Source organism: Drosophila sechellia, chromosome 2R (genome assembly GCF_004382195.2).
Source record: "Drosophila sechellia strain sech25 chromosome 2R, ASM438219v1, whole genome shotgun sequence".
Lineage (NCBI taxonomy): Eukaryota > Metazoa > Arthropoda > Insecta > Diptera > Drosophilidae > Drosophila > Drosophila sechellia.
This window is the reverse complement of record NC_045950.1, coordinates 3,162,594-3,379,299: the sequence shown is the minus strand read 5'-3', so window position 1 is coordinate 3,379,299 and position 216,706 is coordinate 3,162,594. Positions and strand designations below refer to the sequence as shown.

The window sequence follows — 216,706 nt, the reverse complement described above, 5'->3', positions numbered from 1 at the left end:
GACGGACATCCTTCGTCGGCTTAGTCCCACCTCAGAACGCAGCTATTGAGCTCTTTGGCACTATGGGGCTCAATTCTCCTGGCTGTCAGCTTAGGAAATCAATGGAAAGTGAAGAGGTTTACTGAGATAGCAACGAAAAGAAAGAAGACTGGCAATTGTTAAATGGATTTAATTAGTAACGATTTTCATTTCATTCATAACAGGTATTTACAGAGTAAATGCTATGAATGAGCTTAATATTGTTTACTAGACTGCAAATTGAATTTTAATTGTCAACAGAAATGGTACCCGAAAATCAAGGCAATTGACTTTCCTTCTGTTTAAAAAAAAATTGATAAGATATATACTTTCAAAGTAATATTTAAAAGTTGATATATTATGTAATAAATCTCGAATACATCAAAAGGCCTAAGTAGTTGTCATTGAATTTTAAAAGCGATTTCATTCCAATTCCATGGAAAATTCAAATAAACATATTAAAGTACACTTTGCTTATTATTTCTACTTTATTCATTTGGAGATCATTACGTTTCAAACGGCTTTAACGGGTCACAAATAAAGAAAATAAATACAATAAATGAAAATAACTTTTTGCTGCTGGCCATAAGTTTGCACTAGAAATTAGACTACTGTGAAAGTTAGAGAGCAATAACAATAAATCTAATAGTCTGGTTCCAATGGAACGAGTTCAGTCCGTCTTCACAATTAATGTCACTTTTACATTAACAAATAAAAATGCCAGCACCATCGCCACAACACACTATTCTAATTATCTTAGTGGTTGCAGAAGCAAAAAAAACCAAAGACCAATCACTATTTTATGTGAATAGTTACTACAGTTCACTCGAGATTCTTGCAAGCTGGCAGAGAACTTTGAGATGCAGTTACCCCTTCTGGTGGTTAGATCCTGCTCGTCATTATCAGATCGCCGTTTTGGCCTTGGGAATTCAGTGGGGAGTTCGCGTTACCTTTTCAGAGTTCGCCTGAGGGCCTGGCGAAGTGTCAGAGTCTTCCGGCCGGCTAAATTAATTGATTCCCAAACACCTTTTATGCCATTACCTGCTAGATGAGAGTGTTAATCGCTGTTGCAGCCACCAAACAAGCAGCAAGTTGGGCGATTGTGGCTTCTGCCGCTGTTAATGGTTATGCAATGTGATTAAGCCATAATAATAAAGCGCCGTTGTTTTCTAATTTAAATTAACATCGGGTGGCAGTTGCCGCAGAGGAGGCGTCAGGATGAGGAAGGATGGGCAAGTGCCACTGCAAACTGGATCATCGTTAAACTAGCTGCCACTGCCACTAACGGTTTCGCCTGCGGACAGCGATCTTGGCGACAAGCCATCAGAATCTACAGGTCTACTGCTCCGCAAGTCTGGATCCCCTGCTGCCGCTACCGACGCCGTGATGGATACCAGTCGAAGGCCCTGTATCTCCTGCGAACCGGTTGGCAAGTTTGATTGTTAATTGCCATGATTAGCATAAGTGCTTTTCGGCCAGGCCCACAACATTAGCTGCAACATGAGCATTAACATTCCCATCCTGGCCAGCGGCAACGTGCATCTGGCCAAATACTTGGCGACTGCAATTGAAATTGCTTTCTAATTTTACAAGCTTCTTTGGAGCACAATGTTTTTGGCCATCTATGGCGGCCGGCTCATTAGGCCGACACAATGTTAATGGCCGATCCTTGGGTGGCCAGGTGCTTGGCGGCCAGCATGTAGCAAATTGCTTTTGCTTGGTTTTGGCTTTGGCTTGTTGCCCGGCCTAAGCTCCACTTTAAGTGCCCCAGAAGAAATCGCATCGCGCACTTCCGGCTGGCCAAAACTCAGAATTTTCCCACAAGCGGCTAAAAATCAAGTTATGAGCTCGGTGGAGTGTGGGGAGCGGAATTCGTCACGTTTTTGCGCAACCTGTTGAATTTTCATTTCTTTTATCGCACATTAAATTTACAAAAATAGTTTTAACACCTTTTAGCCGTTCAGTGGCCGTGAATGTGGATGAGGCAGTGGATGAGGCAGAGGTTGTGGTTGTGGCAAGGTGCCTTGATTTATCCTTGCTCCATGCTCGCTCCCAACATGATCTTTTGCTGTAGACATGGCCAAGGAAAGGCAAAGACCACAACAGCGACATGATTCGTACATAATCCAGCCATTATTTCTGCCCTGGGTTCGCTGTGGCTCGTTGCTGTCGACTTATCGCAAAAATTGCGTCAAGATGTTTTAATGCCAACTCAACTCGGGCCACAACGTCCAACTGGCCAAAGGAGCGCAGGCAACGTCATGCCAAGTGAATCGGGGGAACTGCGGATGGGGATGGGCATGGGGACAGGGATACAGTTGTGGATGTGGATGGGCTTGGGATGCCCGGTCCAACATCCTTTTTAATTTAAAACATTATCGTAAATTCTCTGGCAATTATGCGCTTGTTCAAATGCCTCACATTCACATTTGCATTGTCCGCTACGTCACAACACATGTATGCAAGTGAGTATCTTGTGGATACTACGAGTATAATAACCCTTTTTACCTATTCCACCGACCAAGCTAACTGAGCCAACTGAGCTAATGCTAATGAATTGGCGGGGACTGGGTGACTGGAAGACTGGAAGGCTGGGACCCTGAAACTTTGTGGCGTGTTGCCAAGAGATTAGCGTAAATTTTTGCCAACTTAGCATCTTGGCTGTCCGGCACCACCTGAAGGCCAGAGTCAAGTTGAATTTGGCCAAATAGATGGGGCATATCTTATCGCCCTGTTGTCTGCCTGTCGACACGTCGTTGCTGCCAGTAGATATCACAATTGCCAATGTTCTTAGGCTTTTTCGCTCCTACCAGCTCAAGTGCGTGGCTCTATGCAGTAAGTCACGGGATTTGGGCCCGGTCCAGGGGCACTCTTTAACATAAATCGATTCGAAGTTAAGTAAGGGGAGTGGAAAACACAGGAATCCAATCAGTTGAAGGAATAACCTTGGCTCAGGACTCCTTGGCTCCTATGACCACTCAAATAGATCAGCAATCGCTGGCCAACCGCTCTCATGTGTATCGCATATGTAAATCTGCCAGCGGTTTGACATAGGAATTCAGTTGAACCCATCGGCTTTGTTCCATGTATCGCATTCATTGTAGTACGCATATCAATAATAGAGTATCTGAGAAGATGCAGTTGTTGGGAAACAGCGAACATGAGTTTCCTGTCGGAAACAATGATGAAATGATAGGCTGATAAACAAAAAATGGGATTTATACACACTAGTACATCACTTAAATTGCATTTAGCAACACATACTTTAAATGACCATCTGTGCTTTATTTGATTACTTATTGTACATCGTAGCCGAGAGTTAGAAGCTGGAGTTAGATCGAAATTATATTCAGAAGCTTAATTAGATTATCGTATTAAACAAATGTTGTGCTGGAGATTATCAAACAGTTTTTACATTTATTTGTGCAATGACTAGCAGTTAAAAGAGCGGTTTAATTTAACTTAGCATCAGCGAGGACTCAACAAATTATCGACTGTTTTGAATTAGCAAAAAATTAAGCAAATTAGTGGGGCCAATTTAATTTGCTTCCCCCTCAGTTAGCTTTCCGCGTGCCTAACCCTTCCGTTGCCCGAATCTAATTTGCATAGCTAAAGCAATTAGAAGCGCCATCCAGCTGAGCAAGCAGAAAGTTGCGATAAACTTTTTCCACTCTCGGATGCAATCGACAAGGACTCCCGTCGGATGCAGTTGGTTTGTTTTCAGCCAACTTCAGGACTACTGTGCATATTTAAGCAGCTGCGAGGGACAACTTTCGCTCTGAAACTGTCAACGCAGACACGCCTACGTTCCGGGGCAAAAAAAAAGGCGGCGGCGGAATCGCAATAAAATAAATTGTTTCAATGCACGGCGAAGTAATCCGCTTTACGGTCGCCCATTCCTTGCGGTTTAAGATTTATGCACTGCTAAGACCCGATTTCCACTCTGTTTTCCTTATCACGCAGATTTTTTCTTTTCTTTTTCCCAGCCCTAGCGCGGGAAAGGAAAGTGAAAGGGGTAAGTTGGGGAAAGGGGCGAGCCCCATAAATTAGCCCAGTGGAATTCGGCTATCCTGCCGCTCCGTGGCACTTAAATACAGTTAATCCCGCATTGCTGGCAAACAAAGTTTGGCAATTTGGGCATCTTACTTTCGAATCCCTTTCTCCCTTTCATTTCGTTTTTTAAGGGCCAAGAAGCTGGGAACTTTTCAATTAAAGTGTTGAAAAATTTAAAGTCTCGCCGGATTAGAAGACGCGCGTGTTGAACACATGACAAATTAGCTTCCTAATGAGCCGAGACATAAATCCAGACCTGCCACGCCCCTCGCCGCCCAAAGATTCCCCGCCCACCGGGTTGACACGTGTACCTGCCTGTCCGCCCGACATTGGAACAACAAGGAACCCGGCGAGGCATTAGGACTTCATTACAGGAACACGACGCCAAGTCCCCGGCTGAATGCTTGAATGGCAGGACATGTGGGTGTGTAGATGGGTCCTGTGCTCTTTTATTGAAATTAACTGTTGATACAAAGGCTGCGAATCGTTTGAGTCGACAGCAAACGGCATTGGTTAATTAATGGGTGAGGGGCGATCGCAGGAGCGTCCAATTAGTACTGCGTTGCCAGCTGCTAAGAGCATTTTACACACTGATTGGGCTTACATTTTCCTTTTGATTTGGGCTTACTGGGGATTCCAGCCATCGCCAGGTTTCACAACAAAAGCCGTTTGATAACCAACTGTATTCCAAGAGGCAATTAACATACGATTATTGGAATTAGATTTCATATTTAAAAGATTGTTGCATGCCTCTCAGTTCAGCAGTAAATTCAAAGCAACGTATTTCATAGAAGGAAAACCTGATAAACCCAGATTAACACAAGCATTAAAAATGAAATAACCTCTTGCTGCTTTATTTTTCAAGAACCTCGATGATGAAGATGAAGTAATGTAATTTTCAATAAAGTTTAATCGCAGTTGGAATAGCATTAGCTACTTTTTAATGAAGGCTCTTACCAATGAATCTTTGATGATTTTCTTTTCTGTGCTATCAGTTTAGTGGGCCAATACTCCACCGACTAATCCGTTCACCGTTACCTATTCCCGATATTCATAACTCACAATTTAAGAGCACTTACAAACACTTCTATAAAATATAACGAACCTCGTCCAGTAAAGTCTCCCGCACCCACTGCCGCATTATCCTCGAGGCCAGCGGATGTATCCAAAGCCACTCATATTTATTTGCGCTTAGCCCGCATCTCCGGAGCATCTGTTATAAATAATAAAGGAAGATGTCCGTATATGTACATTTAAATGCTCATAAATTTGGACGCGGCTTTGCGTCCGGGTTATTAAACTGTAGTAAAAGGGCCGCTCAGCCACTTGGCAGTGATTTCTGCACTGCCTACTTTCCGGGGACTCTTCACGCCACTCCACCCCATCCTACTCCACTCCACTTCACTCCAGTCAAAGTCAAAGTCAAAGTCAGAGTCGATGCTCATGTCTGGCAGTAAAGGCCTGGCATTCGGACCATTATTAGCATAATAAAAACACAAGCACACACACATGATGACGATGGGTCTGAGCCAGGAGGGGATTGGAGGATTGGGGCATTGCGATTGTCTAAGAGGGGGCTAAATTGCTGGATGGCAGGAGTCAAAGGCAAACTGGCCTGGCCCGGCCTGGACAATATAATTTTATGGTCACATTTTTATTGTGCCAAAGAGTCGTCTTAGGCAACATCATTGCCGTCATCTTCATGGCCATCACCATCGGGCTGGTGAGTTGGCCAGGCGTTGAAAGCCTTGCCGGCATAAAATTTAAATGTTATGGCCCCCGAGTTCCCCGCCGTACACGTGTATCCATAAATGCAATAACAAATTTTTCGAGGGCCGGAATGCAGATGGACTCATGGCAACCCCGACCTGCGACCCATTCGCCTCCACGCATCCGGACCGCAAATTGCACCAGCTCCTGCACCTGCGAGGAGTCGCAGGTGCCAACGGTTGCCAGTCGGGCGAATGTCTGCGAATGTTTTAATTAAATATTCCATTTGCCTAAACCAGAAAACCAGAAACTCGCGCAGTTAGTTTCCGGTGCCCTTCCATCCTCTTCCCCATTTTTTGCCACCCACTTTACGGAATAAATTCCGCAGAGTTCAGTGGTCAGCACATGTTTGCATTAGGGATTAGGAAGCCACGGGCACCACTTGCCCCATCCGGGAAAGGGCCATCATTAGGCGCCAGTGCAGCCGAGTTAAAGCCTTAAAGTTCTCAAGTTCGTCGATTTTATTTGCAGTTAGTTTCAATTAGCCGTAAAATAACATTTGTGCGGTCGCCGGAAAATGTAAATGTAAATACAATTTAATGGTCGGCAAGCCAATAATGAGCCGCAGAACATTTCGCAACTGAATAAATAATGACCGCATTAATTGGCATTTATTTAATGTAATCCCTTAATTGCTCATACGCCATGTGGGCCCTGGTCGTGTTGCCGAAAAATACTCGTTGAGCCAAATCGAAAATAGTGCAAAGAGTTGTTTAAGCGGAAAGCTTTGACTATGGTAAATTAATTTTGCAAATATTTTGCATAAATTGTTGGCATGCATTTGGCAGTAAAGTTACTACGTTTCATTGTAATCTGTGGAATACAAAACCAAATTTGGCAGCAAAAACTTTCCAACGTAATTACATTGCCAGGCTTATTGCACACATTTTTATGATAGCCGTGGCGGTTTCACAATTTAATAACAACAATTTACTTGGCCAAACACAATTAAGTCAAAACAAATCCTATTACCTTACAAAATCATTAAAATTCAATAAAATCAAACATAAATTACGCAGAATTTTCCAATTTGGAAAAACTGTCCCAACGTGACACATAATTCACTGGAACCACAGCCACAGCGAAGTACAGAAAATGCGTTTTAATGAAAAATGTCAAGAGGAAAACCCGAAAAGAAAACTTTTACAACCCACCCCGCTGCCAGCGGAAGCGGAAGTAATGCCGATGGGCAAATGGGCACGGGCAGGAAAAAAAATGAACAAGGCGCCGACACATAATAATGCCATCATCATCATCAACATCATCGGTCCACAACAGAGGAGCCCGGAAATCGGCGGCAGTGGGGGCCATCGACAATGGGGGAAATTGGTAAAGCCGGGAGCAACAAATGACGGAAGATGTTTCAAATGAACAACGAGCCGGAGTCGCATGCAAATACGGAGCAGGGAAATAAATTAGATCCGGGCAGGAGACACAGGACAATGCCGCGGGCACGCGCAGGATTACCCCGTCACCATCCTCCCTCGATACCAACACCACACTCGACCCGCATTCCTTTGTATTGGATCAACAATGATTCCGCCCCGGTTCGCTGGCCGTTTTGCGAAAAGGAGGGTCGCTCTAAGGTCAAATGTCAATAAGTTAAGTGGGCACCCAGAGCTGGGAAACTTTCGTGCAATAAATATGATTAAAACATATTTCCCGAGCCATCGGGTGATAAATGCGCCGAACTTTTCCCGGCTCTATCTGGATCTCCGGCTTAAAGCTCTCGGCGGGCGGCAGCAGATGCTGATATAAATCCAATTTAGTAGATCCCATAAAATGTAGGAGTAATGCCGCACACCCACACCTACAAAGCACGCCCACTCTGCGAGTCCCCAACTATTTGCATGATAAAAATCTTTCATCAAGCGCCAGCAGAAACAATCTCAGCCCCAGCTCAGACTTGCGACTCAACTTCTTCTGCATAATTCGACGATTGCCGGCGGTGCGGGGTCCTCGCCCCTGGCCTTTTGTGTGGTAAACACCTAAAGTAGTAAACTGGGATTTAAGCATCCCGCCATTCGAACCACCGAACCACCGAACCCCACCCCCACATGCCATTCCCATACCCATACACGCACACTCACCTACGTGTCTATAAAATTTTTACGTTCCTGGCATCGGCAAGGACAAAAACTTTTGCCACTCAGGAGCAGGAGCAGCAGCGCCAGGAGCTGCAGATTGGGTGTTGGTTGAACGGAAACGTCCTTATGCAGGATATTCCATTTATTGCCGTGCGAGCGGCACGGGAAATTGGGTAGTCCTAGCCGGAATACATACATAAATTCAACCTTATGTGCCTCGTGCCAGGACGCCGGGATTCGGGCTGCCAGAATGCCAGGATGCGAGGCTGGCAGGACCCAATAGGGACATTATGTCGTGCGCCGGAATCTATAGAATATGTAAAACGCTTCTCGCAAAAAAGATTAAAAAATTTTGCAATTTTAATATCCGTCCAAGATGGAGAAAGGATCTGAGCACAATTCCCAGACAAAGTCGCTGGGCAAACAAACAAAAATTTCAAAAGTTCTTTTTAAACAAAAGCACTGAAAAAGGATATAACATTCGGGGGAAGAGCTATACATTGTTTGTTTATCTATGCATGCCCCGTAATTGTTTTGCCAGAAAGTTTTATAAGCCTCAGCTGCGATGCAAATATAAGGAGGAAAACTACTTTCGGCCAACTGTTTTAAATTAGATGGAAAAGTGTCCGGCAAGCAAACGGGTTGAGCAGAAATGATTGGCAACTTTGAACTGAATAGGAGTTGCACCACACCCAAGTCGAAGTAAAAGTCCTTTCAAGGATGTACTATATGTATACCTAGCTGACCCCCAGAAATTTGTGTTTGAACTTCGCTTCCGTTCAATGAATCAACTTTTTCCGCCCGCAAACTTTTCCTTTTTAACTGCAGGATTTCCATTTCTTTCAAGGCTTTGACCATTACGGCACGATGGGTTGTCCTGCCCACAAAGCCTCTTAGAGCCATGAATTCCATCGTCCACAATGCTCCTTATTAGGCAGCCCGCGTTCACCTTGGGAAACATCCGCCCTGACAGCCGAGAAGGTTGCCTAGCACCCGAAAAACTAGGAAGGGAAAAGATTCAAGTGCACCGACTATCTGATACCTACTACAAAGCTAATGAAATAGAGAAACCTTCTAGTTTAACTTAGCAATGAAACGGAGACAAAGCGTTGCGGTACTCTGAAATGGAGTAGACTATATATTAATCGATAAGCATAAACGAACCGAGCATACTCTAGATAATTACCACTACAGGGTAATAGGAATGGGGCACCGCACAAAGGACTCCCCGAACCGTTTCCATGGCCTGGCATTTAAGATAAATGATCGCCTGCCAACAATGCACAAAGAGTCACAAAAAGTTTGGTCACGTTTGTGCTATTTGGCGGCCAAGGCATATGCTGGGAGTCCTCGGATTCCGGGATCCTGGGATCCAGGGGGTGGCTGTCTAGCTAGCTTGCATCCACCTTGGCGCAATTTTAATATGTTTATGTGGGGGTGGCCAGGGGCTTAAAATTCAAGACACATGCTGCAGCTTAAACGTTTTAGAAATCTATTTTTCAAAGAAACACATGACAGCTTGGTGGGCGGGCCAAGATGGCATGCGTGCGTGCGAATTGCATTTAATTGAATCGTCTGAGCAGCAGGTGAAAGTATTTTTAAGTATTTCCGTGCAGCCAGAAAAACGCGGGGCGTTGGAGACCATTCCGGCATTAGGTGGAAATTACGGTAATAGACCCATCCAGATGGTATCCCTAGCTATCAGGCATCATATAGTAATTATATTATGTTTATAGTAGGTTTCTTAAGCCATGTAGACTAAAATAAACTAAAACAAAAATACAAAATTTTCTATGATGCAACATCAAGCTTATAAACAAAATGTTGCGTTATCTAAATTGCTAGTATGAATAAATGGTTAAATACAGCATGAATTTAATTGTTCCGCCAATAAATTTGATGCACAAGAGAAAAGAAATAATATAAGTATAACTGTTTCTGTTTTTTGATTAGATTTACGTTCTACATTGAAGGTTCTCCGCAAGGATACTTGCTTAGAAAAAATGAATTCCGTTTAAATTTCAGTTTGGCACAACCCCTTGCAACCGCTTCCCATTTCCGAATCCGCCACTTGCCACTGCAGTAAATCGGTGCCACATATGGCAACTTTACAAGTGGCTCGCGTCGCCGTCTGCGCGCACAATTCAAATAGAAATCAAAGTGGGCGTTCATGAGTTAAACACTCGAGGAGGCACGAGGCAAAAGGACCAAGGACCAAGAACCGAGGACCAAGAACCGGAGAACCGGTACCATGGAGAAGGAGCCAGCGGAGTGACAAAGTCGCTGAAGCCCAGCGAGCTGAAGGCGGGCACTTGTGGTTTACGACCTGGTTGGCAGGAGACGTATCCTGGTGGCAGGAATAAAATCACATATGCCTGAGGATGGCTGGGCAGGATGGGAGTAGGAATACCCTGAAATGGCTGTGCCATTTCTTTCCTGCTGCGGATTCTGTTGGGGAAATTTATTATTCTCGTCTAGATGAGTTCATTATGCGAACAGCAGTTGCCTGTCGGGGCGCTGCCTTTGAATGCCGAATGCCGAATGCGAAAACAATTTAATTTTATTGTTTTCCACATAAATTCGCTCGAATTATGCATTGTGTAAAAAACATCATATGAATCTGAGTGGCACCCGCACACTCATGCGATGGCAGAGATTGCTGGCCATATAATTGAGTCACGTTTGCCCAGGGATTAGGTTTGTTGTCTTCTCCGCTCGGGTCCCAAAATATTCAGATTTATGCCGCGAGTGGAAACTTATTGGGAATTGCCATCGTGTGATTTATGGAAGCGACAAGCGCACATGCATAGTAAACTTTTCAAAGCAGAGGGATTCGATTGGAAAGCGGAAAACCCTAAGCTCAACTCACATCGCTCAACTCACAGTTGCAAGGAAAATCTCGTGGATATTGCGAACTCAAACCCATGCTCCTGGTTTCAGCGCTTTTCATTCCATCATGGTTGAAGAGCTGCTAAAGCTTATCACAATAAAGTAAACTGATTTTAAGGCTGATTCAGGTCAAAAAACCATTCGATTAATTATTAAGATTGTTTATAGAGCGAATTTCATAGTTTAAGTTTCATTCTCTTCCAAATAGATGTCTCATAAATTAGAATTCAACTTTAAGATCTCATTTCCCACATTTGAACTAAAGCCTCCATTAAGACCGCAAATAAACCTATTTCTGAAATGATATAACAACGCCAAGAGCCGTATGCATGGCTACGTGATTATAATGCCAATAGCCCAGATCCACCAGCAATGTGGAGCACACGGAGGAAGGAACGAGTCCCGAGGAAAGGGGAGGATTGGGTATGGATAGCAAGAAAAATCAAAATTCGTGTTGGCATGCAAGTTCGATGGCTGCCATCCTGCGACGGGCGACCGGAGCGAACGAAATTAAATTTATCTGTATCAGTTCCACCGCCCCAAGGATCGGAGGAGAGAAATTCCGGAGGACGGAGCACGGCGAACGGGGTCCTGGAACAGCTGCAGCCGGAGATGAACACATGTTCGGACAAATTCATCTGGCATGTCACAATGCGCAACGGTATGCAGAAACATCCCAGAGGGTAGGACATTGTTATGGAAAAGCCCAAACAGGCTCAGGCATCCTAGTTTCTGGCCCGGGTGCAGATTGCACGTGACAGGACTCGACGAAAAGTGAAACTTGGCAAACATTTTGTTGAAACACTTTGGGGCCGGGTGGGGAAACATCATCCCCCGGCTCAGTGGCTCCAAAATCCTCCGCTGGAGCGGTAAGTGTCATTAATCAAATGCCGCCCAATAATTTCCAACCCTTTGTGCGGCGCAGTTTCTGAAATATGAACTTTTTGCTGTGATGAATGCCGGCAGTCATTAATAAATTAGGGGTTAAAATGCCATAACAACGCCAAGGGACGCGGGATGCGGGTTGCGGGACACACAGCGTTTTGGCAGCCGCTGAAAAGTTGTTTATTTAATTGAAAGCGAAACGAGGGGACTAACAGATTCGCTTAACTCAATTAAATTGGGAGCCAGGGAGCAGGCAGTGAAATCAGTTAAACTTTGATTTAACGATCCAAACACTCGCTGTCAGGCCCATATCATATTAAGCGAAACTAAAATTAATTTGGGAGGAAGTTTATTTCATGCCATAATAGAAAGCCACAGAAACCCAAAACCAAAAGTCAAAATTCACTTTATTGTCATATAGACCCTGTTGACTTTCCTACAAATACTATATATTTCTCACGGAACACACAAATCCCCTTTGGTATCAAATCGCGAGGTGAACGCCATGTCAGCTTGGAAGATAGCCCCGTGTCGAGCACCGGGTCTCCCCAAATTGGAAGAGCAGGAGGAGCGCGACCTGCTGTCCAGCGGCATAGATTCCAGCGACGCAGAGGAGGAGACCGATCTGGATGCCGCCTACGATGAGCTGGAGGAGATGAAGCAGCGCCTGATCGCACTGCGTAATAAGATAATAATCACAAATCCAGATGCGTGCCAGGATCTGAAGGTTCGGGAGCTCTGGAGCACGGAGGGCGGGGAACTGCAGGAGTTGCGTGACCAGAAGTGCCAACTTATATGCCAACTTCAAGAGGTAACCCAGCACCTGAAGGACTCGCAAAATGAGCTCAAGGAACTGGAGGGTTGGCGCTGCCATCTCCAATCCCGCATCCATCAGGCAAAGCGGCAGCTTAGCCAGTTCGAGGACTTCAAACTGAAGGTCATCCACCAATTTGGGCTGTGCCTCGAGCGTTGGGAGAACCAGAAGACATGCAAAGTGGACTACACCACCTACCGCAAGGAAATGGAGGCCCACATCCTTCACGCGGACAACGTCCGACAGAGCGTGGTGCACCAAAAGTGCCACAAGTCCTACAGACGCCGCATCCGCGTCGAGCTCATGCTGATCCGCGTTTTCCTGCACAATCTCTTCGAGGCGATGGTCAACGACTTTAAGTTCTTCAGCCGCCACATGAGCATTAAGTGGGTAACCGCCACCGCTCCCACCAGTATAAAGCTATAGTCCTCATTCCGTTTCAGCTTCTCCATTGGATCCATCCCTGCCATAGACCCCACAGCGCCGGAAACTCCAATCAACACTGTTTCTTCTTCCGACCAGGAGAGCCGCAAATAAATGCTCCAGCAATTAATGCTTTAATTTACATTTTATTTTCGCGGCCCCTCTGCTTGTAATGGCCTGGGAAATGTCGCCCAATTAAGGTTATTGAGGTTCCGCGGACCTAATGGCCCTTTTGTGGCCAATAATAATTACAAAATTTCAACTCGAACGGAACCGTCGCGGCCATCATTAAAGCCTAGCTATCACGGACTTTCCGGTTGCCTAATCCGACGTTCGACGTCAGCCAAATGTGCTGGCATTCCCACCAGGATAAGATGGCTAAATACGAAACGGCATCAGATAAAAACAAAAGCAGATTTGTCTTTCCCCATCCGCGCTGCGAATCGAGGCAATCCGCACCACACACTGAAACCGAACGGAGCTAAGCTGACTGCCTCGGGCTGAAGGCCAGCAGCCAAGGCTGAAATCCTTATCCTGCTCCTTCTCCAACTCCTGCTCCACTTCCTATTCCAGCTCCATATCCTTTTCGGAGGTTTTCGAAATGCGTAAAAACTCAATTGCTGCGCATTTGACGAGGAGGTTGGCGAAGGGGGCTGGAATCCGGGATCGACATGGGTCCCGGGTTGAGTGAGATGCTAGATAACGCCGAAATGGAATGGCGGGGAATGGTCTCCGCTGGCGAAAACGAATTTATTGGAGTCATGTGCTAATGCCAATGCCAAATTGCAAGGTTACAAGCGTTTAGAGGCTGGCTGCTTTACCAACTTCCCAAATTTACCACGAACGTAACATACTCTTATAAAATTTGAAATAGTTAAAGAACTTACTAAAGAAATATAATGACATATAATGTTGTTCGTTTGATTTTGATCATAATTCTAGCTGATCAAATATTGGAAAATTCGTCAATCATTCGATTTTCATTGTTGAATTTAACATTCAATCGAATCAAACTTCTCCAATTAAGTTAGTATTTCGATTATTGAATGTTAAAGTTATTACTGACTAATCCTACTGATGTACTAATTTCCAGTTCATTGTACCAAATATAGTATTATATTTAGAAACATCCTTTCCATATATCACACATACACCCACCAGAGGATAGTGCGCAAACAGAGATGGAACATGTAGATACACGAGTACAGACACTGGCACAGGACAACGACATCGGACTGCTGGCGTTACAAGGCTAAAACACAGGAAACGCATTAGATACCTCTGCCCGATTCGCAGTGGTAGTGCGAGCGGTGGACTCCCCTTTATCCCGAGCCCCACCGATGGAGCTGGGCTGGCGCGATAAAAATCTGCGTAAAGTGATGCGGCAATTTGATGAGCAACTAAGTTGGGCAATTAGTTGCGAGTTGCTGTGCGTGTCCAGCTAAACTGTTGCTGGGAGCTGGGAAACAGATACCCAACTATTTGCTGGTCAGGCGGTGCAAATGGTCTTGGAAAAGGCCGAAAAGTTAGCAAAGTGATTTATTGGGACAATGGCCATCCGCAGGGAAGACACCGATACAGATACAGATACAGATACAGATAGTGCTGGATTGATCGGCAATTTTCAGGCCAATTTCCACGCAATTCCCATTCACATGACCCCTGGCACCGCGATGACATTCGCTTCTAACGGAACTCCGGCTACTTAGCCATCGCCAGCAGTTTGGATGTTCGTGCTCTTGCTGCTCCACTGAACTCTTTGACAAGCCCGAGCTGCGGGGAACAAAAAGAAATGAGGCTCACCGACTTGCTAATAAGCCGATGCCGACCAAAAAGAATGAAAGGAGCTGAGCAGAACAAGCGGGTTGCCCCGGGCTGCTCCCCAGCAATTCCAAAGATACATTTCGAGTGCCCAAGTTTGCTCTGCTCTTCGCAGTGTGTGCGAGCTAACCGCAAAGTACAAATAATTTCCATTTGGCCAAGGCGGCGGCATTTGCATATTTCTCCAGCCCAGCCTCGAAAAGACAAACATGCCCGTCGGCCAGTATTTAAATAGCTGGCAGATACGTCTACTTATAAATACTTTTGTCGTCTTCGCTGGCAAACGATACGGCATACGGCACAAGTTGTAGATAAATATGGCATAGATTACATAACTAGTTCTGCTCCGCGCCGCTAGAAACTTTTTCCGCTCGCCCGCAGACAACACGAATACATACATCGGATATCCCCAGCACAAGCACCCATAAGCATAAGTATCTTAGTATCTGTTCACATGGCGGACCGTTTATTTATGAATTTGTCCACAGACTCACATTCTGCTCGACGTCAAACGTAGCTTAAATGCGGCATTCTCAGCCAGAAGCTTTCGAGGGCGCCGTGGCTTAGTTGGTTAAAGCGCCTGTCTAGTAAACAGGAGATCGTGAGTTCGAATCTCGCCGGGGCCTAACCCTTAGAACGTTTCTGGGGTGTTTATTTTTTTAACCCCATTACCCCTATTGGTCCACAATAACCAATATTTGCTGTGCTCCTAACGACTGTTTGTTGTTTCCCTCGACAGATGGCACTGTGCTCCAATTGCTGCAATAATTGTTTCAATAATCAGTAAAATATAATTGTGATGGAGGCCAATTCACCACCCCCAATGCAATCAAGTACTGTGTCTATAGAAAGCTTTATGAAAAGCTCACTATCGAACGTATTTGTATAGAAATTTTCATTGCAAATTTAAGAAATTATCATATCTCTTATGTATTATTTCAATAGCTAATTCCCATTGATGTCACATATTTTGTATGGATAGCCTATGTAAAATGAAAAATCATCCAATTAGAATTAATAACCTATTTAATGGTTTCGGTCTACTCTTTTATAACAGTTGTAAGGAAATCAGTTAGGTACTTCCAGTATAACAGTTTAAAAGTAACCGTAAACGTGCAACTTAAAAGCTCCTTCCTTACCGTAAAATAGAACTTCCTAATCTGAAGCTTTCCGAAACGCGTTTTCGTAGGCTGCGCAATCGAAATAGAACAGCCGCTATCTCTGACATACCCCCAGTTATCTTAGATTTGAAACAACTGAACAAATAACAATTTCTAAATTACATTTTCCAAAAAAGAATTCGAAATGGATAGTTATTTTTTCTTAAATTGAGAAGTTCCACGGCCGTTGCCACAACGGCGCCGTGGCTTAGTTGGTTAAAGCGCCTGTCTAGTAAACAGGAGATCGTGAGTTCGAATCTCGCCGGGGCCTACAGGAGAGAACAGCGTTCTGTTCACTTTTTCGTCCAATCATTTTTTTAATTATTTCGAATACCTAATAAGTTATTTTAAGTCAACACTTTGCTTAACCTAAACGTAATTAACGAGCAACTACAGACAGTGAAGCTCACATCCACTTCGCGACTAATCCTTATAGACCAGATACAGCACAACGATCATGAAGTACGTGGGCCGCTCAAAGACCAGTTGGGTGAAGTTGTCCCGCTTCTCGTCCATCAAGTGGCACATGCGCTGGTAGACGCCCTGGTTCTGCTTCTCCACGATCGACAGCAGACAGACGATCCGGTGGCTGCGGATTCGATCCAAGGGTATCTTGGGGCTAAGTGATTAGGTGGCAGATTAGTTTGTGCCGCCACTTACCGCCTGTGGTTCAGCTTCTTGACCCGGTCGCGTATCTCGGCCGCCAGACCTTCGGCCAGCTGCAGAGCCCGCCAAGAGTCGTAATTGCGGCTGAAGCGGTCCCACAGCAGCCGCTCCTCGATGCAATCTTCGATGATCTTCTGGGCACGTTCCATATTGAAGTTGGTGTGAAAGAACTTCCAGTCGTTCTTGGGCTTCTCCTTCCGTGGCTCCCCGGCCTCTCCGCCGGTCACCTCCCCTTCCGGATTTTGTGCCGCTCGCCTCCTGCTCAGCATCGACTCCGAGAGCAGGGCGTTCATCCGGTTGGTGGTGCGCACCGATGCGGTTATCCTGCGGATTGTAATCGGGGTAATTGATTAGTCCCTTGTTAGGAATTACCAATCAGAATTCGATCTAAATAATAATCACGGGTCAGACGTACACACAGAGAAAAGGGGTTGGGGTAAACGAGGAAACTCTGTTATGGAAGAGCAGCTACTAGAACCTAAGATATATATTTTTTGAAGAATTTAAGATTGTGCTTATTTAACAGATAAATAGATCTCATATGGAGAAAACTCTTGGGTCCCAGTATTACCTTATTCACAGACACCTCATTGTTTTTTACAGTGCAACAAATATGAATACTAGAAAATGAAAGGCTTTTTCACAATATGTACAATCTCACAGGTATCAAAGTTAAAAAATATCCATAATTGTTTGATACTTTCACAGCGAAACATGTTTAATCATTTGAAGCCGTGTGATTGGACTTCATAAATGGTTTCGATTACATAGATACATAGTGTTGACTGTCACCCACGATGGAGTTGATGTTCCCCTGATTTTGCCGGCCGATTCGTACCGCGTTTTCATGGTGTTCCATGAGGTCATGGTGTTCCTGAAACCGATGGGCTTCCGTTTCCGGAGCTCGCAGCTCTGCCAGCCGGCAGCGGGAAAACAAACACCGAGCACTGCTATCTGCACACTGACAGGAGCGACATGCCGACACGAGTCCTGCCCATCGACAGGGCCTCCAGTGGGTGCTCCGCAACAACGGGGAACGGATGGGGTATCCACACGTCGTCAAAAGTTCATTGAAGCTTTGTTGGTTTAGGTCCGCTATCCAGCCGGACTAGGGATGGCACAGTTTCGTACATTTTGCCTCGAGCTATCAAGGGGTTTCCCGCAAACATCTCACGCTGCCATCGCCGACTTCCAGTTGGGCCTCGGCCTTCCGGCTTGCGTGCCGCTTATCATAAATCCACTGCCGGGGCGCTCCAATTGCAATCCGCCGGATGGCGGCGGAGACGTGGGTGTCATCGCCACCAGCCACTCGGCAGGATTTACACGGGGCTTCGGCTCAGTCAAAGGCAAAGTGTTGCCATATGGACGTGCGGGATGGGCGAATCACTGTGCCCAGGCGGCACGCGATTCCCTCTGAAGTTGATGACTTCTGATCGGCTGCCCTGCGACACCTGGGCGCGGTCGTCGCGGCCAGGTGAGTGTCTTCGTCTTGGGCGCGAACTTTCGAGCACCTTGATTACTTTTATCGCAAAAGTTTCGCTCGCTCGGCGGCAGCGTATGCAAACTTCGCGTTGGCGCGCAAAATTCAATCTATAACCATCCATCTGCAGGCCCATATATATGAAGTTATTAAATTGAAATAACTGTCAAGTCACGTGCATGGAGCGCGGAGTTGATGACTCCTCATTGCGCCCAAATGGGCGATACAAGTGGCCGGGAAATGAAGAGGATCTGAGCATTCCACGGAGGAGCATTCTTGGGGTAGGGCAAAAAATAACAGCTGAGGCCACGAGAATAGCATCAGTTGCTGGGGGTACTGGGGAGAATGCTTAATTTATAATAATTATAATTTATAATGTAATCTCATTATTCTGCACGACACAGAAAAAATATTGGATTTAATTGGGTTAATTAAATTGATTTCTTAATTATTTAAAAATTCCTTCGCAGAATAACCAAATAGATTAATAAATTATTTTTATATATTTTAATATTATATATATATAAATATATATATTTTAATATATTTCAATATTATTAGAAAATGTCAGACGTTCTCCATCACAAAATCTCCATAAATAAGATAATTCAGTAGTAGAGCCTTAAGTTAAATGAATGAATATACTTCAGTATTAATTGTTAGGTGGTTAAATTTTATATCATTTGAACTGATATTAAACCGAAATTGGATAAATTAAAGTTAAACAGAAAATAGCAACAAATTGTGCTTTTAAGACCTGAATTGTCATAACAATGGAAGCTATTTTGGTTTGATAGAGACAATTCTATTATTTAATAAATGAATGGGTTTCGATAAAACTACTAGACTTTCCGAATTAGTAACAACAATACATAATTAATGGTTGTCAGATTTCTAGCGGCTTCTGATTAGTATTTTTTTTTTTTTTTTTCAGTATTTGAACGATGATGTTTTTATTATTTGATCAACGCACTGTTACCCATGCGGCAACTTAATTTGATCTGCTTAAATTATTTTATTTTACAATATGTCTTGATTACTTAAGACTAACAGATTTTTAATCCTAAAAACGATAGGGAGAATTATAATAGTTGATATAACATAATAATTACTATTTATTTGATTATTCTAATGAATTTTTAAAACTAAGACTTTCTAGGTCAAAACCAGGTCAGGGAGGTCTTGAGGGTGGTGTCGCTTGAGTCTTCTTTTGACTCTAGTCCGAGGGTCAGCATTGACCACAGCTGCAGTTCCTAGCTTCCTTGCTAGGCTGTTGGGGTGTACATTAAGCCTTTCCATATATTTTTGGGCGATGTTCTGGAGCTTGTCTCCTATTTTGGGCACCTTGAGGTCGCGTTCGATGTCTCTTGTTCTCATATACCAAGGAGCCCCCGAAATTCTTCTTAAGGTCTTCGCCTGTAAGATCCGGATCTTATTAAGGTGACTCTTCGCAGCAATGCCGTATACCTGCAGGCCGTAGAACAGGCAGGGGGCCAATATGGACTTGTATATATTGACCTTGCAGCCAAGCGACAGTTTGTTGCGTGGTGCAATGAGCCAAGACATCCGAGCAACCTTGGTCCTGAACGCTTGCTGAATATTTGTGATGTGCCTGCTGAAGGTGAGCTTCCTATCGAGGGTAATACCAAGGTATTTATAAGCCTGATGGTGTCTGATCAGTCTCCCATTCAGACTGACACCCGGACAGCTACCTGTTCGGTTGGAGAACGTCACATTGGCACACTTCTCAGCGTTGATGCGCACATTCCAGTTCTCAGCCCATTGCTGGAATGCATCCAGGTATTCCTGTAGACCCGAAGTGGCAGCCAGAATACTTTTACTTTTCGTGAGCACAGCAGTATCGTCAGCGTAGGTGGCTATGAGCACATCTTCTTCGTCTACCTCTGTGACTGGTGTGTGAGTAGGCATGTCCGAAGCAAAAACTGAGTATAGGGTTGGGCCAAGAACGCTTCCTTGAGGAACTCCAGCTGCAATTGGCTTGATTGACGATTTGTACCCATCAACAGAGACGTGGAATGTGCGTTCTTCCAGGAAACTTTTAACAACCAAATATAGCTGCGGCGGGAACAGCCTCTTCGCTTTGTACAGGAGCCCAGGGTGCCAGACTCTGTCAAATGCCTGTTGAATATCAAGAAAGGCACCTACTGCATACTCCTTGTTTTCCATAGCTTCCAGAGCAAAGTTCACTACTCTCTGATTAGTATAAGAAAACTGATGATTGACTCCAGATTGAAAATGAAATGTCGTTTCTTGGCATGGGTCTTTAATTTGCTTATTTATCCGCCCGGCTCACACAAATCCATTTTGGATTAGCCCATAATTTCCCAGGGCACGCACTCCTCTAACCGCCAAAACGAGGGGGCACCACGAATCCCCAACTAGTAACCAGGTGAATAATTTCCAATCACAGAACTTTTCCCGACTCATGCCAAATGGATGAGGGATTCGGAGCGGAACAACCGAATTTGTGACAGTTTCCGTGTGCGTGGGCGAAAATTAAACAACAGCTAAGCAAATTAAGCAATTTGTACCGCCGTGTTCCCCGCAAATGGGCGGAAATCGGGGGGCGTGGCCGCACGAGCGGCTCGAACTCATTAGCACCTGAGTGCACGCGACCCGCGAAATGGGACTAGAAATGGCATAGAACTCACGCTTGCATGCGGCTCATGGCAGCGGCGCCTGGATGTATGCTTCACTTCACCCAGGCGATGGGGATAGGATTTTCGGCAAAACTGCACGAATGGAACTCACAAATGAAACTGGCTGAAGGCTCCGGCTCCAGGAGCTCGGAAGCATAAAAGCGCAAATGGCATGCAGGTGAAAGGAGGAGGCGAAAGGGTTGAGCTGAGTCCTCCAACAAGGTGTACGGTGTGATGGTGATTGGCTCACGACCCCAGACGGCGGGACAAGGGGTTTGGGCCAAGTGGAGGACTCATGTCACTCGTTAGCTGGTTCGGCTGCGATTTGATTTGAGTTAGCATGTCTAAGGACAACTCAGCGGCAATTTTCGGCCCGGGGAGCCACCGAATGTGTGCCAATGTATTCTAAATTGTGTTTATTTTGAGTAATCTGCAATCCGACTTAGGCACATCTCGCATCTACACACCCATCGCCTGACTTCGCCAGACAGTTTGGCAATTAAAATTGTAGGTTGCCAGCTGTCGACGCGCCGCATGCAAACCAAATAGCTTCTAAATACGTAGATTTTAGAGTACACGGCGAGAAAAACCAATGACACAACTGAAAATTCACTCATATTAACTGACGAAAACTTACGCTACTTGGTGTATGACCCTGAAAGGAATAGCTCACATTTAACTTAAAATTGTATATATTAGGTATCAAAAGAGTGAATTGACAAACGTGTATGTACATATATACAAGACCTTCTACTACTATTATTAATAATATTAATCATGTGATGGTTCAATACGCAGAGCGTCGTAGTTCATTCCTTAAGGACACTCCCATGATTGTGGAGAAAGTGAAGGCACCAATCTGTAAAATACAAAGTATTTCAAGCGAATGAAACCAATAGCTTAAAGCAAATCCCACCTCAATGACCATCAGCATCCAGCCAACAATTTTAGGACCCTTCAGGAGCTCCTCGTACTGGGTCTCCATTTTGGCCAGACAACCGTCCTTGTAGGGCGTATCATTTTGGTCATAACAGCTACTTGGAACAGTTATGGAGGCGTCTCCGTAGTCCTTTAACCTGTATATGCCACAGCATTGGTACTGGAATTGAAGATAAATTAAATAGAAGTTCAAGCTAGGCTAAACTAACCTTTACTTATGGATCAAAAGCTGAATACTATCTGTTAGGTTAGGATACTAGGATAGGATACTAGGGATAGGATACTATGATTCAAACCATAAACCCTAGATATGCATGTGCATGTTTTTGATCTTATTGATTAAAAATCTAGTTAATGCTACTAAACTGCTACTAAACTTTAATAAGTTAGATTGAAGCTTTATTAGCACTTTGTAAACAACTCATTGTTACCAAACCATCGTCGAATAAAGTAAATTTCCCAACAATGATAACAATCTCTTATCTTCGCTGCCACCGAAACTCAAAATATTTATCTACGAAGTAAAGTGTATATCAAATTTATCTTATATTTAATTAATCTTTGCTTTTTGTTCAACTTTATGGTAAATGTTCTTAGTAAGACAAAATTGGATAGTCATAAGGAAACTTTGAGAACTAGAGCACTTAATTAAAGCTAAATGTTTTGGCACAGAGATGGAAACATATGATAGATGGACAATAATTAACTTACCGCACAAAGAAAATTGAAGAGGAATGCCAGATACCTTATCATCAGCGGTGACCAACCCATGGCGTAAATAGCAATTCGACTACGCGTGCTCGTTTTTCAGTAGGTACTAATTTTTATTTCGATGGTTACTCCTAGACGGCTATTGCTGCACTAAATAGCTGGGCAAATACGAGTGTCGATTGGGTTTTGTTTGGGTTTGCCATCAAGTGTGAGAATGCACTGGCAAAAGTGAATGTGTAGCATTAAATTGTTCGTTTAATTCAACAATACCATATAATGTACTATACAATACTTATGCTAAAACATTATTTTAAGAGTATAGATTTATAGACGGCAACTATCAGAGTAAATGGTTCTTTATACTTTATAACTTGTTTTTTCAGGTGCAACACATGACATTGCTCCCAACTGATTAACGCCGAGATTAAGTTCGCTTTCCTCTCTTGGGAAAACCTCGCTGACCATGAAACCAGCCAGACCAAGTGCCCCAAATCTGATAAGTAACTATGCTCTCTCCCAGAAAGCTATCTTTATTGCACTTCTGAGTTTAGGGTGGACACTGTTCAATGCCTGATAACACTACTATTAATTTATCGCTTCGAATATGAATAAGCTAACTAATACCTTGAGAACGAACACTTAATACCCTTTAATCGCACCCAAATATTTTTCTTACGTCGCATGCTAAATATGTCCACCTGAATCACCCCTGCCCATTGATATTCCCTCGCTGTTTGGGCGGGTGAACCAATATCGAGCGAATTTCCATGCTCAAGTGCTCATCAAATACAACAATTAGGCAGGGAGCGACCCTCGTCTCTCCGCTAGCCAGTGGATGGGAACCCAGCTCTTCGCGGAGAGCCTTATCAGCCCACAGGCCGGGTACTTTTGATAACTCTAAGCCTCATTGGACTGCGCCGTTGGGCGTTTGCTGTATGGTTTTTGGTTTTTGGTGCTGGGCGCTGCCTTTCAGTTGATTTCCGATAGCGAGTGCGAGTGTGGCCCAAACCGACACCTGAAAATCGAGCAAAATGAGCTGCGGCACGAAGGCATTGAAGGTGTCCTCCTTCGTTTTGGACTTTCTGTGCTGCGTAAGTTGTTATCACCACATCGTCAACTGATAGTATACTGTAATATGGCCTCTCTCACTCGCAGGTTCTGGCGGCACTGACCATCGCGGCTTGCTCCTATGCCCTGATCGCCTTTAGCCACAGCGTGGCCATCCGGGTGCCCTCCATCCTGGGCATCGTCCTGGGCGGCCTGCTTTTCTTCAGCACGATCTTCGGTTGCATCGCCGCCCTGCGGGAGAGCATTCGCATGACCTGGATCGTGAGTAGCGCTCTATCTAGTACCTAGTGGCCAGGTGACCTCCAATATTAACGCGATCGTCTCGCTTCGCCCAAAAGTATGCCGCAATCCTGCTGGCCCTGGTTTTCAGTCAGATCACCGTGATCTTCGCCCAACCCATCAACTTTGAGCTGCTGGCCAACGAGACCATATACGACGCCTGGCAGGGACAACTTTACCACTCGGACAGCATGTCCTACTTTGAGATCAAGGTGAGCTATGTAGGGATCGTTGGAACCATCCCATATAAAGCAGACATGCGTTCCATTTTCACTTTCTCGGAAAAGGCATTAGGAAAATGCTATCAGTTTGTGAAATTTTATCGAAAATATTTCGCAAGCTTGTTATCTTTGTTTAACCAAGTACTAACCGTCTTTTCTTTTAGTATCACTGCTGCGGACAGACGGGGCCCGCGAACTATCCGGACAGTGGCCTGGTGATTCCGCAAAGCTGCTACTTCAACCAGAACGCCACGGTGACTGCGGATCTCTATACGGTTGGTTGTGACCATCAGTTGGCAGCGGCCTTCGTCAAGGGAACTCGCTGGGAGAAGATCACGGACTGGTCCGTTGTGGGTGTGGAGGTAACTAAATCCCATCACTTGCGATCCTTCAACTCATATTCCAAATGCTTCGCAGATATTCACCGTCATCATCGCCGGACTCCTGGCTATAACCTTACAGAATGCCGAGCGCCGCCGTCTTTACCGATAAGAGCTGGTCTTAAGTTTCTACCAACAGTATTAAGAGCTGTACGAATGTGAAAGTGTTCCTAGTTAAGGAGTAGTTGCCAGAACATTAATACATTAAATTGGTAAAGTTAGTATATTTCAACCTTATTTAAATTTTTTTATAGAAAATATCAAGACACAGTCAAATACTTTTAAATACAATAAAATTAGGCACACTTAAACCGATTCGTGGTACATTTGGAATGTTCTGTTGCATTCGACGTGTGCCTTAAGCAGTTTTTATATACTATGTATAATATTAAACCCCTTAAACTAAACTACTCAACTTATGGAAAATACAGAATTGAAATAGTATGACTACAGCACTTAAATAGTCTGGTAAATATTTAAAATATAGTTATAAAGAATTTAAAACGATTTAATTTATAAAAAAAATATACAATGTTAATGCACAGTATATTTGAAGTTGCATTTAGCTTAAATTAGCTTGTTCAACAGACTTAAATTCGATATCAACGCGCGCCGATAAATTTCTTTTTCACCACAACTATCGAGCCAGTGAAAACATCTGATTGTTCACAAGTGATGCTAAGGTGCTGCTAAAATTTTTTTAATTGAATACACGACTCACATCTCATTTCATTTGTAGACAAAATAAAGATATCAGAAAGATATCGTTTAAACAATGTATATATCATTAAAACATGTTTTACTTGCTATTATACCGAAGCACCTTATAGAGGCGAACCATCTCTAGATCTATCTGGATAATAGCTAGACTCACAGCGCCGCTGGTTTCGAACAACTGGTTCCGTAAACTGTTGTCAAAAGTGCTGAAGTGCTGGAGAAAGCAGTAGAATGATAAGTTTAGGCCGTATTTGCACAATTACTGAGTAACTAGTGACAGCCGAACAAGCGCCATGTATTCATAAGCACCTGCCGCGCACCTGCCAATTGGAATTTAAAGCGGCACCGGAGCAGAAGCGCCGCATTTCTTCGCCGAGCGTCCGCGGAGTCGTCGGATCAGATCGGATCGGTTTGGATTGGATTGGTGACTAAAACAGTCGGACAACAACAGCGGCTTGATTAGTTGGCAGTAAACAGAGCTAGCGAACGCACCGGTCATTCACACCGCACCGTTTTGGCCAGAAGCAGTTCCAGTATTGGTAGCCAATAAGCCACAACAATGGGTCTCCGATTCCAGCAGCTGAAGAAGCTCTGGCTGCTCTACCTCTTCCTGCTCTTCTTCGCGTTCTTCATGTTCGCCATCAGCATCAACCTGTACGTGTCCAGCATGCCGGGCGGGGACGCGGAGATGCGGTGAGTAGTCGGCCCGGTAATTAGCAATGAGCCCATTAGGACGCGCCGCTCGGATTGCACAACTTCCCCTGGGGCCCAAATGGGTTGCAAAATGCAAGTGTTCCAGTCGAGTGCCTCGCCTCCGCGTTTTTTGGCTTCGATTGCCGAGGCACTTTGCATTCGATTTGGGTCTTGGGTCTGTGTTTGTTTTGCCATCGCTTCGCGTGATTCGATGGACCATTGTAAATGCTAAGTCTTAATACCGCTCCATTGTCACATCTTGGCTCATTTGGCTATTGTGGATCACTATGCCGATTTCCCGCACAGTCATCCGAAACCGCCGCCCAAGCGCCGCTCCCTCTGGCCGCACAAAAACATCGTGGCCCACTACATCGGCAAGGGAGACATCTTTGGCAACATGACAGCAGGTGAGTGAGATGGTTCCACCTTATCATCATCAATTAAGGTTAGTCATTGGTCATTAAAACAGTTTATTTGTCTTTTACCATTCCGAGTTACCCTTAATCATCAATATTTAAATGTGCCATTAAATGGTTTCATTTGATTTTACTTTCTGCACAATTGGTTTAGGCACTCGAAAATATATTAAAGACTTCTTTTATTACCTTAGTATCATTTCACTTTCGACGCATTAGGGAAGAACTGACGAACTTTGTTTTGAAACTACAGCCTTGGTTGCACCATCGTGGATGGAAAATACCTAGAGAGAGTTTCCCTCAAATGACACAACGTCAAAATGCATTAATCCCCACTCGCTTGCAGACGATTACAACATCAACCTGTTCCAGCCCATCAACGGAGAAGGTGCCGATGGGCGACCAGTTGTGGTGCCGCCTCGCGATCGCTTGCGCATGCAACGCTTTTTCCGGCTTAACAGCTTCAACCTGCTGGCCAGCGACCGCATCCCACTGAACCGCACCCTCAAGGACTACCGCACACCTGAGCAAGTAGAAGCCACAGCTTACTGCGAACCTTTCCTAATGCATTTCTTCTACTGCGCAGATGCCGCGACAAGAAGTACGCCGGCGGTCTACCCAGCACGTCGGTGATAATTGTTTTCCACAACGAGGCCTGGTCCGTGCTCCTGCGAACCCTCACCAGCGTCATTAACCGGTCGCCGCGCCACCTGCTTAAGGAAATTATCCTGGTGGACGATGCCAGCGATCGCTGTAAGTCTGCATAGTATAATCAATGTATATTCCAAGAATTCTATTAGTGTGTAATATTAGTGCCGACCTTGAGCGAAGCTTCTTAATTTTGTATTACCTAAAGGACATTTCGTTCTATTGCTAGCGTACAACTCCTGCGAATGGTAGAAAGTTTTCAGTCTACTTTGCCAAAAGAAGCTCACATTTTTTAAGAATGATATATATATTTATATTTAGTTTTGGGATGATTCACAATATTTGTTTCTTATCTTGGTATAAGTAAAGTAAATTCTATCCTTAACATGCTAGAAAGTTAAAAATAATAAGAAAGAAGCATAACGACAATTTCATATGTAGTAAAAGAAACATAACTCTTGGAATTTACATATAAATGACATTCATTATGCGTATCTGCATATAATAACTTTCCTAATCAAATGTTATTTTAAAGCTTATTTAAAACGTCAACTGGAGAGCTATGTAAAAGTGCTGGCGGTGCCCACGAGGATCTTTCGCATGAAGAAGCGCAGTGGCTTGGTGCCTGCCCGTCTTTTGGGAGCCGAAAATGCCCGCGGCGATGTGCTGACCTTCCTCGACGCCCACTGCGAGTGCTCGCGGGGATGGCTGGAACCACTTCTTTCCCGCATCAATGAATCACGCAAGGTGGTAATCTGCCCGGTAATCGACATAATATCCGATGACAACTTTAGCTACACGAAAACCTTCGAGAACCACTGGGGCGCCTTCAACTGGCAGCTGAGCTTCCGTTGGTTCTCCTCGGACCGTAAGCGCCAGACAGCGGGCAACAGCTCCAAGGATAGCACTGCCCCGATTGCCACGCCAGGAATGGCCGGTGGATTGTTTGCCATCGATCGAAAGTACTTCTACGAAATGGGATCCTACGACAGCAACATGCGCGTTTGGGGCGGCGAGAATGTGGAAATGTCCTTCCGCATTTGGCAGTGCGGCGGTCGTGTGGAGATCAGTCCCTGCTCGCACGTGGGCCACGTGTTCCGCAGCAGCACGCCCTACACCTTCCCCGGCGGCATGAGCGAGGTTCTCACGGATAATTTGGCCAGGGCCGCCACCGTGTGGATGGACGATTGGCAGTACTTTATAATGCTGTACACCTCCGGACTGACGCTGGGAGCCAAGGACAAGGTGAATGTTACGGAGCGTGTGGCGCTCAGGGAGAGGCTTCAGTGCAAACCGTTCTCCTGGTATCTGGAGAACATATGGCCAGAGCATTTCTTTCCAGCTCCCGACCGCTTCTTCGGCAAGATCATATGGCTGGACGGGGAGACAGAGTGCGCCCAGGCTTACAGTAAGCACATGAAGAACCTACCTGGTCGTGCTTTGTCACGAGAGTGGAAGCGAGCGTTCGAGGAAATCGACAGCAAGGCAGAGGAGCTGATGGCGCTGATCGATCTGGAGCGGGACAAGTGCCTTCGCCCCCTCAAAGAGGAGGTGCCGCGCTCATCTCTGTCTGCAGTAACCGTAGGCGATTGCACATCGCACACCCAGTCGATGGACATGTTTGTAATAACACCGAAGGGTCAGATCATGACCAACGACAACGTCTGCCTGACCTACCGACAGCAAAAGCTGGGCGTGATCAAGATGCTGAAGAACCGCAACGCCACCACTTCGAATGTAATGCTGGCGCAGTGCGCTCCCGACTCCAGTCAGTTGTGGACATACGACATGGATGTAAGTGTACCACAACTACGATAATTGAATTAGTGCTAAAAATGTATTCTTCCGCAGACCCAGCAAATATCTCATAGGGACACAAAGCTCTGCCTAACTCTCAAAGCGGCGACTAACTCGCGCCTCCAGAAGGTCGAGAAGGTTGTGCTCAGCATGGAGTGCGACTTTAAGGACATCACACAGAAGTGGGGCTTCATACCACTGCCATGGCGCATGTAGAGAGTAGGATGCCATGCCGGTGCCAGGACATTTAATCCAATAACCCTGCCAGCAACTTTTTAACGCAATGTGATATTTATTGAAATTGTTTTAACGAAATTCACTCGTTAATTTGTTTATGTGAACAGTAACCAACCCACAAGCACACGAACTTCGGACACCTGCAGTCCTGCTGTCTACCATAGCCTGATTTCACTGTCCCAATTTAATGAGTAGCAGCAAAATATGCGTGGCAGTGAAACCAGGCTTTACCAAACAACCGTACACCGATACAGACCCACATGAATTGTTTTTAAAACACACTAACCGAATGCGTGGGAGAGCTTTTCTCCCGCCACGCATTGCGACTCTATAGATCTAGATAGCATAGTGGTATGCTATATCTACGTCATATTTATTAAGAAGAGTTAGGAAATTTTTAGCTGTACTTACTACCCTCGACCTTAATTTTTATATCACTTGAATAAAGCAACCGAATGTAGAAAGCGGCGCTGCAATATGTTTCTCTTTCCGTGACTGCTTATCGCTGGCCCCTGGGAAAGGTCGCGATGCACTTGCTTTAAATTTGGCGCATCTGCCGCAGATTACACCACTCTCGCGATGAACGGCTGCTATAACACAATAAAGTACACGGGCCTGCTCTCCAATCTGCTCTATATGGTAAGACCGACTTTTGCAACTCACTCTGTGTAAATTGTTAATAATCTTTGGCGTTGCAGCTACTCGGCATAGGAGTGATGTCTGGAGCAGGACTAGGACTGCAGATGGCGGAGCCCAACACGCCGGAACACACGTATTTCGTGAAGAGTTTGGTCTTGGGTGGCTCCATTTGCATGATCGTGATGTTTGGATGCTACGGCATGGTTGCCAACTTGCTTTGTGTCAATCTGATTGTAAGCGAAAGGAAAGAGCGAAGCCTGATATGGATAGTAACTAACTGAACTCTCCCCGCAGTTCACCATGTTCATACTGATCGCTCTGGCAGCAGAGTACCTTCAGCTGCACCACTATCACAGTCCGTCCCTCAGGAGCCCGTCTGGCGCCTGGCAGCAGCTGGAACTGGCTTGGCATGGCCTGGACAGAGAGCCCGAGCTCATGCACCAGTACGAGGCCACCCAGCACTGCTGCGGCTACAATGGTGCCGACGATTACAAGCGCCTGCATCTGCTGGTGCCGGCGAGTTGTTATCAGGCCGCTGTTAATGACACCGCCCAGCAGATCTATCCAAGCGGCTGCCTCGAGACGCTGAACCGCAGCCAGCGGTACATCCAGCACCGCGATAAGCTCTACATGTGGGCCATCGTTGGCCTTGAGGTGGGAAATTGACTTGCGGCTGAAGTGCAGTTTCTCGAATAATCACCGATCTCTTCACTCGCCGCAGATCTTCATACTGCTGCAAACTGTGGCGCTGAGTGTGCTGCTCTTTCGGCTGCGACAGCGGCAGCGCATCGCTCGAAGACGGGTGCCGCCAGGTGTGCGGCGGGAACCGCGCTCCAACCATGTGTCCGCCTCTCGTGCGCACCTACTCAACGACGCCTGACCTACCATTAAGATCTTATAAAAACATTGGTTTATTGGTCATCCAAGTGGCAAATGCTTATCTATAAATGTCATTCGTGGTTAGTAGGTGTAGCGACGAGTCTTGTTGGTCAGCTGGCAGCACAAGGTGATTCCCAAGATGATGCCTACGACCTGCAATAAAAGAAACAAAGTGTTGCATTAAACATTTACGGCCTGTCAGCTCTCAATCATTTTGTTCGCCAATTGGTACTAGAGACTTGCAAATTCGAGGTTAATAGCTTTCCATTTTCTAATGCACATATATCATTTTGTTAATACGTCTCACAAGTCTGTCAGCTGTGCCCACCTCGTAGCCAATAAGACCGCAGTGGACCCACTTCTCGTATCGGTAGATCTGCAGATAGGCGCGCTTCACGGCGGCCATGCAGCCCTCCGCGTACGGATACAAGGCGTGAATGCCGTCCTTGGTGTGGAAACAGCTGCGGGGCACCTTCATGTTGAGGCTCGTGTAGTCGGAGAATCCCTTGTCGCCACAGCACTCGTACTGGAAGAGCGGAAAGAGGCCATTTAAAGATCGTAGGATGATCGCACTGGGAAAGGACCCACCTCCTGCTGCAAGTCTTGCATGGCGCCGTGGTGGACCAGCTCCTTCATCCAGAGATCCATCACGTACACCTCAGTGGCGTCCAGCTGCTTGGTCTCATTGTAGTGGGACACCTTCCAGATGTGCGAGGCTATCAGAGCCAGCAGCAGAATCAAGTTCTGGAAGCCGAGCCATTAGAAGTGCCCATCAATCGACAATCCATCTGTTCTGGCTACTCACCACCACCATCACCTTGATGGAACCGAAGATGGCTCCCAGGCAACCGACCAGCCCGGCCAAGATTAGAGCACCTGCCATTCCCAGTTGGACGAACTTCTCCGTGTGCTCCGCGGAGCCCTCGTTGAACTTATTCAGCTCATAGACGCCGGCCAGGGCCGCAAGGACGCCAACGATCTGGATCGGTATTAAAATTATGAATTATGCCTGCGCACATTAAGCGTTTGTTAATGGCCCATGAAATGGGCAAACAAAATCTTCAGAGACAAACTTTCGACTCGTGGGATACGTCATCGGGCAGCGAGAACAACCAAAATAAAAACAAACCGAGCGCAAAAATAAATTAAATTACTTTGGGCTTTATTTTTAAATGGCACATACACAGTTTCCTTTCTTGTTGCTGTCGCTTCGATTGTGGCGAAAATGCGCCTGCCCATACAAAAGTGGGCAGAACGAGGGCCAAGTGACATCTTGTCTGGTTGAAATGGAAATTTTGAATGGGATTTGTTTGCTGCCAAATTGGCCAGCTACTCGGCCAGCGAGAAATTACAAGCGGCAATGAAAAATGGACAAGAATGTAAGACACTTTATGATTGTGATTTGACAGACTGCCAGCGAGTTGATTTTGAATCGAGATTTCCATCAGCAAGTGCTTTTATTACTCATACGCAGTGTGTGACTCAAGAACAGTTGCACTGAAATTATCAAGGAACGGTGACACTGAATGAATGCCTGGCCTGCGGTTTGTGTTTCCCAGCGGCGATCATGGAAAGTTTATGCTGGCTAATGATGCGTAAGGCTAACGCGGTTTCCCAGGCGATATCACCCTTACCAACGTCAGCGTACTGAAGACCACCGAGGTCCATTGCAGGCACACGCGAACCGTGGGCATTTTTCACTTGCGATGCAGTTTTTTACTATATGTTGGATCAATCTTATTCAGCGCTCATTCGAACAGCGACTCCAGGCAGCGGACGCGTTTCCCGGGAAAATTCGCTTTCCACTCTCGACCGTCTGTGCGTGGCGGTGACCGAACCGTTAGTGCCGTCGGACGTCGGTCGGGCCAAAATAAGGCGAGACCCGAAAAAGCGCTAAGAAGCTGCGAACTGTTTACAAATCCGCCGAGTGGCCGTCCGTGTCCGCATCCGTGTCCGTCTCGGTCTCCGTTTCGGCGTTTCGTGTGCCGGTCGTTACTCAGGAGACCGGCGTACACCAGACCTCATTGGCACCCCGCCTCTTCCGCTCCACACTGACAAAAACACATTATAAATACGCCTATAAAAACTTATGATTTATTGTATCATTGCCTTAAACTTTTAAATAAGTTTAAATAACTGACCGAAATTGACCCCTTGGTTGTACTAAACCTTTTATTTCATTCTCCCGTAAACAAAAGGTAAAGAAACTTCTAGAAGATCGGGCGAAATTATCAGTATCTATATTTCAGCCTGTTTCTGTCGTATAGGTGGCGCTATAGCACATCTCCTCTTACTTCCATTCGGGGAAGGGGTATCTGATAGTCGAGAAATCTAGTGTGAAACTAGATAAATGGGGTCTTTTAAAATTATTTCTCTTTTAAAAAGGAATTCATTAAATATATAGAAGATATTCTTTGAGTGCACCCAATGTTTTCGTATATTTTTATACGCATCTTTATAGGCAACATACATCTACTTAGCCCGCCGAAATTCCACATATAGTGGGCACAAACAACACTTATTGAATATTATGATTTTGGTTTATTTTTTATTCTACGCTTCTGTTGCCTCCAGATCATCTTAAACTGCTATAAAAATCCATAGATATCGGATTATGCGTTGCCAACACCCGATTTCGGTGATTCCAAGCGACCTGTTAGAATCTTTCGCGCCGCAATTTATTGCGCACCGTGATGCCCAAGTGGGTTGCGGCTCCCAGGGCGGCGAACTGTGCGGAGAGAACGGAAAATTTGATTAGAGCCCACCGACTGTATGTGGCATCTATTTATGCTCCGCCCTTGGCCAACTAAGCCCTCGGAAATATGTGGCCAAGGACGACATGGAATCTACATACCTCCACCAGAAGCAGCAGCCACTTGATGATGAGTCCGATGGCCACGTTGTCCGTGGCGTGCGCCTGCACGGCACGCAGGCAGCCCCCGGAGAAGAGGGTGCTCTCGCGCCGCTCCTGATCCTTGTAGCAGCTCAAGGGTATACCCCGGCCCATCAGGATATAATCATGGGCGCCCAACTCACCGCAGCAGGAGTACTGGAATGGAATGAAATCAGTTGTGATGACCCGCACATCGGAATATACTTACCTTTTGCTCGAGGAGCGATATGCGTTCCACATTGGCCCTTTGATCAGCCCAGGTGGCCAGGAAGTCCTTCTTGGATCGCTCCACGTAGTCCGTGGAGTGGGCTGCCGCGATAATGTAGATCTGCAGGCACAGCAGGATCAGCAGGCAGATCACATACTACCGGAGGATTAAATATTATGTGAATTTAGTTGATGTATCAATTGGATTCTTCACTTACGCTCCAAACCAGTCCCAGGGAAACCCGAGCGGTGGCAAAGCAGCCCAGAAACGAGGTCAGGACCACGAAGGTGCCCACGAAGATCTGGACAACGATGGCGATGTGCTCGAAGGTGCCCGGCGTGGAGCTGTTCAGCTCGTACACGGACAGAGCAATCAACGTCACTCCAATCAGCTGCCAATAAAGTCACATTAATTCCGTTGGCTAGTGCCCATTTCTCTCCAACGTCACTCATACGCACCGATAGCAGCACATTGAGAACGATAAGAACGGCTTTCAGGAACGATGTGCTACAGGCCATGTTGCCAATCAATAATCCCTCTAATTAACCACGAAGGTGCGCTATCCTTTTTCCCGCACCTGTTTTCCGCTGCGCACTTGACCCGAAGCGACGACCACCGGAGAAGCGAAGACCCAATGAAATCCGCCGGCCCTATTGCCATAGAGGTTGACGTGCGACTGAGCGCAACGCTTTCCATTTGAAATGTGGCGCCCCGAAAGCGTCAGTTAGTGGGTTCCGCCACTAGACAGAAATCAACTATTCCGCGGCGGTTCTCCTCGCTACACTGGGAGAAAAGAGTCGAAGGACATAATCATATATATATAACACATTGTGTTAAACACAATCACTGTTAAAATTGTTTTGCAAATTTTAAAATTTTCTTGAAAAATTCACTTAAAAAATACACTATTACTCCATGGTAAATCATTTTACTTAACGATTTATATTTTGCTCGACACATTTGGCATACATATTTACATATCATGCATATCGAATTGGACAGAGTCCAAAAATAAACTTAGCTTATGTCACTTTATATTCTACTACTTACTTTTCCAGATCTGCTCATTTTCATTCAGAACACAAATTTCCACCACCAACTTTTTTGCTGACTGTATTTACATCATCATTGCTGCTGATTTTTGTGGGGTGGTATAGTGGATTCTCGTGGGTGGTATGATGTCACAGCGGCCGAAGCTTTCACCGCATTTTCTTTATTTAGGAATTGAATGGGGCCACGAAAGTCCACCAACCCACCGGAGAGCACCAACATCAAAGATTACAGGACATCATTGGGGTATTTCTGCGCCGCACACTTAACTGAAACCTACAGATTCCAAGCATGCCATTACGCGACGAGCAACAAGTCATTTGGCAGTCAAGGCAAATAGTGAAATGTTTCGGCCATCCAAAGCTCGTCGGGACTACGCGTCGTATGCTTAATATTTCCATCGGGCGAACACACAAGCAAACTGACAGCGAGCAAATCATGTGAAAACAAACACGCGCACATTTATTATGATACTTATAATGGGTAATTGAACTATAAATATGTACTTTAATTACAGGTTACTTTAAGGTAGGAGTGAATAATTTATGACTGTCCTTTGCATTTGGTTATGAAATGTTGAAGCGAAAAATATCAGCGATTCCGAGTTTGTACTGTTGGATAGCTCGAGATTGCCGAAGGCCTAGAACTCCATCCGCCGCTGCTTGTTCCTAAAACTTATGGCCAGAAAGACGGCCAAGGCGAAGCAGATTAACTGAAAGAAAGTCGGGTCACTTAAATATATTGGAACTTAAACGAGGCTAAGGAAAACCCACCTCGAAGGCCACTAGCACCCAGGACACTATGATGAAGCGCAGCTTGTCGCTTTCATAGAAGCTCTGCACCTTTTCGATGCACCCGTCCAGATAGAGATGGTCGGGGGTCTGCTGCAGATCCGCGTAGCAGCTGGGCGGGATCAGCAGGCTGAGGTGGATGTAGTCCTGGGCGCTGCTCTGGCCGCAGCACTCGTGCTTCTGCTGCAACGCATCCATGTTGTTCGCCTGCCAGGCCACCTCCACCATGTCCCGGCCGCTCTTCACGTCGAACTCGTGGAGGAACAGGCAGGTGCTCACGATCTGCAGGATGGCCAGGATCAGCAGGAAGACGGCACTCTAAGGGATACGCAACAGCTTTAATTCAGAAACAGTTTCCGAGTTACTTTGCCTACCGTTGCTGTCAGCACCACCGATTCCCGGATGGCCGCGAAGATGCCCAGCAGAGCGAGGACCAGGATGAGCGAGCACGCGATGTAAGCTGCTATTACGAATCCCTCCGTCTCCGTGTCCGCATTGTAAGCTATCCAGCCGATGGCCCCAGCAGCAAGAAACTGAAATTTGTTACAGTGAAACCTCAGTGCGTCGAATACTTATATCGATATTTAGAACGTAGGACTCATAACTTAATCTGATGAAATGGGTGAATCAAATCCTTAAATACTTCACTCGATCTCTGTTTAAATTTCTAAAAAATACATTATGTTGGTCTTATAGAAGATCGCCTGTACAACATGACACGGTTGCAGTTGCAATTACAAGGGCAATTGCCATTCATTTGTATGGCAATTAAAAGCCGCAGCTGAGTGCATCACATATTTTGTCGCTCGGGAAGTTTGCCTGACTGAGCGCTGTGATAATGAAATGAATCCTCCCCCTCACTCCCACTCCCGTCCTTCCGGGGGTTGGCAAATCACCCTTGTTGGTGGCCCAGTTTCGGGAACTCCGGCGTTCGATTGCGATATATAGGTCAGACTGCAAACTAGAGTGCGAATACTGGGCGAGGGTACGTGGACATGACATCATCCTGCGGGAGCGGAGGTGGGAGCAATTGAAGGTTCTGGCAGCAGTGGGACGGCGGGAAACAGGGCGCAATGTAAACATGGCTGTCATGGCAGCCAGTAACCAGACGGGAGGCACTGGGGGTGGATATATCGGAGCAGCAGGAGGGGCCGATGGCCACCTTGAGGCCAGGTCGTCTATCTCAGGTGGGCGCGAAGCTGACGAACGACGGACGTCGCTTAAAAATACACAACCAGCAAAAGCAGAATATTCGAAAATTTTCAAAAACATCTTTTCGACCGTGTGCTTTTCAAGTTTATATGGTAGAGAATATTCAAAAATAATTCACTTGGGGCGCCTTTGAAGTGCGTTCACTTGTGCACCCATTCCACATGACATCATGCTACTTTCCTTGCACGGAACATGGATGTACATATATGCAGAATATATCCGACGTGGTCGAGGTAATTAGTAGTCCATGTATGGGATGACTTACCCCTAAAACGGCATTCAGAACGATGGAGCTGATCTTTACGCTGGTCGTGGCGCAGCCCATTTTGTTGGATCTGAAAACATGATCCAAACGCATTAAGTCAAGACTCTCGATCACCTCTCGAATCTCAAGTGTGTTAACCTCTTGACTTCTCTCTCCGCACACAAATAAAGTTCGTTTTTTGTTTATTAAAATATTCGTTGCTGGACTCGAATAACAAACAAATATATTTCCGCTGAACGCTCGCCGGGATATCCGCTCTCGAATCTGAACTTTTTGGTCTGGCGCGTTCTGCGTTCGCTGGCGAACTGAAAGCGGGAAAAGTTTTGTTTTTCTCTCTTCCCCTGAGGACCGTTGTTCCCCAATCAAATAAAAACAACACAGAGCGCACTCGCTCTCTCAAAAGAGAGCGCTGCACTTGGGTCAGCGCTCCCAGCCATGACGTCATGTCGACTGGCGTTTCCACGGTGGTGTTTTCGAATTCTTATCGGGTCTGTCAGTAGCGTACAATCATATGTGAATGATTGAATGGATTCGGGCTTAAGCAATTAATTATCTGAATATTGATGTATTGATGTTTTTAGCACCGATAAGTAAAACAACCAAGGATTAATTTCAAATTAAAAGTCTTAACCTAGTTTCTGAAATCCTACCCACTTCCTTTCGTATATAAATACATTAAACGAAATATACATATAAAGATTGTTAAGTTAATATTTTAAATTGTTGTTATCAGTATTGATCCCGCGTAATTTTAAGAAGTTTGTTAAATTTTAATTCCAATTACACCAATTTTCGATATTGAGCCGGAGTTGATGCTTACCCAGTAATGATTCACACACTCCTCTATCCAGAGTTGCCACCCCTCCCTCTCCCCTTCACAGATTGTAAAAGCGCTTTGTTTACAAGTTTTTGTGGTTGTTATGTCTGGGTTGAGCAATCCCCAATCCCCCCCCTACACCACACAAACTCCCAAATTCCTCCCACTCCTACACATACACACACGCATGTATGTATGTATGTATACGGCCATAAATGACTTGGAGACGTCATTTGGACTTAATTGTGTTTGTCTCTGGCTTTGATTTTCCATTCATAACAATATGCTTGACTTTTGTTTGCGCAATTCATTTGAAGAGCCCTCTAGTGGTCAGTTTTCTCCAACGCACAAGATCACTGAACAAAACGATCGTTCAACTTCAGTAAAGTGGTTTTTAGGTTAACCCAAAAACGAAGTGTATTCTGTTAAAAGAAAGAATCTTTTCATTTTTCGATGGATGTGAACGATGCAGGAAGTGGCCACGGATAGAACAAAAGAGACCGCTTTCGACTATTGAGTACCCTTTACTCGAATCATTGGAAAGAAACATGAACATAACTTAAAACATTTTTATATAGTTCTCGAGAACGTTCATACGAACGGACAAACGGACGGACATGGCTAGATCAAGTTAAAAAACTCAAATGTTTCGTAAACCTCTTTTGAAAACTAAATTATTGTATGTGGAAAGTAATGAGAAAACATTGTATGAATTTCTTTTTCTAAGTATATTTGGTATTTTAAAACGACATGTGTTTGGTACTTGTAATTATGTACATATTATTTTAATATTCGACTGTGTTAAGCATTGCTTTAATAAAAAGACGATTTTTGCAATTAAACCAAAATCAGTTGCTTGGCAAGTATCGCTGGGTTTTCGTATCAAAAACAAACCACACACCACTGGTGACACTTAGAAATGAGGAGTTTGGTTTCTTATTCAGTAAATATTCACTAATAGTTATATCGTCTCCGCCGGTTGGTGTAGTGAATGGCCAAGATGATGGCCAGCGATAGAATGGCAGCCTATAAAAAGTAACGAAATTAGTTCGAAATTTGCTCCATCCTATTTATAATAAATAGCACTTACGTTGAATCCGAGCAGACCCCACTCCAAGTAGCCCAGAGTGGTTGCCTCATCTGCAAAAGCCTCCTCCACTTTTTCGAGGCAGCCCCGCAGATAGAGATTCAGGGGATTCACACAGCTGTCGTCCTTGCAACAGCTACTTGGAACGGTATTGTTCCAGAATTTGATATCCAAGTAGTCTTGGGCACTGTCGCGGCCACAGCAATAGTACTGAAGAAATTCAGGATATTTAGAAATATAGAAATATATCAACACCAAAATTAAAGCAGAGGGCTAAACATACACAAATATGTACTTCAACAGCTTTGCACAAATTCGAATACTACATTATCAGAAATAAACATAAGCTTAATCGTTATATTAAAACCATGTAAGATAACACTAGCTAAAAAAAAGAACAAGGCACTAATGCCTTGCCTTATCTAACTTATACATATGTATTTATAAAATAAAAGAAATTGCAAATTAACGCCATTTATAACATACTTTAATCGCTATTTTGGAGACATTAGCACTTTATGTTAGCCTTGCATAACTGATAAATAGCATAGGCAATCCTAGCTTCCTAGTTTCTGCAGCTTGTTTGTAGATTTGATCATGAACATCATGAGCATTGCCACTCACCGTCTTCTGAATAATATCCATACTGCCAGGCTTCGTCTGCTCCAGCTCCCACTGATTCTCCACCGTTTGAAGGGCGTACTTTTTAAAGACATCTTTGGGATTCAGGATGATAAACGCCACTATAAGTAGCAGCAAAATCAGCAGCAGTGTCGCATACTGCAAGGCAATTAGAATTATTAGCTCATGAATGATTCACAGAATTGCAATATTCAGTCACGTACCGTCCAAAGCATGCGCGGCGATTCGCGAACGGCTCCGCAGCAGCCAAACAGGGATATTACCAGGATAATTCCGCCCAGAACCAAGATGCCGATGGCATATGAATCCGGCATTGCTCCCCAGCCGAGGCCGCCAAAGATGAGAACCAGGATACCAAGCATCTGAAAGTCAGAAAAGTAGATAGTTAATGTCCAGCAAGAAGATTTTAAAGCACCCTATAAATAATAAATATTATCTTTAGTTTGGATAGTTTTCATAAAACACACATATTGAGCTTAAAAGCAAAGATTAAAACAAGAGAGAATGCTTTAGTCGAGTTCCCCGACTATCAGATACCCGTTTCTCAGCTAGAGTGAATTCGAACGTGAAATTTCATCATTTTTCTGGGATATCGATACATATTGGGGAATAAAATGGGAAAACATTTAAAAATTGTTGAAAAGTGTGGGCGTGGCAGTTTTGTGCGGTTTGTGGGCGTGGCAACATGGGTCATCAAACTTGAGCTGCGTCTTTGTCTCTAGAATCTGTATGCTGAGGAGTCTCAACATTCTAGCTTTTATAGTTCCTGAGATCTCGACGTTAATACGGACAGACGGACAAGAATACATACATACTTTTCAACGAATCTAGTATACGAATATAGTATAATTAAGAAAACAAAACAATTTTTCAAATTGCTTGAGCGACTGCTTTTTGGAATCATGGCAACATAGAACAATGATCCAAGTTTTCTAGCTTTAATAGTCCCTGAGTTCTCGACTTTCATCTCGAACTTCATACGGACAGAAAGACGGACGGACAAGCGGACATGCCCAGACCGACTTGGCTAGAGAGTCTGATCAAGAATTAATATACTCTCTAGAGTCGAAGAAGAATTCCAATAAGTCAACAATCTATTAGGATTCGGCTTACATCAGACCTCTCGGCCTTGAGAAGGCCACAAAAAGTTTTGATGCATATGGGCAGCTCGGCCTGATCGCTATTTTCATCATTATCAGGTGAATAATCCGGTTTCCATATTCCGCTCGAATTAGCTTTTCAAACGAAATCCGAATGCATGACGCACTTCAGCAGCCTCGTTTCGCCGCTTGGCCGGCAAGCCCTCCTCTTGGCTCAAGGAACTGAAAGGCCGAGCAGAAGCCATTAACAATAGACACTGGCTAACACACACAGCCAGCCGCGAAGAGTAGTCATAAACCAAACACGCACCCGAGATGATATCATCCAGCGACCAGGTGGACGTGGAACGGACAGCATAGAGCCCAAACATCGAGGCAACTCACACAAATTTCAAACCATCGCAATTAGCTGGCTATTTGTAGAAAAGAACCGGCAGATACGCAGATATATCGCTTAGACTCCCAAGGCACCATATGCCAATTCCAATTCGGTGCTCTACTTACCGCCCATAAGGCATTGAACAGGAACAGCGAGTACTTTATGGTGCCCGTTGCGCAACCCATTTCGAATGTTTTTCCACTTCAAACTTTTGCCTCTGGCTAGAATGCAACCGAATCGCCGCAGTGCCACAAGTTCGGCAGTTTGCTTTGCCGCGGATTATTTTCAATTTTCGAGTCCGTATCGGCGGAACCTGACTGAATCGGTTAGGAGTGCGCACTGTTGCGGCCACGGTCACGAGCAAACTGAGCTCCCCGAAAACTCTCTCGCTCGGAATCCGATCCGAGACGAGCGGTCCGAAGCTCCAAAGCTGCCGCTTCTGCACTGTGGATCGCATGAACACTTTTCCGGCCAGAATCCATGGAATAGTTCTTCATGAAGCACCAGAAATATATTAATGAGTACTACTTGCTCCTAATATTTACGGCAATGCAGAGTGTTTCGGCACTAATCAAATGATATGTATGATATATAAGTGATATATAATCAGATATCTTCTCTAAGCAAGCTCCAGGAAATTGATTCTTTTAGATTCATTTTCACAATTGAACAGTGAGTGAGTTAAAATGATGTGCCCCACTGTGGCGTCTAGCAGTGTTTGTTAAAGCAAACAAAAGCAGCCGGGCACACACATTACTATACAGTAGAACCTCAATAACCCGCTCCCAGTCGATAACAAAAGTGTACATAATTACTTATCGAATATTGTGTTGATTTTCATTAATACCATAGATATTAATTTAAAGAGAGAGGTTACAAAATATATTATTTTCTTAATATATTAATATGTCAACTAATATACTTCGATTGACTAAAATCCATTTAGGCGAATTCGCCTGCACTCGCTGTAGGCAAATCAAGAAAGTTAAAGCTGGCGGTGGCACTCTAGTGCGGCTCCCGTCATTCGGAAGCCAAACAGAAACTGAGGCGGGAAAGTTCGGAGCGTGGAGCTGGTTATGCTTGACAGAACTAAAGCGTTGTTCGAGTTGGGGGAACTCTATATGGCTCCATTTGCCAGATGTTTTGCCGGGGTGTGTGTCTTATCGAGAGCGGAGTCGGGTCTAATCGGCCACCGCCTCTCAAAGCAATTTACCAACGATCGAATTAAAGGCGGTGAGATTGATTCAGCTCGATTGCATCAGACACACGGCACTGGATGACGCCACCAACATCGGCGGATGAGCTCATTTTCCGATGCGGAGTGCAGGATCGTGACTTCCACTATCAAAATGGAAGCCCCACATGCTTTGCTCACTTTGTGTGAATCTCAAAAAAAAAGTAGGCAAATACCTTGTTACAAATACAAAGTTACTAGCTTAAAAATCAAAATTTTAATCGGTTCGGACTGCACTATTTGCATTTTGAAGTGCATACTCGACATAATCGCAAATATTCGTTTCATCGGGATACGCTTTATTTCTCCTGTGAGCATCGTAAACTTTATACATGATGATGGCTGTAAAGGAATATTGGCGCCCTAATAATATATCCAGAATTCTTCGAATGTATTCCTTAGTAGCTGTAGCGAATGCGCTGCTTGCGGAATCTTCCGACCAAGTAAAAGGCGGCAATCATCATTAGAATCTGTAAGAACCCAGACGATTAGTGCCGCCAAGTGTAATTCACATTTCACTCACGGTTATTCCCACTGCGATCCAGTTGGTGTCGTGGGCGTAGCTGAAGAGCACCACAAAGTTCTCACTGGACTTTTGGACACAGCCAGCTAGATAGTGGGGCATCTGGGGGTCCTCCTGGGGATAGCAGCTGGGCGGCAAGGTTTGACGACCGATGGCCACGTAGTCGTCGGGGCTATCACGCCCACAACACTCATACTGTTGAGATAATTCATAAAAATGATAAGCGATAATGCGAATGATCTTCGCATTATCCGGGCTCCACCAGCTCCTCGTCCCACTTCATCTGAACCTCCTCGGCGGCGAACTTCTCTATGTATTCCTCAGTGAACTTGAAGCGGAAGATGCCCAGCAAGCTGATTATTAGCTGGGCCAACAGCAGCAAACCGTACTGTTGACATTGGGCCACACAACATAAAGTGAGTAAATTACCAAACGGATGACATAGCGGTTCCACTCACCGTTGCGGTCATGCACACGTTCTCCATGCAGATTCCACAGCATCCCAGCACAGCCGAAACGAAGATAATGCCACCGAGTCCATATAGAAACAGAATGTAGGCGAGAGGGGCTTTCGAGAGGGCCAACGTTGCAATGGCTATCAGGGACAGACCCGAAAGCTACAGAGGGGGCACAGGGTCAATTAAGATTAGCATTTGGCAATGATATCGGGTGGTAATGTCAATGACTCCCATGGAGCTTGAGGTATTTCCAGAATATTATCAAATACAACGGCGAGTAAACTAGAATTTCCCGTTTTATCTGTTATTTGATTTGGTGTTTCACAAAAGCGTTCGCTCTCTTAGTGCTAAATCATAAGTTATATTTAAAAGGATATGGCTAAAACAAGTTTTTGGCAGTTAAAAACCTTGTTCTAAGCATTCCGTAAATTGTAAATATGGTACACATCGCAGCATATGGTAGAGTCGTAAAGCATTTCTAGATCAAACAAATTGAAATTAAATTGGAATGTGTTGGGGCTAATCATTAAAGTGCGGCAAATGTTTCTCATACATATCTGACAAGCAAATTACGATTACTGGCCAAACAAATTGTCGATTCCATGGAAACGGAATACGTACTTGCTTGTCGATTTACAGCAAATGGGGACTTATCAAAATTCCCGTGGGAACACGGGAAAAATTCATATTTGCGATTACAAACTGCAACTTCAACATTCTTATAGATGAGATATAAGATAAAAACTTACCGCATTCAAAGTATTGAGAGTGTTAAGGAAACACTTAACGCAACCGGAAGTGCAGCCCATTCTTGTGCTACGATTAAGCTGTTTTTAAAATTCCAAACTAATACCTTCAAGTGTGAGAAATGATTGTTGTATGATCGAACCTGCCAGATCGGAGTTCCGAAAGACAATGAATTTCAGATGCAAATATTTACCGGCAGCTCGTAAAATCTCAAAATCACCATCTGCGCTCTTCAATGTTCTTTTGTTTTTCAGATCTTCGCAGCCGAATGATGCCGAATTCAATGGGAGAGAGATACAACTGCGAGGAACTCGTTTAGGCTATGGAAAGTATTTATTTTCTAATGGCATTTTAGCTAATTTGGTTAATTTTTATTATCAATAATCATGCAGGGGTGTCCTCGGCCATCAGTCGTTGATGGGGGTCTCCTCGTCCTTTATCTTGGTTTTGGCATACTTGCGAGCCTTGCCCAAATGGTAAGCAGTGAACAAGCCCAAGAACTGCAAAATACATTAATTAAATTCGGTATAATATGGATATGGAATCGAAATCGAAGAGGCAAGCGAACTTTGTTCTCCAACCGGAAGTCACATTTCCGAATTGTAACTGTACCTTAGGTTTTAAGCTTTCAGCTAAGCTTTCAGTGTAAGGTAAATAATTAAGTGTTCCCGCACAACAATATAATAAAAATATTATGTCAACTCTTTATAGCGTGAATTATACAAAATTGTAGAAAGAGAATCAATATATGTTTAGTTCTTTGTCCGTCTTAGAAGATATTTTACTGTCTTAACGTCTTTACTACTTTATAAAATCAAGCAAAAACTCAACAGCTGTGCACATGGATAGTAACGATCGCACCTTTGACATTTAAGGTTTAAAGAACACCTCAAACTTTAGTAACGAAAATGGTCGGAATGAAAAAACACACATATTATCTTGGCAGTGATTTCTATTTAATCTTGACGAATAAGAAAGTAGTTCAAATTTATTGGAAAACTCTTAAAGAAGCAACGTGCCGAAACATACGCTTGTGTAACTCTCGTTATGCTCAATGGGCGAATAAATTATACCCTGCGTTTGGTTTAATAACTACATATGTCTCACCTCGAGGGCAATGATCGCCATGCAGCTGTAGTAGTTGAGCTCCGCCTGCATCCTCAGAGTGGCCACCGCCTTGGTGGAGCAGCCCTCCTCGTAGACGTGCGACGGCTTGGAGCAGTCGAAGGCGTAGCAGCAGCTGCTGGGCAGGGCGCCGTGCTCCTCCTGGAGGTAGTCCTGCGGTCCCTCAATGCCGCAGCAGCCGAACAGGCTGTGCACCGGCTGCATCTTGTCGTCGCTGTGGGTCTTCCGCTCGAAGAGTTCGCGCATGCGCTCCTCGAACCTGTCCATCAGCTGCTCCCGCATCGCCGTGAAGGTGAAGAGGTAGGAGCCCAGTGCGGCTATAACCAGGCCACTGCAAATTAGGTACTGAATGTGGGGATATTAGGATGTGACTTGCAGTTGTGAACGCAGTCTACTCACGTATATGGAATACTTGTACGACACCTTCAAGGCCACGTACATGCCCAGGAAGGCGACTCCGAAGACTGCTCCTCCGCAAAGTGCCGACCCATAGCTGCCGTAGACGGAGACGGCCGAACCCCATGTGGTCACACCACAGGAGAAGAAGAACACGTTGCACGTCTGAATGAATAGGAAACAAAATAGTTAGTTAAGCTCTTAGTCATTTTTGTACTAAGGAAAATTATGGACTGAATTGCTTCCTAATGTAATTCTTCTTGGGTGAAAAGCTTTCTCGCAGAGTTGGAAAGAAACTACATTGATAATTATCCTAGAGTTAGTTAGATGCTCTTCTGGCCCCATGAACTTTAGAAATTTCTGGTCAGGATCACTTGTCGAGTTTATGGAATGCATTATTATTTAACACCTGCCTATTAAGCGTAATAGTTTTAGGGTTTACTATTTCTGTGGCTAGGTGAAAGTAACTTAGTAAATCGTTCATCAACGAGCTTAGAAGTCTATATATACATTTTGTCGCGACAAGCACTTTAAATAATAAATTGCACGTGTAGTGCTGGGGTGCCAAATAAATAAATACGAGCACGATTCATTACCCCTTTACTCAATCTAGTGTCATTTTTTTCAACTTACATTTGGCAGTCAGACATTCTAAACTAGGGCAAAATGAGCATTTGGCATTTGTACTTGCTAAGCACCAAAATGTAAAATTAGTTATGTGCTTTTTAATTACAAGAACATTTTATGCTTTCATGCTTAATCAATCTCTGACATTTGTAAACAGTGTCCCATGTGCATAATTGTATAAGAATAAATTTGCGATAATATAATAGTGAATTTAATTGGCGTAAGCCACCCAGAATTGCGGTGCCATTTATAGATATTGCAAAAATTGCAAACAGCTGGCCGGCGGAATTATGTAAGTATGTGAACAGGTATTATGCATTTATAAATATTTTTTTTTTAGATTGCATCGATTTGTTTATAGTCTTTAGCGGCTCTTTGTCGCCAATTTGTGCTCTCTTGCGAAAGATATGAACTTGGGCGCATTATTGATTTTTCAATTTTGGCTCATTGCTCGCATCACCGGGTGTTGTGCAAGATTCTCATTTGGGTCAGGCTCGGGAAAATGGGAAAGCTCTGGAATGGGGAAATGCGCATCTTTTTCCCACTTACCACAATCAGAATGCAGGTGACCAGTAGGCCGTACTTCCAGGGTGTTATGGGAAACGACTTCTCCATGTTGCCACAATGTCGCACGTGAGTTTCCTCGGCAGTTATGCTTGTGAAGATACTTGATCTGGCTGCCGCTAGAAGGGAAGATATGACCTCCGAGGTCCGGAAACTCGCTCGATTCGCACTATGCCACTGGCTTGGTGCAGGGCATTGTTTACTTGCGCCCAGAGTAGGTCTACACCCACATTAAACTGGGCTCGGAGCTCGGAGCCCTATTTCGGATTGGAACTCGTGGTGTGGATGCCACAAAAGCTGCCCTGCGACTGAGCCAAAAATTGAGAGACCCAAGGGCCGCTCTCGAATCCGCACTCTTCGGTCTGGCGCGTTCTGCGTTCGTTGGCGAACTGAAGGCGGGAAAAGTTTTGTTTTTCTCTCTCCCCCTGAGGACTGTTGTTCCCCAATCAAAATAAACTACACAGAGCGCACTCGCTCTCTCAAAAGAGAGCGCTGCACTTGGGTCAGCGCTCCCAGCCATGACGTCATATCGACTGGCGTTTCCACGGTGGTGTTTTCGAATTGTTATCGGTTCTGTCAGTAGCGTACAATCATATGTGAATGATTGAATGGATACCAGCTTAAGAAATAAACTGAATATTGATGTATCCAGAGGTTTTTAGCACCGATGAAGCTATTAAACAACACAACCAAGGTTAAATTTCGAATTAATAATCTCAACCTAGTTTTCGAAGTCCTTTATCCTTTACTCTATCCCCTTTCATTCATTTTCGAGAGTGACGATGATGGCGACAGTTCTGTGGAAGATTGCCTAGAATGCTGTGACTGCCAGCAACGATTCACCGAGTTGGATGCTTAAACAGTCTTAAAATGAATGCCTTAGAGTTGTGGATGCCTGTTTACTCTGCTCGAGCGCTTGGCTCAGACCCTCCAGCCTCTTTTTTATGTCCTGGATGGATATAAACTGTAATGGTGCTGCCACAGGAGTAAGGAATACTTGATCCTACCTGTATGAACTGCTCGTTGCTTGAGCTGCGATTGGCACTCCTTGAAGATGCTCAGTGGCTCCGCCAATCGGTGGCCTTATCCCGAAGCTTTTGCTTCCCTGTGGCGGATTTCAGACTTGCAGATGACAGGGGTAGACCACCTTGCGAATGTCCTCGATCTGGGTGATTTCCTTGTGCAGCTGCACCACGTCCTTGTTAGGCTAACTCAGGGACTTACTCAGGCATCGCAAAGTACTTGGCAATGCCACTGTGCAGAATGTGAGTTTCCAGCACTGTGCCCAGTGGAGCCGCCGAAAGGTGGGACAAAGCCTTGTCCACCAGCTCGAAGTTTTGCTCCTGCCAGAATACCGCTGTGAAGTAAGCGCTTACTATTATTTTTATAATTTTCCATACTCATAAGCCTCCAATCTAGTGGACCATCGCGATGCTACCTTAGTTTAAAGCGGATTTTTACCCTTGAATCCCATTTATCTGAATCTAAATCACACACGGCAAAAACAAAAAAAATTTAAAGTTTGTTTACTTCTTCTTCGCCTTTTTGTTTTGGCCCGTGTATTTTCCGATATTTGTTTTGACGTATCGATATTTGATTGAAAAACAATGCATATCGATATTGTTATCGAATTATCAAGCCGCCAACGCCAAAATGTCTGCAACGTTAAACTTAACAGACGTTAAAAAAAATTAAGCAACATTGCGCTGTTGCAATTGCAACGCGCGGAGGAAGGCATTTTGAATTGCGAGGAAAACATCCTCCAATTTAAAAAATCCTTTTTGGGATGGTTCGTCAAACCATCGCGGCCTGTACGGAGGACCTGCTCACAACGAAGCCGATATACATCGAAATCGTGAATACTACTAAATTTGGTTCCTTAATTAGGATTAGGATTACTTGTCGTTTCAGATTCCTAATAAAAGGAAATCGGCCGGTCAACTTTCGGTGATACTGTGAAGCAGAACTCCGATCGTGAAGCTCTACGGACAGTGGAAATGGGCTCAGCCCAGGAATGGGCCAACCGTGTTTACGTAGGGGACACAATGCGGAAATTGAAAGCGGAGATGATGATGCTTCGCGACTGCATCGAACGATTCTTCAGTGTAAGCGGTGAAGATTTCTTCTTAAGCTTCCTACTTTTTGCAGGGCTGGGTTGAAGAAACTGGGTCTTGGGTCTGAGGAAAGTGCAACCTACGTTATGGTCCTTTTGAAAAACGTCATTCAAGGAGCAACAATTGCAGCAGTCATCAGCTACATGGCGATGATGACGAATATGTTTAAAAGTAATTACTTTTCAAAAATGCAAAGGGTGTGTATATTGAGATAAAATTGGAGATATTTCTTGTTAAGACTTATGACCTAAATCTGTAGAAACACTGACTGCTCAGGGAGGATTGTTACAACCGATATAATGGATTTCCTACCTTTAGTCATTTCCCAACAATAAATGATATATCTTAAGGTGAATAAGTGGTCAGAAAAAATACAGGAGTAAACAATTATCAATTATCCCTTATTTAAGCATTATTTCGAAAATTTAAATTCTGTAAATCTGCGCAATTAACCAAAAGGCAACGATATAAAACATTTTTCCTCACTCACTCACACACAGCCAGAGTAACTTTTGGTTTCAATTGCAAAAATATTTTAAAATTTGGCGCTAATTTGTAACAGCTCATGACGAACATATTCCAAACACTCTCACGACTCGATTTGATCAGCAAGCCATTCAAGCGATCACTAGACAGCAATTACCATGCAATTACTGCAAATTTGGGCTAATCCCCTTTGGGAATTTTTTCATCAGCTGGTTACTATTGAGTTCAAATAAATCTCTTGTTCTGTGGCAATCGAATGGGTGGCGCTGGCGGAAAACTTCTTGGACTGCTGCTGTGTTTGCAATGTCTGACAGAGTTGCATGTAAGTATGTTTGTTGTGGAGAAGTCTCACTTCTGATGGAGGATAATCCGACATACAGGGAGTCTTTATAAGGTTCACCAATGTAACCTGCGAGAGCAAGGACCTCACCATGAGTATCGTGGAGTACTGTGCGGTTACTACGCTGAGCAAGAATAAAAACAGCATTAGCCTTCGGTACGCTATGCTCAAGCCTGTGTTTAGAAATATAGAGGTAATCTATGGGTATAGAGAATTTATAGTTTGCTAACTTAAGTGAGCTTTCCACAGATTTACTTTCAGCTGATGACCAGGGGCAGTGAAAGTATCCACGCCGTTTCAAACTGGCAGCCCTTCCTCTATACGATGAAACTTGATTTGTGTCGATTCTGGAAAAACCACCACAACTATTTGGCCAGGATGGTGTTTGAATTCATCGATGGGCACACGAACATGAACCACACTTGCCCCTACACGGTCAGTTGAATAGGCTCATATATCAGCAAATGCTACTCTTCTCAGTAATATTTTCTCTTAGAAAGAAAAATACATTTCCATTGATGGTTTGACGAATACCGAAGTCTCCGCCAAGATCCGTGGAGTGCCAATGCCAAAGGGTTTCTACGCCTTGTTCACCAAGTGGTCCACTGAAAACATAACTCGGGTTCTGACCAACTATTACTTTGAAGTTATCAGCCCTTGATGTTGATATACCACTGAAAAAAATGATGAGAAACAAAAAGGTGTTCTATGAATAAAAATTCATGAAAATTGTCTATTGGTGGTGATGATAATGGTAAAAAAAAAAAAGCTTAATGCATAGATTTTGGTTAAAGAGAAAAATTTTATGTGACTATCGTTATCAAAAAACCAGTATATGTACATTAATCCCATTATAAACTTCTCGAAAATTGTGCTCAAAATCTTAAGTTCTTTGTACAGATTGGGTTTGACTTTAGTAATCGGTTATTAAATTCTTAAGAAGGAAACAATCGATTAGAAAACAGATTCAAATATATCATTCATTAATACTAAAATGACTTAGAAGACTCCTCACATCCAGACGGCATTGTTGCGACGGCTTTGGTTCTTTACGCTGCTGTAGAGCAGCCAACCGAAAACAGCTCCCACAGCCTAAAAGGGAAAAGGGGTATCAAACAAGTCCACATTTGGGCAAATGATCTAACCAACCTCTCCGATGACAAGCAGCCAGCAGACGATTTTGAACACCAGTAACTTATCGTCCAGATACTTCACGAATGCGGCCTTGCAGCCCGTCTTGAAGACCCTGCTCGGAGTGTCCATGCACTTGTTTTCTGGACAACAGCTGGACGGAATGCCGTGATGGATGATCCAGTAGTCCTCGGAACTGTTGACCCCGCAGCACTGCAGCCAGGACTCGTAGTAGCCCAGGGCGCCCGTTTGGTTGCGCTCCGACTCCCATAGGCGGTCGAATCCCTCGTTGATGCTGCCCGAGATTCCGTCCTTGGTGCCGTGTGAGGACATGCCCAGGAACATCAGCTGGGCGAGGATCAGCAGCACCACGGCTCCCACATACTATTTGTTTGGATCGGATTTAGAAGAAATTATTGGAAATATCCGAGACAAGTTTAAATATATAGATGTAGCACAAATCTACAAATCAACTTTGCTGAAAACAATCGCTTCTAACTAAGCTTGCAATTAGTATCTATGCTGATTCATCGCTTTGTCTAATTCTAATCGTCTAGGCTATTAACACCCTATAAACAGATATTTATGGGTGAAGCGTGCGAAAAATCACTCACTAATCAGGATAATACTATAATGAAGAGTTTGTATCGCATATTGCATAAGAACTGTATTACTAATCAGGAAATATGTTTTTGAAAAAAATATATATCTTTTATCAAGTCTGCCAGGGTAGTGAGTAGGAGTTCAGAGCTACTTACGATGAGGAGCCTCACAGGAGCCTCGTGGATGGCGGCCAGGCAGCCGAAGATCGCAATGATGAGGATGACAACACCCAAGGCGATGATTAGGCCCCCGGCCACATTTTCCCCAATGCTGACTGCATTCGCAGCGGCGGAGATCAAAAAGAAAATTCCGAAGGCGATCAGCGCCAGCCCGAGCACCTGTGGAAAACGCGACAAGTCAGGTTGGCATATACTTACTAGTATCGCTCTCAGGTGTGCTACTCACGGAAAACACAAAGTTCAGCAAGAGCAGCACATGCTTCACTGTAGTGGCACCCAGACCCATGATTACTGTGGATCAATCAACCTGTAGATGCGGCTGGAGACTGACTGTTGAGATGTACGAAGGCAACGCGCAGTAGAGTGCATTAGATGCCTAACATATAAGGCTATGTGGCCAGCAGCCTGTTTCAGATACGTATCTTTCGGATACAGCGACGCGGCCAAGATCTTTAGACGTCCGACCGCCGTGGTTCAGCTGTGCGAATCAACTGGCAGCGTTGTGAGATGGAAACCGAAACAGTGTGTTTTGTTTTGACTTAAACAACGGCCGACTCACCGATCGCACATTCATTCTATCTATAAATCGGTGAGTGAAAATCGAGAGCGAGAATCGCCCACTTGTGCGAGCTTTTCTTGTTTATCCGATCCCCACACGTTCAGATTCCTGCTGGCCAACGAAAATCTCTTGTAAAAGTTTAGTTTAGTCAATGGCAACGGGTTTATTTATTTTCGTTTCGAATTATTTCGTGGGCGTGGGTGCCAGTTTACAGATTTATGAATGAATACTTGGTATCTGTAGCCTAACTTGGTTAATCATCGTAAACTACAATCACAATTCGCCAGGGCCGTATGGCTAGGAAATTACTCACAACAAATAACGATAATACGGTTGGTTCATGCAAATCCCTAATTACTATCTTAATTATAGAATCTTATGCGGTCGCGTTGATTGCGAATGCTGTCTACCAGGTAGCAGGTGGTCACCGAGCCGGCGAACTGCAAATATAATAAGGTAATATATTAAACATAGGTATGTAATGATAGAAAGATACGTTGTTTGCATTGAGAACCAAGCAAAAACCAAAGATGATGGCTTGTAGGTGAGAAACTCTAAAATTGTCTACTTACCTCGAAGATAACAAGGAACCAACTTAGCGAGTGGAAGTTGGCTGTCTTTGAGGTGACATACTCCTTGAACTTGACTTCGCAGCCTGTCATGAAGAGATTCAGGTGCTTGGTGCAGTCCCGATTGAGACAACAACTGGGAGGAGGCAACTTATCCAAGTGCAGGTAGTCCTCGGCACTGTTGCGGCCACAGCAGTGAAGCTATTGCGTTTTAAGTTTAGCTATGTTCTGAAAGTGGGTAATTGGAAGGACGGCAAGCTTACCCACTCCTCGTAGGTGTTCAGTGTGCTGTTGCCCTCGTGCTGCAAGTCCCACAGGTCATCAAGTCCCTGCCTCAAAGAATCTGGTAGGAAATCTCGGCTGGCGGCATAGCTTATGCTGACCAATACAATCTGAACGATCAGGAGGAACACCAGCAAAACGGCGTACTATATATGAAAGTTAAATGAAAGGTGAGTTCTACAGGTGAGTCATAGAATCTACGTCGAGTTCTTACGCAGATCAACAGCGTCCTGGAGTCCTTGGCCACAGCCACCGATCCGAAGATGCTAGCCACCACGATGACGGTGCCCAGCAGGATGCAGAGAACGGCGGCCAGGTCCTCGCCGTGATCCATTCCCAGCACCCGCTGCTCCTCGGAGAGGCTGTCCAGCAGCCAGGCGCCGTACCAGATGAACAGGCAGCCACCTAGCTAAACAAAGGCCACAATCCCTTTCAATGTCAGCCGATCGGGTCTATTTCGGGCACTTACGGCACAGATGCCACTGATGACACACAGAACGTATCTGAGCAGTCGGGTGGTGCAGTACATGGCGCAGCTAGCTTTCGATTTTCACAATTCTCATGCGAGTTTTTCCGTCGGCGTTCCAAGGCGCACACCTTGAGCAGTGCCATCAAAATATAGACTAAAGTCGCATAATCTCCATTTGTTTGCCTGGGGCGACTCGCAGAGCTGTCGCCGGCAAACGATTAACCCACAGATTCGTTGGCTGCTTCGGATTCTGTCGCCATCCGGTCCGGTCCGATCCGATCCGACCCGTTGGCCAGATGCAGTGGCCAAATAAATGCCAATCAAAGGCGAGCACGGTCCCCAGCGAATATACTCATAGAAAACCAATGAAAACAAGCGCCCGCCCACGCGCTCTACAAAAATGAGCCAGCATGTGGCCACCGTCACCTTTTGGCCGCCACTCCCCTCGCCTCATTATCATAGGAATGATGTCAACAGATCTTCAGATCTTCAGATCTTCTGGATCTTCGGCCAGATTCTTTATTTGACTTGGCTCCTCGAAATGCTGTTACAGAAAGTGTGTGGCTTAGGTCGAGCTTAGTGTAGATTAAGTTACATTCTAAGCGGAGTATAGAATCCGCTTCAACATTGCAGTTATCCAAAGTGATAAATAGAATACAATCAACGCACTGCTTTCGGTTTGCTTGGCTTAAGTAAATTTGTTTTGGAATCTCTATCGAGTTTCGGCTTAAGTATTTGTATGGAGAGTTCTTTGGCCTTAAGTATGGGCAGCCTAAACTTGAAATTTCGAAATGCATTTCAATGTATTTCAAAATGGTATGTGAACCTATTTCTGATAGTACTTCGAGCGTCGCCAGCGGTTCACGATGCTATTGGCCAGGACATAGGCCAACAGGGCGCAAATCAGCTGTGAAGGAATCATTGGTTTTCATTATTGAAAATCATCTAGCTCTCAACATTCTACCCACCTCCACACCCAATAGCACCAGGGAAACCAGGTTAAATGTCGTCCAACGATCGGCGATGAAGTCCAGGAACTTTTGCCGGCATCCTTCGAGATTCAGTTTGTCACTCTCGCCGTTGTAGCAGCTATTCGGTGGCAGAATGTAGTCCGAGGGTCCCACATTGCCGCAGCAATCCAACTAAAATGAATGGAAGAGGGTATTATTGGGCATCCACCTTTTATAGATCTCGCCCCAACTTACCCATCGCTCCAGGCTGGCAATCTGACTCTGGTTGCCAGGCTTGATTGGCACCGGCTGGTCGTTCCACAGTTTATCGAACGTTTTGTCCACGTTAATCAGCAGCGAGGTTTGGAAAACCCACAGGAACCCAACTGCTAGAACTTCCAGTATGACCAAGACAATCAGAATAACAACGAACTGGGCAGGAGAAATTACAATATTATTGTTGTATTCAATAAATGTAGAGAAATCTCAGACCTATTGAAACCAAAATATTGGTTTCTAAAAGAAAAAAAAGGCTAATTTTATGAATTATTTGGATTTCTTCAGTTTTACAAAGTATAAGTTATAACATATCTTGTACAGTGCTATTATACCCATCAATCGTAGAGTAAAAGGGTATACTAGATTCGGTGAAAAGTATGTAAGAGGTGGAAGAAAGCGCTTTGACGCAAACATCAACGGAAAGTCAATGAACCCTCTGTTTCTGGTCCTGCAAGAGGAGTACACCAACCCAGTCCACCAGTCCTTATGTCTGGTAAGCCTTCCTTTGCTAGTATAGTCAGAGGAAGTCAGCCCGTCGCCAAGCCTGCCGTTACTGTCCCCCCTGCAAGCGCCAACCTTGAGTCTAAGCTGGAACAACTGTTTTCTAGGCTTGACAGGATGTTGTCACTAGTTGAAACACTAATGCAACTGCTCATGCAAAATCGCACCTTCCCTTCTGCTGCTCAAAATGGGTCCTCTTAAGATAGCAGCTTGGAATGCCAATGGGGCCTCCTCGAAGACCAATGAGATCCTCGCCTTCATCGAACTTCACGAAATCGACATCCTCCTGCTGTCGGAAACCCACTTCGTTTCCCGGTCCACTTTTAGAATTCCTGGCTTTACCCTCCACACTGCCAACCACCCGGATGACAGCCGTCGCGGAGGTGCGGCGATCCTTATTAGATCACTCATCTCCCATCAACTCTTCTCCACCCTGTCGGAAAATCACATCCAGGCAGCAGTTATCCAGCTGACGGCTAGCAGGGGTACTTTTAACATTGCCTCAGTATACTGTCCTCCTAACCTCAGGTGGACGGAGGCTGACGTTGAGCTTATCATCTCTCAATTTGGCACAAAGTTCCTAGCGGCAGGTGATTGGAACGCAAAGCACAGATGGTGGGGAAACTACAGGATGTGCACTAGAGGCAGGGTGCTGCTCTCCGCTCTGGCGGGCAAAGGTATTGACATTGTTGCAACTGGAGAAGCTACTTGCTATCCCTTTCGAACAAGTGTCACTCCAAGTGCAATTGATTTCGGGATCTCCAAAGGATTCAGACAGCAAGAAATCAACGTGCAAACCCTGACAGAACTGTCGTCTGACCATCTCCCCCTGCTGTTTGTGCTGGATGAAGACGCTCAGCTTTTCAAAGGTGTCACTAAAATGCTGTCACCTACTGCAAATACTGTGGCCTTCAAGGAGCACATCGAGGCCACAGTTGATCTCAACATCCCCATTGACACATGCAGTAGTCTGGAAGCTTATGTAGATTACCTCGTAGCTACAATCGCGGAAGCAGCACGGAGGGCCACACCTCCCCCACATCAAGCTCGTCACACGACCGCAAGGAGGGCTCCCATCTTGAGCTTGGAGGCTAGGGAGCTGCTCTCCCACAAAAGGAGCCTCAGGAGACGGTATATCGCCACAGGAGATCCGAACATCAAGCAGCTATACTCTAGTACCACAAACAGACTGCATCGTTTGCTAGCCAGGACCCGACGAGATAATCTGGATACCCTGCTTGAGGGTATTGGCCCAGATAACAACAGCAACTTCTCGTTATGGAGGCTCACAAGAAATATCAAGAGGCAGCCGATGTTTCAATCTCCCATCCTGAGTCAAAGTGGCCTCTGGCTCAAGACGGACGATGAAAAAGCGAGGGCATTTGCTTTGCACCTGACCTCCACCTTCTTGCCCTTCAACCTAACAGACGACTCAAACCGCGTAGAAATCAATAATTTTCTGGACGCTCCGACTGTACCGGCTCGCCCCATTAGGCATACCACTCCGCAGGAAGTCATGATGCAGCTGAAGGCGCTACACATCAAGAAAACCCCTGGTTACGATAGCATCGACAACCGTGCTGCGAAGTCTCTGCCACGCAAAGGAGTCCTAGCCTTAGTAAAAATTTTTAATGCCATGCTAAGGCTAGGGCACTTTCCAAGGCAATGGAAGCGAGCACGTATCATTATGATACCTAAAGCCGGAAAGCCGCCAACGCAGATCGATGCATATCGCCCAATCAGCCTGCTATCAACATTTTCTAAGATTTTTGAGAGAATACTCTTAGCCCGCCTGATGGAACTGCCGCAAGTAGTGAACCATATACCTCCACACCAATTTGGTTTCAGGAAGTCCCACGGCTGCCCTGAACAAATACATCGACTGGTAAACCAGGTGACGCATGGCTTCGAGCACAAACTCTACACGGTCGGCGTCTTTCTAGACGTGAAGCAAGCGTTTGACAAGGTGTGGCATGAGGGCCTTCTATACAAGATGAAAACTCTCCTTCCTGCTCCCTACTATGCCATCCTGAGATCGTTCATCTCTAATCGGACGTTCGACGTTGCAGTGCGTGATGCTCGATCCAGCCTGGAGGAGATTCATGCAGGAGTTCCACAGGGAAGTGTTCTTGGGCCCTTCCTATACACCCTGTACACTGCTGACATGCCATCTCCCGCAAACAACGCCGAAGTCCCCCCGGCTCAGCTGCTCCTGGCCACTTACGCCGATGACACTGCCATGCTGGCGTCTCATCCTTCACTGCAAACTGCCTCCAACGCGGTCCAGGATTGGCTGCACGCAATCGAAAAATGGACTGCCAAATGGAATGTGGCCATTAACTCCTCAAAGTCAGCCTGTGTAACTTTTTCCCTGCGACCCGGAACCTGCACAGATCTGACCTTCAATGGAAGCCCTATCACCAATGCTAGATCGCACTGCTACCTAGGAGTTCATCTAGATCGGAGACTGACCTGGGGGCCCACATCACGTCGGTCAAATCAAAGTCACTGGCGAAGCTAAAAAAGCTCGACTGGCTCTTCCACTCCAGCAAACTTCAAATGAGCTCTAAGGCTCTTTTAATCAAAGCCATTCTCGCTCCAACGTGGAGTTATGCCATCCAGGTGTGGGGAACTGCCGCCAAATCCCAGCTTAATAGGCTCCGTGTGGTCCAGTCAAGAGCTGCACGTCACGCATCTGGGCTCCCCTGGTACGTGACGAACATAGTCATCGAAAGAGATCTGAAAGTTACCCTTCTTGGGGATCAGATTAATTTCCACAGCAGCCGTTATGCCGACAGGCTTATGGCCCACCCGAACCGACTAGCAACTATCCTCGCTGATCCCATCTCCCTCCGAAGACTGAAGAGGGTACACCCCAGCGATCTCCTTACCCGGAGGATAACATAACATATTACATTTTCTTTTGTACTTTATAATTAAGATACCACTTGGTCTCATTTATATTTATCACACATTAGGTTAAGTTCAGAGGAATTACTGAACGATTCCTTTTGAAATCTTAATAAATAGAATTAGTTACTCCAAAAAAAAAAAAATATAAAATTATATATATCAGGTATATATATATATATATATATATATATATATACCTGATCAAGACCGGTTCCGCCTAAATGTTTCTTTTATCAAACTTAATGAACTTCTTACTTACCACCTTGGATGTGGCACTGCTTTCCCGCGCTGCTCCCAGAGCCCCGAAAAGGGCGGTCAGAACGACGACCACGCCCACTGCGATGATGACGAAGGCGGCCGTGTTGAAGTGCTCGAATTTGTAGATGATGTGCACACCAAGACCGATCACAACCAGGCCGAACAGCTGTTGAAAAGTTAAATAATTCAGCTTTGTACGAGAGGTGATAAAAGCGTATCGCCTGAAGGTTTTCGCGTTGAGTCAGTATGCAAATGAGGTTTCTCTCCACCGAGAATCAATGGAGAAACAATCCAGGCAGGCGTTCAGCTCTGAGATTGAATCTTAGTTCTTACTAATGCCATCATAGAGCTATATTACGTATACGCAGAGTTGTCTCTAGGAAAACGGCCTCTCACTTTTCGAATGCATTGCGGTTGCATTTTAAAATTACCGCCATGACTCACTAGATCCACAAACACAACGCTACATTTCGCACTCTCCTGCCAAATGTAGGCTCTTCGTAATTTGGCAGCTTGCCCAGAGAAGCGAAAAGAATTCAAAATCCAATCCGAATACCGAAAGTAAGTTTTCGAAATGCGTAGTAATTACAAGACAATGATGTTTGCACACGGCAACCTGTTGTCGCCACCAATTTGTAAATTATTATTACAATTGTCGTTGGCAAACAAGAAAACCAGTCGGTAAATACGTTGCCTTTGACGTGCCATGTTTGTTTGTCACCCCAACTCAATGGGCCCGGGTTAGAAAACGCTTACGAATCAGCCAAAAGCCTACGAGGTGATTATGAGTGATTTCGACGATTAATAACGGCAGCCATGGCTGACTTCGAGTGTAATCCCCGGTCAGAAACGTTTTGGGTAACCCTAAACTGGGCGTAACGCTGATTTTGGGCTCTGTTTAGGAGGTAAATATTCACTTAAGGCTGAATTTAATGAGCTTTGTTGCCCAAGAAGGCAGCGGGAAAATATCATTTACATTAATAGAGTTACAATCGACACTGGGCCATCAATTAATGCTTATGAGACAATGGGATGAGCTGTAGTTCAGCAGACACGTCGACTGAGACATCTGGCATCTGGATGGTTTTGTGGATGGGCGAGTGTATATTGCGCGCCATTTAATTGTAATTTATTATTCCCCGGCGCCCAAAATCCAAACAGGCGCTGACACAGGGCTCGCGGAAAATCGAAAACACAAAGGCACGTTCTTGAAAGCCCCAAAATCGAAAGCAAACAAATTGTATTAGTTGAGGAAATGCGAACCGAGCATGCCACAATCTGAATTCACTTAGGACCATCGACCCATAGTTAGACTTTGTGATCGAGTGCCGCGCTATGCGACTTAATTCGAAGCAGAACCTTATGATCGCCGTTTGCACAGGGAACAAGCCCACTCAACCGGTGATATCTAGAGCGGACTATTACGCCCGTCCAGATTGCTTAGCGGGCCAAGAAGACACTCAGGTGGTGTCGAATAAACGCGATAAGAACGTCATGTGTTGGCAACAGAGAAACAGCAACGTTTTATTAATTTGCTCTCATTTCCCCACGCAGACAAGCAATTAAACGCAATTATCACCAGAGTAACCAAGGTCGGACTTCGGCAGAGCAGTGCTCCAACTAATTTGCATATCCGTTGATAAGGGGGACACTAGTACGCTGAGTAGGCAGATCAAATGCCATTACCAGAGAGCTCGGAATCAATGTCCGAAAACGCACAGGGGCACAGATTTATGTGGGTTTCTGTCGGCATGGGAGCACTAAAGGGTCAGACACAAAGGTTAGGCCCTACCCTAAAACTTAATGAAGTAATTTCAGTTTCAGCCTGGGCTCCAGCATAATTGAAATCTCTCAACGCGCAAATCAAGAGTTAACTCGCCTGGAACCAAACGCGGAAAATCGCGCATACGCCGTGTGGTGCGCGCTGGCAGCCGCATTCCAATGGAATCAAACGGCAGAAAGATGCCCAAAACGTCTAGGAAATGACATCAACAGATATATGTACACACACGGCCCAAGCCAAAATCTGGTTCAAGTAAATCCAACTAAAATAACAGCGAATATCTAATAAAAATTCTGTAGATTTTGTTCAGGGTTAAGTGATGGCGTGGGTGACCAAGTTTCGACTTGGCGGCAGACATTAAATGGTGAAAGCCAAATAAAAAGGTCAACAAAAAATAAACAAAAGACAAGCAAATATCTAAATATTATATAATTTTTAAAGATATTTTTGTGCGGGTGAAATTCGCAAGAAGACTATTTCCCTATCTGGCTGAACTGAAAGTTTTTGCCTCATTTTATTAGCTGCGACCAAATGTGAATTTGCAAATGAAACACAAAAAAACAAACAAATAAAAACAGCAAAACAATATTTATGCTTAAGGAGGCGCTCCAATGCTTGAATTCTGTGCAATGAAATAAACAAAAGTCACCTCAAAGTCTGATGGATTTGTGAATGAACTTGGGCGAAGCTGGAGAACGTTTCTTGGGCAAGAACTGGCATTTGGCCAAAGTTGAGTTGTTTTCCTGCAATTAGCCTTGGCTAGAGCTTCAGCTTAATTACTGTCGTCGTGCTGGTTTGGGGTCACCAGAGTTGCCCCACAGAAATGTAATGCTCAATCTTTATGGATGCTTCTACTCACCGCGAGGATAATATCCCAAAAGAGGGCAAAGCCCTTCAAAACGTTTGTGGAGCAGGCCATCTTGCCAATCCCAATTTCGGAAACTGAATATCTTGGTTTCTTTGTAGCAGGTACACGTATTATTTATAACACTTGGCAACTCGCGGCTTGTTGACAATCGGAAAATATTTATTTCGGATCTAACGGTTGCTGGGGTTACCCAAAACCGGGCTCATGCTCACCGCTCGACTGTTAACTGAAAACTGAAAACTTTTCCAAACGTTCCGACTTCGTTGATATCGCGAAAAGCATTTGGCAAACAAACGGCGGAACACGGAACGAAAGCTTCGGCACAACGTGGAATCGAAACGTTTGGCCGCAAGAGCGCAATGATTTTGTGCTCAACTAGGTATTTACTTATATACTATATGTTCGTTAGCGTGTACACAGAAAACAGAAATAGATGACGATCCATTTGAATAAAATGGGAGACTCGGTGGCCCATGCTAGTTATACCCCTTACTCGAGAAAATAGGGTATGTTGCGCACGTGAGCAAGGAACCAACATTTATAAAGATCACCACAATATCAACATGAGCTGACCTTTCTGCTAAAACACTCCTTTAAAAATATCATTTTTTTTTTCGAAAAGTGCAAGAGGCTTGGAATGCTAATATACCCTGATTACTTTGAGGGTGTCGCGACTCATAGTAATAGTACTCTGACTGCAGCATTCTCTCTTTTTATTTTATTTTTGCCAGTAGAAATATTAGGTTTATAATTCATTTCCATTTGAAACGTTCATGGTTTGTATTTTTTGGATACCAAAGCTTTTCTATGTGTGAGCAACATAAACGCCAGTTTTATTTTTAAATATAATATCGTTTGTATAATTTATACAAGCAAAACACAATGCTTGCCCCAATACATTAATAATCAGGTGTGTGCGACTATATGGCTAACTAATTAGGTTAGAATAGTAACGAAACACGACCCAAACACGCTAAATAGAATGCGTTTTTTCAATAATAACAGAATGAAGTAGGTGCTTGACTTTTGTTCTATAAATTTATTTAAAAGTATCTTGAAATAAATAAAACTAAATCTATTGTACTTTTCTTAATATTAGTTGTGAGTTGCCTTACGTATTTCACCGAAATCAACGTGTGAAAAGGATCATTTCATTGCACTGTGCTGATTAAATGAGTTTCAATTTCGAAAATGTAACAGCATACCCCAGCCTTGAATAACGCTCAAGACCTGCCAAGCCAATTAATTAATAGTGTAATATTCTTCACAAATTTAACAAGTCGACTGCCAATCGTAGTTGAGTATTTTCAGGTTTCACTCTCTAAAAGTAAGAGCGTCGAGCATCGTTGCGAATGCTGTTGCACAGGCGGCAAGAGATGACACTCAGCAGGAGCTGCAAGAGATGGGAACATTTGAAAAACAGTCGTTCAGTCGTTCGCTTATGGGACACCCACCTCAAATCCAATGAGTACGAGAGCCAGAATGTTAAAAATCTTGGTCAAGTGCTGCCAGTAGTTCTCGAACTCCACCCGACAGCCCGTGTGGATCAGGTTCTCCGGCTTGCTCTTGTCGTGATTTCGGAAACAGGTCTCCGGCGGCAGTCGTTCGTTGACGATGTAATCCTGGGGACTTCCACGACCGCAGCACTGGAACTGCGGGTAGATCGGTGGTTAACAGTGGTTATGACTCTAACTAAAGCCCTGCTGCAAACTCACCCAGTTCTGGTACAGCGACATGGCGCCGGGGCTGTTCAGTTCCTCCTCCCAGGTGTCCTCCAGGGCATTGGCCAGGTTGGAGGCCACCGTCTTCTCCTGGGTGACCAGCAAGTAGACGACGGCGAACTGTGCAATGATGACCAGGCACAGGAAAATAATGAACTGCAAGGAAATAGAACCGTGTAACACCATGTTTGGCAGTAGACACCCATCCTTGACTTACCGTCACTGTGCAGCACACGTTCTCGCGCCAGGCGGACAGGTATCCCCAAAGGACAACCAGCAGGGCAGCAGCCCCGAGTCCCACGTAGGCGTAGGCCGTCAGCTCACCGATCTCGTTGAGGTTGTAGGACACCGCCACATAGATGCCGAAGGATATCAGCACCAAGGCCAGCAGCTGTGGAATCAAAAGACCAATATTAGTAGGGAATTTCGGGGCTTCTCAAACGGAATGAGCATTCTGACCGCATTATATATATATATATATAGTTCGTTTAGCTCAAGTAATACAATTACTAGTACCAAAGACCGAATTGAATTGTCTGCTCTAAATTAATCTGATAAGATAAGAATTCGTGCGTACATACTACATGATTTAAGTTCAAGTTGAAGACTTTCAAAAAGATTACAGTAAATCAAGTTTAATTAGTGTTCCATTTCCAGGGTTTTGACCTCCCACAAGGCGTTAACTGGAGAGCCCATTCGGGGGCGTCCTCCAGGCTAGCCCATCTGGCGACAGGAATAGACGCCAATGAAGTTGGCGGGAATGGGGTGTGGGAAACTAGGAAACTAGGGGCTGGGAAGTCGAAGAAGGAAACCCACAGCAAACAATTCGGACAGGACTGCGCACACGGACAAGGTCATTCGATTACTATTCATATCTAATCCCGCGGTATCGCAGCGGTTAGCTTGTTTGCTAACTTGCTTGTTTGAGTGGGTTTGAATTATTCAAATTCAGTCTCTGCAGCATTGGGATAAGTTTAAAAGGTGACGTGAGGCGATGATGTTTCGATTCGAAACTGGAAGGCGAGTCGCAAACATAGGTGATTAATTCCCTAGCTGTTTAGCTTTAGCTCTGATATGAGTGTGACTGTTTTCCGAGTGCAATGGATTCGTCCGAAGTCATGAGTAAGAGGCTAGTCCGTGCTGCAAGTCCAGATATCGATTGGAAAATTCCGAATTCATGAGCTGCCAGCGGACGGATAGCCCGATCGTATTATATATGCTGTGACCTCTGGGGCCATCTGGTCCTTCTCACCGCGGCTTGCAATTAAATTGTATAAATAAACCAATAAACTATAATCGGGGAAACGGGTTCGACAATTAGACGGTTTTACTGGTGCGTTTTACACTCCTGGCAACCAAAAGGTAACACATGGCGACGGTTCCCATACTAAAATATGCCGTGCATATGTACGTCCGTACACTTAAAGTTGTGCCAATTGATAAGATGATATATTCTGTGCTTTGTTTGGGATCGTTGCGAAACCGACTCACTCAAGTGGTCGTTGTGCCATATTCTTGTTTACAACGCCTCAATTGACGTAATCGCTGGAGTGGGCGGGAAACTAGCGAAAGTAACTCACTGTGCAAAGTACGTCCAGGGCGTAAACAATCAGCTTCACACTCGACGTGGACGCCATGGCGGATGATGCTCCTCGGGTTCGTTGATGTTCGAGATGCCTGAAATTCCTGGGGAGCCGCCTGAATGGAGAGCAAGCTGCGCGAAACTTGTTTTCGTACTACTCCGCTCTCTGTGAGATCAGATCGGATCCGTGAGATTAGCGATGTCTCTATCTCTCTCTCTCTCTCTCTGGGTTGTCGATACCTTCTGGAAGATCGTCGCACCTATGTCGAATTTCCTCAATCTAACGGCGTGCAACGTAGCACCAATTCAGGGAAATCGTCGGAATTAGCGAGGCACTTTCCCGCAGCGAGTTGAATGACTCATGTGCGAATGACTGGGATCAGATGCAGTCTGTCCGTCGTCTAGAAATCCACTGAACGGCGCTTCTACTGCCGGCTGTCTCTATCTCTTCTCCGAAGCTTTTGAAGAAGCTTTTGCGTGACGAATGCCATCAACGTTGCCAGCAAGACAGAAAAAACTGACTGGCGGTTCCCAGGTGTAACTTTTAAAATATGGCAATGTCTCGTTTAAGCTAGTCTAATGTTTGCTAAAAATGAAGATATAATTATTACTAGCATTCAACACAATCAATATTCATCAAATATACAACCAAAAACAGTTTTAAACGTAGGAAGAATTAAATTATATAATGTAAATATTTAAATTAAAAATAAATATAGGTTTTAATTTATGAATGCCAATTAAATAGTAGAAAACTGTCACTGCGGTTAGGTCACCGCGGAAGTGGGAAAAAATTTACCAAAGCGAGTCCCTCAACTATCGTATACCCGTTACAGATAATAAAATAAAAGATAAGAGAAAAACCTATTCGAGTTTTGTGGCTACTTTATACCCGTTACTTGTAGTGCAGAGAAGACCCTTTTGATTTGTTTTGCTTTATTATTAGTCTTTCTAGTTTCAATAGATATGCCAAATAAATTTACGCCATAAAAAACTTTAATAAACTATGATTTTGTGTAGTAATGCAGTGAGCAATATGTTTAATCATGTCGCCAATCTGGAAACAGTAGCTTTCGCACTTGCATATCTTCCTTAGCTGAGTCTCGGGTATCTGATAGTCGATTTAACCAAACTTTCTATTTAAATCATTTAGTAGTTTGTATAAACTTACCACAAATTCCCGATAGTACGTAAACACAACGTACAGTGTGCATATACTGAAAGCTGAACAGACCAATTTTATTATAATGATTTTGTTAAGTCTAAACATAAGACCGTGTTTATTCTTACCCTCCAAATAGGCAGATGTAATGGCTTCGACCACCCCAAACTGGGAGCTATGTTTCTGGCAGTATCCCAAAACCCACGCAATATGAATATAGTTAACCCATGAAGACATCAAACCCCAAGAAAATATTATAAGCTTAAACTTAATTAGTAAGACAAATTAATAATGCAATTATTAAAGGATCGCAAATGGTGACAAACCTGACACTTGGCACAAACCAAAACGAGACCAGAGGCAGAATTGATCAATTGAAAAATACCAAGGAGTGTCCACAGATCTAGACATTCTAAAATATTAATCATTATGGAAGAGGGTAAATGGTATTGATATATTTATATAATATGAAACTACCTTCAGCCATCGAAATATTGAAATCTGATAAAAGTAGAGACATAAGCTAAAATAAAATAATTAAGACGGTATACACCCAATTATATTTAAAAGAACACACCAAATATCCATTACAAATCAGGAACGGAAGATGCAAAATTATCGAAATAACGAAACTCTTACACATCGCACGAAACTACGACTAACACTTTTCAAACTAAAACCCTAAGGAAAGTTTTATTAATTGCAACAGCCTTTCCAAATTGCCCCATTAATAGGTAAGTTAATATATTAAGTATCACTGTGGGTGGCAGCACACATAGGCCATGACAAAATATCAATCGAAAGGTATGGTAATAAACGCTAAAATCCTTTATTAGCTCTCTAATTCAGCTTTAAATTTGTTCTCATTCAGCATCGTACGAGCAAATCGTTGGTCAACAAACTTAACAAAAAAGAATGCTATCGTCGGGTTTCACAACTATCAGATACCCGTTACTCAGCTGGAAGTGCAAGCGAGAAATTTCTATATTTTTTTGGAATTATAATATGCTATAAGGCTATCATCGATAGAAATTTCCAAAACTAACACAATATCAAAAATATATCAAAAGATTTTTCAAAAGTCTTGGCGTGACAGTTTTGGGCGGTTAGTGGGCGTGGCACCATCTGTGTCTCTAAAACCTTTATTCTGAATCTCAACCTTCTAGCTTTTATATTTCTGAGATCTCGGCGGACAGACAGACGGACATGGAGAGTTCGACTCGACTATTCATCCTGAGCAAGAATATACATATATACTTTACATGGTCGGAAACTCTACCTTCTGTCTGTTGCATACTTTTGTATTTTAAATATGTGTTTACCTTTATACCCCTTACTCGATGAGTAAGAGGATATACTAGACTAAACACAAAGTATGTAGTTAAAATAGACATGTCCGCTATAATGTCCATTATAAGAACTAGAATACTGAGATTTTAATAACACCCGCGCAGCGGTAATTTTATTTAAATATAATATTTTGGTGGTTGTTTTTATCATAACCTGTAGTTTAAGAAAAGTAGAAATTTATTGAAAGTAAAGAAATTCGCTTTCAAATTTAATCCAAGGATCATTTTAAGGCACAAAATAACACTGCGACTAAAAGAAAATTTCTTCTGGTCTTTTTGAATTTCGAAAACCTTCTGTATCAAGATAATTTATTTTTAATACTAACACTTAAATTTAGCACCTAAACTGTTTATTAAAAGTTTACATCCAGGCGCAATATTTATAAAACTGTATATTTGTAAACAGGACAGCTAATAATTGTTAAATTAATACTAACTATTTCCATCTCCAAGCTCCATTTGAACTTCGTTGGTAGGACAATATTTTAGACCTTTGAAATTTCCATAAACTGAAGCCAGAGAATATATAGCAAAACCTATGAAAATGGAAGAGAAAGTTTTAAATTTAAGGTTTTTAAGATACTGCATACTCACAGATGTGCAAGAAGTGGAAAATTGAATAGGCGTCAAATTTTTGAGCGGTTTCACAGAAAATTAAGAAGAGTACTTCGGCCTCCAATAAACAGAAAGTTATAATCCAGAAGCAGAAAATAATTTTAACCTGTTAAAAAGAATGCTTAGAAAATATAGTAATTTATTTGTACCTCACCAACTTTGAATTTCAGGTAATTCAAAAAGAGTCCAGATCCCGCCAGAAAGAGTGATAAAAATTCCAAGAACATCAAAAATTCTGTAGTTCGATAAATTTCGCGATGCACTTCTGGTTGAGTAAAACGTACAATAGTATATGTAAATTCAAAAACAAGCGAAATTACAGCGCTCAGGAATAGTAAAAGTGATGCAAGGACAATGCATAGTGGCTTGCACATTTCGATGTTCTGGTTCCCTTTCAAAATTCCAACTAATAAAAGGAGGTTTTCCTCTGTTTGAGTAAACAAAATATAATAGCAGCACTTCAATTATAATTCCGCTTAATTAGTTTATGTCATTACATTCAGAAACAATAAATAACGCGAGCTAGAAGTAATTATGCACTTAAGGAAAAAGGTACATATGTATACCGAATGATATATTGTGTATTAAACACTTGCAGAGGGTATATTCATTTCAGTCAGAAGTTTGCAACACAGTGATGTGGAATGGAATGAAGACATTCAATAACGTTTTATGCTGACTGAGACTAGTTTGCGTACAAAACAGACGGACGGACATACGGACAGATATACAGAAGGATAGCTAGAACAGTGTCTCGGCTATCAGATACCCGTTATTTAGCTAATCGATATGCATGGAAGATGCACATAGTTTTTATATAGTTTTTGCGTTTTGTACACCAGCTTTGCAATGTCAAGAAAAAGCAATAATACCGTTCTATTCCGGAATTATGTATGATGTATAATGTACGATGTATGAGTATGATGTATGGTGTATCATGTACGATTTATGATGTATATATTCCAAAGAATTTAAATTTGATTCAGTTTAAGCTTTGATGTCTTACTTTAATGTCTTAATTTAAAACTAAATAAAAACACAATTCTCAATCAATTTGAATACTGAAATTAGTTATATATATTTTAATTCGGCAGGATTGTTTTAAGAAGTTAATGCCTATATACCAAATTAGATACTAGTTATCAGTTTTATCAGGAAGCACCCTGAAAATGTTTTCGATCAAGTGGTTTTTAACAATCTTTTTTGCTACCAACACGTGTAACAAAACCAAAACGAAGCTGAAGACCAGGATACCTTAGGATGAAAGGCAAAGTAATAACATTTATATATATTTATTATATATATATTTAATATTACCGTTGACTTACCGAAGAATATAATTTGCCAATTCCAAACGTGATTTTTTGTTAGAATAATAGCATAGGTCATATAAGAAATCTCAAGCACTATTAACTCAAAAGTGACAATTATCCAGGAGAACACAAAGTGGAATTCCTGAAAAATAATTAAGTGTAAGTGTTATTGATTTTATATATATTCCTTAGCTCCCTTACTGTGTAATTCGACGATACCCACAGCAATCCACTGGCGCCGACCCAAGCCGACATAAATAACATATTTTCAAAATTAACTGGTTCACATTTCTCCCAGGAATCTGTTAATCATATGGGGAGTTCGATTAGTTTGGTTCATTTGCATCCAAGTTGAATAACTTACAATATTTGAAGCAGTGCACAAGGCAAGGTAAAAATTTTGAACGTAAGTAATATGTGAATGGGAAATAAATGCCAAGTGCTAGGCAACTTAGTATTTTCGGCATTATAGTCGAAAGGTCTATGTAGACTAATAAAGTTTATTTCCGAAAACAATGGATGACTAGCCTGTAGGGGTAATAATCCTGTGATAGTTTTTTATTTATTGCCGTTTAGGTTTATTAGACAGGTTGGGGAAATTACACCGATTACTGTGTTCATTAAAGTGTAGATGCAAGCATTTCTACCCTAAAGAGTATAAATATATTTTTGATCACTAGTCTAGACTAGTTAAGTCTTTCTGGCCATGTCCGTCCGTATAACCGTCGAGACCTCGGGAACTACAAAACATGCAACTTTAGAGACGTCAAACAACGTTAAGCAAAAACCTCTTAAAAAAATAATTATTTAATTATTTTATTATTTGTTTTTTTTATAGTGTTTGGTAATTCATAAGAATATTTCTCCACACTGTGATGGTAAACTTAATAAATATTAAAAAAAAAATATATATATATTTGTTTTAACAAATCTTTGATCTTGATATTTATCTAGCAAACATCCTTCCACATGCGAGCAAAATTTTAAAATTTCGTGCTCCACTATCTGTGTAATGGGTATTTGGCAGTCGAGGTACTTAAATTTAACACTTCCCTCTTTCTTGGTAATGTAATCCACAAAGTGACAAAGGGCGCCAGGGAAATGTGCGAAGGTACACTACCAACTACATATAGTTACCAATAAAAGGCTACAACAAATTGCCTTGAATCTATTAAATGAACCGTTTCGTATACAAACTTCAAATCAAAGTTTTTTCCAAATTTCAAAATTTTTCCAAAGACGATTAATCATAACTATCATAGAAATGTTATGTGCCAAGAGGACATAAGAAGTAAAAGTAAACATTTTACAAAATATGATAAGATTCGTTAAAAAACGCTTAATTAGTGGTCGCCTTAAATAAAAGGTCTGATTCTTCTGGTGGCCTTAGGGTTCGGGAATAGCTTGCGACAGTTAGAAGGGAGACCAACATAAGCCCTGAAATAAAAAATAGAATAAAAGAGCAATATTGCATTAATCATACAAATCTATGTACCTACCGAGACCAAAGTAGTTGTGAACTTTTTCATTGGTACCCAAGTGTTCTCCTTGGAAGTCGAACAGGATCAAGTGTAGAAAAAAGCCAGCTAAAATAAAGGTCGAAGTCATCAGAAGCCACCATTGCAGATAACACAGATCCTAAACGCGAAAGTTCGGGGTTCGTGAGAGTCTTCTTAAAAAAAGGGAAGGATCCTTCGCAAACCTTAAACTTGATTACGACCATTAGGGTTCCGCACCAGCTTTGCATTGTCCACAATAAGTAGTAGTTTTCTATTCCCGAAGTGAAAACTGTGCCAAATAGATAAACATGTATTTCCTAAGTGTTAAGTTAAGCTTATAAAAGCCTTTATAACCTTGCGGTCCATGAAACCTGATATAGTAGAAATGTATTACTAAATTGGCGGCCACAAGAAATTTTATAAAAATGGCACAGATAAAAACCAGAATTTTGAAAATGTGCTCGAGCAAACAGCACATGACTGCGATACTGAGTGAACTGATCTATGCTGGCTTTTGTTGTAAACAGTAAACGGTAAACTTCAATAGAATATTAAAAAACAGAGTACACAGTAATGGCTCTAATCATCGAATTTCATTAAGGGATCAACGTAGTCGCTCAGGCAATTATACGACTCGCCATAATAGTAATAATATCGTTGGCGAGTGCACACAAATTTCAAGTGGCCGTGGAAGCAGAGAGGGTATCTAGTAATTGCAGTTCACATACGAATATATTGCTTAGTAAGCTAAAGTCGCTGCCATGACAACTTGAGGACATAACAAACCGTCTGAAGTTTTCGTTTTCAGCCCCTGAACAATTATACAAACGCAAGGGTATATAAATACATAGTAAATGCTTTATTCATAAATTTCTTATGCAATTCGAGCTCTCGATTGTTGACGCTATTTTCAAACTGAAATCTTTCCCGGAGATTCTCCTTACAAATATGAATCGAATGAACAATGTACTTACAAACATATATACCAGTATATACATATGTTTATTACAAATTTATATTTCTTTTCGCATTGGGGCTCTCAACAGTTTATAGATTATATCCTTAGTTTTAAACAAATATATCATTATTAACGTGTTTATGTTGTTAATCTGTGGGGATTCGGTTTTATAAGTAAAACGTTTGTACAAAGGCTTTGGAAATAGCTTTGTCTGCTCGTTCGATCGTTAGGTACAAAACGAATTTTACCAGAAATACGTAGGATATCAAAAATGTAAGCGTTTCATATCGCCTTAAACTAAGCTTCTTCTTGTTTTTTCCGTAACAAATATCCACTTAAATGGCTTATTTCAAGGTGTTATTGTATCCCTTTGTGTAAGTGCGTTCAACGACTGTAAAAGTTAATGAGAATGTGAGGAGTGTGTGCTACTGGATGTGAGTGTGCCTCTAGATGTGGTTGATGGATGCACCTATGGCTTAGTAGGCGTTCCGGCGCTTGTAGTTACGCACATTGTTGGCCAGGCAACAGGCAAAGATGAAGCCGATCAGCTAAAATGGATATTTGGTTAATAAACCGGCTAAAGGAACATATATTCAGCGTATAATTCTCACCTCCACTCCGATGAGGCCGATGCCCACATATTTAGCGTTCTCAGATCCAGCGGTCATTAATTCGATGAACTTTCCACGGCATCCCGGGTAGTAGTTGGCCGGGTTCAGGCACGAGCCGCTGCAACAACTGGAGGGCAGCAGTTCTCCCTTGGCAACATAGTCCAGAGCAGAGCTTGATCCGCAGCAGTGCAACTAAAGATTGCGTTGCGAAGTCATAAATATGGAAAATTCTTGGTTTTTGAAGCACTTACCGATTTCTGAATGGTATCGAAGACACCATCCTTATGAGTAGAGTCTGCCATCCATGCATTCTCGATAACTTTTCCCATTGCGTTCTCAAACTTCTCCTTGTTGGTAAACAGCAGAATAACGAGCGTCAGCTGCAGGATCAGCAGGATCAGCAAGAAGACGGCATAGCTCATGGTCATGCAGACGGATTCGCGAATGGCACCGCAGCATCCCAGGAATGAAATGAAGACCACAATCGAGCCCAAGCTGATAAGAATGATCGGCATGAGAGCCTGTGGCGGGAAGCCCACTTGTCCATTAACTTCGATTGTACCGATGCTTTTCAGAATCAGCACGCCATAAACAATGCTCAAGATGCCGATAATCTGTAGGTGAAGAGAAACGAAGGGTAAGACATAGTTTTAACTTAGTAATTAAATGAACTAATGACAAGACGTAACAGATACATAAGATACGCACTGCATTTTCACTTCCCACAAACAGCTCTAAATATAGTTCAAATTAATCAGCTCGCTCTCGTTTATTTTAATTGAAAGTGCCGGAGTGGAAGAACTTTCGCAATTACCATGCTAAAAAGACTTAATTACCACAGAACCCAGTTGCTGACCTCAGGGATTCCTGGTCAGGCTCATGCACGCCATAAGCGGCGCATGGTTCATGATAATTAAAATAAGTAAGCGCGTTACGTAATTCCCCACTGAAATAGTTTGCTACCACCACAATATTGGTATCTGTCCAAGAGTATTTGCTGGCCAAACAAGGCTAAGACCGTCCGATCCGCTCGGATAAGATAAGGCAGCCCAAGATGAGAACTGAAAGCCAGCCGAGCGCCGCGCATCCCGTGACATTCACACATGACAAGGCCACGGAAATCTCGACCAATTCTGCGGTACACCGTAGTTTTTGATTTTACGGCGGGGCTCAGTTCAGCTGGTCAGACAATGCAAATCAACTTTGATCTTTCGACTTGCAGCCCCAATTACGCGGTCGGTCATCAATTGAATCTGCTTGATTTCATTATGTGTGCATGATGCTCGCGGCCACTGTATCTGTATTTCTGTATTTATATCTACGTGGCGTGTGGGCTGCCTGGCTGTAGCTCCGCAGATCGAGAACTCGAGCGGCTGTGCGCGAGGAGCTTTGAATGCAATGTGGGCAGCGGAGGCAGCTGGATGTGATTCCGTGTCAAAATCGAACCAAAAGTATTTCAAAATCCGAACAAAAGAAAGCAAAACCCCGGCACTCCGCTAATTGTTCCACTTTGCCAGCACCAATAAACAAAATGCGACATGAAAACAAGAGTTTTCGTTGGAAAACCTGTTTGCATCCGCCAACTTTTCCTCCCCAGCTTTTACTCATTTCAGCCCGATTTCGGCTAACGAGGACATTACACAATCCGCATAAATATGGCCGGGACAATGCTGTTGCCACATTTCGCCCAAAACTGTCGGCGACAGCTTCAATGACGTCACACTGGAATGAGAATACAATGCAAATTGCTTTTGCAAATACCAGAAAGCCCGAAGCAAGGGTCTGAGATCATATTGCCGACCAAAAAAAGCACAAAATTAAACAGAAAAACAACCCTCAAGGGAAACGAAAATAGTTGAGAGTTTTGCGTACCGCAATAAAAAGATAGATATATATTTATTAATGTGCGGAACCACACCCAACCATGTGAATGGCTCGATTGGCGCCAAACTGACTGCATCCTCGAATCGAACGAGTAAACTTGAAGTGAGTGTGCTTAGGTAGGTGGGGGGCACAACAGTTTTAGGCTAGCCGATGAGCAACAGGACATATGCGTGATGGGAATGCTCAAATGCAAGATTAAAGTGTACATTTTAATTGGCGTAGTCATGCAATGGATATATATGTCACGCTGCATCGAACACTGATGAATAGATATATACACTATCTCAAAGCCTTTTGCATTTAAAGGGATTTTTTTTGATGTTTCACAGAAATCTGGATATAAAACCTTGTGCACCCAAGAGAAAATTCAAGCGAAGAACTATCTTAGCTACATTATATGGTGGCTAATAGCAGATCATCAGCCTCTACCTTAGTCTGCATACAATTATTACTTTGGTACAAGTCTCGTACCCTAGAATCTGAATCACTTTCCCAATACCACTCCAATAAAGTACATTCCTTAGAAAAGCTGAAACTCAACAATTGACACGTGTCATCGGAAAACATTCGGTGCGATTTTCGATATTCTGTTTGGCTTTGGCTAAACGGATAAGTAAATATTTACTCCAGAAGTTGTTTGCACCACGCCTTGTGGCACAGGAAACGGCTATCGACGAGCTGAATGCAGGTCATTCAATACCAGTCGGCCTTACACTCATGGCCGGCACTGCACGCCCTTTTGCCAGCGCAGCAGCTGTGACTGACTTGTTGCGCTAATTATGGCAATACAGGTTTGTCATATGTTCTAGCCCACTTTTTGCCAAGGAACTGGGAAAACCCGCTCACACAGACTGGGGAGTACTTCAATAACTTATACTTTACTAAACTTTCAATGTGAATAATGCAATTTTCTTGGGATAGTGGAAAGAAACGTTTTATCATTCTGACAGTAATCGCGAGTGGTTTTTCTCAACATTTTTCTGACAAACTGCGAACTGTTGTTCTGCCATTTTGTTTGTCGCTGCTGTTTTTCAAGCGTGGCGGCGGCAGCTTTTTCACTTTTAGCTGTAGTGGTTCTCGGCGAGCTCTGAAAGCGGCTTGTTAATTTATTTGGCTTGTCTGTCAAGTGTGCTATGTACTCGGCTATATACTCGATCGGGCCAGATAAATATCAACACGGCTCGCTGTAAGTGTAGACCGCGTATATGTACTACAAACTTCGGCTCTGCCAACCAGTTGATTGCTGTTGCCTTTGTTTTATCGCTCTTCTTTCTCTAGAGCAACAAGTTTTTATGTAGGTCCCCGCTTTGGTTCTTTCTGCTCATTTACCTACTTATGTACAAGTATGTTTGGGCCACAGGTGCGGGCAAATCAAAAGGTCTTTACTTATACTCCAAACTATTAAGCCTACTTCAGCATACTTCACCAACATTAGCCAAAAAGAGTAATAGATAATAATTGCTGGTAATACTCCGTTTATAAAATTTTATGTTGTGGCATTTTTCAGCATTGTTGATAACATTTTGACCGCAGCTGTATCATTTTATATTTATAATTCGTTTCGCTTTTCGGTTTGTTGCTTCACGTTAGTGACTCACATTGCCCGTGTTTTTGCAGGCACCTTTGCGAATGCAAAGTATTCAAAAATTTACGATGAGTATAACATCATTTCCTTAATTATTATTTTAACCGCAGTTTACAGGGTTTTTGTCCGGCAAGGCTATCACGTGTGTGTTCGTGGGAGTGCTCAAAGCCCATTTGAGCCCAAAAACTCTACTTCAAAAATGCGCTGAGCGCGAACCTGCAATCGTGTTTATAAGAGTTTAACATTACACAGATATGATAAATGAAATCGTATCTATTTATCATTTCTAACCAGAAAGTGTTTACGTACTCAATTTTGAAGCAAGGGATTTGAAATTATTTTAAAATACCATAATTATAACTCTTCAATAAGTTCTAAATTGATCCATATTGGTGAACCTATTAAGTTATTTTATGTATTTATATAAATACATATCAAAATATTTGTATACATCTTCCTGTTTTATTATAATATGAATAGATAATAACATTTTTTTAGCATAGCCGGAACTTCAAATGTAACTAAGGAAATGTTAGTCTTTTTTGAATTAGCGGAAATCCTCTCGGGAACTCAGATAAACATTTTTGACTGTTACGAATTTTTTTATTTTCCTTGCAAATCCCAGCAAATTTTTATTTCTGCTTCTCAGAACCGAGGAGTTTCGCACCGAAAGCTAACCGTCCAGTTGCTGGAATGGAAGCTGAACAGAAGGCGTCGGCGATGACATCACCAGAGTTCAATAACGAGTCTGAGAGACTGAATCAGCGGGCTAACAACAGAAAAGCACGAGTTCTCGACTTCTCAATGCGCCGCCTCTGTTCCCAGGGTTATATTACTAAAGTTTCAATATATCTATATTTATATACATATGTACCTGGATTTATCAGAGAATACTCAACACACTGTATGCACAATGCACACGTTGTATGCGAATGAATTTATCGACTCTTATTTCCACAGCACTTTCGTAACATAGTGTCCCATTTTGGCTTTCACGCAACTCTTTTGTACCGGTTTCGATTTCGGCGGTTATAAACCAGAAACGTAAACATAATCGAGACACACACATATGTATACTTATGTACTCACCGACACAATGGTGTTGAATATGAAGAGGATGTATTTGACCATAGACGTGCCGCAGTCCATCTTGATGTTGCTTCACTGTACCGTCTGGAAGGGGAAGCGAAAGAGCGCAATCGAATGCGTCGTATTAAAACGGGTGTGCAAATGAATCAATTGGCAGGCTAAGTGTACATTTACAAGCGATAATCACGTAAATAGATGAAATACACATGGGATTGTCGGGGGAAAAGAAATAAGACTGATAGAGAGGGCTGCTGCTTGTGGCCAGTGGCGATAAGGCTTTCAGAAGCATCCCATTACTACCCCGTTCCGAATTCGTTGCCCGGGCAACAACAAAGACAATAACAAATGCAGCGTGCCCACTGCGGCACCAACAACAACAACAACAATGCGGACAACAAACAACGAAGGCCGCGTCAATGGGGCTCGAAGATTCAAGTGGGGAAAATGGGAAAAGTTCACTGCACTCTGTCAAGGAGAAGAGGAAGCGCAGCATACGCTTCACCCTCCGCCCCGCACTCCTTGCACAACACTTTTCCACACGTACTACGCAGTCTTTTGTTTTCCTGCCTTCTCCTTCGCCACGTCCTTCTTTGCACTGCTTCTTCTTCCCAACCACTTTTCGCGGAGTGCAGCATCATCTAATTTTATTTTTGTGCTCTGGCGAGCTGGGAGCGCCAAACGAACACCACTCGTTTCGTTGAAGCTCTCTGGCTAATTCCGAGAATTTCGCTACGTTTAATTGGTCTAGTTTAGAGCGCATCATTACCTTCGCCTTTAAATTATCACCAAGTTAAATTCCCACGAAATGCGCGTTCGTTCAAGTCGAACAACTTTTTGTTAGTCAGTGTGACCGTGGCGGGAGCGCTCTTATAAGCCCCTATTCGCCAAAGCAAGCCCTAAATATGCCAGCAAAAGCCAGCACAGCCAGGGAACTTTGATAAGGAGCGAAACTTCGGTAACTGCTTATTAATTTCACATTCCCACTAGATATTACACCTTGTTCCAACCGAGCCACATTAATCGTACATTATTAAGTTTTACTAAAAATTTTTGGTGATTTAGTATATTGTAAGTAAGTTAACTACCGTTGACCTGCTACTAATTTTTCCAAAATAAGTTACGTGTGCTTCTAACCTAACTTTTTTTAATATCAAAATAACTATGTCTTATCAAGAGCTGTTTGAAATATTAGTACACCTGTACGAATGTACCACGAAACCGGCCATTTGGTACCTAGGTACTTTTGGGGAAATCGTTTCCATTGCAGCAACGCTTTTCTTATCGCCGCTTAAGTCTAGCAGAGCTTTTAGCGATAGGAAATGCGCTCAAAAAAATATTGCTATATATCAGACTTTTTCAGTATCAAGCGGACCACGAACGAAATCACATCGAACGACTTGCTCTTAAATCGAAAAAAAGTGAAATAAAATACATGTCAGCAATGGATTGCGGCGGCGTCTTTGTGAAATATGTGCTGTTCATATTCAACATACTGTTTGTGGTAAGACTCTACGTCCTCAAGAGATACAAAGATCAGCAATAGTGAAAAAGTGGCTGGTATCTTATCTGGCAAAAAATGACAAATAAACTCTCGAAGCTCAAGATTCCGTCCGAAGAGCCATGGATACTCATTTCAAAAGTTATCTTATCGAAAAATACTGGGAAAAGTGGTTAGAAGTGGTAAGAAACCTGGCAATCTTTAAATAAATCATTGCATGCCAATGCCGAACGTAATTACGGCTAATGAGCCGAAACACAGTTGTCGGAAAACACATTGTACTCGGAAAGATAAGGGCATGAGTAATACCATACGTTCGTAGTCAATTTTCGGAACCACACCTCTCAAAGATCTGTGGACCACATAGTATTCGTGATGAAATTGTTTACAGCCTCCCAGCGACGCAAGCAATGAGTCGATCGCAAATCGCAGTGAAGCAAATGCTAGTTAGGATTGGGTTCTTACATAATGGATTATCAATCCGCTCTAATTTGAACACAAGCCAAATGTATGACACTCAGAACACAGTAACTTGGAGCTTGGGCGGGGTGACTGTTATCCAATAGGCCTGATTCACCACCCACCATGAGTGGTGCCGAAACCACTGACTAACTAGCACACTCTTCGTCTTTCCACCTTAGATATGCGGCATTTTGCTTATCACCTTCGGCTCCATCATGGTGTCCACCATAAAGGACTTCTCGGGCGTCGGCGAGACCTTCACGGCCAACAGCGTGGCCATCATCATCCTGGTCCTTGGCTGCGTCGTCTTCCTGGTGGCCTTCATGGGATGCTGCGGCGCCATTCGCGAGAATGCCTGTGCTCTGACTTCGGTAGGTGACCACGATGCACGCCCTGCTAGGTGCAACAATTGAATCTATCCCTCTGTCCCTCTATGCTTTCAGTACTCTGTGGTCATGCTGGTGCTGCTGGTCAGTCAGCTGGCCCTCATTATCTACGTGTGGGTGGACCATGTGCAGATACAGCAATCCCTGGAGAAGATCGTCCAGACCATCTGGGATCAACGCAAGACCGATGCCCTGCTCATGGACACACTGCAGCGATCGGTGAGTTCTGCTGCCCCTCAAGCATTACATTGTGGATTCTTTTTGTTATTTAAGTGATATTCAATGAAGATTGTCTACCTACTGTGTTGTTCCACATTCATAAAGATAGCTTAACCGAAAATATGCTCTGATTCCAGTTCAAGTGCTGCGGCTTGAACGGCTTCTCTGATTACGGCATTACGTATCCCGCCTCCTGCTGCGACTCGCCCTCCAATGGAACCTGCGGACTAGCCCAAGTCATGTCGCGATCCAGTTGCCTGAGAGCCGTCGATTCCTTCTGGGACACCAACGTGAGCATCATCAAGTACGCTGGCCTGGGTGTGACTGCTGTCGAGGTGAGGATTGAATAGGATGTTCTGCGAATTCGACAAACTGACTGGTACTTCTTTCAGCTTGTGGCCTTCATTTTCGCCTGCTGCCTGGCCAATCAGACCCGCAACTCTCAGAGACGCCAGAACTACTAAACGATGAAGCGCCATTAGGATTATCTCCCAACCCATTTTAACGTCATAAAGTCAATATGAATAAATAAAACAAAGTGCTTCGCATGCTTACTCTATATAATTGCGACATTTGATAGTTTATGATCCTAACAAGGGCATTTCCCGATAAGGTAAATAAGGAAATGGAATACCTCGACTAATAGATACTCCTTAGTAAGCCAATGAGAGTGCAAGAGAGATCGAGATATGAAAACGGCAAGGGAACTTCATTTTCAATAGCATACAAGCGCCACCTAGCGGTCACATTTGTAGATCACAACGCCCTTGTTAGCATTAGTATCTAGAATCATGGAGTAAGTACACATCATATCCCGGTTTTGTAGTTTGAGGTGAATTTTGGGGAAAAAAAAGTTTCTTCAATAACTCTAAGAAACAAGTGCTTCCCACTATGTGGACTAATTAAGAAATGGTAAAGTAATATATACTTTATATCTTTGAAAAGACAAATATTTTTAAAATATATTCTTTACATTCTATATTAATGTAAAGCAATAATTATAACATTTGTCTTCTCTTTTGAATGCGAGGATTTTGTTAATAAGCAAAACTTCTACATGTCAATGTCAGTTTTGTTTTAAACACTTTATCTATTAAATGCTCAATGCGTAGTGTTTAAAAAAATCTTCTTCGTCTTCCAGTCGAAAGTCAAAAATATTTGGTGAATGCATTTCATCTTTTTAGAACGCTATTCCCGACTTTTTCAAACATATTTAATAGCCAGCGTAAGTACAGTAATATGCATATTAAACCTGTGTGAATATCAGTTGAATAAATCAATTATAAGCTCAACCCTACACTCTAGACTCTCTTATAATTGGTCATTGATTTAGCCAGTGTTACAAAGCTATTATTAATCTATATTTTTCTAAATATAGCTACTGGGAGTTAAGCGAAATAACGCTAATTTTACGTTAATCAATTAAAGTTTCAAAATATTAATTGAATTTTTCTTGGATTGGTTAATTCTCTATGAAATTATTAGTAGTAGGGAAAAATTGCTACCTAAAAAGGCCATGTACAACAGGAGCTATCTCTCACTAAACAAGCTATTTGTGCAAACTCTATTAAAAACTGAAATTTCCCTTTGAAAGTTGAGAATGTCACATGATAAATTGGAAAAAAAAATTTTAAAAATACGCAGTGGGAGTAATTGGAATTCTTGGGAAATGTCGCAAATGTTAATAAGGGAAATTTAATGTTATCAAATTCCTTCCAATGTTATTGTCATCTTAACATATGTTCACTTAACATATGCTTTACATAACAGAAATTCTCCAAAATTTTCAAACTTATGGAAATAAAAAAACGCCTAAGTGTATGCCTCAATTTCTGCAAATTCTTTAGAGTTTTTAAGCCAGGTAGGAACATTGTAATGCCGAAATACCCCATTTGGCCTTAAGTTGTAGCGGTATATATTAATATTGGCACGGCTCGAAAAACAGTTTATTATATGGTAACGTAAGTAGACATAGATCCTTTGGCTTGTTCCTCCCAAGTCTATGCGTACACCTGGCGACCTGCGTTCTGTTTGCGCATGCAGTTGGTCAGGGCGCCGGCGATGAGGAAGACGACCAGGTCGAAGATGCAGAGGCCCAGGCCGGACCAGCGGATGATGTCCATGTTGTCGTTCCAGAACTCCTCGAACTTGGCGCTGCAACCGGGCCTCGACTGGTAGACCGCGGGGGTACTGCAGGTGGCCTGGCGGTCCAGGTAGCCGCAGCAGGTTCCGGGAACCGAAAGGCCGATGTAGTTGTAGTTGGTATAGCCGGTATCGCCGCAGCAGCCGAAGGTTTCCTCCAGCACGCCCATGGCAGTGTAGTCATGGGAGTCCCAGAGCAAGTTAACCAGATTGGTCATGTCGCCCAGGAAGGCAGATCGGTTCACGAAGACCCAGCACGTGAGCACCAGTTGCAGAATGAAGAGCACGAAAACCATGCTGGTGTACTGCAAGATTCCACTCCAATTAGATTGAATTCCTTGGGATATATATGATCTTCAAGCAAACTTACCGCTCCGGTCATGCAGGCACTCTGCCGGAAAATGCCGTAGCACCCGAAGAAGGACACCACGAAGATGAGGCCTCCCAGAACGGTGACGCAGATGGGGATGGTGTTCGTGTCCGTCCCACTGCCCGCGGCATCGAAGTGGCTCAGATCGGACAGCATGATCGATCCCAGCACGATCAGGAGGATGCCGACGATCTGGAAGTGTTCGGATGATTACTAGGAGCCATCTCTGGTTGCCTGACAGTTCTGTGGTCATAAGCATTCTACATTATAATAAATGTTTAATGGTATTATAAGTATCCGAGAATATGTCCTGAAAACTTGTCCACAAGCTGGACAAGGATGTCGGTGACCAAGATCTTCATTTAATTCATTAATGTGACATAGTGATTAAATAATCAAGTCATATACATTTATGCTAATTTATGAAATTCACAATCAGACGGATATGACTAGTTATAACTAAGCTGATAAAAAACAAACTTTAATCAGCCTTTTCTGGTAATTCTTAGGTTGAAAAATGTATCTTTTAACTGCGTAAATAATGAGAGTAACTACATATTTAGTTAGATAAATAATAAATGATTATTTAATTATGGATTGTGGTACTTCCTTAGTTTATTTATCCAAATCATCTTTTATTTACTCCAACTTAGCATTGCTAAAATATGAACTTGTGTGCATGTGTGCCCCCTTTGAAGCTCATTTTGAACTCATTACTTATATTACAAAACACTGATAATGCCAATCAACTGATAAAATTCGTGTACATATGTCCACTTGCATTACAGATAGATATTATTATCTATGCCAGCACATTTCTATGAATAATAGTGCTAAATCTTGTGACTCAAAGCCAATCGAAAGAAGCGACCGATGCGTAATTTATGGATTATTCACTTTATTCACTTGTTTTAAATTATGCAGAATAGAGTTCGATATTTGTTGCATATACATTGTTTTGCATATGACTTTATTGTTGAATGAAAGAAGTCAGCTAGAAGGTTTTAAATGCTATATATTATTTTCCAGAACATAGGTCGAGATATTATTGAAAGAAATTCAAATAAATAAACAGGTACTGTTTGATAAATACATTTACATAATTAATGGACATTATTGGAAATTCATTTTAATTGTAACTTATTTGGGATTTGCACCCAGTAGTTTTTGGTCTATTGGTACACGGCTCATTACACTATTAACCGCCAAGCACTTACCAAAAACACGATATTGACAATATATAAAATAAAGTTGACTATTCCCGATAGACAACCCATTTTGAAAGTATGTGGTTTGCTCCTGTATTCAGTAGAATGAAATAAACACAATTGTTTTATCCAAAGGAGTTGTTGACTCTGATTTTATCGCGCACTCGCGTCGTTTACTGTCGTTCGATTGGACTGGTCCTCCAGATGGGCTACTGTTTTTAAATTGGCCAACAGACACGGACGCTATCGGAGGAAAGATACGCGAGTGCCTGTTATCATAATCATGGCCGAAACGAAAAATAGATAATGGGCCATGGGCGGCGGGCGGAGATCGATAGCCATTGCCATATGGAGCTGATTCACCACTACCGAGGGCATTCGATCTCGGAAACGCGGCACTGGGCGTACGGGCCGATAAGGACGTACTTTTTGGAAAAACATCAACCTGTCCTGATTAGATAGACGGCAGCCAGAGGTAGACAGCGAATAAGCAATAATATTTCATTGGGCTTAACCTATTCCGGTTTTTTTACGGTGAGTGAATGAGTGAGGGAGGAATTCGTGTGCTGGATTTATGCTAGGAACTGATCTACGGCTAGGGATGGTGTCGGGCTTCGACTCTAGCGCTTCCTCATCGCGCTGGCCAGACAGCAGGACATGATGAAGATGCCCAGCTCGAAGAGGGCGATGATCAGACTGCTCCACCGAATCAGGTCCGTATTGGAGGCCCAGAAGTCGACGAACTCCTGCCGGCAGCCAGGTCGCTGGCTGTAGATAGCCGCCTCGCACACCTTGTTGCGATCCTTGTAGCCGCAGCAGGAGCTGGGCACGGTTTCATACTGTTCGTAACCCGTGTTGCCACAGCAAGTGAACTGCAATGAAATAGACACGTAAATATCCGGAGCAAACCAATGAATTTCGGGGAACTTACGGCCAACTGGAGGGCATCCATGGGGTATCCCTGTGCGGCATTGTTCTCATCCCACGCCTTGTCCACTGCCTTGCCCATGCTGGACAGGAACTTGTCGTTGGCCGCGAAGATCCAGATGGAGAGCGCCAGTTGCAGGCCGAACAGAATCAGCATGCAGATGGCGTACTGGAAGGAATGGTAAGTCAGTTAGCTTCCCATTTGGGTCAGTGGGTGGTTTCCGAGTGCTTACGATGGTGGTGCAGCAGGCGTTCTCGCGAATGGTGCCGCAGCATCCGAAGAAGGCCACCACGAAGGTGACACATCCGATGACGATAATGCAGATCGGGATGGTCTGGGTGTTAACGCCTCCGTCGAAGGCCGTGAAGTTGCCCATCGTAGAGAGCATGATGGAGCCCACCACGATGAGCAGGATGCCACCGGCCACGAACACCAGGTTGAGCAAGTACAGCATGTACTTGAAGATCGCGGATAGACAGTTCATGGTGCTGGGTTCTGTTCGGGTTTCTCGTTGGCTAGCTGGATAATCCGTTCGTTCGATGCGACGATGTTCGTCTAACTGAATGGGCCTTCTGACAGAACCCGGCTATTAAAGCTTACTCGGAGTCCTCATCTTATCGGCTGCGCTCTTATCTCGGCCATAAAATTCCGCATGTACTTGTGCTGGAAGCTCCGATGCCCAAATACTTGTACTTGGTGGTTCGCTTTGCACCCACGAGATACCAGATCGTGGAGGTGGTCCGAACCCGGGAAATTACGTCCTTGGCACACTGACTCATTCGATGAACGGTAGGTGCAAACTGCTGGGGGCGGAATTTTATCTAGCCCTCGTGCGATTCCATCTTGGAGGCGTTAGATCCTTCACAAGATGAATCATTCACACCCTCCACACCTTGCCTTATCAACAATCAAGAGTTCACCGTGCACGCTGACTCACAAATTACGTTGCTCGGAGTCCGTTTCCCCGTGAGTCCCCTATCTTATCGCATAGATTTACGTACTATCAATCGAGCAATAAACCTTTTAGAGAGTGCACTCCCAGCCTAACTCCAACAACCTGATTTAGATTTGGACAACTATTGGGGTTTCCGCGGTGGAATAATTCCCCGTTGACATTCAAAAACGGCTATGTTCCCTTCATAGATAAAATAGCTCATTGGAGATAAGATTTCGTCTAAGCCCTAAAAAGCTAACCGACTAAATATAGTCTTCTGATAGGTTAGTTCTACGGAAATATGTCAATGATTGATAATGATCTGCAATCAAGGTGTACTTGTTGGTTTGGGCCAGCTCTATTTATACTTATTAGTTCGCAGATTAAAACGTTATCGCAAATGGCTCAAATCCTCCCGTGGCAATTTAGAAAAATAGGTGCTTCAGGGCTTAAATCGAATTGCAAGCAATGTAAGCAAATTATTGCCATATGAAAGTGCCACTTTCCGACTATCGAAAGTAGACCGTTTTGCCATTAGGACACAGACTGAATTTTCGTGAATTGTAAATAAATTTCTCCGTTTATTGCAATCTCCAGGAGTATAAATTATTTTTGTACATATTAGCACATTCAGTGTAACTTTGAACAAACGATCTTACAAAAGGGATCGTTTCGCATTCGTCATTGGATTTGCTGCATTTGCTGCTTACGCTTGAGATTATGCGAATTTTAATGGCCATGTGTATCAGGTAAATATTCGTAAAATTGGGCAACATAATTCGTACTTTCGGTTTCAGTTAAAATTAGTGAAAGGCCTTAGTCCTTTGTCGATTAATATTCCGCACGGCGTCTATAGTTCCGAATGCTGTTCGCCAAGCAACAGGCGAAAACGAATCCCACGAACTGAAAGCAAAAAGGGTGTGGTATATAAGAAGATATAGGTGTAAAATCCCGAGGAAATCGCAATGGAAGGTAGGTAACTTGGTTCCATCCATCATATTTTTTCGAAATTCACATGGGGAAGCACCTAGCTTCGATGATTGCGTTCGATTGCGTTGCTCTGGACAAAGACTTACTTCGATGGCGGCGATGACCAGACCGGCATACTTGATGATGTCGCTGTTCCTGTCCCAGAACTCGACGAAGGTGCCCTTGCATCCCCGCTGGTAGACGGTCTCCCGGCGGCAGTTGTTGGTGTCGCTGCAGCAGGAGGGAGGGAACTTGCCCTGGAAGGCGTAGTCGGTGTAGCCACTGCGTCCGCAGCACTTCATCTGGGGGGCAGAAAGTCGGTTGAAGGTGTGTCAGATGTCCTTGGAAATCCCTAAATACTTACGCTGATCTGAATCGCGTCCATGTAGTCGGAACGACGGGTGCGATTGTCCCAGGCCTTCTCGACCACGTCGCCCATGATCTCCAGGTACTTGTCCTTCTGCACCCACATGTAGATCACCAAAGCCAGTTGGCCGATCATCAGGACGAACAGCAAGATCGAGTACTGCCACAAAGAATACATTTTGAATTGCAAGATGAATGGCAAGATGCAGGGTCAGTACGCTACCGTCATGGACATGCAGTAGGACTCCCGAATGGCTCCGCAGCAGCCGAACCAGGAAATCAGCAGGATGATGGCGCCCAGGATGATCATCGTCAAGGGCACCTGCTGCGTGCGCAGGGCCTCCGCGAAGTCATCGATGCTGTGAACTTTGCTGATCAGCAGAGCTCCGAATACGATTAGCAAGATGCCGCATATCTGAGGAAGGGAAATGTTCAGTTTATTAATCCTACGGCAACCAGGGTAGTCTAGTCTAACTAAACTAATATAGTTCTAAGTTATTTATGATTTAATTTGATCAAATGATTTTTAGTATCGAATTTCTTGTTTCTACCAGACTTGCGATACCAAATCGCCTAAAGAATATTCATTCAAATAAATGCTTATTGGGATATCATAAGCTTTTTTGTTTCGTTAAAAAGCTTTTAGGCGTTAAAAGCTCATGTCTGTTGTTAGATAAATAATATGCACTGCGAGAAACTAGAACTACGTTCTATTTTTGTCCAGTTCTTCGGCGATTTTCGATTACCGAGTTTCCGATTGGCTATTTGCATGGCTATCAAAGGCTTATCTTTTATCAATCCGATTCGCTGCGTTAATTAAGATTATGCATAAAAGCGATAACTATCAAAAACATATTTACTCTGCCTTTGATTTTATCGGTTGACGTAGTCACTAGATTAGATGCTCCTCATGTCAAACTACAGTTCATAAATTCGTAGGATTGCGCCAAACTGCAGCATGACTCAGCCGCCGAGCTCAGCGGTTCATGGGATCAGATTAGTTAGCATCGCATCCGATCAGAGAGAGCGATATTTCGACACTGGTCCAATTACAATAATGACCAGCCCACCCACTCGCACTCGTCTGGCATTTCAAGATCGCTCGGAACACACCCCCACCCCTCCCTCGGAAAATTGAGTTCAAGTGTACCGCCATCGACCCCCGGGTTTCCATTCCACCATGTGCGTGTGTAGATGAAATTTCGTTGTTTCCGAGTTTTGGCTCGCCGTCTCACAATGGGAGCAAGTTCACATTTAATTAAGTCAACTATTTTTGGGTGAGACCCCCTCCCCTCCTGAGCCATTACACAACTTTCCACACAGAACAAATATTTGTATGTTTCCATGTTGGTTCTCAAGTTAATTTCAGCCACTTTAAAATGTCAAAAAGGTTTGAGAACTGCGGAGCAATCAAATGACCTATTTCAAATAGATAGGTCATCCCATCCATCTCGTTGACCGATTTCCCCATCAACAAAAAGGGTTTTCTTTGGTAAATTTTCCTTATTCGTTTACTGCCCACGACTGACGAATTCGCGCCGTGTGCTCATGTTTTTCCGCCCGTAGTGAATGACATCCATGTTTGCGTGACGCGAATAATGCGCTGTGCCTCCGACGCAGTCGGATTTCCCAGCTGCAGCAAGTCAGGGCACCAGCGCCAAACTGGTTGGACGAAGTACAGTTCCACCTGGCGGTGCAGTGACTTTGGGGCAGTGAGTTAGAAGTTGCAAAACCATATCAAAATGCCACCGTTGCTGGCGTTTCAACGATTGTTTGGTTGCCGTTTGGAACCAGTTAACCTCGGACTGACTCCGACTAATGGGATGCATGTTTGTGGGGTTCGGTTGTGGGGACCGAAGCAACAGAAACTCGTTTTGGGACTCCAAAGTAAACAAAAGAGTACGTAGTATACACAAATTTATACAGAATTTTTCGGGTACCGCTACGTCACAAACGTAGCCCAATTTTAATAACTGGATTTGGGAATACTGATGATGATCTCAAGCTCTGCCCCCCACTTTGAACTTACAGTGCGTTTCGTAACCGGAAAGTGGTAGTGCTGATGGGAAAAGAGACTCCATAAATGCTATAAATGATCCTACCTTTAGGATCCTTAATGAACATTGTTTGAGATATGTTTAATTTCATGAAATGTAAATATGTTTAGCCGACCTTAAGGACACAAAAATACGAAAATGCATTCAACGAGTGCTATCTCCTGCTGACCAGTTTTGTGGGCCTCGACTTTCTCAGCCAATACTGAAAACACCAATTTTAGGAAAACCAGTTTATTCCGCACCAATGTTATATCACTGCGAGCCTAAAACGCTGAGAAGTCGATCTAAGCTTGGCTGCTAGCGCTGGAAATTATGTAATGTTGAATCTAGACGAATGTACGCTACTCACCGAACAGAGCAAATTAAATATAAATAGGATATATTTAACCATGGAGATTCCGCAGCTCATTTTGCCCGAGTTTTGCCACAGATTGCTGGTGGAGGTGGATGAAGAACTGCAACTGATCGTTCGGGAGACGAAAAGAATGGAATGGAATTAAGAAATTCAGATACAAGCGTGAAAAGTTAGGTATTTCGGCATTTTATTTGGGAAACACGCACACGTACACACACAGGCACACGCACTGATGTCATCCGTGGTAAAAACATTTCGCTTATTTGAATATTTAAAAAATGCTGACGTTCTTCGCTCTACTGGGTGTGTAAATTAGCACACGATCACGTACCGCCTGGGCATCGAAAGTCGTTGGGCAAGTCGCTAGCTGTTCCCTTTACTAATAAGCTTTTGAGACTGACTTGTGTACTTGCGCTGGAGGTTTTGTAAACAAATGCTGTCTTATATCGCAGATGGTATTTGCCAATCGTTGAACAATAAATAGCAGGCAACACTAAGGTACAAATGCACAAGCTAGTAAACAGGCATAATGAAAATAGAGTAGCTGGCCATGGAACTAAGTTAATGGTGGCGAGCTAGCTAGCCCTGTAAATAGGTTTGTGGCAGGAACGGGGAGATCGCAATCAGCGCACTAGCTCCGGCAGCAGCTTCTCCTTGGGCAACCAGCGCTGCCTCAGTTCGTTGTAGCGGCGCCAGATGTAGGGATAGCCGGCGGCCCAGGAGAGCCAGGCCTCCTTCTCCACGGTGGTCTGCTCCACCTTCTTCAGATGCTGGTAGTACTTCCCGTTCTTCTTAACCGCGGCGGCGGCATCCTGCACGAAACGGGCGAAACGGAGCTTGAGCAGGGTCTCCGAGACGTCCAGCAGGCGGTTGCCCCGCGGCGGATGCACCAGGCACAGCTGGCAGACGACAAAGTCCTGTCCCTTGGCGGACTTAAGGGGCAGGAAGGTGGCCTCGCGGCCAATGAGGCACTGCTGCAGCCAGGAGTAGCCGTTGGCATTGACGCGCACGCCCGGCAACTTGACGGGCAGCAGGCGTTTGCGGCTGGTGAAGATCGGAAGCAGCGGCCGGTGCTGGATCATCAGCAGGGTGTCCTGCTCCTGCTGCTTTACCCCGGCGATCATGCCCGTGTGCATGACGCGCTCGCTGATCAGGCGCTCCGGGATGTGCGAGGGCTGCTTGAACTGGCGCACCAGGTAGGCCGGCTTTCGCTTGGCATAGGCCACGGCCAGCATGATGGCCGAGGTGCCGTAGATGACCAGCTCGCTGCCGCGCGTATCCCGCTCCAGGAAGTTACATAAGTCCTGGTACTTGGCCACCGCAAGATCCTTGGCCGCCTCCATTGGATAACTGGAAAGTGGTCGCTGGTTAGGCTTTTTCGGGTTGGGCGCCGCCACTGGCGGGTCTCACTTTACCACTTGGGGCGTTATGTCGCTTCGCTGGCCTAATCTATATGTAAAACCCTGCTAATGGCTAATTTCGTCGCTGATTCCGCTTTTCTTGGCTGCAATTCTGTTTTGCTACTGAACAGACTTTGACTTTTGCCTCACTGGAGTGCGAGCGGGACAACTAGTGTGCCGGTCGGGATCGCTCTTTCGGCACCTTACAACACTGCCTGCTACGCCACTGTCGCTCTCGCCCTCTCTCACACACACAAACACACGGAGTTTGAAAACAAAACTCACACACACAACTTGAGTTTTCCGCCTTTTGAATGAGTTTTTAAATGATTTTACGCGCGCTCCGCTTTTTCGAACCGTTCGTGAACAGTTGACAATGCTAACTGAAACGAACTGATCGGTCAAAAGCTGCGCCAAGCAGCCTCAACCTGTTGCGTCGCACACACACACACACACAAGCATAATTCGCAACGGTAATTACTGTAACTTGTTTTTCCGCTCTCTGTTACCAATCGCGTTTGTTTATTTATGCAAATTTGAAATGTTTCGGGAATTACGTACATATTTGTTTAACTTTTACTACTAATAAATGTTTTATCTATGCAAATTCGCTGCGGTTGGAGTTTGTGTTTTAATAGGAAAGTGAGAAACAGAGATTCGCCTGGAAAAGCGAGAAAAAACCTCACGTTGAAGATATATGGAAATTATAATTTTGTTTACACCTCGAAAAGTTTTTATAAGATAAAAACAGGAAATTGTAGGAAAAGTTTGTTTGAGATACACAAGGAAAATCCCACATGAATTGATATTCTAGAATTTCGAGTTAATGGTAAATGGCTCGAAACCGCAAAACTTTCGATGCGATTTCCGCTGGCGAACGTATTCTGCGGTTTTCGCCTCGGCTCGTCGTGGGCGGATTTTCCTCGAAAGTGGCCTAAAGCCAAAGCCAACCAGTTTGGGCCGATGTGCAGTTCTTGGTTGGCCAGCCTACTATGGCTTCGGGCATGGCTTCCGTTTTTAATTACCAGACAGAAGGGCGTTGTAATTGTGTTTAGCTTTTCCTTGACACACACTGGCAACAACAACAACAACATCATAAACTGGTTTACAGCTTACGTAATCCAATGAAAACGTGGCTTGGAAGCATTATTTTCGGATTTCGGTTGGTTGGGAAGGGGGTAGGGCAGGGGAGCGCCAACTGTCGCGCCCGCTGACATTCCTAATTAACAAGTGTGCTCCGAACAATTAACCTCACGTTGTTCCGTATTCAAATGTATTTCCACAACGCCCGGCACACAAAGAGAAGAATAAATTCGTATCTGCATCGATCGGAATCGCACTATCTGAATGGAACTCGTACTGGGATGAGTCACTGCCCCTAAAGATGGAAAATTGAATGTATCTAATAGATACCCGCGCTCAAGATCGTCTTTATGGTTTCCCACATTTACTTAAGACTAATATATTAAAGCAATGTAATAATTCGCACGAACAAATCAAGATACTTGCAGCTCTATTTCTTTTTCAGTAATTTGGAATGCAGCACGAATTCTTTGGAATAAAATATAACTCATACTGATTTTCCCAAATGGAAAAGCCATACATATATGATTATAAGTAGAAACACATCAAGACATTCTAAGAATATACAGAATTTGAAATATTTAAATTACTAATATTCATATTATTTGGAATTTGATATATTTTTTTCTGCAGTGCTGTCTTCCCAATTATTGTCAAAATAGAATCAATTATGAATCATTTGCTTGCACTTCTGGTTAGCTTCCTCGAGCAAATACTTTCTGTAAATGTCGAATTAGCGTCAAATGAATGACTTAAGTGAGATTGCCTCCCAAGGGGAGGACACTCGCTGGCGAGGAAAAGCCCGTGGCTGAGATTGAGATCGGCATGCGTCACACTCGAGCAATTTCGAAAATGCACTAGTGCCCCGGAAAAACCTCAACTGCTTCCCATGGGTGCGGGGTATCAAATTAGCATGTACACAGAAAGTAAAACTACAGTGAAATCAATCTCAAACAAAGAAGTGGGGAAATCAATAAAGTTTGCATTTAAGCGTTTTCAGTCAAAATTCCTTTCGCACATTATTGAAATATGTTTTTCTGTTAGTTTACTCAACTTGCAGCTGGACAAACAAAAATTATTATTTTTCTCAGACCTACAGTATTGAGATATTAATACAAAGAACTTCGTCATAAAAGTGGTTCAATTAATCCGTTTTCATACTGTTACTTTAGCAAATAATTTCTATATATGCACACATGTATAAATGATAATTTCAAGAACTCTTTCGAATTTCACCAATTTTGCTGTTGGTGATCAGAACTACGATACCCCAAAGTTATAGTATACACCATCGTAACCACAGAACCACTAGCCCATTGATACGAAATATCAGATCAGAATCAAATATCAGTATGGTATTATCGATTGGAAAATAGGGACGCCATAGTTGTGTGCTTTATTTCGTGTATCCGACTCCACTTGGGAAGCGTAGTCAGTGTTGTAATGTCCATTTAAAATCGTAAGTATATCAGTTAGCGAGTTCCGTAGCGACAAAAGGGGTTAGGGGTTCGCCCGCAGTCGAGGCTAGTACAATCGTCGCGTGTAGTGCATCTGCTGACCAGGAGGTGGCTGGGCGGAGCCGGATCCAGACGGGGCTCCCGGCTGGCCAGGCAGCATCGCCAGCTGTTGCCGAGCCATCTGCTGCTCGTGGGCGGATCCACCTCGTCCAGGGGCATAGCCCTGTGTGATGCTTCCCGCTGTTTTCGGATTCTGTGGAGGAAACTGGTCTGGCGTTAGTCAAGTGATTATTTAGTTCTTCCTTCCAAATGATATCAAATATGTTAAACAGTAGTTGCGAAGTTGGTTCTAATGCGTTTTCCTATTTGTAAGGAATCTTAATTAAAAACTGCAACATGTATTTGTTTTATAGAAAAGAGCTCTTTTTCAAGCTGCTGAGACTTTTAAAAACATTTTCTCACAGCCTAATCCTTGACCTTTTATTTTGAAGTTTTTAATCTATCTCGTTTGTTCTAACTTGTGAATTCTGAGACACTGCCACGGCTAATTAACCACAATTAAATCTCCGTTGTTGTTGAGAATGAGACCCACCTGGCTGCTGCTTATTTGCAGCACGTTGCTGTGCAAAGAGAGTTCGTTGAGCAGCGGCTTGAAGATGACGCCCTCCGGCAGCAGGTGTGGCGGAGGCGGGACGTGGCTCGGCGGCTGGCCGTCGTGCTTCACCTCGATGTGGTAGCGGTCCGGCAGCTTCTCCATAGTCACGTGCGGCTGGGAGGCCTTCACCGAGATGCTGCCGCCGGCTTGAGCCACCAGGTCTGCCTGCGAAATGGTCGGCTGGTCGAGGTTGATGTGGAGCACTTGCCTGGGCTGCGACTGCGACGATGCCTTGGGCGACTGCGAGTCGGGCGGCTTGCTGACCGTGGCGCTGGGCAGGTCCACGTGGTAGGCCTGGCGCAAGGGAAGGTTGTAGTTGTATATGGACTGCAAGCGGGCGTCTGCCTGGTGCTGTGTCGTCGGCGGAGGAGCGACCGTCTGGTAGAAGACCGTTCCCGTGCCCGGATACTGCGCCGATGTTTCTGGAAGAGAGGAAAAGCGAGGGTTAATTGGCGAATCTGGCTATCGTTCCGACGGAGGATCTCGGGCTTGGTATTGCAAGTGAGGTGCTTACTGTTCCATGATAATCTAGCATAGTCCGCGGCACGACGGTAGTCATCGTGTTCTGCGAATCGATCGTAAACAAATAACGAAATGAACATAAGTTGTGTGCCTGTGTTGTTAGAGGTTAGTGTGCGCAGTGAAATGGATTTCTCATGAACGGGACGGAGTGTTAGCGAGCAGTTAATCAAGAAGAACAGCGAAAGCTCCACAGAACAGATCAATCGGCGATTGAATTACACCTTTAGCCAATGCCGGTTTGCAGTTGAATTTTATAACTCGGATTAACTCCTAGGGAACCCTAAATATAATGTTTCTATACTATTATTACCTTCAAAATAATGGGGTTGGTTAAAATACCCGATACAAAGCTTAAACAGCACTAAACTTTCTTCACATCAAATTGATCATTTTCTTAGCTTGTAGCAAAGTTTTTTAAATCTGTCCTAATTGAAAGTTCAATTAAAAAAACTTACAACCTTATGAGCTTTAAAAGAACTTGGCAATCAGAATGTACGGATGATGACATCACGTTATCTCTCACCCAAATCTAAATCTAATATGTGCTAACCAGTTCAATGACTAATCAAGCTATGAGCAGATCCCATATTCGAGTTTATAAAATCCAACCGAAATTGCGTGCATGAGACTTTGGACTGTCTGCCTGAGGCAGCGTTCACTGTATCGGAGGCCCAGGGACCACATTGTCGACCTCTTCCTGGCTTACTCTGCTGGGCGTAGCTGGCGGCACTCTTGTAGTAAGCCTGCTGCTGACTCGGCGGCGATGGACTCCTGCCACGTTTTCCTGGCTGTCCGCCGGACGGGGGCTGCCCGGAAAAAAGAAGACCATTAGAACCTGAATCCCCCAAGTGCGCAGTCCAGACCTTCTGCATCAGCGTATGGTGCTGGTGTTGGAGACGCAGGGGCGGCAGGAAGACCGGGCTATTGGCCGCCGCCTGCTGGATGGCGAACAGTTCGTTCTCCTTGGCCAGCTTCTTGCGCGTTTCGTCCTCGTTGAGCACCTTCTTGAGTTGGACGGTCAGCTGATGCTTCTGGCTGTGCAGGTCGGCCAGCTGGTCGTCCAGTCTGGTGATCTGGCCGCGTGTGTCGTCCAGGGCCACCTGGTTCTGGCGCTCCACCTCCTCGCGCTCCCGGCGCAGCCGCTGCTCCTCGCACTGCGCCTCGAACTCTTCTTGACGCCGCTGGCGGTCCGCCACGATGAAGCCCTTCAGTGCCCCGCGCAGCTTCTCCGCCCGCTCGGCCTTCGCCGCCTGGGCGGCCGCGTTGCTGTTGTTTACCGCTGATGCTGGCGGCATCTTTGTGCTCTGCTTAGTTATCTTGCCAATTTTATAAGCGTTTGTGGACGACCGGGCAATCGCGACTGTTCGACCGATCCGACCGAGAGGCTCCACAAATGGAATGGCGTGCTGGTGGCGGTGGGCTGGAATCCAGGTGGACACCGCTACGGGAATCAATGGCTGGGCGTCTTGGGATCACTGCAAATGCTCGACGCCGTGCTGCACTTTATTTTCGTTCACTTTCAGCAAGGTTTTTTGTGGTAAACAATTTGTTGAGTGAGTGGGATGTGCCGACCAGTGTTGCCACCTATCGAATGAATAATGGGCTAAGCTAGCTAGAAAAAAGCTACTTTCCAATTGTGGTGGCAAATCTTAGGTTTACTTCGAACTAAATTACTTTAAAAAAAATTTATTATTTCTGTTAAGTTTATATTCTTTATATTACTTGGCACACATTTGAATTTAATATAAAATACAAATAGTCAACTCTAATCGATACTTATCGGTCGGTATCATTTTGGAAACAGATTTCCCATATAGTTTTTGGAAAATCCGAACTTAAAAGCCTTCCGCCAGATATTTTACAATTCTTTGACGCATCAGGGAAAGTATACCTTCCCACTAAGGCCTTTTTTATTTTAATTTAGACCTCTTTATGTCTATTTTTCCCGCTCAATTATTTCATTGAAATATAGAAATGTCTATCGATGTTTATAAAATGCGTAAGCATCGATATGGCGTCTCTCATTGGAGGTATCTTGCAGCTCGAGCGCTTCGGCCACACTAGAATTGCAGTTGTTGGTGTGAACGTGTGAACGCGATTCGGAAAATACGGATTACACGGATAATACGAGTTAAACGGATATTGCGGAAGTTGTACGGAGACGCGACTGGAAGAAAGCCGTGAAATGTGTTCAGTTGCGCGCAGCAGCCATTAGCCCATCAACAGTGTTTGTTACAAGACAACAGTGATACAACGTGCCTGGAATTCCAGCCAACGCAGAGCAAGAAAAGCAGAAGAGCATTAAAGCGGAAGAAGCAGCAGCGGAATAATCAACAAAGGCGGCAAACATGGCGAGTGAGTAACATCGAGCATTTCTCCGCCTTTGGAGCATCCCAAACGACATACAGCAGACCCCGGATTCCTTTTCCATCGCATAAACAAACGCAACTCATGCGAGTCATTGCAGCGGCCGTTTTATGGCTGCAGTGCAGCATTTACGAGCTGCGAAGACTTCCAAATCGCTGCCAGGTGTCGGAGGGAGTTGCTCCGAGCATTGACAGTAGGGTGGGGGCGGGCGATGCGGCTCCGTAGACAAGATGTGTGTGTTTGCCGGGGACATGAGAGAAAAATCAATACTTACGCTTCCCACTCCCTGCCCATGCACAGAGGGCCGGTCGGATTAGGTAGATGCCGTTCTCCTGCTGCTGTGCGCACTTATCGCGGCCAACAGGGTCAGCGCTTCCCAATCAGAAATCCCGCTCTTTTATCCTTTAATGGCCCCGGCAGTTCTGGCGGGAATTAAGTGCGGCTGAGACAGCGGCCACCACCGCCGTTTGGCACGAACCCGCCACCCGAGCCGCCCACTCCACCGCAGCACGGGGGGAATAGGAATGGGAACTGGGATCAGCAGTGACGACGCATTAATAAATGAGAATATGCCTCCTGCGAGGTGCCAGGTTTACCGGCGTGTCGCAACACTCCCCGCAGTCCTCACAATTCGTTTTATCCCCACGGGGGGTGATATAGCAAACAAAACGCTGAAGTAATGCACAGGGAGAAATCTATGGCAACTTTGTTGATTTGATGACAAACATTATACTTAGGATTAAGCTTCATCGATTAGGCTTAAAAGAGCACAATTCGATGGTGCATTACAGTCAAAGCAGTCATTGTCAAGATAAAGCTGTGACTAACTAAAAGATCCCCTTTTTTTTGTGTTTCTTAGTGTAGTTGGATGTGTAACTAAAAAATTACGTACGCACTGAATGTGTTATATTTGGGTCAGTCACCGATGAGAATTGTTAAACGTAAACAAGTCTCTAAACTTCTTAGTTTTCAAACGTCACTGCACCGAATTAACACACACATAAACACTGCCCACAGACTGTACTGTTTGTATACCTTTTCCCGAGGGGAACCTGTGCAGAACGACAACAAGCAGCACTTGAACGCGCCGGCAATCCCGGCCTCGAAACTTCCCCTTTTCCAGCAGCGGTGGTGCATCCCAATCCCCACACCACTGCACACCTCACTTGTCCACAGAACCCACCAGCTGCGCCCAGCGTAGCGAGACCCATTTCCACACTGAAAGCAATTCGTGGTTCTAGTTCAATTTTAATTCATATGTAAGCACTTGATTTTCAAGACCTGTCATTCGGAACATTTAATGGTTAATGTGTTACATAAGTGTTGTACCTAAAGTATAAGACTTCTTAAATATCTAATTCGACCTTACTATAGATTCTTTTGAAATCTAATGAATCCATAAACTTTAAGGACGAAGGCTAGTGAATACAAATCCTGTAATTAAAATATATTACTTCTATGATTATAATTCTGTCATTCTTGAGAATTTCCTCGCTGTGCAGATCCCAGCTGCGAGATGGTTGCCACGTCCTCCCTGCGGCTCAGTCACTTTGGACTTTAATTGGTCCTTTGTGACTGCATTTGTCGACGCTTTCGCTCGGCGTCTTCGACGCAATTTGACTGCCATCAACCCCGGGGCTGGGATTCTGATAAGGAAGAGGATATCAGCTGCCAAAGGAGGCCGCTCCCCTCGCCGGATTCCAGATTCTAGATTCCGGAGCTGCTGCCTCTTTATTGTTATTGTTATTATTGTGGGCTTTTCAATTCGTTCCACGCAGCTTACCCAGATTAGCTGGCTGTTATTGTAGTTTGCCCGGCTCCGAATTTATTGCCCTTTTCCACCTCCTTTTTGCGTATTCCCGAGTCGTTGCTTCATTTGCCTCAAATCTAGCTGGGTAACTTGTGATTTCCCCTGTCCCCCGTCTTCCACTCGCTTTATTCTTTTAACTGCTAATAAGATTTTGGCCCTTCTAATGGCCTTGAGAATGAATGGGGCGAGCAGGCCGCCCTGAAAAGATGAAATTGTGGGGTGGTTGGTGGCTAGCTCTGTTTTAATTGAGTTCGTGCCCTATTCAAATTGGCATAGAAATTAATTTCAATTAACTTTCCAGTCCTTTCGAGGAGGCTGTGTCCCCTTGACAAGTTGTGGAGCATACTTTATGGGGCCAAAAGAGGGTTGGCATTTTGGGGAATCCCCCATCGACGAAACGTTTTAACTTGTGTGCTTCAAGTGTGCAACTTGTGTGCAAACTTTTAGTTCATCCGCCCTAAACTAAGAAACTTACACAACTAGTTACAACTTAAAGTTGGTAAATTCGTTGGTATTCGCACGAGCACCTGACAAGAACTTAAGGTCTGCATAATTTAAGCTGGCGTATATAAAAAACGGATTCAAGTTGTCTTTTCTCAAGTGTTCACAGTGTTGACATACAAAATGTTGTCCGGCAAATGTCAATTTGTATTAAGTTTGCAGCTACCTATATATATACAATCAAATTAGTTCGATGCTATTTCGGCTACCTCTAATATACATAAAAAGGCACTTTGTTAAATCCACCAATTCGGTGGATTGTCCCAGAAAAACCAACCAAAATTTAAAATTTGCAAACGAACAGAGAAAAACGAATGCTTTTTTGTCTTCTCACGCTGCTGGGAAGGAGAAGAAAGTAACCAAGAACTGGAGGTCGACGACTTCACAATGGGAGTCCTGCAGGCGAGGAGTCACCACTGCGTCGACAAAGTGGTGAATGACCTGTGCCTGGGACACTACGAGCACGCTCTGAGGCAGATCAACGAGGATCTGGACGGCTTACAGAAGCACGAGGAGATCATGGCGCTGCTGGAGCTAAAGAACATCCTTCTGAGACTGAGGCTGAAGGGCGAGGCTCAGCGAACCATAGGCCCTACTCGCAAATCTGACGCCCTGCCCCACAAGTTCACACTCGAGATGCTGGACGTGGTGCAGAAGGTCCTGCGGTGCCGCAATCACTACGAGGTGCTGCGCATATCTCACCATGCCACCTACTCCGAGGTGAAGCGGGCCTACCATAAGCTCGCCCTGCGCCTCCATCCGGACAAGAACAAATCGCCTGGGGCTGAGCAGGCCTTTCGGCGGATCAGCGAGGCGGCTGACTGCCTCACGGACTGCCAGAAAAGGATTGAGTACAACATAGCAACCGCAGTGGGCGACTGCCACGACCAGGATCCCTCGCAGTACAAGGATTATCGCGGGGAAAGTGAAATCAATGAGGAAAATGTGAACGATCTGGGAGCCGCTTTCAGAAGGCCTTATCGGGCGGCTAATCAGCGGATGCCCCAGAGGCAGTCCCTCTACCAAACACAGCAACTCGTCATCGGAGTGGTGGCTGCTCTGGTTTTCCTCTTCGTCACCATGCACTTCATCGCAGCCGCTCCTGCTTACAGTTTCACGCTAACCAGGTGAGTTGTAGACTCACTCGGCTGCTGAGACTGCCGTATACAGGTCCAATCTTCTCCAGAACCCACAGCGCTCGTCGGCTCAGTCAGACGAACCACATTGCCTACTATATGAATCCGACGACTCTGTCGAAGTACACAGAACAGCAGTTGGCCGAACTGGAAGTAGAAATCGAGGAGGTTTATATCTCGGACCTCAAACAGAAGTGCAGGCAAGAGCGGAGTTGGAGTGAGAACTATTAAACTTTGTCCTGTACCAGGCACTTCAAATTACTTCTGTTTCCAGGGGATATACTGTTTCTCAGGGCGAGGCAGGAAAACAACGACGAGAAGTTGCTCCAGCATGTCAGCCAGATGTCCACTCCCGCCTGCCAGGCGTTGCTCCAGCTGGGAAAGTCTGGTCACAGTCCACTGCAGCTGGAGAACGAGTCTTCAAAGCAGGACTTACCACTCTGATACTCTGTACTTTTCTATTGATAGATGTAGGGATTAGTGCAGTGTGTAAATAAAGAGTAGTATGTATTGTGATGTATGTAGTGATGTATTATATACATCACCTAGTTATCCACGCAAAAGGAATCATTTCATTTCTGTGCCATGCCTCTGCCTCCAACTTAAGCCACTTTTCCCGAATTTTTCGGTTGGCAACAGGCCCAAAAAGCTACAAAACAACTTAAATCGGCATAAGCGTCGCCAGTTGCACATGAATTAAGCATGCAACAACAATAAGTTTGCACTAGTTTTTCTGATTTCTGTGCCGTTTGCTATTTGCTATTTTTGTACGTGGCCAAAGTTGGTGAATCGCGTAATGGAGAAAATAAAATACCACAACGGAGTGGAAATAAAACGCAGGCCATAGGCCCCAATCATGCCCAGAAAAAGGAAACACGAAAATAAAATGAAGCCATTGCCCCAGAAATTCAGGCGAATAAATGCCTCGAACGAATCCCGCTTCCGCAGCGAAGAGCTAACGAACTTGCCACGGAACTCGAACGGAATGTATGGATGGCTGGATGGATGGATTGATGGCTGGATGGACGAGTGGCATACTCTGAATACCAACGAGTACCAGTTACCAAAGCAAACATTCGGAGGCACGCAAAAGGCGGCGAAGCAGCAACCGAGACGCATTAGGGAGCTGGTCTGGGCCACCTTCTGTCAGACGGAAGTGACGCCACTATTGCCACTGCCACTGCCACTGCACCTGTCGTCCTCCTGCATTCCTCATCCCTGTCAACCTGCCACTCCGCCGGGCGATGCGACGCTACTCTGCCACCTGTCCAATTGCATTCAGTCAGCTACGTCGCACAAACAAATACAACAATTCCCCTTTTACCTGAATATGCAGATGCATCCCGCAATACATATGCACATTTCCACTGACTGCGTTTCGATTTAAAGGGTATATTGGGCTCGTAATTTTATGTGTGCATGGAAACATCTGAAATACCTCTTAAAGTTTTCATTTGGAATAAGACAGTTTGAAACAGACTTGATTTCATAATCTACCTATAGCTTATTAGACTTTATTCTTAAGTATTATTTACATAAACAGAAAAGAAGTTGATGACTTGATTCTTTTGTATTTAAATCCTTTAACCACTGGAAAACACACTACTCAAGAGTAACACTAACCAGCTAGCTGAAATAAAGAGAGTTCGATATCTTAAAGATCTTTAGTGTATCTCAAAGTCGTTACACTCAGATGCAGCCTTTGAACCCGTAGTCTATTATATTTTTGCTTTGCAGAAACTGATGTTTTGTAGCTTCAGCACTAGGGTATCTTACAGTCGGTACCCTCGAATTCAGCCTATGCACTTGTGTTCTCTTTAGTTGGGGTTACATTTCTAAGTGCAACTTGTCTGCGAGTTAGTGAGCTGTTGTGCAGGCTGCTTTTGCTGCTGCTGTTGCGTCCTTTGTTGCTGTTTCTATGCCAAATCGTGGATGCTGCCTCCGTTGATGATGTGGATGATGATGACGATGGTTGCCCGCCCGACTGAAGGGTTCACGTTGCTTTTTGTTTTACTTATTCATTATTTATGCTCCACAAAGTTTGTTGAATTGCTACCCCAGTCCACAGCCTTGCCGTTGCTGTTGCCACCAACTGTCGCCAGTTGTCGAGCGCCGGAGTCTGGTCCTTGCCCTTCGTCCTTTGGCCCTCGTCCTGCTGGAGTGCCACATCGGAATGTATTTTCCAGCGTGTGTGCTTGGCGACAGAAAAGGTCTGACTGAAATAATAATATTGTGATAATGTTGGTCACAAAAGGGGTCTCTTCGTGCTGGCTTAATATCGAATATCTACAATTTAAATTCAACACAAAAGTTGTATTATCTCGGGCATGGGTAATTTCATCAACATTTTATGCAATTTTCATTACGTTTTTTAAATAACAAGTTTTATCATTTCAATATTTAAGAAAACTTCTCTGAAAAGCTGAATTCCAAAGCATTTATGCTGAATAAGCGAACCTAAACCTTCATCATCACAATACATTAAATCCCGATTGTTTTGCCGTTTTCCTTTTCATTTGACCCGTGACCAGGACTTATGTAAATCGTCGCCCATCCTGGGTCCTTTTAAAATCCGAGCCATCTCTTTTTTTTGGGGCCAAATGAAGCTTTAATGTGGCACACGCTTCACGAGTTTTCTCGAACGTTTCCAATGGCTCCAAAACGGTTCAAACTGGAGATGCAAAAACACAAAAACGCTTTCTATTCCTGAAGGAGAAAGAAGGTTCTTTTGTGCCAGGCTGCAAAGCCATAACTTCTTGCTTTGAAAACATTTGTCTTGACTTCGTCCAGCCAACGACGATAATCGAAATTGGCAATCAATTTTGCGGTTCTCAACTTAGTCGGCGCAGGAAGGGAAAGGTGGATTGCGTGCTCCGTGAAATGGAACGGAAAAGTATACATAAAATACACAATACCCTTTGAATAGTGAATATAGAAAGGCTTTGGATTAAATAAGTAATGATTAATTAGTTAAATACAAGCACTCATAACTTGACTTATAATTAAAGGTTCCTTTTCTTACTTAATTACTCACTTTAGAGCAAAGCATTATTCACTTAACTTCACTTCATCATCACTTAACTTTATTCCAATGACCAGGGAAGCATTCAGTTGCCAAAACAACAAGATTACCCTTTAGGTTGTTCAAGTGCCCTAACTAACCAATGTCCTTTTCTTACCGCCTTTTGCAGCTGAAATCGACGATTTGATTGAAAAGCTGAAGACGACCAGCGTCACTCCGGCGAACACGACCAACTTGCTATGCGAGATCTCGGCGACGAAGGACCCCAAACTTTTCGACAAGCACGAGCTGGCGGAGTGCTTCCTGGGCCTGACCAAGTGCGAAGACACAAACGTGCGCAAGGAGGCGGCCAAGTGCATTGCGGAGATCACCAAGTCCGAGGTGCAGCGCAAGAAGTTCACCAAGAGGAACATAATAGCCGCATTTCTGGAGTGCTTGCGCCAAGTGCCCACGTCCGACGGCAGTATGGAGCTGCCCATACAGATTTGTCGGGCACTGGGAAACATCTGCTACCTAAACGACGAGGCCAGGGACTTAATTCTCGAGCTGGAGGGCGATGCTGTTCTTCTGCGACTCCTGGACATCACAATCATCGAGGACGTGGCCAATGCGGCGCAGTTCATCAAAGTGCGCGGCGGCTTGCTGTCCAACTATCTGCTCGGAGGCGAGGGCTTGGCCAAGCGGGCCATGGAGCTGGGCGTGATGAAGAAGCTGCAAGGCATCATCGACATTGGCGCCTCCAATGTGGAACAGCATGAGGATCTGCTGCTGAATACGCTTCCACTGATCAGTATACTCACAGAGAACGTGGCGGATCTGAACTTCGACTCCTCCCTGAATATCCAGCTGTCTCGCATTCTGGCCGCTTCCACTAATCCCGATCTCGCCGAGATGTGCCTGGAGCTGCTCCATTACCAGGCGGAGAGCGACGAAGTTAAGCTTATTTTGGCCAAGGACGGTCTGTGCGAAACCATCTACAACCTGCTGGAAAAGTACAAGACTCTGGCCAGCACAAGTGAGGCCAGGGCGCTGATGAAGCTCGCCTGCGAACTCATCGTATTAATCCTTACTGGTGGTAAGTTTCGGATTATATAAATTGGAATGTGGTCGACAAATCTCATTTAAAAACTAATTATTTTTACCATTGTTCTAGATGACTCAATGCACTATTTGTACACCACGCCGCTGCTGAAGAACATGGTCGATTGGCTGGACTCGACCGACACCGATCTGCTAACTACCGGCGTGCTGGCCCTGGGCAACTTTGCGCGCACCGATAGCCACTGCATCTACTTTGTAGAGCAGCAGACCATGAACAAGCTGCTCGAGGTGCTGGCCAAGAACAACGGCGTCAAGGACGATGTGCGCCTGCAGCACGCTCTTCTCTCCGCGCTGCGCAACCTGGTCATCCCGAAGCCAAACAAGAACGCGGTAATCCAGGCGGGCCTGGTGCAGACCATTCTTCCCATGCTCGAAATACACCAGCCACCAGTCGTCTTCAAGCTGCTGGGCACGCTTCGCATGACCGTCGACGGACAGGGTGAGTAGTGGCAACAACCGCACGCGATCCGCATCTCTAACAACATCTGCTCTTCCAGAGAAACTCGCACTGGAGCTGCTGAAGAACAAGACTCTGATCGAGCAGCTGGTGCACTGGAGCAAATCGTCGGACTATGCTGGCGTCACCGGCGAGTCTCTGCGCCTCATGGCCTGGCTGATCAAGCACGCCTACCTCAGCAAAATCGCATACGCACTGCCGCGCAAGGGCGATGCACCCGCCGAACAGATTGCCGACAAGATCCCACTAACGCAGGACTACGATCGCAGTAGCTTGAGCGAGTTCCTTGCCAACGAGGGGACCGTGGAGGCTATGGTAAGCATGCTCACAGCTCAGCACCTGGTCATGCAGAACGAGGCGCTGATTGCCCTGTGCATCCTGTCCGTGGTGTACCTGTCGCAGCCGAGCGAGGCGACGCAGGCCCAGCGGCTGCAGGACGAGCTGGTCAAGTGCGAGGTCGGCAAGAAGCTGGCCGAGCTCATCAGCAAGTCGTCGGACACGATGACCAAGGAGATTGTCGAGAACCTGCAGAACTGCGTGAACTTGCTCAAGTCTTCCGAGCAGCTGGTGGCGCATCTGGAACAGCATAACATCAACGAGCTGCTGAAGTCTATACCCATTCTCACCGAATACTGCACCTTGTAAGGAAACGGGGACTGTCATTGCATTTATCCCAGCACCGCAGGATGCCTCACAGTAGGATGGGTCGATTTGCACGATTGAACAGAACACAAATACGTTAGGGGTAAGCAGTTATCTTTGGAAGTTACCTGTGTGGCTTATCTTACCAAGAGAATCGCCAGTACATATAAGTAACAATGCAAAGATTAATACGTTGGGCTAATGTGCTAAATTTCCCTTTACTACTTAATAACAATTTTGTTAAATTGTAATTAAATCCACTCTCTTGAGATTCACTGACGTTGCATGATTCCAAATAGCCAAAGATAAATGTTTGCCACTATTAGAGCATGTTTTTGAAAAATCAGCCCACCCTTAGCCACACAGACACACTCAGAACCGGAGAAAATAGTAGTGTTCACCCCAAAGCAACGATTCAGATGTAGACTTGACTTTAGTTTCGTAAGAAGAAAGTGCAGATTCACAAGTTAATCAGTTAAGCACACTGGAACACGCGAACACGAGAGGAGCAGAATGTATTTTTTAGACGCAAGCGTATTTTGACTGCATTTATGAGGAGGATCCGATGTAGTGAGGAGGAGTCACAAATCGTATGAATATTTATAGCATACATAACATATAACATATACGTATAAATATAATAATATTAATAATTTAGCATATTAATCTTTTCTGTTACATGATTTTTAAGAGCACAATAACAACAAATCGTGGTGATATCGCTAAATATATTTAATAAATGTATTTTATGATTGTACTTATAATTTTTAATCGACCTCTTTTAAACCGTTGCTGGCACACACCAAAAACGAGAAGATAACAAAACCTTTAGACGCGCAATGTAATTAAGGTATTTTAATTGGTGCACAGACACATATTGCAAACGGCATCCATATATTTATTGTAAAACTCGGCGAAGTTATCCAATGCATTTTTAAGCTAACTTTTAAACATAAACAAAACTGCAACTCAGTAACAATCAGCAATCCGAAAATAGTTGAAACCCAATAATGCAAATATTTCAATTTTACAATGCGTAGTTTATGGAGTGCTACAAATTTTACCACTTATTGAAAACGATGTACTAATGTTTGGTCACCAAAAACTATAAATTAAACGAGCACGATTCGAGGGGAATGGTGTTAATATATAAAGCGTTGAAACACCCACACACGTAAATTCGAAAACATATTTATGAACTCTAAACACAATAATGTACATTTAATAATTCAAATAAAATTTGAAATGCATGAGAAATAAGAGAAAACCAAATAGATGCGTTTAAATTTAGGCGCTAAGAACGGGCTGTTATCGATAAGTCGATGAGAGAGTTGGTGATGGTCAGAAGTAAAACAATCATGCTATTGTTGGTTTAATATAAAAAATATAAATTTTATCAAGATAGAGGCGGAATAGCCCCTCATCATGACGCATTCTTATATTCATTAATTTTATTTTCCGCATTATTTTATTTTAGTTTGGCTGACTTTGTCATTGGGGCATGACGATTCAGCTTGTACCATCTCTAACCAGGGCAAAAAAACATTCCAATTTCTCTGCTGCGATTTCACTTTCACAAAACAAATTACGGCTGCCCAAGGTAAATAAACAAAAAACAAAAGGAGCAGGTGAATCAGGCCTAGGCTATCAAATTACCCAGTTTCGAAAACAATTCCCATGGCGACGGAAAAGTGTGCAGAAGATTTTGGGGACTCCTCCGCGGCGTCCTTGAAAATTGTGCCAAAGGACTATGCATATCCACTTCTAGAGGATCCGCAAGGCGCGCTGACCCCTCCCAGTGAAGGCGGGCGGACGCTAGTTACCCGCGGTGGCTTCAACTTCTTCCACTACGGATGCGATGGCCACCAGGATGCTGGCTGGGGTTGTGGCTACCGCACCCTGCAATCGGCCATTTCCTGGATCCAACGTCGACGAGGGTCGAGCGGTCATGTGCCTTCCATCCGGGAGATTCAGCAGATCTTGGTGGCCCTCGGCGACAAGGGTGCAGAGTTTGTGGGCTCGCGCGACTGGATCGGCACGCTGGAGGAGTTCTACGTGATTGATGTGCTGCACCAGGTGCCCTGCAAGATTCTTCACGCCAAGGAGCTCACCTCGGAAGAGATCCTCGGCGAGCTTCGGAGCTATTTTGAGAAGTACCAAGGCTTCGTAGCCATGGGCGGTCTGAGTGACACCGCCTCCAAGGCCATTACCGGCTACCATTGCAGTGCACGTGGTCGCATCTTCCTGCAGGTGGTGGTGAGTCATCGGATTAGCTCATTTTATGAACTGGTGAACTCATCGTTCGCTTCCCTTTTTAGGATCCGCATTTTGTAGGCGTGCCCAGCTCCCGGCAGCACTTAATCGATCAGGGCTATGTCCGTTGGGTGCCCGTTGACGAGTTCCCCGACAGCACGTACAACCTCTGCCTCATCTTGCAGCCGTAGTCGCAACTCTCCGTACCTATTTTAGCAATAAATCCCGCTCAGCTCTTGATTACCATTACTTACTGCATGTTGCCTTATAGCCACGTTTCTCTTCCATTTTAGCGGCCGATACTCAATGGACCTTATCAATTATTGAATCGGACCGCACGATAATGGCGCTGATAAACCGGCGGCATTGAGCCACAGTACATCGACAAGCAGCTACTGCCAGCTGTTAAGCATACCAAACAGCGCCAACATATTGTAAAAGCCGGAAAAGACAGCTGAGTGAGCATGGATCTAATGCACCGCGCCCTGCTCACCGCCTTGGGTGCGATGTCCGTGTTCTACGCCCTGGTCAAGATCAGCCTGGGCTACTGGAAGCGGCGGGGGATCCTGCACGAAAAGCCCAAGTTCCTGTGGGGCAACATCAAGGGCGTGGTGAGCGGGAAGAGGCATGCCCAGGACGCATTGCAGGATATCTACACCGCATACAAGGGCAGGTCGCCGTTTGTGGGATTCTACGCCTGCCTCAAGCCGTTCATCTTGGCGCTGGACCTGAAGCTAGTCCACCAAATAATATTCACCGACGCGGGACACTTTACGTCCCGAGGCCTTTATAGTAATCCCAGTGGAGAGCCGCTGTCGCATAATCTCCTTCAGCTGGACGGTCACAAGTGGCGGTCACTGCACGCCAAATCTGCGGAGGTTTTCACTCCGGCCAACATGCAGAAGCTTCTGGTCAGACTGTCGCAAATCTCGTCCAGAATTCAAAGGGACCTGGGCGAAAAGAGCCATCAAACTCTCAATATAAGCGAACTCGTGGGTGCCTACAATACAGAAGTTATGGCGTCATTGGCCTTTGGACTCGTAGGCCAGGATACCGAGGAGTTCGCGAAGTGGACGCGCAACTACTGGGCGGACTTTAGGCTGTGGCAGGCTTACCTGGCGCTGGAGTTTCCGCTCATCGCTCGGCTTCTTCAGTACAAAAGCTACGCAGAACCTGCTACTGCTTACTTCCAAAAGGTGGCCCTGTCGCAGCTGCAGGAGCATCAAAGGAGGGATCGGCAGCCTCTGCAGACGTTCCTGCAGCTATATTCCAACGCGGAAAAGCCACTCACCGACGTCGAGATTGCGGCCCAATCCTTTGGCTTCGTTCTAGCTGGCTTGGGCCCCCTGAATGCCACCCTGGCTTTCTGCCTCTACGAGTTGGCCCGCCAGCCTGAGGTGCAGGATCGAACCAGGCTCGAGATTAACAAGACACTGGAGCAGCATGGTGGCCAAGTGACACCGGAGTGCCTAAGGGAGCTCAGGTATACGAAGCAAGTCCTCAATGGTGAGTACCAAGTATTGAAAAGCTCTTTATAGCTATAATGACTTGACCTTCTTTTTAGAAACGCTTCGCCTGCACACGCCACATCCCTTCCTGCTGCGCCGGGCTACCAAAGAATTCGAAGTGCCCGGATCGGTGTTTGTAATTGCCAAGGGTAACAATGTGCTGATACCCTCGGCGGCGATACACAGAGATCCTGGCATATATGAGAACCCCGAGCGGTTCCACCCGGAGCGCTTTGAGGAAGAGGCTAGGCGATCCCGCCCAGCAGCTGCGTTCCTGCCCTTCGGCGATGGTCTGCGAGGATGCATTGCCGCTCGCTTTGCAGAGCAGCAGCTTCTGGTGGGTCTGGTGGCTCTGCTGAGGCAGCACAGATATGCTCCCTCTGCGGAGACCTCGATTCCCGTGGAGTATGACAACCGGAGACTGCTCTTGATGCCCAAGTCGGACATCAAACTCAGTGTGGAACGGGTTGACTAGCTTTAGGGGAGGCTCCTGCTGGAGCATCGCCTATTTTGTATTGTTTGCTTTACAAAGCGTTTAAGTTGTTTTTATATTTGTATATGCACCTTTTTCGTTGATTTTCCTAAGCTGTGGACTTGTGTGATAATGCTGACGATGACTTTTATAATCTTTTGCACCAAGCTCAACAACGTGAACAAATAAATAATTTAGTTGTTATATCAAACTCATTTATACCATCGGAAAATAGGAAAGGTGTGCTATTCTATGTAAATATAAGAGGGTAATTTGCAGCAATTGCAGAGGCCATTCATATAATTTGTTTTTAATTTATAGAATTACATGGTTTCCAAAATTAATATTCATTTTGCCAGAGTGCTTGGTTTTTGAATTCGGCAATTCGGTTTTCTAGGAACTAAAAACTTGAATTTTTCTTTAAATCGATTTGCAACAAAATTTTTGGTTTCTTATTCAAATTGACTGTTGAATGTTCTTTATAAACGTGGAACACGCCAAAAATTAACAAATTTGCAATTTTGAAAGTTGGCATGTTAGGTAACATTTCCGATTCGCAGAATCGGTTAACATTACTGTCTCCTCGTTCGAGCGAGTGTGACCGTACTGCCTAGTGATTTACCCTAGCTTTGGTCGCACTACAAAGGTGGAATTTCCCAGCTTCAGGCGATGGTCACACTGACGCAGACACTCGACTCTCGAACGAATCGGTTGCGGTTGTTTTACGGTTTTTTGTTTGTCTATAGGAAAGCCCTTTCGCAGCGGAGGAAACCGAAAATGCGCTCGGAAAGTCAGTCGTAGACGGGGCGAAAATAGCGGTTGCAGCGGCAAACTTCTAACTGTTTTCTGACCGGGAAAGGAGTGCGCGATCCAATTGGAAGTGGAGTTCGAAATGCGAGCATAGAAAAGTGTCCGATTCGGTGCGAAAATCCGCGAATAATTGTTTGCGATTTCCCGAGGAAAACGGAAAATTAAGCGTCTGTCTGCCAGCCCACTGTGTGCGTGTGTGTTCGTGTGTCTGTGAGTGTATAACATAACAGAAAACAAAACAACAACAACAGCAGCAACAACAAGGCAGTCAGGATCAACGGTTCTGGGGTAGTTTGTTTGAGTTTGAACAAAGCAAAGAAAAGCAAACGCAAAAGCAAAGCACACGAAACTGGACGGGAGAAGGAGAGAGATATAGAGCAAATAGAGGGGGATAACGGGAGAATACACCCCGCTCACACTCACACCCGCTTCTATCCTTTGTGTGCGCTTTTGCCGCCTGGAAATGCAATGCTAGAACAACAACAACACCGCGACCGCAGGAGTACAAACAACAACAGCATCGCCTAATTGGCTGCAGCATCGTCGGCCGAAAAATCAAGCAAACTGCATTAAGTCGCCCTGCGATATTTTCCAGTCGGAAGTGCACCGTAAGTATCCTTCAAGAACAACAGCAAAAATCGAGTATGGAGTGGGCTAATAATGCCAATTACTTGGTTTGGGAGAGGGCGAAGAGTGTTTTGTGAGTGATGGGGGGGAGGGGAGGGAATGGAATGGAAGCTGCAGTTCACCAACAACAAGTTTGGACCGATTCCAGGTCCAAGGACTTCCAGTGACCATTCCAGGCGGTCGTGAGAACCGAAAACTCCTTTCACGGCCAATCCAAACAGGATTTGTTATACACGTTAAGAAAAAGAGGAGTTTCATAAAAAATGTTCAAATTGTTAAAAATGATTTATAGACCTATGTATCTTAGGTTTTATATATTTGTAATTTTGTTTTGAAGAAAAAAAATCTTCTATAACATAATATTCCTATAACAAAATTAACTACCAATGTGGCAATAGGTTCTTAATTCATATGATTGGAATAAACATGCAGTCAAAATACTTATATTCCATGTAACTTATTCAAGAATATGCAATCAGAGTTTTTTGATACAAATACAAATAGTGCCAATGAAGTGCTGTGAAGTGTTTTTTGAAGCATTTTTTCGGTCCACGAAATACTGCCAAAAAAGTTTTCTCTGTGCACAACTCCCCTTTTGAAGTTGCGCGGTAATTGCGCAAGTGCAGAGACTTCTCTTTGGACTGTGTTACCTGAACTCGGTTTATCTGAACGAGGTAATTTTTTGTCCGAGTCCGAATGGGTCGTCTTTTCGCGGGGTGGCGGCTTTGTGTTCCTTTCAACCCGTAATCGCAACAGGAACCGGAGCGGCACGTTGACACCCATTGTGCGGACTAAATGCTCGAAAGTTGAGTTCCCATTCCCGGCTCCCTTATCGCACGTCTCGTTCTCTTTGCATACCTTTCAAACGACTTTTGTGCGCGCCGTCAAATGGAGCAGATAAGCGTAATTATTAAAATATTATTCCTGTGGTTTGTTTACGTCCCGGGACTGTTTTCTCGCGCATTTGTCTAAACAAATGATGCAGAACTTTCCAGCAACGGCGTCCGTTTGGCCTGGAATGTCGGCCGGTGCATTCGCCAAGTCGCTATATCGTATATACTATACGCTGCTTAGACACAAAGTAGTACTCAAATTCGAAAGGATGCCTTGGGTTATCTGATTCGCGTGGAGTAACCCAATCCGCAAACCATCCAACTGCCGCACCTGTGCAATTGCCAAAAACGAGAGAATCCAAACAACAGAGGGGCTCAGAAAGAAAGATAAAATTAGCCACAAACAGCTGTCGGCCATTGGCAAGAAACTTGCTTATGCACCGAGAGAAAAAATCCACTATCTCGGCCGTGATACTAGCATCTTTTGGAGCAGAGGTCACCAAAATGGGAAGCTATCTCAGAAATTTGCGGGAAAATCACAAATTTTAATATACTAAGAGAAGGAAAAATGAAAATATTCAAATAACTAAAATATTAGTTGAAAGTTCGTTTTTGTGTGAGCTATTTTTTTCGGTGATCTTACTACGCTTATATAAACAGAAACCAGGCACTTGCGCCTTAATAAAATGCAAACAGAAATTCACAAAAGCAGAAAAACAAATACTAGTGAATATAAAAAAATATTGTGTCCTATGGAGAAAGGCCGCTCCCACTGACCAACCCCCACCTCCACCCCCGTTGCATAGAAACAACAACAACACCCTGTTCTTTCCCATGCACGAGAACATGGCCAAAACAAAGGAAACACGTTAACAGTTTGTCGTGCAAATTAGTTTTTTCCCTGCTTCCCACTGATGGTTTTGGAAAAATTAATATTTTGAAGTAATAATAAAAGTAATATTTTGAATGTTCTTTACCCATTCATCCCATTCATTATTTTAGCTGGATCACCTCAGTTCTAAATGGGCTAATAGTATTCCCCACAAAATGTAAAATATTTGGTACATTATTCATATATCCGTCCTCATTGCAGGTATGACATTATAAAGCGGCAACTGTTTTCAATTGGTAAACAAGTAAAAACGGCTGAAAACTTGTAAAACTTTGAAGTCACTTAGCCTGAATGTCTGCATTTGTTTAGCATGTCGCTGCGCCGCTGCAATTCGAGTTTCTCGCTGCCCACTCACAAAAAGATTTTCGTTTTCGTTTGATTGGTGAACTGCATGGGCGTTCCTTGTTGTGTGAATGAATCTGAGTTCGAATGAGTCCGCGACTCGAGACTACTGGATCGCCCACTCGAGTGGAATCTTTCGTAACCACTTTCGATTTTCGGGGTTCGTCCTAATGAAAATCGTGTCTAATCCGAGCCGAGATTCGCCTTCGCCTCAAGCGGTTTTCACTTGGGGTTGTCTGCGTGCTGGCAGAGAACGTGGTGGAGCTCATTAAAAAGTATAAAACTTTATCGCCGCCCTTTGTGAAAATGTCAAGGGTTCAGGGTTCTGCGAGAAGCGACACTAAAACGTATTTCCTTCAATTCTCGTTTCTTTTCCGCGAGCGTGTGTATTTGTTATGGCGGGGCTGGCAAATTAGCAAAGCCAAGATGCCTGAGCAACTGACATTTTCTTATGCAAGAAAAACAAAAGCTGGGCAAAGCTTTTCACGCTAACGAGACTGGAAAGGCCGGAGAAAGGCAGAGAAATCCCCATTGCTGATGGCCACAAAGCTGTCATGAGGAAGGCAGAAACAAAACGTGCTGATGGAACCAGCAAACAAGAACATAACAAACATGACAAAGTACGGAGTAACATGTGCCGGCTAACGGCACTCCGGTTAATCATTAATAACCATTGGCCATGGCCAAAACGCCCAGAAAACCGGCAGGAGACCGGCGGGAGTGGTTCTGGTGTTAATTATAGGACAATGTTCTCGGGCCTTCGTTAAAATTAGTAAACGCAAATTTACCCACCTTAACATTGAGTTGTCGAGAATTTCCGCTCTCTAATGAGTTGAGAACAAGTCGAGAACAGTGAAAAAATATATTTAATAAGCTCTTCCTATTTTATTCTTTATTTTAAAGATTAAAATAGCTGACAAAAAAGGTGACTGCACACTTTAAATGAAACTTAAAAAAGTGAAAATCATATAGAGAAGTGTGATCAATGGGGTAATCGATCAAATATATATTCGATTTTTTTTTTTTATATTAAATTAAATTCTTATACAAATCTTTAAAGTAGGCTACAGCTAAAACGTTATTTGGTGTGTTTTAATATAGTGACTAATCCGCTGAATTTCGAGTGGAAATGCGCTGGAAAAGGAACACCCCACCGCCATGTTCGCCAATGGGTCATGTTGTGTATCTGGACTTTATTTTCGTTTCGGCTGCCTTGCCATGTGTAAACTTATAATTTTATGCACAAATCGATTAAACGCCGCTAAATGCCGAAAGTTTATTTCGGGCGGGCAGTTGTGTTTACACATTTGTGGGCGTTTGCGTTGCGAAATGAGTTTTTCTGCTCCACATTCTCCTGAATTTCAGTTTCTTCGGGCAGCTTCAGCTGCTTGATAATTTCCGATCGATACCCATCGATTTCCACATTCGTGGCCACAACAAACTCTTGTTTACAGTGCTGCTGATTAGATAGTGAGCCTATCAAGAAGGTGGGATGCCTATCAGCTTCAATTATCGATGAATTGACCTATTTTACAGCGTGTTGAATGCGCAGCCCGCGAATTATTCAATTAAATTCGAATCAAAGTAGCCTTTGGAGTGAAATAGACAGAGATTTCCATTTCCCAAGGCATGCTTGCAAACATAAACACTGAGTGTTTTCCTTTTCGCTATATTTTATTCACAGAAAATTTGGGTTAATGACGTGCCATACGCATCAGTGGGTGTGGCAGGGGGAGGTGGGCGGTGCGGCGGCGGCAGTCGCGGGGAGAGAGCCAAAGCAGATGCCCTCACAAACACAAATCCCAGAAACATCAAATAGAAAATGCAGTGCAAAGCACAGATGACGCTAAAGATAGAAACCCATAGATAAACATGAATGTTTGAGCACATGTGTGTTTCTCAGTTTCTGCTGGTGACGTTGTCGATTCCCTTCATAAAAAACTTGATCTTTTGATTATCATCGTTTTATGCGTTCTTTTCGCTTTTCTCTTCATCGCGCGACCACTCGACACATTTCATTCGATGATCGGCGCTTTCCTAACCCCGGATCAGAGGAACCAGACCCCAAACCCCAGACCCCCAAGCCCCCAGACCAAGATCAGGCCAAGGGCCGAGGCATCTCGACACTTGGCTGACCACAGATGGCCGCAGTTGTTGGTGTCAAGTTGTTGATACCCGTAGTAGTTGTTGGTGAAAGTGTAATGTGATGACGGGCCGTCCGCTGCTGATGCTGATGCACAATTTGCCGGCCACAATGTATCGCTTACCTTACATCCTATAATACAACACATAAATCCGCTAAAAGCCAGCCTGACATTGGAGATTTTTTTTCCAAATCCCAACCAGAACTTATGGGACACAAGAAAAACAGAACTTCATAGGCATAGTGGATAGGAGAGTATCCGGCAGTTCATTAAAGTGGTGGGCTGGAAATTATACATTTTACATCTATTTTCAGGCCGTTGAATCTTTTAGTTTTTTTTGCTTGATTATTGATTTTATTCAATGTGGACAATTGTAATAGATATTTTCTTAGTTTCATTACAGAGTTACAGAAACTTTCAGCTTAGCTTGGGAATCCCAAAAACTCGAGGAAGTACAATATTGTTCGTATTGTATTGTTCATTGTTCATGCAATCTTTACGCATAAAGCTATCAGTAATTATTTTTAGAATAGCCGAGGAAGTGCTTTCAAAGAGAATTAATGTGTCATTATGCGCTGGGAACACTCAAGGGGAAGTTCTGGTTTAGTCTCCAATGTTATTGCTGCAACACGTTGTTGGTCCACCCTAATGCGGCTCATCTGCATTTGCGCCTAAGAACGCAGTGTCCAAAGGGGGGAATTCAAATGGGACAGAAATGGCGGTGCGTGTGCTCACATCTTTGGTAAGCAATTAACGACAGCAACTCTGTCTGTCTGTCGCCCTTGACAAAAGTATGTGCCACAGTTGCCCCTCTCTGCTTTCCGCCAGTCAAGTCACTTCCTGCAATAGAAATCCAGACAACATGCAACATAAATGGTGTACAGACAGGGTACATACAGCTGCGGCCAAGACAATAAAACAGCGCTAAAATGTAATTTTTTTTAAGTTAGCCATATTTACATTCTGCTATTTAGAAATGATGTGCCAAAGACAAAATGAATTTAAAAAATATTCTGTACCAACAATTAGTGCTATTGGTTTTGGCCTATCTACAAATTGGCTATGTTATTTATGAGCAAAATGTCCATAGATACAGACATCTTTCGTTACGCGTTTCATTTGATTTGATTTTAAAGTAACACATTGATTTTATGGTCTGACCTTCTGCTGTGAACTCTTCTGTAGCAAACGAATTTAGTATTCCCTGGCTGGTGCTGGTGCCCTCCAACTTCCTGCCCATTGCAAACAAAGCAGCTTCCGTTTGTTTCAATACACGAATCTCGGAGAAACCGCAGATACAGAGCCGCAAAGAGAACGACAGTAAATGGGGCGGAAAATATGCGTAGTTGAAACTAAAACGCATCCAGCATAATCATCAGTCGCAGGAACAACGCCACAGCGTCATCATTCTCAACTTGACATTTGAGCGAGTTTTTATGCGGGTTGCCTGCCTTCCACAATATGCCCCATTTTCCACCGTTTTGGGTCGGGAAAAAGGTTTTGCTCTTCTTCTGGGGCTACTTTGCGAAATTGTCGTTTTCCTGCTTTTGTTTTTGTTTTTTTTTTCACGATTTGGCAATTTGGACTTTGGCTACTGCCGCCGAAACAGATTTCCCGATCGTATCACGATCTGCAGGCCTGACCTTAGGCTGGTTGTATGGCCCATACTCTCTGCGAATTTCCCAAGCCCACAATCGCGAGTTCATCGCTGTGCTGAGAAAAGCTCCTATTTCCGCCGCAGAAGTCTCGTAGACCCAATATGAGCATGCACTACTTGTCCAACCAGTTTGGGCTTATGATTTAAATGCAGCCAGTTAACTGGGTCAATGTTTCGTGTATATACATATATACATCTTAAACCAGATTTAACGCACTCAATTGCCGAAAACAACAACAACTTATTTCCGCACTGCAAAGGAAACTGCAACACCAACAATACCAACAACACCAACAATATCAACAACACCAACCACCCCAACAACAACGACAACAAAGCCGGCCTGTTATCGTTTGCGTTGTGGCCACAATTTTATCTTGAGAGGTCATTTACACTATTCAGCTAAAAAGAAGCGAGCGAACAAAAAGAGAGGCAGCAGAAAGTCTACTTGTACTTCCACGATGTTTGTAAGAATGTGCGTCAGTTTGTTTCGCTGCAAGTCTTGTATGACCCATCTTGATACCCCTTTCTTATAGGGCATCTATCTTAAATGAACACTAATGTGACAATTTTAAGATGGCTAGCTAAAACCATAAAAGTCATTCGACTTTGGATTATCTTTAGGATGTATATATAGATACTTTAATATATGTAGTTTCTTGCCTTTTCTATAGCTATGATTCTTACATCCAATATGTACGTGCATAAACTTTGTACAATCATCAGTACTCGATTTTAATTACGTATACGTATTCAGTTGAATTAAAAAATGCAAATATAGACCAATGAATGATTGCAGAAGTTAAAATACATTTATAAAAAAAAGTTTGTTTGCCTCATTTTCCGAATGCAGTTATTCCACTACTAGTCATCTATTAGTCGGCAAACTGTTTCGCTTTCCATCTTTTCCGGCAAACTAGCACTTTGATGCTTTCTTCTGTGTCCGCGTCTTCACGCAGACATAGACGAAAGATACGCAGTCTGGGCAATCAGCTCTCGTTGTTGCGTCTGTTTATCACTGGGCTTTTGCTTCCTCCACGCTTGAGTGTCTATTGTGAACGCTTTCTGAGTGCAACAGAGTTGCACCGACAGACGCAAAAAAAGAGACGAACAAGCACTTGTACCCGAATAACTTCCCTGGCAATCAGCCCAAAAAGAACTGACTTGAAGAGATACGGCCTTAAAAGCCGACTTAAGATCCCAGTCGGGCTTTGCTTAGTGCCGCCCGGTCGAAGGTTATTGCTCGAGTGGAAGTACCTGTACATTAAACGCCTCTAATTGCTTCCAAGGCTGGCTGGCATTAGATTTCTCGACTTATCTGCACTTTCGAAAGCGCCATGGAATTAGTCACGTATGGCGAACCCACAAATGGGTCAAAACTATTGCACTTTTGCACTTCCCCACACGAGAGTAGTTTACATGGGTCTCAGGTCCGGAGTTTCGATTGCAAGCCCGTAAATTGTGTATGCGTATGCCACTTCCTGTACTTCGCTGGAAGACATATCAATTATCAATTAATAATTAGCTATTAGCCCCGCTGCATGAACAATAAATCAAAGAGTCATATCAGCAGGAGCCCCACACTCACGCACTTAACGTACTCTCAATTTGGGTCAACGATCCCCAAATAAAGTTTTATACTGCGCCTACGCCATAAAGGGAACTCCCACTCTCCGTCGCCAAGTCGTAATTAATAAGCCTAATTAAGCATAATTTCTTGTTTGGAAAGACGCTAGTTTACATCTCTGATTATTTACGAGAGTCGTTTGGTGCGACGAATCTCAGAGATTTACGCGGGATGAGACAGATTTCGATCGGAAGTGTGTCCAAATCTGTTTGTAAAGCATGGTTATTTATAAATAATTACGCTCCCCTCTTTCCAGATCACAACACTCAACACTAGGAAATAATGAGGAAATTAAATAATCAAAAGTAAAAGTCACCCAAGTAAACTGATACCGAGCAATATTGAACGACGAACGAAACCAATCGATATCATCCCTACCAAACCAGCTAACACTAAGAATCATGGATCTAAGTCTGGAACGCGATAGCTCCGCGCTGGGTAGTCTGTTTCAGCAGATTATCAATGACATGAAGGTGAGTTTTTCACATGTTATTCTTAAGTTTCTGCGGAAATGCAGTGTAATTTTAAACACGAACGCCGAAACTGAATGTTCCGTTTTCGTATTCGGCTTCCTGGAACTTTGAAGCATTTTGGGGAAGCATATACATAAGTATATGTATGTATATATAACTTGATCACAGGGTCAGTGTTTATTTAAGGGAAAAGCCACATAATGCTGAAATTGTTTCAACCATACGATTGTCTCAATTGCTTGTCAGTGTGTCAAGAACTCGCAGAATTGGTATGAAATTCTCTCGTGTGTAAACAAAAGTCTCAAGCAAATAGAGATAAAGAAATGTGATCAGCAAAGCTCGGAGCAATATGATTCCAAAACGATAGATTTGCAAAATAAATGTTTGCGTACTTCCTCTAATTTGAAACAAAAACTGCTTCGTTTTTCGTATCTCTTCTAATTGATTAAATGGCCAGCATTGGAACTGCAAAATAGAACCACGAAAGTCACACAAAAACGCTTCGCATTTTTCGCATTTATTTACAGCCCGTGGCGAAACACGAAACATTACTCTGCGAACTTTTTGTTGATTTTATTTATCATTAATTGATTTCATTGCTATCTGGCCAGTGTGTGGTATCAATAATTTATGGCACCCATGACGCCATTTGTGGCAACTTACTTTCATACAAAGTGTTTATTGCGCTTATATAACGGCGAGCCAGGCAATTTCATTTAACCAGCGTAAATTAACGCCGAACATTCGGTGTCTCGAAGTGAGCAAATCTTTATCGCCGGCTAAGCCTCTTGGCAGAGAATCAATGGAAAGGGATCTCCAAATGTAAAATTATGTCATAGGATGGTATATGACTACAGAGAGCTATCTATGACAAGTGACTTAAAGTCACTTCGATTACTAACTTAAGTATTGTCCGGGCGTACTTATTAAATTTTAATTAAAAAATCGAAATGAGTTGAAACTATCACTGTTCTATCACTTGACTATTGAGTCACATCTTAAAGACTTTCAATGAATTGGTGACTTCAGCTATTACTTATTTTCCTTGACTTGCCAGCGCATTCTTAGTTTGTGATTTTAAATCCCCCGTCGCTTATGCCTCATTTGCTATGCCGGGGAAAATTACATTTTCAGCACATTGTGATTGTATTTCTCCCGCCAGCTGCTCGCAGTCGCCTCAGTCGCATGGACGGACGGACAGGTGTTGGAATTCATTCGCTGTGTCTTGGATCTGTCGGCGGGCATAGTACCGAAATAAACTAAACTGGTGAAGAAGGGACAGAGGAGAGATGAATCGCACCGCCGTCACCCGCAGCTCGCTATTAATAGGAGAATAGGAGAATGCAGGGCGACTTCCCTCGGGGAGTGTGAGCCGAACTTTGGAGGCTTCTGCGGACTGCTGTCAGATGCGGGCGAGTGCATTTTGTATTTATGAAATTTGGAAATTGTTCGGCACGCAATTGTGCAGAAGAAGTTGCTGCTCTTTTTCAGTGTTTTCCAACCTGAGTGTGAACTAGAGCAGAAACACACACACATATGTATGTGCATACTCGTACCGCCGCAGCATGTGCAATATGAATGGCTACATGGCCACATACATTCGTCTGTGCTCGGATCACCTTACCAGGTAATTCTTGCTGCCTTGCCGTGCTCTGATTTTGGCCTGATTCATGGCAAGAGACTGCCGACTGCCGTAGCAGGCGCTGCAGCTTTGTGGGCAGATCCGCTGGCCAACTTTTGCTAAGCCGGCAAATGCCATTGCAAATGTCACAAAGTTGTAGCATATGCAAATGAGCCGCCGGACCGGAGAGAGCGGACAGCATTTACCCCTGCCCCCTTGTTTGCTAAAAGGTTATAGTAAGTCGAAAGGCAGAAGGCTGTGCTACTGCACACGGAGGCACAGACACTAAAATTAGTTTCGTTTTAATTGCTTGGCTGCCTCTTCGTCTGACTTTGGTTTGGTTTTTCTACCATTACCATTCTTATTTTTTTGGCAACAGACCAGAACAAATGTATGCCCATGCCAAGGCAGAAACAGAAACTTCTTTGAGGCTGCCGCGACTTCAATAAGCGTAAAGTCTTACATTATTTGCTAATTTCATTTCTGAAATTTTTTTTCCTAACGGGATGTCCGCAGATAGCCGGCAACTAAATGCGGCTAATTCGCGCTTGGCTTAGACGCTCCAAAGTTTATTCACGCATGTGGAAGGGGAATCGAAAAGCGAACAATTGAGCAAACTTAAAGGTTGTTAACTTTACCCAGCCGCTTCGCTCCGTTGGCTGCATTTTGGAGCAAGTGTGGCAAGTGTGTGGGATGAAGATGGAGATGCCAAGCTGAACCATCTCATCATACGGCGAGTAATCGCCGGATAAGCAGACAAATTGTCACATTTTACAAAGGAAATCTCAGCTGCGCCATCATCGGATGGTAGGTAACCGAAGACGTTGGAAAAACGCACTGCACTATTCGTTATGAGTTTTCCGCAAAAGTGAAATTTTTCTGCTCTCTGAACCCAGCTGAACCGAACTGAACGTGTCGCTTTCTTCACTTTTGAGGCTTCCTCCCAAGTGGCCCTGCAATAATTGCCGCGACTTTAATTTGCTTACGATTCCCGGCCGGAACATCAAACCACTGTGGAGTCGTTAAGTTTAAAACAATTTCATTTTATTTGCATAATAATGTGCGCTCATTATTAAATACTGGTCTTACTTCATGTTCTAGTTTAGTTTATATGTTTATTGTACATGTTTCATGTGTGGTGCTTTTTATTGAACACTTAAAATGATTATGATTTCCTTAACAACGATATATTAACATTGAAATAAATGTAGTGAGGATGGGTCTTGCTTTCGCAAGCCGCAGCTTAATTCAAAATTTAAAATATAACCCCAAAAGTACAATTAACATGGTTTTACCCAACGATTAACAAAGCTTTCATACATAGTTTCTTTATTATTATGTTTTACCAAAAATTATAAGAGCCCCCCCCCCATCCTGCATTTGTATACTTTAATTAACATCAAATGGAATAATTTGATATTAATTATTTATACTTTTGTTACATAAAACCTTTTCAAAACTGTTCTCTGGTATATATTTGCATTAACGCTTGCAAAATCGGTTCTTGCATGTATAAGCTATGAAAGTGATAAGAAAGTACAGCAGGCCGTATATGGTCATGAAGCTGGCTCCAAGAAAGAGACCAATGGCTCCACCAAACGACATTATCAACTGATCCGTGCTGAATACAACCCGTCGATTTATGCCCATCCTCGCAATTTGCATGTTGATGATCAGCGTCCGCTCAAACCGCTCTCCAGAGTAGTTCCTATCGCCCTGAAGAAAGGGTTAAACGCATTAATTTGGGGCTTTGGGGATACAACATTCCCTCACCCACCCCAGTCTGATCAGACGCTTTGAAGATGGTAAAGGTTTCCTCCTGACAAGACGGATAGCATTCGCACGGTCTTTGAAGCCACTTGGCCCGGGCTAGGCAGAGCATTCCGGATACTTTGCAGATTGGAGCTTCCGGAGCTGCTACGTAGAAATAGGGCTTGCAGTTGCACAAACTCAGGGCCCATTTGATTCGGCACTCAAGTCGGCAAAGACTTGGGCGGTAGGGCTAAAAGAACATGTTGCCGTTTCGATTGGACGCAATTGGTAGTGGGATGGGGAAAGGTCTTAAACTCACACTGTAATACTGCAGATTGTTTTCGTCACTGAAGCGACACTTGCGATATGCCACCGGTAGATTTCGCACCTCGCTTTCCGCCGATATGGTATTTAGCATAACATCGAGATCATTGGATTCGATGTCTTTAGCATCAGAAGAGGGAGTTCGCATGTCGTCGGGTAGCATCATTTCCTCGACATCATGAACGTACTGTAAGTTAGGATTCGCTTAAAGGTGTATTTCCGAAAGGTATGATACAAGCTGCCTACCATATGTATGGGGGCAACAATGCTATTAAAAGGCTTTAGAGACGTGATGCAATTACTGAAATAGCCGCACTGTTTCATCGGTTCCACATCCAGTGTTTCCCTAAGATAAAAGCGTTAAGTAAAAATGTAAGTGTAAAAAATTCAACAATTACCCTTCTTATTTAGGCGCAGACTTACAGTTTGCCATAGGGATTTCCGTACCGGGTTAACTGGCTGGATGTTTGGCACAGACCCACCTCAGTAATGATTGGCGCCAGTTCTGCCGGGTTTTTAACCGATATAATCTTTTTCTGCAGCGTGAGCAAAATGTTCAAGTAATTCACGATGTCCAAAGTGGTATCATTCTCGAAGGGTTCCAGCGTTTCCAGCGTGGAGTACCGAAGGGCGTTGATTGCAAGTAGAAACTTCCTGTAGTATGCTGCTTTTTCTTTGTCTTTGCTGGCATCCAATCCCCAAGTTCTGGATAATTTATATTATATCAGTGCTTTCCATTTACTAATGTAAACCCAAACACACTCACTCATTTATAAGCCTTGGGATCACCGTTTCGTCATGATACGTAGGGCACAGTGTTATCCCCACGAAAGGGAAGATGCGCAGACCAAAGAGGTATTCATACTCGTAGACGAGAGGATTGTCCCGGAACCGGTACCACTGGTTAAGGCAGCTGCTGATGGCGTAGTAGGCCGAGCCCAGGATTATTAATGCCCACAAGATGCGCTCGGCCCAGTGGAGATCCTTGCGGGCGATGTAGGGCATGCCGTGGATGGAGGACTCCTGGCACACCTCGGCGAGCCAGTCCGGTTGCTTCGGCCGACTCCCTTTGGAATCCATGATGTACTGAACAGAGGTTCAGAAGTTCGCATTCAACTTTAGCGACCCGTGTAATGCCACAACCCCCCCAATGTTCATTTTCATGGACACTTTGTTTGATGTGCTCAATTATATTATAGACTTTAATGGTGTTTCGCTGTATGTTCAGCATGCATATAAAATTGTCGTGATTAGAGCTGTCCTGCAGTGCCACGGAACTCTATGCAAATGAGAACTGGACGCTTTACATTGCGCTTATCGAAGGCCTCCAGTTGGACCACCAGCTTGTAGCGCCCATCCAGATTTGGAACATTCAGGCTGGTCTTCAAGTCCAGTTCGTAGTCCTTGTACTTTAAAACGGCCTACAATATTTTTTTTGAGAAATGACCAGAGCTCTTAATTCCCAAAACTAGGAGGTACATTTTCTTACCCCCGGTGTGGTCAAACACTTTTCCTTAATCTCGTCGGAGTTGCTAATAAACTTTGTCCAGAAAATATACCAGTATTGGTTCTTATCAAACATGTTTTTGCAAAAGTTATTGGAGCTGGCCGTAAACATAGTCTTCTGCCAAGTGCCCTTATCCTGGCGATAGACTTGACCAAACACCTGCGGCATATTCAAAAAGTTTATTGGGTTTAAGTTTCCTTAGGAACTTGCCTTTAATTTGTCTCCAGGCTGGACATCTTTCCAGACCACTTTCTGCTCTCCCTCAATTCGAACTTTCGAACCAAGGTTATGTACTTCAAGAGAGGAACTGTCCAACATCGCTTCAACACCAGAAGGATTGCCTGGCTGATTCTCGCACGTTGCTAGCAAGCCATCTTTGTCCAATGTTAACTGGTACTCAGTCGCTCCAGCCAAACAGATGATCACTTGAAGCACCAGGATCGTGAAAGCAGCCTTCATGTTAACAAGCTTTCCAGAATGAGGATGGGTACAAAGTGCTAAAAACTGCACGTTATATACAGCTTAGGGTCGTCTATGATTCTAATTGCACACACTATAATATAAAATATGATAAAATCATTGTCTTTAATAATTTAAAAAGGGCGTATCTCTTTTGGCACGAAAATAAGTAGTTTGGTTCGATTAAAAATTCGCGTGACAGTTTTCATACTGATTTTAGCTACGATAGTTTTTCTAAACTAAATACTAGACGAAGATCTAGTTCATAACCCCATTTGATATATTTTCCCAACTTTTCACAGACACCAAATTCGGTTACCTGCCCGGCTAGCTCAGTCGGTAGAGCATGAGACTCTTAATCTCAGGGTCGTGGGTTCGAGCCCCACGTTGGGCGATCAATATTTTGTATTAAATATTAAATTTTAATAGTTAATTCATTACCGGAGGAAACCTATTGTGTCGAGACTCTCGACTATCACGTATCCTTTACTTAACTAACTAGGTTTAAAGCTGATGTGAACATGGATAATTACATATACATATAAATGATTTTTATACGTGTTTCTCGTAGGGTATGTAACAGGCAGAAGGAAGAGTTTCCGACTATATAAAGTATTCTTGATCAGAATCAATAGGCTATTCGATCTAGCCATGCCCGTCTGTCTGTATGAACGTCGAGATCTCAGGAACTATAAAAGCTAGAAGGTTGAGATTCAGCATACAGATTTAAGAGACTAGAGGCAATGACGCAGCGCAAGTTTTTTGACCCATGTTGCCACGCCCACTCTAACGCCCTAAAGCCGCCAACCTTTCACGCCCTAAAGCCGCCAACCTTTCACGCCCACACTTTTCAACAATTTTCAAGTGTTTTTTTTAATTTATTTTTTCACCAATATCTATCAATATCCCAGAAAAATTATTTAATTTCGCGTTCGCATTCACACTAGCTAAGTAACGGAATTCTGATAGTCGGGGATCTCGACTATAGCATTCTCTCTTTAATTTCTAAAGAAAATACTAGACGGACATCTATCTAGTATCTGATATATTTTCCCGAGTTTTGACAGACAGCATATCCGTTTACCTGCCCGGCTAGCTCAGTCGGTAGAGCATGAGACTCTTAATCTCAGGGTCGTGGGTTCGAGCCCCACGTTGGGCGACCAAATATTTTGTATTAAATATCAAATTTTAATAATTAATTGATTACCAGAGGAAACCCATTGTGTCGAAACTCTCTACTATCAACATATCCATTACTTAACTAATTAGGTTTAAAGCCAATGTGCACATGTATAATTATATAAGTGATTTTTTAAACTTAAATTTATCTTGTCAAAAACTGCTGAATAGAATTATTTTTAAAACTGCATGTAAGGGATAATCTGGTTTGATCTTAATCTAAATGCAAATGTGTTTTTAACTTGACCAGACTTTATCGTATAAGTTTAAATTCAAAACTATTAGGATTTCGATGATTTTGAGAGTCCGTGGCCAATTACACATGCCCGGCTAGCTCAGTCGGTAGAGCATGAGACTCTTAATCTCAGGGTCGTGGGTTCGAGCCCCACGTTGGGCGATGCTTTTTTATGATTCCAAATTAATATACAATTAATAAACATTTTTTGAGATCCACTTTCAGCAATTGATATTTTACTAATTTACAAATAGTTGGGAAATTAGTAAGCATATTTAATTTGCCTAAAATGAGGCTAACACACAATTAATTTGGAAGCTTAAAACTAGTTTTTGTATATATTATACAAATGCATCTTGTGAATAACCATTTCGAATACAAAAATAGACAAAGGTATTACAATAATGTTTCTAGGTTTGAAATCAAAGCGTTTTTTGCGTTGTTTTGTAATCCGGTTTCTATGTGAATATGCTCTGCAATATTTACCAAATGTTTTTATTGATGTAATTTCTGATTTTTGTACCCGTTACTCGTAGAGTAAATGAGTGTACTATATTCATTGAAAAGTATGAACCAGGCAGAAGGAATCGCTTGCGACCATTTTTCTCATGTTTTAATTTTTCTCATCTTATCAATCGAAAAGCCAGAAAAATTATGAAATTTCCAGTTGGCACTTCCACTAGCTGAGTAACAGGTATCTGATAGTCGGGGAACTAGACTATAGCATTCTCTTTTGTATTTCTTTTTTATCTTCTTCTTTTTTTCAATCCCTTTTCCTTGTTTTGTTATGAGTTAAATATTTACGTTAAATATTCTATATTTTCAATATTTATAAAAAGTAAATTTGGACCTAAACTTAGCATATTTGTTAAGCGACAATTATTTGGCCAATTTTAAATAGCTATTGATTCTCTCTTGATAATATTTTGATCCCTTAAATTCTCTTTATATCAAATTTTAAGATTCTTTAAGTTAATCAGCAAATGTGAGCTTTTATCGGCGATCTTCACAAGTGCCCGGCTAGCTCAGTCGGTAGAGCATGAGACTCTTAATCTCAGGGTCGTGGGTTCGAGCCCCACGTTGGGCGAAATTTATTTTTTCTTATTCATTTTATATTATGAAATTAGTTTTATGGAAAATGTTCACTAATTGCTTTTATCGAACTTTTGCATCGATTCTGTGCGTTTGGCTTACGCCTGGGGTTGCGTGGGCTATAGGTCGAAAGTTAATTTCTATGTTTTGTTTATTTATAGACGAGTTACTATATGGCGGAATACCATCGACAAGACCTAATGAGTTTTTATTTATGTCGGCACTCGCAGCTGTTTCCATTTCTATAACAATGTCCCGTCTGCTTTCCCCCTGTCCCTCGCGAGAATGTTTGTGCGTTTGAAAAGTCTGAAAGCCATTTCAAGGCAGAATCTCAACTGGAAGTGGCAGTTCACTGTGCCACCGAACAGGATGTGGAAAGGATGCCATCATTCAGTTCATATGTGGAGCAAGGTCCTTACGCTTTGGAAACAATTGTATTAATGTGTACAATTGTAATGGCTAGCTGCTTCGTTCGAAAAAGCAAAAAATGGATAAAATGTGCAAATAATTTTTTGCTTAGATCTTGGGGCAAACATAACATGACGCAGGTCACCATTGCAATCCGTTTCATATGTCTGCCTCCTCCCACATGGAGACAGTGAAATCTGAGATCAGACAAGAATGCGGAATGCATTTCCCCTTCAGACTCCACAAACAACTGGAGAGCATGAGAATTATCTTAGTTGTATTAATTACTTTGCATTATTCCGTAAATAACTTTGCGGGAACAATTCTAAATGCTGTTCCCTCTGTTAATGTGGAACGACTGATGTGGATAGCTAACTTGGTGGTTTGAACTGTGCCGAGTGCTCTGCATGTATAATGTCAGCTGCAACAGCAATACAAGGGTATTTAATTAAAATGAATATGAAATTGCACTTGTGATTCATAAGCTGTGATTAAATTGCGGAAAGTGTCCATTTGAATTGTTGTAGGTGTGTCGTTGTCGCGCCCAGTTATGGAAAATAGTTACGGAATGTATGAAATTGTTTAATTTTCGATGAAAAAAGGAACAATTTAAATAGAGCGAGGCCTTTACAAAGATTTTAGAATTTAATTTACATTGTAAATTGTATACTTTAATCAACAAGTACAAATTGTTAAGCAATTGGCTAAAACCTTTCGTATTTAGCTTATAAATATTAGATTAACAGGAATGATTGTTTTGATGGATCCTCGAAACTTTTTATGGTTAAAGTGAGCTTCTTGCTTTAAATGTCGATTTGAAATAATGTCTGACAAACAAAATGATTGTAACTTTGTCGCATGTCGAGTGGATACATGATGGCGAAACAAGATAGAAGAGATCATGATGGCAGCTACTATAAAAGGGTCTCATCCCACCAGGTGATACTATTGTCATCATGAGAACTCTCATGCTGTTCGTATTTGGCTTTGCTAGTTCCTGGGCCGCGGACTACGAGCTTTTGCTGGAGGACTCTGATATCTTCTCACCCTGCACTGAACCGCCGCCCGGATCGATTGGATTCCACGATGCCTTCGACATTAGCGATCTGGTAATCGACCAGGACATGGACGTCATTCACCTGTCCGAGAGTATCACCTCAATCTGGGATGTGGAGCCCACAGATCGCATATCCGTAATGCCCGCATTCCTTAAACGAAATAAGACTAATAATAAGCAATTGCTCTTAAGGCCAGGTTTGCAATAATGCACTACAGCCGCGGCAGCTGGGAACCAACTGTATTTAGCATGGCCACGCCGGACTTCTGCGCCTCAATGTTTGATGAGAATCAGTCGTGGTTTAAGTACTGGACCAAACACATTTCGAACCGCGATGAGGTGATGGAGAAGTGTTTTAAAACGCGTGGTGTGAGTTGTCACTGCAAACAAAACAGTCCATCTCTGGCGCGGTGACTTTAACCTTGGAATTCCATTGCAGACCGTTCTGAGGCACAATCCCTTCGATCTGCAGCTGCGTCTAACGGACATTCGTGGTGCAACTCTCAGCGGTCGTTACAAAGCTGTGGTCACCTTTGAGGCTGTCGATGAGAAGGATGTGCCGCGCCGTAATTCCATTTGCTTCGAAATCAGGGGAGAGGCCGAGAAGATAAACTAATTGAGGGCTTAATCTGTTCAAGGCGCGATATCAATAGCCTAACAAACAATATAAAGCCAATATATACATATTTTGGAAAATAAAGAGCAATCTTAAATAAAATATATCAACTAATCTGTACTTGATTTGGTACAAAGTGTGTAAAAGGTGCAGCGAACCTATGACGTATAAATATTTTACATCAGGGTGAATTAACCGAGTAAATCTGCTCATGGCCTTTTCTTCGTTTCATCAACCTTATGTCCGTATGTGATCTCGGGAGTTATAACAGCTATATTGAAAGTATTAGGCATGCAGATTATAGAGAAGTAGTTTCAGAAGATTGCCACGCCTACGGATATCCGATAGTCAAGACAATCGACTTTAGTACCCCCATTTTTGGTTAATGCTTTATCGAATTATCAGCATTATTAAAGAAGTGTAACTTTGGGGAATTTGTTTTTTGTTTCAAAAATGTTTTCTTTCTAGCCCGAGTGTTATTATTATTACAATGTCTTGTTTTACAATGTTTAAGCACGAATATTTTCAAGGCTCACATAACGTTGATTTGCCAATTATATTGTTAGATTTTGACAATGTCTGATTAACAGGATGGTTGTTACATTGTTGCGTGTTGAATCGATGTACGATGGCATACCATGATTAGTTATCGTCATTTTAAAAGTTGTATAAATCAAACATATCAAATAATTCCATTGTGACATTGGCTATAAAAGGGATGGGTCTAACACTTTTCGGTTTTATGGTCATCATGATATTTGTGCTGCTGCTCTTATTCGGAGTGACCAGTTCCTGGGCCACAGACTACGAATTATTGCTCGAGGATCCGGACATATTTTCGCCGTGCACTGATGGTCCGCCCGGATCCATCAACATCCACCAGGCAGTCAACTTAGACGATATTGTAGTCGACCAGGAAGGGGATACACTCCATGTATCCGGGAACGCCACCGTCGTGTGGGATGTGCAGCCCACCGATCGGATTACTGTAACACGAACTGCACTTTCGGAATAATCCTGGATTCTAATATCAAAATTCTTGCATCCGTGTAGGCGAGACTTGATTTCTTTCACTTCAACCGCGGCAATTGGGAGCCCACTGTCTTTAGCATGGCCACCCAAAACTTTTGCTCCATCATGTACGACAAGAACCAGTATTGGTATAAGTATTGGACAAGGTTTATTATCAATCGCCATGAGGTGGAAAAGAAGTGCTTCAGAGGGCCTGATGTAAGTGGAGTTCAAGCAATTTGACAACCAAATATGGTGGAATATAATAGCATGGAGTTCCCATATGGGATGCAGACTATTCATATGCTTGTGTGCAAGTGTGGAGTAATCCCAGTTTGGTGTCACAAGCAACACTACAATTCGTTTGTACAATATTTTGCAAATATTTCGATTTCTTACAGACCCTTCTGGCACACGAGCCCTTCGATCTCATACTGAAATTTGAGAACTTTCGTGGACCTCTTCTTCGAGGACGTCATAAAATTGTCGTATTGTTTAACGCACTAGACGAGAGGAATATACCGCGCCCAAACCCAATTTGTTTGGAGATCAGAGGAGAACCACTTAAGTTGCATTAGTTGATACAATGGACTATTTGTGTATTTTTTTTATCCGGTTATACAATTATTTAACGCTATAAAATTTGTTGATTGTCTACCAAGACAGATTGCAAATAAAAAAAATAAATAAATAAAAAAATAAAAAAAAAATTTTTTTTTTTTAATTGTAGAATATTATACTTAATGTGCTTAACTCCTACATTTAATGTAATGTTTTTGACAGATCTCATAACTTTAAGGTCTGGCTTGCCTTCCATATCTCCATTTAGTCAACTTCTTGATCCGTTTTGTTTTGCGGTTGGTGGCACGCGTTGACGGCAACTTGAGTTCAAGTTGCGGTTTCCATATCGGCTAGCTGCGTGTGGCAAGTAACTTCTCGGGTAACGACGAGTAGACTAAGGAGAATACGGGAACAGAGGGTACTTTATAACCGTATACTGACTGTATTTTTTTTTGGGGTCACGACTGCCGTCGCTGTATGGGGAATATGCAAATACAATTGTCGGTTATTGGATTACCCGATGATGATTGGCATAAGTTCCGATCGATTCAAATGGCAGCAATCGATTTGCCAATTTGCAAAGCTCTGGCCAATTCACGGATAATGTTTCTGGCAGATCTGCGAAAACTTTCAAGCGGCAGGAAGGGAACCCTCGGAACACTTTCATTTCATATTCCCGGCGAATAATTTTCTACTTTCTAAACCGAAGAGCCAGAAACAAAGACCGTCTTTAGGTGCAAATTAGCAGCGCACGATTTTGCAGCCCGCTCCGGGCAATCCGGCAAAGTCAACATCTGGCCAAAACCGAAATTATGGCCGCGGGCGCTCACTATACTATATAGTATATGGTACGTCGGACCTCATAGAAAATCAATCAGTGCGGACTTCTGCTTCGCAGGCAGGCTCTTGGATTTAGCATAAGGAACGGCTCTTTCTGGAGGCAGTGGCTTTGTTCGCCAACCCAAAATGCTGGCTATGTAGGACGTTGCGACGGGATGGCTCTGAACCCGTTTTTTGGCCATCTCCGCCTCTATCCACCTAGCCGCTGCTGGGAATCTATGGGGCATTATCGAGGAGCAGCACCGTAATAGCAACAAAATTGCAGCATGAATGGGGCTGTGAACCAGCTGGAGAGCCGGTCCGTGTGGGCTGCCTTTGTAGGCTATTGGAAAGATCAAGAGTTTATAATGCCAGCCACACGTTTGTTGTGAGCTGTGTGTTGTGTGCATGGGTGTGGGTCTCCTCTCCTCGTGGTGGTTGTGTGAACTTTTCCAGTTTGCTCTGACTGGCATAAATTGTGGGTTTTTAGGTGTCTAGCTCACTGCCTTCCCGGCCGAGTTGGCTTGCCAAGATAAATGGATACACTTGGAGCGGTTGTGGTGTACTATATGTGCATGGATGCACCACGTCCATTGCACTCGCTGGCTTCCTCCGTTTGCTTAGACTCGATTTCGATGTCTGACGGAAACTGGAAAGTGTTTTGAATACAATCACGTACTGGCGGGAACGAGATCTTTCAGCTCGATGGCTGGTTATTAAACAGTAAACAGTAAATACTCTAGAAATATGGGGACAATGAATAAAAAGTAAATGCATTCAAGCCGCTAAGACGAACCTTTAACAATTTCAGTAACTAACTAAATGGATCTTGGAATTAAGTTCAAAAGGGGTTTCGTTACTATGCGTCTAGCTGCAAACCAGCTCCACTCGCTTATTCATTCATAAGGCGAACACTGGGATCAGGAACAGCTGAGAAATCTCCCAACGCCAGCACGAAACACAACATCCACGCCAACGCGGACGCGAATGGTTTGGGCCTGGTCAACGTAATGACAGCTTCGCGTGTTTTGGCCCGCGAGTGGATGGCTGGCTGGCTTATTGGTGGTGGCTATATCGCTCCACGACTACAAAATGCTCATTCACAAAACGCCGACAAGACGCTGCCCACGCATTCGAGGCAAGAACCGCTTATCAAGCTGTCGCTGGCGGTCGGTTGTCACACACAAAAAATGGTTTTGCAACAAATAAACAATAATAATTTGCATGTGGGCCGCGTCTTGGAAACGTAGTTCAATCATTGAAAAAATCAGCTTATAGGCTTTGAACAATTTTGGTCATTTTTGGACTATTGGAATTTATTCTGTTCCGATCTCTTGGCTATTTATTGATTTTCCTCGATTTCTCTATCCCACACATTGCATTCTTTGAATTTATTTAAATCTATAAGATGTTGATATCACGAGAAAAGTACTTAAAGTGTTATTATCAATAGTTTTTGTATTTTTGAATGAATTTCCAAACATACTTTTTGCAAACACAATTTATTATTTATTTTATTTCGCATGTGGTGTTTTGTGAAAGGGGGAAAGAAGTCGTTATCATCGCTCGAATGCCGCGTTCAATTCGTTTTTGTGGAGCTGACAATTGTTTAGGGTTTTTGTTGCACTCAGTGGTTGCATGGCAATACAAGTATATGAACAAAAAAAAAAATTAAATAAAAGCTGGCAAAAATAGCCAAAAATCGATTTCCGTTCAGTTTTTGCTTGTGCTGTGCCGTGTTGCATTTATTTGCCCATTTCCCGGCTTTTCCGCTGCCATTGTCTCGTTCGTTCGTTTACCTTTGAGCAGTGCTGTTGTTTATGCAATTGCAATTGCCGTGGCCCAGAGCCGGCTTCTTTTGGGCATTTTGCATTGAAATCGATTTTGATTTCTTAGCAATTGACATTTTGATGGTATTTATTTCTGCCCGATTGCGCAAAAACCCGAAAGTGAAATGCAACTGCAGTTGGCAGTTACAATTTGCCTGGATGAATCTGCCTTCATGGCTCCTGTGATCAGTGTGGTCACCAAATGGGAACATTTTATGTCTTCATTAAGACGCCTCCTGCTGCTTTCGATCTTTGGCTGCTTCGCTCATCTGGCTCTTGGTTTCAATGTCATTTGTTGTGTAATGGAGAAGCGTTATTATGGGCAAAACCGATCCAAAACAAAACAAAACGAAAACTCGTTTTCGCTTTTATTGACCATTTGCGCGTCCTCACTCGCTATTATTTCTCTTTAAGAAAGAAGCACACATAAAGTCTTTGGCGGCCTTTTACGGCTGCCTCTTAACAATCTGCTGCCGTTCGTCCATCGTGACACTGATACTTGGCCAGAAGCCAGCGGCAGCTCTTTGTGGTCTTGACCAAATAAGTGAGTTGGCTGAACAGGATTGTGTGAGAAAAACCCATGTGGGAGCTCGCTTTTTGGCCAAATATAAGCTCTCCCAGTGGCGAATATTGAGCGGAAAACTTGTGGATTATTGATGAAAGTCCCATGTTCATAAGTCCAATCAATCCATCTTCTATGATGATTATGATGACGACTTTCTTTTGTACTTGTACTCTTGCTCTTTTTCTCGAAGTATTGTTAATATGCAAATTTGATTAATCCAGATTACCTCAGAAACTTAATTAAAAGTATCCCCTGGGAGATTGCTCGATTCCGTATTCAATCGAAGCCATATGGGTCGGAGCTCACCCACGTTGATTACATTAAATGTGTCTCTCACTTTGCTTATTCGTTGATATCATGTTTGGTTTGTTTGCTCGTTGAGTTTGCACCATAATTTTCTGCTTTATTCGCATTTAATGAAATGCGCAGACAACAAAAGTCAAACTCAATTAGATTTAATCCAGCGAAAAAACGATGACAATGTGAACTTTGAACTTTTGTATATAAACTCTCTTCTTCCCAGTCCTGAGACTTTAAAAAGCAATCTTAAATGGATCATTTAATTTCTCATTTTCACAAATGAGAAATTGGTTTCTTGAATTCCTTCAATTTCGTTTGAATTTCGATTAATTATGACGGTGAAACCTTTAGCTTGTTTTTAAGTTCTAACTTGATGTTTGCCCTATCTCTTGACGTAAATATTTCATACAATTGTTTAACTAATTTACTCTCTTTTCCTATTGCAGAACACTTCGCCCCTGTGGGAGGATTTTGTGGCTAAGGCCGGAAAACTGCACACTTGTTTGAGGTAAGTTTACTTTGGGTGTGAATCGGTTGCTCCATTCTGGAAAATGATATTTCACCAGCGGCCTACTAACGACCGCAGTTGCAAAACTTTAGAACGAGAACTGCGTGTAAATAAACAAATTTGTTTGCCTCAATTGCCTTTATGCTTTCCACTTCCTCACACTCAGTCGTAAAACATATAATGTGTCTATGATTATTTTTGTGCTCTTTCTGCTGTTGCTAAATTTCTGCTCGTGGGGCGGGCATTTGTTTGCTTGTTTTTCTCTGTGCTTTTTATGCTCAGACTTGGCCCAAATTTTCCCGCAGCAATGTCTGGGCATAAGTATATAGCCGCCGCCGAATTGCGGCTGCATTAATCACTACCCCAAATCTTGTTGTCCGAGTTCAAATCACGGGGCTTGCCAAAACTCGCTCCGAGTGCTTGCCCACTGCGCTTGACACACATCTTGACCGATTCGCCCGGATCAAGACACCCAGATGGATACCACTTTTGTATACCCTAGATGTGGGTATAATACTCCATCAGAGGAGCAGGTGCAATTAGTTCAATGAGCGCTTGTTAATCTAGCTTATTTCATCCGAAAGGGTATTCAAGTCTTCAGATACCGCAGATTCTGTGAATGTTCCGTGTTTTTTTCTTAGCTGTCGCCTAATTGAAATGTCGCCCACGGGCAATTGGAGAAGATTTTTATTAAATCTATCTGGCTGGGCCCACCATAATAATGATGTTGTATTTGCTCTCCTCTCTCTTTACAGGGCCGCCATCCAGGCAATCGCCGCCTATTTGGATGCCTTCCAAAAGATAGCCGATGCGGCGACCAACTCAAGAGGTAAGTTCAAACCGTGGACCCGTCTGGGCTGCCCGCCTATCAGCCGCTACTGAAAGTACAGGGGATTCCCCTCCACCGCTGGCCCAGGTACTGCATCATAGCTTTCCGCTGCTCATTATTCATGGGTCTACGCGCAGTCCGCGGCGGTCATCGATCTGATTTTTATACACATTCATGCTTTCGGTGTTTACGTTGTTGAAATACCCCTTCTCTGCGTCCGACTGGCAATGTTGCTGTTCTGTCTGAGCTCACGCATTTCGCTGGTTCTGCTATTTATATTTATTTATCGAGTGCCCGATTATGCAATGTCCGACGTCCGATTCTCACAGCCTACCTCGGTCCGCACGGGAAGTGCGAAAATTACCAGATGGGAGAGCTGTGATCGTTACCAATAGCCACACGGGGAAGTCGAGGAGTTCAAAGGTGTAGCTATGTACATTACACTGACAATTTTAAATTATCATGGATTTATTGATATACGAAATCTTCACTCAATTCAAGCGAGGTCTTAACGCGGATATACAGACTGAAACTAGGGAATAGTCTTTTAGGGTGTGTTGGTAACAAAGTAACACCTAAATTACTATTCCGCATATGAAATAGTTATATTTATAAGCATGCAATCTATAAATACTAGTCAGTCGTGCGATTAAAACATTTCTCTTGAGGAGATGCAATAAAGAAAATATTATCTTTGTTACATTTAATGTTACATTTGCAATCGCATTTAAAAGCATTTTTTTGTGAATTTTTGGCCTTTCGTGCTGACGTGTTATTTTAATAGCTAGTTAAAAGAAAGTATTTATGTAGTAAATGCCCGTTTAATAATTCAATTCGAGGCAAAAAGTAATTATCCATGGCTAATTTCCTTCATATTTCAGTGGGAAATAACAATAAATTAAGTGCTTTATCCGCATTTGCTGTTGATTGATAAAACCGTAGATGAGATTTGTGCGGCAAACCGGCTTTATTCAGTTAAGCTTCTGAATTGCGATTTAGCACTGCTGCTGGATTGGCAGACTTAACTCTTCAATCATCCGCACACGGAGCTTGTTATTAGCATATATTGATCCACTCCCGCCATGTGCACTTGATACTCTTAACGCTACTCCATGGCTTTGGTGTGTGGCTGGTGCTAAGTGCACATCCTCGTAATTCCTGCCATTGGCTAGCCAGCCACCCCTTTTGGGCACCAGAAGCCTGCTGGCCTGGTCGTTTGCACTTGCTAAATGGTTTCATTAGTTTTAGTGGTTACTTGGCTTAGTTCGGTCAAGCATCGGCACAAGTGTCAGTTCGCCTATGGTGACGCCCAAAACGAGGGTGGAACGCAACTCGAGCCTCGGTTGTAGATTCTCGATTCGCACTTGGCACACGGTCATCTTGAGGGGTCGATAAGGTGGTGGTGTTTCTGGGCACTCAGCTCATATCCATTCAATTATTTGGGATTTGGAGCAAGTGGCTCTGAGAGCCGGCATGTCAAAGGAGAATGCATAAGCGGCTGCCTATTTGGCAGATAATTACACATTAAACGAGGATGGCAAAAGTCATTCTTTGAGTCGGAGGCAGTCCGAGATAATCGGACCGCCTGTCATTTGCTCGTGATATGCAGACGCAGAAGCAGAGGCAGGAGCAGTAGCTGTTGGCCTGATCAGTTGTCCCGGATCCGCCTTTGATTCTATCTGTGGCATGGCATAATGGGCACACACGGGACTTGGGACTTGGGGCTTGGGAGTCGGGACCAAAGACTGGAGGAATGGAGTCCCGATTCGTGTCGCATGCAATGCTGTCTGCTGCGCCTTCAAATTGAAACGACAGCCCATGGCGTGCGATGGTTGCTGCATGCTCTAAACATTTCCGCTGCCAGCTTAATTCCTCGTGGCCCGTGGATGGATGGATGGATGTTCCCCTTCAGTAATTTAATTTGGCAACTGTTTAATATTGCATGCTTACTTGCTTGATCGTACTGTTATTTAGTCGCAACTAAATTTGGGTTACGAAACATACAAGTTCTATGCATTCGAAGGCGAAACAAGTGGAAAGTGGTCAATGCAGTGGATGATTAAAATCAAAGAATGTAGTTTGATCTTAAATGATAATTCGAGTTCCTTCGATTGCAGGCGCCTCCAAGGAGATCGGCACCGCCCTGACCCGCGTTTGCCTCCGCCACAAGGCGGTTGAGACGCGTCTAAAGACCTTCACCAGCGCCATCATGGATTGCCTGGTGCAGCCGCTGCAGGAGAGGATCGAGGACTGGAAGCGCACGGTGGCCACCATCGACAAAGACCATGCCAAAGAGTACAAGCGCTGTCGCAGTGAGCTGAAGAAGCGCTCCAGCGACACGCTGCGCCTGCAGAAGAAGGCGCGCAAGGGCCAGACGGACGGATTGCAGTCCCTGATGGACTCGCACATGCAGGATGTCACCCTGCGCCGGGCGGAACTGGAGGAAGTCGAGAAGAAATCCTTGAGGGCGGCCATGGTGGAGGAGCGTCTGCGCTACTGCAGCTTCGTCCACATGCTTCAGCCAGTGGTGCACGAGGAGTGCGAGGTCATGTCAGAGTTGGGTCACCTACAGGTGCGTAGAGCGGTGTATGCATTGTCAGCTCAGTGACTATTAATAGTTCCAATTTTACAGGAAGCCATGCAGTCGATTGCTCTAGTAACCAAGGAGCCCAGTGTTCTGCCCCAGGCCTCCGAGGAGCTAATCCACGACGCTAAGGCCAGCATTAATCTGTACCCGGAGTCCCCGGGTGGCGGTTCCGGCTCGCAGGGCGGCGGCTGCTCCAACTCGCTGGGATCCCGAAAGAGCTCCGTCTGCTCCATCAGCAGTATGAACAGCAGCGGCTCGAGCAACTCGCCCGGCCACCACCACTATCCGCGCTCCCTGTCGCAGGTGCGTCATGTCAGAGGGTTTCCTAGTTGCGTAGTCATCATCAAACCCGCATTCGGCATTGTGGCGTCCGCTCATTTCTTGGTTTTCATCAATGTTCTTTTGTGTTTCGTTTTTGTTTTTTAGTTTGTAACGCCCGCAATTCGCTTGAAACCTGGTGAATCCAGTGATAGTGGCTTTTGCTCATCGCCAGCTTTAACAACACAGGTTTTCATTTCTTTTTCTTCCGTTAAATTTGACCAAATCACAAATACTTCTCCGCGTCATCTTTAACTGCCTTGACTAACTGCTTTGCTGATTCCCCGCAGACTTCGAATGCAACGAACCAGACGGCAAATGTCTCCACCTGGCCCCCACATTCCCAGGATGGCGTCGACACCCTGCCACCGACCGCTGACCGTCCGCACACGATTTCGACGGCATACGAAAAGGGTCACCAGCGTCCGCCGCTGACCGTCTACACGTTCCAAAACCCGGAGACCATTCACGAGTCGGGCAGCTGCCTGAACAACGGAACCGCAGCCCCTAATGGACAGCCGTTATCCGGACAAGCCACTCCGGCCACTCAGAAATCACCGGCTGCCTCACTTAGCCGGCCTCCCTTGCCAGTTGTAAGTATGGATTAGTTGTAAAATCAAACTACGAGGGTGTTTTGATTATTTTTTAATGTTTTGATGACTGTTCTTTGGTCATTACTAAATGAGAAACATTTTTGGTTGTTTAAGCTTTTCTCTGGTCATAAAGTAGAGAAAACGGAATTAGCCAATCAAAGAACGCTAAAATAAATATAGTAAATTAAATTAAATCGAACATCAGATACGAAGATTTCAAAAATAGTAAGTCGATGTTAGAGAAGGAGACTATTCGAATAGGCGGGAAACCGTCTATTGACTTTGTACATTTTATTAAGTTGTCTCTCTCGTTCTGTTGGCCATGACACTCGCCATAGAAGCCAGCCCATGTGGTGAGTATTCCAGAGCCAGAGCCCCACCAATCGTAGATCCAACAGCGCGCTCATCTGCATGCGCCCCGCTAGACCACTGACTACTAGTACCTTTAAGTCGCCTCATCATTAAACCAAAAACATTTCGGTTTACACCGTGACTAACCACTGGCTTTACCCACATTTCAGCGCTGCTCGTCGTTGGAGCGACCCCTTTCGGCCCAGAGTAACCACCGCCAGGGTAGCGGGAATAACCTGCTGCAGCGCCAGTGCCCCTCGCCGATTCCGGCTCATATCACGAAAGGTAGGTGGTGCGCCATGCCCGGCAAGAGCCCAGCTTGTCTCCGTGTATTTGTGTGCACGCTTACCCTTGGCTAATCCCATCAGTCTTACTATAACCCTAATAACCGTGTCCACCCGCATGTCCTTGCTAACATCATCCGAACACAGAGCTGTCCGCAGCGCATCATGCACAGCAGCAGCAGCAGCAAAATCAGCAGCCCCAGACGCCGCCCACCTATGTGAACATGTCGGAGCTGGCCACCATGGCCGCTTTGAAGCAGACCAACCAGCAGCAGAAGCCGCCTCTGCAGCAGCAGAGCTCCATTGACTCGACCAGCTCCCAGCATTCCACCGACTCCACCGGCTCGCATCAGCTCCTCCAGCAGCAGCATCATCAATCGCAGCAGAATCACCACTCAGCCACTGCCACACGCTCCCATTCCATATCCTCGACGGCCTCGTCACTTCACTCGCATCCGTCGATCGACTCCACCGTCGCTTGCGGCTCGCTGGTGGGCCAGCACAACCACAGCACCAGCACCAACACGAACACCACCTCGCCGTCCAGTGGCAGCTCCACGCCACAGAACCATTACTCGCCCCTGCTAACCAACTCCCCCACGTCCACTGCCGCAGGTACTCCCAGTGGCAGCAGCTTAGGTCCTGGGTCCGGTTTGGGATTTGTCTACCAGGTCAGCTCCCCGACACCTCCCTCCAGCGAGGTGCTGAAGATCACCGAGCAGGCCGCAGCAGGACAGGATCAGGGTCCAGCCAACAGCGTAGCGGACGAGACGGATGAGCGATCAAGGGCCTCTGTCCTGCAGAAGGCTTCAATGTTCGAAAAGGCGGCAGCAGCGGCAGCGGTCTCGCCTCCAGCTCCCATTCAGATTGCATCCGGTTCCCCAGCTTCGGGAGGCGGAACTCGACGATCCGAGGCGGAGCAGCAGGAAATGGGTGAGTTGAATCAGCGATCAGCCGGATCGTTGAAGGCGAAGTGTGTCAATTGATCCTAGCACCCTGCCCACCCAGCACCATAAAGCACTTTGAACATGAGATTCCCCAGTCTCCAACTTTCATGTCCAGCGCCCATTTTTATTTATAATTGACAAACATATCGTGAATATTTTTTAACCCACAAATTTCTTTTTTGTTTTTCCCTCCCCTTTCTATACAATTTTTTTTTGGTTTGTCGTGTAAACGTTGCAACAACTGCACAAAAACCAACTTGAAACCATTAAATATTTTTCGGTTTCGACTTCATGTTCACCCTACCCAAAATCTCTGCCATCTGTAAACTATTTTTCACAATGAACCAACTGCACAACAACAACAACAACACCATCTCCAAAATCAATACCAACAAATATGAAAATATGAACTTAACAGACAAGTCTTTCGAAGATTCAATACAAGCACTAAATAATTTAATTGGCGAACTAGACTCGTTCCAACGCGAGATCGATGAGGGCAAGGTCAAGCCGCCGAGCAACATAATAAGCGGCAGCACCAACAGCAACAACAACAACAATACGACGACCAGCAGCATCAGCAGCAGCGACAACAACAACCTACCCGCCACAAGCAACATCGAGCCCTGCGCCATCAGCAATCAGACGAACTCGAGCGGCTGTGGAACGGACATATCCGACACCACGTCCGACGAACTGGCCGGCGAAGATATGGACGTCAGGCGGCGGGATCGGGATCGGGATCTGCTGGGCGCCAGCGATTCGGAGCTGAGTCGCTGCTATGTGAGCGAGACGAGTTCGCTGACCGGTGGCCTAACGGCCGGCGGCTATGAGAATCCCACTTTCGCGCACTTCGCGGCCAATGCGAATCGGGAGGACGCTGTTTCGCTGGCCTCCGACAGCGTTTGTCTCGGCCAGCCGCGCCACGCCTATGTGGATACCTGCAGCGACAGCGGCAGTGCCGTGGTGGTAATCTACGACCACCAGATTCCCAACACGCCCGACATTGAGTTTGTGAAGCAGAACTCCGAGATTGTAGTGCTGCGGACCAAGGATCCGCAGCCACACGCGCTGCAGCTGCACGAGATGCGCGAGCTGCAGCAGTTGCCCGCCAATTTGGCCGGTTCGCCGGACTCCTCGCCGGACTCTGCCGGTGGCCAGCCACCGCCAACAGCAACTGTGGCGCCCGCCAAGCAGCGACTCTCCTCGTTTCGCGCCACCAGTGAGCAGCAGTTGCAGCTCCTCGGACGCGGCAGTCCGCAAAGAGGTAAAACACCCAGTGAGCAGGCGGTACAGAGCAGGCCACAGGACCAGCATTTTCCACAGACACAACAGCAGGATATTGACGGCAGTAGCCCACCAGTAGAACTTGCAAGGCGCCAGCTGCCCCCCAAGCCCACCAGCTTGAGTATTTTTAACGGCCCGGTTCCCACTGCGGGCGATAGGCCTGTCGTGCCGAGAAAGTCGGACTTTAAGGCCGATCTAGATGCTAAAATACGCAGGCAAAAGCAGAAGGTTAAACAGCAGTTGCAGCAGCAGCAGCAGCAACAGCAGCAAGAAACGCAGCAGCAGCAGCAAGCACCACAAGAACAGCAACACTCACCACAGTCGCCCCAAACCAGAAACTGTAATGTCACTAATCAACAAGCCGCCAATATTACTGCATCTGCATCAGAATCAGCATCTGCATTTGCAACCGCAACAGCATCCACAGACCCGTACCCGAATCCAAATCATAGAATGCCAAACCAAAATCAGACAGCCACATCCAATCACACGCAGTGCAAGACGCCTACAATGGCATTGTCACCGTCATCACCTCGCGGCCATTTGCCATTATCATCGTCATCGCTATCGTCATTACCATTACCAGCCACCACTTCATCACCATCAAATGCCCGGCCATCGATGTTGCCCGCCAGTGACCGACCACCCGCCCATCCATATGTGTGCTCCAATGCCCCAGCCAATCCCCACCACGTCAATAGCATTTCCAATGCCAATGCCCATCTGAAGCCGTGCATTACGCCCCGGCCGGCTTCTTTGTCGGGTTCGTTTCGTTTCAATTTGATTTTGATTTGTTTGGGTTTATGGTTTTGGTTTTTGATTCCTTATTTTGAAAACGTTCCTACTTTGTTATCATTTTGTGCTTGCCGAAGTAACTTTACGTGGCTTTGGGTTCCTTATTTTTGCTATAAGTTCGATGTGGTAACCTTTTTGAAATTGGAGTTGGTTTCTCTCGCTAAGCACTACGCTCATACCATCAAGTCACACGTTCATCAAGTTCAGATCATCCATAGACAACTCAAAAACCGCATGATACTGCCACTAACTGCTAAAATGCCAAATCACTAATCAGATTCGATCGATTGTAACTAAAAATTTTTTTTATAAAATTGCACTTTGCGAAATCGCTTGAATTAGGGGAAATGTCTTTTCGTCATGAAGTGGTATCGAAAGGGCCATCTCTGCCACTAATGCTTTTTCACTCGCTTCAGGGTCATCATTATGATTCACAGCAGACCCAGAACGTTCATAACTTTCTCGATCAGCAGATCCTAACTCTGCGTCTATCGCTAACTACTGGTATTAGATGGTGTCCTGTGTTTTGTGTGCCAAGTGTATAAACTGATAACTGTACATAACTGTGAATAACAGCAGAAACAAATGACTTAGACGCCCCACTAACTATGATTTTTACTTTTCCCAGGAGGAGCAGCCGGCGGTGGCTCCACGCGCATCGGGCGTCGCTCGTCCATCAATCAGGCCAAGCCACCGCCGCCAGTCAGACGCAGTTCGTCGGTGACCCCCAGTCCCAATGCCTCGGTCGGGGTGAGTTAAACCTTCAACTACCTACACCCAATTAAGTTAGCCACTTAATCTAAGCTAGTCGCTAAGCCTGGGCTCACACTCTGGGTCACACACTCTTTGGTTTCCTCTATGCTTTTATTCTTTAACTTATGATTTAATTACGCAACGCAGCTGCAGCAGCAACAACAGCACGCGACTCTGTCGCAGCAGAATCTCCAACTAAGCAGCTCCAGCGAGCACTTACCGCCGCCACCGCCATTCATGCTGGACGCCGTGCCCCAGATTCCCAGCTCAGCGCTGAAGGTATCGGAGACGGTAAGAGCCCTGGCAGCCATGCGGCACCAGCCAGCATCACCTGTGTCCCTCAGACGCATGCAGCAGCAACAGCAGCAGCAGCAGCTTCAGCAGCAACAGGTGCAGCAGCAGCAACCCCTATTGCAGGTGTGTGCTCGGTTCGCCTCCCGTTCCCATCTGTACCAAAATGTTTGAATTCCTACTCTCACCTGGCTATTTGAGTTTGCAACCCAATTGGTTACTACCAATGTGTAGTTTATGCTTCTGACTAACAATTTTAGCAGTCAGATTGCATATGTTTTTGGCTTTACTTAGAAAATTCATATATCTGGCTAAAAACTTGAAAGCTACAATGATCTATAGAAGTCTTGAGTTTCACAGTATCCATTTGCTTATCACTAATCGTAAACTGTGGGATTCTAGTTGCTTTGCCCAAGTTAAAACAATAGATTTTTAATGCCTTTAAAGCCTTGTTCCATACATTTTCTAGTGCCAGCACTATTTGTCATTTTCTTCTGTTCAATATCTTGGAGGTGATAAAATATTACGTGCCAAATTGTATAAATGTAGCTATACTTTGAGCTCATTGGGCATAGAAATACGAATTGGGAGACTCGACATTTACTCCCCAAAAAAAGCCAGTATACTATAGTTAGCCGTGAGAGTTAGGTTAAATTCATTGGGTCTAACTAGTGCACGAGTCTAGAGCCACCTTCAAATTTAGTCATCTTCTTCTATAACTTATGATTTCATTTTATTTCAACTTACGTTTGCTTCACCACTACCACACACAAACCGAAACCCCAATCCCCCACGTAGTCTGCGCACAACTCCCCCCTCAATGAGGACCTGACCGTATACTACGACTCTTACTTGGATCTGCACGCCTATGCCCAGGCCTTGGCCAGCGGCCAACAGCCCGGCGGTCAGCAGATGGCCAACCAGCAACGCTTTACCCACCAGCAGCAACATCAGCATCTGCATCTGCATCAGCCACAGCCACCGCCTGTCTACCAAGTCGATGCCGTAAGTGACCAGCGGATATCTCGCGGGCTACTAACCAAGACTAACAACCGTCTTTGGGAGCGCCTCTCTGGCCTAACACGACTGCCCTCCTTCCAGCTTAGTTGTAATGCCATAGTCATAGATTACTCTAGTGCTTAGCTTTGGTCGTGCTTTGGCTAACTTTTAATTTGTGCCCGTCTTCCTCTCGTTTCTCTCATGCCACAACCACACCATCACTGACACACATTCACGACCAGACGTTCCGCACCTCATCACCAGCCGCGGGCGGAGGAGGTGGCGGCGGCATATACGCCCAGCCCAAACTGCTCAACAGCATGTCCAGCTTCCGCACCAGCAGCCCCAGTCCCAACGGACATGCTCACCCACTGCCACCGACACAGCCAAAGGCGAATCCGAACCTAATTGCACAGCTCAATGCACGACTCAGCGGCAAACAGCAGCAGCAGCACGTCGAGGGGATCTACGGCAACCAGCAGGCGCCCGGAGGAGAGTCGATCTACATGCGGAGTGGCCTGTCCATGTCGCAGCCGCAACAGCAGCAACACTATGACGGTAAATCTGAACAAATCCAGCTGCAGCACCAGCAACAGCATAGAATTTACGCTAGTTTCGGCACCTCATCATCAGCAATGTCATCGGCTCATGCGGCCAACAGCAGCACTAAACCGTCCATTCTAACACCGACCACCTCTTTCAATGCATTACCGCACTTTCCCCTGTCTTCATCCACATCATCGTTGCTCTCCAAAGTCAGCTCATTCTCGAACTCTTCATCCGCATCCGCATCCCCACCGACAACGGCAGCGGCTCCTGGCTCGGCCAATTCGCATTATCAGCCACCTCAGCCGCCGAATGCAGCAGTTGCTAACAGCAAAGACATGGCCATCTATTCAAGTTCGTTTACCAAAAATCCAGCAGCTGCGCAATCGCCGAACATGAGACAGACTCATTCCCATCAGCACCACCAGCCGCCGCAGCAGCAGCACTACACCTGTCCGCCTCCTCTGGAGGATCCCCCACCGCCGCCCATTTACGCCGCCGGTGCATCGGCCACGATGCCAAAGAAGATGGCCCGTCCGCCCACTGGCCAGAACGCGTCTCACTCGAGCGCCTATGCAGCAGCCTCGTCCACGGCCACGCTGCCCAAGAATATGATGCAGCAGCAGCAGCAGCGGTTGCAGCAGCAGCAGTATCAACAGCCGGCAGGCATGGGCATTGGCAACGGCACTGGACACTTAGGTCAGCGTCCGCAGTTGCCGCTGCCCCAGCAGAAGCTTAGAGCTGCACAGCAGCAGCACTTGGCGGAGCAGCAGCAACACCAGCAACATCAGCTGCAGCAGCAGCATCAGCATCAGCAACAACAGCAGCACCAGCAACACCAACAACACCAGCAACGCCAGCCGCCCATTCCTTCACGCCACTCAAGTGTGCAGCAAAAGATATTCGTCTCCACGAATCCATTCATACAGACAACGGCCGTCAAGTTTCACTCGCCCTCGGCCTCGCCCACGTGCGGCTCGCCCGTTACTGGGTCCTTGGCCAGCATTTATGCCACAACCTCGCGTGGCGGCCACCATCACCAGCAGCAGCAGGCTCAGCAGCAGCACTACTATCGCGATGCCGGGAGCAATAGCAACGGCGGCGCTGCCTACTATAACCACAATGCCCATGCCCATTCCCAGGCACATCATCCAAGTAAGAGCGCGAGCTGGATTTGAATTGATTCCATTCGATTCGATTTGAGTTGGTTTGATTTCATTACGTATGATTTTATTGCAAGGAATGAGCGCGCTGATTGTTGTATATTATTGTTTTGCTGATTTTCTATTTCGCTCGATTGAGGCCATACAATTTTGATTTGATGTTAGCTCTAAGTTTTCCTTTGGCGCATGCTGCATATGTTCTTTTGCTTTTGTTTCGTTTGAGTTTGAGTTTTCGTTTGGAAATTGTTGCCAATTAACCTGATTGAGATTGTGTCAAGTGCGTCTGGAAACTATCGGGTCAACATGGGATTTCAGTTTCCGCCGTAGCTCGATCCGCAGTGAACTTTCATTCCAATCTTTCCAATCATCAATCATCATCGAGTCGAACTCTTACCAACAATTGTTGACTTTTATTTTGCATTTCCATTTGGATTGACCACCATATTAACCACTTCTGCGCCAGCCAACATCCACACCACCATTGATCGATCATGTTTGCTTACCATTTTCTTTTATGCACCCGAATTGGTACCCGTATCGACAACGCATATCCATAGACTATGCCACAAGCACAAATATCGAAAAGACTGGCAGTATTCGGGCCAAAACCAAGGCCGAATTCCTCGAGAATCTCAACGCGAAGCTGGCGAAGCAGGGAATGTCTGGACGAGCATTTGCCGTGCGAAATCTCATCAACAGCAAGGCCCTGGTAAGTAGTGCACTTCGACAGCAACTCACCCGATTGCCAACACTCTCTATGCTCTGTCCATGGCACCATGGCTATTAGATGTATCAAAATCCGCAAAAACTATCGCGACCCAGTGCGCAATACCGTAGACCACCCACCTATCCCAACAACAGCACAACCACCAATGACACTTGCGAAGATCAGTGCTAAGTGCTAAGGTATTTTGTTCGTTCCTAGTCGTTCTCGTTCGTTTGAAGCCTACTAAGCCAGCTGGCAGCTAATCCACTCAGTGCCACGTTCTGCCAACTAACTGCTCTCCGATCTAACGATAGATAACCTAAGGTTTTGCCAGCCAAGTGCCCCTCTAATCCGCTCTTTCTGGACTCTTTCAGCCGGACCCTCGCATCTGTCACGAATCGCTGATGGATCAAATCAAGCGCGGAGCCACCTTAAAGCGTAACCAGAAGATCAACGATCGCAGCGCTCCCAAGATACATTGAATTAACCTATAGGCTAAGCGAAGCAGCATATTTATTACCATTATAATTAATCTATGAATAATCATGAGGCCCGACGCCTGCTCGATTGCAGGGCTCTGCAGAGTTTGGTTTGAAACTGAAAACTCGAAACACAGCATACAACTTAAATACATATGATTACGATACACAATATATTCGATATACGATATTTAACAGGAGCATTAAGCTTAACTCGAACTAATCAATACCTTTCTTGATTTCCTGTATCCCAAAAATGTGTCGAAAGGCTTTCGCTGTTAAGTGAATACAATATGGAAGACAGTTAGCACTCGTATGTTTATTTATATCTGCAACTCGAATTTATCTTTAGAGAACTTCTGTTTGAAGATATTTTATGTTTATGTATTTCCTGTATTTATAATTTCCCTTGCTTATTTATGTACATACATACGAATATGAGTTTAACAAACACTCGAAACTAATCTGACGCCTAATAAATGGAATTTATCGTACATGTTTTGAGTATTTTTTACTTTTGTAATATTTTTTTTTTTTGTAAACTGTCAACTGCAAGTCAATTGGGCCATGTCTGAGCGTAATTTCAAATATAACCCATAAAACATTGTATTGAATAAATAGAGTTAACGCGTTAACAAAATACTCGGTATCCCACTGTAACTTTACAAGAATCTACAAAGAAAAAGAAGTAACGCAATTGGATCTGCTTTTAAGAACTATAACTATCTACTGCCAAGCGGAAAGGGGAACGTTGGAGATCAGTCTTCCCCAGAATATTTCGCACCATCTTGAAGTGCTATATGAACATGTTCATATCATATCATTTCCATTGGACTGAATCTTTTATTGCCATTTTAAATGCATCCCGAGTGAATCCCGTCTTAATGTTAAATACTATCAATATCATTTGTATTCATATCAGTTCATCAAACGTATAACAAAATGCAATTTTTTAGCTTCAGATCTTGGTTGTTTTACACTTTAACTTCAACGGAGATCTGATTGTAGCATGCCCATAAGGTAAACATATTTCCTATCCCCCGAATTCGAACCTTTTAATACCTACAAGCGTACTACTTATAGTTGATAGACTTTTTAAATATTTACAAAATATTTTGTATATAGGCTTTTCAAGGCTTCACCAATAATCGATGAATATTGGCAAACTCGTAACCAAAAACGTGGCAATAATTAAGCTATGACACTCTATTAGAGTTTAGAATAGACTCCAGAGAGAATATACAAGTTCGAGTCGAAAGAAATACATTTATTTTTTTGGGCGATCCATTTTATATTCACCACATAGCAGTGCGAAATCACGAACGTTAATAAACTTAGCCATATGCAACAATTATTTACACATCTAATTGTTAATCCTAAATCCAAAAGTGGATCTGTGTTAACTGCAGATCGAAGAAACCAAACCGATGTAACCTAACAAATCAAAGTTGTAATGCGTATTTTTGAATTCATTTGCATTTAGACGCGAGAAACAATAATAAAATAAATGTAAACGCATTGAATGTAAATGCATGTTGTTTTATTCTTTACTCTCTGCTGTGCCGAAGAACAAGTCCAATGTGTTTTGGTAGTATAACGCAGCCAGCTTTTCTTTGGGCTCCTGTTTGATTCCAGCAATGGACTCCAAAACTTGGCTAAAACGGAAGACAAAGTTTTAATATTATCTGCACATTTGGGGGAAAGGTATTATCCATATTCACCTGATTTGACAAGGCTCACAGCGTCCGTCTATTAGGGTTTCGGCTGTCCATTTCTCTTTCTTCTTGACGGTGGGAAACTTGGTGGTCACGTGCTTGTGTCCTGCATGCGAGGGTCGTATGCCACACCACGGGCAGTCGGTTTCTAGCATTATCCTGTTGTTGGGCAGCTTGCGCACCACTTCTGCGTTTTCTTCCGTCTTCAGGGAGCACCCATTGAGGCCTATGTAAAGACCACCGAAGGCTAGGATGCGCTGGGCCTCCTCCAAAGTTCCTGTAAAGCTGTGCACCACTCCGCCGCCGCACTCCTCGATCTTATCGCGATTTCTTTCCAAGATGCTCATGAAATCCTCAGCAGCATTTCTCATGTGCAGAAAGAGAGGCAGTTTAAACTCGGCCGCTAGGTCTAGCTGCTTCTCGAAGTACAGACGCTGGGTTTCCTGACCGCAGAACTGCAAGCGATCGTAGTCCAGACCACATTCCCCAACGGCCAGCACCTTGGTGCGATTTGCCTTGATACTGGATCGCAACTGGTCGTAGTAGCCCTCTGGGTCCGATACGAATTCCTCACACCGTGTGGGATGTGTGCCCACTGTCGTGTAGATGCGCTCTGTCGAGGAAAAGCACTTGTAAATTGGGAGCTTATAATAGATATAAAACATTCGTAATACTATGAATGTTGAGTAAAATAAAAATGGACATTCAGCAGAAGGTCTAACGAAACACAAGATTCTCAATCATGAAATTAAAAGGGACGCGCAATGGAGATTCGCAATTTATAGCTCAAAGTGCAAAGAGAACATCCTTAATGCCAGCTTACCATCCTTGGAGGCCAGTTCCAGTGCCTCATCCACGTCCTTCAGGCAGCCGGCGGTGACGATGATCTTCTGCAGGCCCTGTTGCCACGCGCGCTCCAAGACGATGTGCAGGTCGGGCTCGTGCTTCTGGGTTTCGCCGTAGCAGCCCTGGAACATGGGGTCCGTCAGGTTGGCCCCAATGTCTGTGGAGCATGGCCAGGTGTTAGCTAGTCGAGGCTGCAGGAGCTTATTTCTCTTAAGTTACCAATATATTTCATGGCCATTCCAAAACAACGCCGCAGCATGGATAAATGTGCTAAAAAAGACCAGCGACTGGAAACAGCTGTTTTGCTCACGGGATTTCCGCAAGAGGGCGCCGTTTGAACGCGCTCGTGGTAACCGCCAGGTGGCGCCGCACTTCCGTCGCAATTTGAATTTGAAATTTGCATTAAGCCGTTCTAAGAACATAATTCTAAGCTCAAACGTGCCAGCGGGAAATTGGGGTTTCCCGCAATTTTCCGATCCGAGCGGAGCGCACGGCCTAAGCCAATTTATTGCAAAATCAATGGCACAGTAAATTGCATTCAGAATTGCGCATAATGCAAGCTCATTAGCAAAGCTGTTTATTGTTTGCCGCGACCGCCAAAACGGCTTGCTCCTCGCAAGCCCCCAGATGCCCCATCCCGACATGCAACACCCCACCGCCCATATGCATATGCAAATTTCAAATCAGCAGCAGCCCGGTTGCTTTAAGCCGGCAATCGGCATTTACGCAATTGCAGAATTTATGGGAATCGCAATATATAATTCGAATGAAATTCCATTAGTTACTTTTAATGGATGCTGCGGTCGGTGCTGCTCTAGTTTTAATTGATTTAGTGCAAACTGCTCACTGTGCCATTTTCCAGGCTGGTAGCCGCCGGTGGGCAGGGCGATTCGGATCCGAGTCCGGATCCCGTGGTCCCGTGGTCCCTTGGTGCGATGGAAACGGAATGCGAAACGAGTCGGAATCCATTATGCAGGGGAATCAAACATTTTCAAACACCGATGCCTGGGACGCATTGTGGTTTATTTTAACTGGCTAATACAATTGTCAATAATTCAATTTGAATTGAAATTCAATTAGTTACAAGTACATTACACACATACGCACACTTAGAGAGTTAATTTGGGTTTGCCTAGACTACGTGTAGTCCATGGGCCACGATCCTTCGATTCAGTAGAGTAGGTAAGTGTAAGTGCGCTCAATCAATCGAACTACGTAGACGAATATGTTTATTTAAAATCGGGTAGGTCGGATAAGATATCGAGCATCTCGCGGTCCCTCGTCGATAGGGCGGATAGGGTGGAAGCCTCCGCACCCTTGTGTTCCCATTGGTTCATGATATACGCGAGTGGCGACGACTAGTCAGCAGATTTGTTGTCAATAACTACACCTAGTAACAATGTATAAACAACGTATTACTTATAAAACGAACATCCAAACTGTACACACAAACTTGTTTAGGTACTGACTATGTGTACTAAATGTATCCGTATGTAACTGTTCTGTAAGCAGTTTATAATGCCGCACATAAGTATGCATGTATAACTACAATCCTCCTTGGACGAATACAATACTCAATTCGATTTTGGGGGCATTCAGACGCCTCTGACCCTGCCCAGGTGTTTGCAGTAGCTGGAATCCATTACTGCAATCACTGGGTGCATTGTTTGCATGCATTTTTCAGCTCGCACACAGTGCCACACACACACGTGTGTCTAGATGTATTTGGTTTAATCACAATTCACTTTGCATATGCCGTATTTCATCCATTTACAGATCCTTTAGATATCTCCGCCGTACTCGGTACCGCCTAAACGTAGTCTTTTAAATAAATCTTATTGCTAAGCACATTCCGGTGAACAAACACAAAGGACTCTCTTATCACACACTGGCGAGCACACCCACGCACAACCCACCCAGATGCAAGTGTAACTTGTTACAAAGGATACAAGTTGCGTATTAAAAACAGATTTACCGATTATTCGCTGCCGCAAGCCTCCTGCGAACAGGATGTGCATTGTGGGCTATTTGATTTGGCATTTTGGCGTTTTGGCATAAGAAGTTCACCCTGTATTATCCTTGATAAGCACTCGGCACCCTCCTCTCCTCCTCTCTCCCCCTCCACCAAATTTATTTTACAATTACGTTTTTTGCATGTTAATTTGCTCGGTGCTCTCTGCCAAAGTTCTTGTTATTTTACGTGGCTGGAGCCGCGGAGAATCCCGCGAAATTGCCTTACTTCCGCAAAACTTGCGATTCCTTTCGGATTCGCGGACTCGAAAGGAGCAAGTTCGGCTCAGGCCAATATAAGCAAACATCCTTATCGGAGCTGCATTAATATATAGATGTGTACACGGAACGTTCAAATATTAACCATGGTGTCGGCAAAGGGTGCAGATAGAGATTCATAAATTAGTATCCTAGATTGTACCTTAGGCTATGCCACCTGTCACAATATGACAATCCGCCAGTCGAAAACGCATTTAACTTAGTCCTGCCACGAAAAACCTCGAACTCAGTCGCGTTGAGCTATTATTTTGCCATCAAAAGGAACTCCTTTCGAGGAGAACGGCACTACGAGTCTTCAAATGCCTTCTCCCGTGGGAGAAATCCAAATTAAATTCAAATCGGGCACCTAGAGCTCTACTGAAGTTTGCGAAAATTGAAATTGTTTGTCGTATAAAAGTTAATTTTAAATTTAAATAAACCTGGTCCCTTCCAACCTTAATGACCGCAACTCAAATCGATTTGTGTGCACAATGCCTCGCAAGTCAGCTCAGTGTCGGAATAATCCCTTATCTCCTATGCCGCGATGACACTGGATTAAAATGTCGCAGAATTGTTTGCCTTTGCTATAGGTATGAGTATTGTTAAAGAAATTTGATTTGATTCGCGACTTATAGGCTAGAAAATCTATTCATAATCAAATATAAATTTACCTAATCAGAGTTGCTTACGAAATATCTATAGACTGAGGCCAGTGTCATGACGGCATCGTTTCGAAGCTCTGGTGCTTACAAACTATAAAATGTTTTGCCGAGTGCCAAATTCATCGAAATTTTTGTGCCCTTGAGCAAGTGGTTTTTGCGAGCTGGGTAGCTTTATCAGAATAATCAGCTCAGTGCACCGAACATAAATACGGCGCCACTTGTTTATGCACGCTAATTAACTGGCGTCCATTATTAATTCACATTGTGGCAACATGCTCGTAATAACTAAATAACATAATTAAGCGCGGCGCTGGCGGCCAAAATAATGGTTTACTGCACGTTGCAGTCGTCGGATGCGTTGTTGATTTGCTGCTTGGTCTTGCGTGATGCACGGCGTATGAGCGATCTGGAATGGAAGCAGGTGGAAGTGGTCAGCAGGGGGGCGGACAGGCGGGAACCGGATCTGGCCAGGGACTCCATCCGAATGAGCAGGCGCGTGTTGCACTCACCTGGAACGCGGCTTCAGCTTGGCCTCCGCACTGGTGGTGGCCACATCCACGGCGTCCACGAGGCTGGAGCCCTTCTTGTCACCGCCACTGCCGCCGGCTCCTCCCAGGGCCGGGCTGTTCATCCGATTTTTATCTGCAACAAATAGATGGGAACGTGCGGCTAATTAGTATCCACGAGTGCATTTAATGGTGGCCGTATGCCGACTCAAAGGGACTGTGCGATTTCGGAGCTGCGAGTGCAGCGCAAATCCAATTTGCCCCACTGATGTTGTCCTTGCCAGTTGCCAGTTGCTAGTTGCCGGAGCAACTGGAACATCCGGACATCCCAGCATCCCGGTATCCCAACAGCCTGCCATCCGCTGCAGTCGCTGACGTAATTAACTTATGAACGACGCACACAAAGAGCCGGGGAGCAAGTTGCACATCGCAGAGTTACCGCTGGAAATGGGATTTTTCACAGTCGGTTGCACAGTCAAAGGTTATCTCAAGAAAAGAGGTAATCCCACTCACTTTTCTCTGACTCCCTTCGGATCTGTGCGACATGCATGTGCCGCCCATATGGAATGCGGACTCAAAGGAGCAGCCAGAAAATGAAGTAGTAGGATGCAGTAGTAAATGGTATGCGGAAGTTTGTTTGCGCTTCAAGGATTCAGGCTCAGAAGAAAGAAGCTTCTTTCAAGAATATCATATCTCAGGGCAAGAGAGAAAATAGGTAAAACATATAGCAAGAAAAACTAATGGCACTAGTTAGTATACTTGTATTCCATTGTATGGCTTGTTAATATAAATTCCAAGAAAGTGGTTCTTGTTGGCATACTTGGTTGAACTTCCCTAAATGTATTTTTAAGCATTTTTTTCGTGCCATAAACTTTAAGAGACTGCACATCACTTTCAATTAAGTGGCTCAAAAGCTGTCTCCAAAGTTGAACCTATTAAGTAGGGGAAATCAGTGTCAATGGAGTCATTAACTTTCCGGTAATCCTCAATCAGGAGTCTAAGCCGCCAAGCAAGCCAAGCGGAGTGTTAAAGTCGCACAAAGGTGTTCGCGCAGATGTTTGCCTTGGCGGTAAACAAACCTTTTTGTTCCGCCGGGCGAGCAATAAAGCCGCCAACAAAGAAGGGCTTACAATGGGAAAACAATTGGCAACTGGCGGAGCAAGTGGCAAGTGGCAAGGGGCAAGGGGCTGTGCGGCAGGAGCCGCAAGACAAATACCAAGGGAATGCCACAGCCAGGCCAGAACCAAGTCAATTTAGTTATTAAACTCTGCAGCTTAGCAGCGAACTACGCCCGCCGAAGCCCAAATGATCCGTGCAAACAGCATTATTGAGCCACCAGTGGCACTCAGCGGCAGAGTGTTGCATACTTTTCGGGTGTCGGCGGTGTCGAGTGCAAACAAAATGGCCGCCGACGCCATTGTTGTCAAAAAAAGGCGTCAAGCGCGTCAAGTTGGTTGCGGGAGGGGCAGTGGGGGTTGGCGATGGGTGGCATAAGAGGCACAATTGCTGCCGCTGACAGAAAGCGCGCGAAAATGCCAGGACTACAAATACGGCTTCGCTGGGGCGGCATTCACATTCCCATTCCCGTTCCCGTTCCCGTTCCCATTTTGTGGAGCAAGGACCCTCTGATCTGCGGGTGAATCGGAAACGAGGACGCGCACACAGCAGCAGTGCCGCCATCGAGGCACAAAAACAAATAGGAGTGGGCCTCGGTTTCGGGCATATAAATTGTGCATATGCGGCGGGAATTGATGCGTGCGTCGTGTTACGCAAATTTAAATTAAATTTGTTTTATTTTCTACACCGCTCCGCTCTGCTCTGATCTGGTCTGGTTCCATCACAAAGACACAGGACGAGCCGTGGAAAAGCGCTGATTCCAGGAAAGAAAAACGCAAACCAGTGCCGCGAAGGGCGTTTATTATCCTGCCAGCGCGGGCATAACAAGCCTTTGCCACATCAATTGCGCCACATCTGATACCACAAAGTTGAAGCGTTCGGCAAAAAAGTGCTTTACATAAACGCGTATATTTTCCGACAATTTGGTGCCATGTAAAATGAGAAACTGCTGTCAATGCAGGCGCAATTGCAGTCAAACGCAATTGTTTTTGATTGCAATCAATTGTAAAATCACCCGAAACTGCACTAACATAATTGTTATTTATGATTGTTGAAGTTTTGGTGCTGCTTAAGTGGGATAGTTTTAGATGTCAATGATATCTGGCTAGTGCTAGCTGCATGTCATTAAGCGTATAATTACTCAAGAGTGGGTGATTCATTTGATTGATAAGCTTGTTTGTACAATGCGGTTCTGCAATGATTTCAAGTCGCCAAACATCAAATCTGTTTTCAGATGGAAGTTTAAACAAATTTAAAATTAATTGAAGAACGTGAAGATGGGCACAACTCACAGTGATTGTTCCTTGTTTCGTTGCGAATAGGGGTAACACTCCCACGAACGTGGCTCAAATATGTTTAGCATGTAATGTGTGTTAGGGAACACCCACAATTGAGTTAGGCTCTGGTTTGTGGCTCTGAAACAAAACGGCTTGCGGCGCAAGCACCGCCGGGCCAAAACCACGCGAGTGCCGTGGAAAAGCCGGCTACAATGTGGGAAGCGGAGGAAAAGTGGGTTTTCCGGCCGCAGCACATGTATGTGGCCTGCAGCTTTGGCTTTGTCTCATCTTACCATTGCCCATCTCACATCACCCATCACCCATCCTCCCACCTCTCCACTTGCAAGCCGTAAACACGTGTGGCACAATCTCAGCCGCAAAATGGCAAGGTCGTAAATGAAATTTCTGCGATTTGCTTTGCATACGTCGCGCTGTGCTTTTTAAGGCAATTACTTGACTTGGGTCCCCTCGAGCTGCCGGTGATTAAGTGCTTAGACCTATTTTCGGTGGCACATCCAGGGCGTCGGTGTCACCGCTGCCACCGAGCCACCTCGGAGTGCCCCAACCTCTGAACTACCGGAGACAGTCTGCTGCTCGACCTTCGTCCTTTGTCGCCCGTCCCTCGTCCTTGAGACCACCGCCATTGTCGGCGTGTCCTGTCCGCCTGTCATCGACAGTTCGAGCCAGACCGAGAATTTGACAGCATTTTTCGGCAGGCTCGGTGGCAGGACATGGGCTCCTCGGCCATTTGAATTTAAAGTTGTTGGAAGTTAAGTACTTTCATATACGCCGTTGACCAACTTTGCACTTCATTTGAATGGCTCACGGCGACAGCAGTGAAATTTTACGAAAGGACTTTAGGGCGATCACTTACCATATTGGCCTCGCTGACTGGGCGGGATCCGTAATGATTCCGCAACTTTTGCTTTCCCAAAAAAAAAAATTAAATTAATTATTTGGGCACCGCGCCAGTCGAGGCAACATTAATTAACTAGATATTTATACTTTGACGAGCTCGGCAAAATTCGTAACTTCTCGAGCCGTTGGCTGTTGTCTTGGCCTTTGTGTTCTATTTTCATGTGCTGCGAACTAAGTTTTTAATGAGATAATAAAGCATTCCATTACAGGGTAATTAGGAGGTCAAGCTGTTTAATTAATACACGTGCTCGCTCGGAAACATTTTGATCAAATTGAATTCGTTTGAACATCGCGCGGCGAAGGACTCGCCGAAAGCGAATTCGTCCTTATGAAGCCTTTAACCCCGTCGCGACGGCTTTTTGCCGGGCTTTGCTTTGCTTTTCGGCGGCGCTTCCTTCACTTTGTCGTCTGATGAATAATGAAAAAGAGTTTGTCTTTGTCAATTGGGTCGGAAGAAAGGGTCTCGGCCCGTTTTACTCCACTCCTGATCCCGAGTTCCCACAATTAATTAGACCAAAGGCGGTGGCAGTGGACGGAGGCGGCAATTGAAGCAGGAATGCTAATTGCATTCAATTAGCCAAATTGCCAAAAGTTATCCTAGCTATCCTGGCCGCATTTAAAGAATTCCAATTAATTGGCCCCATGTACGCGGGGCTTCCCTCCTGTTTAAAATTGTGAATACATTCATAAATGTGCATCAATTATTGATTGGCTATAAGCCCGGCTTAGTGACATCCGCGACCCGCAACCGGCTTAATTATTACATTAATGGGCGGCACGCTCGCATTTTAATTTCGCACTAATTAAGCTCCTTACGGCGGCACTTAAATCCCCGAATAAAGCTGTTCAGGTTACAGGCATGACTTTCAATCACAGCCGGCGAATATGAATGTTTAATTGACATTTGAAACTGTTACGGCCAACCGCGACGACGCCAAAAACAATCAACAAAGGGTTTGCATCATCTGGTTTTCATTTCCATTTTGCCTGGCCATGGCAACAAATCAAGTGGTGCATCCATAGAGAGATTGGGCTCTGGGTGTTGTGCTCGATTTTCTGGCAAGATGGATAGCAAGGCAATTCGCCATTCCAGGATGAGTTGTTGAGCGATTCAAGGGATTTAATCGGGTTAAAGGCAACCAAAACCATTTCTATCGCTCACTACCGTGCAAATCAGGCAATAAATCATATATTTTTATCTAGCTTTTTAGATTTCATGTACAAATTCGGGGCATCCTTTATCATAACTGTGAGAAGTACGTTTTGATATTTATATATTTATACCCCTTAATTGTGATGTATTCGTTGAAAAGTATGAGTATGTATCAGGTAGAAGGTACATTTTCTTGATCAGAATTACTAGTCAAGTCTAGGCATTCTGTCCGTTCGCTTGTCCGCATGTCCGTCCGTTCGTTTGTTTGTCCGTATGAACGTAAAGATATTGGAAACTATAAAAACTAGAAAGTTAAGATTAAGCATGCAGATTCTAGAGACGATTGGATTCAAGAGACTGCCACGCCCACTCTTACACTCTTACTCTCTTAAGACTTTATCAGTCTTGTATAAGATTCTTCTATTTATGTATTAAAATCTATAATATTTAATTTAGTTCTTCATTTGAGTGTAAGCAAGGTTACTCTTTGAGCATATATAAATAAAAAAAAATCGAAAAAATGTCCCTATATTTAAGTTTGGTTTTATCGAGATATATTCTTAAAAGATGTTGAATTTATGGCACATTAAAATAGTAAGCTGGATTTCCTTTACCCTCACTACCATCTGTATATATGTACTAGCAATTTCACAATTTTTGGGTCTGTCAGCATACATGAGAGCATTTGCGAGTACTTACTGCGACTGGACGATGCGCTGACGTAGGCCGATGAACGCCGCTTGAAACCGCTGGGCGCCGCCTCGCCGCCGCCCCCGCTGCCCCCGCTCCCACTACTGCTGGCGGGCAGGAAGCGGGACAGGGAGAGCAGGGACTTGAAGAGGTCCGTCACGTTGCTGTCCTCCTTCGCCGAGCACTCCAGCACTTTCGCCCTGCGAGGAGGAAAGGCGGTTTAAAAAGGTTGCATAATTTCAGGGGCGACCGGGTATATAGCGCAAACGCAATGCATACATCAGCGAATTTCGGTGGCCCGAAACAAAGCGATTGCGGCACAAAAAACCCAAAACGATCCAAACCGTAAACCGAGCCAAAAAAGCCAAACAAAACCAGCCCAACAATGTGGCATGTTCAATGCGAAACAGAGTTTTTGTGCTCGCCACGACCAAGTGGGCCATCCCATCCATCCGGACCACCGTCCGGGGGGCCGAAACAAATGTTGCTAATGGCCAAATTAAGCATGTCATGTTCGCTTCAAAATGGTGCGGCACTAAGGATTCACTGCAGGACGCGGCCACGATCCACGCTGGCCCCACAACACTGAGACCAGGGTTAAGACTAGGATGAGGATAGGAATGGGATGAGCATGAAGCAAGGACTATGTCTATGACGAGGACGATGATGTTGGCGAGGACAGGTGAGGTTCAACACACGGGCGATGGCAGGATTACGCAGTGCCCGCCTGTCAGGAGGATTTCCAGCTTAAATGTTGTGGCCTTTCGTCGGATGGCTTATTTCTAGTCAAATATTCCAGTTTGGCTTACATCAGAATTGCCCTTTGTTGCCTTTTTCCAAAGAATTGTCGATTGTACTTCGCATTCACACATTTTCAGTGGAAAATGTACTTATCACTTTAATTAATTTCAGTTACTCCGTTCCTCATTAATTAGTTGATTATTTGAAATGAAACAGATGTGCACGCAAAAAATTTATGAATGTCGTTAAAATTTATGTATATTTTACAAGCAGGCAAACAAATTTTAATTAGATAAGGTATTGAAGCAATTAAAATTTATAATTTGTACTTTAAATTTATAGTTTTCACTAAGTAGTAGTAAGGTTAGTACCTATATTAGAATATATAATCTTGAAAGTCCCATTCTGGAAAAATATTTGCCTTGTATCTACGATTTTGGTAATAAGTGGCATAACTGAAGATTTAATTTTCCAATTTCTACTCATTTTTAGATCAGAATTTGTAAAGCTATAGTTGAACTACTTCTTATGTATAGTTTCTAATATTTTATTGCAGTGGTGTTACGTTAAATATTAAATTTTTTTGATCAATATGAATGGTTGCAAGATGACCCTAACAAATTTGGAAATGTATATTTATTTAAACGCTGTTTCCAATGTTATTTGAAAGGGGTTTTTATTCAACTGCAGTTTGCATTTACACTTGTTCTGAATTAATATTCATAAAATGGATTTCTTTGCTGGATTTTTCCAATTTTGCCTTTTTTATGCTACAGAAACAGCTGACAGAGTGACACAGAATATTTTAGCATTTCAGGCAGCTTCATTTAATTAAAGTTACAACGTCTGACTTGGCAAAATAAACAAATAGATGGCCGAATTGTTAATGCCGTAAGCTGCAATAACAGTAAATCAAAGTAAAATTGATATCGCACGTGAGTTTATTTTGCGCATTAACGCTGGCTGGCCAAACGGCAGGAAAATGCGCATGACTTTGCAATTAAATGTTGAATAAATACATTGTCCCACCTTCGGCACAGTAAACCACTTACCCACGTAGGACCTGCCCCAATGTATCCCTACGGTGTGTGGCATACACTGAGCACAATGCGGAGGAGTGCCCATTCAGGCAGATAAATGCACTTGAGTGGCATGCTCTTAAAGCGTTTAACCGCAGACAGACAGGCAGCAACAAATTGCATTGCAGCTCGATGCCAGGAAACACCACACACACACACCCACACAAACACACACACCTCCACGCGAGTGGGGAACCTGGAGAATCCTCTAGGTGTGAGATTGTGGCGATGGGTTCAAGGTGTTTCCCGCCCCCCGGAACAAAACCGCACCATCAATCTGCGTGAATGTTTAATCCAACAGAGATTTGTACGTAATGCTCACGCCAACTGTCCTGCGTCTCGTGTCCCTTGTCCCGCGTCCTTCAGTCTCCATCCCACTTGCCCAATCCTTCGTCCTGCGGCCTCTGTCATCTCCATTTTGCGGTTGAGTGCGCCTCCTGCGTGGCGCTCTTTGGTCGCTTTTAAATAAGTTTACGCACGCTTGCTTAAACAGCAACACGAGCGTGCCACGCCCCACTTTGCCGCCGCTCATCCCGGCGACTTTCGCAGGACACTCGCATGGAATTATGCCAGGAGGCCCACTCCCAGCGGCAGGCACGTATGTGATTGCAAGTGATTTTTACGAGTCCTGCCCCGCAGTTTATTAAGGAAGCAATTACCTCGCGAAAAGCGCCTCTGAAATATGTTCTGGCCAGCGAGTCCTTTTCACCAGCGAATCGCCAGGATGCGGCCGCGCTTTCACGGCTGGTTGTCACGAGAGAAATGCATTAAAATTTGTTATGTGGCAAACAAAGACTTTAATCAGGCCAGTTGTACTCGTTTACCACTCGCCGATTCGGTCTGCGGTCTACTTTTGCTGACAAAAGAAGCAGTTCTGTGCAACTGGGTAACTTAACTCGTTAACTTAAACTTTAAAGTCCTGAAACTGAACAAATGAAACAGCTACGAAACTCTATGCGAGTCAGACATCAAATAAATATAAATATTTGTACACTTCACCTATCACCTTTCTGCACTTTATATGCGTTCATTCGTCAAATGCATTTGAAACTTTCTGTGGTTTATTCATTTAACACAATGTCGGTTTGCTGCTCGCCTCTGACGAACTCTAGAGTTTTCACCCATTGTGTTTCGGAAGGAAACACAAATCATCACCACTACTAATCATACTTCTCACAGCCCCACCACAGCAACTTCCCAGAGCATCAATCGAACAGTTCTAGAACAGCCAAGTTGAAGGACCCCATGCACCCCATGCATATGCGCATATGGAATGCCCCACTGCTTAGTATTCAAAGACCACTCCAATGTATCACTCATACGACCAGTTGTCCCCGTCAACGGTTGCATGTACATAGATGGCCAACATGACAGCATCACCGTTTGCGGCACAAGATGGCCAATTAGGAGCTATTATGGGGAAACATCCTTTGTGCAAATAGCGAAATGATCTATTCCTCCTGATGCGATTTCCACCTAGCTGCACTCAGAAAAATAAGTTTAGGGGAGTACCAAAACAAATGATAATAATAATATAAAACGTATTTATAATATCATTCTTCACTACTTTACTTTCTACTTGTGACTGCTGTGAATATCCAACTAATACTATCTTTTGGCCAATTTCCTCCAATTTATAGAATTTTTTTTCAGTGTGCGACTCTTGCTCCGACACTTTTCCAGCTAACAAATGGCATTTAATGAGCGCAGCACCCGTTCCGTGGACAATGCAACTGATTTCGGTGGCCCAACTCCCTTCCATGTCGCCGTCACGCTCTCAGTCGCTTAATTTCATTTCTAGCAATTTAATTGCGCTGCTGCCATTTGCTGCCGGCTGCCTCCTGCCATTGCAGCTCCTCTGGGGCGGCACGAATTTATGGCTCCATTTTAATTCCACTGTGTTTCGTTACTTATGAAAATTGCAGCTGTTTGGCGGTTTTGCGGCTTTGTGGCTCGGGCTTTGTTGCACAACTTTTGGCAGTTGTCCCCTAATTGCTGTCGCGTGCAGCAGCTGTTGCGCATTTTACGGCGCCCGTATCCTGCGAGATTCATGTGGGCAAGTGCCAACTTACCGTAAGCGCGGCAGCTCGCAGAAGACCCAGTCGGTCACCTCCTCCAGCTTGACCTCTCTGTGGGTGGTGGCCAGGTCGGACTTGTTCCCGGCGATCACAATGGGGATGTCCTGCGGAGCGAAAAGGATTAGCAGTGGCACTCGGAGCGGCACAGGCCTCCTTGTCCGCCCGAAATCGGTATGCGGACAAAGCGTATTGCGCCGTAATTGATACTCGTTCGCACAATGGCGGCGAAAAGCGGAAACCGTGAAAGCCCTCGGAAACAATAGCGCTAACTATCGCACATTGGCACGGAATTGTTAACCCTAATTGCACAGTAATACCTATCTGAAACTAAGACCACTCGAAGTATCTTTCATTAAAGAGGAGATAAAGAAATTACCTGGATCAATGCTCACTACGAATATGAACAGATGTAGAACTGATGTCTTATTAAATTGGAAACTTCCTCAGCCATTTGTCTTTTAGTTTGTGCCGCTTACCAAGTGGCAAGTGACCCCTGACCCACTGTGCAACTTTAGAGCCGAGTCCGAGCAAAAAGCCTAAACCTCTGCCGCTCGGCTTGACTCCTCCGCCACAAAGGGGAACATTTATAATTGCTTTTCGGATTGTGGCGCAGGACGAGGGTCCTTTCAGGCTTCCGCATTTCAGGCGCCGCTGATTACATGCAAAATGCAGGAGTGCTGAGTGCCAAGTGCGGACTGCAGCTGCACCTGCAACTCACCTGGAAGTCGCCACGCTGCTCGCGGATCTCCTCGAAGCACTGCTTCACACACTGGAAGCTGGGCGCGGATGTGGCCGCGTAGACGAGCATGAAGGCGTGGGCGGTTGCGATGGACAGGCGCCGCATGGCCGGGAACTGCATGTCACCCGACGTGTCCAGGATGTCCACCTGCAAGGGATGAGGGCGGAAAAATTACGCATAATTAAATTTGGATGACCACCAGCCGTGGATGGCAGTAAACTGCCATCAATGAGATCCCGTGTCCGCATGGAGCGTTCGCGGTTTTTAATTTAACCCGCCGTGTTTCAGATCATTGACGTTCAATTTAAACAACAAAATGTATTCCATAAAATTAAATTCATTCACGATATTACAATTTTATTTTGCAGGTCCTTTGATTAAAGGCAGCACTGTGAGATTGGAGGAACATGGAGTTGAAATAAATTAATATTTAAACGAATCTATTTGATTACTTGCTGTGCTCTCCTTTTGACCATGTATCTTATAGGAAAAGCTGTACAAATTGTTTTTTTGTAATAATTTAGACTTTTTTTGTGGAAGCTTAAATACGTTGTCAATTCTTTACTATGATGCCCAAAACCTAAATGAAGTTTAAGAGACTAAGAGTGATTTTCCAACGCTTGATTTTAATAATGTGGAAGTCTCTTGGTCCAAAGGTGTCAGTTACAAAAGGTTGCTGCAGCTAAAAGACCGAAGAGTTATTATCGGAAATTTGTCAAGTATGGTTATACCCTTGCAGAGGGTATTATAGTTTTAATCACTCTAAAGTAGTCGCTCAGTATAATAGCTATCTGCTGAATTTATGATTACTACACCAAAGATTAAAATATTAATAGAATACTGATAGAAAAGCTTTTGAAAAGAGGAGTACTTCTATATTATTAAGGTGATAGGAAATAGTTGAAGCGGTAGGGTGTATAAACTTCGTCATACCGTAAAATATTCCGTTCTAGTTTCTTTTTGGTGTATAAAGATATTGCCGCGCAACGTTTATTAACTTTGTTAGTGGCGACAAAGTGCTCAAATGTTATAGTTTTTTCAACCGTTTTAATGGCATGGAAATAGGGCTTAAAAGCTAAAGTTTGGTAAATCTTTGCAGATTCAAATTCAGACAAAAAAACATTCTTTCTTAATATTTATTGGAGTATTAAAGAAGTAGTTAAACGCATAAAATGCTATAGTGAAGTGGGCGCTAGGAATATACATTTTATGTGAATCCGACAATAAATTCTGGTACTTTAAATACAGGCAAACATGGTCCGGATCCTTTTTATTTTGGGCGTCGTTTTCACTGCTGTTGGCACTGCCCTTTGTACGCAGGACATTTAATGGAGTGCTTTTTAAACGATATGTCCGTGGAAAGCACAAGGACGAATGCCCCGCCCAATGGGCGGTGTCCGGTTGTCTGGCCATCTGGACGGTGGCCATGGGGTCGTGACTCCTGGTTGAAGCCATCTAATCCCCGTGTCAGCATCTGTTATGTTGGTTACCAGTATAATGCCGCGTGGAGTACGCGATACGCATCGAACGCGATCCGGAATGTCAATGGCACGCGGAGGCCAGAAAGCCAAAGAGCCAGAGGCGAATCCAACCATTTAGCCCTGTCGACGTGATCTCCTCTTGGTCCTTAGCCCACCAATTGACAGCCTGGGCCATTGTGACGCAAATTTGTAATGCATTGTTTGGCCGAAATGAGTAAACTTTATTAAAACACTTTGCAGAATGACACAATTTATATTTTTGACACCATTCCCGGTCGCTCGGCTTTTGTTCGCCGGCCCGCCTTTGTTCGACCATCCATGTTTAAGGCATCAAATGCGTCCTGCTGTGCGCACTTGCACATCCACGTACATACACGAAATGGCTTTTAAAGACCAAAAATCGTTTAGTGCAATAGAATGTTCCCGTTTGATGGCCACATGCTGCTCCGGCAATCAGTCTCAGCGGGCTGTGGGCGCTCCTCGAGCGTGGATGGCAAGCCCCAGCGGCCAATGGTCCAGGCCAACCTGATTTGGGTGCATCTAGCCACCTGGCCACCTGGCCGCTTGACCGTCTGGACACTGCACCCAAGGTGGCCGGGAATAAATCACTTTGGGGTCGGGTGACAGCTCCCGAGTGGAATTCAATCTGGGCGGGCTTAAGTAATGGATGCGCACCCGTCGGTCGCTAAAATAAAATTAATTAAATCGAAGACAAGAGCCTGGCAACGACGCCGCCTCCTAGAGAGCCAGTGTCACCAAAGCACCTCCAGGAATCAATCTGGCCAGCTAGAATCCCGATAATGAAAATTATCAGCTCCAGCCAGCCAGGCAGCCAGGCAGCCCACCTATTAATCAACTTTCCCAGCAACTTTTGTTCGCCGAACATGTGCTTGTGGTGTAAGACAAGTTTGAACAGCGTATAATCAGCTCCAGCGGAGCAGTGAATGATGTTCCATCAGAAGTTTTCCATTTCATGACATGGTCGTAAGGATGCGTCGGAGGCAGCTGTGATGCCCGCTTCCACGGAGGCTCCTCCACCTCCTGTGCTATTAACACCCATATGGTTATCCGTAGCAGATAAAGGCCCGATTAAAATAATACGCAGCAGTTATCAGTTTCCGGTATACTCCTTCGTTCTTCCCCGGGCATGACACAAGTTATTACCCATTATTCGCGCTCCTAAGTAGCGTAATAGGACACGCAAGTCCGGAACTCTTCCGCCGGCAGCACTGGTAGCTCAGCGGGCTGGAAAGTGGGCCACATTTTCCAAGTTGCTTCCGCTGTTTTAAGCGTGTGCAAATTTGATTAATGAGTCTCCGCCCACAAGCTGTCAGTCAGTTTGTCAGTCGGTCGCTCGGTTTGGGGTGAAGGGATGGGGCTGGAAACTATTCGCCAAGACTGCCGTAAGTACATTTAAGCCAGTTGAGATTCATTCGTTCAATTTGCGTTTTCATCTTTAATATACATATGTAATCCCGAGTTCTGCCCCTGGCAGAGATGGCTCAACCCGCCGACCCCACAGACCGCCAACCACTCCTGCCTGCTCCACTACGCTCCAAATAGGCTTTCAGGGAGCTACTCAATTGCCAGGAGACCAGAAGCACACGTGTCCTGCCTAATACTTTGCATATGGAGCGTAAAGCCTGCGGTGCCCTGTGCTGTGGATGTTCTCCAGACATCCAATTAGTAGATTTCTGCCTAATTTGCGGCATTACCTTTGGCATTGCCGGCAAGTTGATGACCACAACGGTGATTGGGTAAATGAAGTCGTCCCACTGCAGTCGGTTTAAATTGTTTGGAATAACAAATCTAATTTCTTAGTTAACCTTTTACTCCCACCACTCGCACTCTAAGGAGTATTGCCCAGACTCCTGATATTTTATAATTAAGAGACATAGGCCTATCCAAAATTAAATTTACTAGAGCCACCATGTGTGCGTAAAGGTCAAGTAATTAATGTCTTAGCTCCATTCTTAAATAAAAATCTTCTCCTAGCCGTTAATTTTTCACCAAAGTACGTTTTTGCAGGATGAGAATGAATGGCTTTTAAGACGAGCACTAAGGCATATAGTTGGGAGTGCATTTCTGACATTTCAACTCTTATAAACCAATTACAGCAAAATTCCACTTGAAATGTCACCAAAAAGGGACAAAAAGCTGGCGCACACTTGTGCCATTGTAACTGGAACAGGGGACTCGGGAACCGGGCAAGGACTTACCTTTAGTGTGACGCCTCCCAGGTCGTACTCGCGATTGTAGAGATCCTCGACGGTGGCGCGATATTTGTCCGTGTAGGTTTTGAACAGGAAGCGCTTCACAATGGAGCTCTTGCCCACGCCGGCGCCGCCCAGAAGGACGAGGCGAATGCGCTCCAGGTCCGCCATCTCGCTAGTGGCTTTGTCGACGTCTCCTGTTTGGAAATCGCTAGTCGTCAAGTGGAGCACCCTCGTCCTGCGATTGTTCAGCTGCGTTGGCCCTCAAGTGCGATGGCTTGTGTTTGCTTGTTCCGCTGGCCTCAGCGCTGCATTATGACGGATTTGTGTGCTTAAGCCGTAGTCGGGGCATCATAAGTCCCAACACTTCCTCGATTTCCGCTGCGAGCTCAGTGTTCCAGGTACACCTTCACCATGGCCACTAGCACGGCAGGGCCAGACGGCAGCAGGCAGCCAGACTTCCGGCCTGGCAACTTCCGGTTCCGGTCGCGAAGTAGTGCGAAGCTGTGGATGCAAACAAATAGGGTGAAATTTAGCTCGGTTTTGTACTTTCTATTAATAACTTAGGACTATGCTTATGCTTATATGTACATCATATACAATTTTCAAGTACTTTTGCATATTTAAATTACCAACATAAGCTTAAAGTAATCCCAAACTAGGTAAAAACAAATACCAAACCTCCGCAAGTTTGTGAGTAAAATGAATTATTATTTGGAAGAAAACTTCAAGGCAACAATGCAATCGCATTCAAATCAGGCATCAAAGCTGCATTTTTCACAATTTTACCAAACGGTAACCCACCCGAAGCCATTGGAATCTGAAAATGTAGTTTCAAAACTCTGTATCCCATCCATTTCTGTTTGCTGCCCCTGATTGGCTTTGCCAAAGGATGCGCTGCTCGGGCTCAAAGTATCTCAAACTGCAGTGGCATGCAGCTCGCTGCATGTAATCATAATCTGCTCACGTGCTCACCCCGCAAATCAGATGAACGTACGGCATCTGGATACAAACATTGATACAACTAAGACCCTCCAATTGAGGAGGCCGCTCTGGGGCCGAATTCCCCGGATGCAAACCAAACAGAAGCCGAAAACGTATGTGGACCCCATAAAGCACCAGACAAACACAGTGGAGTGGAGCGCTGGAGTGGCAAATGCACTTCCTTTCGGCCTTTGGGCCGCTCGCCCTTTGGGCCGCTCGCCCTTGCAGTTTGCATGTGATGTGATGTAATGTGCAGGCTAAGTGCAGCCAATTCAATTTGCAGCAATTTTGCAGTTTTTCTTAAAGCGCGCCAGCGGAGGACCATTTGCACCTGTGCCATGTGCACCTGGGCAATCCTCCAGCGCTCTCTGTTCCCGTAATTGCAACTTAATGTAATTAGGTTTTCCAGCAAATGCAATTTATTGCCATCAACTGCACAGGTTGCTGCCGCCCATGAGTGGGCAAATTTGGTTAGACGCCCACTGAACTGACTGAGTTCCGTCCCGCGTGCAGATAATAAGGATCAATTTAAGTGTGCAGGCTGCATCGGCTGTTAATTATTCCGGGGCTAATGAATCAGAGTGAAAACTAGCAAACTGGTCGCCTCACCTGCGGAAAGGTGAACTGCACTTGCCTCCGAGGACAGGTGGTTTACGACCCAATCACCTGGCTGAGTGCAGTAATGGCCCGGCTCGTTTGCACTGTCCCTGCATGTGTGTGTGGCAGTGGTTACGGCCGTAGTTTCACCAGATGGCAAATATCCGCACGGATTTATGACTTTTAGATCTGAAAGTCAAAGCGCTAAGGCACTTTCATAATCATTCGTTCAGCACTCGAGTGGAGTTTGTTATTCCGCCCATGTTTATGTTAGCCTTGCAGGCAAACTCAGGGAATATCAAATGCATGTGGGCATGTACGGATGGGGATGTGGGCCTGGCCTAAAGCGAAGCAAAGTGTTTTTAATTTCTCGGCTCGTCTGGCCGAATTCCGAATTCCGAAATGCAAAAACCACCTGAACTTGAGCTGCACTTGCGAAGGCAGGCATCCTTGTAAATTCACAACTATTTACATTGTGCTCGGGATAATTTTTAATGAAAAACCAGCAGTACGGAAGATTTTGTTTGTTGTTTTCAGCTCAGCCCAGCAGGAGCAGCAGCATAGAAATGCATATTAATTTGCATCTATTTTGCGCAGATGCACAAAACGGGAGAATTTCATACGCCCTGTGGGACATACTGTTTGCACTGCATTATGCCATGTGAAGTAGCGGGTGGATGTGCTTTAGATAAGCCGAAAGCGAGCGGATAATGATATAACTGAGAGGGAGCGGAGGGAATTTCCCACGGGTAGAGTAAATTAGAAAATTTAAATATCAATATTAAAAGCCAGTGCTGTCGCCGATTTTCCCCCATGAGAACTCTATTTTCAACATATTCCCGAATCCCGGGCAACGCTCGCAAACTTTCGCACACGCAGCAGCCTTCAGAATGTTTTTCTGTACAAAAATTTAATTAAATCTACTAGGCCCACGCCGAAGACAACTGCCAACAGCTGTGGAAAACATAAAAGAACGGCAAGCCCTGGCCAAAAGTTTCCGCTTTACATTTTAAAGCAAGCCGAAAGAGCCAAACTTGAATTAATTTTTCTGTTTTCCGCAAATAAAAGCGTTGCTGTTGTTGACATTTTTTGTTTTTATCATCCCGACTGCCGACGACGGACGACGGACCTCGGACTACGGACTACGGAAACATGTCATCAACAACTCAAAGAGCAGAGGACCTCAAAACTTTTGGGAACGTGTTTGCTCGAGCAGTTAGGAAATGCAAGGTTGCCATCACAACAGACGCACAAAATAAAAGAATGAAAATACTCGTATTGGCCATTCTGACGTTCCCTTTTTCGCTTTCCAGGAAATCAATTTGTGTTCCTGCCCCATCCCCCGATTATTGCGAATCTGTTCAGCTGGCCCCTCCGGCGAAGGTAACATGGAGTGCCAGGATTGGGGGACATATGTGCGCCGAGCATCTTATTGATTAGTTTCTTAGAGGATAAGACAGATCGGATGCATTCCTGCGCCCGAGGCCGTTTAAAATGCCATTAAAAGCACATTTGCCTGTTGCCGCGGCTCCGGCACTCTCTGCACTTGTTGGCAATGGCAAGGATGGCATATAACACGATAACAAGCGAGCAGCGGGGCTTAAGGACTCAACTGGTCCGGAGGGACTGGGGGCCATGGGGGCCATGTGTGGCAGGAGGCAGGGGCGGAGGACAGTGGCCAAAGGGTAAGGGCTGGGGATGTGCTGTCACTCGTTTCTGGCCAGACAGAGAATTCTAAACTTTCATATTTGCGGAAACAGGCGGACCACGTCAAACAATTTGTGCGGGGCGGCACTTATAAATATTTATTAGCCGCATTCCGATGCGTCCTGCTGCGTTGCCAGTTGATTAAAATGCCTCAAATACTGCAGGGATATCACAAGTTGATCCGACATATCCCGAAAAGCCCGCGAAAAGTTACAAACTCTGGTGCGGCTCTGGGGATTTTGGCCTGGTTCGGTGGTGAACTACTTCCGCTTGGACGCACCAGCCATCCGTGTTAACCGCCTTTGATGCAGATGATGGACATGTGCGTTAAACTCCAGCCATCAGCTGTCACACTGAGAGAAATGCTTGCCGTGCATAATCAAGGGAACCTATTGATAAGCCTTGTATTTCAGTCTTGCTTTTTTTTTGTTTCTTTTGTACTTCTGATAAAAATAACACAAAATAAATTACAATATTTGTGGTCCTTTGTTTACAATACATTTTTTTCTATGTTCTTTGATACTTTATGAAAAACATTGAAAAACAATTTGTGAGCAATATACAAACATATAGATATGTAATCACACTCATAGTATGAAACTTGTAGATAAATATGTATCTAACAATATTAAGATTTCAATAAAAAACAATATTAAGATATCACTAAAAAATTATAATAGCTTCAAAAAACCATTTGAAAATGCAAAATCAAGGAAGCCATATGGTTTTTATATTGTAATTATTTTTTCATTCCACTTATTGTTTTAGAAAGTTATGTTAACTGCCTGGTGAGATTTTTACTGGTGCTTATAAATACACCAAATTAAGTAATTAAAATATATTTATTACACAAAACCCGACGTCCAACTTTGTAATTGCAAAAAGCGAACTTGAAACTTCACCGAACCTAAACTTCTTAAATGACTTGGAATTCTCCGGTTAGCCACTTCTCGACCACAACTAATTGCAGTGGCTTTTCGTTCAACTTGATTAGTTTGCCGTTTGTTAATGTAAATTCCGCAACACAAAATACACAAAATACGTGTACACAAATTTGGTAACATTATTGGGGTTGAGCAGGCTGGGCTTTTGAACACCATTAAGCATTAAACATTACGCTTTATGTGCGATTAGCATTCGCAATATGGCTGCTCATGCTGTGAGCTGTGAGTTGTGGCCTTGTGATGCTTAAATCATAAAATACGCTTTTATGTTGCATGCAGAGCGTCGCGTCATTTGCCATATGACGCCAAACACCAAACAGCAAACATCAAACACTAAACACCCAAGCACCCATGCATGTTAAGGAATTAGCCCTGTTTTCACCGATTCGGGGATTTATGGCGATGAATTTGAACTACTAATGGGCCCGAAAGCGGCCGCAGCGATAAACAAATGATTTTATGGCTATGATTCTGGTCAGGACCGGGTCCCAGCCACATTATCACTCCCCCCACCTCTCGCCTTCCGTTCCATACCCCTTCTACAATCCGTGGCAGTTGAAGTTGGCTGCAGGACCAGGCTTAACGATTACAAAGTGGCGACGCAGTAACTAGGCCACCAGGCGATGCCGTTAAACTGTTGATTACTGCGATGATGACAGCTCCGGATCGTCCATCTGACCTCCGACCCGCAGTCGGACGCCTCACACCTTTCCACACGTCTCGGACGGTGTGGCCTATATTAATCTCAGAGGCACGGTGCGGTGCCATAAATTAAATTTCGGATGGGAGCCGCGCACCATCATCGTTGGATGAGCAGGTAACACCAAGGTGGACCACTGTAATGTTCGATCTTTGATATAACTCACTACTTTTTTACAAAGGGATTCAGTGGAACGGGCACAACTGACTATCTATGTGCATATGTGCACATTTAAAGCTTTTTAAAGCTTCAACATTTGAAAGTTTATTCGATGTTGGTACTATTTTAATAGGGCATATAGCTTTGACCTTTAAAAGTCACAGGAAAAGCTGAGGAAAACAGATCACAAGATCAGTTTATCTTCCTCCTAGGATAGTATATTTTTATTTAAATACTTGACATGCATACTCGTATTGTTGCGAAGGGTTGAAAAGTTACGCAACCAGAGGTCCACCCTAACAAACTCATATCTGTCCTCACCAATTTCATGGTGGAGGCGAGCCATTAAAGCCTTTTTCTTTCTGGCTCAATGGTGTGCAGAAAATGGGTCACTAACTGTTACTTATTTATACTAATCACAGCAAATGGCTGGGAGCCTGGAGGGCAGTTGGGCAGCCAGAGTCCCGAGGTGGAGGAGTACTCCGCACATCCCCTGAAGCGGCTGAGGAGAAGGACGCCTTTTATCTGTTCGACTTAAGTGTTGTGAAAAAGTTTGTGGAGGTATCCAAATATAGAAGGCAATGACCAGGGCGAGGAGGAGGACGAGGTTGAGGTTGAGGTCCTTTTGACCGCCCGACATCAGGCGAACAGTTTGCACTTGAACTGAGCTCATTATGCCGCCAACGAAGCCCCAGATCCCTTCCAGTCCGTAATGAGCCAACTGTGTAGAGCGGAAACTTAGCTGCAGAAACAACAAATTAACTGCAGCAACACGAGTCTGATGCAAATGGGCGAGCCTGAGCCAAAGCCATGTGGCTGGTGACTTGGCTAATTGGACAATGGGAGCAGAAACAGAAACAGGATCAGAATCAGAATCAGGAGCTGATGCGGATACATCCCTAATAGACTTTGTGAGCAGCGGAGCTATTTCAAAGGTGCTTAGCGTTGGTATTTTATCGACTGGATAGACTCGTTATCTGTAGCCCCTACCCGAAGATACACTCTATCGCACTCTAATCGAGTTCTCTCTGCGATTTTGCAATCAAGAAAAGGTTCCGCACGCAAATTCAGTAATCGACTTTGGGCTGATGAGAACTGCGACTGCGAGTTGGCTAAAAAGGGGATTCAATAAATTCGATTGCAATCGAAGCATGAAAAGCCAGCAAGGCGAAAGCTGAGAGTGGTGGGAGCTACTGCATGGCTGGCAAAAAGGTCAGGCACTCGCTGGCAGCCTGCAATTCCAAGGATCCGCTTAAACGACCCGCAGGTCACAGAATCCCCGGCTAATGGCTAAGCAAACAAGCCAAGGACGAGCGCCAGGATAGCGCCATCGAGGGTGTAGCGAAATTAATGCAAAAACTTAATCAGGCGCGCGAAAGGAGAAGCCGGCAGTGGCTTCCTGGGGCAGCAGGTGCCGATGGCTGGCGCTGGTGCAGCCCGTCCTGGAGGGTCGTCATCGATTGTCAACAGCTGGCAGTGCCGCAAATTAAACACAAACAAACCACAGACGCCGGGGAAGCAGTGGGACTCACCCTTCCTCGTATTGGCCAGCAAAAGTGATGCGAATATCCCGCTTAGCTAAGTAAACCTATGTATGGGAAAAAGATCTTGGCTCATACTTTTAGCACAAAATTGATGTCGACTCATGAGTTTCCTTTTAAGGATTAAGTATTCCAGTTCCATTAAAGGTTTGATTTCCTAGGATTTTTATTCATGTACATTGTAGCGGATAGAGCAAACTATTTGAATACCCATTTTCAATTGAACATCGAAAAATGTTCCCAAAAGTGCCGGTAACTGAAATAGGTTGAAAAAGTACCGTGGCGAAAGTACCTAGCCAGTTCCCAGCACAGCTCGTTACCCATTCGCCCCGTTGGCCGGGGAATCGAAGTAATGGCAAAGTGGAATTGGTAAGGAGCGAGCACAAAGTGGGCTCCCCTTGAGTGGCCACGTTCCTCGCAACAGAAACAGCAACTGCAACAGCAAAAGCTGAGGCTGCATCTGCAGCTGCAGTTGCGTTTGCAATGTCAGTGGCAGTCGGACTTGCCACAATCTCCCCGAGAAGGAGGATCCAAAGGGGCACGTCTGCCTGAGCCGTTTGTGGGTTAATCGTGTTGGCAGCAAACACGAGGACAATGGCTGTGTGTGCAGACGCGTCTTGGCGTCAATTGATTTGACTTGGCCCGATTGTGACCCACTTGGGGCCACTTTCCAGTTTTCAGGACGGGAAATTGCGAGCACACACACACATGTGCTCGACAATTTAGGCAGCTCGAGCGGGTTTACTTAGTGCACGCGTCTATGTCAAGAGCGGTAAAAATGTATAAGCTTGCCGAACGGCACTCGAGCTCCCCCCATCCTCCCCGCAATTGTTCTCCAATGCCAAACAAATTCGCACTTGGCAGTTGAGCTGAATTTATATGCATGTAGCTGCTTTCAGTTTCACTCGAACTGTGAATAATTGAAACAAATGTGGGATTGCCGTCACAGTCATAAATTTCCATATAGTTATGCCCGATACAAATAGGATGGCGAATATGAAAAGCTTCGCTTTTACAACTTGGCCAAAATCGGATTGCTGTAAGCAAAGCAAGTGGGAGGGGGGATGGGGGATGGGTTCTGGAGAGCAAAGAGCAGTTGTGCTGACTTGAACCAATTTCTTGTGACCATGGAGGGCATATTTATTTTCATTTTTCCCAGTACTTATTTACTTTGTCAATTTAATTTACTCCGCATCCTGCTGGCCTTGTGCCTAGCCATGCACGTCTCCGCACTTTCAAAGACCAAGACCTCCTTAGTAAATTTCAATTAAAATGGGAAATCTGCACTCACAAAGAAATGCACACCAACATGAAATCAGCTCCCGCAAAGGGAGGGATTGGATTGAGACGGCAGATAGAAGGGGATGGTGCGCTTTTGTTAAGTGGTAAATATCTGGCTGGATATAAATTGAGCTAATTTATCAAAGTTTTAATTAAAAACTTCATGGAAGAACTCTCTAAATTGCTAAGTGTGTAATTACAACTGTGACGACGGCGCAGCACCTCAGTTCCCAGGAACCGGATTCGTGGGGGATGTTTCAACGTCATCGGCCCTAATGTATGCAACAAATAAAATTCACGCAAAATTGAATTAGACTTAATAAACACGACGAATGCCGCGGGACGTTGGAGACATGGCAATGCCATGAAGGGTCTTATCCACAAAGGACGCAGCTGAGAATCCACCGGAAACGAGCAGGAGTTCCCGGACAAGACGAAGGCGAAGACGGATACGCAGACGGAGACTGGGAACAAGTTCAAGTTGTCTAGAACGTAATAGAGAAGCTGTGCCAGGACAGATTCATGAAGCACGCAACGCGCTTTCCGCGTGAGTGACTTCGGGAAACAGCAGGAGATGGCGGGGAAATGGCGGAAACACGAGCAAACAAAAAAGCAGCAGTGGAAAGCGGGGAAAGCGCCGCTGCGACACGGTGAAAAATGTTAAAAGGAAAGCGGAAAGAAAAATCACAAACAGCATTCCTGGCATTCCGAGGACTGGGTCCCCGAAGACCAAACGCTCAGCAGCACGACGGGAATCCCAGAACGTCCAGGGAAACAGACTTTGGCCAATAAGCTACGAACTGTCGAACTGTAATGTTTCAGAGACATATATTACGCATACGTCCCGTTGTCCCGGCATTTCGACATCCCACTAATGGGCAGCCCGAAAAGCCGACAATCAGATCAGCACACTCCACTCACATCTGGCCTAATGAGCACATCTCCTGCTTTCGGCATAACCTACTTTATTGTATCATCCGGCAGTCCAACGTCAGCGGCCAACAAAGTGGGCATAATTTGATTAGGCCTCTTGTCATACTTCACCGTACGGCGGTGTATACGGCTTCCTTTGACAAGATTCCTGCGATGCCGCCTTACGGCTTCAAACTTTCTCAAAGTGTAACGACCTGAGAACGAGCAGCCGCGGCGCCTCCAAAAAAGGCCGCCAGGCATTGGCAGAGTGTTGCGAAAGTCAGCAAATTGACGGACGGACGGACGGACGGACTGACTTACGGACAAACAGACGGAATGGCCAACTGGCAGGAGTTGCCACGGCCGCTGGAAAAGATATAAAATAAATTGCGGAATGCCAACAAATAAAAATTTATAAGTGTAGGCACAAAGCCCTCCGGCCAGCCATCCATCTCCACACCCCATGCCAAGCATCCCAACCATCCCAACCACCCTTAAAACGACCCGACCCGACCCGACTTCCTGGACACGCCCGCTCCTAGGCCAACATTTCCCTTGTCAAAGACGACAGGGCTGGGACGATTATAAAGAGATTTGTGTGTCTGGGTGGTGGTCGCGGAGTACGGTGTCTATAAGGAGATACCAAGCGAGCGGGGAAGGAACCCGAGTCGAAAGGACAAAAACGACGGAGAAAGCAGATTTCGCCTGCCCAGTCTGATGAGGCGCTGATGACTGTCATCATAATCTCGATTAACATAATAATATACGTAATCTTTATCGGCCCTGAAGAGGCTCATGATTGTGGCCCTCTCTGCTGGCTAATTTTATCTTTCGACCCCCAAATTGCCTATCAGGTTCAGATCTGATTTCTTTTCCATTTCCCCGCACCTGCGCCTGTCCGTGGCGATTTGAAATTAATTGCTTTATCAGCCCATAAAAGCTGGTCAGATTTGTCGTGTTTGAGGTGGGAGATTGGCAGACCGCGGCCTGGAATCGATTTTTGAATAACACTTAGCCACTTTCGCGCCGTAAATGTTTAAAGGCAGAGCGATGAAAAACGAACTCAATTTGATATTATCATCGTACTGGCCGCCGTTGGAAAAACAAAATGGCATAAAACGGCAGCTAAACTTTTAGAGAATCCACTCGAGCAGTGGAGCAGTGGTGCCGTGGAGCCGTGTGCTACAGGATCTGAGGGTTGGTTGACGGATATTCGAACTTATTGATTGCTCTGCCGCAGAGGACTGGTATTGGAATGGAAAATGCGAAACGGTGCTGGATGGCCAGGAAAAGTGGCAACAAAAGGGGCAGCCGGTCGGCGGAAGTTTAGCCGAGATTGTCAATAGCTGCGGCGCGTGGATTGGAGGACGCCCATGTATATTGCGAGTGATTCAGTGAGGCATATGCTGATGGCTTTCCATTTTTTCTGGCATAAATCCATGGATCCAGCGGGCTTGTGTACCCTTTCGACTGCTCTGACAGGCTGCTCATGAGCACGGGCGTCTGACAATAACCGAGGCACTTTTTCCCCATCTCTGCTAAGCGATGACAGCGATCTATGGACTTGCAGGATATTCCGTCTTCATTCAGTGTTTCGTTTGGCCTGACTGCATTTGACACTTTGAAATTGAACCGAGCAAAGTTTTGCCAAGGAGTCTGTCTGCGGTGAGTTGCTTTCGGTTGGCCAACGCTCCTCCCCCCTCTGGGAATGCACATCCCACACTTCCAGTGGCTCTGGCCTGGTCTTTAGTTTTGATTTTCCACTTGATCGAGTGCAAACTTCGGGCAGGCACCGCCCTGCTCGCTCAGGCGTGTTATCAAATTATAAACAATTTCAACGTGAGTATGCATTGTTAATGTGACTGAATTGTTCACGTTAATTAGGTTGCAGCGCAAAGAGCCATAACAGCTTCCCACTGGCCGCTTTGGTCCTCCGAGATCCGTGGGATCCGTGGGTCCGTGGCAACGTGGGCGGCGCTGTCCTAGATTAATTTCCTGTTTGAAGGGAAACATTTTCCACGAGCGGTGTCTTGAATCGCTGTGCAATTACTGCAAATTGTGCTGCATGAATGTATAAGTACGCCGAGCTAAGGCGCATTTGGCATACTTTCAGTTCATCCATTATAAAATCCAGTCGAGGAACGTGCCACAGCGCGCTTCACCCGCCTCCCGTCTCTAGTAGTAGCCGGCCAAATGGGCATTTGTCTCAAAAGTTAAAATTGCTTTTAATATAATGCGATTCGTATTTGCTTTGGCTGAGCTCGCATTCCTGGAATCTTCGTAGTTCTGTTGGCGAGCATTTAATGGTCATTAAGTGGCTTCAAACGTGCTCCATCGCCCGCTCGTTGAGACATTTTTGTACAATACAATTTCAATAAAGCCGGAAAAAAGGGGCACGCGCGGTGGATGGTGAAAGCCAAAAAAGAGAAATCCGTCGGACCATAAAATCAGCGCAAACCCAAACACACATCCCCATCGAGATGATAATCATGGCCAAAGAGTGGAAGACAACAAGCATGGTCCAGCACTTTAATCAAATGCGGCCGCAACATCAAGAGCCTGCTCACCGCTCACCCACAAGTGTTCCGGCCGTGTGGGTGCCCAAATTTCAATGAAGCCATTGGCGGCCAAGAGGCCCACAAGTGCCGCCCGGAAAGAGCAAAAACTATTAAAATAAGTGGAAATGGAGGCATTAGGCCGGAAACACGAACTCGCACATAGGGCCAGGCCCTGTTCTTTTCCGTCCTGTTATGTTCTGTTGCGAGAGAGGAGGACCGTTGTCAGGCCAAGTGGAAGCTTTGAACCTTTTATGTGCTTTTAATTTTAATACAACAAGACGGGCGAAACAAAAACAATTTTAAAGGCGTGCAGTTTTGCCATTTTGGCAGCATTTAGTTGCCACTTTGGTTGCCACATTGGGTGCCACATCCCCCTCTCATGCCGCTCCTCTGCTCTCGTGTGCATTTTCAATTTGCGCTTTGCATACGGATTGCAATTCATGCCAGCTGCCGGAATTCCCAGGGATAAGCCATTGCGTACCACAGTGCGTATGAGTGATGCGAAGTACACACTCAGCTACAGCAAATGGCTCGTTCTTGAAGGTGTCAGCTGCAACATCCAGAACACTGTAAGTATGCCGAAGGCATGAAGGGCGAAATGCCCACAGGCATTCAGTTTATCAATTAAATGAGTCACATATAATTAATAGCCTTTACAGACAAGCGGCCTCTCGGGCTGCCTTGTCCATGGCAAGCGACTGTGAGTGCGGTGGGATTAATGAACCTCACTCACAAGGCATGACTTTAATACCAACTCGATTGGACGAGAAGATGAGCAGATGAGCAGATGCGAAGCCCACCAGCACAGGGAGCGTAGAAATGCAAACTATGGTAAATGCCATCGCACTTCAGGCATCCGGTCTAGACTCCATTATGACATAGTGTGCGCCCGAGTCGGTCGCTCCCCGAGGAGCTGAGCAGCTGGCCCAGCTCAAGATACAATAAAAAAGCTAGCATACCTACGGGGGCATCTGCATAGCTGCCGTGACTGTGTGTGTGTGTGTGTGCGCGTGTGTTTTATTCCCATTCGCAGTTTGGCAGGAAAACCGTTTAATCTAGCATAAACATATGGAGCACAAGCATTTACAAGCGACTGTGTACACACGTGGGGGATGAAGGCGACAGGTGAGAGTGAGTGAGGGGTGGAGCCGCGTCACCTAGGAGCTGCTCCCCCTAAGAATGGCTTTAAGAAGTCAAACTCGCGACTAGGCTTTATGTGAAATTAATTATGCAATCTCGCAGGGAGTTAAACAAACAGTTGCGGTTTCCGATTACCGACGACCCTCATGTTGTTGGAAAAAACCAAAAACACAAACCCATTTTTTGCCGACTGTCTGTTGACTTTTCATCTCAAGAAACAAATACTTGGAAAAACAATCGAAAAATACAATTAAGGGAATGAATTTCATGAAAGCGTAGGCAATATGAGCCCTAATTAAAGTGCTGCTCTTTGTGACGTGGGTTCTTAGAAGTACTAATATGGAGATGGAAGACGGAGCGTTTCTTTGGGAATGATGGTACCTCTGAAGAAAGTGCTGACTTTAGTGCAATTGGTCTTGACTTAGGAAAGTATCAAAACCAATGAAACCCAATAACAGAATAGGGGATTTAAATTAATTATTTTCTTTTAAGAACCTAGAAAGCCTCATTTAACTCGAATTCAATTCATCATCAGTCTGGAAACCATGGTATTTTATTTTTATAGGGAATACAAATAAATAACCAAATGATATGCCTGGCCTCAAAGGAATTCGGCTCAAAAAACATTATGTTTTTGCCCCAAATTTCGATTAAACTCAACAGAATATAAACTTATAAAAGTGTCGGATTTTAAGCACTCCTCGACTCAGAATGTATAATTTTCCGAAGCAAAGTAAAAAGCTTTAACATTTTAGACAAGGGTTATTCCAAATCCATTTTGTGGCTTAAAACGAAAGTGGAGTCCAAGCCTATCAATAGCTAAAGTATCGAATATGGAAAAACTTTAACATTTTAGACAAGGGTTATTCCAAATGCATTTTGTGGCTTAAAACGAAAGTGGAGTCCAAGTCTATCAATAGCTAAAGTATCGAATATGGAGTCCCCACAGAGCAGTTTTCGTACGGGCTGAAAATACATGTTAAATCCGATTATAGATCCACAAAACCAGTGCACAAATGGATTGAGCATGGCCATCGAGTCCCCCATCCAGCTTTTATTTATTTGTCAAATTTAGAATTTATGACGGACCCTCACCGGAGGATTTTCAAGGGGCTGCTAGGGGATGATTGCAACCCATCCCGCTCCAGTGCTTTCTGCCATGTGTGAGCTGTGTAATCGTAATAAAAATGCACAACATGGCACGGCTTCCATCCGCCCAGCCTCCTCCGTCCGGGACACACAAAAGGCAGATCTGGGGGCAACTTAGAGCTTACTTAGACATGTTAACTGCTGCGAAGAGTCTTTGTCTCTACATGTCGAATAGGAAAACGAAGGGAACGGAGCGAAACTTGCGGCGGCTACAAATTTAATGCGCTTACGATAAATTTTTATTATGCCAGCGAATGCTGCCGTTAAAATTGGATATCAAAGACCCACCTAGGGCTGGATGGAGAGTGGGAATTTGGCAGGTCAGGATGCGGTAAATTTGAATTTTTCGCCATAACCGTAACTTGTCCCGTTGGCAGGCACTTTAAAGTCGTTTCTTTTGCACTTGCAGGGGCACTTCTGCCCCTGCTTATGCCTTAATGTGGCCATAAAGTGTAGGAGTTACTTGGACGACCCGGATGGACGCATTCCGGGTGACCACACTCCACGGCGCGCCGGACTGCTCCATTTGGCCTTAATAGGTCATAGGGACTGCGACGCAGTGCTGCGAGGCGGGCTTACCTGGCGTATACCTAATCACCCCGAAGTAGCGAAGAAACTGTGGGAAACTGCAATTCGGCACGTGAGATTGATTAAATTTCTGATTTATGTTCTGGGGAATCACCCGCACACAAAGCCACAGACACTCTGAACACCACCGACCGACGGACTAGGACGACAGAAGTATCGCTTGCTCCGGACACCTCATTCAAAGTTATAATCCACTGTCGAGAGTCTCTGGGTTTCCACTGAGGAGCGCGTGCGTTGCTGTCTAGCAGGGAACTGTTTGGCAGCCAGCATGGGACTTCGCTTTTATATTCATCCAACAGGCCACGAGTGTTTGCCGCCAAAGCATTCAAAACACAACGTGTTGCAGGTTGTGGTTGCGAGCAAGCCAACGCTACAGCGGATCAGGACGCAGGCGTCGGCAGGACAAGGCTAAGTTCCTTGCTGCCACTAGCTGTGTTCCGAACCCGAGCTTTCAGTTTCGGTCGGACTTGGGGTCTGCCCCTCGAACCTGCTCGAAAGGATGAAGAGCTCGCACCTCCGGCATTGTCAGCTGCGGTCAGTTGGTAATAATTCCTGTGACAGTTCAATTTTGGGCAGACGACCCTAAGTTTGTTATTGGGGGATTGGCATCTAGGACCCAACTAAAACTTTCCGTTCACTAAACTTTGATTCGGATTTTCGATACGGAAGCAAAAGAAGTACCTATCAGAATCTTTCCAAATGTTTACATATCTCGCAGAACATAATACTCTAAAAGCCCAATTGTTTGGACAGCCACCTGAAATGGTAATTAAATCTAATGGCGGGCAAAGAGTATCTCATGTCACGTGGATTTCACGTAGATTTTCATTTAGATGCCAGCGGCTGCCACTGCAAATATTGACGTACAAATGTTAATTACCCACAGAGCCCACAAGCTGCCAAAAGGCAAACGGGCAGCCGAGGCGGCCCACGGGGCGTATGCTCGATAATTGTCGGCCAAGCCTTGTTTGCTGCTCATTCTACGCCGAGACAGCTCGTTAATATTCAATAGCATGTATTAAATTCAAAGTGCTAACAAACTTTTGCACTTTCCATCGCCCTGAGCGGGGTCCACACACTCGCAGGCTCAAAATAAGGCACATCCGTCTCGACATGTCCTTTGGCCACGCAGGACGAGACAGGCCGCTTGGCCGGCTGGCAGGAGGCATGTTCCAAGTATTTCATTAACCTGACTCGCACAGATACGCACATTGGCAGCTGGTGTCAGTGTGACGCTCTTCAGAGCTTCAAATCGTCCTTCCGCACCACAGTCCTTTCTGACCTGCTCTTTGTGGGCGAGCACGCGATGCCAGGACGAGTGGTAAATTGTGCCCAGTCTCCATTGGAGCGAGCTGCTGGGATTCTATTATCATTTTGCGGTAGCCAGTCCCCCTTTCACGGGGGTCGTGGGAAAGTGAAAAGTTTGGAACACCTTGTGTGCCCAGGGTCACCTAGAATCTCGACTAGCCTGCTCCGGGCTCCGTCAACAATGGGGATAACTTTCAATGGGAGTGCAGCGTGCATAAACACAATGCTCAACTTAGCAGCTTTCGAAATTAAATGCCAATTGCAAAAATGCAATATTCGGGACACAGAATGCGACACAGGAAACCCCAGGTAACCAATGTAGCCAATGCAATCAAAAACGCTCCACCCACAGCCAGTTACGGCAAGGGTCCTTCCGAATGGCAAACGTGCGCATGACATAATTCCTTAATTACCAAACTTGTCAGACGCACTTAAAAGTGAGTTACAATTACAATTTGCCTCCACAATTGTCTGTTCCACGTTGCAGAAGGAGTAATCGTTTCGACCCTGCCACCTGCGGAGTTGCCCCACCGTGTAGTTGGCACAGACAGCCTCAAAGGGAAGCTTTAAACACACACGTTGCAGCACAACTTTTGAGAGTCACAATAGTTGGCAAAAGTTACGGTCTCTGAAACATAATGGTTAGAATGTTATACTAGAACTCGGTTAACACCCATTCAAATGTGTGTGCATTTTTAAACTATTTTAATATGACTCGGAGAAAACAAATTTTTGTGCACAGTTGCTAATTTAATAAATATTTGTTTATAAAAATTGTGCATACTGCCAATTTAACTTGTGTTCCTGTGAAGCACAATTCCTAATTCCCTTACTGATTAAAGGAAACGTTCAGTGAATGGAGGTCCTTGTATTCGGAAGTTTAAGTTTCAGAGATAAACAACTATTTGCTTTTTGGTCGCTATTGTTACTGAAGGATTTAAGAGCAGCTTATACTGAACAATGCAAGTTCATGGATTGCATGCCAGCGGAATAACTAAAAACTACTAAGCACTGACTGCTGCAGCTGGATTGGGGCTATAATAGTGACTAAATTGGCCCACACTCGTAGGTGGCGAGCAGATCTAAACGCGCCCTGTCAATTTGGCAAATGATGCAGGGCTGTCAGCCGCAGGACTAGCAAAAGGCCCAACCAAAGGTGGAGGACACCTGGTGATGGCAAGCGAGTGCCCAGCGATTCGTGGCCCCCAGCCGACACCCACTCGTCTCCAACCACCCACCCACCACCTTCCCACAGCTGAACTTTATGCTCGACACTTGTCGCTAAATTCCCATTTTCAGCTGCGCGAGGTGCAATCCTTTTGCTCCTCCCAATGCGGTTGATGCCTGCCTCCTGATGCGACAGCTCCTGTTGTGTTGTCATTTCAATTTCAATTTGCTGACGGAAACTTGAGCGTTGCCCGTGACAACCGAGTCGAAGTTTCGGCACCGCCCTGGCCACCAATTAGTGCCGGAGAAAAACGGAACGCACAACACAACCTTCGAAAGTGTAACAGAATTCCCAGGAATCAAGTGGAAAACCAAGCGGCACGTCAGCACGGATTTAATTAAATTGTCTTACATCCCAGTCAACTGCATCATTCCGCCCACAATAAACGTGAATAATGGACCGGCATCATGACCAGGCCTCGAAAGGTATGTAAATGTCACAAAACGTTATTAAAAGTGCTGCCCGGGGCGGCGGGAAATCACAAGGACGCGCAACGGGGCCGCAAAAAATTTCTCAAATTTAATTTACACCTGTTTAGAAATATGCAAATATCCGCCAGAAGAGGAGGCTCTATGGTGGGCTATGTGTGAAGCACTTATGTGAGTGCCGTCAGCGGTCAAGGATTTGGAAAATCCTCGAGGTGGGGCAGGAAAAGCTGCAGGAAAGGCGAGCGAAACACGGAGAACAACAATTTAGCTGCACTCATAAACATCGGCTCCTGGGAAATGGTAGTGCGATGTCAGGAAGGACGAGACAGGTTGCGGAAGGAGGGGATGTGTTGCTGGATGATTGCAGCAAATTGCCAACACAGTTGTTGACTTTTGGCCATGTGCGTGTCCGTGAGTCCGACAGTCCACACACAGGTCCTTGTGTGTTTGGATTTCGGCCACTTACCACGGGCATTCAAATTGCCAGTTCTTCCCAGCGCAGTTCGCCTTCGTTCTTGACTCTTTTTGTGAGCCGCTGTGTCAGGGATTGATAGCTATACCAACTTTGATTTATTACCTCTGCGCACACACACACACACAGGAGGCCGATACAGGACTGCCAAAGAGCCTGGCACTCGGCCAGGATCGGAGGCTGAACGGGCCAAGTCCTCTTAATAAACTATCAACGTCAGCTCGGATGGCTCTAATTACAGAAGCAGCAAACAGGAAGGCCAAAAGCATTACGCAATCCAAAACTAATCAAGCAACCAGGTTGATATACCTGTCGGTACTTGTGCACTTGACATCGAGAACTGGCATTTATTGGATGCGGACAAAACATCATATTGGGGCATTCCGGCGTCGACTCACAACTGACTGACGTGGCCCAGGAATAAGGTGTTTTGAGCATCCTTGATGGCAAAGAAGAAGGGATGATATGCGATGAACTCGAATACTTCCTCTCCAATCAAGAGCGACTCCACCGAAACCTTGACAACTGGAGTGAAAGGAAAAAAGACTGTCAAGAATGTTTGTATATTTATGGACAGACTTACAGGTTGCTCCACTGGCCGTAGTTCCCTTTTCGTTAACCTCGATGATCGCCTTGTGCTTCACTTCCGAGATGCGTAGGGGTTCCGATTCCTGAAGGAGACTACTGAAGTTCGCTTCAGGAGCGAATAGTTTCTTAATGCCCAACTGAAAGAATCAAAGTTATTGCTGTTCAAGAATCTAAGTACTTCATGGGGGTAGCCAAAATGTTTTTGGCATATTAGCAGTTATAAACGTATTTAAAAAATGTGTAATCAAAAAGTGTGGGCGTAATTAGGGACGTGATAATAAAGTCGACATGCTTCATCTTTCACCTCCCAGGAGGTCGAAGTTCTTAAGAACAGACAAACGAACAGCCATGACTAGATCCACTCGGCTAGTGATTCCTATCCGTAATATCCATTTATATATTTATGTATAATTGTTAATACTTTTCATTATACGCTTTTACAAGTAAAGGAAATATCGTATATCAACATTCCAATGTAGTTCAACACAACACGTCCTACACATTGAATTTTAAAGCTGCAGAGCTCATTTGCCACTAGTGTTCGGTTACTAACATTGGGTCACCAAACAAGTATTTAGCTATCTTAGCCTAAAGGACTCACCTCCTCCAGGGCTGCCTGCAGAGGGACATCGAATTCGAATTTGAATTTGGGCAGCTGCACGCGGACCTTTCGCCTGCTCAATTGGAAGCTTATATCATTGAGGTCTAAGCCCAAGAGTTTCTCCTCGACTTGGGCCAGTCCCTGCTCTTCCTGAGGCAGGATGATCAGGAAAACGATATCTGTGCCTGTGTAGGGCAGTTCCACGACCTTGGCCTTTAACTCGGGCAGTTCGCCGAACCTGAAGTAATCCTCTTGGGACATGGTGTCCACGCCGACCTTCCGCCCTCCGTGGTTGACGAAGTCGCTGTCGTATGTGGCGTAGTCGGGAAAGCTGCTCTGCCAGTCGGCCTTGAAGTAGATGGCATTGACCAGGATGGCCGAAGTATCTGCATCCAGAGAGTCCGGAGCAATGAGGTCCTTGATTTGCTGATGGGTCTGCTCCTCCACCCAGGAGTTAATGTGCTTGGCTGTGTCCGCACTTTGGGTAAAGTTCACATTCTCTGCAGCTGCTGCGAAGTTCTTGCTCACCAAATCCTGATAGGCCTGGGCCAGCTTGAATCTCTGGGCCACGAAAATCCGATTGGCATTCTTCAATTTGGGCCCGTCCTCGTCACCACTCGCCTTCTCCCACTGTCCCTTGGGCAACAGCTGGGCCAATTTCTCGGCCACCTCGCTCTTTCCAGCTCCTTCCAGGCCCAATCTCAGTTTCAACTAGTCGGCAGTGCTGCTCTCGGCGCCCAGGTAAGCTAGGGCCAAGCCCGTCCGGATGGACGATGGGGAGAGGACAATGTTCCGGCCAGACTGGGACTTGGCCAACTGGCCATTGAGCCTCGCCTGCGGGACTTTTGGCGTAGTTAAGGGTTCTCGCCATGGCCAGAATCAAGCCCTGGAGCAGCAGAAGTGAACACGTGGCCTTGACTGCATGACGTGGACATGGAAATACCGGAAGAGCAGTAAAGTAGGTCAATAATTCGTGGACAGACAGCTTGTGCAAGCGTCTTCCCTACCTGACATGATTACGAAAACTGAACCATTCGCGAGGTTGTTACTTTGAAATCATTTTGAATACTAATTCTATTTATTAAGGTTTCAAAAGGAATCGTTCAGTAATTCCTCTGTACATAACCTAATGTGTGATAAAGATAAATGAGACCAATTGGTATCTTAATTATAAAGTACAAAAGAAAGAAAAATCTAGTCTAGTTATCAATTACTTAAAATGAAATATGTTATATTATCCTCCGGGTAAGGAGATCGCTGGGGTGTACCCTCTTCAGTCTTCGGAGGGAGATGGGATCAGCGAGGATAGTTGCTAGTCGGTTCGGGTGGGCCATAAGCCTGTCGGCATAACGGCTGCTGTGGAAATTAATCTGATCCCCAAGTAGGGTAACTTTCAGATCTCTTTCGATGAGCATGTTCGTCACGTACCAGGGGAGCCCAGATGCGTGACGTGCAGCTCTCGACTGGACCACACGGAGCCTATTAAGCTGGGATTTGGCAGCAGTTCCCCACACCTGGATGGCATAACTCCACGTTGGAGCGAGAATGGCTTTGATTAAAAGAGCCTTTGAAATCAAAATGTGATTCAACTGTTTTCTGGGCTTAGACTGGTTTTTCCGTTCTCCTGTAATATCACCATAACACAACTGGTTTTTGGATTAGATGAATCTTACCACGATTTTACTATTTACGATTCTAACGAAGAATCAAGAGAGCGTACAAGATTTTGAAACGATTAAATTGTTGTTAGGTAGTTTGAAAGCAAATACTCATTTTGGTAAATTATATTGGGGTTTATATTTACCTTAATAAACTAATCCCTCAAAAATGTTTGAAATGCCAGGAAAGTAATGAAAATGCATTTATAAATTTTTAACCCTTTTAAGGTCAATAGTTAAAATAGATGTATGTTGACTTCTATAAATTAAGAACGTTTGCATAATTAGTGGCTAATTTTCAGATCCGTTTTCTTAGTTCGTGACTCAAATAATAAAAATTGGGAATTATGTCAAGAGAACGCACTTTGTTTCTGGTTCTCTTTACTTGGTACTCACTCTCTTCCTAAAAGGCTCTCTTAATTTTGTAGTTGTTGACAGTGATGTCATTTTGTTTACAAATAGAAATACTCCTCTCTCCGGAAATCACATCGAAAGTGAAAAAATTAATTTCTAAGTATGTATACTAGATCAGCAAGTACATGCATATATGTGTGTATGTACAATTACCTTAATTATCTGTAGAGTATTTGATTGTAGTTAAGTTCGTGGAGAACTGATTTCAATGATACATAATCCGTCCACGTATTAAAAGACAGTTCGAGGGGCTCTACGTTGAACTGACGACTGATTTTCTTTCTGGCCATACAACGTCACTCAGTGGGGAAATTAATTTCGTTTAGTTTACTACATATGTATGTATATTCATTTTCATTAGCACCATGAATGAGACACTTCGCAAGCATTCTGTATTATTTGTTAGGTTTCCCAAGAGAATTTAACTCCATCCCAAGCATGGAATGCCTTTTTACTTTTTTTAACATCAGTATCGGCTTAAAAAAATATCAATATTGCATATTAAAAACAGGAGATACCGCTATAGTCAAGTAGCTCGAATATCAGATACCACTTGCTAATAAAGTACGCGAGAAACTCGAATAAAACCTTTTCACATGTTCTTTACCTGTGGTATTTAGACATAATACATTTAGGCACCGTGAATAGTGTTTTAAATTGATTTTTTAACGACTTTTAGCGAATGTATGTATGTATATAGCTTCATGGGTGGAAGAAGCTTAACTTTTTATTTCTTTTTCCGGATGAACTAGTAGTTTTTTTTAATAAAAATAACATCGCGCGGTTTACCAGGATTTAAAATACATCAAATTAACGTATTTGAAACTAAAGTCTTTTAACGAAGCATCAGAATTTAACAGACTTTAAATATTTGGGAATTTTAAGCATTCATATTTTTTGTGGCACATGTTGCCTACCAGTCACCTACTACTACCTATTACCTACCTATTATTAGTTGCCTTCGCAGCGTTACCCTTCGTCACTACGTGGACTACCGTCCACAGTGATCCGTAACTTAAAATTTAATCATTCCGTTTGGAATTTTAGAACCAAAGTTTTTAAGTTAAAATATTGTTTTCATTTATTCAAGGGCTTACAACACGCCCCTGGAAGTATATGGTGTTCGCATCGCGAATGACGAAGGCAAAGGGATGATCGGCCATGAGGAACGTAGAAAATCCCGCTCGATTTGTGACGGCCACAGCTGGGGATGATCATTGGGAACAGTAAGCATATAGGAGTCAACATTCAACGCTGATAACCAAATCTGTACTTACATGTGGCACCTGCGGCCTCCGCTCCCTCCTCGTTCACCTCCAGAAACGCCTTGTGCGAGACCTGGCTGACTTTGCCGCCTGACTTATCGGCGAACAGGCCGCTTAAGTCTGACTTGTCGGTGAAAAGCTCTCGGATGCCCAGCTTAAACAGAATCGAGCGTTAAAGTGGCACAACCGGGTGTTTCCTGGCGGAGTCTTACCTTCTCTAAGGTCTCTTTAAGCTCATCACGAAATTCGATTTTGAACTTGGGCAGCTTCAGATACACCTCCTTGGCATCCAGCGGTCTGGCGAAGCCAACGATCTTCTCTTCCAAGGCGCTCAAGCCCTCCACTTCTCGGGGCAGAAAGATAGTCATGGACAGGTTGGAGTTAAGGTACGGCAGCTCGATGACTTGGGCATCCAAGTCGCGGAAGTAGTTCGCCCTGAATGTTCCCATTTGCGCCATCATCTGGACGGGCACACTCTTGTTCGCAGTTACTTGGAAGGTGGAGGCTCTGGTCTTAGCTGGGTTAAACTTCGACTCCCACTGGCCCTTAAAGAAGATGGCGTTCACCAGCAAGGCCTTCACGTCGGACGTCATGCTGCCGGGATCGATCATGTCCTTGATTTTACCACTGGTCTGGTCCAGCACCCACTGGTTGATTCTCTCGGCCGCCACAGGGCCATTGGCCAGACTGATGGACTCCGCCTCGGACTTGAAGGGCTCCCTCACAGCGAGGTTGTAGTTCTGATTCAGGCTGTACTGGTCGTTGACGTAGATGCGGTTCGCGAGCTTCAGTATGGGTCCCTCCTCCTGTCCCTGGAGCTGGTTGAGGAGAGCCCCGTACCTGGCTGCCACCGCCTCCTTGTCCTCCGATGGTAAGCCCAATGCGCTCTGCAGTTCCTGGGCTGTCGAGCCTCCTGCGCCCATGAAGACCATGCTAAGGATGGTCTCTATGGAGACGGGCGAGACGACGAGGTTCTGGTTTGTATGGCTCTTGGAAAGTAGCTGGTAGATCTCTTTGGAGGTCTGACATGCCACAGAAGTGATCGACAGGAGAAGGCCTAGTGTGGGAAAATGAATTATCAATTGGTTTGCAGCGTTCGGAAATTCTGTTCATGCATATTAAACTTGATGTTTGTACTTTTTCAGACTTAAGCAGATCGAATTCAACAATAGCTGATAGTCTTTGTTAGTTAAAAGTTAATGCCACAGCAAACATCTTCATCATATTGTTTTATTATTTTGTATGACTAACACAACAATTTAAATCATAAGTTATTATAGGTAATTTATTGCTTTGTATTTTAATTCACTGGCTATAAGCGATCGCCACTTACACAAGTAATACATTTGACCGTCTACAACGAACTCTTCCCCGAGATAAGTATCTCTGTAAACTGAGCGCCGACTGCCAAGACGAGCTCATATATGCACTGGACATATATGTACCTACTGGCGATACTTCATTACGTTACTGAGAACTGCGCACACAGCTCTCTCGGATTGAAATCCAATGACGTCTAGTGGGATTTCATAGCTGAGTTCTATTCGGTCTCACTACTGTTCTTAGACATTGTACATGCTGGCATCGGCACCTTCCCGTGACAAGCCCTCCTCTCCTGGTCCAGATCCAGACTTGGGGTTCGAGAATCGGCCGGCGAAGAAGACGGCCTGCGGGTTTCGTATGTAAAAGACGAACGGGTGATCCGCCTTGAAGAGCTTCTTGTTCATGTTGAGCATCATGGGCACTATCTTCATGACTGAGTGTGGGAATCAGAGTTGGGATTAGTATGAACAAGTATGAGTTTCAAGCAGCTGATTTCACTTACAACTGACTGCTGCTGCCTCCGATCCTGCCTCATTTACGTCGATGTAGCCGCGGTGCCTTGCTGCCGAAATCTTTTGGCCACTTCGCGAGGTAAAGAGCCCGTCTAGTTTGGCCTTATCGCTGAAGACTTCCGTAATACCCAGCTGAGAATTAATATCAGATATCAAATTATTATTAAAAAAAAAAAGCCACTACTATCGGTTACTTGTATCTTACCTGATTAAGTACCTGCTTGAGGTCTACGTCGTACTCTATGCACATCCTGGGCAGAAAGATCTCGACATCTTGCAAGGTCAGAGCGGAGTCAATATCGGCTAGATCCAAGGTCTTGAGTTGCTGCTCTAACTCCTGCAGACCGTTTACTTCGTTGGGCAGCAGGATTAGCATGTGAATGTTTGAGTACTCATAGGGCAGTTCCACAGCTCGAGCCTTCAGCTGTGGCAGTTCGGCGAACCTGAACTTGTCCTCTTGGTACATCATATTCACCTCCACGTGAGTGTCCCGGTCCACGTGGAAATGGTCAATCGATGTGGTCTCTGGCATAAAGGGTTTCTGCCACTTTCCCTTGAAGTACAAGACGTTGATGAGCAAGGCGCTCGTTTCGTTGTTCACGGCGTCCGATTGGAGCAGGTTGGTGATCTTGTGCTCCGTCTCCTGTTCCACCCAGTCGTTGATCAGCTGCGTAGCTCCCTCCGAATCGGCGAACCTCGTCGCCTCTGCCTTCGACTGGAAGAAGTCCACGGCGATCTCGTTGAACTCGGTAAGCAGTTCCAAGGAATCGTTGACGTACAATCTGTTCACGGACTTCAACACGGGTCCCCTGTCGCCGTAGTTGCAGCTCGTGCGCCAGAACTCTCCGAAGTTTAGGGCTATGTGATGGCGGTCTCCTGGTCCTAGCTGAAGCCCATTCCTTAGCTCCTCTGCCGTAGATCCGGATGCCCCCATAAATGCCAAGGTTAATGAACTTTGGACGGATGCTGGTGAGAAAACCGTATTGATGTGGGGGTTTTTGCTCTGCTGCAGGGCATCTTTGGTAATGACATCTATCAGATTTCGCGCGAACTGATTTCTGCCTTCTTGGGGTTCGCTCATCTCAATCTGGGCCAAACAAATTTATGCTTTAATTTATATTTTTAAATACTTAAAAGTAACATAAATATACAAAAAATCAAAAATCTCTAGTGACGTATTAGACCTGCTACTAGGTGATACTATTTATTTCAAAATCATAATTCGCTATTATATTTTTAATAGAACCGATGTAAAAAGGAAAGTGAAATCAACTAGTATTGCTTTCGTCATAACAAATTGCTTTATAGCAAACGACGCGATAGCAATTCATAGATAAAATAACGCACGTCACCTGATAAGGTTGTTGATGTTTATAGATATTTAAAATATAACAATACCGTGCCCTATTAGGATTACGGTATATTTAGATTACCGTAACTTAGCCTACTAAGTAAGTTTCGGAATTTTTTAGTTTACAAATCGTTGATCAATGTGGGCATGGAACTATTCACTTCTTTATGCGCACTGATAAGCTATTTCGAATCGGGAAAACAGGTGAGGGCGTCGCACCCTACGGGTGCGCTGATAACTTACACCGGAAAAAACAATCTCACGGATACAATCGGAAGGCAGCCGGAGTAAGAGCGTGGTTCCCGTCAGACTGTGCGGAATTGACTAACGGCGGGAATCGCAGTGAGTCAGAACTGAACGAACTGCAACTCGATTAGATAAATTCCAAGAGAGTCTGAAGTGGCAAGCGCTCTCGACTGAGAGCAGCTCCTGGCATACCCGAAATTGGAATGGGGTTGATAGCTCCTCTAGCTTCTTATTAAAATATTTGCTCAAACTGTTGATAAGTCAATCCGAATACCTACTATCACATGCTTTCGAAAAATGAGTACTCACTGACTCTTCTATCGTAGAACAGAAGTGTTGGACGCATATTTAACATAGTCAACCTGAGATCGCCTGCTTCCTTCATCATGAAAGACGCGGAGTTCTCACACGGCTTGGAACAATTCGCTATTTGTCTGCACGACCATTTGTGCCGGGCAAATCCTGGCCTAAACATCATCTACTCCCCATTGTCCATCCAGACCTCTGCGGCCATGCTGCGGATGGGAACGACGGAGGGATCGGCCACAGGTAAGGAGATGGACGAGGGGCTGCGATTCGGCGGGCTTGATGCTCAGGAAGTTGCTGAAAGCTTTGGAGTCATTCTCAAGTCCTATGAACAGTGCAAAGTTCTTAAAATGGCCAATGGTCTCTATGTTATGAAGGGTCTCCAAGTTGATGAGCAGTTTGGCCACATTCTAGAGCAGAAGTTTCGCTCCAAGCCAATGGAGATTGACTTTGGCAGCGAGCAGGCTGCCAGCATAGTCAGCAAATGGGTAGAGTCACAGACCAACAACCTGATCAAGGACATAATCGGTCCAAGAGTTCTAACCAAGGACTCACGGCTGTGCCTCGTAAACGGTATTCACTTCAAGGGAGAGTGGTCAATCAGATTCAATGAAAGAGACACCCAGGAAGAAGATTTCTTCGGATCGGATAAAGCTAGTAGAGTGAGAATGATGCACGTGTGCGAGAAGTTCTTTTTTGCCGAACTTCCCAAGTTCGAAGCCACTGTCCTCAGAATGAATTACAGTGCCTGTAATTTGGCCATGATCATTTTACTTCCGGATGAAAAGTCGAATCTCACGAGCCTCGAAAAGAAACTCAGTGATATTTCCCTAGAGGCATTGTCATCGGCAATGAATCTAGAAAAAGTTGATGTGAAGATTCCCAGCTTTACAGCCGAGTTCCAGCAAGAACTATCCCAGGTCTTCATGTCGGTTAGCTGAAATGGATTTGTTATTGTATTTTCATTATACATGTATACGCAACCTGGCTACTCACAGATGGGCATGAATCGAATATTCAGTGGTCAGGCAGAGCTTGGAGGAATGCTGCAATCCGAGGAAAGCCTATTTGTCTCCAAGATCGTCCACAAAGCATTCATCGAGGTTAACGAAGTGGGCACTGAAGCTGCAGCCGCAACGGGTGAGCCTGCAAGGAAAAGGGTTCCAAAAATATTTGAGTGAAAAAATATCTCTACTTTTGGCAATTTGACAGCCCTTTATCTGAGTACTTCGGATATTCTTACGAATGTCCTGCGATTTGCTAAGCAAGTCCCAGTAATAGAAATTTCACTCAAATATACATATATTCTAATTAACTAGTTTAAACTTCTTGTTCAGCTGCGGTTGCCACATTTAGAAGCATGCCTGCGCGCGAGTCACCTCCAAAGGTATTCCACGCTAATAGACCTTTCTTCTATGCTATAAAGGACAACACCCATGGCCTTCTATTTGCCGGTCATTTTATCACTACCAATGATGAGAAACCTGAAAAATGTAACAGATGTATCTAAATGTATCGTCCTAAAATATCTTTGGCGTGCGAAAAAGTTAAGGAATAAATTGTACTTCCACTTAAGTTACGTTATAAACATTTATCATTTGACACATTAAATGTGTAAGAATTATCTTAACATAAACATAAAATAAATCTGCCATTGAAGGTATATAAATGATGGGTGTTATTGGATTCTATTGACTCATTCTCCCCAGAACTTCTGGCAAAATATAGTAAACAAATTTAGGTAGGGAATGATTTCAGTTTCAGCTTTCCTCCGTTATCAGTGAACTGAAAAATCCCATTATTTTCGAAGACAATAACAAGCTCAAACTGAGCTTTGACTGATAAGAGCGTAGAAAATCGTGTGGACCTGAAGTCAGGCCAGTCCACTACGTACGCTTTGCAGTCTAGGTTTACTGTAAGGAAAACTACTGAAATATGGATTATCGTTTGGTGCCATGTGGTAAGTTATCCGATAGTTTTATTTTAAAAAAAACAGTGAAAGATAGTGCAATATGCATGTAAAGAGTGAGAACAATGAGAACACCGAATGCAGGCGAGAGAAAAACCCGTTTGGGAGCGCACAAATGTTATGGGAGAATAAATATGCATATGCGAGTATAAAAACAATGTGCGCTCGCTGAGAGAATTCAGTTGTTGCTCAAAGGCCACATCATAAAAGTCGAGGGCGGTAGCCGGTTAATAGAAAAGAAATCAATTTACACACTCGAAGCCGCTGGTGAAAAACTGAGTACCAGCAGTTGGAGCAGGCAGTTAATTACCCTTTCCGATAATCGAGCTAGTGAACCCCGGCGAAACGGCCAACCCGAGAGATATAGTGAACACCGTTTGTGGAGGTGACTCATCAGTACACTGCAATTACATAAATTTATGAAATCGAGCACACCTCATCCACGGTCGATTTGGATACTTACAGCTTGCTGGTTGCTCCCCCTGCTCGGCCTAGCCCTCTCCCCGTTTCCACCGGTCCATTCGGCTGACGTCACCATGGCCGACGCCGCCCACCAGGAGTTCGCCCGCCGGCTGGCCCTTTTCTCTATCAACGTGTACGACAAGCTATCGGCTCAGAAGCCCGGCGAGAACATCATCTTCTCGCCCTTTTCCATCCAGACCTGTGCGGCGATGGCCAGGCTGGGTGCAGAAAAGGAGACGGCTACCCAGCTGGACCAGGGATTGGGTTTGGCCTCCAGCGACCCAGAGCAAATCGCACAGAGTTTCCACCAGGTGCTGGCCGCCTACCAGGACAGCCAGATCCTGCGCATCGCCAACAAGATTTTCGTGATGGATGGCTACCAGCTGCGCCAGGAGTTTGACCAGCTGTTATCCAAGCAGTTCCTCTCGGCGGCTCAGAGCGTGGACTTTTCCAAAAATGTCCAAGCAGCGGCAACCATCAACAATTGGGTTGAGCAGCGGACCAACCACCTGATCAAGGATCTTGTGCCGGCTAGTGTATTGAACTCAGACTCGCGACTGGTCCTTGTGAACGCCATTCACTTCAAGGGCGCCTGGAAGCACCAGTTCAGTAAACACTTAACCCGCCCGGACACCTTTCACCTGGATGGCGAGCGGACCGTTCAGGTTTCGATGATGAGTTTAAAGGAGAGTCTCCGCTATGCCGATCTGCCGGCGCTAGATGCCACGGCCCTGGAACTGCCCTACAAGGACTCAGACCTCTCTATGCTGATCGTTCTGCCCAAAACCAAGACGGGTCTGCCCGCCCTGGAGGAGAAGTTGCGCCTCACGACCCTCTCGCAGATCACGCAGGCGTTGTACGAAACAAAGGTGGCGCTCAAATTGCCCAGGTTCAAGGCAGAGTTCCAAGTGGAGTTGTCTGAGGTTTTCCAGAAGGTGAGCTTTACTTTTGACACATAAACAAAGAAATGGATTTGATGTTACTTTAAACCTCCTCCAGCTGGGCATGTCAAGGATGTTCTCCGATCAGGCTGAATTCGGAAAAATGCTACAAAGTCCGGAGCCATTGAAAGTGTCAGCCATCATACACAAGGCCTTCATAGAAGTCAACGAGGAGGGAACGGAGGCTGCTGCCGCCACGGGTAAGTGGTCAAAGTCATTCGTATTTTTTGGCATCCATCATCCTGAGCATGTCCCATTTGTTCATCCGTGTCTGTCTTGTCTTCTTCCCATCCTGCAGGCATGGCGGTGCGTAGGAAGCGCGCTATTATGTCGCTTGAGGAACCAATTGAGTTCCTTGCCGACCATCCTTTCACCTATGTCCTTGTGCATCAGAAGGATCTGCCATTGTTTTGGGGCTCAGTTGTGCGGCTCGAGGAAAATACCTCCGCCTCCAGCGAGCATGATGAGCTGTAATTGGTACCTGATTCTTTGGCAAAACAATAAAGACAGCTATTTATTTACAATGGAATTCAAGAATTTGTCTGAAGCTTTGGGATAATCCGTAATTGGTCCAAAAAAGAAAATCCATTGATCTGCATACCTGGCTTAGCATACATCACGCATCTGCTCCATTACCTGTTCGGCCCACCTACTAATTCGAGTTATATAACCCTTGAGCTACGACTTTTGATGTTCATTTGCAGGAATGGTCATGTGCTACGCCACCATGCTCACGTTCGAACCACAGCCCGTCCAATTCCATGTCCAGCATCCATTTAACTATTACATTATTAATAAGGATTCTACTATTTTGTTTGCGGGAAGAATCAACAACTTTTGAACATAGCACTCCATCAAAATACACCAATCACAACCGTTGAACTGAATTTCAATGTAATCCCAATTCGCAGGTTTGGTCATGAGCCTTACTTCGCTGCCCATGCCGAAGCCGGATCCGATACGTTTCCATGTCGACCATCCATTTACATTTTACATCCTTAACAAGGACTCAACCGCTCTCTTCGCTGGCAGCATAAAAAAACTCTAAATAAGCAAACATACTAACACCAATCCACATTTAACATGCAGCTGGGTCAGTCCTATATTGCTGGCTTGTCGAGCATATTCAGCTTTTACCTTGTCTGTAAGGATATACAAAACATTAGTCTGTGCGCAATCGATGATCTTATATATACACTTAATATTTTTGTACTAACGAAGCATGTGGCCTCAATAAAGTCTAAAAGTCTGGATCGTTTTCATGGTTCCTCCTCAGTATGGCGGGTGATGGGCGTGGCTGCCTTCAATCGCAAACGCTTCATTGCCAACCATCCCTTTGCTTTCTACGTGAAGAACCATTACGATCTGCCGATATTCACTGGTCGCTACTTGGGTTAAGCAATAGGAAGCTGAAAGATGAGAAAAATTGAAGTTCAATAAAATAAAATAAACGGCAGCCACTTAATAGCTGTGATTTTGTGAAGTCGAAGTAATTTATAGAAATATCTTTGGAGAACACAGCCAAGCCTGACGGTGTAGCACGCTATCGCTAAATTGGTAAGACAAAGCGAGCAAAGATTCGGAATAGTTGATCTTTAAGTGTTAGACCAAACACACGCAACATGCTCCGCTGGTTGGAAATAGGTGTTCTTTCAGCCATATTGTCTCTGGGACAAGGACACTTTTTATCTGGATCGTTTAATTGTAAGTACTGTGAACTTAATCCTATATCTAGCTATATCAGGGAAGTTGCGTGCGCAGTAACTCTCTACAGACACATGCCTGTCCTGTACCAACTTGATGACTACGATCTATGTCTGGATAATAAAGCTGGCACTTACTGTTTGGTGTACGTCGAGATTTTACCCAATGCTAGCTCTGCTCTGTGGCACCAAATCGACCAAGTTTCACAGGACTCAAAGCACCGCTTTCGTCATGATCGCGTCTTTAGGGGCGTGTGTCTGGAGAACTGCAAGCCAAGTATCAATAACATATCCGAATTCGAGAAAGAAGAAATCCTGGATAAGGAACTTATATCCTACTACGACAAGGTACACCGTCGGGATGAAACGAATTCAGATAGGGATCTCTTTTATAAAGATCTTGTGAAAGGCTGTCTAAACCATAAGTTCAGTGAGAAGTTTTCACTCAGGACTCGCAGCCTTATCGAGTATTGTGTCTCTGCCTCGGATAAGGACTTGAAGCTGGGTGAGTAGGGCTAAGATTATTGATGACAAGCTATAGTTGCATCTTCTAGAAACTTTGCACAATACAGTACTGGTATTTTCTGATTTTGTTATGTGAAGCACTGCGTAAAGTTTATTCCCTCAGATTTGCTTGACTTGACGTTTTATGGTATTCTGGTAGTTATATTGTTTATAACTTTGTGTTCGTCTTTCCTCGACTATCGACTGAGAAAGATGAGCTCGCAAAAATCAGAAGGTTTTTATCGAGAGCCACTAAAGGATCGAAGTAAGTGGATATGAGTTACAGGACTAGACATCCCTTAAGTTGATTTCGGTTTGCCTCCAGGACAGCGACTCCTTACATCCTTCTCAGTGGTACGAAATTATCATCGATTGGTTGAGCCCTATTACTCAGATTTCTCGCGTGATGTGAGCTTTTTCGACGGGTTTCGGGTGATTGGCGTATTTGCAGTGATCTTAGGCCATACGCTCATGGTCTTTATGACTGTTCCAATAGAAAATCCGGAGTTCTACGAACAGTTCCTTTTCCGGTTCGAGACATCAATATTCCAGAACGGTAGCCTGGTCATCCAGATATTTTTTGTTATGAGCGGCTTCCTTCTATACGTAAACTTCACAAAACGCCAACAGATTCAACCCAAGACTGGCACGCTTGAGTGCATTGCTGTGTACTTTCGTGTATTTTCCTACAGATACTTTAGACTCCTGCCATCGCTACTCGCTCTCATCCTGTTCAATGGAACACTGTTGGTGCGTCTTCAAAACGGCCCCTTTTGGCGACATCTTACGGAGGCCGAGCGGGTCTTCTGTCGCTCCAACTGGTGGAAGAACGTGTTTTTCGTGACCAACCACATGCTGGAAGACAGTGTACGTTACTTAAACAATTCTTTTGTATTTCAGAGAGGATAACTTGAGTTTAATCCCGTTAGTAATTACCTTACCCATCCAATTTTCATTGTAGTGCTCCCATCAGACCTGGTACCTAGGTGCAGACATGCAGCTATTCGAGCTCTTCCTAATAGTAATTATTATAACCAAGAAGTGAGTCCCCTGCCCTTCTTGGAGTATTACAAAAATACCTCTGTGCTTTTAGGCATCCCAAGCTGACAAGGGCAATCTACACAACACTTTTAGCACTTGCCATTGCAGTACCTGCTATACTGACCTACGTTTTCGAGCTGGATGGTATCTACCATATTCGTCCGGAGTAGGTTTTTATAAATTATGATCTATTTCCCAGTCTATGATTAGTGAATGCCCCTAGAACATATCGCTACTTGTACTTCCGACACTCCGACACATTTTACCAAATGTATCCGCCCTTTTACACAAATTTGGGAGGCTACCTGTTTGGTTTTCTGTGCGGTCATTTTTACCTTAGGCAGCGTTCTGGAAAAGTTCAACTCCTGGGTCACCTTAAGTACGATCTGGCCATGTGGCTGATCTGCCGGCGCTAGATGCCACGGCCCTGGAACTGCCCTACAAGGACTCAGACCTCTCTATGCTGATCGTTCTGCCCAAAACCAAGACGGGTCTGCCCGCCCTGGAGGAGAAGTTGCGCCTCACGACCCTCTCGCAGATCACGCAGGCGTTGTACGAAACAAAGGTGGCGCTCAAATTGCCCAGGTTCAAGGCAGAGTTCCAAGTGGAGTTGTCTGAGGTTTTCCAGAAGGTGAGCTTTACTTTTGACACATAAACAAAGAAATGGATTTGATGTTACTTTAAACCTCCTCCAGCTGGGCATGTCAAGGATGTTCTCCGATCAGGCTGAATTCGGAAAAATGCTACAAAGTCCGGAGCCATTGAAAGTGTCAGCCATCATACACAAGGCCTTCATAGAAGTCAACGAGGAGGGAACGGAGGCTGCTGCCGCCACGGGTAAGTGGTCAAAGTCATTCGTATTTTTTGGCATCCATCATCCTGAGCATGTCCCATTTGTTCATCCGTGTCTGTCTTGTCTTCTTCCCATCCTGCAGGCATGGCGGTGCGTAGGAAGCGCGCTATTATGTCGCTTGAGGAACCAATTGAGTTCCTTGCCGACCATCCTTTCACCTATGTCCTTGTGCATCAGAAGGATCTGCCATTGTTTTGGGGCTCAGTTGTGCGGCTCGAGGAAAATACCTCCGCCTCCAGCGAGCATGATGAGCTGTAATTGGTACCTGATTCTTTGGCAAAACAATAAAGACAGCTATTTATTTACAATGGAATTCAAGAATTTGTCTGAAGCTTTGGGATAATCCGTAATTGGTCCAAAAAAGAAAATCCATTGATCTGCATACCTGGCTTAGCATACATCACGCATCTGCTCCATTACCTGTTCGGCCCACCTACTAATTCGAGTTATATAACCCTTGAGCTACGACTTTTGATGTTCATTTGCAGGAATGGTCATGTGCTACGCCACCATGCTCACGTTCGAACCACAGCCCGTCCAATTCCATGTCCAGCATCCATTTAACTATTACATTATTAATAAGGATTCTACTATTTTGTTTGCGGGAAGAATCAACAACTTTTGAACATAGCACTCCATCAAAATACACCAATCACAACCGTTGAACTGAATTTCAATGTAATCCCAATTCGCAGGTTTGGTCATGAGCCTTACTTCGCTGCCCATGCCGAAGCCGGATCCGATACGTTTCCATGTCGACCATCCATTTACATTTTACATCCTTAACAAGGACTCAACCGCTCTCTTCGCTGGCAGCATAAAAAAACTCTAAATAAGCAAACATACTAACACCAATCCACATTTAACATGCAGCTGGGTCAGTCCTATATTGCTGGCTTGTCGAGCATATTCAGCTTTTACCTTGTCTGTAAGGATATACAAAACATTAGTCTGTGCGCAATCGATGATCTTATATATACACTTAATATTTTTGTACTAACGAAGCATGTGGCCTCAATAAAGTCTAAAAGTCTGGATCGTTTTCATGGTTCCTCCTCAGTATGGCGGGTGATGGGCGTGGCTGCCTTCAATCGCAAACGCTTCATTGCCAACCATCCCTTTGCTTTCTACGTGAAGAACCATTACGATCTGCCGATATTCACTGGTCGCTACTTGGGTTAAGCAATAGGAAGCTGAAAGATGAGAAAAATTGAAGTTCAATAAAATAAAATAAACGGCAGCCACTTAATAGCTGTGATTTTGTGAAGTCGAAGTAATTTATAGAAATATCTTTGGAGAACACAGCCAAGCCTGACGGTGTAGCACGCTATCGCTAAATTGGTAAGACAAAGCGAGCAAAGATTCGGAATAGTTGATCTTTAAGTGTTAGACCAAACACACGCAACATGCTCCGCTGGTTGGAAATAGGTGTTCTTTCAGCCATATTGTCTCTGGGACAAGGACACTTTTTATCTGGATCGTTTAATTGTAAGTACTGTGAACTTAATCCTATATCTAGCTATATCAGGGAAGTTGCGTGCGCAGTAACTCTCTACAGACACATGCCTGTCCTGTACCAACTTGATGACTACGATCTATGTCTGGATAATAAAGCTGGCACTTACTGTTTGGTGTACGTCGAGATTTTACCCAATGCTAGCTCTGCTCTGTGGCACCAAATCGACCAAGTTTCACAGGACTCAAAGCACCGCTTTCGTCATGATCGCGTCTTTAGGGGCGTGTGTCTGGAGAACTGCAAGCCAAGTATCAATAACATATCCGAATTCGAGAAAGAAGAAATCCTGGATAAGGAACTTATATCCTACTACGACAAGGTACACCGTCGGGATGAAACGAATTCAGATAGGGATCTCTTTTATAAAGATCTTGTGAAAGGCTGTCTAAACCATAAGTTCAGTGAGAAGTTTTCACTCAGGACTCGCAGCCTTATCGAGTATTGTGTCTCTGCCTCGGATAAGGACTTGAAGCTGGGTGAGTAGGGCTAAGATTATTGATGACAAGCTATAGTTGCATCTTCTAGAAACTTTGCACAATACAGTACTGGTATTTTCTGATTTTGTTATGTGAAGCACTGCGTAAAGTTTATTCCCTCAGATTTGCTTGACTTGACGTTTTATGGTATTCTGGTAGTTATATTGTTTATAACTTTGTGTTCGTCTTTCCTCGACTATCGACTGAGAAAGATGAGCTCGCAAAAATCAGAAGGTTTTTATCGAGAGCCACTAAAGGATCGAAGTAAGTGGATATGAGTTACAGGACTAGACATCCCTTAAGTTGATTTCGGTTTGCCTCCAGGACAGCGACTCCTTACATCCTTCTCAGTGGTACGAAATTATCATCGATTGGTTGAGCCCTATTACTCAGATTTCTCGCGTGATGTGAGCTTTTTCGACGGGTTTCGGGTGATTGGCGTATTTGCAGTGATCTTAGGCCATACGCTCATGGTCTTTATGACTGTTCCAATAGAAAATCCGGAGTTCTACGAACAGTTCCTTTTCCGGTTCGAGACATCAATATTCCAGAACGGTAGCCTGGTCATCCAGATATTTTTTGTTATGAGCGGCTTCCTTCTATACGTAAACTTCACAAAACGCCAACAGATTCAACCCAAGACTGGCACGCTTGAGTGCATTGCTGTGTACTTTCGTGTATTTTCCTACAGATACTTTAGACTCCTGCCATCGCTACTCGCTCTCATCCTGTTCAATGGAACACTGTTGGTGCGTCTTCAAAACGGCCCCTTTTGGCGACATCTTACGGAGGCCGAGCGGGTCTTCTGTCGCTCCAACTGGTGGAAGAACGTGTTTTTCGTGACCAACCACATGCTGGAAGACAGTGTACGTTACTTAAACAATTCTTTTGTATTTCAGAGAGGATAACTTGAGTTTAATCCCGTTAGTAATTACCTTACCCATCCAATTTTCATTGTAGTGCTCCCATCAGACCTGGTACCTAGGTGCAGACATGCAGCTATTCGAGCTCTTCCTAATAGTAATTATTATAACCAAGAAGTGAGTCCCCTGCCCTTCTTGGAGTATTACAAAAATACCTCTGTGCTTTTAGGCATCCCAAGCTGACAAGGGCAATCTACACAACACTTTTAGCACTTGCCATTGCAGTACCTGCTATACTGACCTACGTTTTCGAGCTGGATGGTATCTACCATATTCGTCCGGAGTAGGTTTTTATAAATTATGATCTATTTCCCAGTCTATGATTAGTGAATGCCCCTAGAACATATCGCTACTTGTACTTCCGACACTCCGACACATTTTACCAAATGTATCCGCCCTTTTACACAAATTTGGGAGGCTACCTGTTTGGTTTTCTGTGCGGTCATTTTTACCTTAGGCAGCGTTCTGGAAAAGTTCAACTCCTGGGTCACCTTAAGTACGATCTGGCCATGTGGCTGCTTGTGCTGGCCACGTTGGGAGTCCTTTTCTCCGGCTACATCTTCATTCGACAGGACTTTGCGAAGCCATCGCTATGGCTAGCCTTGTACGCGGGCATCCACAAGATATTGTGGGTGCTAATATGCGCAGGATTCGTGGTCCTCATGTGCTGCAAGATTGGAGGTGGGTTAATAAACAGATTTTAATGATAGTCACTGAGTCACTCACAATTTTACGGCAGGCGTTGCCTACGATTTCTGCACATTGCCGGCGTTTCGGCCTTTGGCAAGAATCTCATTTCAGTCGTTTCTCTGGCACATTGTCGTCCTGAGAACAGTGGCGGGATATTTTAGACAACCGGTCTACATCTCCAGCTTCTACCTGGTAATATTGTTAACTTATTTACGTACATTTATGTACGCTTTTGGTCCAATTGCTTTTATCTCCATTTCAGCTATGCAATGTGTTGAGTGTGTTCATACTCACTCAAGTCGTGGCTGCGCTGGTGGCAGTGTTGCTAGAATATCCTTTTGTAGAGGTACTGCGATACTTTATAAAGCCAGAGAAAGGTATACACATTCCGCACTTGACGAAATTCCAGCTAAATTGAAACAATTTCAGGTCCGGAAGAAGTTGGTCCAGAAATTCAAATGAGACCCGCGCAGTCAGCTGTTTAGGGCTACCATATTCCGCACCAGGGATGCACGCGGTCACCGACAGACAATGTTGCTATGTTTTAGCGATTTTAGTTTTTTAGTTAGATCCGACAGCTGTGCTGGTACATAAAGAAAAAATATTTTACTGTAAGATGGATGAATGGATTTAGATAAGCAGCGCATAGAAATTAAATACTAATAGATATTGAACAAGCAATTATATTAACTTAAGTGGTCAAATGATTTCCTTAAAATTAAAATTGTCCAATTGGGTGCCTTCAGCCCGAAACAAATACTAGCTGTATCTAGCTAGTTCCATGGCAGTTTCGGACCAGGTGGCAACGCCAGGCGAATGAACGCAGCGCCCGGTGAACGTGAACGCGAACTGCGCTGATATCAACAACTCGCCTCGAACAACAGTGTCGAACTTGCTCTTAGATGCTCAGCGCGCTCTCGTCGGCATTTTGTACTCGTCCCGTCTTTCTGCTGACTGAAAAGTCTGAAAAGAAGTGCCTTAAGTTCCCAGCCGGAGTCGTGTGCAAAATCTCTAGTTGAATCCCGCTGAATGCCCTGGCCCCAGTGAGTGGAGTGACAGATAAAGTGAGTGGTGGTATTTTGGTTTCTTGCGGCCGCTTCTGTGCGGCACATTAAATGTCAAGCAAAAGCAAAGCGGTTGCAATGAATCACAGCGGTATTTTTGCGGAATAGGAGTATTTCGGCTCGGTGTCAGCTGAAGCTGCGCATTTTCCAGTTGACGTTGCGAGTGGTCGATGCAAATGCGGCGCTTAAGTAATGAACGCGCGTATTACAAAATCATTAAAAATCACAGTAAAAAATAAGTGCGACAGCCGCCTTGCGACCATACGTGTGTGTGCGTGTGAGTCTGTGTGCGCCGAGTGTGGCGTGCGTGCGCTGGTGTGCGTGCTTTCTTGTGCGAGCGGAGCGGCGAACGCAGTGCATGTGAAGAGTACCGCTATAAAAGTTTCGCCATCTGCTCTCCCGCTCGCTCACCGTGTTATATGAGTCCAACACCCAAAAAAGGGAATAAAGAGAGCGAAGCAGCAGCGTCTTTGGCAGCGCCAGTGCCGAAAAACGTTGCAAAAACGAGCGAAAGAAATCAAACAACTCGCAGTCGAATTTGTTGTTTCGCACTTGATTGTATTAATTGTTTTTTTCTGGTATTTGTTTTTTCTTCCTTGCGTTTCGCTGTAATTTGTGTGGCTTTTCCTTTCCGGCTCTCACTTGTTTACGCTGCGTGAGAGCGGGGAAGAGTGGTCGAGTGCGGGAGAAAGGAAAAGAGGGAGAGAGTGTGCCAATTGTTGCTGGTGGAAGCAACAAGTTATAAGGAAGGGCGAAGGGGGTGTGCTTTCAAAGGGCGCCAAAATGAGGTGGCATTTGAAATTTCGGAATATTGGCTAGCCATAAACGTGGCTTCCAGTGGGCCCGAGCCCACAATTACGGTTCATTTCGTGCGTGCGAGCGAGAGCAAGTGTGAAAAACAAGCGACCTCCAGAGGTGTCTTCGAAAGTGCGCGCGAGCGAGCGAGAGAGCGCACAGCATACGCCCCCACGCACAGCTATTTCGGTTGCTCCCCAAATGGGTTAAGCAGCGAAACTTAGCCAACACCAATTAGTGACAAAAATATGAGAAATGCACTGGAATGAAGCACACACACACACACATTAGAGTCCGACCGCCGATCGCGTTCATGCGTCAGGCAATGTCGCGATTACTCGGCGACCAACAGCTGTTCGGCCACGATCGCATAATAGGCGCACGTATGAACGCCAGTTGTCTGGCAACGGACACGCCAATTGGCGGCAATAACTCCGAAAAGAACTAGGAAGCAAGTCATTTCGGGAAGCCACTGCTTGAATACCCTTTCGGATACTAGGAACATCTGAAGTTGGAATTTTACAGTCCACCCTCTAATATTAAATTAAAAAATGATCATTAAATATAGACTTGGAACCGTAAAATTTAGATCGCTAACAGTGCTCGAAGTAAAAACATGAGATTATGAAATATGAGATTTAAATGTTCTTTGCTCTAATATTGCTTTAGAAAACTCAAAACCTTAATTTAGAATTCAACCCTTTTCAACATTACCTTTTAATTTTTCTGGTCATTGCTGAATTCGAAAAAAAAATGTTTGAAACGTGAATCTGACATTGGAATGCTTATTTTGACACCTAGATTGTTAGGGAAAAGACACTACAATATTATATTATTATTATTATTATTAGAATAATATATTATTCTAGTGTCTTTGGTTAGGGTGATATATCTATCATTTCTAAGCAATATCTTGATAAATTAACTTTTACATGACTACACCTAGAATAAAATCAACCTTGATTTTAGGAAACCGTCATTGATTCAAAATGTCTCCAACTATTTAAGCACCAGTTTACATTAGTTACGTATCTTTCTTGAATTTACCAAAGTAAAGAAAATAATTTCTTGAATTTTGAAAGCTTTTCTAACACCAATGATTTAAGTTTTTCTAGACGTAAGAAAAGTTTTCTATGTTGAATTTCTCGTCTTTATGGCGTTTAAGAATAGAAGGTGATTTTCTGAAATACGGGGATAATTTTTTCTCAGTGTTTCACGTGTTAATCAGGTAGAAATCGGATTACCTGGAATACGCGTTTGAAGCTTTAGTTAGGCATCGAATGTGTAGTTCTTAAAAGGGAAAGGTACTTTTACTCACCCATTGAGTGCCAAACAAAATCCATGTACTTTGAATTTCTAGGGTGCACAGGCATCCACAATTGCCGCCCAGTCTGACTAAGCGCAAATGGAAAAAATAGCAACGGATGGCGGGCAGAGTGGGGGGAGCTGGGGAGAAAAAGAACGAGCGGCAATTAAGACAGCAACAAAAGCCAGCGCCACTTGCGACGGCGAGGGGAGGTGTTGGGTGTCGGGTGGGGCACTGCATATGCATGTGGTTAATTTTAGCAGCAGAGTTCCACTTTCACTCGCACAGCGACGACACCCACTGTGCTGCAAGCCAGTGAGTCTGCCGCGACACTTGCGCGCTTTTTGTCAAAAACTTTGGCTAATCGCCGTCAGGCTCGCACACTCTGCAATCAGTTTGATGAACCTTCAACACACAGACGTACGTTTGTGTATGGGCATGTATATGCGCTGCACAACCAATGACGTTGCGCCTGCATCAATGACATCATCATCATCGCCATCAACCTCACCATCCATTCGAGTCGAGTCGAGATGAGACGAACGGCGAAAGTTTCCAGTGCAGCCGACAGCCGATAAACAGCGGTCCCCTTATCAGGGGTGACTCATGCATGTGGCATTGATCATTGGCCAGCTGATTAGGTGCCGCTGCAGCTGTGCACAGGGAGAAAAGATACCACGAGTTAATCAAAACCAAGCCACGCAACGCTAACACATACATATGTATACAATGTATGACGCCGTATTGATAACACCTGACTAAGCTACAACTGGTCTGATATCTTCCTTCACATACCAAGACAAAGTTTTAAACTATCAGTGTATAGTATTCATTTAATGTTAAACCACCTACCTCGGTGTAATTGTGGTGACACGTTAAAGTAAGGAAAGCACTTGAGTTGAGGAAACTCATGTCCTGAAACTCAATATCCTATAACTACACATAACAATAACCATTTTGTTTATGCAAGACTGGTTTTGTGCCCTAAGCTTTGGGAAAAGTTTCGAACTATCAGTTGTAGCTACTTAAATAGTTAAATCCGAAAACCATGATGGCATGTGGTGCTGCACATTTAAAAGCCTCTTTTTCGAGTGTACTTGGGGAATAGAGATGTCATTATAACGGGGCCCTTGTCGCCACAATTGGAGCAGTGTCCCACTCCATCGTCGCTTTATTTTTACCCAGGCACTGTTTTATTTTCGCTCACGCCCCATTGCACTGCTGCTGCTGGAAACTACTCGTACTACGCCTAATTGACTGCACACCCAAGTCACTCGAGGAGTGTTTTGGGGGGGAGGGGTGTCGAGTGGGGGACCCACGGCGTTTTAGTCACGCCGCCGGGAACAAGAACAACACGACGACATTTGTTAGCAATTAGAAGTGGCCGGTGAACACAACGTGTCGACAAAGCGGCAAGATTTGCAATCAAGCATTAAGTCAATTCGCGGCTAGTCCCCGATCGCTGGACCATCGCATTCGCATCAATTCAGCGACGGTTGCATCTCGCGCGATTTCAACACAAATGGCTGGAGGGCCCCACAACAGCCCCATTGTCAAATGGTTAATGTGATTACAAGACAGTCGCTGCTGAAAGTTGGTTGACACCCGCTGGTTAAGTGGCATGCGGATTAGTTGGTTACTTTACAATTATGATTCAGCAACAGTCTGTTTCTAATTCTGGCAGCCTACTCCAAGACCTTTTTCAAACGGAATTCTATTAATTCTAATTATACTATAAAAACCATTATGTAATTGAAACCCATTTCACACACCTTTTATTTATAGAAGTTTATGCTGTGTCGTTGAAAACGTTGCAACGTTTCCAACCCTATGAAGAATATATTCCTGATCAGAATCGTAGTTTATAGGTAATTTCCGAGTGGAGTCAAGCGAATTTTTAGAAAAAAAGGAAAACACAATTTAAGAAACTAATAAAGATCGCACCTTTGACATCTGTTGTGAAGAAATATAGTATTACATTTAAACACAATAACTATGTATATTGCGGACTTCCATCCACTGTGCGATTTTAAGATCCGGTACTAACTTTAACCTTTGCCTTAATTTCCTTTCGAATATCTTTTGAAACAGCCTTACATGTGTGGCCCACTGTAATGAATGGAATGCAATCTGATGCTGGGTACTCAATCACATCACTCGCATAATGGGCGTCGAGAATGAGTTCTTATGAGATTTTCCTTTCTTCTGAGATTTTCTTGAACCCACTTCCGTTAATCGCTGACTTTTGCAGTCGCTTCGCCGCCGATTAAACCACCGGCAACGGTCAAGTTGACTTGACGCGCAGAAGAGGCCACTTTTTTTTGGTCCTTACGAGCGAAATTGCCAATGCAATTATGATCGAGCGGGATGGTGGGAGTGGGTGGGGGTGGCCCGGCTATGATAACTCAGGCATGGCAGGTGCCATCGATGCCAACGAAATAAATAAACACATCAAATGCGATTTACAACGCTGCTTTGAGCATCGTGCGCTGTGTTTGTATATGAAAATTTCATTTCGCCTAAGATGATTTAATTTTCTATTAATAAGTTTGACCTTCAGCCGCGAAACAAAAATTTTCCCGCCTGCAAACGAAGGTGTTTGGCATATAAACACATAAATAACAACGCATACACACGCCGCAGATATATGTATGTAGATAGATATATTCCGGGAACAGCGCTTTGGAGTATTTTCCAGTTGGTGGCGAACATTTCGGCGTCGTCTTGGACTACATAGGCGTAGCACTTAACATTATCTCTGTGGTGTTTAGCCAACTCCGAGCTGATATTTCCTTATCAGTGGAGAAGGCATGTCGATACCCACACCCAACCAAGAACAAAAGACCTCCGGGGCTCACCTTGTGGCCAAAAACAGACAGCGTAGAAAGTAATCAATTCTGGGGTCTGCTTTGGGGCCAGTTTAAAGGGGTCAATGACAAAGTTTAGTGCTTGCAATAAATATGAATTTCTTTGAGCAAAACAAAACGAAGCAACGAGGCAAAAGAGGCAAACAATTTTATGGCACTCTTCTGATTAAAAACGAAAGCTGTTCGGAGTCGAAGTTAGTCAGCCTGCGGGCCGGGCTCGGCCCAACCCAGAAATGAATTCAGCTTCAAACACGTAGCTATCTAGAAGTCTCCCGGAGTGTTAGGTATATGTTTGGGCTTAGGTTGGCCTGCGGGATCGGTTTGCTCAGCCATAACTCACGTGTTGGAAGGCTACTCATTGCTGGAGTGGCTATTTTGGCGTTATGATGTCATCTGAAAGAAAGGGGTATGGAAAACTGATAGTTCGACACGTTCCGGCTGGCGCTTCATTAACGAAAGTGGAGCCGATTGTGGCAGGTGCCAAGTGGCAGGTGAAAGCGTTCTAGGCGCCTCCCCCCGTTTCCGGCGCTTTCAGTCGCCAACATTAGTGATGTCATAAGCAATTTGATGCAACCTCTCGCGGACAAAGTCAGCGCGTCAATAGCGAGCTGCGAATGGAAAGCTCATTGATTTTCGCAACAAGCGAAATCAGCATATGCAAATTTATTGAACTAATCGAGGCTGCGAAGCGCGGTGAAAGAAAAACGTGTTAAGCTAACACATAAGTGAGCGAAGCTGAAAGCGAATAACATTGCGATTCGGTCGGTTTATGCGTCGCTCATAACTCGGATAAGGCCAAGATCACGATTTTCAGGTCTCATAGAACTGTGTAGGAAACACAACCTATCAAATGAGTTTTCAAATCTCTGCCAAAACGTAGGGATTTCATATCTCGTGTGTCAGGTGCGGAAAGAATACGGCTAAATGATTTCGCCCGATGACTTGTTATAAAGGGTGGAAAATACAAAACGGGTCTGTGCGCGAGAAATTCCCCTAAATTGCTAACTATCCTTCGTACGTCCCATTTCTTTTCAGAGCTAGACGTAGAGAAACTCAGGACTGACCACTGACCCAAGCCACTGCAGCATCAAGATGTCGTTTCGCGTAGTGCGCAGCTCCAAGTTCCGCCACGTCTACGGACAGGCTCTGAAACGGGAGCAGTGCTACGACAACATACGGGTATCCAAGTCCAGCTGGGACTCCACATTCTGCGCGGTGAATCCCAAGTTCCTGGCCATCATCGTGGAGTCGGCGGGCGGCGGAGCCTTCATCGTCCTGCCACACAACAAAGTGAGTGCCCCACCGGACCTATTATACGTCTACGTGCGTCTGCCCCAACGCGGCTAGCTTGGTGGGGTATTTTTAAACAAGACAATGGCCAACTATTTATAGCGCCCTTTTGGCATAAAGTTTGCGGCCATTTGCGGGCTTGTTGCCACGTCGCGAGTGACGTCGACGGATTTCGCATGACTCCACCCAATCTCACATGTGTTTATAAATAGTTATAGATTCTGCTACTACCGCGGCAGCGATCCTGCTAGCTGGCGCACTTTTGTAATTTGGCCACCATCCAACATGACAAACAAATCGTCTAATTTTAGAGAGAGGCGGAGGAGCAGCCAGTTAAATGAATACAAAAATGATATTCGGGCGAATCATTGCATCGAAATGCACACTCAGCTCGGCGACTTATTCCGCTAAAAACTAATTGTTTGTATCTTCCTCCAAATCTTTTGGCCATCCTGCCCCAGATTCAGCCTTTCGGACTTCTGTTTAGTTGTAGTTTTGCGCGCAGCTCCAGCAAATAGTGTGGGCGGCAGAAGCGCACATTCCCCTAATCTTCCGATGCTCCTCTTTGGATGAAAACATATTTGGAAGCACACCGATGGTCGTTCCATTTGAAACAAATTTGTATGCAAAACGCGCGGCAGCCGATCGTTTTTTTCACTCTGACTTGACGGCTAAACAGTTGCCGCTTTTTTAAGTGACGATTTCTATGTGGAGCGGCTTTCACACGCCCTATTTTACTTATTTTATGGGCACTGGATGATGAGTGAGATCCATCTAGTCGCCAAGGTTGGACGCATGTGGCAAGTGTAGGAAAGAACAAGCACAAGTTCTTGAAAAAACCAAAATAGATTTACACTCATGGAAGCCTTCGAGAAACTTTTTGGAATGATACATTTTATGCAATACATCTATCGAAAGATCAAATTTGTGTAGTTCAAGATAAGCGAGGAACAAAGAATATTACCTAATAATATCTAACCATGTAGAATTTGAAACATTTTACTATTACTATTTGTTATAATATCCTTCGAATAATGTAGATTTCGGTGGGAGATATTCGGCGTTCCAATTTTCTATAATTCTAGGGCCATATTCGGAAGCACTTGGCATGAAGTTTACAATTATAAATTGCCTGCTTGGCAGATTAGCGAACGTAGCAGAACCGCGTGCAGTCGGAGTCGGCTATAAATAATAATTCAGGAATTGGGCTAATGGGTCGCGAGGTTGCAGTTTTGCGATGGTTGCTGCTCATGACTTAGTCGCCATCAATTATAAAAGTTTACTGTGGCGTATCGAGCTAATTGAAATTTAATGGACTCTTTCAGGTTGGTCGCATTGCGGCTGACCACCCTTTGGTGGGCGGTCACAAGGGTCCTGTGCTGGACATCGCCTGGTGCCCCCACAACGACAACGTGATCGCCTCCGGCTCAGAGGACTGTGTGGTCAAAGTGTGGCAGATTCCCGATGGCGGGCTGTCCCGAACACTCACTGAACCCGTGGTCGACCTGGTTTTCCACCAGCGCCGCGTGGGTCTGGTGCTGTGGCATCCCTCTGCGCTCAACGTGCTGCTTACCGCCGGCTCCGATAACCAGGTGAGCTAATGCCAAGACTCTTTCAGAAGCCAATGCTTATACTCCCTGTATTGCGAAGGTCGTGATTTGGAACGTGGGCACTGGTGAAATCCTCGTGCACATCGACTCCCACCCGGACATCGTTTACAGCGCCTGCTTCAACTGGGATGGCTCTAAGTTGGTCACCACCTGCAAGGATAAAAAGATCCGCATCTACGATCCCCGCACGGCCGAGCTGGAGAGCGAAGCCATGTGTCACGAGGGCTCCAAGGCCACGCGGGCCATTTTCCTACGTCACGGTCTGATCTTCACCACAGGCTTCAACCGCAGCTCGGAGCGTCAGTACTCCCTGCGCGCACCGGATGCCCTTAACGAACCCATTGTCATGGTGGAGCTGGACACGTCCAACGGCGTAATGTTCCCGCTTTACGACGCAGACACGAACATGATCTACTTGTGTGGAAAAGGTGACTCGGTCATTCGGTATTTCGAGGTTAGTACAAGTAAATCTAATACATATGTATATTATCTAACCAATCTCTCATCGAACCAGGTAACGCCCGAACCTCCTTTCGTGCACTACATAAACACGTTTCAGACTACAGAGCCGCAGCGTGGTATTGGTCTGATGCCCAAGCGAGGCTGTGATGTGACCACCTGCGAGGTCGCCAAGTTCTATCGCATGAACAACAACGGTCTGTGTCAGGTCATCTCGATGACTGTGCCGCGCAAGTCGGATCTTTTCCAGGAGGATCTCTACCCCGATACGCTAGCGGAAGATGCTGCCATCACCGCGGAGCAGTGGATCGATGGCAAGGATGCGGATCCGATCACATTTTCGCTCAAAGTAAGTGGCCGAAATTCAGAAGCAACTCCGTCTTTTATTCCGTGTTGCGAATACAGCGCTCGCCGCCGATTGCGGCAACGGTTCGGCCACACTGCCAGCCATTCCGCCGGCGATAAGAGCGTACAAGATATAAAATATATATATCAGCATGTGGGCCAGCGGGGCTTGTCCACAGATGGCAATGCGGCTCGAAGTCGATGAGGCAGTCGCTGCCACTGTGGACGCCCCTTCTACAATGTATTCCAACGGCTTTTGCAGTTGCTTTTGTCTGCTAGCACAAGGACTCCAAGTGAGCTACTTGTGCGTTCTGTTTAAAGCTTACTCCCTGCATTTGCCGGTGGCTACCTACCAGCGTGTGATGCCTGCGCTTGCTTTACTTACGTTTTTTCTGCGTTATCTACGTTTGTGCCTTGTCCGCCCAGCCACATTCCACTCCAATACACTGACTACAGTCCTCATTCTCTGTTGTACAATGTCCCTTGAGACGAGGCATCTTAAGAATGTTTCAGTGACGACCGGAGAAATTAAGAATACTCACAATGATCTAAAACGGTTTAGTATTCTAAATGTTAGCTAACTTATTAAAGTCTCCTATTGAATACAGTAACACGCCGCACAGATGCACACTTGGCCCTAACACGCACGCGAATGCGCGTTGCGCTTGTCGTTGTGTTCATTGTTGCTTGTTGTGTTCTGAAACGAACAGATTTTCTTACCCGCCTAATCAGGATCGCGTTTCCATTGTACAGGGTGGCTACGTGTCCTCGTCGGTAAACAAATCGCTACCAGCGAAGAAGGCGGGCAACATCCTGAACAAGCCCAGAGGCGACAGCGCTAGCTCCGGTGCAACGAGCAGCAGCGCGGGCGGCGGCAACTTTGCGTCCGGAAACAACAATGAGGCTAGTGAAGGTGGACCGCCTGCAGCGGTTTTATCGGTGAGTACTTGTACTCCTGCATCGATTGTATGACTAACTTATTGGTTAACTTCAAAAGGAAAAGGACCTGCGCACCATACAGGACGAGATCCGCAAACTCAAGGCGATCATCGTCAAGCAAGAGAACCGCATCCGCGCTCTGGAGGCCAAGGAGGACGCCCGCAACAAGAATGGTAGCGATGCTGCGCCAGCTTCAGCGGGAGCAGCCACGTCCGACGGCAAAGCCAGTGAAAGTGCCAATGACCATGCGTCCACATCAGCCGGTACGTCAAAGGACGAGGACTAGGTCTAGCTATGAAACTAGGACTGAACTGATTAAAATGGGCGGAATGGATTGGAGGAGAGACAGAGAACTGCTTGTAGAAGCTCGTAGCTATCGCTTAATTTCTCTATTGCAACATAACGTTTATTTCGTACGCGCTGAGGGCGAATTGAAAAAAGAACTTATTGTCTATTACCATTATGGTTTCGATTATTTATTTTTTATAATTTAATATTAGGTCCTTAACGAGCGAAATCAATTGAGTGTGGCACAGATAGGGTTAGAGAATGCCGAGCTAAACCATCTAATCGAACATAAGCGAGCAGAGCTGGACGCTTAACGTATAAAACATAACATAAAACTACATCCTGCCAAAAATATATAAAAACCTAACGAACTACCTACATTTTGCGCCAAAATCAAGCAGAGCGAAGGGCAGGCACTCGGCCCATCGACCGGCTTGTTGTGACGCAAGAATGAAATTGTTGTAAATTTAACAAAGGCAAATCATAGACTAAACCTCAATCACTTAAGAGTTAACACCTACCAACCAAATTTGTACGAGCTCCTTTCTGTAACGTCTGTATATTTGTACGTCCCGGAAGATTTCATGACAATAGCTGATAGAATTGATACTGTTCATCCTAGCTGAGGCCCCCCTAATCAGTCACATTTCCCTGCAAATTGTCGTGTCAAACATAGCGAATTTAGTTAGAAAGTGATGGGGGTCATCGGACATAATTCGTTTTCGTAATCAAAATTTTCTTGTTCAAACTAATGATAAGCTGTATTTTGAAATAATAAGAGTAACAATAAATGCAACAAAATCAGAAAGAATATAAGAAACCAAACGAGACTATTTTTATAAAGATTTGTTTACTTTTCTTTTCGCTTATTTGATTTTACTTTCATTATTTTTGTTTGAGAACTGAGGGCGAGAGCAACGTCATTAAACACCTACCGATTTTGTAATTGACAACCATTGTAAAATGCAGACTATATACATATACATAAATACTCTATATACAAATAATTTACAATTTGATACGGAATAAAACAAAATACAATGCCAGAAGAACTTGCGTGCTGATAATGGAGGTCCTTCGAACCCAATTCTTTTCGTAATTTGTGCTCTTTCAGCAGCTCTATCAAATGTGTAGATGTTAGTCGACAATGGAATTTTCACCAGCTGCACTTTAAACTAATTGACAACTTTTAATTGCAGAAATAAGCTCATCCATGCGCTATTCATTGCCGAGCCTATTTGTTCGGTTCAATTGAATATGCAAATTCGTTTAATTTCTGCCTAAACAGCTTTAGTGCATACTGCCAATGTGTTGTGTGTAATTATTACCTCAACGAGTAAACCAAAAAAATGCAATTACAATTTACGTGTACAACGATTCTGACATTTTAATTAAACTTGGCCAAGTGTGCTTTTGTGGGTGGCGCGTGGCAATTATGATTAGTGCGTTGCCGACTAAGTTGTTGATTTAATTAAAATTATGTTTGTTATGCAATTTGGCTCACTGCAAGTTTCAGCGATTATCGGTAGCAGTTTGAAGCAGTGGACCTTCTTGGTGAGCCAACAGTACAGGCCATGTGGTTCCTCTAGAGCAACCAGACGTGGACTTGATAATGGTAGTGCAATAATAAATACTATCAATTATTGCGTACTTCTTTCTATAAGTTCGATCAAATTATAAATACATAGATGATGCATTTGCTCACTTTGAACTAAGATTTCGCTTTTCAGACTGTCAATAAATTTCAGCGGAAGCCGAGATGTACGAGTATTTCAGTTAGTAATTAATCGCAACAAACTTTCAGCACTGGCTTAAAGTGTGTACTTTATGTATATAACTAGAACTAATAGAACCGAAAATATGTAATTCATAGTCTGAATAGAACCCAGATAGGTGGGCAGTTAGAGGTACACGGTAAGGGTATTCAGGTTGTTTTATTGTTAGCGGTTTACTTGTTTAAAGACCAATGACATAGTTTCTTCCAATCCTTCTCCAACTTCTCATAAAAAACTGCTGTCCTAAGGAGAAGGGTTCTACCTTAAATTAAACTTGACAAAATGTTCTTCTATTCTTTGGCTGTGGCTTTTGCACGATGCGATTGGAAATGTGATTTGGCCGCCAAGTGGATGAATTAAAATGGCCACAAAAGAAGTCATTGGTCAAGTGATGAATTCTTTCTTGAAATTACTTGGTAACTTGTTTAAAATTTGGCTTTCTCACCAATTTTAAAATAGCCTTTAAAGAACCAGCTGGACATCACCTACTTTCTAAATTCCATCGCTTACTATTTTGAATTTCAAAGTGAATTGTCCACTATATGCAATTACTGCAGCATTAGTTGTTAGTACTGTGATTACCCACTAAATTGGCTAACTTTATGAAAAAATTATCTTGATTGTGCATTCTTCAATAATCCAGGCAGATTGGGCCAAATCCGCTGTCAAATCAAGTTATTATCATGACTTTGGATGGGCCAGTAGATCATGATGCGCCGCGGCAGTAAAGGCCAAGCCTAGATTATGTCTACTTCCGCATCCAGGTGAGTTTACGGTCTTCTATTAACATTAACGCTCTGCGATTGTCGAAACCGATGGTAGGCATTTGTTAATTAAAAGCAAGCAGCGAATGTGCCGAGTGCCAGGAGCAG

General features: G+C 44.6%; 46 protein-coding genes, 1 long non-coding RNA gene and 6 other non-coding genes across 107 annotated transcripts; 25 read left to right on the top strand and 28 right to left on the bottom strand.

The window, feature by feature from the left end:
* Positions 1–11,988: 11,988 nt before the first annotated feature.
* Positions 11,989–13,077, top strand: LOC6607949. Its single transcript, XM_002032661.2, has 2 exons — positions 11,989–12,902; positions 12,960–13,077. The coding sequence occupies exons 1-2, from the start codon at positions 12,208–12,210 to the stop codon at positions 13,051–13,053; spliced, it is 789 nt and encodes a 262-aa protein (XP_002032697.2). The 5' UTR covers positions 11,989–12,207; the 3' UTR covers positions 13,054–13,077.
* A 2,235-nt stretch (positions 13,078–15,312) lies between these two features.
* Trnat-agu lies at positions 15,313–15,386 on the top strand. The gene has a single exon. It is a non-coding gene; the product is annotated as a tRNA-Thr (tRNA).
* Positions 15,387–16,117: 731 nt separating this feature from the next.
* Trnat-agu lies at positions 16,118–16,191 on the top strand. Its single transcript has one exon. It is a non-coding gene; the product is annotated as a tRNA-Thr (tRNA).
* A 36-nt stretch (positions 16,192–16,227) lies between these two features.
* LOC6607946 (tctex1 domain-containing protein 2) lies at positions 16,228–20,845 on the bottom strand. 3 transcript variants are annotated; one of them, XM_032715112.1, is made up of 3 exons: positions 20,739–20,845; positions 16,581–16,910; positions 16,228–16,509 (listed from the first exon to the last, which is right to left on the bottom strand). In XM_032715112.1, the coding sequence occupies exons 1-3, from the start codon at positions 20,753–20,755 to the stop codon at positions 16,344–16,346; spliced, it is 513 nt and encodes a 170-aa protein (XP_032571003.1). In that variant the 5' UTR covers positions 20,756–20,845; the 3' UTR covers positions 16,228–16,343. The 3 variants fall into 3 exon arrangements, with proteins under 3 accessions (XP_032571003.1, XP_032571002.1, XP_032571004.1); XM_032715111.1 differs by lacking the exon at positions 20,739–20,845 and adding an exon at positions 17,425–17,560; XM_032715113.1 differs by lacking the exon at positions 20,739–20,845 and adding an exon at positions 17,425–17,708 and having other exon boundaries at positions 16,339–16,532.
* Positions 20,846–21,400: 555 nt separating this feature from the next.
* Positions 21,401–22,540, bottom strand: LOC6607945 (protein late bloomer). Its single transcript, XM_002032659.2, has 3 exons — positions 22,377–22,540; positions 21,643–21,825; positions 21,401–21,585 (listed from the first exon to the last, which is right to left on the bottom strand). Exons 1-3 carry the CDS (start codon positions 22,434–22,436, stop codon positions 21,514–21,516), a joined length of 315 nt encoding a protein of 104 aa, XP_002032695.1. The 5' UTR covers positions 22,437–22,540; the 3' UTR covers positions 21,401–21,513.
* Positions 22,541–23,316: 776 nt separating this feature from the next.
* On the top strand, positions 23,317–24,785 carry LOC6607944 (protein late bloomer). The gene is made up of 5 exons (XM_002032658.2): positions 23,317–23,467; positions 23,532–23,705; positions 23,783–23,935; positions 24,109–24,306; positions 24,362–24,785. Exons 1-5 carry the CDS (start codon positions 23,408–23,410, stop codon positions 24,434–24,436), a joined length of 660 nt encoding a protein of 219 aa, XP_002032694.1. The 5' UTR covers positions 23,317–23,407; the 3' UTR covers positions 24,437–24,785.
* A 441-nt stretch (positions 24,786–25,226) lies between these two features.
* LOC6607943 (polypeptide N-acetylgalactosaminyltransferase 3) lies at positions 25,227–29,300 on the top strand. The gene is made up of 6 exons (XM_002032657.2): positions 25,227–25,734; positions 26,041–26,141; positions 26,497–26,677; positions 26,737–26,903; positions 27,334–28,592; positions 28,650–29,300. Exons 1-6 carry the CDS (start codon positions 25,601–25,603, stop codon positions 28,809–28,811), a joined length of 2,004 nt encoding a protein of 667 aa, XP_002032693.1. The 5' UTR covers positions 25,227–25,600; the 3' UTR covers positions 28,812–29,300.
* A 72-nt stretch (positions 29,301–29,372) lies between these two features.
* Positions 29,373–30,559, top strand: LOC6607942 (protein late bloomer). The gene is made up of 4 exons (XM_002032656.2): positions 29,373–29,471; positions 29,531–29,704; positions 29,766–30,125; positions 30,193–30,559. The coding sequence occupies exons 1-4, from the start codon at positions 29,412–29,414 to the stop codon at positions 30,349–30,351; spliced, it is 753 nt and encodes a 250-aa protein (XP_002032692.1). The 5' UTR covers positions 29,373–29,411; the 3' UTR covers positions 30,352–30,559.
* On the bottom strand, positions 30,359–32,239 carry LOC6607941 (protein late bloomer). Its single transcript, XM_002032655.2, has 5 exons — positions 31,985–32,239; positions 31,156–31,329; positions 30,939–31,094; positions 30,679–30,876; positions 30,359–30,503 (listed from the first exon to the last, which is right to left on the bottom strand). Exons 1-5 carry the CDS (start codon positions 32,042–32,044, stop codon positions 30,432–30,434), a joined length of 660 nt encoding a protein of 219 aa, XP_002032691.1. The 5' UTR covers positions 32,045–32,239; the 3' UTR covers positions 30,359–30,431.
* A 632-nt stretch (positions 32,240–32,871) lies between these two features.
* Positions 32,872–34,778, bottom strand: LOC6607940 (protein late bloomer). Its single transcript, XM_002032654.2, has 6 exons — positions 34,502–34,778; positions 33,910–34,234; positions 33,669–33,842; positions 33,452–33,607; positions 33,205–33,399; positions 32,872–33,078 (listed from the first exon to the last, which is right to left on the bottom strand). Exons 2-6 carry the CDS (start codon positions 33,967–33,969, stop codon positions 33,007–33,009), a joined length of 657 nt encoding a protein of 218 aa, XP_002032690.1. The 5' UTR covers positions 33,970–34,234; positions 34,502–34,778; the 3' UTR covers positions 32,872–33,006.
* A 159-nt stretch (positions 34,779–34,937) lies between these two features.
* On the bottom strand, positions 34,938–37,083 carry LOC6607939 (protein late bloomer). The gene is made up of 5 exons (XM_002032653.2): positions 36,908–37,083; positions 36,770–36,839; positions 35,667–35,825; positions 35,275–35,610; positions 34,938–35,213 (listed from the first exon to the last, which is right to left on the bottom strand). Exons 2-5 carry the CDS (start codon positions 36,827–36,829, stop codon positions 35,142–35,144), a joined length of 627 nt encoding a protein of 208 aa, XP_002032689.1. The 5' UTR covers positions 36,830–36,839; positions 36,908–37,083; the 3' UTR covers positions 34,938–35,141.
* A 1,220-nt stretch (positions 37,084–38,303) lies between these two features.
* LOC6607938 (protein late bloomer) lies at positions 38,304–41,165 on the bottom strand. Its single transcript, XM_002032652.2, has 5 exons — positions 40,920–41,165; positions 39,519–39,677; positions 39,298–39,453; positions 38,677–38,883; positions 38,304–38,612 (listed from the first exon to the last, which is right to left on the bottom strand). Exons 1-5 carry the CDS (start codon positions 40,977–40,979, stop codon positions 38,541–38,543), a joined length of 654 nt encoding a protein of 217 aa, XP_002032688.1. The 5' UTR covers positions 40,980–41,165; the 3' UTR covers positions 38,304–38,540.
* Positions 41,166–42,306: 1,141 nt separating this feature from the next.
* LOC6607937 (23 kDa integral membrane protein) lies at positions 42,307–43,969 on the bottom strand. The gene is given in 5 exon segments (XM_032715117.1): positions 42,307–42,498; positions 42,552–42,748; positions 42,780–42,939; positions 43,010–43,168; positions 43,759–43,969. Coding segments are annotated over 5 exon segments (648 nt in total). The 5' UTR covers positions 43,819–43,969; the 3' UTR covers positions 42,307–42,426.
* Positions 43,970–44,067: 98 nt separating this feature from the next.
* LOC6607936 (23 kDa integral membrane protein) lies at positions 44,068–46,837 on the bottom strand. Its single transcript, XM_002032650.2, has 4 exons — positions 46,454–46,837; positions 45,281–45,442; positions 44,864–45,226; positions 44,068–44,256 (listed from the first exon to the last, which is right to left on the bottom strand). Exons 1-4 carry the CDS (start codon positions 46,517–46,519, stop codon positions 44,164–44,166), a joined length of 684 nt encoding a protein of 227 aa, XP_002032686.1. The 5' UTR covers positions 46,520–46,837; the 3' UTR covers positions 44,068–44,163.
* A 1,177-nt stretch (positions 46,838–48,014) lies between these two features.
* On the top strand, positions 48,015–50,190 carry LOC6607935. Its single transcript, XM_032715110.1, has 7 exons — positions 48,015–48,323; positions 48,380–48,779; positions 48,842–48,932; positions 49,278–49,390; positions 49,449–49,601; positions 49,658–49,843; positions 49,905–50,190. The coding sequence occupies exons 4-7, from the start codon at positions 49,325–49,327 to the stop codon at positions 50,067–50,069; spliced, it is 570 nt and encodes a 189-aa protein (XP_032571001.1). The 5' UTR covers positions 48,015–48,323; positions 48,380–48,779; positions 48,842–48,932; positions 49,278–49,324; the 3' UTR covers positions 50,070–50,190.
* LOC6607934 (tetraspanin-9) lies at positions 50,191–51,824 on the bottom strand. The gene is made up of 4 exons (XM_002032648.2): positions 51,548–51,824; positions 51,298–51,480; positions 50,558–50,923; positions 50,191–50,500 (listed from the first exon to the last, which is right to left on the bottom strand). The coding sequence occupies exons 1-4, from the start codon at positions 51,605–51,607 to the stop codon at positions 50,420–50,422; spliced, it is 690 nt and encodes a 229-aa protein (XP_002032684.1). The 5' UTR covers positions 51,608–51,824; the 3' UTR covers positions 50,191–50,419.
* Positions 51,825–52,018: 194 nt separating this feature from the next.
* LOC6607933 (protein late bloomer) lies at positions 52,019–53,602 on the bottom strand. Its single transcript, XM_002032647.2, has 5 exons — positions 53,201–53,602; positions 52,946–53,140; positions 52,713–52,877; positions 52,453–52,650; positions 52,019–52,320 (listed from the first exon to the last, which is right to left on the bottom strand). Exons 1-5 carry the CDS (start codon positions 53,258–53,260, stop codon positions 52,243–52,245), a joined length of 696 nt encoding a protein of 231 aa, XP_002032683.1. The 5' UTR covers positions 53,261–53,602; the 3' UTR covers positions 52,019–52,242.
* A 117-nt stretch (positions 53,603–53,719) lies between these two features.
* On the bottom strand, positions 53,720–60,989 carry LOC6607932 (23 kDa integral membrane protein). The gene is made up of 5 exons (XM_002032646.2): positions 60,744–60,989; positions 58,103–58,267; positions 54,406–54,582; positions 54,169–54,342; positions 53,720–54,107 (listed from the first exon to the last, which is right to left on the bottom strand). The coding sequence occupies exons 1-5, from the start codon at positions 60,801–60,803 to the stop codon at positions 54,027–54,029; spliced, it is 657 nt and encodes a 218-aa protein (XP_002032682.1). The 5' UTR covers positions 60,804–60,989; the 3' UTR covers positions 53,720–54,026.
* Positions 60,990–61,583: 594 nt separating this feature from the next.
* Positions 61,584–64,470, bottom strand: LOC6607931 (23 kDa integral membrane protein). Of its 2 annotated transcripts, none has more exons than XM_002032645.2 (5): positions 64,054–64,470; positions 62,691–62,864; positions 62,468–62,629; positions 62,207–62,404; positions 61,584–62,145 (listed from the first exon to the last, which is right to left on the bottom strand). In XM_002032645.2, exons 1-5 carry the CDS (start codon positions 64,108–64,110, stop codon positions 62,074–62,076), a joined length of 663 nt encoding a protein of 220 aa, XP_002032681.1. In that variant the 5' UTR covers positions 64,111–64,470; the 3' UTR covers positions 61,584–62,073. The 2 variants fall into 2 exon arrangements, with proteins under 2 accessions (XP_002032681.1, XP_032571000.1); XM_032715109.1 differs by lacking the exon at positions 64,054–64,470 and adding an exon at positions 63,393–63,570.
* A 2,292-nt stretch (positions 64,471–66,762) lies between these two features.
* Positions 66,763–68,968, bottom strand: LOC116800399. The gene is made up of 6 exons (XM_032715114.1): positions 68,859–68,968; positions 68,696–68,796; positions 68,510–68,636; positions 67,340–68,435; positions 67,161–67,287; positions 66,763–67,102 (listed from the first exon to the last, which is right to left on the bottom strand). The coding sequence occupies exons 1-4, from the start codon at positions 68,959–68,961 to the stop codon at positions 68,317–68,319; spliced, it is 450 nt and encodes a 149-aa protein (XP_032571005.1). The 5' UTR covers positions 68,962–68,968; the 3' UTR covers positions 66,763–67,102; positions 67,161–67,287; positions 67,340–68,316.
* A 69-nt stretch (positions 68,969–69,037) lies between these two features.
* LOC116800400 lies at positions 69,038–70,674 on the bottom strand. Of its 2 annotated transcripts, XM_032715115.1 has the most exons (4): positions 70,348–70,671; positions 70,197–70,282; positions 69,994–70,132; positions 69,038–69,931 (listed from the first exon to the last, which is right to left on the bottom strand). In XM_032715115.1, the coding sequence occupies exons 1-4, from the start codon at positions 70,469–70,471 to the stop codon at positions 69,834–69,836; spliced, it is 447 nt and encodes a 148-aa protein (XP_032571006.1). In that variant the 5' UTR covers positions 70,472–70,671; the 3' UTR covers positions 69,038–69,833. The 2 variants fall into 2 exon arrangements, with proteins under 2 accessions (XP_032571006.1, XP_032571007.1); XM_032715116.1 differs by having other exon boundaries at positions 70,197–70,674.
* A 163-nt stretch (positions 70,675–70,837) lies between these two features.
* Positions 70,838–76,992, bottom strand: LOC6607930 (23 kDa integral membrane protein). Its single transcript, XM_002032644.2, has 5 exons — positions 76,887–76,992; positions 76,121–76,204; positions 71,814–72,176; positions 71,563–71,754; positions 70,838–71,499 (listed from the first exon to the last, which is right to left on the bottom strand). The coding sequence occupies exons 2-5, from the start codon at positions 76,178–76,180 to the stop codon at positions 71,428–71,430; spliced, it is 687 nt and encodes a 228-aa protein (XP_002032680.1). The 5' UTR covers positions 76,181–76,204; positions 76,887–76,992; the 3' UTR covers positions 70,838–71,427.
* LOC116800401 lies at positions 73,418–76,114 on the bottom strand. Its single transcript, XR_004361336.1, has 2 exons — positions 75,906–76,114; positions 73,418–75,846 (listed from the first exon to the last, which is right to left on the bottom strand). It is a non-coding gene; the product is annotated as an uncharacterized LOC116800401 (long non-coding RNA).
* Positions 76,993–77,478: 486 nt separating the features above from the next.
* On the top strand, positions 77,479–79,249 carry LOC6607929 (23 kDa integral membrane protein). Its single transcript, XM_002032643.2, has 5 exons — positions 77,479–77,621; positions 78,260–78,451; positions 78,524–78,685; positions 78,823–79,020; positions 79,078–79,249. Exons 1-5 carry the CDS (start codon positions 77,553–77,555, stop codon positions 79,147–79,149), a joined length of 693 nt encoding a protein of 230 aa, XP_002032679.2. The 5' UTR covers positions 77,479–77,552; the 3' UTR covers positions 79,150–79,249.
* A 1,334-nt stretch (positions 79,250–80,583) lies between these two features.
* On the bottom strand, positions 80,584–82,497 carry LOC6607928 (23 kDa integral membrane protein). The gene is made up of 3 exons (XM_002032642.2): positions 82,415–82,497; positions 81,198–81,389; positions 80,584–81,132 (listed from the first exon to the last, which is right to left on the bottom strand). The coding sequence occupies exons 1-3, from the start codon at positions 82,472–82,474 to the stop codon at positions 80,686–80,688; spliced, it is 699 nt and encodes a 232-aa protein (XP_002032678.1). The 5' UTR covers positions 82,475–82,497; the 3' UTR covers positions 80,584–80,685.
* A 384-nt stretch (positions 82,498–82,881) lies between these two features.
* Positions 82,882–83,908, bottom strand: LOC6607927 (23 kDa integral membrane protein). The gene is made up of 3 exons (XM_002032641.2): positions 83,566–83,908; positions 83,337–83,501; positions 82,882–83,277 (listed from the first exon to the last, which is right to left on the bottom strand). The coding sequence occupies exons 1-3, from the start codon at positions 83,815–83,817 to the stop codon at positions 83,026–83,028; spliced, it is 669 nt and encodes a 222-aa protein (XP_002032677.1). The 5' UTR covers positions 83,818–83,908; the 3' UTR covers positions 82,882–83,025.
* A 910-nt stretch (positions 83,909–84,818) lies between these two features.
* Positions 84,819–89,806, bottom strand: LOC6607926 (23 kDa integral membrane protein). Of its 2 annotated transcripts, none has more exons than XM_002032640.2 (6): positions 89,700–89,806; positions 88,009–88,120; positions 85,826–86,017; positions 85,601–85,762; positions 85,344–85,538; positions 84,819–85,170 (listed from the first exon to the last, which is right to left on the bottom strand). In XM_002032640.2, the coding sequence occupies exons 2-6, from the start codon at positions 88,066–88,068 to the stop codon at positions 85,099–85,101; spliced, it is 681 nt and encodes a 226-aa protein (XP_002032676.1). In that variant the 5' UTR covers positions 88,069–88,120; positions 89,700–89,806; the 3' UTR covers positions 84,819–85,098. The 2 variants fall into 2 exon arrangements, with proteins under 2 accessions (XP_002032676.1, XP_032570999.1); XM_032715108.1 differs by having other exon boundaries at positions 89,704–89,785.
* On the bottom strand, positions 88,180–89,693 carry LOC6607925. The gene is made up of 2 exons (XM_002032639.2): positions 89,430–89,693; positions 88,180–89,364 (listed from the first exon to the last, which is right to left on the bottom strand). The coding sequence occupies exon 2, from the start codon at positions 89,355–89,357 to the stop codon at positions 88,638–88,640; it is 720 nt and encodes a 239-aa protein (XP_002032675.2). The 5' UTR covers positions 89,358–89,364; positions 89,430–89,693; the 3' UTR covers positions 88,180–88,637.
* Positions 89,807–91,853: 2,047 nt separating the features above from the next.
* On the bottom strand, positions 91,854–94,729 carry LOC6607924 (G protein pathway suppressor 2). Of its 3 annotated transcripts, none has more exons than XM_002032638.2 (5): positions 93,995–94,729; positions 93,838–93,937; positions 93,124–93,174; positions 92,547–93,031; positions 91,854–92,207 (listed from the first exon to the last, which is right to left on the bottom strand). In XM_002032638.2, exons 1-5 carry the CDS (start codon positions 94,424–94,426, stop codon positions 92,022–92,024), a joined length of 1,254 nt encoding a protein of 417 aa, XP_002032674.1. In that variant the 5' UTR covers positions 94,427–94,729; the 3' UTR covers positions 91,854–92,021. The 3 variants fall into 3 exon arrangements, with proteins under 3 accessions (XP_002032674.1, XP_032570997.1, XP_032570998.1); XM_032715106.1 differs by having other exon boundaries at positions 91,854–92,219; positions 93,995–94,728; XM_032715107.1 differs by lacking the exon at positions 93,124–93,174 and having other exon boundaries at positions 91,854–92,219; positions 93,995–94,727.
* A 672-nt stretch (positions 94,730–95,401) lies between these two features.
* LOC6607922 (rap1 GTPase-GDP dissociation stimulator 1) lies at positions 95,402–105,439 on the top strand. The gene is made up of 4 exons (XM_032715105.1): positions 95,402–95,486; positions 102,137–103,042; positions 103,121–103,507; positions 103,566–105,439. The coding sequence occupies exons 1-4, from the start codon at positions 95,480–95,482 to the stop codon at positions 104,168–104,170; spliced, it is 1,905 nt and encodes a 634-aa protein (XP_032570996.1). The 5' UTR covers positions 95,402–95,479; the 3' UTR covers positions 104,171–105,439.
* LOC6607923 (dnaJ homolog subfamily B member 14) lies at positions 95,403–99,499 on the top strand. Its single transcript, XM_002032637.2, has 4 exons — positions 95,403–95,486; positions 98,156–98,936; positions 98,996–99,162; positions 99,220–99,499. Exons 1-4 carry the CDS (start codon positions 95,480–95,482, stop codon positions 99,387–99,389), a joined length of 1,125 nt encoding a protein of 374 aa, XP_002032673.2. The 5' UTR covers positions 95,403–95,479; the 3' UTR covers positions 99,390–99,499.
* Positions 105,440–105,663: 224 nt separating the features above from the next.
* On the top strand, positions 105,664–108,611 carry LOC6607920 (probable cytochrome P450 6u1). Its single transcript, XM_002032634.2, has 3 exons — positions 105,664–105,767; positions 106,714–107,926; positions 107,985–108,611. Exons 2-3 carry the CDS (start codon positions 106,885–106,887, stop codon positions 108,401–108,403), a joined length of 1,461 nt encoding a protein of 486 aa, XP_002032670.1. The 5' UTR covers positions 105,664–105,767; positions 106,714–106,884; the 3' UTR covers positions 108,404–108,611.
* On the top strand, positions 105,774–106,669 carry LOC6607921 (probable Ufm1-specific protease 1). Its single transcript, XM_002032635.2, has 2 exons — positions 105,774–106,423; positions 106,486–106,669. Exons 1-2 carry the CDS (start codon positions 105,845–105,847, stop codon positions 106,609–106,611), a joined length of 705 nt encoding a protein of 234 aa, XP_002032671.1. The 5' UTR covers positions 105,774–105,844; the 3' UTR covers positions 106,612–106,669.
* Positions 108,612–109,067: 456 nt separating the features above from the next.
* On the top strand, positions 109,068–147,255 carry LOC6607911 (protein MTSS 2). Of its 29 annotated transcripts, none has more exons than XM_032717111.1 (20): positions 109,069–109,818; positions 117,589–117,805; positions 133,587–133,648; positions 134,404–134,477; positions 136,595–137,049; positions 137,110–137,367; positions 137,491–137,571; positions 137,673–137,975; positions 138,314–138,328; positions 138,497–138,611; positions 139,226–139,543; positions 139,976–141,607; positions 142,268–142,389; positions 142,540–142,809; positions 143,482–143,688; positions 143,925–144,240; positions 144,604–145,383; positions 145,949–146,100; positions 146,179–146,297; positions 146,472–146,563. In XM_032717111.1, the coding sequence occupies exons 2-19, from the start codon at positions 117,734–117,736 to the stop codon at positions 146,287–146,289; spliced, it is 5,343 nt and encodes a 1,780-aa protein (XP_032573002.1). In that variant the 5' UTR covers positions 109,069–109,818; positions 117,589–117,733; the 3' UTR covers positions 146,290–146,297; positions 146,472–146,563. The 29 variants fall into 29 exon arrangements, with proteins under 29 accessions (XP_032573003.1, XP_032573002.1, XP_032573006.1 ...); XM_032717115.1 differs by having other exon boundaries at positions 138,758–139,543; positions 139,976–140,824; XM_032717106.1 differs by having other exon boundaries at positions 138,758–139,543; positions 144,607–145,383.
* LOC6607913 lies at positions 117,719–128,159 on the top strand. Its single transcript, XM_002032631.2, has 4 exons — positions 117,719–117,805; positions 127,322–127,575; positions 127,632–127,808; positions 127,879–128,159. The coding sequence occupies exons 2-4, from the start codon at positions 127,339–127,341 to the stop codon at positions 128,053–128,055; spliced, it is 591 nt and encodes a 196-aa protein (XP_002032667.1). The 5' UTR covers positions 117,719–117,805; positions 127,322–127,338; the 3' UTR covers positions 128,056–128,159.
* LOC6607919 (sodium channel protein Nach) lies at positions 120,898–122,582 on the bottom strand. Its single transcript, XM_002032633.2, has 6 exons — positions 122,269–122,582; positions 121,926–122,207; positions 121,749–121,848; positions 121,498–121,689; positions 121,204–121,428; positions 120,898–121,142 (listed from the first exon to the last, which is right to left on the bottom strand). Exons 1-6 carry the CDS (start codon positions 122,580–122,582, stop codon positions 120,909–120,911), a joined length of 1,347 nt encoding a protein of 448 aa, XP_002032669.1. The 3' UTR covers positions 120,898–120,908.
* LOC6607918 lies at positions 122,673–133,747 on the bottom strand. Its single transcript, XM_002032632.2, has 4 exons — positions 133,659–133,747; positions 123,220–123,562; positions 122,992–123,168; positions 122,673–122,923 (listed from the first exon to the last, which is right to left on the bottom strand). Exons 2-4 carry the CDS (start codon positions 123,466–123,468, stop codon positions 122,753–122,755), a joined length of 597 nt encoding a protein of 198 aa, XP_002032668.1. The 5' UTR covers positions 123,469–123,562; positions 133,659–133,747; the 3' UTR covers positions 122,673–122,752.
* Trnak-cuu lies at positions 123,790–123,862 on the top strand. The gene has a single exon. It is a non-coding gene; the product is annotated as a tRNA-Lys (tRNA).
* Trnak-cuu lies at positions 124,555–124,627 on the top strand. The gene has a single exon. It is a non-coding gene; the product is annotated as a tRNA-Lys (tRNA).
* Positions 124,972–125,044, top strand: Trnak-cuu. Its single transcript has one exon. It is a non-coding gene; the product is annotated as a tRNA-Lys (tRNA).
* On the top strand, positions 125,897–125,969 carry Trnak-cuu. The gene has a single exon. It is a non-coding gene; the product is annotated as a tRNA-Lys (tRNA).
* On the top strand, positions 128,684–129,709 carry LOC6607912. The gene is made up of 3 exons (XM_002032630.2): positions 128,684–129,043; positions 129,109–129,285; positions 129,468–129,709. The coding sequence occupies exons 1-3, from the start codon at positions 128,774–128,776 to the stop codon at positions 129,642–129,644; spliced, it is 624 nt and encodes a 207-aa protein (XP_002032666.2). The 5' UTR covers positions 128,684–128,773; the 3' UTR covers positions 129,645–129,709.
* A 573-nt stretch (positions 147,256–147,828) lies between the features above and the next one.
* On the bottom strand, positions 147,829–149,440 carry LOC6607910 (putative deoxyribonuclease TATDN1). The gene is made up of 4 exons (XM_002032628.2): positions 149,357–149,440; positions 149,115–149,294; positions 148,298–148,904; positions 147,829–148,231 (listed from the first exon to the last, which is right to left on the bottom strand). Exons 1-4 carry the CDS (start codon positions 149,394–149,396, stop codon positions 148,117–148,119), a joined length of 942 nt encoding a protein of 313 aa, XP_002032664.2. The 5' UTR covers positions 149,397–149,440; the 3' UTR covers positions 147,829–148,116.
* A 665-nt stretch (positions 149,441–150,105) lies between these two features.
* LOC6607909 (GTP-binding protein Di-Ras2) lies at positions 150,106–180,553 on the bottom strand. Its single transcript, XM_002032627.2, has 7 exons — positions 180,310–180,553; positions 166,065–166,562; positions 162,344–162,511; positions 161,620–161,729; positions 157,737–157,927; positions 152,577–152,709; positions 150,106–152,473 (listed from the first exon to the last, which is right to left on the bottom strand). Exons 2-7 carry the CDS (start codon positions 166,227–166,229, stop codon positions 152,398–152,400), a joined length of 843 nt encoding a protein of 280 aa, XP_002032663.1. The 5' UTR covers positions 166,230–166,562; positions 180,310–180,553; the 3' UTR covers positions 150,106–152,397.
* Positions 180,554–184,082: 3,529 nt separating this feature from the next.
* Positions 184,083–187,967, bottom strand: LOC6607908 (serine protease inhibitor 42Dd). Its single transcript, XM_032716301.1, is given in 5 exon segments — positions 184,083–184,279; positions 184,338–184,479; positions 184,944–185,766; positions 185,768–185,861; positions 187,169–187,967. Coding segments are annotated over 4 exon segments (1,143 nt in total). The 5' UTR covers positions 185,815–185,861; positions 187,169–187,967; the 3' UTR covers positions 184,083–184,148.
* Positions 187,968–188,070: 103 nt separating this feature from the next.
* LOC6607907 (serine protease inhibitor 42Dd) lies at positions 188,071–189,706 on the bottom strand. Its single transcript, XM_002032625.2, has 4 exons — positions 189,614–189,706; positions 188,493–189,337; positions 188,293–188,434; positions 188,071–188,219 (listed from the first exon to the last, which is right to left on the bottom strand). Exons 1-4 carry the CDS (start codon positions 189,624–189,626, stop codon positions 188,101–188,103), a joined length of 1,119 nt encoding a protein of 372 aa, XP_002032661.1. The 5' UTR covers positions 189,627–189,706; the 3' UTR covers positions 188,071–188,100.
* On the bottom strand, positions 189,548–191,799 carry LOC6621834 (serine protease inhibitor 42Dd). Its single transcript, XM_032716300.1, has 4 exons — positions 191,710–191,799; positions 190,321–191,202; positions 190,106–190,247; positions 189,548–190,036 (listed from the first exon to the last, which is right to left on the bottom strand). The coding sequence occupies exons 2-4, from the start codon at positions 191,194–191,196 to the stop codon at positions 189,843–189,845; spliced, it is 1,212 nt and encodes a 403-aa protein (XP_032572191.1). The 5' UTR covers positions 191,197–191,202; positions 191,710–191,799; the 3' UTR covers positions 189,548–189,842.
* A 125-nt stretch (positions 191,800–191,924) lies between these two features.
* Positions 191,925–193,690, top strand: LOC6607905 (ovalbumin-related protein X). Its single transcript, XM_002032623.2, has 3 exons — positions 191,925–192,950; positions 193,017–193,158; positions 193,356–193,690. The coding sequence occupies exons 1-3, from the start codon at positions 192,099–192,101 to the stop codon at positions 193,526–193,528; spliced, it is 1,167 nt and encodes a 388-aa protein (XP_002032659.1). The 5' UTR covers positions 191,925–192,098; the 3' UTR covers positions 193,529–193,690.
* Positions 193,691–193,912: 222 nt separating this feature from the next.
* On the top strand, positions 193,913–196,855 carry LOC6620685 (serine protease inhibitor 42Dd). 9 transcript variants are annotated; one of them, XM_032716298.1, is made up of 4 exons: positions 193,913–193,978; positions 194,453–195,384; positions 195,449–195,590; positions 196,667–196,855. In XM_032716298.1, exons 1-4 carry the CDS (start codon positions 193,954–193,956, stop codon positions 196,786–196,788), a joined length of 1,221 nt encoding a protein of 406 aa, XP_032572189.1. In that variant the 5' UTR covers positions 193,913–193,953; the 3' UTR covers positions 196,789–196,855. The 9 variants fall into 9 exon arrangements, with proteins under 9 accessions (XP_032572189.1, XP_032572188.1, XP_032572187.1 ...); XM_032716297.1 differs by lacking the exon at positions 196,667–196,855 and adding an exon at positions 196,095–196,641 and having other exon boundaries at positions 193,915–193,978; XM_032716296.1 differs by lacking the exon at positions 196,667–196,855 and adding an exon at positions 196,302–196,643 and having other exon boundaries at positions 193,918–193,978.
* A 121-nt stretch (positions 196,856–196,976) lies between these two features.
* LOC116800569 (nose resistant to fluoxetine protein 6-like) lies at positions 196,977–199,083 on the top strand. Of its 5 annotated transcripts, none has more exons than XM_032716284.1 (7): positions 196,977–197,094; positions 197,152–197,598; positions 197,722–197,862; positions 197,902–198,464; positions 198,559–198,618; positions 198,691–198,804; positions 198,862–199,006. In XM_032716284.1, exons 1-7 carry the CDS (start codon positions 197,013–197,015, stop codon positions 198,976–198,978), a joined length of 1,524 nt encoding a protein of 507 aa, XP_032572175.1. In that variant the 5' UTR covers positions 196,977–197,012; the 3' UTR covers positions 198,979–199,006. The 5 variants fall into 5 exon arrangements, with proteins under 5 accessions (XP_032572175.1, XP_032572176.1, XP_032572173.1 ...); XM_032716282.1 differs by having other exon boundaries at positions 196,979–197,094; positions 198,559–198,638; positions 198,862–199,083; XM_032716283.1 differs by having other exon boundaries at positions 196,980–197,094; positions 197,923–198,464; positions 198,559–198,638; positions 198,862–199,083.
* On the top strand, positions 199,073–199,804 carry LOC6607904 (antichymotrypsin-2). Its single transcript, XM_032716303.1, has 3 exons — positions 199,073–199,269; positions 199,334–199,475; positions 199,574–199,804. Exons 1-3 carry the CDS (start codon positions 199,099–199,101, stop codon positions 199,747–199,749), a joined length of 489 nt encoding a protein of 162 aa, XP_032572194.1. The 5' UTR covers positions 199,073–199,098; the 3' UTR covers positions 199,750–199,804.
* Positions 199,805–200,858: 1,054 nt separating this feature from the next.
* Positions 200,859–203,770, top strand: LOC6607902 (nose resistant to fluoxetine protein 6). 6 transcript variants are annotated; one of them, XM_032716277.1, is made up of 10 exons: positions 200,860–200,979; positions 201,037–201,483; positions 201,607–201,747; positions 201,787–202,349; positions 202,444–202,523; positions 202,576–202,689; positions 202,747–203,087; positions 203,146–203,288; positions 203,359–203,473; positions 203,526–203,666. In XM_032716277.1, exons 1-10 carry the CDS (start codon positions 200,898–200,900, stop codon positions 203,579–203,581), a joined length of 2,082 nt encoding a protein of 693 aa, XP_032572168.1. In that variant the 5' UTR covers positions 200,860–200,897; the 3' UTR covers positions 203,582–203,666. The 6 variants fall into 6 exon arrangements, with proteins under 6 accessions (XP_032572166.1, XP_032572168.1, XP_032572167.1 ...); XM_032716278.1 differs by having other exon boundaries at positions 200,861–200,979; positions 201,808–202,349; XM_032716275.1 differs by having other exon boundaries at positions 200,859–200,979; positions 203,146–203,473; positions 203,526–203,770.
* A 200-nt stretch (positions 203,771–203,970) lies between these two features.
* On the top strand, positions 203,971–214,884 carry LOC6620684 (coronin-1C-A). Of its 3 annotated transcripts, none has more exons than XM_032716290.1 (7): positions 203,971–204,160; positions 210,164–210,418; positions 211,744–212,010; positions 212,069–212,482; positions 212,543–212,836; positions 213,586–213,771; positions 213,830–214,884. In XM_032716290.1, exons 2-7 carry the CDS (start codon positions 210,221–210,223, stop codon positions 214,055–214,057), a joined length of 1,587 nt encoding a protein of 528 aa, XP_032572181.1. In that variant the 5' UTR covers positions 203,971–204,160; positions 210,164–210,220; the 3' UTR covers positions 214,058–214,884. The 3 variants fall into 3 exon arrangements, with proteins under 3 accessions (XP_032572181.1, XP_032572178.1, XP_032572179.1); XM_032716287.1 differs by having other exon boundaries at positions 213,565–213,771; XM_032716288.1 differs by lacking the exon at positions 203,971–204,160 and adding an exon at positions 204,703–204,738 and having other exon boundaries at positions 213,565–213,771.
* The last annotated feature ends 1,822 nt before the right edge of the window (positions 214,885–216,706 follow it).

Excerpts from the sequence above, each read along its gene's own strand:
- LOC6607921 (XM_002032635.2), top strand. The coding sequence starts at position 105,845 with ATGGCGACGGAAAAGTGTGCAGAAGATTTTGGGGACTCCTCCGCGGCG. Across the intron at positions 106,424-106,485 it reads GCATCTTCCTGCAGGTGGTG|GATCCGCATTTTGTAGGCGT; the intron begins GTGAGTCATCGG and ends TTCCCTTTTTAG.
- LOC6607925 (XM_002032639.2), bottom strand. The coding sequence starts at position 89,357 with ATGGAGGCGGCCAAGGATCTTGCGGTGGCCAAGTACCAGGACTTATGT.
- LOC6607912 (XM_002032630.2), top strand. The coding sequence starts at position 128,774 with ATGGGTCTAACACTTTTCGGTTTTATGGTCATCATGATATTTGTGCTG. Across the intron at positions 129,044-129,108 it reads AGCCCACCGATCGGATTACT|GCGAGACTTGATTTCTTTCA; the intron begins GTAACACGAACT and ends GCATCCGTGTAG. Across the intron at positions 129,286-129,467 it reads AGTGCTTCAGAGGGCCTGAT|ACCCTTCTGGCACACGAGCC; the intron begins GTAAGTGGAGTT and ends GATTTCTTACAG.
- LOC6607935 (XM_032715110.1), top strand. The coding sequence starts at position 49,325 with ATGGGTGGCGCTGGCGGAAAACTTCTTGGACTGCTGCTGTGTTTGCAA. Across the intron at positions 49,602-49,657 it reads CTGTGTTTAGAAATATAGAG|ATTTACTTTCAGCTGATGAC; the intron begins GTAATCTATGGG and ends AGCTTTCCACAG. Across the intron at positions 49,844-49,904 it reads ACCACACTTGCCCCTACACG|AAAGAAAAATACATTTCCAT; the intron begins GTCAGTTGAATA and ends ATTTTCTCTTAG.
- LOC6607910 (XM_002032628.2), bottom strand. The coding sequence starts at position 149,396 with ATGCTGCGGCGTTGTTTTGGAATGGCCATGAAATATATTG. Across the intron at positions 148,905-149,114 it reads GGAACTGGCCTCCAAGGATG|AGCGCATCTACACGACAGTG; the intron begins GTAAGCTGGCAT and ends TTTCCTCGACAG. Across the intron at positions 148,232-148,297 it reads TGTGAGCCTTGTCAAATCAG|CCAAGTTTTGGAGTCCATTG; the intron begins GTGAATATGGAT and ends CTTCCGTTTTAG.
- LOC6607943 (XM_002032657.2), top strand. The coding sequence starts at position 25,601 with ATGGGTCTCCGATTCCAGCAGCTGAAGAAGCTCTGGCTGCTCTACCTC. Across the intron at positions 26,678-26,736 it reads AAGGACTACCGCACACCTGA|ATGCCGCGACAAGAAGTACG; the intron begins GCAAGTAGAAGC and ends TCTACTGCGCAG. Across the intron at positions 28,593-28,649 it reads TGTGGACATACGACATGGAT|ACCCAGCAAATATCTCATAG; the intron begins GTAAGTGTACCA and ends ATTCTTCCGCAG.
- LOC6607905 (XM_002032623.2), top strand. The coding sequence starts at position 192,099 with ATGAAAGACGCGGAGTTCTCACACGGCTTGGAACAATTCGCTATTTGT. Across the intron at positions 192,951-193,016 it reads TATCCCAGGTCTTCATGTCG|ATGGGCATGAATCGAATATT; the intron begins GTTAGCTGAAAT and ends GGCTACTCACAG. Across the intron at positions 193,159-193,355 it reads TGAAGCTGCAGCCGCAACGG|CTGCGGTTGCCACATTTAGA; the intron begins GTGAGCCTGCAA and ends CTTCTTGTTCAG.
- LOC6607949 (XM_002032661.2), top strand. The coding sequence starts at position 12,208 with ATGTCAGCTTGGAAGATAGCCCCGTGTCGAGCACCGGGTCTCCCCAAA. Across the intron at positions 12,903-12,959 it reads AGCCGCCACATGAGCATTAA|CTTCTCCATTGGATCCATCC; the intron begins GTGGGTAACCGC and ends ATTCCGTTTCAG.
- LOC6607946 (XM_032715111.1), bottom strand. The coding sequence starts at position 17,453 with ATGACCTCATGGAACACCATGAAAACGCG. Across the intron at positions 16,911-17,424 it reads TGGAACACCATGAAAACGCG|GATAACCGCATCGGTGCGCA; the intron begins GTACGAATCGGC and ends TACAATCCGCAG. Across the intron at positions 16,510-16,580 it reads AAGAAGCTGAACCACAGGCG|CCACCGGATCGTCTGTCTGC; the intron begins GTAAGTGGCGGC and ends TCGAATCCGCAG.
- LOC6607909 (XM_002032627.2), bottom strand. The coding sequence starts at position 166,229 with ATGGCGGACCTGGAGCGCATTCGCCTCGTCCTTCTGGGCGGCGCCGGC. Across the intron at positions 161,730-162,343 it reads AGCAGCGTGGCGACTTCCAG|GACATCCCCATTGTGATCGC; the intron begins GTGAGTTGCAGG and ends TTCGCTCCGCAG. Across the intron at positions 152,474-152,576 it reads AAGCTGAAGCCGCGTTCCAG|ATCGCTCATACGCCGTGCAT; the intron begins GTGAGTGCAACA and ends CTTCCATTCCAG.
- LOC6607932 (XM_002032646.2), bottom strand. The coding sequence starts at position 60,803 with ATGGCCTGCTCCACAAACGTTTTGAAGGGCTTTGCCCTCTTTTGGGAT. Across the intron at positions 58,268-60,743 it reads TTTGGGATATTATCCTCGCG|CTGTTCGGCCTGGTTGTGAT; the intron begins GTGAGTAGAAGC and ends ACTTTTCAACAG. Across the intron at positions 54,108-54,168 it reads TGGTGCTATTGGGTGTGGAG|CTGATTTGCGCCCTGTTGGC; the intron begins GTGGGTAGAATG and ends ATTCCTTCACAG.
- LOC6607931 (XM_002032645.2), bottom strand. The coding sequence starts at position 64,110 with ATGGCGTCCACGTCGAGTGTGAAGCTGATTGTTTACGCCCTGGACGTA. Across the intron at positions 62,865-64,053 it reads CCCTGGACGTACTTTGCACA|CTGCTGGCCTTGGTGCTGAT; the intron begins GTGAGTTACTTT and ends TTGATTCCACAG. Across the intron at positions 62,630-62,690 it reads ACGTGTGCTGCACAGTGACG|TTCATTATTTTCCTGTGCCT; the intron begins GTAAGTCAAGGA and ends ATTTCCTTGCAG.
- LOC6607907 (XM_002032625.2), bottom strand. Across the intron at positions 188,435-188,492 it reads TTAAAGAGACCTTAGAGAAG|CTGGGCATCCGAGAGCTTTT; the intron begins GTAAGACTCCGC and ends ATTCTGTTTAAG. Across the intron at positions 188,220-188,292 it reads GGAGGCCGCAGGTGCCACAT|CTGTGGCCGTCACAAATCGA; the intron begins GTAAGTACAGAT and ends GATCATCCCCAG.
- LOC6607940 (XM_002032654.2), bottom strand. The coding sequence starts at position 33,969 with ATGGCCTGTAGCACATCGTTCCTGAAAGCCGTTCTTATCGTTCTCAAT. Across the intron at positions 33,843-33,909 it reads TTCTCAATGTGCTGCTATCG|CTGATTGGAGTGACGTTGAT; the intron begins GTGCGTATGAGT and ends CTTTATTGGCAG. Across the intron at positions 33,608-33,668 it reads CCCTGGGACTGGTTTGGAGC|TATGTGATCTGCCTGCTGAT; the intron begins GTAAGTGAAGAA and ends ATCCTCCGGTAG.
- LOC6607939 (XM_002032653.2), bottom strand. The coding sequence starts at position 36,829 with ATGGGCTGCGCCACGACCAGCGTAAAGATCAGCTCCATCGTTCTGAAT. Across the intron at positions 35,826-36,769 it reads TTCTGAATGCCGTTTTAGGG|TTTCTTGCTGCTGGGGCCAT; the intron begins GTAAGTCATCCC and ends AACAAATTTCAG. Across the intron at positions 35,214-35,274 it reads GGGTGCTAGTGGCCTTCGAG|TTAATCTGCTTCGCCTTGGC; the intron begins GTGGGTTTTCCT and ends ACTTTCTTTCAG.
- LOC6607913 (XM_002032631.2), top strand. The coding sequence starts at position 127,339 with ATGAGAACTCTCATGCTGTTCGTATTTGGCTTTGCTAGTTCCTGGGCC. Across the intron at positions 127,576-127,631 it reads AGCCCACAGATCGCATATCC|GCCAGGTTTGCAATAATGCA; the intron begins GTAATGCCCGCA and ends ATTGCTCTTAAG. Across the intron at positions 127,809-127,878 it reads AGTGTTTTAAAACGCGTGGT|ACCGTTCTGAGGCACAATCC; the intron begins GTGAGTTGTCAC and ends ATTCCATTGCAG.
- LOC6621834 (XM_032716300.1), bottom strand. The coding sequence starts at position 191,196 with ATGAGCGAACCCCAAGAAGGCAGAAATCAGTTCGCGCGAAATCTGATA. Across the intron at positions 190,248-190,320 it reads TCAAGCAGGTACTTAATCAG|CTGGGTATTACGGAAGTCTT; the intron begins GTAAGATACAAG and ends ATTAATTCTCAG. Across the intron at positions 190,037-190,105 it reads GGAGGCAGCAGCAGTCAGTT|TCATGAAGATAGTGCCCATG; the intron begins GTAAGTGAAATC and ends TCCCACACTCAG.
- LOC6607918 (XM_002032632.2), bottom strand. The coding sequence starts at position 123,468 with ATGAAGGCTGCTTTCACGATCCTGGTGCTTCAAGTGATCATCTGTTTG. Across the intron at positions 123,169-123,219 it reads AGCCTGGAGACAAATTAAAG|GTGTTTGGTCAAGTCTATCG; the intron begins GCAAGTTCCTAA and ends AATATGCCGCAG. Across the intron at positions 122,924-122,991 it reads AGTGTTTGACCACACCGGGG|GCCGTTTTAAAGTACAAGGA; the intron begins GTAAGAAAATGT and ends AAAATATTGTAG.
- LOC6607924 (XM_032715106.1), bottom strand. The coding sequence starts at position 94,426 with ATGCCGCCAGCATCAGCGGTAAACAACAGCAACGCGGCCGCCCAGGCG. Across the intron at positions 93,175-93,837 it reads CGCCAGCTACGCCCAGCAGA|AACACGATGACTACCGTCGT; the intron begins GTAAGCCAGGAA and ends ATCGATTCGCAG. Across the intron at positions 92,220-92,546 it reads TGCAAATAAGCAGCAGCCAG|TTTCCTCCACAGAATCCGAA; the intron begins GTGGGTCTCATT and ends ACGCCAGACCAG.
- LOC6607936 (XM_002032650.2), bottom strand. The coding sequence starts at position 46,519 with ATGGAGAAGTCGTTTCCCATAACACCCTGGAAGTACGGCCTACTGGTC. Across the intron at positions 45,443-46,453 it reads TCACCTGCATTCTGATTGTG|ACGTGCAACGTGTTCTTCTT; the intron begins GTAAGTGGGAAA and ends CTATTCATTCAG. Across the intron at positions 44,257-44,863 it reads TGGCGATCATTGCCCTCGAG|TTCTTGGGCTTGTTCACTGC; the intron begins GTGAGACATATG and ends TGTATTTTGCAG.
- LOC6620685 (XM_032716291.1), top strand. The coding sequence starts at position 194,407 with ATGAAATCGAGCACACCTCATCCACGGTCGATTTGGATACTTACAGCT. Across the intron at positions 195,385-195,448 it reads TGTCTGAGGTTTTCCAGAAG|CTGGGCATGTCAAGGATGTT; the intron begins GTGAGCTTTACT and ends AACCTCCTCCAG. Across the intron at positions 195,591-195,688 it reads GGAGGCTGCTGCCGCCACGG|GCATGGCGGTGCGTAGGAAG; the intron begins GTAAGTGGTCAA and ends CCCATCCTGCAG.
- LOC6607941 (XM_002032655.2), bottom strand. The coding sequence starts at position 32,044 with ATGCCCACGGTTCGCGTGTGCCTGCAATGGACCTCGGTGGTCTTCAGT. Across the intron at positions 31,330-31,984 it reads TCTTCAGTACGCTGACGTTG|ATCGTTGGCGTCCTTGCGGC; the intron begins GTAAGGGTGATA and ends ATACCGATCCAG. Across the intron at positions 30,877-30,938 it reads TGCAAGACTTGCAGCAGGAG|TACGAGTGCTGTGGCGACAA; the intron begins GTGGGTCCTTTC and ends CCGCTCTTCCAG.
- LOC6607938 (XM_002032652.2), bottom strand. The coding sequence starts at position 40,979 with ATGGGTTGCGCAACGGGCACCATAAAGTACTCGCTGTTCCTGTTCAAT. Across the intron at positions 39,454-39,518 it reads CGCCGCGCATGCTTTGGACG|TATGCGACACTGCTGCTGAT; the intron begins GTACGTGACTGA and ends ATTGCCTTGCAG. Across the intron at positions 38,613-38,676 it reads GGGGTCTGCTCGGATTCAAC|GCTGCCATTCTATCGCTGGC; the intron begins GTAAGTGCTATT and ends TACTTTTTATAG.
- LOC6607929 (XM_002032643.2), top strand. The coding sequence starts at position 77,553 with ATGTCAGCAATGGATTGCGGCGGCGTCTTTGTGAAATATGTGCTGTTC. Across the intron at positions 77,622-78,259 it reads TATTCAACATACTGTTTGTG|ATATGCGGCATTTTGCTTAT; the intron begins GTAAGACTCTAC and ends TTTCCACCTTAG. Across the intron at positions 78,452-78,523 it reads ATGCCTGTGCTCTGACTTCG|TACTCTGTGGTCATGCTGGT; the intron begins GTAGGTGACCAC and ends CTATGCTTTCAG.
- LOC6607944 (XM_002032658.2), top strand. The coding sequence starts at position 23,408 with ATGAGCTGCGGCACGAAGGCATTGAAGGTGTCCTCCTTCGTTTTGGAC. Across the intron at positions 23,468-23,531 it reads TTTTGGACTTTCTGTGCTGC|GTTCTGGCGGCACTGACCAT; the intron begins GTAAGTTGTTAT and ends TCTCACTCGCAG. Across the intron at positions 23,936-24,108 it reads TGTCCTACTTTGAGATCAAG|TATCACTGCTGCGGACAGAC; the intron begins GTGAGCTATGTA and ends CTTTTCTTTTAG.
- LOC116800569 (XM_032716282.1), top strand. The coding sequence starts at position 197,013 with ATGCTCCGCTGGTTGGAAATAGGTGTTCTTTCAGCCATATTGTCTCTG. Across the intron at positions 198,465-198,558 it reads ACCACATGCTGGAAGACAGT|TGCTCCCATCAGACCTGGTA; the intron begins GTACGTTACTTA and ends TTTTCATTGTAG. Across the intron at positions 198,639-198,690 it reads GTAATTATTATAACCAAGAA|GCATCCCAAGCTGACAAGGG; the intron begins GTGAGTCCCCTG and ends CTGTGCTTTTAG.
- LOC6607911 (XM_032717102.1), top strand. The coding sequence starts at position 117,734 with ATGGATCTAAGTCTGGAACGCGATAGCTCCGCGCTGGGTAGTCTGTTT. Across the intron at positions 137,368-137,672 it reads ATCCGCGCTCCCTGTCGCAG|ACTTCGAATGCAACGAACCA; the intron begins GTGCGTCATGTC and ends GATTCCCCGCAG. Across the intron at positions 142,390-142,539 it reads GTCCCAATGCCTCGGTCGGG|CTGCAGCAGCAACAACAGCA; the intron begins GTGAGTTAAACC and ends TACGCAACGCAG.
- LOC6607904 (XM_032716303.1), top strand. The coding sequence starts at position 199,099 with ATGCTGATCGTTCTGCCCAAAACCAAGACGGGTCTGCCCGCCCTGGAG. Across the intron at positions 199,270-199,333 it reads TGTCTGAGGTTTTCCAGAAG|CTGGGCATGTCAAGGATGTT; the intron begins GTGAGCTTTACT and ends AACCTCCTCCAG. Across the intron at positions 199,476-199,573 it reads GGAGGCTGCTGCCGCCACGG|GCATGGCGGTGCGTAGGAAG; the intron begins GTAAGTGGTCAA and ends CCCATCCTGCAG.
- LOC6607923 (XM_002032637.2), top strand. Across the intron at positions 98,937-98,995 it reads TACAGTTTCACGCTAACCAG|AACCCACAGCGCTCGTCGGC; the intron begins GTGAGTTGTAGA and ends AATCTTCTCCAG. Across the intron at positions 99,163-99,219 it reads CAGGCAAGAGCGGAGTTGGA|GGGATATACTGTTTCTCAGG; the intron begins GTGAGAACTATT and ends TTCTGTTTCCAG.
- LOC6607922 (XM_032715105.1), top strand. Across the intron at positions 103,043-103,120 it reads CGTATTAATCCTTACTGGTG|ATGACTCAATGCACTATTTG; the intron begins GTAAGTTTCGGA and ends CCATTGTTCTAG. Across the intron at positions 103,508-103,565 it reads CATGACCGTCGACGGACAGG|AGAAACTCGCACTGGAGCTG; the intron begins GTGAGTAGTGGC and ends CTGCTCTTCCAG.
- LOC6620684 (XM_032716287.1), top strand. The coding sequence starts at position 210,221 with ATGTCGTTTCGCGTAGTGCGCAGCTCCAAGTTCCGCCACGTCTACGGA. Across the intron at positions 212,483-212,542 it reads CGGTCATTCGGTATTTCGAG|GTAACGCCCGAACCTCCTTT; the intron begins GTTAGTACAAGT and ends TCATCGAACCAG. Across the intron at positions 212,837-213,564 it reads CGATCACATTTTCGCTCAAA|GATCGCGTTTCCATTGTACA; the intron begins GTAAGTGGCCGA and ends CCGCCTAATCAG.
- LOC6607933 (XM_002032647.2), bottom strand. The coding sequence starts at position 53,260 with ATGTACTGCACCACCCGACTGCTCAGATACGTTCTGTGTGTCATCAGT. Across the intron at positions 52,878-52,945 it reads CCAGGACGCTGTTGATCTGC|TACGCCGTTTTGCTGGTGTT; the intron begins GTAAGAACTCGA and ends TTTCATATATAG. Across the intron at positions 52,651-52,712 it reads TGAACACCTACGAGGAGTGG|CTTCACTGCTGTGGCCGCAA; the intron begins GTAAGCTTGCCG and ends AAAACGCAATAG.
- LOC6607919 (XM_002032633.2), bottom strand. The coding sequence starts at position 122,582 with ATGGATTCCAAAGGGAGTCGGCCGAAGCAACCGGACTGGCTCGCCGAG. Across the intron at positions 122,208-122,268 it reads ATCCCAAGGCTTATAAATGA|AACTTGGGGATTGGATGCCA; the intron begins GTGAGTGTGTTT and ends TAAATTATCCAG. Across the intron at positions 121,429-121,497 it reads ACAATCTGCAGTATTACAGT|CCCTACCGCCCAAGTCTTTG; the intron begins GTGAGTTTAAGA and ends ATGTTCTTTTAG.
- LOC116800399 (XM_032715114.1), bottom strand. The coding sequence starts at position 68,961 with ATGCCGAAAATACTAAGTTGCCTAGCACTTGGCATTTATTTCCCATTC. Across the intron at positions 68,637-68,695 it reads GGGTATCGTCGAATTACACA|GAATTCCACTTTGTGTTCTC; the intron begins GTAAGGGAGCTA and ends ATTATTTTTCAG. Across the intron at positions 68,436-68,509 it reads TTGGCAAATTATATTCTTCG|GTATCCTGGTCTTCAGCTTC; the intron begins GTAAGTCAACGG and ends TTTCATCCTAAG.
- LOC6607926 (XM_002032640.2), bottom strand. The coding sequence starts at position 88,068 with ATGAGCTGCGGAATCTCCATGGTTAAATATATCCTATTTATATTTAAT. Across the intron at positions 86,018-88,008 it reads TATTTAATTTGCTCTGTTCG|ATATGCGGCATCTTGCTAAT; the intron begins GTGAGTAGCGTA and ends TCCCTTCCTCAG. Across the intron at positions 85,171-85,343 it reads TGGTCATCGCCGCCATCGAA|TTCGTGGGATTCGTTTTCGC; the intron begins GTAAGTCTTTGT and ends TTTTGCTTTCAG.
- LOC6607927 (XM_002032641.2), bottom strand. The coding sequence starts at position 83,817 with ATGAACTGTCTATCCGCGATCTTCAAGTACATGCTGTACTTGCTCAAC. Across the intron at positions 83,502-83,565 it reads ACGCCTGCTGCACCACCATC|TACGCCATCTGCATGCTGAT; the intron begins GTAAGCACTCGG and ends CATTCCTTCCAG. Across the intron at positions 83,278-83,336 it reads TGGATGCCCTCCAGTTGGCC|TTCACTTGCTGTGGCAACAC; the intron begins GTAAGTTCCCCG and ends ATTTCATTGCAG.
- LOC6607934 (XM_002032648.2), bottom strand. The coding sequence starts at position 51,607 with ATGGGTCTGGGTGCCACTACAGTGAAGCATGTGCTGCTCTTGCTGAAC. Across the intron at positions 51,481-51,547 it reads TGCTGAACTTTGTGTTTTCC|GTGCTCGGGCTGGCGCTGAT; the intron begins GTGAGTAGCACA and ends CGTTTTCCACAG. Across the intron at positions 50,501-50,557 it reads GGCTGCTTGTCATCGGAGAG|GCTGTGGGAGCTGTTTTCGG; the intron begins GTTGGTTAGATC and ends TTTCCCTTTTAG.
- LOC6607930 (XM_002032644.2), bottom strand. The coding sequence starts at position 76,180 with ATGGACTGCGGCACGTCTATGGTCAAATACATCCTCTTCATATTCAAC. Across the intron at positions 72,177-76,120 it reads TATTCAACACCATTGTGTCG|ATTATCGGCATCTTGAGCAT; the intron begins GTGAGTACATAA and ends CTTCACCTACAG. Across the intron at positions 71,755-71,813 it reads TCGATACCATTCAGAAATCG|TTGCACTGCTGCGGATCAAG; the intron begins GTAAGTGCTTCA and ends CGCAATCTTTAG.
- LOC116800400 (XM_032715115.1), bottom strand. The coding sequence starts at position 70,471 with ATGTGCTGTTTGCTCGAGCACATTTTCAAAATTCTGGTTTTTATCTGT. Across the intron at positions 70,283-70,347 it reads CAGGTTTCATGGACCGCAAG|TTTTCACTTCGGGAATAGAA; the intron begins GTTATAAAGGCT and ends TATTTGGCACAG. Across the intron at positions 69,932-69,993 it reads TCACAACTACTTTGGTCTCG|GGCTTATGTTGGTCTCCCTT; the intron begins GTAGGTACATAG and ends TTTTTATTTCAG.
- LOC6607928 (XM_002032642.2), bottom strand. The coding sequence starts at position 82,474 with ATGGGTTGTCTATCGGGAATAGTCAACTTTATTTTATATATTGTCAAT. Across the intron at positions 81,390-82,414 it reads TTGTCAATATCGTGTTTTTG|ATCGTCGGCATCCTCCTGAT; the intron begins GTAAGTGCTTGG and ends GAACACTTCCAG. Across the intron at positions 81,133-81,197 it reads GTGCCTGCATGACCGGAGCG|TACACCAGCATGGTTTTCGT; the intron begins GTAAGTTTGCTT and ends GGAATCTTGCAG.
- LOC6607945 (XM_002032659.2), bottom strand. The coding sequence starts at position 22,436 with ATGGGTTGGTCACCGCTGATGATAAGGTATCTGGCATTCCTCTTCAAT. Across the intron at positions 21,826-22,376 it reads TCTTCAATTTTCTTTGTGCG|TACCAATGCTGTGGCATATA; the intron begins GTAAGTTAATTA and ends CTTCAATTCCAG. Across the intron at positions 21,586-21,642 it reads GGATGCTGATGGTCATTGAG|ATTGGTGCCTTCACTTTCTC; the intron begins GTGGGATTTGCT and ends TGTATTTTACAG.
- LOC6607942 (XM_002032656.2), top strand. The coding sequence starts at position 29,412 with ATGAACGGCTGCTATAACACAATAAAGTACACGGGCCTGCTCTCCAAT. Across the intron at positions 29,472-29,530 it reads TCTCCAATCTGCTCTATATG|CTACTCGGCATAGGAGTGAT; the intron begins GTAAGACCGACT and ends TTGGCGTTGCAG. Across the intron at positions 29,705-29,765 it reads TGCTTTGTGTCAATCTGATT|TTCACCATGTTCATACTGAT; the intron begins GTAAGCGAAAGG and ends CTCTCCCCGCAG.
- LOC6607902 (XM_032716275.1), top strand. The coding sequence starts at position 200,898 with ATGCTCCGCTGGTTGGAAATAGGTGTTCTTTCAGCCATATTGTCTCTG. Across the intron at positions 200,980-201,036 it reads TTTATCTGGATCGTTTAATT|TAACTCTCTACAGACACATG; the intron begins GTAAGTACTGTG and ends TTGCGTGCGCAG. Across the intron at positions 202,350-202,443 it reads ACCACATGCTGGAAGACAGT|TGCTCCCATCAGACCTGGTA; the intron begins GTACGTTACTTA and ends TTTTCATTGTAG.
- LOC6607920 (XM_002032634.2), top strand. The coding sequence starts at position 106,885 with ATGGATCTAATGCACCGCGCCCTGCTCACCGCCTTGGGTGCGATGTCC. Across the intron at positions 107,927-107,984 it reads TACGAAGCAAGTCCTCAATG|AAACGCTTCGCCTGCACACG; the intron begins GTGAGTACCAAG and ends CCTTCTTTTTAG.